This window comes from Schistocerca gregaria, chromosome X (assembly GCF_023897955.1).
Source record: "Schistocerca gregaria isolate iqSchGreg1 chromosome X, iqSchGreg1.2, whole genome shotgun sequence".
Taxonomy (NCBI): Eukaryota; Metazoa; Arthropoda; class Insecta; order Orthoptera; family Acrididae; genus Schistocerca; species Schistocerca gregaria.
The window spans coordinates 798,019,953-798,308,310 of record NC_064931.1 but is presented as its reverse complement, the minus strand read 5'-3'; the positions used below and the strand labels follow the sequence as shown (position 1 = coordinate 798,308,310).

Here is a 288,358-nt window from a genome sequence, read left to right as displayed (position 1 = left end):
CTATCACTTCACCCTTGTGCACCCTTTGTTTAAGATCGCAAATGCTTGTGTCACAGCCTTGGAACACACTAATATCCTAAGCGAACTAGGAATCTGTGTAAGGATCAAAGTAACACAGGCGATGTTATCCTGTTCCCCTTTTACTGGATCTGTCGTTTGACTATCATCATTCCACTCAAACATGAGGCTTAACCCACCTACCAAAATTTGAAAACACCTTATATTCCATACGTCAAACTTGAAGGCCAAGATTCTCATCGCCCGTCTAGCAATGTGCCCAGTCTTGTGTGGCATAGCTAACACCAAGCTCAGGGCTTGGGTATCCTTTTCTAATACAGTATTCCAAATAATATTTAAATTTCTCCGTAGCAGATAACACCACAAGGGTTTCCAATTCATAAATGGAGTATCTTTACTCCAATTCATTCAGTCCTGTAGATAATGGAACTGCCCAAATCCTTGTGCTGAAGCATCAGTCTGCAGAATAAACTGTCATTAAAGTCAGACAAGGCTAACACAGGAGCTGACTGCAATGCTTGCTTGACTGCTTGGAATGCCATTTCCTATGAAGGACTCCAAGTGAATTTACACCCTTCCTGAAATAATTCATTGAGGGTTGCCACTTTCTCAGCAAATCCCTCAATAAATTTCCTGAAAAAATTGGCCACAGCTACTAGCCTGGTTATTTGCTTCACATTATTTGGTCTAGGAACTTGATTATGAATGTCTGTTTTATCGGGATCAATACATATTCCTTCACCAGAAACTATGTGCCCTAAACATTTCCTTGAGCGAGAGGCAACTACAACATAAATACATGTGCCCCATGGAACCAACCAAAACATGAATGTGAGTCTGACAGTGAGACTGATCTTAAAACTATCTTTTCAGTCAACTCGCTGTAGTCCACAACTGGACAGTATTCACCCGTGGCTTTTGGTACTACAAATATATGAGATGCATATGGAGATTTAGAAAGACAATTAATACCTTGTTCCAACATTTTCTCAATTTTTGTTCTCAATGTTTTCATTATGTATGGTGCCTTCTTAACCGGCACTGCATCCACTAATTCAATACTATACTTCACCCTCTGGATAACCCTTAACTTCTTAGTCAAGACATTGGAAAATTCTGCACCTGGAGCCACAACCTCACCCTTCAGTAAGTTACCCAAGAGGGCTAATTGCTCCTCTCCTATATTGGATACCTCTTCACCATCTGTCTCCCCATAATATGTGCCCTATCTACCAACATCCAACTCTTGCCTATGCTGATAAAACTTATGCAGGGTCTGGGGCTTACATTTGAAATATAAACTCTGCTGTGCCCAGTCTAGAATAAGACCGACCTTGCCATCAAAATCAGCTCCAAGAATATGATCAGTGGGCAAATTTTCTACAACAAACATCTTTATTTTCCATGAAAAATCCCCCCACCATCACTTTAACTAGTGCATTTCCCTTTACCGTTAAACAAGATTTGTCCACAATTATGTACTGCCTCTTTGCCATCACCAGTCTTCCCCATTTACAAATTTCCTGATACTTCAGAAGTCACTCATAATTAATGGCTGAAATAATACTGCCTAATTCCAACAATCCACAAAAATGTTCACTTTTCAGTGCAGCACAAACAAATGGCAAATACGTACTAGATCTGTGCGTAATGGCTGTAATTAGTTTATCATGCCCTTGGTGCAGTTGTTGTCATAACTCTGATCATTGTTTTTCTTCTGTACAATCCCACTTAATCTGACCTGCCTGGTTGCAATTTCAGCTCCTCAGATTTAAAATTCCTTTATCCAGTTGGCCTCGTTTCCCATTATTCCCAGGATGTTACCCTCTCTGAAACTTTCTGTCTTCCGTCTGCTTGCTTTCGCTGACTAAATTACCCACAGCACAACTTCCCCTTTGGTGCTGAAGAAATTCCCTTGGCTGAACCTGCCTTATCAATTCATCAAACTGTGTGAATGTTCTTGGCACCTGACAAGGCATAGCTCTTTGCTTGCTCTCCAGATTTGAACCATCCAGCAGGTGAGTTACTACTTGTCCTTCCATATAATTTAAACTTAATGCTGTTACACTCATGTTTACCTGGGCTACATAGTCTGTTAATGGTTGTGTGAGGTCTTGCCCCTCATATATCAACAATAAATTAATTCCTGTAGTACTTGAGCAGGAATGAGTGTAGTTATTCTACTTCTAATTTCCAAGTTTCCTTTTGTGGAATGGCCTGCAACATTTCCTCATGGATCTTCTCTTTTACCATTATCACCATTAACTTCAAGGTGTCGAAATCACTTAATTCCAGGGTGCGAGCTGTGTGTTGAAATTCTAACATGAAATACAGGAATTCAGTTACATGATCCACTGAACCTACCATCATCCTGGCACAATCATCCAACATTTCCTGCAATGGATTCTGTAACTTAGCAAACATAGTATACAGAACTGTTCACCCCTCTTACTACGTTTTTTTTTTTTTTTTTTTTTTTTTTCAAATTACTTTCTGTGTGTTAATCAGTTACTATATTGTCATTGTTCTGAAGGGTATTACTATAAGTCAAAAATCATTGAGACCTCTGCATCTCTACCAGGTCACCAATTATATCCTTCTAATGATCAAATTGCACCTGTAATCTACATATCTGATGAGGCATGAAGCCTCTCACTTCCTGGATAAGGTCAATGATCTCCACCAATGCATCACCAATAGAAGCTGCTGTGAAACTTACCTCATTGGAATTGGACACTGTGTGTTACCGATAAATGACTATGCTGGCATACTTGGTCAATCAGTTGCTGCATTGTGCCCTTGGCTTTAACACATGTTTCTGCAAGTCGTAAACTGACTCACTGTGTCTCAGACAAGCCGGATCCTCCATATCTCCAGGCATTGTGAAAAATACAAGTGGTCTTAGCAATGAAGACTTATTTGACTGCCGTGTCTCCCCCTGCTCAATCAGTTGAGCTCACTGTGCTACCAGAATGTAGCGTGTATAACTGGACCATTAGGATAATGGGTGGAACGACTGATTGAGACTGGGGTTACCTCTTTAACAAAGCATTTATTACAGTAATTCCCACATTTAACATCAACATAACTCTCTATTACAGTCAGCTTCATGGGCTCAGCCCTGCTAAGGAAAGACGTGACTTCCTACTTTTTAGTTCTGATTTATATTAAGAAAAAATAAATTTAACTAGATTAAAAATATGCACAGTAAATCATTACTACACAAGAAAATCTGGCTAAAAAAGAAATAAGTAAATGTCCATAAATACAATATCGCATGCAGTTATCTTAATTAGGAATACTTTAGTGAGACAATTAGTTTTAGAGACTCGATGTCAGAATACAACCACCAGTGACAATTACATTTCTCTACAATTCTGCACATAATGCAGCATTTCACAGGTGTAACTAATTTTCTGAAACACATAAGATTGTGGCTCTGAGCTCAAGATTATAATCACTAGTCACAATGTCATCAGTCTGGAAATAGTAACTTGCCACTAACATGTCTTCCCCAAAATGTTCATTCAGTTACACCAACAAACTTGGTACTAACACAAATACCTTTATATTCCAAGCAGAAAGCTGGCCAGTAATCTTTAATGGCAGCTTACTAAGGAAACTAATTGCTTATAATTATACATTATTACCAAAAATGCAAAAGTTTAAAACCAGATTAAGGCAAAGCTTAAAATCCCCTCTGATGGACATATGAAATTCAAGCTTCAGAAAATATCGTGATCGTATGAGCTTTTAGATGCACAGTACCTTTGATAATACACAGGTCTACATGCGGTAGATCTTTAGTACATGACAACTTCAAACTCAAATGGTTAATTAACATTAACCTGGAACAGACTGTTATTAACAAGCAGAAATGATGAATGTTATTATAAAAGTAGTTCAGTTCTTCTTCTATTTATGATAATAACAAACAACGTGCAGCTTCACACTCATTACAGAACAGTGAGATAACATGAGTTAACTTAAGTTTCGAAACTAGTTAGCAAATAATGCCTCCTGCAAGCAACACTGATACAAGTTCACACAGCCCAAATACTCTCCAGTGAACTCGTTATATCTCGCTACTATTCATCACAGAATGTCACAAATATCAGTGCTTGTAACTCTGAGCATAGGCTAACCACATCTCCAGTGTCATCCATCTGACCAGCTACCGACCCTGCTTCCAATGCTGGGGTGTCAACATCCAATACATCCCAGTCGACACTTCCTTCTTGCCACTCTATGATAAACAACCTGCCTCACCAGCAATATTATGAGTCCAGGAGAGAGAAGTAGTGCCATCCTTTGTATACAGTGCCAACTGTGGTACACCTGTCAGCACTATAGAGAAATTAGCTTTTATCATCAAAAAGTTGCCTCCATAGCATTTGAATAGGGAGCCCTTTGCTGGTGGTCCCTATAGCTGAATGGCCAGTGGCAAGACATTTGGTAGGGAGGGTCTCGGATTCGACTTAGTACTTTTTTTGTATGCAAGAGACACATTTTTGTGCCTCAACAGTTGAATTTGTATAATACTCTCCACTATACTGCATGAATCTCATCATTCAGATTGTATAATCTGACAGTAGAGGTGAATACTGTACGTGTAATCTATTTTTCTACAAGACAAAAGAGGGCCACATCTATGTCAAAACTAATGACAGCCTAAGAGCTCACAAAAGGAGGAAATTCTCACATTGCCCATGACATCTGATCAGGCATATGTACCTCCAGGGTTATGCCAGAAGACGACACCTGTGGTGACTCAACTAGCATTGGCTTGGTTCAGGATTTGTGAAACCGGAGGTCTTTGAATTGAACTTGGGCCTGGTAAGTACTGCCATTCCTCTAAAGTGTTAAAATGTTGGCATGCTCAGTGGCAATGAAAATTGGCTTAACTTCTTGGACCATGAGGATCATATTAAAAACGGAACCAAAAAAATAATTATAACCTCATGATATGCTGTATGAGTGGTTGGTAGAATGGCTCTTAAGACAAAACCAAAATAGTCATTAGTGGACAACCTCTGGAGTACCTGCTGGATGTAGTGCTGGTCAAAGTGTGATTTTTCTCAAGGCTGAGGTTTTATGCCATAGCGATTGGAGTACTTGACATCTGCCAGTTGAGCAGGAAGCATGAGAACTTCACATTGGTGGTCTGAGTTGGCTGCAGGTTCTGATACATTTTCATTCAACTCTCTTCAGAAATTGTTTTTCTTGTACATTGGAGTGGTTAGAAATGCAAAGAAGAAGGGAAAATAGTGAAATAAAATCTCTTGTTTTCTTTTGATTGCTGGGGAACACTTTCCAGTTTCATAGCAGTGAATTCTTTATAGGAACTGCTTGGTATTTGGCAAGACAAGAAGAGTTTGTTGTCACAGATGACAAAACTAATAAAGGGTATTACCTGGTCTGATAGATTTCTGCCCTCAGGGGCTCAGCATTCATTTGTTGGGTAGGGGTTTGGTGACCCCAGGGCTCCTGAGCTGGGGACTGGTAAGCACAGCCAGTCCTCTGTCACCGTAAGCTCAGGGCCTGCGTCAGTGACCACTGTACAGTGTGTCAGTGGAACATTGTGTGGACCCTTATTTCCCCAGTTGTTCATGAGACCAAGATGGACCCCTCAAAATTTTCTCCTCCTCCCAACAGAATGGGTGGGCCGCTGGAAGGTACCAACATCAAACTGCTCAAGAGGCCTTGTGTGACAAGCCCTCCAGGATCTGGATTCATTAAGGGTACTTCAATATTTAGTAACAGAATGCATGCCACATATCATAATTTATTCTTGATAGTTAAAAGAAGAGAGGAAACCTCTGAGAACGCTTCCCCATCAAAAGGGTTTGCAGGGCATCACAGTTACATTAAAATCAATCAAGTAATTGCACTTGCGACGTTCAGGGATCTGGTGGACATTCCTGAAGAATAACTGAAAGAAGGAATTGATGATGTGCATAATATCATGGAAAGGGTGTATGGCAATCTTATCTAAACAGACTCGTTTATACTGTCTCAACAGCACATAACTTCCAGAGCATGTCAAGCCACATTTCCTTCGCTTCAGTGTGTGGCCTTATGCCCCTAACCCAACGTGTTGTTTTAAATGCCTGTGGTTTGGGCACAGTGCTGTTGGTTGTAAAGAAGAAGCCACTTGTGGCAAATGTGGTAACACTGTTCATGAAGGAGTTGGTTGTTTGCCTTCTTTGAAGTTTGTAAATTGCTCTGGGGATCATCCTGTCTGGAGGTGGGACTGAAGTGTCTTCCTTGAAGAAAGGAAGACACAGGAGATAAAAGAAACTAAGCATATGTCATACGGTGAGGCCAAAAAGATCTAAAGACCATGTAGCCCTCCCCCCCCCCCCCCCACCTCCTATGTTCACTACCTTCCTTGCCTCTGTTGTCAAACAGCCAGTTCAGAAGACTGATGCTTCTACACAACCAGAGGCTGCTAGTGTCAGCACTAGTACCCTGAAGCTCATACAGTATTTACAACAATTCCAATTTACTACTATGACTAATGATTATTATAATAAAAATCAACTGCTGCCCCATACATGATGCGTATCATCCGGGAAACTTGAACAGTGAAAGTGATTGGTAGAAAGCAACGAATTCAGTAGGAACTAACAGGATGCCAAAGTGAAATAGGCAGAAACCAGTGTGAGAACAGTGCTAAGATTTACTCACAAGTGTAATAAATAAACTGTGAATGTTAGCCACAGTAATCTTGATTGTGAGGGAAGGAGGGAAGAAGTTGACACTAGATCACAGCTGCCACCAGCACTGAGGTTAGAAGAAGATGGTGCGTCATCACGAAACTGTGTGGACCTGTGAGACACCTGCAAGCTGCTGCGCACCCTCACTGGTGCCCAGTCCGCCTCCTGGTGCTACTGCAGTAGGCAATACCCGCCACCATCCTCACCGCCACAGCTGTTGCTGCTGCCTGCATTACATCATGACGCGTCACATTACATTTGCTGCTACACCGTGCCAGCACCATTCATTGAGGTCATGCAATTAAGTTAAGTCAAGAATATTTCAAGTATTTGTTAGTTGCTGCTAACAAGCCACTAAGAATGGTGGAGAACTATGTGAAAGTTAAGATGAAACCAGTCTCTGACAATGAATTCTTAGGAATAGAAACTGAATTTAATGAGAATGGCTCCATCAAAGCAATCAATTGAACCATTTTCTGATGATGAAGTAATTGAAATAGAGGTCAAAAAGGAGATGAAAGAATTAATAACATTATCAGATCATGAAACTGAGCTCAATGTGTCTGTAATTAAGCCAGGTCAGAAAATGCAAGAAACTCCTTTAAAATAGTGGAAATGCAAAGTGTCAATGTAGAGGCTCCAAAATGGATGCAATTACTGTTTGCTAAACTTGAATCTCATCACAAAGGACTGCGAGATAGTAATAAAAAACTAAACAGCAAGATTGAATCCAATAGTAAAGAGATAAAGGATATAATTAAGCATTAAGGGATGAAATGACCTCAAAACTGAATAATTTAAATTATAAAATTGATGCTAATCATCATGATCTGCAAATCAAAGTAGGGCAACAGTTAAATAAACTGCATTCAAAAGTGAAATTGGCAAAGTTCAAAAAGATTTCAAAGTGACAGATGAACTACTGGAAGGGAGGTCATCAGAAAGAATAGGCAATGAATCCAAACTTTGTTCTAATCGATTTTAAGAAGTAACTAGTAGAGTATATTAAGAAAGTAAAATCTAATTGTGAGAAATTATCTGAGAATTTATCAAAAGACGTTCTGACAGAGTGGAAGCAGTAGAAGTACAAGTAGAAGAACTAAGTGCTAGTATTACTAACATAGAAAGTAGAGTAACCTCTGGTTGTGCTAGTAATACTATTGTACAGCATGTGACTTCAGTTGACACCACTTTCATCGGATGTCACTAATTTTTACGTTTTGATCCAGACAAAGAAGCTCACCCATTAGAGTTCTGGAATGATTTAGAGGATGGTCTGAGCGAGAGAAAATTTCTTTTATAAGAAGTCATTTGTCAGTAGATTCCTTGCAGTGGTCAGTTGGTGTATTGAAAAGATGCAAAAATCTTTCTGGATTTAAATCTGTGTTTCTTAATGAGTACTGGTCACACAACAAACAAAACAATGTCTTGAGAGCATTTTGGAGCGGTAAAAAGTTTACTCAAGGGTGGGAATCAGTTCTCTAGAAATTGGGTTTCACGGCTGTCACATCTGACACAAAAGATGAAACCGGAAATGATTATTATGGGTCTAGAAGATAAGCTGCCTTGGTACTGGAAGAAAAGAATCATTTACACACCTGGAGATAATTTAGATAGTTCATTGAGTATTTAGAGCAAGTAGAAGGAGTAGCTGCTGCTGAGGAGCAGATGTAAAATAATAATAGATCTTCTAACAATCATGTAAACAACAGAAATAATGACAGTGGGAGCATGAATGTTAGAATTGTAGAGGTTCAGAATACAAGGTTAATTATCATAATCAAGGCTGTGGTAGAGGAAGAGGGAGTAGACAGTCACCACACTTTTGCAACTGTTATTATGATGAAAGCAGAAATGTAAATACTCTACCTTTGAGACAAGATGGAGAGCAGAATGCTACCCTATCTGATGCTGTATCAAATGAACATAACAGGCCATGTGTGGGAAACTAAATCCTGTCTATGAGGAAACTGGCACTCACAATGTGGTAACAGTAACACAGCCAGTAACTAAAACACAGACCGCAGCCAACCAAAACACACAAACAGGAAAACAGGGATGAGGAAATAGGAACATATAGTATCAGCGATGTGTTAAACCATTCTCATAATATAGCTGACAGCAGTTTGGATACTTTGGAAAAATGGGTCAAAGAAGAGCAAGAAAATGCTATAGATAATAGGGAGGAAGAAATTAACAGGTTTGAGTCTGATATGGACGAAGATGAGGTAAAAGCCTCCATCTCTGACAATGATGGCAATCTGAAGGATAAAGTTGCGGTAGAGGAAGTAGAGTCAGTTTTACAAAGTTTTAAAGGTGAGGAATTGATGAATGAAGTGGGTAGCAATAATAATGAGGTCAAAGAACCTGATAGCTATCTTGACTTGCCGCAAACTGTAAAAGCTGATGACAGTATTATAGGTAGCAATATTGTGCAGGGATGCAGTTGCTCAGAGGTAGGTTTGCTGATTTGCAGCAAACGGAAGTTGAGGGAGTCATCAAGTGCTTTGATTTAAAATTGGTGGACAGGTTGGAAAAGGCAGCTAAAAATGTAGAAACTGCTGAACCCCAGAATCTACATCTACATCTACATCTACATCTACATGACTACTCTGCAATTCACATTTAAGTACTTGGCAGAGGGTTCATCGAACCACAATCATACTATCTCTCTACTATTCCACTCCCGAACAGCGAGCGGGAAAAACGAACACCTAAACCTTTCTGTTCGAGCTCTGATTTCTCTTATTTTATTTTGATGATCATTCCTACCTATGTAGGTTGGGCTCAACAAAATATTTTCGCATTCGGAAGAGAAAGTTGGTGACTGAAATTTCGTAAAAAGGTCTCGCCGCGACTAAAAACGTCTATGCTGTAATGACTTCCATCCCAACTCGTGTATCATATCTGCCACACTCTCTCCCCTATAGCGTGATAATACAAAACGAGCTGCCCTTTTTTGCACCCTTTCGATGTCCTCCGTCAATCCCACCTGGTAAGGATCCCACACCGCGCAGCAATATTCTAACAGAGGACGAACGAGTGTAGTGTAAGCTGTCTCTTTAGTGGACTTGTTGCATCTTCTAAGTGTCCTGCCAATGAAACGCAACCTTTGGCTCGCCTTCCCGACAATATTATCTATGTGGTCCTTCCAACTGAAGTTGTTCATAATTTTAACACCCAGGTACTTAGTTGAATTGACAGCCTTGAGAATTGTACTATTTATCGAGTAATCGAATTCCAACGGATTTCTTTTGGAACTCATGTGGATCATCTCACACTTTTCGTTATTTAGCGTCAACTGCCACCTGACACACCATACAGCAATCTTTTCTAAATCGCTTTGCAACTGATACTGGTCTTCGGATGACCTTACTAGACGGTAAATTACAGCACCATCTGCGAACAACCTAAGAGAACTGCTCAGTTTGTCACCCAGGTCATTTATATAGATCAGGAACAGTAGAGGTCCCAGGACGCTTCCCTGGGGAACACCTGATATCACTTCAGTTTTACTTGATAATTTGCCATCTATTACTACGAACTGCGACCTTCCTGACAGGAAATCACGAATCCAGTCGCACAACTGAGACGATACCCCATAGCTCCGCAGCTTGATTAGAAGTCGCTTATGAGGAACGGTGTCAAAAGCTTTCTGGAAATCTAGAAATACGGAATCAACTTGAGATCCCCTGTCGATAGTGGCCGCATAGCACCAGTATTGCACCATAATTAAGAATGAAATTAAAAGTTAAAGTTGTTTTTTCAAACCTTGTCAACATATGCTTTATTGTAATAATGTTTAAACTGTCAAGTCTCAGATTAATTAGGTCAATATTTTTACCTATATACGTCATTGTAATAAAAAAAAAGTGGTGCTAAATAATAAAGATAGGAAGCCAGTAATTGGGCATAATGTGCAGATGTATATCAAAATTAACTGGTACAAGTCTCAATGTGATTAAAGCAATATTTTGGTCAGAATCCAAGTTTTTAAGAAAAATTAAAGGTGCTAAATATTAGACTTAGAAATTTGAAAATTTGTATGGCGCTTCAGTTCAACATAAAAATAATAACTACGTGACCCCATGAAGCTACCTCTAATAGTTTTCGAATAATTTACTGAAAACTAAATTTGCTACAAAAATGTCCTTATTTGTAGTAGATTAAGTATATGTTATATTAATGCTAGAAGGTTTTGGTTACAGCACATGATGAAAATGGTTCAAATGGCTCTGAGCACTATGGGAATTAACATCTGAGGTCATCAATCCCCTAGAACTTAGAACTACTTAAACCTAACTAACCTAAGGACATCACACACATCCATGCCCAAGGCAGGATTTGAACCTGCAACCGTAGCCGTCGCGCGGTTCCAGACTGTAGCACCTAGAACCACTTGGCCACTTTGGCTGGAACATGATGAAACCTATTAAATAATACAGCTATAACAAGTTTTAGGACCTTGATGTTAATAACAACCAATACAAGGTCTCTTAAAGTTGTAGTTCAGAGGTCATATTCTACTGTCAGTTCTGTTATAAAAATTGTAGAAGACAAAGTTTTAATGCAGGCTTCTTCTTTGATTTTTACCAACTTACCTACTTGCATGCAAAAATTATGAAGATTCTAAATTGATCCATAACATTGTTATTAAATATTGTGTGTCTAAGAAAGCTGCTGTTCAGAGACTGCTACCGTGTGCATAGGGCAGATGACAGCAGGTGTTCCCTTGGCTGTCCGCTGCACCACATGTATAAATAAAGCCTAAGAGGAAAGACTAGGCTTCACTTCACACCCAGCCACCATAAGATCTGCATCAGTCAAACGCCGAAGTGCGTGCTGCCTCGGATGATGTCAGAGACAGGCTATTACAAAACGCTTATTTTCAATAATAATAGATAGTGAACTCACAAGGACTGTACACTGTCCTGGATCACTTAGATTTCTCAAAAGTAATGGTTAGGGTGCTGCCCATAATGTTAACTAATCCATGTGTCAAGTGGTGACAATTATTTTCAACTTTTATGGTGAGCATTTATTTTGATTATCACTAGTTAGGGCAAAAGACAATTTAGTAGGAACTTACAATAGAGATCACCTCCGAACTGCTCATAGTGCTTTTTAGGACAGAGAGATTTACTGTCTGTATGAACATAATGAATATTACAATGTTGTGCGTGTGAAACATTACCAAATATATGCATCAATTAGAACTCAAAATCTTCATTTTTAATGAAAGTCCTGATCCCGCTGAGCAAATAGAGAATAGAAACATTTCTTTCAGTGGGCTGGACAAGAATGTGTACTTGCAGGCTGGGAACTATGGTGAGTATGTTCTCCATCACTTTCTGAAATAGTTGCAAAGCTCTCATAAAAGACAGCAAACAATATTTACAACAATTCCAATTTCCTCCTATGACCAATGATTATTATCATGAAAATCAACCCACCATCCCACAACCTGACTGGTGAAAGGGCCAAGGGAGGGGTAAGTGAGTTTGTCACTAACACACACCACTTCTCCACTCTCTTCTTGGTTACTGGCCTACAAGCAGTTGCCACTGCAGTTCATGTGGGTCAGAAATCACTATCTGCTCACTGTACTTACCTCTACAGGGTGCAATAGACATTCAGGTTCTCACAGACCTTATAGAATACTTCCCCCACCCTTTTCTCATATTGGGTAATACCAGTGCCCATAAGGTATAAATGGGGCTCGAACTATACTTGCCCTAGGGGTCACATCTTGGAGAACATCATAATGTCTCGGGATCTGTGCATGCTTAACACAGGCAATGTCACTCATTTTTGGCTCTTACTGGGTCATCCTCAGCCATCAACCTCTCTTTTGCTCTCTAGCCCATGTGGACTCTGCTCAATGAGAGGGAACTAATGACTTTCATTCCAGTGATCACTTCCCATTGTGGATCCTCCTACTGGATGGAGCATTATGTGAACAGAAGCCACCGAAAAGGATGGTCAGCAGGGCTAACTGGATGCTGTGCAATCAAGTGGCTGTGTTTGAACACCACACTATTGTTCAAGAATGGGTGGACAGCATGACACAAGTGATCCATCATGCTGCTAACTTATCCACCCTAAGTCCTCAGGTCACCTTAGGAGGCAACATGTACCTTGGTGGACTTATGAGTGCCACTCAGCAGTCCAAGAAACGTGTGTGGCTCTGTGACAGTTTAAATACTGCCCAACAGCAGACAACCTCCCAGCCTTTCAAGTCATGAGATCCAAGGCTCAATGTGCAATTTAGGAGAGCAAGGGAAAGTCATGGCAAGTGTTCCTGGACTCCATAAAGCATTACACTTGTTCTGTAAAAAATGGAAAGCCATCACAAGGATTTCTGATAAACACAATCATTTTTGAATAGCAGCAGTGCTGAAACAGGGGTGTCACCAAACAATGTCTGAAGACATCACTCAGATGATAGCAGAGCATTTTGCAATGACTACTGCCAATCAGGATCTGGCATTCGGACACTACCACGCGACTGTAGAGAGAGGCAAGTTGGACTTTAGGTCCACCATTTCCGACTCTTACAACTGCCCTTTCTCCATGTGGGAGCTGGATTTAGCACTGTCACACTCTTGATTCTATACCTGGGCATGATCAAATCTGGTACTGCATGCTTCAGTACTTCCCAACAGTGTCACAGGAAAGCCTCCTCAACTGCTTTAATTTGATATGGTAGACAGGACAGTTTCCCAGCTTGTGGGGAGAGACAATTTAGTACCCCTCCTCAGACAAGGAAATGACTGCACATCTCTCACTAGCTACTGGAGTGTCGCCTTATTGAGATGTGTGGGAAAGACCGTGGCGAGAATGTTTAACAGTTGTCTGGTTTGCTTGTTAGAGACCAGGCAACTTTTTAGCTGCTCTCAGCATGGATTCCAGATATTTCAGTCCTCTGGTAACAACCTGACCCTGTTAGAGTTGGCTATTCAGCAGGCTTTCCTATATAAACATTACCGAGTAAACATTGACATCAGTAGGGTATACGACATTACTTGCAGACAGTATTCTCACACAGCTCCATCAGCTCTGCAGGATACATACATTGCATTCAGTATGTTTCATAGCATCATATGATGATGGCCATTACTTCATCCATACATTGCCAGGAGTCTACTGTTGCACTAACTCACTACCTGACAGACTTTGCTGGTGTTACCAGGTATTGTCTAATACTACATCCCACATATCGTTAATTTTGATTCATGATGCCAATTCTTCCATGCTACACTCATCATCAACATCGCACAAGCATTCCACATTTTCCCACCTCTCATACAGTCATTTACCATTTATAAATTCACATGTCCTCACACTGATAATTAACTTATCATGTCTCTTCCAAGAACATTATCAATTCATAACAATTCTAGCTGTTAACTAATGAATCTGTCCATAACTAGACTTGGTGACACTTTTATTGTGTCACTATTTGCGGGTGCAGTGTATGAAATCACAGTGGCACTAGAATCTACTCTAAATGTTGAATCACGAAGGTGCAATGTGATTGTACTTTACTCACCTCAAGGAGATTTTGTATTTGTGCAATTGTCCTTTGACCATACTTATAATGTTCATCGGACTTAAAGTGCACTGGTATGAAAATTGTTGCAATGTTTCCAGATGTATTTTTTTTTTTGGGGTCATCAGTCCACTGACTGGTTTGATGCGGCTCGCCACGAATTCCTCCCCTGTGCTAACTTCTTCATCTCAGAGTAGCACTTGCAACCTACGTCCTCAATTATTTGCTTGACGTGTTCCAATCTCTGTCTTCCTCTACAGTTTTTGCCCTCTACAGCTCCCTCTAGTACCATGGAAGTCATTCCCACATGTCTTAGCAGATGTCCTATCATCCTGTCCCTTCTCTTTATCAGTGTTTTCCGCATATTCCTTTCCTCTCTGATTTTGCGTAGAACCTCCTCATTCCTTACCTTATCAGTCCACCTAATTTTCAACATTCGTCTATAGCGCCACATCTCAAATGCTTCGATTCTCTTCTGTTCCGGTTTTCCCACAGTCCATGTTTCACTACCATAGAATGCTGTACTCCAGACGTACATCCTCAGAAATTTCTTCCTCAAATTAAGGCCGGTATTTGATATTAGTAGACTTCTCTTGGCCAGAAATGCCTTTTTTGCCATAGCGAGTCTGCTTTTGATGTCCTCCTTGCTCCGTCCATCATTGGTTATTTTACTGCCTAGGTAGCAGAATTCCTTAACTTCATTGACTTCGTGACCATCAATCCTGATCCTAAGTTTCTCGCTTGTCTCATTTCTACTACTTCTCATTACCTTTGTCTTTCTCCGATTTACTCTCAAACCATACTGTGTACTCATTAGACTGTTCATTCCGTTCAGCAGATCATTTAATTCTTCTTCACTTTCACTCAGGATAGCAATGTCATCAGCGAATCGTATCATTGATATCCTTTCACCTTGTATTTTAATTCCACTCCTGAACCTTTCTTTTATTTCCATCATTGCTTCCTCGATATGCAGATTGAAGAGTAGGGGCGAAAGGCTACAGCCTTGTCTTACACCCTTCTTAATACGAGCACTTCATTCTTGATCGTCCACTCTTATTATTCCCTCTTGGTTGTTGTACATATTGTATATGACCCATCTCTCCCTATAGCTTACCCCTACTTTTTTCAGAATCTCGAACACCTTGCACCATTTTATATTGTCGAACGCTTTTTCCAGGTCGACAAATCCTATGAACGTGTCTTGATTTTTCTTCAGCCTTGCTTCCATTATTAGCCGTAACGTCAGAATTGCCTCTCTCATGCCTTTACTTTTCCTAAAGCCAAACTGATCGTCACCTAGCGCATTCTCAATTTTCTTTTCCATTCTTCTGTATATTATTCTTGTAAGCAGCTTCGATGCATGAGCTGTTAAGCTGATTGTGCGATAATTCTCACACTTGTCAGCTCTTGCCGTCTTCAGAATTGTGTGGATGATGCTTTTCCGAAAGTCAGATGGTCTGTCGCCAGACTCATATATTCTACACACCAACATGAATAGTCGTTTTGTTGCCACTTCCCCTAATGATTTTAGAAATTCTGATGGAATGTTATCCATCCCTTCTGCCTTATTTGACCGTAAGTCCTCCAAAGCTCTTTTAAATTCCGATTCTAATACTGGATCCCCTATCTCTTTTAAATCGACTCCTGTTTCTTCTTCTATCACATCAGACAAATCTTCACCCTCATAGAGGCTTTCAATGTATTCTTTCCACCTATCTGCCCTCTCCTCTGCATTTAACAGTGGAATTCCCGTTGAACTCTTAATGTTACCACCGTTGCTTTTAATGTCACCAAAGGTTGTTTTGACTTTCCTGTATGCTGAGTCTGTCCTTCCGACAATCATATCTTTTTCGATGTCTTCACATTTTTCCTGGAGCCATTTTGTCTTAGCTTCCCTGCACTTCCTATTTATTTCATTCCTCAGTGACTTGTATTTCTGTATTCCTGATTTTCCTGGAACATGTATGTACTTCCTCCTTTCATCAATCAACTGAAGTATTTCTTCTGTTAGCCATGGTTTCTTCGCAACTACCTTCTTTGTACCTATGTTTTCCTTCCCAACTTCTGTGATGGCCCGTTTTAGAGATGTCCATTCCTCTTCAACTATGCTGCCTACTGCACTATTCCATATTGCTGTATCTACAGCGTTAGAGAACCTCAAACGTATCTTGTCATTCCTTAGAACTTCCGTATCCCACTTCTTTGCGTATTGATTCTTCCAGATGTAATAAAGGATGTATAAAATTTCAGTTTACTTGTTACAGTAATTACTGTATGGACCTGTATTAATGCAAAAATTAATGCATATCAACATTTATTACTCACTAGAAATATATCATTTTAAAATGTTTGCACATGTAGGTGAATAAAATAAAACCAAGGTACAATTTTCATATTTTACATCACATTAAAAGTATCTTTGTGTTCACATATAATGTTTTCAACCTTTGTTGAAGTCTCTTTATATTTCTCAAGTCCATTTTTTTCTAGAACAAATAATTGTCTCCTATATAAAAATTCCTTGAACCCATCATTGTTCTCTGTAAAATAAAAAGTTGCACTTCTGAGATTAATTTTCTCTGATTCAGTTGCTGCTCTCTGCTGGCAATTATTATTATTATTCCCTCATCACCTGTGCTGTTTCACCACATTGTTTGTAGACCACATCTCCATTGTGTAATAATAACAATTTTTTGACAATCCCTTCTCATGCAGTTATATATAAAAATTGAAAATCTTATTTATAACATTTTATGATATTCATTTGTAACTCATTCCCTTTAAATTACAAATTGGGAGGGGGAATTATGTTGGGTCCAGTTATTTCAGGACAAAGTTTGCCCTGACAATGTTTGTGTTCATGATTCCTTTTCTTTTCTTGTGAAAGCTTGGAAATTTAGGAAATTTTGCCAGTACTGTACATTTGCCTCCTCAAGGTGGGTACTGGCAAGAAATTCTGTCTCATGATTTTTTTTTTATCCATGTATAAATTTGATACTTTGGGACACACTTGATGATAAACCAAATTGCCTCTATTGTGGTTTTACACAGCAAATTAGATGCATTTTGCCAAGCCCTAAAAAATAATTAAAGTACTTTGTCAAAATAACCAAAAATTCTATGAAAATTGTGCTGTAGACACACAGAGATATTTTCAGACCTTCCAACAGCCTGTCATAAACTGCTCTTGGCTGATGTTACTAATGTTAGGCAGCCTCAAACATCATGCTGGTTTGTGTTTTTGGTAAGTGGTTGTCATAATTCTAGTTACACTTTTGTTTTGCTAAATTAGTGACAAACTAACATAAAAAATATGAACTTGTACATTAAGACAAAAGAGTTTTTCCTTGTATCTTTCACAGTGGTGGCAATGCATTTTACAGCCAAGATGATGATTGTATAACATGAGAATGTATTCTGTCACAATGCAGCATCTGTGGGTCAATGGTTTTGCAGATAATAACTTCCCTGAAAGGGAATGGTCTGCCCGTAGTCCCAACCCGATTCTGATGGCATACCCATGGAACATGTTGGAAGGTCAAGCTCTGCTCAAGACCCCAGCATCTGTCACTACTTTTTTAAAATTTTTGTTCTTGAGGAAGAATGGGCTGCCATTCTTCCACAGACATTCAGACACCTCATTTAAAGTGTCCCAATCAGAGTTCAAGCTCTCATAAAAGCGAATGGTAGATGCATGCTATATTAATGTCCACCACTAGATGTTTGGATACTTTTGATCAGATAGTATATATGTACTGTCTATCTTAAAAATAATCCGCAGCTTGTGGTCTAGTGGCTAGCGTTGCTGCCTCCGGATCACGGAGTCCCAGGTTCTGTTCCCAGCTGGGTTGGGGATTTTCTCTGTCTGGAGATTGGGCATTTGTGTTGTCATCACCACCATCAGCATCATCATTATTCATGACAGTCGCTAAATTGGACTGTGTAAAAACTGGGACTTTGCACGGGTGCTGATGACCACACAATCAAGTGCCTCACAAACCAAACGTCAATATCATCATAATCATCATCCTAAGAATAGATAGGCACATTTTCTCTGATGTTTCTGAAGATTTTTTCAGTTTAGTTTTTGCAGTATATAGCTGGTCCTGATGATAAGTTCATTCAAATTCAGATGTCTGAAGGAATGGAGAGTACAACAGAAATAAGAAATACAAAAGTGGAAACTGAGGGACTGGCAAGGCATTACACACAGGAAACAGACAACCTGTCTAAAACTTTTCAACATGGCAGATTAAAAGAAGACTGGAAACAAAATAAATCTGGTATATGCAGAGCAGCAGAAAAGATAGCTGTGAAAACTAAATCCAAAAACAAGAGGAAATGGATTACAGCTGATGTTATTCAGGTTATAGGTAACAGAAGAATATGCAAAAATGCAACTGATGAACAAGGAAAAGCTTTATACAGAAGACTGAGGAATTTAGGCAATAGAGAAGCTAGGATGCCAAAAGAAAGTTTTCTTGAAGAAATGTGCAGAGAAGTGGAAGAGAATATGTGGACTAGAAGAACTGATATAGCCTACAGAGTAGCAAATACATTTTTTTGACAAATAAAAAACAGTAAAGTCAGGTATTGTTGAAGACAAAGAGGGGAAAATACTGTTTGGTGAAGATGTGGTGAAGAGATGGAAAGAACAGACTGAGGATTTGTATGCTGGAATGCCTTTATCGGAGGATGTAATAGGAAAATAAGAGGAAGATGACAAAGCAGGCAACATTCTGCTAGAAGAATTTGACAGAGCTCTTAAAGATCTACAGGAGAATAAAGCAACGGGTATTGATGAATTCCTGCTGAACTAATCAAGAACATTGATGACAACATGGAAATGATGCTGTTGAAACTGATAAGGTCCATCTATAACACAGTAGAGATACCAACTAACTTCCAAAATCTGTCATGGTTTCTATACTGTAGAAGGTGGCAGCTACAGAATGTGAACAGTACCGAACCTTAAGCCTAATATCAAATGCATCAAAACTTCTCAAGAGATAATTCTGAGGAGGACTGAAGAAAAGGTGGAAGACATGCTAAGCGAAGATCAGTTTGGTGTCAGGAGGGGATTAGGAACAACATAAGAAATTCTGACACTGAGGCTTCTTATCAAAAAGCAAATACAGAAAAATAAATCAACTTATGTTGTATTTGCAGACCTGGAAAAGGCATTTGATACTATTATCTGGCACAAGATGTTCAGAGTGCTGAAGAAACCAAGTCTAAAATACATTGACATAGAAAGTGATACACAGCTTCTACAAGAACCAAGTGATTGTGATTAAAAAGTTTGGCAGTGATTAGATATTTTCATCAGGAACAAGAAGCAAAATTAGGAAAGGTGTGAGATAAAGATATTATCTTTTTCCTCTTATATTAAGTGTTTACTTCTAGAAAGCTATGGACCAAATTCATGTAACTGCTGAGGTGGAGATGAAACTTTATGGGAAGAAGATAGGCATGCTGCATGGTGCAGATGGTATTGCTGTGGTCACAGAGATGGATGAAAATCTAGAGAAGGTCCTCAGCACAATGGAAAAGATTTTCTGTAATCAGTATGGTATGAAAATAAACAAGTGAAACACTAGAGTGGTGCACTATGCTGAAGAATAATATGAACCTTTAAGAATAAGAATTGGAAGAGAGGAGCTAGAATTGATAGAGAAAGTTACCATTTAGGGAGCAGGATTACAAGGGATGATAGGAGACAGAAAGAGATTGTGAGCAGAATGCAACAAACCAAAATAAAATTTAAATTGAAAATGAACTAATTTGCCAGTGAGAACAACAGTAAGGAAATAAGTAAATGTAAAGCATCTGTTAGGAGTGTGGCCCAATAGAGGTGTGAAACTTGGACAGTAAGAAAACAAGTAAGAAGGTTCCTAGAAGCCCTGGAGATTTGGTGCTACAGAAGGATGATGAAGATCAGTTGGGGAGACAGAATTACCAATGAAAAGTTGCTGGGAAGAGTACCAGATCAATATGGAGTCACATCCAAAGAAGGAGAGAGAAACCAGTAGGACATATTTTAGGACACAATAAAGTCATTGGAACAGTAGCAGAAGGAGATATTGAGTGAAGTAATTTCCAGGGATGACCAAAGATGTCACACTTGCAGCACATTATGAATGATGTGTGATGGACTGCACACATGGAAATGAGGAGGAAGGCTGACAGAATGGGAGAATGGCATATTGCTGCAAACCAACCTCAGGGTTGAACACTACAGAGTGAGTGTGTAGTTGGAGTCAGCCCGAACAATGTTGCTCATCACGTCTTTCATGTAATGCCCAGCATCAACAGAAAGTGTTGGTAAGTTTCCCTTTACAAGCAAAATTATTTTTAAAGTGAAATTTTACATAGCCATTCGACAGAGCAGACCTACATTAGTTTAATGTGATATTTTTTTATTGATATGCATTAACATGAACATTAAAACATGAAGAATAACCAGTACTTCAACAGAAACTTGCTTACTACCTTGGGCAGTACTGACTGCTACTGCCACACAGCAGTGTAGCTGAGTCACTCCTGGAGCACTGACTGCTCTCCATGTTTTAATGTTCCTGTTAACGTATCAATAAAGTGAATATCACACAACTAATGTGGGACATCTCTAGGGAATGGGCATGTAAAATTCTGTTTTAAAAATCATTTTGTTTGTAACAGGAAACAGACAGACATTTTCCATCAATGCTGGGTGTTACACAAAAGGTGTGATGAGCAGTATTTCTTTGGGTTGCAACAATTTGACACCTTGTGTTCACTGTCATCAATCATTCTACATACAGTCCCTGCTTGGCCCCATCCAATTTTCATCTATTTCCAAAATTTAAAGAACACCTTGGAGTACTTTGCTTTGATAGTGATGAAGCAGTGAAATCAGTGGTGAGGTTGTGGCTCCATCAACAAAGTCGAACAGTCTACAGTGATCGTATCAACAAGCTGATCTCTCATTAGGAGAAATGTGTTTGTCGCCAGGATAATTATGTTGGGAAATAAACATGTAGACATGTAGAAAAAGCTTTAATAGTTTTAAAATAAAAATTCAGACACATTACTTTTCAGCATGCCCTTGTATCTGCCAGACAAAGTTTCTGTTGTAAAAATATAATAATTGAGATCTGAAGTCTGCCTCAAAGAGCCAGAAAGTTGTTCTACTAGCCATCAGACTGCCTAGTAATCTCACTTCAACAGCAAGATAGACTCTAACTAATAAACTGATGCACATACTAAAAAGAAATGTAAATGAGTTCAGGACATATGTGGAGAATTTGAGGCTCTTAGCACAGGTGGAGCTGTTTCTCCATTTCTCTTTCATGAAATAGTCTGTGCCATTGCACTAAGTGTTTCAGATTCCACAGAAAAGATGATAGCAGTGAGACGTAACTAAAGGAGGGGAAATTATATTTGTAGAAGATAAATTTCATTCTCACGTCTCTGTTACAATGCATATCCTATGGGGAATGACTTTTATCCCTTTAGCTGCTACTGGATAGCAGTGAGGTCACAAAAACATTATCATTAGACACACATAGCAGTTTGGGGTTTCTGCACAGAATCACTACAGAAAGGAAAAAAAAAAGACTGTGGCAAGAACTCCTGAGCTCCATAAATGGTTCCACTTTTTTTTGGTTCTGCTGAAGACTATGAGGAGAATGGCACAATAACTGAAATCAAAAAATAACAATTCAGATGAAAAAGTTGTAATATCTAAAATGTTACAGGACTGTGGATTAAAATAAACAAAATAACTTAAACAGAAAATAACTGTTGGGACTATTTCAGGTAAGGGTTCAGAGTGGCCTATAAAAGCTGTAAGGAGGATTGATATTCTCCAGCTCAGCTAAGGAGGCATTGCCCAGACCATGGCAGAATACTTTGCTCACATCACTGCCACTGCCATCCAAAATCTACCTTTCCATCAATATAAAAAATTACTGATGGATGTGATTAGGATTTCACCTTTCATTGTCATGAAGTTTATACCGTGTTTCTCAACATGGAATTTGGATATGGTTTGTCAGCAGTATGTGACAAGTAAACAGGTCATTGTGAAATCCATTACAGCGAATTGCAGCAACTCACCAGAAATACCAAAGAAAATGTCCTTGATCTTTCAGACACAAATTTATTAATCAGGGAAAGAATTCACTTTAGTTCTTGTCATACCTAAGAAGAACTCAATATATCTGAGTAGTTACTGTAGTGTCTCTTTTTCTACATAAGTATCCATTGATAGGTGTTTTCTTCAACCACAAGAAGAGCTACCTTACCATTTGGTGGCATAATATTCTGAGAAAACTCTATGTTTTGGCCTTCCTGAGAGTCTTACTGTCTTTTACTGCCCACCTCCCAACAGTATTTTAGATATAAATTCTGTGATGTATCATAAAAGAACAGTGTCTCTCAAGATAGTGATGTAAGTATGACTAGGTTTACAGTAACTATAAATAGTACAAAATATTTCTGTTCAGTGCTTCTTGCTTCTGCACCATTATATCTATTTTTAACTCTTCTTGCAGCTCCCATATAGTACACAACAGCTGCAGCTGACAAATAAGTGATTGAAGTAGTGTACAGAAAATAACAGTTTTAAATATGGTACATAAAAAGTTGTGTGTTTCTTTCTTAAACCATGTTATACAGTTTTTAATCTATCAGAACTGAGAATTAGGGACACTAGTTTTAGTTTCACATGGTCAGTAATATTACTGGCCATATATTTAGATAACGCCAACAGTCATGCTGCAGTGGTAACACTGGTTCTCATCAGATCACCAAAGTTAAGTGCTGTCGGGCTGGGCTGGCACTTGGATGGGTGACCATTCAGTCTGCTGAGCACTGTTGGCAAGCGGGGTGCATTCAGCCCTTGTGTGACAAACTGAGGAGCGCCTACACTGAGAAGTAGTGGCTCCAGTCTCATAAACTGACATATGGCCGAGAGAGAGATGTACTGACCACGGCAGAGAGAGGTGTACTGATGACATACCCTTCCATATCTGCATGCAGTGATGCCTGTGGGCTGAGGATGACATAGCTGCTGGTTAGTATCGTTGGACATTCATGGTCTGTTCGGGTGGAGTTTAGTTTTATAATATTTCGATGAAAAGGTACATCTGGCTACCAAATTACGCAGACTAGAAGTTCTTGCAAAGCACTTCATATAACAGCCAAGGAGCTTGGGAAGCAGATAGAACTTGTATGATCAAGTGTTGTTGATTTTTGACATTAATCTGGGTCAACTATGGATGTTTCATGCATGGGACTGCTATGTTGTTGTACATAAGGGTACAAGATGCTATTTACCAAGCAGGTATTAGTCCTAAATCGGGGCATTTTGGAACAACCTTTGTGTTGAAGACAGTGGGGCTCATTATGTACAGATACCAGTGTCACTTGCAAAATAAACATTTGCTTAGCAACCTTTTGAGTGAATCTTCATAACCATCCATCACCAGCAAACAATGAACCACTTTGGGATTAATTCAGAGGACTTCATTTTAGAAACTTATGTGGCCAATATTGGTGTCTGTTGTCAAGGGTAGAAGAAAAACACACTTTAGCTCCTTAAGAGGATCAAAATTATTTAGGACTTAACTTAAAAATGAAATAGTCAAAGTTTAATTCTTAAATTGGTTTCTTGAATAATTTTGATAAGCATCCCAATTTTATCCTTGTGTATACAGTGAGCACAAAGCAAGAGAAATCCTTTTGCTGCTTGGTTGTTCCATTTTTCTACTTCCAAACACAGTTCCTGTGTTCGGGACACAGCTATAGTGAAGACACTTGAACATATGAGGCATTATTGGGCTAGGACTCATTCCAATTTGCTCTGTGAAACTATCTGTTTGTCCATGGTGTACCTTCATAATGTTTACACAGTTGCCCCAGTATGTCTCCAAACAGAGCAGTGTCATTTAGCAAATGGCTTCATACTAGGGTATGACTGTTTGTGACATTTTGATGGTAGAGGCAACTGTCACAGTGGACTTGCCCTCTATTTTAGCTAATGGACAGAGAATTCAGGATTTAGGCTGAGGGTATCAATGTGTTTAAATTTTTTTATTTATTTTTAATCAGTCAGCAACATTTATTTGCTTTGCTACTGTACTAGTGTATATTCTAGCCTAAAGGTTTCCTGACATTCTATTTGTTTTAATTTTTTAACTGCTAATATCATATAAAATTTTAGAAAAGGCACTAAAACTCTCAACATTGTGTACTCAGTAAAAGTGTCATCATCCTTATAACCATCACCTATATCTACATGACTACTCTGCAAGTCACACTTAAGTGCCTGGCAGAGGATTCATCAAACCACTTTCACACTATTTCTCCACTGTTCCACTGTATAACAGAAAAATCAACTCTTGAATCTTTCCGCGCGAGCTCCACCTACTTTTCTTTCAAGGTGATGATCATTTCCCCCTATGTAGGTGGACACCAACAGAATATTTTTGCATTTGGAGGACAAAGGTTGTGATTGAAGTTTCATATGAAGAACTTGCTTCAATGAATAACACCTTTGTTTTAATGATTGCCATCACAACTCTTATGTCTTATCCACAGCACACTGTCTCCTGTTTCTAATACAAAACGAGCTATCCTTCTTTGAACTTTTCCAGTGTCCTTCATCAATCCTATCTGGTAAAGGTCCTATATGGCACACCAGTATTCTAGCAGAGGTGGGACATTCACAGTACAGGCACTCTATTTAGTGGATTTTTTGCATCTTCCCAATGTTCTGCTGATAAAACTTCATCACAACTTATCTATGTGATTGTTCCATCTACATCTACATGACTACTCTGCAATTCACATTTAAGTGCCTCTACCATTCCACTCCCGAACAGTGCGCGGGAAAAACGAACACCTAAACCTTTCTGTCCGAGTTCTGATTTGTTTAAGTTGTTTTTGTAATTGTAATCCCCAGATATACAGATGAATTGGCAGCCTTTAGATTTGAGTGATTCGTCATGTAATCTACATCTACATGTACATCATACTCCACAAGCCACCAAATGTTGTGCGGTGGAGGGTACTTTTGGTACCACTATCCGATCCCTCCAACTCTGTTCCACTCGCGAATAGTGCGTGGGAAGAATGATTGTCAGTACGCCTCTGTATTGGGTCTAATTTCTCGAATTTTCTCCTTGTAGTCAATACGCAAGATGTATGTGTGTGTGTGTGTGTGGGGGGGGGGAAGTAATATGTTCTCCTCCTGAAAAGTGCTGCCCCGAAATTTCAATAGTAAATTTCTCCATGATGCACATGGTCTCTCTTGTAATGTCTGCCAGTGGAGGTTTTTTTAGCGTCTCTATAACTCTCTCTCGCCAGCTAAACGATCCTGTGATGAAACATGCCGCTCTTCTCTTGAATCTGAGATGAGGTGCTCTTTGTTTACGTAGCACTTTTCTAACATGGCTGTTAAACCATGGTGGATCTTTCCCATCTCTTAAAACCTTACTCGGAACATACTTGTCTAGGGCATGTTGAACGATGCCTTTGAATTTTTTTCCATTTGTTCTCCACATCTTCGTCCTCATTGCCGAATATTTGATGCTGTCTGCTGAAATATTCTGAAATTTGTATCCTGTCAGCCTTGCTGAGCAAATATATCTTCCCAATCACCTGACCACGATCGAAGTCTGTGAGTTCCGCGGAGCGCCACTTTCTGCTATCTCACGATGTCTAATGACTACTGAGGTCGCTGATATGGAGTACCTGGCAGCAGATAGCAGCACAGTGCACCTAATATGAGAAACCTATGTTTTTGGGTGTCCAGATACTTTTGATCACATAGTGTATGTGTTCTTTAAAACAGGTAGTTCGCTAGGACATGGACGGGGCTGTGCATCAAAGTAATAACTCTGTAGGAAGCATACTGTGCTTTATTCGTTATTTACCTACAAATTTCATTACGTAATGGTAACACAAAATTTTGAAAATAGGCCTTAAATTCTGCCTATATGACATTCAAGTTAATAGGTGGCACTAATCGCAAAGAAATTCCCTCTGTGAACTCATCCTCTACAGACTTTACAGGTTCCACAGTTACGACTTCAGCACAGGAGGTATACAGGAATTTTTATACTGCTCCACTTGATTCACTGTATGCTATTATTGCTCAAATGATCTACAAACTCATAGCAAGCCGCTCTTACACATGCCTCCCAGTGACACAGGCTTCCTATAGCGATCAGTATTACACAGTAGATATCATCCAATTTCGGAACACTTGAATGTTTTAAGTATGTATTTGGGCTCCATGACATTAATACTAGCATGGTTTCACTATATATGCCACGTAAGATGACTACATTGTAACGTTGAACTTCTATTTGAGTGTGGGATGGGATCATACTTGTTCATCATCTTATTGTCTATATAACCCATCATACTGTAAAAATATTCCTGCACAAATAATGAATACTGAACGTTTGAATCAATGTGTTGCGTGATTTTAACTTCAGTCACCATTTCAAAGATTTTATCCTGACCCAGGGCCGCATTTACTCGTTTAGATATACACACAATAACGTTGTATGTGCTGTAGAACAGTAGTACTCTTGATGGGTGACTTGCCAATGGTTCTGTGAGCCATGTCAGCTCAAACTATGGCAGCAGCTCAATGACGGCAGGTGCTGCAGATGCAGCAGAACAGTATAGTTGATTGACACCAGGTCCGATAAATCAGGAAGTCCATTCGTGGGCAGCTGCTGTGGCAGCGCAACCAATAGTATGTGGGTGTCCTTGTGGAGCAGTTCCTCCACAACCAGATCAGCTATGTGTTATGCTGCTGAAACAACAGCTAAATGTAAATATATATTCGAATATATATTTGTTAATAACAATATTACAAATTATAATATTATTAGACACATACTTTCAGATCCAGCAGAGTTGTCTCTCTTGTGCCTGGGGGCACTGGCTGGTTCCTGCTGCTGCTGCTGCTGCTGCTGCTGGCACATCATCTTTCCACCAAGAATACCCGGCCTCAGATAAAAGGGGATCTGGCAGCTGGATTCATAATATAACAAAGGAAGGGGTGGGGAAACTTCAGTGCCTTTTGGTCCAGCCGTCATACTGGTCCAGTGAGGAATGGAGGGGCAGGGAAAAGGTTGGGGGCTCCTCTTGATGAGCCAGGATATAACACACAATTGCCTGAGATGTGTGGGGGTTCCCCTGGATGACGTTGAACATTTCTCGGTGGTTTCCTGGGGGAAGAGTATTGGGGAGTGACCTTTCCTGTAAACTGACCCAAGACACAGGAAGTGATAGGCTCGTTATCTCACCCAGAACTGACACTGATAACCTTCTTATGTGGATTTGATTTTCCAGTGGCTGTTCTTTCAAGCTCAAGAAGTCATTGAGCAACTGGCCATCGCAACGAAAGCACATCATATGGTTTCTCGACAGGTATACCGAGATAGATTTCTCAGTCCACCAAAGAATAGTTTCGAGGGGCCTTGTACAGCCCATTGCTAGAGATCATTACATCGGATCTGAAGGAGAGGTGCTCCCCAGATGTGATGAATCTTTTTAATTTAAGAATTTTCTGCTGCATAGAACATACAGCAGAGAAGACACTGTAACTGTGAAAGAAACCTTGGAGGTTTGTATGCTGCGTGTTGGTTCTTGTGTTTCATTTGTGGTTCAATATTTCAAATTATAGATGGCTAGATGGAAGCACCATGCCGAGGCTGGTCTTAAAATTCCGGAGTCTCTTTTTGATATCATCGAGATGTTCGACAGTGAACTGTATTCTTGCATTTGCACGATTCTAATAATCTTTTGCCAATGTTCCAGTGAGTGTGGCAACAGCAGAATGTACATTCTCAACCCTTCGTCGCCTCAAGACTTGGCTTAGAACAACTATGGAGCAAGAATGACTCACTGGTCTAGCTCTACTGCATATCTACTGCGATACTGATATTGATGCAGCTGTTATTAAATTTGGAAAGATTAAGAAGAGACAGCTTGAGTTTTTCCTGTGAACTGCATTTTAATGTGATTAAGTATTTGATATATTCTGTTGTTATTGTAATTACTACCACAATCTTGTGTAATCATGGCAAGTTATATAAGGGGCGTTCAAAAAGAAACGAGCCAGAAGCATAATTACAGAAACTATCACCTATATGTTAGAAGTATCGACCCTGTCTGTTGAGACACTTGTACCAATGTGACACAAGGTGGTGAATAGCTGTCTCATAAAATTCCTGGGGCTGCGATGTTAACCAGTTCCGCTCGTACAGCTGGACGTCGTCATCCGAGGTAAATCGTTTGCCTCTATGCTGATGTTCTTCTTTGACCAAGATGGCCCGCTTCTGATTCACTTCCTGCAGCACGGGACAACAGTATATGCCCAGAATTATTCACAAACCTTGACCACCCTTCGCCAAGCGATCAAATCAAAACGACCAGGCAATCTCACCCATGGGGTCATTCTGCTCCACGACGATGCAAAGCCTCATACGGCCAACACAGTCGCGGCAATCCTGCAGAAATTCAGATGGGAGATTCGCCGGGCCACCCTCTATACAGTCTGGACCTCTCTTCCTGTGTTTACGTCATTTTTGGTACCCCTAAAAAGGCTCTGAGGTCAAACGATTCACCTCGGACGACGACGTCCAGCTGTACATGCAGAACTGGTTAACATCGCAGCCCTGGGAATTTGATGAGACAGCCATTCACCGCCTTGTGTCACAGTGGGAAAAGCGTCTCAACAGCCAGGGTCAATACTTCATGTTACTGGTTTCTGGAATTATGCCTCCGGCTCGTTTCTTTTTGAACACCACTCATATTTGCTCATGGAGATGGGAAGGGAAGAGGGTGAGAATAGAGAATCCACAATATACGTAACCGACACATAAAAGACGTTACATTCATCCCCTCTCCCCCCCCCCCCCCCCCCACCCTCTCCCATCCTTTCTCTTCAAAAGAGATGTCGATGGTAAAACATTTTGAAAATTATCCTAAGTTTGTGACACCCAGGAATTGAAGCTTGGTTCCGACCCTGTCTGTGCTAACAGTATAGGTTGCTCTGAGGTGTCACAGAACCAGTTAGGACATTTAGTTTAATAATAATGTTGCAATTATATAATTATTAAATTGTTTCAGACTGATGCAAGAACATTTTATTACACTAAACATTTCTTTTTTGTGTCACTAATGAAATGGATCTGTTGGTCAAGGTGAATTTATGTACACCAAAGTTGACTTTATAATATTCTTTGCTTCTGGTAAAGCACAATAATACTGATTTCAGAATATTTATAAAAATTATACCGTACTACGGACTGGCGACTAGTCGTTTTACACTGAGATCGGGTACAAACGTATAACTCACTTTATGTTGCTTATGTTTCTGGTTAATGTAGTGAACGTCAATGTTAGTACAGTTAACGAATTAGGAAGTCCAGTACTAAGCTCGACAATGGAAATTACTACTCCACTGTCCAACCAAGGCTTAGTAATAATGAGGTATTATTTCACTTTCTACAAGTAACACTCAAAAAAGTCCAAAGTGCCATAAACAAACTAATGAAGTTAAAGAGCAAGTTAAACACACTAAAGAGGAATGTAAGAAACTGATTTCTCTGGCTAAGAAGTTTGTACAGTATTGTCACGTCGAATCCATGTGATGTTACCTAACAGATATTCTGCTGAGTAGTTGCTCTTGTGTAGTTACTCTCTGATGAGTATTCTATACGAACAAACTAACTGCGAGTGTACCTAATGTTGCTAGTACCTTAGGTAACTGGGTTATGCACGGCTCTGTTTAAAAAGAACAGCTTGATAATATCGTAGGGTAGAGCCGCACATGTCTGCTTCTATGCACAGCAGCTAACTCGTTGCAAATAATACTCTGTAGATGTGATGTAGCAGTCAGATACTGTCTGCATTGGCTAGAATTGCGAATCAGGGGCAGTGTCTTTTATTAATAATCAAAACGCCTTCTATCCCAGGTTCGAAACCCACCACCGTTTAAATTTTGATTAATAAACAGCATTGGCGGCCGAATACTTCCGGCTTAGGAAGTCACCCTCATTCTGCCATCGGCCTTGTCAAAGAGGGTGGAGGAACGGACAGAGGTTCAGAGCACTCTCTTGTCGTTGGCGTGGGAATCTGCCCTATAAAGGTGGAATAATCAGAAATGATCTACGAATCAATGGCATGAGGATGCAGAAGACTATGGAAATCACCGCATTAAAGACATGTAACGTGTATCCACAGGACATGTGGTCTGTAATTGAAAAGTGTCCTGATAATCTCTCCAGAGGCAAAAGATTCCGTAGTAGTCACCGAATTGGATCTCCGGGAGGTGACTGCCAAGGGGGAGGTGACCATGAAAAAAAGTTTGGATAACCAACGAAAGGATAACGTGCTAAGAGATAGGACGTGGAATGTCAGAAGCTTGAATGTGGTAGGGAACCTAGAAAATCTGAAAAGGGAAATGTAAAGGCTCAATCTGGATGTAGGAGGGGTCAGTAAGGTGAAATGGAATGAAGACAAGGATTTCTGGTCAGGTAAGTATAGGGTAATATCAACAGGAGCAGAAAATGATACAATGGGAGTAGGATTCGTTATGAATAGGAAGGTAGGGCAGAGAGTGTGTTACTGCGAGCAGTTCAGTGATAGGGTTGTTGTTATCAGAATCGACAGCAAACCAACATCGACAACGATAGTACACGTACACATGCCAACGTCACAAGGTGAAAATGAAGAGATAGAGAAAGTATAGGAGGATAATGAAAGAGTAATACAGTGTGTAAAGGGAGATGAAATTCTGATAGTCATGGGGGATTGGAATGTAGTTGTAGGGGAAGGAGTAGAAGAAACGGTCACAGGAAAATATGGGCTTGAGGCAAGGAATGAGAGAGGAGGAAGACTAATTGAGTTCAGTAATAATTTTCAGCCAGTAATTGCGAATACTCTGTTCAAGAATCAACAAGAGCAGGTGGTACACTTAGAAAAGGCCGAGTAATATGGGAAGATTTCAGTTAGATTACATTGTGGTCAGACAGAGATTCCGAAATCAGACACTGGATTGTAAGGCGTACCTAGGAGCAGATATAGACTCAGATCACAATGTAGCAGTGATTAAGAGTAGGCTGAAGTTTAAGAGATTACTCAGGAAGAATCAGTACGGAAAGAAGTGGGATGCAAAAGTACTAAGGAATGACGAGATACGTTAGAAGTTCTTTAAGGCTATAGATACAGCAAGAAGGAATAGTTCAGTAGGCAGTATAGTGAAGAGGAATAGACTTCGCTAAAAATGACAGTATAAAGTTTTTTTTTTTAAAAAAAAACATTATTACATGGAAGGTAAATGCGAAGAAACCATGGGTAACAGAAGAAATACATCAGTTGATCGATGAAAGAAGCAAGTAAAAAAATGTTCAGGGAAATTCAGGAATACAAAAATACAAGTCGCTGAGGAATGAAATAAATAGGAGGTGCATAGAAGTTAAAACGAAATGGGTGCATGAAAAATGTGAAGAAATCGAAAAGGAAATGATTGTCGGAAGAACTGACTCGGCATTTAGGAAAGACAAACAACCTTCGATGAAACTAAAAACAAGGGTGGTAACATTAAGAGTGCCACGGGAATTCCAGTATTAACTGCACAGGAGAGAGTGGATAGGTGGAAAGAGAACATTGAAGGCCTCTATGAGGGAGAAGATTTATCTGAAGTGATAGAAGAAGAAACAGGAGTCGATTTAGAGGAGAAAGGGGATCTAGTATTATAATCAGAATTTAAGAGATCTCTGGAGGACTTAAGAACAAATAAGGCCTAAGCGATAGATAACATTCCATCAGACTTTCTAAAATCGTTTGGGGGAAGTGGCAACTAAACGACTATTAATGTTGGCGTGTAGAATGTATGAGGATAGGAATGTGCCATCTGACTTTTGGAAAAATATCATCCACACAGTTACGAAGACTTCAAGAGCTCACAAGTGCGAGAATTATCGCACAGTCAGCTTAACAGCTCATGCCTGCAAGTTGCTGACAAGAATAATATACGGAAGAATGGAAAAGAAAATTGAGGATGTGTTAAATGACATTCAGTTTGGCTTTAGGAAAGGTAAAGACACCAGAGAGGCAATTCTGATGTTGTGGTTGATAATGGAAGCAAGACTAAAGAAGAATGAAGACACGTTCACATGATTTGGCGACCTGGAATGCTGACGAAAAATTGGGGTAAGCTATAAGGAGTGACAGGTAGTATACAATATGTCCAAGAGCCAAGAGGAAATAATAAGAGTGGATGACCATGATCGAAGTGATCGGATTATAAAGGGTGTAGTCTTTTACAACTACTGTTCAATCTGTACATCGAAGAAGCAATGATGAAAATAAAAGAAAGATTCAGGAATGGAATTAAAATTCAAAGTGAAAGGGTACCAATGATACGATTCGCTGATGACACCGCTATTACGAGTGAAAGTGAAGAAGAATTACACCATCTATTGAATGGAATAAACAATCTAGTGAGTACTGAATATGGACTGAGAGTAAAACGAAGAAAGACGAAAGTAATGAAAAGTTGCGGAAATGAAAACAGTGAGAAACTTAACATCAGGATTGAAGCAGACGAAGTAGGTAAAGTTACGGAATTATACCACCTAGGCAGCAAAATAACCAATGACGGACGGAGCAAGGAGGACATCGAAAGCAGAATAGTACTGGCAAAAAGGGCATTCCTGGTCAAGAGAAGCCTACTATATCAAACATAGGTCTTTATTTGAGGGAGAAGTATCTGATAATGTATGTTTGGAGCACAGCATTGTATGGTAGTGAAGTATGGACTGTGTGAAAACGGAACAGAAGAGAATCGAAGCATTTGAGATGTGGTACTACGGATGAATGTTGAAAATTAGATGGACTGATAAGGTAAGGAATAAGGAAGTTTTGCGCAGAATCGGAGAGGAAATGAATATACGGAAAACGCTGACAAGTAGATGGAACAGGATGATAGGACATCTGTTAAGATATCAGGGAATACGTTCCATTGTACTAGAAGGAACTGTAGAGGCCAAAAACTGTAGAGGAAGACAGGGACTGAAACACATACTGCAAATACACTCCTGGAAATGGAAAAAAGAACACATTGACTCCAGTGGTGTGTCAGACCCACCATACTTGCTCTGGACACTGCGAGAGGGCTGTACAAGCAATGATCACACGCACGGCACAGCAGACACACTAGGAACTGCGGTGTTGGCCGTCGAATGGCGCTAGCTGCGCAGCATTTGTGCACCACCGCCATCAGTATCAGCCAGTTTGCCGTGGCATACGGAGCTCCATCGCAGTCTTTAACACTGGTAGCATGCCGCGACAGCATGGACGTGAACCGTATGTGCAGTTGACGGACTTTGAGCGAGGGCGTATAGTGGGCATGCGGGAGGCCGGGTGGACGTACCGCCGAATTGCTCAACACGTGGGGCGTGAGGTCTCCACAGTACATCGATGTTGTAGCCAGTGGTCGGCAGAACGTGCACGTGCCCGTCGACCTGGGACCGGACCGCAGCGACGCACGGATGCACGCCAAGACCGTAGGATCCTACACAGTGCCGTAGGGGATCGCACCGCCACTTCCCAGCAAATTAGGGACACTGTTGCTCCTGGGGTATCGGCGAGGACCATTCGCAACCGTCTCCATGAAGCTGGGCTACGGTCCCGCACACCGTTAGGCCGTCTTCCGCTCACGCCCCAACATCGTGCAGCCCGCCTCCAGTGGTGTCGCGACAGGCGTGAATGGAGGGACGAATGGAGACGTGTCGTCTTCAGCGATGAGAGTCGCTTCTGCCTTGGTGCCAATGATGGTCGTATGCGTGTTTGGCGCCGTGCAGGTGAGCGCCACAATCAGGACTGCATACGACCGAGGCACACAGGGCCAACACCCGGCATCATGGTGTGGGGAGCGATCTCCTACACTGGCCGTACACCTCTGGTGATCGTCGAGGGGACACTGAATAGTGCACGGTACATCCAAACCGTCATCGAACCCATCTTTCTACCATTCCTAGACCGGCAAGGGAACTTGCTGTTCCAACAGGACAATGCACGTCCGCATGTATCCCGTGCCACCCAACATGCTCTAGAAGGTGTAAGTCAACTACCCTGGCCAGCAAGATCTCCGGATCTGTCCCCCATTGAGCATGTTTGGGACTGGATGAAGCGTCGTCTCACGCGGTCTTCACGTCCAGCACGAAGGCTGGTCCAACTAAGGCGCCAGGTGGAAATGGCATGGCAAGCCGTTCCACAGCACTACATCCAGAATCTCTATGATCGTCTCGATGGGAGAATAGCAGCCTGCATTGCTGCGAAAGGTGGATATACACTGTACTAGTGCCGACATTGTGCATGCTCTGTTGCCTGTGTCTATGTGCCTGTGGTTCTGTCAGTGTGATCATGTGATGTATCTGACCCCAGGAATGTGTCAATAAATTTTCCCCTTCCTGGGACAACGAATTCACGGTGTTCTTATTTCAATTTCCAGGAGTGTAGTTGAGCATGTATGTTGCAAGTGCTATTCTGAGATGATGAGTTTGGCCCCGGAGAGGAATTCGTGGCTGGAAGCATCAAACCAGTCAGAACACTGATGACTCAAAAAAGAAAGATGTTAAGTAAAGATAAATGAATAATTAATAAAAAGGGTTCTAGTCTAACGTCTGTAATTGCTGTAGACGACAGAGATTTGTGTTGTACAATGTTTATACATAAAAGCAAAGCTTGAATAAACGGAATGTAGTCGTACAATAAATAAGTATAGTACAGACAGATATAATCTTGTTAAATCCACTGAAGTTGTGTTTAGAGTATTACAACAATGGTAGTTGAATCCCTAAAGCAAACAATCACCCAAGACTCTCGAAAATTAGGAGAATTTTCATGAGCACAATACACGAAATATTCGCCAGCTCAAAATAGTTCAGAATTCAGCCTGATGATTTACAAATTAAAAGAAGTGAGATAATGAGTAGAAGCTCATACTCCTTCTATTCTCAATTGGGTAATGCGATCGTAAAAAATTAAGGTTCTGCGCTGGAGCACATTCGGACTTCATGTGAGTCCCTTCAAAAGTAAGAGTATTGTAGCAGCCATTCACCGCCCAGAATCAATTACCCAGACGATCGAATAACGCACATTACCACAGAGAGGTCTCTCTTCTTCCAGAATCCCCGTGAAAGTGTATAGAATCGATACCTAGAGCACATCTCTCAAAAAGTGTCTGTCTGTTCTTCATTTAAGTAGCATTGCCCACTGCCTGCCTCTCCATTGGTTGAATGCTATCCCCACCAAAATACATCATTCTTATGTTGTGCAGACATGGTTATGAATGATGCTGACCACCATCTGAATTAAACTAATATATTACAAAAATGTTAAAAAATGTTATAAACATTTGTGCACACTCAAACCATTCACAATAAATATTACTAAACCTTTGTTCATAAATAGATAAGCTGGCATTCTTTCGCCAATAAGCCCACATTAAATGACAACAAATTGTCGTTAAATGTTGTTTAAACAATTACTAATGAATTTTTGATAACAGCATCTTTTGGTTTTCCTTTCAGTGATGGTGCCAGATAACACATGCAACTGTACACTTTTAAATTACTATGGCTTCTAATACCAACTGTAATCAACATTTGAACGATTTTGTGAAAATAATAGTAGACTGCTTAAATAATGACACAGGTATGAAAAGGCATGAAGTATTATTGCTGCATTCAGCTGCTGAGATATTGTGGAGAATACGATGCTCTGACAGATAATTTCATAGTGAAAAAGATAAATATATGAGGCGTGTTTTTTAAGTAAGTACAGTTTCGGAATTTAAAAAAGTCGTGCTAAGATATCTCAATAATTTTATTTTACATGAAAGCCTATACCTTAATCTACGCACTGACGCCATTTCAGTCTGATTCTTCCTTGATTACGTTGTGTATTGAGTGTTTAAGTTGCTTCCGATAATCGTGAGTCCCGCCGACTCTGAAGTACGGGCTGTTATAAGATTTCTTAGTGCTAAAGGCCTAAAAGCGATCGATATTCATCGTGAGATCTGTGCAGTTTACGGAAAAAACATTGTGAGTGATGGAATGGTAAGAAAGTGGGTGAGAGCATTTAAAGATGGCAGCACAAATGTGCATGATGAACAACGGAGTGGGTGTCCTTCGGTCGTTAATGAAAGTATAGTGCAGGAAGTGGACAATAGGGTGGGAGAAAGTAGACGCTTTAAGATTTCCTGCTTACGGGATGACTTTCCTTATGTCTCTCGTAGTGTTTTGTATGGCATTGTGACCGAGCACTTGAATTACCGAAAATTCTGCGCACGTTCTATCACATTGACGGGTGGGCACAAAACGAAACGTTTAGACAGTGCATTGACTTTCTTTGAGCGGTACCACAACGACGGTGATGATTTCTTAAGCCAAATTGTTACGGGCGATGAAACATGTGTGGCCTATGTCACACCAGAATCAAAGCAACAGTCCGTGGAAGTTGAGCAAGGGTGTCGTTTTGCTGCAAGACAATGCCCGACCGCATGTGGCGAATCAGACAAAATATCTCATCACATCTTTTCGATGAGAAACTCTAGATCATTCTCCGTACAGCCATGATCTTACGCCCAGTGACTACTATTTGTTCCTGCACTTGAAGAAACACCTTGGCGGTCAGCGTCTTCAAGACGATGACGAAGTCAAAACAGTGGTGATGCAGTGGTTAACAAGTCAGGCGGCAGACTTCTATGAGGAGGGTATTCAGAAACTGCTACAACGTTATGACAAGTGCCTCAATATTGACGGAAATTATATAGAAAAGTAGATTAAGGTTCAGGCTTTCATGTAAAAATAAAATTATTGAGATATCTTAGTACGTCTTTTTTAATTTCTAAATGGTACTTACTACTTAAAAAACACGCCTCATACATAATAAATCCATAAATAAAGTAGATACAGATGAATAGCTTTCATGGGTGATACCTATCGGTCAGTGATATCATCTGAGATATCTTTTGTTGGAATCGCATGAAACATTTACAAGTTGTTAATTCAAAGGCTCATTATGAAAATGTTTAGTCATTGTAAAATATTAACTTCTGTAGTTCTTAAGATATTGAAAATATTATTGGTTCATCGATGAATCTCGTTTTTCTGATGTCAGAGATGTATTCAGATTTGATCTATTATTTAAATGTGATTTATCGCAAAATTTTTAAGAGCTGTAAGTAACCATATTTCAGACCTGAACTCCACCAATTCTCATGAATGTTCTCCACGCCGGGAAAGTAAGTGACCACTGTGCGTATGCTATGGGGTTTAACCATTTCTGGTTAAGTGCTCCTTACCTTTGTACTTGCTCGGCTGTTCCAGCACAGTCTCTGCATCTGGCCCAGCCATGGTGCTTTGGCGACATCACACCCTGACTGCTGGGTCCACTAGTGTTCATCCACACACACGACAATGTGAGTTTACATTTCTACAATGTTTCTGCAATTCTCGCTCTGGTCAGGGGTCCTGTTCTACCACCAACTGTTGCCAATCCTCGAAAACCAAAAAACACTGTCTTTTACAGTTACAGAACACTTATTTTCTAAACATGTCTCATAGACCACTGTGATGTTGTACTCCTGAAGCCTCATTCCTCATCTAACCAGTCAATCTCTCAGATCCTTCAGGCTAGTCAGCCAATATAGACAATGGTGATCAGGCACAAAAGTGAATGGTTTGCCAAATAAATACAGCTGGAACTTGTTGATTCCCCAAATGTTTGTCAGCTGGTGGAGCTGCTCCAATTGAAAATGCAATCCATAGAAAAAAGAAGATGGAGGAGAGTTAACAGAGAAAAAGAGGCATAATATTGCACTAGAATCGAAGACCACAGGATTAAAAAATGCACTGCAAAACATAATCGATGTCTACCCTAATGCATTAAGTAGTTTTGATATAGAAAAGCTTGGTAAGAAATTAAAAATTAAACACTTTCGTAGTGTTTATATGATTCAATAATTGCCTATTCATACTAGAGCATATGGAAGTGGAATTGTTAATTTGGATACTTCAAACGATAATGGTACACACTGGATTATTATTTGAATCGTTTGGTGATACTGTAACACACAACTAGTTAACTACATAGGTCAAAATGAGCTATATTAGATTGTGGAGAGAATGCGGTACTAAGGAGATGTAATATGTGGTCATGTGTGTACATTTGTGTTAAAGCTACTGTCAGATGGTTATAATTGCATTCATATTTTGAATGTAATAAATCAATAGTTTTGGAAGTAAGGTACTAGGAAAAATAAAATACGAGTGACTTAATCTAAAGGTTTAGAAAAAATTAAACCAACATTGGAATCAAAATAAGAAAAAATTAGATCTAAAAATTAAAAAACATAATTAGACGTTTTTGTTGTGAATTAAATAATTTTTTAAAATTAACAAATAGTTATACTGATTTTAGTAGTAAAGATGTAGTTAACGAATAGTATATAGAAAATGAATTATAAAATCTTGCTACAAAAGCTGAGTACACGAATATTCGAACAAAGTTCTGTAACTATGTCACCATGTAACAGTTTAACAAATATCATAGAATTTTTAAAAGTGATTCACATGATTCGTATGAAAAGATAAATAACATGAATTGATCTCTTAATTATGCTTTACATAGATTTATTGGACTAGAAAATAAGATGTAATATAAACAAATAACTGTATTTTCCTATATAACAGGAAAAGAGCAAAACATGTATAATTTTGAATACGATTATAGGCTTGAAAGAATCTTTGCTACTGGTAAAAATATAAATGGAGATTTAACATTCAATGATTATAATATTATGGAAAGTGTAATTGATAAGCTATATGAAGTAAATAATAATAATGAATCAATAATAGTATACTCTTAAAATTTTCTAACAATGTAATTAAAAGATATAGGTACAACTGTGGCAGTAGATCTAAAGTTAATTATATTTAGTGAAATAATTACATCTCCTGATGATGAGTTTAGAGTAATTGAAAAATTAAGCCATTTTTAATCTGTATAAGTGAGTGAACATATTTGGCGCCTAAAATGCAAAAAATATACAGAGACACATAATCTGCACAATACAACAACTACCAATGGTTGAAGTAGTATTGACAGTACGTGTGTAGTATGTATAAGAGTATATTTGTAAAAAAGTTTGCATCAAGTGATGTTAGGACAAGACATTATAAATCAATTCCATAAGCCTATGAGAAGATTATGGCAGGCTGATTTGCCTGAAATGGATTCAGGTCAGCTAAAAGGGATATCAAAAATTAGTAAAGGCTATATATATATATATATATATATATATATATATACACTCCTGGTAATGGAAAAAAGAACACATTGACTCCGGTGGTGTGTCAGACCCACCATACTTGCTCTGGACACTGCGAGAGGGCTGTACAAGCAATGATCACACGCACGGCACAGCAGACACACTAGGAACTGCGGTGTTGGCCGTCGAATGGCGCTAGCTGCGCAGCATTTGTGCACCACCGCCATCAGTATCAGCCAGTTTGCCGTGGCATACGGAGCTCCATCGCAGTCTTTAACACTGGTAGCTTGCCGCGACAGCATGGACGTGAACCGTATGTGCAGTTGACGGACTTTGAGCGAGGGCGTATAGTGGGCATGCGGGAGGCCGGGTGGACGTACCGCCGAATTGCTCAACACGTGGGGCGTGAAGTCTCCACAGTACATCGATGTTGTCGCTAGTGGTCGGCAGAAGGTGCACGTGCCCGTCGACCTGGGACCGGACCGCAGCGACGCACGGATGCACGCTAAGACCGTAGGATCCTACGCAGTGCCGTAGGGGACCGCACCGCCACTTCCCAGCAAATTAGGGACACTGTTGCTCCTGGGGTATCGGCGAGGACCATTCGCAACCGTCTCCATGAAGCTGGGCTACGGTCCCGCACACCGTTAGGCCGTCTTCCGCTCACGCCCCAACATCGTGCAGCCCGCCTGCAGTGGTGTCGCGACAGGCGTGAATGGAAGGACGAATGGAGACGTGTCGTCTTCAGCGATGAGAGTCGCTTCTGCCTTGGTGCCAATGAGGGTCGTATGCGTGTTTGGCGCCGTGCAGGTGAGCGCCACAGTCAGGACTGCATACGACCGAGGCACACAGGCCCAACACCCGGCATCATGGTGTGGGGAGCGATCTCCTACACTGGCCGTACACCTCTGCTGATCGTCGAGGGGACACTGAATAGTGCACAGTACATCCAAATCGTCATCGAACCCATCGTTCCACCATTCCTAGACCGGCAAGGGAACTTACTGTTCCAACAGGACAATGCACGTCCGCATGTATCCCATGCCACCCAACGTGCTCTAGAATGTGTAAGTCAACTACCCTGGCCAGCAAGATCTCCAGATCTGTCCCCCATTGAGCATGTTTGGGACTGGATGAAGCGTCGTCTCACACGGTTTGCACGTCCAGCACGAACACTAGTCCATCTGAGGCGCCAGTTGGAAATGGCATGGCAAGTCGTTCCACAGGACTACATCCAGCATCTCTACGATCGTCTCCATGGGAGAATAGCAGCCTGCATTGCTGCGAAAGGTGGATATACACTGTACTAGTGCCGACATTGTGCATGCTCTGTTGCATGTGTCTATGTGCCTGTGGTTCTGTCAGTGTGATCATGTGATGTGTCTGACCCCATGAATGTGTCAATAAAGTTTCCCCTTCCTGGGACAATGAATTCACGGTGTTCTTATTTCAATTTCCAGGAGTGTATAGCTTGATTGAATGTGGACTATATTCGATTCTTAATGTTTCTTCAGAGTTTGGATGGCTATATGCATTGGCCCATTGACAAATGTTGATTTTTAAGTTATCAGACAATTTAAATTTTCATAATTTCTTCAATAACTTTGTTTCACATGATCATTAGTTGCTTTCATAAATATAGTAAGACATCAGAATCTTGTTTAGCATTAAAACCAAGGATTATTATTTTTATCAGTTATCATTGACACTTGCTTACTATTATATATAAGGCTATTGTTGATGACATTTACAGACCTAATTTTTTACAGGTAATTTAAAATAAATAATATATTAATATATTTTTAAAAAGAGGGAGATTAGTAGATAAAATTTTCTTACCATTATAGTTGTGATTTATTGAATAATCATAAGAGAGGTAATAAGAGCAGATTAATTTCATTCATACATTTTAATAATAATTATTGACATATAAAAAGTTATAAAAGTATTATTATTGTTATTACACTTATTATTACTAGCATAAATTTTTTCTGGATGTTACAAACTTTCTTTTTATTCATTTACCCATTATTATTTGGATTTGATACTCAGTGGAAATTATTATCTGTAATTTATATAAACTATATTCCCTTATTATTTTTTAATTTCTTATTAATTGATATTTTATTCCTTATTTGTTATTTATTATAATTAATATTATTTATTGTTAGCTATTTTTTACTTTTAATATGATTAACATAGATCAGTTAGTGTATTTTATTTTAGTGCAATGTTTAGTAGTAACTATTTTCTGCAATTGTTGTTTTCCATTCGTTATAACTGAATTTTACAAATATTTGTCCACTTTAGAAGTAGTTTTTCTTTTTCTTTTGTAGATGCTAATATAAGTGAAAGTAATTCTACTCCATGAACTAATAAGGTATATGGATTAAAATTTATCTTGGGGTAAATAATCGATATCTTATAAAAATTTTGTCCTCATCACAGCTAAATTTTTCAAAATGGGTACATATAATACTTTTGTAATACCTTCAGCCTTACAGCAAAGATTATTATATTTATAATTTATCACTAATATTCACATTTCGTTATTTGTAAGCTTGTTGCTGACATTTGTAGGTGACACTACTCACATGTATAATTTTTTCATTTGATTTACAGTTCAATATATGAATACTTTTTGTACTTAAATTTATAAAGGGAGCATAAATTAGTACCTTATTATTATTATTATTATTATTATTATTATTATTATTATTATTATTATTATTATTTCAATGTAGTTATTATTTTAGTATATATTTTTGGTATAACTATCTAGTGATGAATGTGTTAACATAACCGGATTCATTTAATTCACGTATATCAATATTATATATAATGTCTATTATCAATGTGTAATGAGGAATCTAATGCTTATTATTATAATATAGCAGTCTTTTACTAATGCAGGTTAGTGAATTATGTTTTACTGTTATTATTATTATTATTTTTATGTAATCATATTCTGATAAGGGAGGTAAAACAATTAGTATCAATTTATTCAGAAAGATGAGTGTTAATTATTGATGTTAAATAGGTATAAGATATGTAAAGTACTATTACTATTATTATTTCAATGTTATTATTTTCGTATAAGTATCTTATGATGAATATGGTTATTAAATTGTTCACAAATCTTAAGTATCAGTGAATACACTCATAAAATAGTTTTGCATCAACACAGTTCCGAGAGTTCTGGAAACTGTACAGAAAATTGGAATACAGCTCAACATAAACATCATTTCAGCCCTTTTTATTGCTCATGAAAACCACAAATTGCATGTTGTACCACCATACAGTGGGACTTTCAGAGGTGGTGGTCCACAATGCTGTACACATCGGTACCTCTAATACATAATACCCAGTAGCACTTCCTCTTGCATTGATGAATGCCTGTATTCATCACGGCATATTATCCAAAAGTTCATCAAGGTACTAATTGTCCAGATTGTGCCACTCCTCAATGGCGATTCAGTGTAGACCTCTCAGATTGGTTGTTGGGTCATATTGTCTATAAACAGCCCTTTACAATCTATCCCAGCATGTTTGATAGGGTTCATGTCAGGAGAAGTGGTCTAGACAACTGATGTCGTTATTCTGAAGGGAGTCATTTACAAGATGTGCACAATGGGGGCATATGAAAACTGATACCTCATCAATATGCTACCGATATGGTTGCATTATCAGTCGGAGGATGGCATTCATGTATTGTACAGCCATTACAGCGCCTTCCATGACCACCAGTTGCGTACATCAGCCCCACATAATGCCACCCCAAAACAGCAGGGAACCTCCACCTTGCTGCACTCACTGGACAGTGTGTCTAAGACGGTCAGCCTCACTGGGTTGCCTCCAAACATGTCTCTGACAATTGCCTGGTTGAAGGCATATGTGACACTCATCGGTTAAGAGAACACGAGGCCAATCCTGAGCAGTCCATTTGGTATGCTGTTCGGTCCATCTGTACTGCACTGCATGTAGTCGTGGTTGCAAAGATGGACCTCGACATGGACGTCAGGAGTGAAGTTGCGCATCATGCAGCCTACTGCAAAAAGTTTGAGTGTCAAAACGACGTCCTGCGGCTGTACATAAAGCATTATTCAACATGCTGGCGTTGCTGTTATGGTTCCTCTGAACCATAATCCATAGTAGCCCTTGGCCGGCCTGAGTGAGGAGGCATGTCATCAACTGTTCCTGTCTCTCTTATCTCACCCAAGTCTGAACAACATTACTCTGGGTCACTCTGAGATGCCTACCACTTTGTTTGGTGAGATCCCCTCCTGACACAAAGTAACAATGTGGACACCATCAAAGTGCAGTATTGACCGTCTAGGCGTGGTTGAACTAAAGAAAACAAAAGTCATGTGTCTCCTTCTGGTGGAATGACGGGAACTGATGAGCTGTTGGACCCCCTCTGTCTAATAGTCGCTGCTCATCTATGGTTGTTTACATGACTGGGCGGGTTTAGTGACATCTTGACATCTCTGAACAGTTAAAGGGACTGTATCTGTCATACATATCCATAGTAAATGTCTATCTTCAAGAGTTCTGGGAAGTATTGTGATGCTAAACTTTTTTTGATATGTGTAGTATGGTACATTATTGTTGCATTTTTGTTTGTTATTTGGTTTAACAAGTTCATATTAAATGGGATTAAAAGAATTTGTCATAAATGTTAATTATCAATGCATAATAAAGTATATTGTATTAACATCTTATGATGTATTAAGTACATATAAGTGAAGATACTTCTTTACTCTTAGTGGTGAAAATAGTGTTGCAGATGATAAGAGTAATTCGATAAACTACTGAAATGGTTTCAATTATTTGGATATACTCTAAATACCCAAGTAAATGAGGATGTACTAAGAGAAATGTTACTGTTATTTCAGTTAATATACAATATGGGAATAAGTGGTGGGGTAAGTAAAAATACTTCAGATTTTGTGAATATGCCTGGATGTGGTGTGAAAGATGCCTTTGGTAGATGCAGTACCAGTATGCATAATGGAATAAGAGAAATATAAAATAGGCTTATAAAGTAGCAACTAAAAAAGTATTACAAGTGGGAGAGGCAGCATTTCATTTATAGCAAAGGTACATTGGTGTTCAATTTAATCCTGATAATAATAATCCTGATATTTTAATTATGACTCAAAGACAAATACATAGATATTAAACTGACAGAGATCACCAGTGCCCAAGAAAACTAGATGGAAAAGGTAATGTGTATGTATTTTATTCAACTATGAATAATGATCCAATGGAAATACATATAGATCAAGATAAGACACGGTACTTGGAGACTGATAATAATACACCGAAAGATCAGATAAATCTATTTGAAGTGTTAGTTCATGACATTGATCACATATTAAGATGACGTATTAGGATCAATAATGCATGCATAGTACAATGGAACAAATTTACAATTATCTCGAAATGATATTGATGCTATTCAAAGCTTGTATGGTAAAATATCAGTACCTCCAACAAAAATGTAAAATCAAAAACTGTTGTGTCCCCTGAACCAGTTGAATGAATTGAATCATTATGTCAAAGTTATCATATTGAGCAAATATTATTTGTGAATGGAATTATATGCCTTTAATATCAGAAATAGATGTGAATAGTACATGATAAAATACCAACATCACAGTTAGTAACTTATTTGTTCACATTCTTACTACAAGATTTACAAAGAATAAATGCTGTGTATCAAAGATCAAGTGGTGAGGTTGTGTTATATGATGCATTTACACATATTGCTATTAATCTTAGGACGTCCAAAGCTGCTCTATTTATATTAATATTTTTACTATGCAGACTTGGATGAATGTAATTTTTAATATAAGGCATGTGAGGTAATAAGCAGAGGATTTTCAGGGGTTACCTGCAGGTATAAATTCTGTATTGAGGTACATAAGTGAGATATTACATATTTTCGAAGAGAGTACATTCAATGAGTGTAATGAATTCAGAAGAAAGTTAATAAGAGGTGGTACAACAGAGTTACCACTATTTTGCCCAGACTGCATTTAAATCACCTGTATTAATTCCAGATGTAATAACTGTACTAAGGAGTACCATTCAAAGGTTTGAGCATTTTACTGCTATATGAATGGAGTTAGCAACGAAGCTTATAAGTGTCAGTGAAGCTATACCACTGAAGAAACTGTGTACAATGAGGTGGGAAATGTTTATCATATTGCAAATGTAGATATAAGAAATCTCAAAATAGTTATAAAACATTTTTGCTGGTGAGTAATGATAACACTATATTACCTCATAGATACACAAAAATGATAGGCTTGGATGATCGTAAAGCTGTGATTGGTTGCAATATTATGTATAAAGGTATATAGACAATTCAGAAAAGAGGTGTATGTGTTAGGATTCCTACCAAATTAGATATGGTATGTACAATAAATGGGAAACACCAAAAAGAGTGGTCAATGTAGTGCTGTAAAAGACACAGAAGAATATCATAGAAACCCAGAATATCATAGAAGTAAATACAAAATATAAAACGTACCAACTATCACATTCTGTAACGAATTTGGAAAATATAACGATTTACTCTAGAAGACATGAAACATGTTGAAAAATTATTGCTAAGAGAGAAATGTATGTGGTTCGATTATGAGGCTCATGAAGAAACAGGAACACAGATAATTTTTATGGTGATACTGTTTATAAATTTAAGACAAATCATCATTTGGTAAGTGGATGATGTCTAACAAACACATGGGCTATACATTTACAGCTCATTATGCTGAAGAATATGATTCAAAATGTATTCTGAAGTATTGTATTGAAAACAGAATTAGACAATATACTAATTACACATGTGCTAAACTAATGTTAATGGAAGTAAAACAATTAGAATTCAAATTTATGGATAGAAGCAATTTCGTACCAGGTATACTTAGTAATTACCGAAAAACATATCTACACCAAAATAGATACTCCACAAGCTACCATAAGGTGCTTGGCGGAGGGTATCCCGAACCTCTACTTGTCCTGTTCTACTCGCAGATAGGGCCAGGGTAAAACGATTTTCTGCATGTCATTGTATGAAACCTCATTTCTCGTGTCTCATCTTTGTGGTCGATACCGCGATGTATGTTGGCGACAGTAGAATCGTTCGGCAGTCAGCTTCAAATGCCGTTTCTCTAAATTTTCTCAATAGTGCTGTAGCATTAAACGGGTAATCGTCTTAGTAGCCCACGAAATCTTTAGGCAATAATCTTGTCAGGATGTCGATTAAAGTCAGATGATGACTGGCCAGATATACTTGAGAGTGGGACAGTCAAAACAGGTAGTAACACATTACGTTATCTCAACCCCCCCTCCCCCTTTTGTCGAAAACCCTAAGATATAGCCATGCTACAACAAAGGAAGAAGGAAGATGGTTTGGACAGCCGAGGAGAAAAGAAGAAAATGACAACGACAGAGCAAGAGAGAGAAAGAAGGAGAGGGGAGGTCACTGTGTTTTCCAAAAAGAACGCTGCCTTTTGTCCAGGGATTCCCATCTGAGTTTGCGAAGCATCTCCATAACACTTACATACTGTTCGAATCTACTGGTAACAAATCTAGCAGACCTTCTTGCTTCGAGTCTTCCTTCAATCCAACCTGATATGTATCCCAAACACTCTAGTAGTAGTCAAGGATAGGTCACACCAGCTTCCTATATGACAGGAGAACTACTCTTTCCTAAAATTCTACCAACGAACTGAAGTCTAGCATTTGCCATCCCTACCACAGTTTTCATATGCTCATTCCACCTCATATCACTTTTCAACGTTTAGCCCTGATATTTAAGCGATTTCACTGTATCTGAACATTACAGGTTTGTTCTTCCTACTCATGTGTATTAACTTACTCTTTTCCATATTTAGGGGCCAGCTACCATTCTTCACACCAACTGGAATAGTATTGTATTTTCCTACAGTTACTCAACTTCAACACCTTACCATACACCATGGCATCATTAGCAAACAATTTCGGATGGCTGCCCACCCTGTTCACTAAATTATTTATGTATATAGAGAAGAACAGCGGTCCTATAACACTTCCCTGGATACTTCTGACGACTCCCTTGTCCCTGATGAAAGCTCTCTATCGAGGACAACACACTGGGTTCTGTTACTTAAGAAGTCTTCGAGCCTCTCACATATCTGTGAACTTTTCCATATGATCATACCTTTGTTAACAGATTGCAATGGGGCACCATGTCCAATGCTTTCCAAACACCCAGAAATATGGAATGTACCCTGTATATCATGTGAGAAAAGTGCAAGCTGAGTTTCAAAAGAGCGATGCTTCTAAAAACTAAGCTTCTTAGCTTCAAGAAAGTAAATTATAGTCTAACTGAGAACGTCCTCCAGGATTCTGCAACAAAATTTGCTTCAAAAGACTTAAAGAATAGTTTATTACCCACATTTATGAAACGAAAATTATAAAGGATCTATTGCTGATATGGAATACTATTGCGTTGTATCCATGAAACCAAAAGAAAGAGAAATATTTCTCAGATGGCATATTAAAAACCCAAGGAAAATTTTTATATGCATTATGAAGAGAGAGACTAATCAATATTGTAATTCTGAAGTAGATATGTTGACAAAAAGTCTTCAGAATTAGGGAAACTGTTTCTAGGAAAAGCTAACATGGATCTATTCTGTTTAATAATTACTGAAGTTTGTATTGCTGAATGCAGATCTAAATATTTATCCAATATAAGAATTTCTGTGTTAGAGAAAGAACAAGAAAAAGATTATAGTAAGGTGCATATAGCTTGGTTAAAGAGTTTAAACAAGAATAATATTCAACATGCTCTGAATAGTGGTGAATTACACATAGCTGGAGCTAAACTAGATGGCTGTAATAAAGAAAACAACGCTGTATATCAGTATATTAAAAGTTTTTGCCATAGTTGTAAAATTATTTTAAAAATGAAACAATTAACAACAGAAATCGAGACTCAAAGGATGATTTATATCACAAGACAGTAATAAGAAGTGTAATTATATGAAATTTAGGAAATAATTTAGTATAAATGTGGAAATGCAGTTGGGCTACGTCAGCAGAAGCTTAAGAAATTGAAACAGTTCCCTGATGTTATTGAAGTATTGAATCCAAGAGACAGTTTCCACAGTTGTCATGCAAATACTAAAGCACATTGCATTAACACTATAATAAGAGATATCAGTGTGTTTAGTCTCAACACAAATGTACAGTAGTATGATCATTGAGATTAGGGTATCCAACAAAATTATTTAAACCAAAATATTATATTATGGACTGCTATTGATTAAGAAAATGTAAAATATTAGCACCTAGAAGATTGTATCATCCTGTGCTGCCTATGCAGATAAAGATCGATAAAAATAAAAATCTGTTGTTCCTTTTATGTATAAAATTTGCAGAAGAAAAAATGAATAAATTTAATCATAATGATAAAGGAAAGAGTTTTTTAGATACTTGGACCACTGATGAAATAAATAAAGCTATGGAATAAGGGTATTACGTTTTAGAAATATATGAAGTACTGAATTTTGAAAATAAGAGCATAATGTTTTTTCAGAATGATGAAAAATATTTTATGAAGACAAAATTGGAAACTAGCCCACATGGATTTGAAACCAGAAATTTATGTATGAAAGTAGTAAAAGGAAACTTGGGTATTGAATTATAGTCTTATGAGACAAATGTAAGCAAAGGTAAATGCGCAGTTGCCAAGATATCTGTGAATTCATTACAGGGAAAATTTGGACAATGACAGAATATGAGAACTGAGTACGTTACTTTTATGACATAATTTTGGATTACCAGTTCGGTAATATAGATATAAACTTTATTAATGAGGGAATGGTACAAATAAAGTACTATTCCCAGCATTATTATGTAGAAAATAATATAACTATAAATATCTTCATAGAATCATTCACTAATACAAATGCAAGACTTAGATTATGTGAAATGTTAAGTAAGTTAGGAAAAGGTTTTGTTTGTTTTGATACAAATTCTGTAGTATACATTGTGATGGAACAAATATGGGGGAAACAGGTTGCATATTGGATTAATGGACTGATTTGCTAGGAAATAACTGGATTTTTAGACTGGGGTCCAACAAAAGTTAAAAATTACTGTTTTGAGATGCATGATACGATCACTGTAACATAGGTAAAGGGGTTGACTTTGAAGTATAAAAACATTTAAAAAAAAAGAGTGAGATTAATACAAAATGAAGTGGGAGAGAAGATACAATTAGAGTACAATCAGATAACAAGAGATTCTAGTACATAAAATTCAATTAAAGACCGTCTTAAGAAATAATTCTCATTTCAGTGATGACAAAAGGATAGTGCTAAGAAATTGTGATAAAATTCCATATTGATGTTAATTGGAGTGAAATTCAATCTTCTTAGGTTCACTATCATAATTGAAAGAGAAAACCTTCATATCATCATCAACTGTAAATACACTCCTGGAAATTGAAATAAGAACACCGTGAATTCATTGTCCCAGGAAGGGGAAACTTTAGTGACACATTCCTGGGGTCAGATACATCACATGATCACACTGACAGAACCACAGGCACATAGACACAGGCAACAGAGCATGCACAATGTCGGCACTAGTACAGTGTATATCCACCTTTCGTAGCAATGCAGGCTGCTATTCTCCCATGGAGACGATCGTAGAGATTCTGGATTTAGTCCTGTGGAACGGCTTGCCATGCCATTTCCACCTGGCGCCTGAGTTGGACCAGCGTTCGTGTTGGACGTGCAGACCGCGTGAGACGACGCTTCATCCAGTCCCAAACATGCTCAATGGGGGACAGATCCGTAGATCTTGCTGGCCAGGGTAGTTGACTTACACCTTCTAGAGCATGTTGGGTGGCACGGGATACATGCGGACGTGCATTGTCCTGTTGGAACAGCAAGTTCCCTTGCCGGTCTAGGAATGGTAGAACGATGGGTTCGATGACGGTTTGGATGTACCGTGCACTATTCAGTGTCCCCTCGACGATCAGCAGAGGTGTACGGCCAGTGTAGGAGATCGCTCCCCACACCATGATGCCGTTTGTTGGCCCTGTGTGCCTGGGTCGTATGCAGTCCTGATTGTGGCGCTCACCTGCACGGCGCCAAACACGCATACGACCATCATTGGCACCAAGACAGAAGCGACTCTCATCGCTGAAGACGACACGTCTCCATTCGTCCCTCCATTCACGCCTGTCGCGACACCACTGGAGGCGGGCTGCACGATGTTGGGGCGTGAGCGGAAGACGGCCTAACGGTGTGCGGGACCGTAGCCCAGCTTCATGGAGACGGTTGCGAATGGTCCTCGCCGATACCCCAGGAGCAACAGTGTCCCTAATTTGCTGGGAAATGTATTTGATGGCATATCAACTGTATTAAACATGTGCTCAGTAGAATTAATAAATGTATTGTATCCATCAGTGGCATATTTTCAATCTTGTTCTTCAAAGGGAGCTGTGCCTTTCATTTTACTATATCTCAAAAAGAAAATTAACTTTATTTATCAATACTGATTTGATGTACAGAATCATTAAAATAATGTGTCATTGGTTTACATTCGTTTCTAATTAGAACATTAATGATATTATAAAATGATATATTGAGATTATGGATTATATCATCAAATCAGTTTCATAAGCTATGAAGCTTGAATAATTTTAATAAAACGAAGTACAGCTAAAAGACACTTTTTTGCTCTGATTCTATTAACTGCCTATTTTTATAGTCAAGCCCCATGTTAATTTATGACTACTTTGATGCTTATAAGATTTGCGTTTGTCTGATTCCTTAATACACACAAATAGAACAAATTATCACACCATTTAGTGGAAATTTTTAAGTACAAAAGGAATATGAAGGTATCTTTGTTTTGCCTTCTAACATGTGACAGCTTGAACATCGTGGCGTGCACATGGTTCTTTTTGTAGGCTAGGCAGTAGTGCGAGGTGTCCTGATGAACACTCACCAGTCGACGTGCAGGCAGGTAAATCAGGACGCGCTCAGTGTAAAGACAGTTCAGCTATCAAGATATTAGCAGTAAATTTTCAGAGTGTCCAGAATAAAGTTCCTGAATTTACTGCCCTCCAGGAAGTGTGTGGCGCGCAAATTATTCTCGGAACTGGGACCTGGCTAAACCCTGAGATAGGAAGTTCTGAAATATTTAGTGAGGGTTGGAACGTGTATCGGAAAAACAGATTAGACACCGTAGGTGGTGGTGTCTTCATTGCAGTTGACAAAAATATTGTGTCTACTGAAGTCAAAGTAGAGTGTGATAGTGAAGTTATCTGGACACGTTTAACAGGGCTAGGAGAAATAAAGTTAATTGTTATGTGTAATTTTCTAGAATCATTCAAAGGGAGTCTACATTCTGTATCGCAGAAGTACCCGGATCATGCTACATTAGTTGGAGGCGACTTCAGCCTACTGGGATGTCTATGGATTTATTACAGGTGTTACAGACAAGCCGTCGTGTGAATTACTTTTGAACACATTATCCGAAAACTGTCTTGAGCAGCTAAATCGACAGCCAACTCGTAATGGAAATATTTTAGACCTGGTAGCCACGAACAGACCAGACCTCATCGACGGTGTCAGTGTTGAGACAGGGATTAGTGATCATGATGTTGTCATTACGAGTTTCCTTGCGAAAGTTAAAAAGTCGGTCAAGAAGGCTAGGAGAGCATTCTTACTAGAAAGAGCAGATAAGCAGTTGTTAGCATCCCACTCAGTAAATGAATCGACTTCATTTACTTCCGGAAAGATGGACGTGGAAGAATTATGGGCAAATTTTAAACACATTGTAAATCACGCATTGGACAAGTATGTGCCGAAAAAGTGGGTTACGGACGTGAAAGGCCCACCGTGGTTTAACAGCGCAATTCGGAGAATGCTCAGGCAACAAAGACAGTTGCACTCGCGGTACAAGAAATATCGGGAGAATGAGGACAGGCAAAAGTTAGTAGAGATTCGTGCTGCTCTAAAAAGTGCAACGTGCGAAGCATTCAACCACTACCACTATCATACCTTAGCAAAAGATCTTGCTGAAAACCCAAGAAAATTCTGGTCTTACGTAAAATCGGTAAGCGGGTCGAAGGCTTCCATCAGGTCACTCACTGATCAGTCTGGCCCGGCAACGGAAGACAGCTAAATGAAAGCTGAAATTTTAAATTTAGCATTTGAGAAATCTTTCACGCAGGAGGATCGTACGAACATACCGCCGTTTGAGTCTCGTACAGATTCCCATATGGAGGACATAGCGATAGACATCCCTGGGGTTGTGAAGCAGCTGAATGGGTTGAAAATAAATAAATCGCCAGGTCCTGATGGGATTCCAATTCGGTTTTACAGAGAGTACTCTACTGCATTGGCTCCTTACTTAGCTTGCATTTATCGCGAATCTCTTGCCCAACATAAAGTCCCGAGTGACTGGAAAAAAGCGCAGGTGATGCCTGTATATGAGAAGGGTAGAAGGACGGATCCTCAAAATTACAGACCAATATGCTTAACAAGCAAGGGGAAACTACAGCCATAATTTTTGCAGAGGACTTGCAGCTTTACCGTGTGGTTAAATGATGATGCCGTCCTCTTGGGAACAATATTCCATTCGGATCTGGGAGGGGACTGCTCAGTCCCCCAGTCAGATCTGCGAGGGCACTGCTCAGGAGGACTTCGTCATCAGCAGAAACAAAACTGGCGTTCTACGGATCGGAGTGTGGAATGTCAGATCAATTAATCGGGCAGGTAGTTTAACAAATTTAAAAAGGGAAATGCATGAGTTAAAATTAGATATAGTGGGAATTAGTGACGTTCGGTGACAGGAGGAACAAGACTTCTGGTCAAGTGAATACAGGGTTATAAATGCAAGGTCAAATAAGGGTAATGCATGAATAGGTTTAATAATGAATTAAAAAAATAGGAACGCCGATAATCTACTACGAATGGCATAGTCAACACATTATTGCAGCTAAGATAGACACTAAGCCCACACCTACCACAGTAGTACAATTTTATATGTCAACTAACTCCGCAGATGATGAAGAGATTGAAGAAATATATGATGTGATAAAAGAAATTATTCAGATGGTTAAGCGAGACGAAAATTTAATAGTCATTGGGGACTGGAATTCGATAGTAGCAGCGAGGTGGCGCAGTGGTTAGCACACTGGAGTCGCATTCGGGAGGATGACGGTTCAATCCCATCTCCGGCCATCCTGATTTAGGTTTTCCGTGATTTCCCTAAATCGTTTCAGGCAAATGCCGGGATGGTTCCTTTGAAAGGGCACTGCCGCTTTCCTTCCCAATGCTTCCCTAACCCGAGCTTGCGATCCGTCTCTAATGACCTCGTTGTCGACGGGACGTTAAACACTAACCACCACCACCACCACCGATAGTAGCAAAGGGTAGAGAAGTAAAAGTAGTAGGTGAATATGGACAGGTGGTAAGGAATGAAAGAGGATACCGTCTGGTAGAATTCTGCACAGAGCGTAACTTAACCATAGCTAACATTGTATACGTGGAAGAGGCCTGGACACATTGGAAAGTTTCAGGTACATTATATAATGTTAAGCCAGAGATTTAGGAAACAGGTTTTAAATTGTGAGACATTTTCAGGTGTAGATGTGGACTCTGACCACAGTTTATTGGTTATGAACTGTAGACTAAAACTGAATAATCTGCAAAAATGTAGGAATTTAAGGAGATGATACCTGGATAAACTGAAATAACCAGACGGGAGCGTTAGGGAACGAAGGACAAGAACAGGGAAAAGAGATACAGTAGAAGAAAAATGGTTAACTTTTAGAGATGAAACAGTGAAGGCAGCAGAGGATCAAGTAGATAAAAAGACGAGGGCTAGTAGAAATCCATAGGTAACACAAGGGATATTGAATTTAGTTGATGAAAGGAGGACACATAAAAATGCAGTAAATGAAACAGACGAAAGGAATACAAACGTCTCAAAAATGAAATCGACAGGAAATGCAAAATGGCTAAGCAGGGTTGGCTACACGACAAATGTAAGGACATAAAATCATGTATAAACAGAGGTAAGATAGATAATGCCTACAAGAAAATTAAAGAGACCTGTGGAGAAAAGTAAACCACCTGCATAAATATCAAGAGCTCAGGTGTAAAAGCAGTCCTAAACAAAGAAGGGAAAGCGGAAAGGTGGAAGGAGTATATAGAGCGTCTATACAACGGTGAGGTACTTGAGGGCAATATTATGGAAATTGAAAAGGACGTAGATGAAGATGAAATGGGAGACACGATACTGCGTGAAGAATTTGACAGAGCACTGTAAGACCTAAGTCGAAACGAGGCCCGGAAGTAGCCAACATTCCGTCAGAACTACTGATAGCCTTGGGAGAGCCATCCATGACAATGCCCTTCCATCTGGTGAGCAAAACGCATGAGATGGCGAAACACTCTCAGACTTCAAGAATAATATGATAATTCCAATCCCAAAGAAAGCACGTTCAGTTTAATGAGTTGCGATTGCAAAATAGTAACCCGAATTCTTTACAGACTAATGGAAAACTTGTGGAAGTCCTCCCCGAGGAAAATCAGTTTGGATTCAATACAAATCTTGGAAAATGCGATGCAATACTGACCCTACGAGTTTTCTCAGAAGATAGGTTAAGGAAAGACAAACATACATTTCTAACATTTGTAAACTTAGAGAAAGCTTTTGACAATAGTGACTGGAATACTGTCTTTAAATTCTGAAGGTGGCGAGGGTAAAACACAGGGAGCGAAAAGCTATTTAGAATTTGTACAGAAACCAGATGGCAGTCATAAGAATCAAGCGGCATGAAACGGAAGCAGTGGTTGAGAAGGAAGTGAGACAGTGTTGTAGCCTGTCCCCGATGTTATTCAATCTGTATATTGAGCAAGCAATAAAGGAAACAAAAGAAAATGTTGGAGCAGGAATTAAAATCGACTGAGAAGAAATGAAAACTTTAAGGTTTACCGATGACATTGTAATTCTGTCTGAGACAGCAAAGGACGTGGAAGAGTAGCTGAATGGAATAGGCAGTGTTTTGAAAGGATGGTATAAGGTAAACATCAACAAAAGCTAAACGAGGATAATGGAATGTAGTCGAATTAAATCAGATCTTGCTGAGGGAATTAGATAAGGAGATGAGACACTTAAAGGAGTAAATGAGCTTTGTTATCTGGGAAGCAAAATAACTGATGACTGTCGAAGTAGGGAGGATATAATATGTTGACTGGCTATGGCAAGGAAAAGGTTTTTGACGCGAAATTTGATAACACTGAGTATAGATTTAAGTGTTGCGAAGTCTTTTCTTCAAGTATTTGTATGGAGTGCAGCCATGTATGCAAGTGAAACATGGACTTTAAACAGTGTAGACGTGAAGAGAATAGAAGCTTTCGAAATGCGTTGCTACAAAGGAATGCTGTAGGTTGGATGGGTAGATCACGTAACTAATGAGGAGGTACTGAATAGAACTGGGGAGAAGAGAAATTTGTGGCACAGATTGACTGGCAGACGGGATCGGTTGGTAGGATATGTTCTAAGGCATCAACCGATCACCAGTTTAGTACTGGAGGGAAATGTGGAGAGCAAAAATCGTAGAGGGAGACCAAGAGATGCATACATTAAGCAATTTAAAAAAAATGTAGGTTGCAGTAGCTGTTCGCAGATAAAGAGGTTTGCACAGGATAGAGTAGTTTGGAGAGCTGCTTCAAACCAGTCTCTGGACTGAAGACAGCAGCAGCAACAACAACAACAACAATAACAACAATGAATCTGCATCGCAAAGTGAAGGAGTTCTGTAACTTCATCAATGATATAGTTGTCTACATTTCTTCATGATGGCAGACACTTAAACTTGTTAAAAAGTTCGCTATATATCAAGAATCTATCCTGCAGTGAACTGAAAACATGTAGAAATGCCATGAACACAGACACTTTGTAGTAACCCTCATCACTGGTAACCTGATTCGCAAGATGTGCTTGCTTGGTACAAATGTGTGGTTGCTTGATTTCATCTACGTTGACTGAAGCTAATCGGCAAAGGCGAAAGTATCAAGATTTTTTCTGAGCTGAAAAGTGAAAATATACAGCTAAAGGGTAGTCCTGTTCTGCAAACACATGGCCCCCATGGGATTTTCCCGACATGGATGCAGCATTGTCATAGCCCAGTCCGTGTAAAAATCACACATTAAGGTCAGATTTTACCGGATTTTCTATTGCAGATCCAGCTAATACTTTTCCAGTCACACCAAACACTGGAACAAATATGTATACAACCTGCTTCATTACATACTGAATCATGGGTGTTTTTAACCCTGGTTTGTATCTATAGTATTACATTATTGTATACAGGAGTGCAAGAAAAACATGTCTATAATTTCAGAATTTTTTGGGGAGGGGACATGGGAGCTTAAGCCCACAAGCTTCACCCTTGAATACATCACTAATATCAACTGCAGTTACTACTTTTGTTGATGATATTTTAGCTAATTCTATATAAGGGAAGAACTACCAAAATTTTAAATAAAGTTTTAAAAGAGTTTCAGAAATTAAAAGTTGCTATAAATTTGTGTAAGTCAGAGTTTTCACATACACAGGTAAATTTGGATCCTACAAAGAAAGAACCAATCACGAATTTTGCAATTCCAACGTAATAAAACAACTTATGGTACTTCTTCCTTTCTGCAATTTTTATTTCTGCATCATCAGAGAATATTATCAGGTATCATCAGTATTAAAATTGCAGAGCAGCAGAAGATCGTTGATGAAATTAAAGAACAGATGTCAGAAGCACCAACCCTGTGAACTGTATGATCTCAATGGATGGAAAAAGCACCACAGAACAGCATTTGTGAGCAAAACACTATCTACTTGGGACAGGAAATACACATCTACCACTGAGAAGCAGGTGCTATTATCTGGAGTTGAGATTTAGATTTTATTTGTTAGGTCCTCCCCCCATGAACCATGGACCTTGCCGTTGGTGGGGAGGCTTGCGTGCCTCAAAGATACAGATAGTCGTACCGTAGGTGCAACCACAATGGAGGGGTATCTGTTGAGACGCTAGACAAATGTGTGGTTCCTGAAGAGGGGCAGCAGCCTTTTCAGTAGTTGCTGGGGCAACAGTCTGGATGATTGACTGATCTGGCCTTGTAACAATAACCAAAACGGCCTTGCTGTGCTGGTACTGCGAACGGCTGAAAGCAAGGATAAACTACGGCCGTAATTTTTCCCGAGGGCATGCAGCTCTACTGTATGATGATGGCATCCTCTTGGGTAAAATATTCCGAAGGTAAAATAGTCCCCATTCGGATCTCCGGGCGGGGACTACTCAAGAAGATGTCGTTATCAGGAAAAAGAAAACTGGCTTTCTAGGGATTCGGAGCGTGGAAAGTCAGATCCCTTAATCGGGCAAGTAGGTTAGAAAATTTAAAAAGGGAAAGGGACAGGATAAAGTTAGATATAGTGGGAATTAGTGAAGTTCGTTGGCAGAAGGAAAAAGACTTCTGGTCAGGTGACTACAGGGTTATAAACACAAAATCAAGTAGGGGTAATGCAGGAGTAGGTTTAATAATGAATAGATCCCTTAATCGGGCAGGTAGGTTAGAAAATTTAAAAAGAGAAAGGGATAGGATAAAGTTAGATATAGTGGGAATTAGTGAAGTTCGTTGGCAGAAGGAACAAGACTTCTGGTCAGGTGACTACAGGGTTATAAACACAAAATCAAATAGGGGTAATGCAGGAGTAGGTTTAATAATGAATAGGAAAATAGGAATACGGGTAAACTACTACAAACAGCATAGCGAACGGATTATTGTGGCCAATATAGATACGAAGTCCACACCTACTACAGTAGTACAAATTTATATGCCAACTAGCTCTGCAGATGACGAAGAAATTGAAGAAATGTATGATTAAATAAAATAAATTATTCAGATAGTGAAGGGTGGCGAGAATTTAATAGTCATGGGTGACTGGAATTCGGTAGTAGGAAAAGGGAGAGAAGGAAACGTAGTAGGTGAATATGGACTGGGACTAAGAAATGAAAGAGGAAGCCGTCTGGTAGAATTTTGCACAGAGCACAACTTAATCATAGGTAACACTTGGTTCAAGAATCATAAAAGAAGGCTGTATACATGGAAGAACCCTGGAGATACTGACAGGTTTCAGATAGTTTATATAATGGTAATACAGAGATTTAGGAACCAGGTTTTAAATTGTAAGACATTTCCAGGGGCAGATGTGGACTCTGACCACAATCTATTGGTTATGACCTGTAGATTAAAACTGAAGAAACTGCAAAATGGTGGCAATTTAAGGAGATGGGACATGGATCAACTAAAAGAACCAGAGGTTGTACAGAGTTTCAGGGAGAGAATAAGGGAGCAATTGACAGGAATGGGGGAAAGAAATACAGTAGAAGAATGGGTAGCTTTGAGGGATGAAGTAGTGAAAGCAGCAGAGGATTAAGTAGGTAAAAAAACGAGGGCTAGTAGAAATCCTTGGGTAACAGAAGAAATACTGAATTTAACTGATGAAAGGAGAAAATACAAAAATGCAGTAAATGAAGCAGGCAAAGCGGAATACAGATGTCACAAAAATGAGATCGACAGGAAGTGCAAAACAGCTAAGCAGGGATGGCTAGAGGACAAATGTAAGAATGTAGAGGCTTATCTCACTAGGGGTAAGATAGAAACTGCCTACAGGAAAATTAAAGAGACCTTTGGAGAAATGAGAACCACTTGTATGAATATCAAGCGCTCAGATGGAAACCCAGTTCTAAGCAAAGAAGGGAAAGCAGAAAGGTGGAAGGAGTATACAAGGGCGATGTACTTGAGGACAATATTATGGAAATGGAAGAGGATGTAGAAGAAGATGAAATGGGAGATACAATAATGCGTGAAGAGTTTGACAGAGCACTGAAAGACCTGAGTCGAAACGAGGCCCCTGGATTAAACAACGGAAATTGGAACTACTGACGGCCTTGGGAGAGCCAGTCCTGACAAAACTCTACCATCTGGTGAGCAAGATGTATGAAACAGGCGAAATACCCTCACACTTTAAGAAGAATATAATAATTCCAATCCCAAAGAAAGCAGTTGTTAACAGATGTGAAAAATACCGAACTATGAGTTTAATAAGTCACTGCTGCAAAATACTAACACAAATTATTTACAGACGAATGGAAAAACTAGTAGAAGCCGACCTCGGGGAGGATCAGTTTGGATTCCGTAGAAATGTTGGAACACATGAGGTAATACTGACCATACGACTTATTTTAGAAGCTAGATTAAGGAAGAGCAAACCTACGTTTCTAGCATTTGTATACTTAGAGAAAGCTTTTGACAATATTGGCTGGAATACTCTCTTTCAAATTCTGAAGGTGGCAGGGGTAAAATACAGGGAGCAAAAGGCTATTTCCAATTTGTACAGAAACCAGATGGCAGTTATAAGAGTCGAGGGACATGAAAGGGAAGCAGTGGTTGGGAAGGGAGTGAGACAGGGTTGTAGTCTCTCCCCGATGTTATTCAATCTGTATATTGAGCAAGCAGTGAAAGAAACAAAAGAAAAATTCGTAGTAGGTATTAAAATCCATGGAGAAGAAATAAAAACTTTGAGGTTCACCGATGACATTGTAATTCTGTCAGAGACAGCAAAGGACTTGGAAGATCAGTTGAACGGAATAGATAGTGTCTTGAAAGGAGGATATAAGATGAACATCAACATAAGCAAAACGAGGATAATGGAATGTAGTCGAATTAAGTCGGGCGATGCTGAGGGAATTAGATTAGGAAATGAGACAGTTAAAGTAGTAAAGGAGTTTTGCTATTTGGGGAGCAAAATAACTGATGATGGTCGAAGTAGAGAGAATATAAAATGTAGACTGGCAATGGCAAGGAAAGCGTTTCTGAAGAAGAGAAATTTGTTAACATCGAGTATAGATTTAAGTGTCAGGAAGTCATTTCTGAAAGTATTTGTATGGAGTGTAGCCATGTAGGGAAGTGAAACGTGGACGATAAACACTTTGGACAAGAAGATAATAGAAGCTTTCGAAATGTGGTGCTACAGAAGAATGCTGAAGATTAGATGGGTACGGTTGGTAGGACACGTTCTGAGACATCAAGGGATCACCAATTTAGTACTGGGGGGTAGCGTGGAGGGTAAAAATTGTAGAAGGAGACCAAGAGATGAATACACTGAGCAGATTCAGAAGGATATAGGTTGCAGTACGTACTGGGAGATGAAGAAGCTTACACAGGATAGAGTAGCATGGAGAGCTGCATCAAACCAGTCTCAGGAGTGAAGACCACAACAACAACAACAACAACAACAACTTGTTGGATCTACGCACAACTGTAAAGACTGATCACTAAGATTTATCGATTTTGTTGAAATGCAAACACTTTCATTTTAAGAAATGGACGTTATCAACGTGAGAATATAATTTCAACCAGCAATAAAAATCAGTACAAAGTAATGTAATTCTGAATGCTTTATCACGTTTATTAGGAAAATTTGAACATCGAAATTTTACAGATACCAGAATTATTTTGATAAGGGACGCTGGAGAATAACATAACATCAGAAGAGTGCACCAGAATGTAATTCAGACTAGATGCAGGCAGTAATCTGAAAATTATGAAACAAGAGTACGTACATCATTCCAAAGCCAAGAGTGCAAATTACAACTTCACTGGAGAGTGACCCTACTCTCTTGAAGAGTGACTCTAAACTTTGATAAATGGAGGCTGTATGTTACTACCCATTGTGTCAAAAAACTTGTCAATGACATCCATTTTATACCAATCAGGTTCCTTTTGGAGTTTGCTGATCAGATAGGTCTCATTTTAGTAATCATATAGAGCTACTCACAACAAAAGAGACTAGAATTTGAGCTCTGTTATATCTTTTGAGAATCATGAATATCATTTATGAGCTCACATTTTAAGATGCAGTTTTTCATGGCAGTATGAAAAAGCGAGTGAAACCAACACCAACACGCACTCTGTCAGTTGTTGGTGGTACTCTGAGTGCCAAATGGCGTTAGTTGGTCCGTTATTCGGGGCCAATTGGGTTGTATCTTGGGAGCCAGGAGGTGTTGACCAATGTAGGATCGTCATGATTCACTGGACACGTTCAACCCTGCTTGGCTACGAAACACTGTGTCACAGCGCAATATGACTGTCGTGGGTGGCACCTGAGTAATAAGAGCATCCACCTTGTAGTGTGAATACGCAGTCGGCCATCTGTAGTTTGACATCTTCTGTGAGTCCTTCATCCATAACCAAGGTTACTTGAAAAACAGGAGGCAATTTGCTTGTCTTATTGCTCACAGTGTGCTGTCTGGCATTAACTTCATATCCACTAGGCTCCAGAAATTGCACCAGAACTGTGAAGGTGTCATCCACTAAACTATTCTGAGTAAATTGTCTGATGAACTTTTTGTTCAGGTGATTTGCATAATCTTTGTGTAATAAAGCAGTCTTGTCTGTTTCGAACTTGCAAATGGTGGGCTGTGACAGATTTATGTCAGTGATCTCCGGAATTACACAGTAATGCAAAATATTTTGCTATTTCTTTGGTGACTTTAATTGAAAGCACAGATTCTACAGTCATAAACCAAATACGTGCTTGTTGTGGCAGAAATCGTGGCAGTCGAGGTAACACACGCTATACAGTATGAGTCCTGCTGGAAATGTGTTCATATGGCACCAAGTAACTCAGTCTGAGGATTTAGTCGAAAGAAGTACCATTGATCAGCTGTGATGCTGTACATAACCCAGAAATCTTTGTGTGTGACACAGTCGGCCGATTCCATGGGAGGGTAGAAACAGGTCCGTCACATCAAAAACTAATACAGATGCATAAGTGGAATTGTGGCAGGCGTGGTGAAAATTATATACTCCAGACGAAAATGTGATGTCAGTCCTGGAAAATCTATTTGTATAGGTCTCTCTACTCTGTCTTCCATAAAGAAGTTCCTAAATACCCAGGAAGGTAACACAAGAATGTGATGTGTATGATACACATGCACATGAGTTGGATAAGAATTGTAATTGTACAGTTGTCACTGGTCAGTAGTGGGGAAACAGAGTGTCGATTTCTTCCGCAACGGCTTCAGAGAACGTGTTCATCGTTGGCAGAAATGTATCGAATGCGCTGGTGATTATGTGGAAAAGTTAATATTGGTCATTAAAGATCACATTCTAAGGATTATTTTTGCATTTGATTGATCAAAATATTCCCATCCAAACCCAATTAACAAAGGTGGTGGCCTTACTTTTCATTCACACTCGTAGAATAAAAAAAGCTTAATCAAAAGCATGCTTTCGAAATTCATAGAAAGCCCATCTCCACAGATGTAATTAGAGCTTGTTTGTTCTTCATGCCACCTTAAACAGCACAAAATGACTTATTTCAAATCCATGTTAAACTGTATACATAAATTGTCCTTAATACATCTGCCAAAGAGAAAGAAATAAATGTTATCGAAACAGTAGCTAAAATAATAGACATAAGCCACAATTATTTGACAGCCATTGTAATAAAATTAAAAGCATAAAATTACCTTCAATAAATTCACAACTTCCAGCAGAAAAGGAAATATTTACATGCATTCCCTTCCTAGCCCCTTTTCATACCAAGTTTGCAAATCTTTTTTGAAGAAATTCCTGCATCAATAGCACTGTGCAACATAACATAATCCACAGCATCAAAACCAATTGTGTAGGTCCTGAAGAATCAGGAACTTAAGAAGATAGTTTTTGGCAGTTGTACCAGCCTTTATTTAAGTCATACTGGCAGGAGCTTCATTCTAATATACGATGAGCACATGGATGCCTTTAGACAAAAAATTTGAATGAGTCTGCATTTGCAATTCACACTCGGTTTCTAACATTAAAAATAACTTACAGATATCACATATCACTAAAGCATGCAAGACACAGTTACCCCAGTATATTCTGATTGAGCAACTGCAGCTAGTTAACAAACAATTTCTACATAATTTCCTTGGGCACACAAAGTAACCCTCAAGCAGGCATGTCACTTTTCGTAGCTCATGTGGGCAAGCAGTGTACTTTGTACACAAATAAAAATAGCTTTTATTATGTTTCGAGGGTAAACATATCAGAGAAACATCATAATATTAATCTTAGATTAACTAAACAACGACAAAACAAATTTACATAATATGCACTAAAGTAATGTCGAATTAAATAATAATGAAATAAACTTTTTTCATATGACTGTTCCCACACACGGTTGTTATCTCACAGTAATAACCCATCCGAAACATTAAACAGTGTAGTGGCATCAGATCCCAGACAACTGCTCATTATGTCGTAGACAGCTGCTCCATCGTGGTACTGTGCTGCTAACTCATAATGTCGGCTATTTTCTTAAAGGATCGTAATTTTTTTCTAACCTAACTTGCTCTTTATTTTATAGTATTGCTGCTCACTTGGACTCATGACAACACAATTCACACTGTTTTAGATGAAACTATAGCGAAGGAATTGGTATGGCTCACCATTGTGAAACAAAAACGGAATGGTGCAAAAAATTTCATGTGTGTATGATGCGCTTATACATAGGTGCTCCTGCACTGGGATTAAGCAAAATATGGACCCTGAACAGTCAGACACCTGAACAAGAATATCCTCACTGTAATCTAATGACACCTGCATCACATAGCATTGCAACAACTACTTTCGAGGAAAAGCAGCAGAGACCAAAATCAGTACATGTTTGAAGTTAATACAACTGTTCACCTTATATCTAAATAAATGCAGGCATATTAGCATGTTTTTGGCAACTAAACAAAGGGAATGTGGCACTAAGTATTCGAATATTCTTGTGCAGTGCTGGAGCTAATAACAACACTTACGATACATAACAGGAAACGTTAGCCATCTGAAGATGGGCATAAATGCCGAAAACTGGTCATGGTTCCGAGTTAAAAGCATTTTGAAAATATTTTCAGCAACTAGAAGTAACTGAAATCGTAGTTCATCATCATCATCACCATCATTTAAGACTGATTATGCCTTTCAGCGTTCAGTCTGGATCATAGCCCCCCTTATAAAATTCCTCCATGATCCCCTATTCAGTGCTAACATTGGTGCCTCTGCTGATGTTAAACCTATTACTTCAAAATCATTCTTAACCGAATCCAGGTACCTTCTCCTTGGTCTGCCCTGACTCCTCCTACCCTCTACTGCTGAACCCATGAGTCTCTTGGGAAACCTTGCTTGTCCCATGCGTGTGACATGACCCCACCATCTAAGCCTGTTCGCCCTGACTGCTACATCTATAGAGTTCACTCCTAGTTTTTCTTTGATTTCCTCATTGTGGACACCCTCCTGCCATTGTTCCCATCTTACTAGTACCTGCAATCACCCTAGCTACTTTCATATCCGTAACCTCAACCTTGTTGATAAGGTAACCTGAATCCACCCAGCTTTCGCTCCCATACAACAAAGTTGGTCGAAAGGTTGAACGGTGCACAAATAACTTAGTCTTGGTACTGACTTCCTTCTTGCAGAAGAGAGTAGATCGTTGCTGAGCGCTCACTGAATTAGCTTTGCTACACCTCGCTTCCAGTTCTTTCACTATGTTGCCATCCTGTGAGAATATGCATCCTAAGTAATTAAAACCGTCCACCTGTTCTAACTTTGTTCCTCCTATTTGGCACTCAATCCGTTTATATTTCTTTCCCCACTGAAAAGGTTGCAGAAAGAATTTCAATTCAGCTTTAAGTTAGTTTAGGTACGAAAAGAAAATGCTTGCAAGGTGATTGCCCAGAGCTATATAAATATGTAAAGGTGAGAAATGGAGGAGGATGCGTAAATAAGCACTTCTCTCCAGGTACAAGAAGATTTATAGATTTATTTTTAGTAATCTAAGTACTTGAAATTCTGTTGTAAACGCCCAACTTACTGCTTACGAAAAAACAAAAAACAAAAAAATACATGTTGAAAACGTCCAGACAGTGAACAGGAGTGGAGGAAATATCTTAGCTTAAAGTTCAGTTAAAACGGACTGTTAAATGAGAAAACAAGTGGTAACCCACATGTGTTCACGCAAGGAGACAATAAGCTGTAGTAAACTAAGTTAGTTGAAATACAGTACAAAAAGAGAGGCAAACCATGAAGCATCAATAATGTAGCGCAAGTACTCCACGAGGCCATTAATTGCTATGAAAGTAAACTATTTCCCTGTGATCTGAGCCCAATCTAAAGAGTATATGAGGAATGTTAGATAACGAATTGATTTCAGTAGAATCAATGTACTAAATAACCACATAAATAAGTCCAAGTAAAGATTTTCAGAAGCTTTGAAGTGTAATCTAGCGCCCATTAAATACCATAATTGAAGTCTAATCTAAAGAACAAGCAATGCAGTGATATTTAAACTTAATACTGACTATAACCAGAGTAAGACGTAGAAGTAGCAAAGCATGCTGTAATGAAAGAGGTTAAAAAGTTATATATGTGGTTATGTTTATAATAATTTTATTTACATTCTGATTTTATTGTAAAAATGTCTCCTAAGACACTCCTCTTATGAAATCTATTTTCCTTGTGCCCGTTCCTTTTGATCCTGGTTCATTAACCCAGACCAAGTGTCGACTTGTAAAAGGCACGTGTGCTTGGAGGCAAAGCAGTGCTTATGAGAAATGGGACACGTAGCGCGATGAACTTCGCTACTTTGGTAATGTTTTTTTGTTATGGACAGGTTGCGCAAACCCAGTGAAATGTGGGTAATTCCATTCACACGGAAAATAGTAGACACGCGTTAGCCATCCTCTTTTTCTTTTTTTTTTTTTTCAGAGGACTGTTGCTGAGTACATGAAGCGAAGAGGGAGACCTATTGTTATCCAGTCTGCCCTCAAATATAAAAAAATATTGGCAAGCACAAAGGAAAGCACAAAAGAAAAGATTCAGCGTTAAATGCGTACTCGTTAAGTTGTAGATATGCTGCGTGGCAGTAGAAAATGATCTTGGGTGCATTAAAGAATAAATGCAACGAGTATTGCGAAGTCTGTAGTTTTCATAATGAGGAGATGAGCCCTTAAAAGAAAGTTTGAAAGAATATTTTTAGGTTCACAAGTAAACCTTAAGACATTAAGAGTCCATTCATAAAGCAGTTGTTCACTGGACTTAACGAAAGGAGTGACCATTAACTGTAAATGTTACCTCGTAAGTGATCTTTTGTATATAGTAGAATATAAGTCTTTCTGTACCAGTGGAGGAAACCTGCAAAATTGATTGTTTTTGTAAATGAACGCTATCGCCGAAGGAACTGAGCACGAATGCTGTGTGAAGATGCACACTAAAGTGCGACGTGCATAATAAAAATAACTGTTTTGCGTGTATTAATGGTCGTGTTGTACTGCAAGTGTAAAAATAAGTCAAGACTAAGACAATAGGTGCAACGCAAAGTTCGGTGTTGTTCTAAGTGCAGCGACAGCTAAAACATTCGTCGTCACTTAACTGTGAGCCTCATGGGACGCGGTTGACAGGGAAGTATGGAGGCAGCTTCAGTGTCCGGCTCCTCCAATGGAAATCGCGCGCGAGGTGTGTGTATCGATGCCCTCGCGTGATACGAAGTTTACAAGGAGGGGAAAAAAAAGAGCGATCGACGACCAGCAGCTCTGTTACAGCCTGAGCGAACGGATGCTGAGTATTGGAGCTCACGCAACACTGTGCAGCTGCTGTGAGTGGCTGACGCGTGGGTGACGAAACAATCCAAACTTTAAACTGCTAACCGCCATGACTTCAATCGTACATACTGGAGGAAAGACATTTGCACACTTTTGTGACTACATTTTCATACGTAAATTAAGCAATTTTCTTGAGTTGAACTTAAGATGAGTGAGAAGTAGATTGTTAGATTACTCAGACCTTAAAGCCAATAATACAGGCACTTCTGAACACTGCTAAAATGAATTATAATCCTGTCTCTTGATGGACAAAAAAATGAATGTGCACTATAGGAACACCCTGAACTCCAGACCAGTCCCGATCTTAACAAATGTATCCAATAGGTTGTAAGTTATACTAATAATTTTCCACTTCTTCTGTTTCATATTGTAAATAAAAACCCGGGAAGCCACTTGAATTCGTGGCACCACTGTGGAAAGGACAGATATACTGCATGATGAACGCCGTAGGCAGCTAACACAGAAAGTGAAAGCATCACGTAGTGCTACGCTATTAAACTGTAATTGAACCATAATGAGTCAACAGATGCTCGAACATTGTCCACTCTAGTAAAAATAAGCATACACTGTACTCATGTATTAGTTGTTAAGCTCAAGAGAATGTAATTTCTGAATTCTATACCCTGAAGTGTGAAATGAACGTTTACTTATTGTTATAAGCAAATATGGACCAAACTTAAATATACACATAAATGTTAATCTTGGTATTATCGAATGAAGTGACTGATGAACAAAGAGAGAAAAACTTTATTTTGAAAAATGATAAATATCTGATATATTTTTTATAAATGTAATTTCAATTTATGTACTTAGTACGCCAGTAACATTATCTAAGTCACACCAAAAATCACGAATATCTCATGAGGACATGAGGATCGAAGCAATCCTTCGGCATTCCCTCTCTCCTCATGGGAGGCAATGTGATATTTGCTATTTTTGACTTCATTAAAACAGCAAATACGAGTAGTTAATACTTTCAGCCAGAAGGCAAATACTTGTTTATAAATAATGATTAATGTATAATAAGGCGTCGCATAGCGACGGTGGAATTTTCTAAATAATGGGTGGCAATATAAACAGATAAATACAGATAGATATGCGATCCTTCACTATTATGTTCGCTGGAGAACTTGTACTGTTTTTCTTAAGTAAGATGGACGCAGATTTGTGGCAGTCTGATCTAATTTTTACTAAATGTATAAAAACGTGTTATGTCTAAGTTTGAGTGAAGTGTAAGAAGAACTGTTATAACTTATCGTGACGACGCACGGGTGACTCAAAAGGACAACGGCTGTATAAAAGATCACTCAATGGACATGATATGGACATAAAAATCTTTCGTCATTGTAGTACTAAGCTTAAGGTACGATATATGTTTTAGTTATAATAAATATTTGTTCTGGGAATACTGAATCATTTAGCAGTGCTCATTCCTATCATCTCCTCAGTACTGTTTTCATTCTAATTATGCATTTTGCTAAGATTACAGACACCAAGATCAGCAGTCCAATGTGGGTGTTACATTGATAAAAAGAAAACTGTTTGATTGTCTCCTTGCACCAGTGTTAATATTGAATTTCCCTTTTGTGTGATGTTACAGTTGTTATTGGGCCCTTAAGAACTTTCTGGTCCCTTAGGAAATTGTTTTGTCATAACAATAACTTCACAACCGGGTATGATCGTACCTACGATCCTACAGTAATTAGAAAGACGATAATGCAATTTCATAATCAATAGCACGCTAGTTGTGAGTGCCTCAAGCCATGCGAAACTGCAAGTAAAAACTATTCATATCTCATAATGCAATATTGTATGACAATGGTCAATCCATGATTCTTACGCCAATTGTGATTGATAAAACAGTAAGCGAAATCTCAATTTCCAACTTTTCCACTGAATAACAACCTCATTTTTATTTTGTAGCATCGTACACTCCTGGAAATTGAAATAAGAACACCGTGAATTCATTGTCCCAGGAAGGGGAAACTTTATTGACACATTCCTGGGGTCAGATACATCACATGATCACACTGACTGAACCACAGGCACATAGACACAGGCAACAGAGCATGCACAATGTCGGCACTAGTACAGTGTATATCCACCTTTCGCAGCAATGCAGGCTGCTATTCTCCCATGGAGACGATCGTAGAGATGCTCTATGTAGTCCTGCGGAACGGCTTGCCATGCCATTTCCACCTGGCGCCTCAGTTGGACCAGCGTTCGTGCTGGACGTGCAGACCGCGTGAGACGACGCTTCATCCAGTCCCAAACATGCTCAATGGGGGCAGATCCGGAGATCTTGCTGGCCAGGGTAGTTGACTTACACCTTCTAGAGCACGTTGGGTGGCACGGGATACATGCGGACGTGCATTGTCCTGTTGGAACAGCAAGTTCCCTTGCCGGTCTAGGAATGGTAGAATGATGGGTTTGATGACGGTTTGGATGTACCGTGCACTATTCAGTGTCCCTCGACGATCAGCAGAGGTGTACGGCCAGTGTAGGAGATCGCTCCCCACACCATGATGCCGGGTGTTGGCCCTGTGTGCCTGGGTCGTATGCAGTCCTGATTGTGGCGCTCACCTGCACGGCGCCAAACACGCATACGACCATCATTGGTACCAAGGCAGAAGCGACTCTCATCGCTGAAGACGACACGTCTCCATTCGTCCCTCCATTCACGCCTGTCGCGACACCACTGGAGGCGGGCTGCACGATGTTGGGGCGTGAGCGGAAGACGGCCTAACGGTGTGCGGGACCGTAGCCCAGCTTCATGGAGACGGTTGCGAATGGTCCTCGCCCATACCCCAGGAGCAACAGTGTCCTTAATTTGCTGGGAAGTGGCGGTGCGGTCCCCTACGGCACTGCGTAGGATCCTACGGTCTTGGCGTGCATCCGTGTGTCGCTGCGGTCCGGTCCCAGGTCGACGGGCACGTGCACCTTCCGCCGACCACTGGCGACAACATCGATGTACTGTGTAGACCTCACGCCCCACGTGTTGAGCAATTCGGCGGTACGTCCACCCGGCCTCCCACATGCCCACTATACGCCCTCGCTCAAAGTCCGTCAACTGCACATACGGTTCACGTCCACGCTGTCGCGGCATGCTACCAGTGTTAAAGACTGCGATGGACCACCGTATGCCACGGCAAACTGGCTGACACTGACGGCGGCGGTGCACAAATGCTGCGCAGCTAGCGCCGTTCGACGGCCAACACCGCGGTTCCTGGTGTGTCCGCTGTGCCGTGCGTGTGATCATTGCTTGTATAGCCCTCTCGCAGTGTCCGGAGCAAGTATGGTGGGTCTGAAACACCTGTGTCAATGTGTTCTTTTTTCCATTTCCAGGAGTGTAGTTAGAAAGACTAATTAAATTCAACTCTACAGTTATGTTGGGATGTTGGGACCTCTGATCTTTCAATGAAAATGTTGTCAATGAGAGGATTTCTGTTACCAGCGACTCTTGTGGGTAAATCTGACAGTACAGTGACATTATATGTGCGCTTTATGCATGCCAGATCAGCCCTACAGCCATTGTCTGTAAGGACTTTAAGATGAAAATTACCCACCATTGAAACAGTTTTTTAGACAACAATAATGTAAAATATTATTTAATTGTTTTTAGAAAACAATCCGTTTCCATGCAGGCTCTCTGTATATTACAATCATTGTCATTGTTAGTTTTGCATTTATTACGACCACACAAACTTCAAAGTATTGCTCTACTCATTGTTTGCTTAACTTTATGGTGTGTATACTTACTCGTTTCTCGGACATTATGGCTCTCCCTTTCCTTCAAACGTTTTCTGCTGCAATGGGCTGGTAGATTATTATCATCTAGCTTTACTGTATTAGCTCAATCTCTCATGTGATGTTCTGTATGACTAAATATGTGAACACTGTCTAAGAGTTTACTACAGTGTCTTATCACTGTAATTCTTCAATTAACGTATTTATTACCGGTTTTGCTTTCTTTACTTAGTTTCATATTTTAAAACATAGACTGTTTGTTATCTTATGTCAGATGTCATATTCACGTTGCAAATATTCCTGTCTCATTTCATAACTTTAATGTAACTTCACTTTCGCATTGTGATATGACTATTTTCTGGTTTAGGTATTTTTCGCAACATTTCCAACAAATTAAAAAAATTCTTCGCACTTGAACTTGTATAACACTAATAGTACACGACTTTGAATTTCTCACACATAATATCTTTTGTGGCTCTCTTATTGCAGTAGCAACTGTCTCAGTGCATCCATGCACCACCTGGTTCATTGTCTTATATGTGCAATAAACACGAATCAGCAATATTATACATCAAAATTCGTTAGAACTTGAATATGTGAACTGTATTTAGAGCCATACCGAAGTGATCCTATGCAGCTGGCCAAAGTCCAAAACTGTGTCCCCATAAAATTATCTTTTGGTGAACTTTTCTATGGATATTTACGAATTTTATAATTTTGTAAAAAGGTGTAATAAAAATGAAGCGCTATTGACCCTATAATGTTATTGACGAGACACAGAAAGATTATTCTTATTGTGTCTTAATTAACACAGCAGAGCATGCCAGTCAAAACAAGAGAGCACCAAAATTATATATCTCCGCTGTGTTTAATGCTTGTCTTCACAACTGACGCAGTTCACTCCAGTCTGTAGTTGGCAGAAATCAGCAAAAATGGGGCTTGCACTCAAATAGCATATTTAGTTAAGCACCATTTCATGTATCTTTGAAATCCTTAAATATCGTAGTGAAGAAGCAGCAACAACTCTGTTGCTGAGCATAACTGAGCTGTGACGGAGGCAACTGTGTGAACCGATCACACTGATCACGTTGAAGCCATATTAACCTTTTTAGCGATAGACGCTAGATGGGCAGTAGATATTTCTTTATGATGCTACTTAGGCGAAATGACACTGAAGAATTTCTTGGAAAAAATTAGTTTACTGAATTTGCTGTTTTTAGTGTCCATTTATTTTTATTTTGTATACTACGCTGTTTCGGCGACGAAGCCATTTTGAAGAAAAAGTGTTTAACGCAATTAAACTCCTATGACACTAGAAAAAAATGATGCTGTGATAATAGCAAATTCTTACCGATATTGGCCGTAGGAAAGGCGTTAGCCACATACCTCTATTAGTCATTTCTTAAGCAGTCTTCCTTTGTTGTTTTCTTTTCATAGTCATTTTATGCGGCCCCCTGTCTGCCGGTCCCCTAGATAGGGGACTGCCTCTCCACACCCTTAGTATGGCCCCTGAATATTTTATATCCTACGGTCCACATCACGTTGAAATTATTATAATATCGCACCAATAAGTATGTGGTTTGCAGTAGAAAAAACAGTGACTTTATTCTAATTTGTCACTTTTGTGTTTCTGCTTATTTCTTTATGTGTGTCAGTGTGTATCCAGCCTGAAGAGTGGTAGCTACAGTGAGACCAGTGTACTTGTGCTCGTAAATTTAAAGCACTGTAACCTCTGTATTGCATTACAGTGAGCAACAGGACGTGTGTCATTAAAGAAACATTGTATTTGAGCAAAATATTGTGTGTAATTATTCCAATAGCTAGTCAACGCCTGTATGGAAAGGCTTATCCCTAGCAATATCAACTGGAGCGACGTCTACTTTATTCACATCCCTTGCAAATTTTGTAATCCAGTTATATATATTTTACAGTTTAAAATTCTGAAAAAAGTGTTCACTGTTTTAATGAAATCTTCTACCAGATACTATAATTGTTTTACATTATTTCAGTTAAACAAAATGTGAAAATTTAAGTCTAATCGGAATGATCATGAAGTCTCCTCGTTTGCACTAGATGCAGCTTTTTGCAATGAATGTAGTACTTAATATCTTCGGGTCGTGAACCCTACTGGAATACCATTGTCTGTTTAGAAATTATATTGTAAATAAAAATCAATAATAATTACCAAGATTGGTATCTTTTATTTTTTAATTGTGGTCATAAAGTACCTCCACCCATCCATATTATAGAAAATATGTTGGTACTGCTTGGGTTAATGTTACCCAGTGCTTGATGGTACTGCTATTAATGCCCTTGCGTTTACATGGTGGCAACGATATGTAGTTGCTATGGACGTCTGCGCCAAGCCATTTACCTGACGTCATGGTGTGTGTCGTAGAAGAGCAGAAGGCATGCTGGTGGCTTTGTTTCCCATATACTTCACGATTAGCCATGCATAATGAACCATGCTGGTTGCGCGTCATTTACAGTGCTATGACAACGTCCCTATGATAGACAATCATACACACATCCCCGCTTCTCACTGAATTGCAGGAAGAGTCAGAAGTGAATACGCTGCGTTGTGTGTCTTAACAACAGAGCAATACCCTTTTATTAGACTATCAAAATGCGACAGTTGAAGCCAATGGTCTTGTCTGTCTATTTTTCTGTATATTCTTTTCCAGTTGGTCAGCAGTGAAAGAAATGTTATAAAACATATCAAAAGAATGTTTTTGAAGATTTACATTCCAAATATTTTAACCTGTGTGTAAATTGATTTAATTGGAATTTATTCTGAATACTTATCTTTTACTAATGTTAATGACAATGTTTACCCTGTATAGTGATGGAAATTTTACACAGTTATGATGATATCTTTCGCTTGTAAATTGTGAAATATTTGCAATAATGGTTTATTCTGACGTAGACTGCATAACATAGTAAAGTTTACTGGCTTCTTGCCTTTTGGTATGATGAATTTCCTGTTCTGATGTGTCTCATTACTTTCCTTACATTTTGAGTCAGTACTTGACTACTTTCATATTGATTAAATATTTCTAACTTCGTTTACCTATGATCTGGTATTGATTTTTAAAACATTCTCACATTTAATACTATTTTAAGTTCCATAATGATAACACTAGAGAGTATTTTCCTTTGTGTTTTATGCTGCAAAATATTTTTATGTAATATATTATACTGTTTCTTTATGGGATCACATTTGTAATTAATTACAACACAGTTGATTGAACGTTAACTTCTTTTGAGTTTTTTCTGATTTTGTAATTTTTCATTACGACCTGCAAATTTCATTTACAAGTAATTTTTTCTCTTTGGTGGGGATGCCCTTCTCCCAACAATTATTATTTACTTTTGTGTTTGCTCAGCTGCTAACAATATATTTTTAAAATAACAATATTGGCTGCACAAAGTGCATGCCATTACTGAGTGAGAGTACAATTACTATGACCTAGCTTTCGTATGGTTAAGATCGTTCTCACACACTTGGGAAAATTTTCGAAGGTTGAAGTACTTATTTCATATCATATATTATGTTGCACACTGGCTTTGCCATGGCTGATAAACTGCTCCTATGTTGATTCAGTAGAATGATGTTATAGGGGGAGAAGTGTTTGTAAGCCCAATGACCAGGTGCTATTGAGCAAGGGAGCATATTTAGGACGCAACAACGCTAATTCAGCATGCTGATGCTGTGAAATATGGCAGCCTGCATCTCTGAAAGCTAAAGTTGTGGCATCTTACAGCTCCAGCAGGTCTTCTGAAGTTGTTGAAGAGAAAAAAATCAGGGTGACTGAAGAGATCATTGCCAAGTACTCTAGCCTGTTACTATTTCGAGGCTGGAAGTGCTGCCATTAGAGAAATACTAGGCACCCTGGCTCACATATATACCACCCAAATCAAAATGTTATTCTCATTGTGCTCCGAAGTGCTTATCTGTGCCCAGTATGGTCAGTGATACAGTCAACACCACGTGATGACCATGAAAGAAATGCTGCTGCACCATCACTGCCCACTAGTCCATGGAGGTCTACATTGATGCTGTCCAATATCCTGTCCAACATCCAGAGAGGGTGTACACATAGTCGCTAGTCGTTCCAGAAGGTGTAGGTCATTTCCGCCTGACGTGGTGTGTCGTATGTTGACACTATGGCGGCGGCCAAGCTGCCAGGGCTGTCTTCTGTCATCTATCAGCCACAATGCACCCGCATCGAATTAGCTTTCTGCAGCAGCGTTGACATTGACATGAGCCGCCACCAGCATGTTCTGGTGGGCAACTGCTGACCCCAGCACACTCCAGTGATCATGGCCTCCTATAACACAAAGGCCATTGACCCCTCTCCAGCTATGATTCCATATCCATAACTGTCATAAATAAAAGACGTTATTAACCTGAGATGTTTTATGTTGATCCATCATTTGACTCCAGTCACCTCTACCACAGCAGACTGCACCCTGAAATGAAATTGTACATCATCCTGCCCAATTCATCTGTCACTGTAGCCGTCGTGTACTGACTCCCTAAAATTGTTTATCGACAGTAATCAATATCAGTACAGCAAAAATATTCTTATTTACAGTTTTTTTAAATGTATATTCTATTGAAGTTCAATGTCAATAAACTGACATTGTTAAACTAATATCTTGTTAATCAATCAGATGTAAGACTTGAGTAATTATCCCATGTATCCTTAACATGCAATTGATGTTGATCAGTAGAGTCACAGAATTTCTTAGTTACATTGACGCTTTCTGTGCTTACAAGCACAAACAATACAAGTGAGGACTGTTAGAAGTCTCTCAAGGATATGAATACTGTTAAAGAGTACCCTATTTATCTTAACAGGACACGCTCTACTGAAATTACAGATAGGTTCTGGAAACAACAGCTATGGTAGGTAGTCCATTTTCCAACATATCTTGTTTTCCAGGGATATCGGTTTGGTAAGATATCCATGAGAACTTCTGTGAAGTTTGGAAATGTTAGTATATTTCATCAAAATATTGGGGGATTGAACAATAAAATTGATGAGCTTCTGCTTTGTTTAGAAGATATAGAAACTGAGAATGTAATAGATGTACTATGCCTGTCTGAGCATCACATTGTCACTGATATGCAAAAGGTTAGCATCAATGGGTACAAATTAGCTGCACATGTAAGTAGAGATAATATGATGAGAGGAGGAGTTGCCATATATGTCAAAAGCTTCCACAGTGCAAAAAATTTAGAAACTAAAAAATTTTGTGTAGAGCAACATATGGAAGCATGTGCCACTGAACTTAAACTAAAGGATGGCACTTTCATAATTGTAACAGTGTATAGGTCCCCCTCAGGGAATTTCCAGCTATTTCTGGAAAACTTGGATGCTTTGTTGTGCTATCTGTCAGACAGGGGGAAGCAAATTATCATTTGTGGGGATTTCAATGTTGATTCCCTGAAAGAGTGTAATAGGAAGAATGACCTTTTAGTATTACTCAGTTCTTTCAATTTGAGCTCCGTCATTGATTTTCCTACTCGGATAACAAAGAACAGCAGTACATTGATAGATAACTTTTTTATAGACCAAGATAAGTTTAAGGACATAAATGCTTATCCTGTTGAGAATGGTCTTTCAGATCATAGTGCACAGCTTGTTACAGTACATGACATAGCTCCATGCAGTATAATAAATCAGACTTTCAAAGCAGTGCGTTCAATTAACAATATAAATATTGCAAACTTTAGGGAAAGCCTACAGCAGCTAGACTGGGATGAAGTGTATAAGGAACCCGATGCAAACTTGAAATATAACTTATTTCACAATACATTTTTAAGGGTATTTGAAAATTGTTTTCCCAAGAAAATAGTTAAACATAATTCCAAGAAAACATATAAAAAACCTTGGCTAACTAAAGGAATAAGAATATCTTGCAACCGCAAAAGAGAACTGTATCTAACAGCAAGATGGAGTACTGACCCCGAAATTGTTCAATATTATAAAAACTATTGTGCGGTACTAAGAAAAGTTATTAAAAAGTCCAGAAGCATGTGTATCATGTCTGAGATCAGTAACTCTGATAATAAAATTAAAGCAATTTGGAATATTATTGAAAGGGAAACAGGGCAACCAAGAGCACAGGAAGACTTTAGTGCAATAAAATTGAATGACAAGTGCACTAACAAACAATCAGAAATTGAAAATATTTTGAATAATCATTTTTTAAATGTTGTGGAGAAAATAGGATCTAGATCTTCACTAGAAGAGGCAAGGCTATTAATAGAAGAGGCCATACCTGCACAGTTTGAAACAGCTGTAATTCCACCAACCTCTCCCTCTGAAATCAGTAAAATAATAAACTCACTGAAAAGTAAAAGCTCTTACGGAATTGATGGCATTTCCAGCAAAGTACTTAAAGGTTGTTCCCCACAGATAAGTAGAATTCTCAGCCACGTATGTAATAGCTCTTTGGAGCAGGGTGTTTTCCCTGATAGACTGAAATATGCCATTGTAAAACCATTGCATAAAAAGGGGGATATGTCGGATGTCAACAACTACCGCCCAATCTCTCTTCTGACAGCTCTATCAAAAATTTTTGAGAAAGTAATGTATTCAAGAGTAGCCTCCCATATTTGTAAAAATAAAGTACTAACAAAATGTCAGTTTGGTTTTCAGAAAGGCTTTTCAACAGAAAATGCTATATATGCTTTCACTGATCAAATATTAAATGCTCTGAATAACCAGACATCACCCATTGGTATTTTTTGTGATCTCTCAAAGGCCTTTGATTGTGTAAATCATGGAATTCTTTTAGATAAGCTAAATCATTATGGTTTGAGTGGGGCAGTGCACAAATGGTTTAATTCATACTTAACTGGAAGAATGCAGAAAGTTGAAATAAGTGGTTCGTGTAATGTTAAAACAGCTGATTCCTCAAACTGGGGTGCTATCAAGCACGGGGTCCCACAGGGTTCGGTCTTAGGTCCTTTACTGTTCTTGATATACATTAATGACTTACCATTCCACATTGATGAAGATGCAAAGTTAGTTCTTTTTGCTGATGATACAAGTATAGTAATAACATCCAAAAACCAAGAACTAAGTGATGTAATTGTAAATGATGTTTTTCACAAAATTATTAAGTGGTTCTCAGCAAACGGACTCTCTTTAAATTTTGATAAAACACAGTATATACAGTTCCGTACAGTAAATGGCAAAACTCCAGTAATAAATATAGAATTTGAACAGAAGTCTGTAGCTAAGGTAGAATTTTCAAAATTTTTAGGTGTGTCCATTGATGAGAGGTTAAACTGGAAGCAACACATTGATGGTCTGCTGAAACGTCTGAGTTCAGCTACGTATGCTATTAGGGTTATTGCAAATTTTGGTGATAAGAATCTCAGTAAATTAGCTTACTATGCCTACTTTCATTCACTGCTTTCGTATGGCATCATATTCTGGGGTAATTCATCGTTGAGTAGAAAAGTATTCATTGCACAAAAACGTGTAATCAGAATAACTGCTGGAGCCCACCCACGGTCATCCTGCAGACATCTATTTAAGGATCTAGGGATCCTCACAGTAACCTCACAGTATATATATTCCCTTATGAAATTTGTTGATAATAATCCAACCCAATTCAAAAGTAATAGCAGTGTGCATACCTATAACACCAGGAGAAAGGATGATCTTCACTATGCAGGGTTAAATCTGACTTTGGCACAGAAAGGGGTAAATTATGCTGCCACAAAAGTCTTTGGGCACCTACCAAACAGCATCAAAAGCCTGACAGATAGCCAACTAACATTTAAAAATAAATTAAAAGAATTTCTAGATGACAACTCCTTCTACTCATTGGCTGAATTTTTAGATATAAAGTAAAAAAAAAAAAAAAAAAACTTAATCATTAGTGTCATGCAATATTTTGTGTAATGTAATTTCTTGTACAGACATCTTTTATTAACCTGACACGTTCCACATCATTACGAAGTGTCGTATTCATGATCTATGGAACAAGTATTAATCTAATCTAATCTAATCTAGAACATATATACTAACTACTAAAGCTATCGTGGTAGATTGTGGACTAATTCAGGTGGCTCAGTTGGTAGACGATTCTCTCCAAAAAGTCATCACTTAGATTAGTGTCATAGTTGGGCATGATATTCTAATACATCACAAAGGTTTGTAGTCCACTCCCAAATTAAATTTTCTGTTTGGAACCACACACAAGCTTTTGAAATATTAAAATAGGCATCGATTTTTTCTTTCACGCCTCAGTCAATCTACGTGTTTCTCGTAATTTTTCACAACCATTACTCATAATAATGACTTAAGCAACTGAATTAGAAATTACTGCTGTGTTGTTTACTGAGAGATACTGTTACCACAAGGGGTGGAATAGTTAGACGTAATATGTAACTTTGAAGTTGTTAGACCATCTACTAGTCATGGAAATGATCTTTGATTATGGATGATGACTATATTAAGTACTCCATGATTACAGTCATACAGGCACTGTGATTTTTGCATGAAATCATATCAGTGGTGTACCGCCAGTACCACAATCAGAAGAAAATTGCTGTTAGCAGACTGTGAGGAACAGTGTGTATTCTGAACTCTTTGTGTGTCCCTAATTACCAAACATCATAGGATACAAAAAATAGCACAGGTGCATTAACACTATCACTGAATATCTGAATTATTTAAAGAAGTCACTTGTAATGAACAGTTATAGTACACATTAGTAGAGACTGAAGGAATAGCCCAGGCATGTCAAAACCTATGCACATGAGGCAATGCATTCTACTTGCCAGGAGACTCTTCAGCCAGGAGATCAAGGTAATCTCATGTAGGGGTCGTTTGTGTGAGATGGAATCGGCCCCTGATACATTTACTAGCGAACACTATAGGAACCTGTATTGTTTACCTAGCAAATTTGTAGGTGACATGTACATTAAAGAAGACATTCTGTTACACTATCGTTTTGAAATTAAATATGTCATGTGAAAAGACACTGTGCATGATAAGCTTTTTCCCTCAAAATGTGTTATGGTTCTCGGTATGTTGCTCAAATTTTGCACTGTTTTATCTCACTCTTAAAATTTACAAATATTCCTCTAGTGGTCGAATAACTGTTCACAATTCAACACTTAACAGTATACTGGGAAAAATGTTTTGTAAGAAATTCTATGGTCTGTACTATCACTGAAAAAGCAACAACTATCAGACAAAAGTTAGTCTTATATACTTAACACGTTTCACATGATTCTTTTGTAACATCTGTTCTCTTAGTAAGACATCACTGTAATGATATTATATTTAGTCGCTTGTGATTTGTAATAATTCAGTAGAAATTTGTACTTTGACCACTTATTACCTAAAATTGTTTGTGTTTAAGCCCCAGTACAGCCCACTGCATAATACAACTGATGTCAATGTACAGTAAGCATATCAGGCAAGTCTGCACTAAACGGTCTACAACAGAATGTATTTCCTTTTTGGATGGTTCCAAAGGAAGTGAAATGGTGCCACATTTCAAAAGCAACTTGCACGCCATTATCACACTGTAATTTGTTTCATTAATTTCACAGATATGATGAAATATGTTAATTTGGTACAAGGCAACAGGACTTTTACGCTGATTTATACGAAAGTATAATAAGAAGTTCTTATGGACAATCATACCCTTCAGATAGTGGTATCAACAGAGATGAATAGGAATAGGAGTATATTATAGCTGATCTTTTATTCCTTACATAACACATTTAATTACACTTCACACTGAAAATTAGTTGTCATAAGATATAAGTAGAGAAAAATCATTCATAAAATAAATAGCTTCATAAATGATATATGGTACACTAAAGATAGTGCTCTACATAGCATCACTATTAACACATAAATAATTAAAAAAGGAGCACATGTTATATTTGGATGAAGTGGGAAATAAAAATCGATTATGAGATTTTTTTCTGTTTTTAATTGACACCAACCACCAAAGAGAATAGAAGCCCCAAGATGCTGATACACTTTATCACATGTGATATGTGAATGATTTGGTAGATTTTGTTTTCACACTTAAGAGATGAAGTATACTAGTTAAAATAACTATCTGAATTACATTTCAGTTATTAAAAATGATAGAAAAATATATTTATCTACAAATAGTTTCAATTAAATTTTGAGATGTAGTGGAAAGTTCTACAAAAGTAACCATCAATGCTTAAAACTTACGTTCCATCACATAAGGTTATTCATATACACACTTAAGAAGATTTTTATAACTGAATTTCTGTGAAACATTTACACGTTGACATATGAATACATTAGTATTTAATTAAACTGAGTAAACATTTGTATATTTCATTAAGCCTCCAACAGTATTGTTGATTTCGGTGTGTTTTTATAAGTAATATGAAGACATTACCACTGCAATGAATAAATTATGGCCTCGATAATAATGTAATGGGTTTTATTTTTTCTCACAAAGCTTGTGGTTGTTTATACAGAAATATGATTTAAACTTACATAGTACATCGAACCAGTGTTAGACATACTATGTAAAACTATAAGGTTAAATCATGGGTAGTATTATAGAAAGGAGGGAACACTGAGATGAATTTACTCCATTATGATATGTTGCTGCATAGTGCCATAACATAATAATGGTAAGACCTCGATTCAATCCATTCAGTGATATGTGAAATTGATTCTGAAAAGTCATTTGTAGAGATAGGTGTAATTGTATTACTACTTTCAGATGGTACAAACCTTTTAAAATGAAAATTATACAGTAACTTTAGGTCAGAATAGCACAAGGCTTTCAATAAGAGATCTGCTGTATTCAGAAAGAGGACCATATGAGAACTTACATGGTCAATGTATCTAGTTATTACATAGTTCTGGTACAGAACTCTCTCCACAAAGGTTAATGGCAAATGGTGCCAAAATGCCCTTATACAAAGCTTACAAAATTGATTCTGTAGTTTCACATCCTTAAAGCAATATAAAACTGTTACATCAGTGGATGAAAGAAATTTTAATTAAAAAAATAACAAGCAAACATATCTTAGGATTCATCTATACTTATTTCACTATTACTAAAATTACTTAATGTATACTTGTGCACATTTACACATATTGATCCATTTTAAGATTCAAAAATTCACTTTTTATGGTCTTAGATACAATATTTATTGGGAAAACATCTGAAAGACATCAGAGTAATTTTGAAAAATTTTAAAACAATTATTTATGGTCAGTGTGTTATTATTACTTATTTAACAATGGCAAATGGGGCAATTGCAGCCTGCAGAGTGTAATTATGAATTTTCATGCAAGTAGTGACATATTTCATTTCACAGACACAAAGTATATGTGTTAGTATAAATGTATACATACAAAATTTCACATGAGTACATTTTTATTAACAACAATTATTGAATAAATTCATGTGAATGAAAGCTTTCATTATTTTTTGTAGGCTAAACTGTAATTGTGGTACTACATAATAATACAAACACAAATAGTAACAGGATTAATTGAAATTGTTCCTTAAAAATAAACTCTTTATTGGTTCATATCTTTTTCTAAGAGGCATTAACTGAAGTAAAACTTCAATTTAAGATTAACATTAAATTAAAAATAAAATTACAGGGAGGGAAAATAAACTTGAATGAGGGTTAAAAAGCATTGTATTTTCTATTGCATACCATTGGCCTATTAAAGATTAATGCTGAAAGTAACAAGTAACTTTTTAGAGCTTTGCATCAGATTTTGGCCTTGCAGACAAAATTTCCATTGTATGTAGCAGTGTTACGAAAATGAAGTATATTAGCTAGAACTGTGAAGCAATGTAGAGAGAAAAACATGATTAGATGCATCAAAAAAGTGTATGGTGAAAATTTATAATGGAAGTACAGATGTATCCATAAGAAGATGAAAGAGCAGAACTGACATCATTATGAAAGGAAAGTATTAGATACAAATTGGTGTTAGATAATATTCTTCTGTTATATCAAGAATGGGGCGGTATGAGGCATAAAATCTTATGTCAATTTCTGTATTAATTTCAGTATTTTCACCACTGGAAGGAAAAATACAAGCCAATATATAAAACATTAGTAGTCAAAACTATGCATTCTAGAGTAACTGAAAACGTCCACCATCGTTAATGTCATAATAATATTCAGTGTTCCATTTCCTTTGAAAATTAAAAACAGTAATTTTAGCTCATAATTAATGCAACAGTAATGAATATAATTCATTGCTTTACCTTGATAATAAAAAACTAACATCCAAATAGAAAAATGTTTATTTTGTTTAAAACAGGGAATGATCAATACATACATGAGAATTTTCGAAATATTAGTGCTCAGATAAATTGTCTCTCTCCTATGAGAATTGTAATATGCAAGACCATTGTGTTAAAAGCGTGGAATTCAGAAGAGAAACTAGAGTACACCATATGTTGAAGAACCAACAAATTTTATTGGCACTAATTATGCATTTTCTCTCCAATATGTATCACATGATTATTTGATATACAACTCTTAATTATTAACAGGGACATTATGTTGTCAAAATACTGTCAGACTTTCATACAGTCAAAAATTATGACTGTGTTTTAATGGAAGTAACAGTAACAATGGTAAATATATTGTCACTTTTATCACAATGTTTTATTGTTTTGCATTATATGTAGAACAAAATATTTATTTAATATTCAGTAAAATAGATAGGAATCAGTTTTCCTCTTATTTAATGGTATTGGTTTAAGAACTGTTGTCCAGTTCTACAATTATTCTTTTTTTGCTTTTGTTTGTACAGTTCTTTTTAAACATTATTACTGAAGAAAGAAATTTGAATACTGTACATACTATACTGACTTCATACAATACATACAAATTTTCTGTTGGTAATTAAATGGCTATTGAAAAAGAGATGGAAACTATAACAGAACCTGAATATTTGCATTACATGAAAAAAAAGCTGATGTATCATTCAACACATCTGGGTATAGAGCCAAACTGTAATAAGATATGCTAGACATGTGGAAATTGTTAAATTGTAACAAACTTCTCTATTACACATAACTAAATAGACTTTCTGAAACTGAAAGCATTAAACAAATTTCACATATTTCTGATACTGCTGATTCGCTGTTTAAATATATTCTTATATCTTTGGTTTTGAAATCTAATACATTAATTTTATAAAGATTTCTTAGGTGTGTATCTACATCTCAGGGCAGAATGTATTCTGAATAGTATTTCATTATGATGTAGAAGCAAATTATCTGAAGTTTACAATTTCTTGTTGCATGATGCAAAATAACAAAACGCAGCCTTTTAAGAAAAGAAATATGTTAAAGCCTCATTCTGTGAGAGAGATATTTTTTCTGTTTTTAAAATGGGATAAAAGTTGCACATACATATCACCAGCAATCTTAAGTGGTATGGCAATAAGAAATTTATGAATTAAATAATAATGTCATTTTAATGAATGTTTGAAATCAGCAATTTCTTACAGCTTAGAAACAATTGTACTGTATTGCTGCAGGGTTTTATGCACTAGTGTTATTTTGAGTTCAGAAGTTTTCCCCTTAAGAACAGCAATTCAAGCAAAACTCATGTAGTTGGAGAAAGTAATTATCAGAGGGATTAATTATTGTCTAATATTGATAAGAGATGACATTTTTGTGTTGGTAACTTACATATAATTAAATAATAAGTTATGAATGTCTTTCGCATTATGTTATAGTGGTATATTCACTGTATTTGAGTGACTGATATTAATATTAAATGGAAATATAGAGTACTTTGTTTTCATAGTGGTAGCAGACTGTCCAACAAATCTACCTTTAACCAGTTACATAATTATCTACTGTCACAAAATTGCCATCTGCTTACATAATAAGTTTATTGTCATTTTAGTATAATATGTATAAATTAATTACATCATACTTGGAAGGATATATACGTATTTACTTCAGCATGTTTTTAAACATTTCCATAGAAATTAGAAACAGTTCTGATAGTGGAAAAGTTTTTTCTTGTATTACATTGATAATTAGAAATTTAGTACTACAGGAAACCTCTTCTTGGGATGTGAAATGTCGTATGCCACAAGATTACTCCTGAAAATGCAAACAGATGAATTCAGCCAACAATAAATAGTGAATTGAGTAAAATATGTGCTTGGTCTTTTAGAGATTAATATATTTCTATATCTGAGAGGGTTATACCCTTTTAAACTAAGAATTGAAGAAAACATGTTGTGTTTCTTTATTTGACATCAAAAGTAAGTAAAATGGGTAACTGTTCACTGTTCGAAAAATAAGAACATATAAGTGGCTTATATGTCTATAAGTCTACTAATAATGGTTAAAACTCCTTGCCATATGTAATTGCTAATGTAGATCCATAGTATATTTGTTACTGTGAAACATACTGATTTACACCTGAGTCCCATAAAATGTCTGATAAATGGGTAAAATTCTCATAAGTCTCAAATTCCTTGTCTTTGATGCATTATACATATAAGTTTGGCACTTAAAAATCTTCAAAACTGCTATAAATTAATATAGCAAATCATATACCCAGAATCAGCCTTGTAACAGTCCTGCTACAAAATGAAATGGCACCCAAGACCATCACTCCTGGTTGTCAGGCGATATGGCAGCTGACAATCAGTATGGTATCCTGCCACTGTCTAGAGTGTCTCGAGACATATTTTCAATCTGGAATCTCATTGACTGTAGTAGAACTGCCTTCAGTGATGAGTCTTGCTTCGAACTGAGTCTCAATGACCAGTAAAGACAAGTGGAGATGATACAGACAATGGTTTGGTAGCAAGCTGACTGTCACCTAACATTCAGCCTGGAAACCAGGAGTGATGGTATGGGGTGCAATTTCATTTCGTATCAGCACCCCTTTGGTTGTCGTCTGCAGCACCCAGACAGCATAGTGGTATGTTGACAATATTCTATGCCCCATTTTTTTGCCCTTCATGCAAGCCTTCCTGGACTTCCATTTCAGGAAGATAAAACCAGCCTGCACCCGAAGAGGGTTTCTATTATTTGTCTTCATGCTTGCCAAAAACTGCCTTGAACAGCGAGGTCACCAGTTCTCTCTACAGGTGAGAACGTTTGGAGCATTATGGTCAGAGCCTTCCAACTAACTCAGGATTTTCACGATCTAACGCGTTAACCAGACATAATTTGGCACAGTATCCCTGAGGAGAACATCCAGCAACTCTATCAGTCAAGGCCAGTACGACTAACTGCTTACTTCAGGGGCAGAAGTTACTGATTTGCTCATTTTGTGAAGATTTCCTCTTGGATAAATCATCCATTTTTTTCTGAAATTGTAATATTTTCTTTGTCTGTACAGAGTCGTTACATCGACTGATTTCTGCCCATTTGGATAATTCATTAGTAGTGTGTCGGTTTGTTATTCTTACAATGTATTTTCTTTACCACTAGATGTCAGTTAACTTAGACGTTTCCGCCAGTTAGCAAGCAAAGTCGAGTATGTCTGTTTTTAAAAGAAGAGCGTAGTTAAACAGAATGAACAGTAATTACTTTTAATTGCTTTTGCATTTAATACTGCATGTAGTTACAACTAAAGTGCAGCTACCCGCAGAGGTCCAGTATCGGCTGTAATTATCACTTGACATCTAAACCTTCAAGACACTCAAATGTGTTAATGCAGAACCGTTTTACGCTGGAAAAAAATTGCTTTCAATTTTGGCCACCAGGCGCAAATCGGGAGCTGTGAATGCAAGAAACGCCTATAGAAATGTTAGCATTTCAAATGTGAAGGACAGAAAAAATCAAACAAGTGAGGAAAGTGTAATGCTGATATTATTAAGCGGCACTTACTCAGTTTGTTCAATATGACTGTTGATGTCTATTACAGCGCCAAATGTGCACCTGGTGGCCAAAACTGGGAGTAATTTTTTTCCAGCATAAATCTGTTCCGCGTTAATGCATTAGAATATCTACCAAGTGTCGCTGCTATACAGTAACTACAGCCAGCACTGGACCTCATCCAGTAGAATGGAGTTTAATTTCTGAGGGACACTATAAGCAAGTCTGACTCAATCAGATAATGGTACATAACCTAACTGCACTCTTCCATTTTGGAAGGAAACGATAGGCTGTGTTGACCTAGACTGAAGAAAACTGTCGCTACACAGTCACAGTCACACCTGCAAGGAAACGTGGACTGATAGCATCGGGTTCTTCATTTATGAGTGCAGAATTTGTGTGATACCTAATGATCGTCATAGAAGAGTGTTGAGTCAGCTATGTGTCAACGCACGTCTCAGGGTTTCAGTCTTATGTGGTCAGCAGGAAGTAGCTCAGTTATGTTTTGAATAGTTATCATATACAGATATTGAGAAACTCTTACCATTATAGAATACAATTTTAAGGCTGTGCAGTACCAAAACAGGATTCTCCAAACTGTTGTCAGCTCTACAGGAATTCGTTCGGCGATTGTGTTGTCTTTCAAAGCGATAACGTGTGAACAAACAATCTACACTTTTCTTGGAGGCAGGACTCAACCGAATGGAATTAGCTGGGGCAGATTCTGACGTGAACTTGAATTAGCACGCGTGGGACCAGTTGAAACTTGCTGTGCATTGTCGAAGGAACGCTCTTGACGTACTGGATGACTTCTTTAGGGCCATCTTTGACTGCTTTGGGCAACAACATCTCAGTTACCTTGTGGAAGGACAATGCTGTTATGCACAGCGTAGGATAGCAGACTGGCTTAATTTTGATTAGTGTTAGTTTTTTATTTCCCAGAAAAGTTTTTTATTGTGATCTCGAATCATTCGTAGCCCAACTTGAAACCAAGCCGACACATTTTCGAAGATAAGCAGGTGCTATGAAATCTTATTTGAGCAATTCATTTCAGTAGGATGGCAGGGTGGGTTCTGATCCTAGTAGTTATCTTATCTCAAAGTCACTTCCAGTCTACATTACACATGAGGCAAATGAAATTGTTATCTTCAAGTCTACTTTCTGAAATCCCCGGTACCCACCCCCCTTCCTTGGAAAACCCCCACATCTTGAGTAATTTTAAGTGGTACATTAAAAGTCACTAACCAATGTGTTGGTACGAGCGCAGATAACCATGTAGGCCAATAGTATGTGTAAAAAATGGAAGAAACCCCTCTCCTCCCAATTTTCCATTCTAGGTCAGTAAGAATCAAGTCCCCATCTTCCCTACCACCTTTACAACTAGAGCAATTTCATGTGCCTCGTCTTTCGAGGTCATATCGCTATAGTAAAAGGATCAGAAGCAGAAGAAAACTCATATGTCTCCAGGGCATTGTAATTCTATAAGATTTTCAGATGTTATTCTTCATGTTTTCTCACAGCATAAATCCTCTAATTTGTTATGTTTGAAATAAGTAGGCAGCTCAGGAAAAGTAACAAGTGGTTTATTACAATCCTAGCGATTTGCTGATTGTAATGAAAACTCACAGGGGCCGTTTCAGTACGTGACTTGTGAGCGGACCATTTGTTTATGCATCATATTTAACTAAAGTTATCTGTGTTAGAAAACTCTGACAGAGTTCCCGTTTGGGGTAGGTGAAAATGAGATGCATTCTTAAAATTTAGTTTGCATAATGTGTTCAGCTAACTTCAGTAACAAAAAAGCTAGGCACATGTCGAAAATTCGGTAACACCGTCAGAAAATGCATTTCCACAAAATGTCCGTGTATCATCTTAATAATCTATTGCCATACATAAAACTGAAATCACGACGTAGTTCGACTATCCCAGAACACGCTGGCGCCATTTCCATACCTGTGCACCAAACAGCTTGCCTGTTTGAGCGAGTTACATGAAATGTAAGATTACGCATGTGTTCTGAGTCGGACGCGGCAGACGACACACGCAGATAACCCTTCTCAAGAAGGAGGGGAGGTAGTAAATACTCCCTCGTCAGAGAATATGCTCCAACTTTTTCATTCGTGTGAAACTGAGAACTTGCTCAGAGTACGTTCTTTTGCTCTGAGAATGTTTTCCGAACAGTGATCTCTTTTTTTTAATATACGGCTCAATATGCTTAGTTTCGTCAAATTTAGTAAATACTTATCAAGCAACTGTTCCTTAAGCTTTTGAAAACAATTCGGTGTTTTAATTTTTCCTCTTTTTCATTTTACTCATCATTTGCTCAATTTTTTCTCTGACTGACTTGAAATAAATTTTTTCCGCCCTCTGCCACCCCTGAAACTAGGCGGTCGCTTTGTCTTGCCTAATGGTTTGAACGACTCAGGCAGCATCTTAAAAAAGATCTCAAAGGTTTTTTTTTATACTCGCCTTTCTCTGAATTCTGAGAATATTTCCAGTAATGGGTCGTTATTAAAATCGCTACATCACAGGTGAGTAATTGTCCATCAATTTACTAGTTTCATATAGTCTGCTAAAAACATTATATAATCACGAAATTGCTGGATTTCTATGATTTCCCCTTGTAGCAAAGAACTGCTGTTGATTCTCATTCTTCATTGAATACAAATCTAAAAACCACGCAAGTGTTCTTGTCTCGGAGACTGGAAACGCTTTGACATTCATACACATTAAATTCTAGGTGTTTAATTAGTTAACACTCGTTGATTATGAAGTGTATCCAACTTCCACAGACACGTAATTTGGCGGAAAGATACTGTCCAGTACATAGGTGTGCCAACAAGTCGCAGTGCGAAATGGATGACTCATCAGTTTTATTTCGTGGTAACACAATGCTGTCAGGATTGAAGTATTTCTAGAACACGAATGCAGCTGAGCGTGTCTGTGAGCTGATGGATTCGGCCATACGATCTTCCAGTTTAAGTCATAGTGTTTAGTCTGGTATGGAGTTTCCTTCTTAAAATTTATAATAATTGTATTTGCCGCTCTTAATTAGGAATCTTTTCCAATAGATACATTGCGGTTTGTAAGGCTCCAGATATAGTTGCTTGCATTTACCTGTAACCTATGGCTCTACCGTGATACCTCCATTTAGCTGCGCAGAGTGGCCGCGCGGTTCGCGGCGCCATGTCACGAATTGCACAGCACCTCCAGCTGGAGGTTCGAGTCCTCCCTCGGGCATGGGTATGTGTGTTGTTCTTAGCGGAAGTTGGTTTAAGTAGTGTGGAAGTCTAGAGCGACTGATGACCTCAGCAGTCTGGTTCCTTGGGAATTCACACACACCTCCATGTAATTTTTGGTAAATCTGACAAATTTTCAGGCAGTTTCAGTGTGCTTGTTAGATTTTTCACTACAAGGGCTGGACATTTGGTCTCACAAACGACTAAGACTAGGTTACCATCTCTAATCCCTGGCTGCATGAAAAAATATACTTTTTCAAATAGACCATACTACATATTTTTTAAAAAATTACTATATATTTCCTAGAAAAGTGAAAAGTTTTAAAATAGGGACATACCATCAACATAGATTCATAAAAGATGCCAATGGAAGAATTTTAACAGAAAATCAAAAAATTGGAAGAAGATGGATGGAATACTTCAGAGAATTACTAAACTCTGATGAACCAACCGAACTACTATCCTGACCTTGGAGTTATTGGCAGCTAAGATCGGTCTACAAATTAGCTCTGAAAAGACAGAGTATATGACCATAGGAAGAACGATCCAGAACTCTCAAGATTTAATTGTGAACAACACCAGGTATAAACATGTGAAAGAGTTCAAATACCTTGGATCTTTTTTTTACAGAAGTAACATCAACTGAAGCAGAGATAAAAGCACGACTGCAGGCGGGAAACAGATACTCTCACCCTCCAGACCCTATATTAAAATGTAGAAGTGTCTCTCAACAACTAAAGCTATGGTTGTATAAGACATTAATAATGTCAGTATTACTTTATGGTTATCAAACCTGGAGCACTCGAAAACAAGACCTTAAGCGACTGCTAACGTTTGAAAGGAAAGTCCTCAGGAAAATATTTGGACCAGTCAGAGATCAGACTACTGGAGAATGGAGAAGACGCCACAACACTGAATTAGAAGAGCTGTACAAGGAGCCTAACATCTTGGGAGTGATGAGAAGCAAAAGACTGCAGTGGGCTGGACATGTTGTTAGAATGGAGGCAACAAGATGGCCCAAAATCACAATGGGCTGGATCTCGTCAGGCAGCAGACCAGTGGGAAGACCTAGAAACAGGTGGATCGATGGAGTGAGAGAAGACCTGTTGCAGCTGGGAGTCACGGAAAACTGGAGACAGATAGCAGAAGACAGAGACAGATGGAGAGCTCTAACTGTGGTGGCGCGCGGTCCTCTGGGCCTGATCGCGTCAATGATGAATATATTTCCTATGAACGGGAATGACTCGTGCAACACACCGCATTTTGGCCTGAGACAGTGTATTGGCCTGTAGAATCCTGTGAATGATATTCAAGTTCCTCACACTATTCACTTTCAGGGTACGTCTTACTTGTACCATTCCCTTTCGAATTAAAGCCAGTTAGGGCGTTTATGTTTTTTTTTCCTTATTTCACACCCAACCCATCCATTTCTACACATTACGTAAAGGGATGCTCGCTTCCTTTAGTCACAAGAGCTGTATTTAATCGTTGTTCTTACTTGATGCCATTGCTTCCTTGTGAAAACGCCCTACAGGTGGGAGAATATTAGGATGGGTGTCATAATTATTATGATAACAGACATCGATAGCATGTAAGTACTGACTATGTATTAGCAGTTCTAAACTGATGAAGAATATCCCTGATAAAGAGCAACCCTGTCAGACGGAGAGTTGGATTGGGAAATGCTTCCATAAGATGTTCGTTTCCTTGCACTTTGTAAACCGTTTGGTAACAATAAATCTATTGTGCTTTGCTTGTGGAAATCTGAAATGCTGTAACACACTCCTTAAGTACTCATGGCTGACATTATCGAAGGCTTTCTCAAAATCGATATTCAGAAGCCCTAATGCCTGTGCCAGATGCACACATATCTTTGTAACAACTGGTAGGCTTACAACTCGAACTGTGTGGATTATTCAACAATCATTTTTGAGTGCCCTTACTCTCTCGTAACGTGTTATATATTCTGCATGACGCACCACAAATGATATATGAAAAGAAACAGTTGAAAAGAGGAATAATTTCCGGAAACGTGTCATGTTTGCGGTATTCTGAGATCTGTCCAGATCAGTAATCGCACGTTTCTTATGGCAACTTATTGTCAATAGCTTAGCGTAATGGGATTCCAACACATATTATTATGTGTTTGTGTCGTTAGAGCAATAAGGGCTGCGACATGTGGGTGAAGGTGAGATCACTAATTGCAACTTATTATTTCCTCCCACACATGTCTCGGAACATGAAAATGTGGAGAATTAGAAGTAATATGTAGGTTTACCGACAATCGCTCTCTAGGTTCTTTGCCGTATTTTTTAAACCCATGAAATAATTACACTCCTGGAAATGGAAAAAAGAACACATTGACACGGGTGTGTCAGACCCACCATACTTGCTCCGGACACTGCGAGAGGGCTGTACAAGCAATGATCACACGCACGGCACAGCGGACACACCAGGAACCGCAGTGTTGGCCGTCGAATGGCGCTAGCTGCGCAGCATTTGTGCACCGCTGCCGTCAGTGTCAGCCAGTTTGCCGTGGCATACGGAGGTCCATTGCAGTCTTTAACATTGGTAGCATGCCGCGACAGCGTGGACGTGAATCGTATGTGCAGTTGACGGACTTTGAGCGAGGGCGTATAGTGGGCATGCGGGAGGCCGGGTGGACGTACCGCCGAATTGCTCAACACTTGGGGCGTGAGGTCTCCACAGTACATCGATGTTGTCGCCAGTGGTCGGCGGAAGGTGCACGTGCCCGTCGACCTGGGACCGGACCGCAGCGACGCACGGATGCACGCCAAGACCGTAGGATCCTACGCAGTGCCGTAGGGGACCGCACCGCCACTTCCCAGCAAATCAGGGACACTGTTGCTCCTGGGGTATCGGCGAGGACCATTCGCAACCGTCTCCATGAAGCTGGGCTACGGTCCCGCACACCGTTAGGCCGTTTCCGCTCACGCCCCAACATCGTGCAGCCCGCATCCAGTGGTGTCGCGACAGGCGTGAATGGAGGGACGAATGGAGACGTGTCGTCCTCAGCGATGAGAGTCGCTTCTGCCTTGGTGCCAATGATGGTCGTATGCGTGTTTGGCGCCGTGCAGGTGAGCGCCACAATCAGGACTGCATACGACTGAGGCACACAGGGCCAACACTCGGCATCATGGTGTGGGGAGCGATCTCCTACACTGGCCGTACACCTTTGGTGATCGTCGAGGGGACACTGAATAGTGCACGGTACATCCAAACCGTCATCGAACCCATCGTTCTACCATTCCTAGACCGGCAAGGGAACTTGCTGTTCCAACAGGACAATGCACGTCCGCATGTATCCCGTGCCACCCAACGTGCTCTAGAAGGTGTAAGTCAACTACCCTGGCCAGCAAGATCTCCGGAACTGTCCCCCATTGAGCATGTTTGGGACTGGATGAAGCGTCGTCTCACGAGGTCTGCACGTCCAGCACGAACGCTGGTCCAACTGAGGCGCCAGGTGGAAATGGTATGGCAAGCCGTTCCACAGGACTACATCCAGCATCTCTACGATCGTTTCCATGGGAGAATAGCAGCCTGCATTGCTGCGAAAGGTGGATATACACTGTACTAGTGCCGAGATTGTGCATGCTCTGTTGCCTGTGTCTATGTTCCTGTGGTTCTGTCAGTGTGATCATGTGATGTATCTGACCCCAGGAACGTGTCAATAAAGTTTCCCCTTCCTGGGACAATGAATTCACGGTGTTCTTATTTCAATTTCCAGGAGTGTATATTTAATGAGCATTTGTTGTGGTAAAGTGGTAAACTAGGTGGAAATCGATTCAGCAGCAATCTTACTGCTGTTGGGTCCTTGTAAGTTAACGTTTGAACTAACATGTCTATTTGTTTACGTATTTGCGGTAATGCGCTAGCAGTACCACCTTCGTTGATGGTTTTTGCACCTGGTGTGGACTATGGTCATCAACAAAAAGCGTTCATGGTGGTAGAAATTGTGATCATATTGCTGTGCTTAATTCATTCCACGCATGGGATGCTGTATGGACAAATGGTGACACTAGTATTGGTCTTGAGATAGGATCTTTTTCTGGACCACAGCAAGCCCCGCTGTCCTACTTACGTGATTCTATTACATAAATTAATATTGAGGAGTTAAGTTCAAAAGTGTATTGAATTGAGGTGTATAATACTCCAACGATTGAACCACTTCTTGTGGTTATCCATATGTGAGTGATGAGTTGTATTATTGAGTCAGTGCAAGTGTAGACATCTACAGGGTGTTACAAAAAGATACGGCCAAACTTTCAGGAAACATTCCTCACACACAAATAAAGAAAAGATGTTATGTGGACATGTGTTCGGATAAACTTAATTTCCATGTTAGAGCTCATTTTAGTTTCGCCAGTATGTACTGTACTTCCTCGATTCACCGCCAGTTGGCCCAATTGAAGGAAGGTAATGTTGACTTCGGTGCGTGTGTTGACGTGGGACTCATTGCTCTACAGTACTAGCATCAAGCACATCAGTACGTAGCATCATCAGGTTAGTGTCCATCACGAACGTGGTTTTGCAGTCAGTGCAATGTTTACAAATGTGGAGTTGGCAGATGCACATTTGATGTATGGATTAGCACGGGGCAATAGCCGTGGCGCGGAACGTTTGTATCGAGATAGATTTCCAGAACGAAGGTGTCCCGAGAGGAAGACGTTCGAAGCAATTGATCGGCGTCTTAGGGAGCACGGAACATTCCAGCCTATGACTCGCGACTGGGGAAGACCTAGAACGACGAGGACACCTGCAATGGACGAGGCAATTCTTCGTGCAGTTGACGATAACCCTAATGTCAGCGTCAGAGAATTTGCTGCTGTACAAGGTAACGCTGACCACCTCACTGTATGGAGAGTGCTACGGGAGAACCAGTTGTTTCCGTACCATGTACAGCGTGTGCAGGCACTATCAGCAGGTAAATGGCCTCCGAGGGTACACTTCTGCGAATGGTTCATCCAACAATATGACAATCCTCTTTTCAGTGCAAATGTTCTCTTTACGGATGAGGCTTCATTCCAACGTGATCAAATTGTAAATTTTCACAATCAACACGTGTGGGCTGACGAGAATCCGCACGCAGTTGTGCAATCACGTCATCAACACAGATTTTTTGTGAACGTTTGGGCAGCCATTGTTGGTGATGTCTTGATTGGGCCCAATGTTCTTCCACCTACCCTCAATGGAGCACATTATCATGATTTCATACGGGATACTCTACCTGTGCTGCTAAAATATGTGCCTTTACAAGTACGACACAACATGTGGTTCATGCACGATGGAGATGCTGCACATTTCAGTCGAAGTGTTCTTACGCTTCTCAACAACAGATTCGGTCACCGATGGATTGGTAGAGGTGGACCAATTCCATTGCCTCCACGCTCTCCTGACCTCAACCCTCTTGACTTTCATTTATGGGGCATCTGAAAGCTCTTGTCTACGCAACCCCGGTACCAAATGTAGAGACTCTCCGTGCTCGTATTGTGGACGGCTGTGATACTATACGCCATTCTCCAGGGCTGCATCAGTGCATCAGGGATTCGATGCGACGGAGGGTGGATGCATGTATCCTCGCTAACGGAGGACATTTGGAACATTTCCTGTAACAAAGTGTTTGAAGTCACGCTGGTACGTTCTGTTGCTATGTGTTTCCATTCCATGATTAATGTGATTTGAAGAGAAGTAATAAAATGAGCTCTACATGGAATGTAAGCGTTTCCGGACACATGTCCACATAACAAATTTGCTTTCTTTGTGTGTGAGGAATGTTTCCTGAAAGTTTGGCCGTACCTTTTTGTAACACCTTGTGTAGTGCTCTGTCTCCCGTCTCCCTCTCTATGTTCTCACCTGGTCGTCAAAGATTTGATATTGTAGCTGAAGGAAGATAGGTATTTAACGTCCTATCAACAACAGGTGCTACTGAGGCGGAGCGTACTGTCGGACTGACTAACACGAGGAAGGTAATCGATCGTAATTTTATTCAAAGGAACCGTCTCGACATTCGACATTAGCGATTAATGTTAAGGTAAATCAGGATGACTGGACTGGTGTTTATGCTTTTTTCCTCTTGGATGCGATTGCAGTGTCTTAACCACTCCACCAACTCGCGTTGTCATGTTGTATTCGTAATTGACGATTGATGACGATAAACGGTGCTTGGCAAATACAAGTGTTTTTCTTATCTGTGTAGTACCACGGTATGTATTCTAGTGTACGACTACCACTGATTTATTATGTTGTCCGACTTTATGTAAGGGGACGAATGGTGCGGAGGGAGGCGCCGGTTCTAAACACGTGTACAATGAGCTCGGCAACTGGCAGCAGGAAGCGGGGTGCACTGTTACATGGTTCACCCTCTCATAAAATTTATCTTCCCTTTTAAAAAATGTACTCATTAGACAGTGTATCAGGATTCATTAGAGGGGGGAATACGTGATCTAAAGTGATTGGTGGCTCTGGGAATCGCGACCACTCAATTAGAGAAACAGGCAACTGCCTTGCCGCAGTGGATACACCAGTTCCCGTGAGATCACCGAAGTTAAGCGCTGTCGGAAGTGATCGGCACTTGGATGGGTGACCATCTAGGCGGCCATGCGCTGTTGCCATTTTTCGGAGTCCTCTCAGCCTCGTGATGCCAACTGAGGAGCTACTCGACCGAATAGTAGCGGCTTCGGTCAAGAATACCATCATAACGACCGGGAGAACGGTGTGCTGACCTCACGCCACTCCTACCCGCATCCTTCACTGAGGATGACACGGCGGTCGGATGGTAACGGTAGGCCACTCGTGGCCTGAAGACGAAGTGCAATTAGAGAAATAGAAAGCAATTCACGTTGTACCATAGGTGAATCTGAATACAAGTGTGCCCTTTTGTAAAGGTACTTAAGCTAGTCTGTAATGCTTGATGGTGTTCAGACCAAGATTGAGTTGAAGCTTGCAGAGGCTAGGGATATAGAAGAGAATCGCATCCAAACCTTTTTTAAAGTGAAACATTTCTTCAACTTTACAACACTACGTGCATGTATCCATGTTTCCCCAGTGCTTACAGCGAACTGACAATCTTAGGTCTCTGGTGGTGACAGACGGAGTCACCATCGGATACGTGAGAAACATCCACATTATATCACAAACCACCTCAATATTCACAGCTACTCCTGAACTCAATAGGCGGCGTCAGTAAATTACCTTCCACTTAGCAGACTTAGTTTCTCTTACCTCCCTAACCCATTCTCAGGGCCATCCAACCCAAACGTAATAATGTCATCCGTCAACCTCCTTGGATGCAAAATTCACAGATCCTTGGTTTGACTAGATGTAATTATAGTTCAGTTGATCCTAATCCACATTCAATACCAACTACTGCACCTCCACAGCAACTATCCCAAAGTAATACAAGATTAGAATAATGCCAACTGGAATGCCTACAGATAGCACATCCACATCCAGGCCAGAAGCCAACGAGCCACGTTCCAAAATCACGAAGATACAACCAATGCTGCTTCCTTCCTACAACAAGCATTGTATTACGTTGCCTCAATGCACATATCCACCCATCCCATCTATCCAAACGGAACTCTTGTCCTTCACATAGCTTCAAAAGAACTTATAGATTCTCGCTGGCTCCATTGCTTGTTCCTCTGTACCTATGACAGTCATACTAAACAACTTCGTCAAAAAGTTTGGGCACATCTGTAACGTATTAAGTCCAAAAATACAATGCAACTGCGTGAGACAGACAGGAAACGCATTAAAACACTACACATAAACTGAAGTAAACATTGGAAGGCTTTTAACATACATACAGACCACACTAACACTCCTTACTACCCACTCCTCGAAAACTACTAAGTTCTTCTAGGAAACATAACTAAAGCCAACTTTTGTACTTCCTCCCCCTAAGAAATTAATGAACTTAATGGTCCCATAGTTCCATTATATTTAATAATGTCCTCATTGATGGGAAGTTAATATTGCTTATGCATCCTTCGTGTAACCAGTATAATCGTGAGTGCATTCACACACTGACTGCTCTGTTCATACACAACTTCTACCATTAAAATCCACATCGCAAACGGATTTCATTCACAAAATATGGTATATAATCTACTGTTACAAGCAAACTTAACACAGAGCAAAGTCAACGCCAAATCAAAGACTGATACCTTAACGAATATCTCTTTCCTCATCATAAATCCCAGATGCTTACTATAATACCACTCTTTAACACTGGAGGAACTCAGAAATTTTTCTCTTCCTTAAATCCAGCAAACATCCTACTGATAATTCTATCTACCTACCAATTTGTCTTGCTTCAGTCTTCAGGAAGATCTTCGAATCTGTTGTCTCAAAGAAGATCTAGAGACACCTTGAACGTTACGTACCTCTTCCTAGTATCTTCTGTGGTTTCCATCTCAGTATAATGCCTGTTATACCTCTTATACCGACAACACGACGAGCATTGACTCTCGCCTATCTCTAGAAATTAAACATGTATTCATGGCATTCTAGCCTCCTGTTCAAACATGTATGCGCTTCCAGTCGATTAATCACGCCCAACACCAACCTTGTTGACTAACCGTCTGTTCAAAGTAACAATAAACATCGCATTTCCTATCCAAATTCTGGCGTGTTCCAAAGTTCGTCACTACTACCATCTTTTTTCTAAATATAGTACCTCTTCATTAACTTTGCAAACACTCAGGCTATATCTGTACAATACCCATGAATTTTACTGGCAAGATCTTTACCTAAGAAGCAACAACCATCCAATACGTTTGAATAAAACTCTAGAATACCTCGGATCAAACGCTAACTTCGAATTCTCACTTAATAGCTACAAAATTAGCACCAAAAAATAATCTAATAATAGACTAAAATACTACTCAGCCAAAAATGCCACAAAACCTTGAGCGACTTATCTCCGCCCCGCTTCCCTTATTCATCTACCCTCCCCCACCCGTACTCTGTAGCGGCTCACAAAGTTTCTGCGTGACCTTAAACATCTAAAACGTTTCCGCCTGACTTATGTCTCCTTTAAATTAGAGACTCAATATTTTGTAATATTACCCAACTACTGCGAAGACTATACCTACAAGTTCCCTATTTCTCCCATCCTCAAACACTCAGATCCTATCCAATGGCAATATTAACCACCTCCGTCTACCAGTTTATTAAAAAATCCCCGAGGTCTACTCAGTCTATCAACAGCTACCTGCCTCACCCATTGCGAAACAACAATTTGGCAGTGGGCTAAAGGGGGATGTTAATGTATGTGACAGTTACTCTTTACACAATGAGCTTTGTTAAAGAAGGATATTGCATTAGTATGATAGGTATCTGATTTATTATGTTTTCTGTATTCATGTGTGGTAATTACTTGTGTTAAGAATTTGATCCTCGTCCCTTACGTTCGCTAAAATATATCAAATATTTGTCGCCGACTGTATAAACATCGTTCACTGGACATCAAATTTGACATTAGATCACACGCTGTACTATGTTCACGATTCAGCTCTATTGTACCGGTAGACCCACTGAAGTAAGTTCAGATTTGATCTAATATATATGATTGGAAACACGGTTAAAATCGGCTATCGACACGATTATAGCGCTTCGACAACAGATATTTATCGTACGTCGTATTTACGCAATATTTATTGTCGAAGGTGTCGTGCTATAACCGCGGAGGCAAGCAAACTGAAAAAGAAGCGATTATCATTTTTTTTCAATAGGAGAAAAATTTGCTGCTGAAAACTGTGTGGGGCCAGTATAAATATATAATTGACTGTAAAAAACAAACTCACCGTGTCGAACATGGTAAATGTATGGAGAGAAGTTGCTGTTGCTTTTCATTCTCTCGTAAGACCGATAAGCTATGGACAGCTCTGCAACCTGTTGCTATGTCTGCTTTAAACAGATCACCAACTAATATTTGAAAGGTTCCTTTGGCATAAAATCTTAAGGTTTATAGCAACATGCACACTGCAGTCAGTGGTGGGTTTCTTTTGGATGGTTTCATCAGTCTCTGAGCCTTAGTTGCAACTGCTCTACAGATCTTTTCTCCAAATGAAACCTCAGTTTTAATGACTTTATTTAACTCCAAGAGTGGGTTCATCCTTTCACGGAACGTGCGAGTCTTGTCATCGTCGTCCTCTGTGGACACATCTGAATGCTCAGATGTTTGTAAAGTAAACGAAAGGAAGCAATGTAATTCACATCGCGTAGGATTACTGCACACAGAATTTTGCCCAACAGTGGTCCAGAACGCTCGGAAAACTGAGAGTATCGCACGGTTTCAATGGTATTGAATAACATGGTAATGAATATGTGATCTTGTGCATTACGGTGCACAACGGAACCTCTGAGCCACCGAAATTAATTAAACATATTTATGTGGTTAGTTTATTTCAAAATACTTGCTTATGTTCTATTTATCAACGCACGTGGAACTGCCATAGCAGTTTAAGGACGTGTTTGGCAGTTAAAAATTTAATACGAATTGAATAGTTACTACTACTCGAGGCCAAAGAGAACCTATATAAGTGATGTTGAATCGTCATTTGCTGCTGCCAAAATTGCAATATTTAACTGTTCACTGCAAATATTCGAATTTTCCTTTCTTACTATGCTGCTAAGTGCCTATAAAATGCTTTTGAACTAATCACGCAAATTACGAGGTGCCTCCCAAGAGCTGTTACGAGATTGTTCGTTAAGTACACACGGTAGCCAGTAATTTCCTTTAACGTAACCTGCCAGATCGAAAAAAAAGTATTTGAGCATCAGCAGCGGGGGAATGACGCAGTCACATATTTGATTGCAATGTTTTGTGTTAATAACAACTGTTTTTGTTATTCGATTGGTATCTACTAAAAACAAAAGCGATCAATCGTAGTGCCACTACTCTATAAACTGATGATTAGAGCTGAACCTGGTTTTGAACCACGAATTATCGCCAGTCAAATACGATTCAACTTCTCGGCGATGTGATCTATGATTAACGTTATACAACTCAGATTTCCAGGTTAATCTTGACCTAATGTCATTTTCTGTCTTAAGCTAAGGTTAAATGCTTTGCTCTATACAGTCGACCCTTAGGAGGACATCTCGTGACGGAAGGAGGAGCCTGATTGTTTAATTGAGGCGAGTGGCATGCCACCTATCTAGCACCATTGCAACCATGAAGAGATGCGGGCCCAACGCGTTAGGAGCGTACATGTGCACCATCTGTCCAAAACGTCCCGAGATTGATTTTATTTCTGGGGTATAAGCGACGTCTGCGCAGTTACTACGGCGGTAGCTATGAACAAGAGATGTCCACTCTACCAGGCAGTGTGGGTCTGTGTCAACGTTGTTGAGTTAAAAATTGCTATGGAGTAATATCTCGAAAGATTTGTAAGGTATTGTCCAGAACGTCTTGCAGAAGAGAAAGGTGTGTGCAAAGCTTCTCCTGCACAACGTGACTCCTGAACAAAAACAATGACATATGGAGGCCTGTTGTGTCTTGACTGGAATGAAAAATGTGGGCAGTTTTTGTTAGGAAAAAATTATCGCGAATGACGAGACTTGGTTTAACAATACAAACCTACCACATAACGTCGAAGTGCAGAAATTCACATGAAGGGTCAAGACTTTGACGACATAACCGACTTTCACGCTAATGTGATATGCGAATGGAACAATATTCCAAAGAAGGACTTTTCTGCCTAGTTCACATGATTGTATGAACGTGTTGTGCATTTTGTTCAAGTGAGGGGAGACCATATATCTGGTACCGCGCGCCGCGGAATTTGAATCCCCGCCAGACGTCATGGACGTCGAAGAGCCCTAGAGGTCTCTGCACCATCGCACCGTAAGCTGTGGCGGCGCGCGCCTCCTGGCCCGCATTTAGAGTGAAGGCGCCACAGTGGAACACGTGGTTGCAGCGGCCAATAGCTGCCTCCCCGATCGAGTACTTAAGCACCTGCCTGTCGCTCAGCCTGCTCCCCCCCTCTTCCTTCCTCTTTTTTCCCCACCTCCCCTCTCGCTGGCCCCTTCTCTCCCCCGACTCATTTTGCATTTCCCTCTTCTGCCTCTTCTCATTCCCTCTCGCGTCTGCCCTGCCCCTCTCACCCCTTTATGAGTCCTCTCCCTCCTTGGTTCCCCCTTTCGTTTTCTCCTCTCCTCCCTCCTTGTTTCCTCCCCCCTCTCCTCCAGGTCCCGCCTTCCATCTGCCTTTGGCTCGGGAGTGTCGTATTTGTGCCACCGTTTTTCGTGCAGTGTTTTACAGTGTGTGTTTTCCAGTGAGTGTTCCGTGGTGTGTCTTTATGGACGTGTAGCGAACAGCCATCATACTGTCGCTGGGTGTGATTTTTTTTTATCGCTTGCGAACAGAAACCAGACTATCGCCATGCTTTTTTTTAAATTGTGTGTCTACTATGTTACTTGTCCGATTCCAATGTATTTTATCGACATTGCCAACCCCTTTTGCTTTCTGTTTTAATTTTCCGCATTTTTCGCCGTTTTACACTTTAAGTCATCACTTTATCGCCTGTTTTTCCTTGTTTCTTTCTTCTTCCTTTTCTTACCAAAAAGTCTGTAGGCTGTAGAGCAGCGTACTAAGCTGCTGCCAGCCCGCCCCCCTTCGGGGGGGGGGGGATTGAAAAGCAATAAAGAATAAAGAAAAAAAAGAAAAAAAGCTCAGCCTGCCTCCTCTGCCTTCCCCACTCCCTGGCACGTCTGCTCAGAACCCCCACCCCTCTTATGGATCCTCATCTTCCATTGACTCCTTTCCCCCCTCCCCTCTTCACTTTTCCTCTCCTTCCACCCTTTTTTTCCCATCATCTGTCAAGTTTCCCCCCACCTGCTCTCGGCTGTGGTATGTCATATTTGTGTCAACTTTTTAGTGCAGTGTTTAAGTGAGTGTTTAGTGTTGTGCGTCTTTCCACAGTGTTGGGAACAGAAATCATGCTGTCGCTGGGTGTGCATTTTATATCTCTTGCAGACAGAAACCAGACTGTCGCCGTGTTTTTTAATTGTCTGTCTATTATTTTTCTACTTCCTGTGTATTTTATTAGCATCATCAACCCTGTGTTTTATGTTTAAAGTTCCAGAATTTTCTGCCATTTTACCTTTAAGTCACCGATTTTATCGCCAACTGTTATTTTTTTAAAATTATCTTCATCTTTTTAAAACAAATTTTGTAGGCTGAAGAGCGGCGTAATAAGCTGCTGTTAACCTCAATAAAGAAAAAAAAAAAAAGCCCAGCCTGCCAGTCTAACCTGGAGTGCGTCTCAGGACATATCGCCTCGCATTGGACAGAGTATTGACTTTCGTGTTTTCTTTACGCGTGGACGTGGTTGTGTTGTTTGGTTCGTGACTCTGTTGTCCTTGTTGTGTCGTAAGGTCCTTCGTTGGTCATGTCAGTCCTCTCCCATTGTGTTGTTGTTCGCGGACCGCTCCGCTGGTCCCGACGTGTTTCCGTCACTACAACCCAGCGACCGTTCTGGTAGCCGCTACAACAATATAGATCACCTGAAGCATTACAGTCACCATTTTAAGTCTTCTCTATTTTTTATTGATCCAAATTCGAAACTTTTTGGACCGACGCAAATTGGCAAGATTCTCCTAGATACCATGGAACTAAAACTGCGCTTCATAATGCCATAATCGTGCAGTAAGGCCGAGCATTAATAGAAGAGGGAGGGGGGGAGGGAACGATGTTAGTTTTCTCCATGTATAATAAGTAGTGGCACTGAATCGCTGTTCCTGAAAGGGTGAAAATCTTAGTAGTGGCCTTGAGGTACATTGGTGTAGCAACATATAGCATGAAGCGGAGCTTTACATCACAACTTATTTGTGGTTGCCTTTTGAGTCAGTTTGATAAACTGGATTGATTTGTTATGTGGGATAAGCACAATAGCGTAACCAGATCTCGCCTGAAGTGAAAGAGTGAATATTTTCGTTTAGTAGGCTCTAAATGAGTTACTAACTTTCTTCAGAGCTTTCAATTTCGGATTCGTCAGGGAACGACTATTTGGAAGTTAATGGAAAATTTTAGTTGATTTGTATGTGGCTCAAAATAAATAATCTGGGTGGTAAGTTGTATTAATGACTCAGTTCCAACTTGAATAAACATAGGTGACGCCTTTACATGTAAAAACTCAAGTTAAAGAACCGTCTGCAACCAATTCATTAACCCTGTGGTGCATAGTGTCCACTATAGTGGACAGCTGTTAATGGTCGCTTCTTTGGCATTTTCAGTCAGTCCTGAGGCTGAAACTGTACACAGTCCACTGCACTAGGCACTCCCTACTGGTGTTGTGTCCTGCATGCATTTGCAGCCTCATAAGTCATTGAAACCGCCAGAGAATTGACTATTAAAAGTTGTTCACTGCAGTGTATTTTTCCTTCCACATCTTGGAAATCGCTAAAAATGATAAAAAGTGATAGCTGCCGATGTATGTACTCATTAAAAAGTACATTTATAGCTGAAAAGTTTGCTAAAGAGTTAGGGCTCAAACTAAGCTAAAAACGCGATTAAGAAATCACTGTAAGTTTTAATTACTAATTAATTAGCGAACGCTTAGATTTTACAGTTTTATTTTTTTCTAATGTAAGTTCTAGAGTAGTTTTAGAAAGCATGAAATTATGGAATTTTAGTTGTTAGCAACTGGGTCAAGCTGCTGCTCACAAATTCCAATTAGATTCTAGCGGAAAAATCTTGAATAACTTTACGAAGTGAAGTTATTCCATTCTATATGGTCAACTGCGTTAATTCAGACTCTCTTGTTTGTGAAAATAGTTCAAGCAAAAATGGCATTCAGAATACTGGCGCTGTTTGTTCTTTAAAGACAATATCGCAACGAGACGTAGTGTTATTCTAAGTTGGTGTAATTTTTTCAACTCTGTCGATAGAATATTTTAATTAAAATAACCAGCTTCTTAGTGGAGCATATCTCGACGATACATAACAGAGCTATTAAATAAATTCAGTAGTATGACAAATTTGTGTAGCGTGTGCTTATTAACACCATTATTATAATATTAGGATATATTTGTCTCTGCAAAATATCTGAGTCGTAGCGTTGGGTTCAGAGTTGCGCACAGTTACTCATGGCCAGGCTTATATTGTGCAAATGAGTAGCATTGATAACTTCCTGCACAACTCTGGTGTAATAACACAACGCAGACCGACATCTGTAAGTAATTTAAGTAGTAATAAACTGTTTTTTAACACTTTAAACTAATTTATTACGTTAATTATAGTGCTCTGCAAGCATACCATTAAAGGTTTTTGTCTTACTCGCGTATTTTCACAGTAATCACGTAAAGTTCATTTTGTTTACATATCGCGGCCAGGCCGAACTTTTGAGTTTTCAGATTAAACTTCATACCGCAATCTTAAGTGCATTTACTGATAGTTTAGTGTGCTAAATACGTTTGCTGCCCATTTATATCTGTAGAGTATCGTCATCTCTTAAGTAATTTCCAGTAAAAAACTTCTGAACCACTGTTTACATAGTCGCGAGTAGGCCTAATTTTTCGTACACGTATTTTCATTGTTTTCCGGTAACTTAATTGTCTTTCTGTCACTAAAATAGATTTGTACCATGAGTGTAAAGTGCCTGACGTGCCGTAGGATCGTTAGCTCCGGGGTCTGGTGTGATGGATGTAGTAACTTTTTTCATTGGGGCGACTGTAGTGGCGTGGGAATTGGGAAAATGAGCGAGACTCATCAGTGGTTCTGTAGGCTATGCAGTAGAGATAGGAAGATTGTGGAACAGGAGGGGAAAATTGCTGCCCTTCAGGCTGAGTTAGATGAGGCTAGGCGAGAACTGGGCAGGTTAAGGGGGGAGAAGGGTAAACAGGGGTGGGAAGTGGCAACAGGCATGAGGAACAGGCCAAGAAATTCTTCTGACCGCTTTGTTATTAATGTACAAAATAGGTTTGACCTGTTGCCTCAGTCAGAAACTGATGAGCCTCTCACAGAAGTAGATGTACACAGGGCTCAACAAGCTTTCAGCAGCAAATTGATTAAGAATGTAGGGAAGTCTGCAAAGAGAAAGAAAGTCTTGTTGCTAGGTAGTTCGCATGCTAGGGGTGTGGGCCAACTTCTGCAGGATGAATTAGGGTTGGATTACCAGGTCACAAGTTTTTTCAAACCTAGTGCTGGACTTGGGCAGGTTACAGAGGATTTAGGTTCACTATGTAAAGGTTTTACTAAGGAAGACACCGTGGTTATTGTGGGTGGGCCGGGCAACAGTATTGACAGAGATCCGGGGTACAGCATAGAGTGTGACCTGGCAAATATTGCATCGGCATCGAATCATACCAGTGTTGGGTTTGTGTCGGTTCTGGAGCGCCACGACCGACCTCATTTGACCTCTTCTGTCAGGAGAGTTAATTTGGAGTTGGAACGGCTACTTGGATCTGATGCGGGGTCACACATTGGTGTGGTTCGTGTTGATTCACTCTGTAGGTGGGACTATACTAGACATGGCCTACACCTCAACAGGAAAGGGAAGGGTAAACTGGCTGGGCTGATAGCAGGAAATTTAAAGGGGGGAGGAACTACATCTCATGGTGGAAACTCTTTTTTAGTGTAAGATCAGTGTCCAGTGGGAAACTCAGCCATGCAAGTACTAAAGATGTCAAAAAAGTTCAAGATAGTTGCAAAAGTAAAATGAAAAATGTTAGTATATTTCATCAAAATATTGGGGGATTGAACAATAAAATTGATGAGCTTCTGCTTTGTTTAGAAGATATAGAAACTGAGAATGTAATAGATGTACTATGCCTGTCTGAGCATCACATTGTCACTGATATGCAAAAGGTTAGCATCAATGGGTACAAATTAGCTGCACATGTAAGTAGAGATAATATGATGAGAGGAGGAGTTGCCATATATGTCAAAAGCTTCCACAGTGCAAAAAATTTAGAAACTAAAAAATTTTGTGTAGAGCAACATATGGAAGCATGTGCCACTGAACTTAAACTAAAGGATGGCACTTTCATAATTGTAACAGTGTATAGGTCCCCCTCAGGGAATTTCCAGCTATTTCTGGAAAACTTGGATGCTTTGTTGTGCTATCTGTCAGACAGGGGGAAGCAAATTATCATTTGTGGGGATTTCAATGTTGATTCCCTGAAAGAGTGTAATAGGAAGAATGACCTTTTAGTATTACTCAGTTCTTTCAATTTGAGCTCCGTCATTGATTTTCCTACTCGGATAACAAAGAACAGCAGTACATTGATAGATAACTTTTTTATAGACCAAGATAAGTTTAAGGACATAAATGCTTATCCTGTTGAGAATGGTCTTTCAGATCATAGTGCACAGCTTGTTACAGTACATGACATAGCTCCATGCAGTATAATAAATCAGACTTTCAAAGCAGTGCGTTCAATTAACAATATAAATATTGCAAACTTTAGGGAAAGCCTACAGCAGCTAGACTGGGATGAAGTGTATAAGGAACCCGATGCAAACTTGAAATATAACTTATTTCACAATACATTTTTAAGGGTATTTGAAAATTGTTTTCCCAAGAAAATAGTTAAACATAATTCCAAGAAAACATATAAAAAACCTTGGCTAACTAAAGGAATAAGAATATCTTGCAACCGCAAAAGAGAACTGTATCTAACAGCAAGATGGAGTACTGACCCCGAAATTGTTCAATATTATAAAAACTACTGTGCGGTACTAAGAAAAGTTATTAAAAAGTCCAGAAGCATGTGTATCATGTCTGAGATCAGTAACTCTGATAATAAAATTAAAGCAATTTGGAATATTATTGAAAGGGAAACAGGGCAACCAAGAGCACAGGAAGACTTAAGTGCAATAAAATTGAATGACAAGTGCACTAACAAACAATCAGAAATTGAAAATATTTTGAATAATCATTTTTTAAATGTTGTGGAGAAAATAGGATCTAGATCTTCACTAGAAGAGGCAAGGCTATTAATAGAAGAGGCCATACCTGCACAGTTTGAAACAGCTGTAATTCCACCAACCTCTCCCTCTGAAACCAGTAAAATAATAAACTCACTGAAAAGTAAAAGCTCTTACGGAATTGATGGCATTTCCAGCAAAGTACTTAAAGGTTGTTCCCCACAGATAAGTAGAATTCTCAGCCACGTATGTAATAGCTCTTTGGAGCAGGGTGTTTTCCCTGATAGACTGAAATATGCCATTGTAAAACCATTGCATAAAAAGGGGGATATGTCGGATGTCAACAACTACCGCCCAATCTCTCTTCTGACAGCTCTATCAAAAATTTTTGAGAAAGTAATGTATTCAAGAGTAGCCTCCCATATTTGTAAAAATAAAGTACTAACAAAATGTCAGTTTGGTTTTCAGAAAGGCTTTTCAACAGAAAATGCTATATATGCTTTCACTGATCAAATATTAAATGCTCTGAATAACCGGACATCACCCATTGGTATTTTTTGTGATCTCTCAAAGGCCTTTGATTGTGTAAATCATGGAATTCTTTTAGATAAGCTAAATCATTATGGTTTGAGTGGGGCAGTGCACAAATGGTTTAATTCATACTTAACTGGAAGAATGCAGAAAGTTGAAATAAGTGGTTCGTGTAATGTTAAAACAGCTGATTCCTCAAACTGGGGTGCTATCAAGCACGGGGTCCCACAGGGTTCGGTCTTAGGTCCTTTACTGTTCTTGATATACATTAATGACTTACCATTCCACATTGATGAAGATGCAAAGTTAGTTCTTTTTGCTGATGATACAAGTATAGTAATAACATCCAAAAACCAAGAACTAAGTGATGTAATTGTAAATGATGTTTTTCACAAAATTATTAAGTGGTTCTCAGCAAACGGACTCTCTTTAAATTTTGATAAAACACAGTATATACAGTTCCGTACAGTAAATGGCAAAACTCCAGTAATAAATATAGAATTTGAACAGAAGTCTGTAGCTAAGGTAGAATTTTCAAAATTTTTAGGTGTGTCCATTGATGAGAGGTTAAACTGGAAGCAACACATTGATGGTCTGCTGAAACGTCTGAGTTCAGCTACGTATGCTATTAGGGTTATTGCAAATTTTGGTGATAAGAATCTCAGTAAATTAGCTTACTATGCCTACTTTCATTCACTGCTTTCGTATGGCATCATATTCTGGGGTAATTCATCGCTGAGTAGAAAAGTATTCATTGCACAAAAACGTGTAATCAGAATAATTGCTGGAGCCCACCCACGGTCATCCTGCAGACATCTATTTAAGGATCTAGGGATCCTCACAGTAACCTCACAGTATATATATTCCCTTATGAAATTTGTTGATAATAATCCAACCCAATTCAAAAGTAATAGCAGTGTGCATACCTATAACACCAGGAGAAAGGATGATCTTCACTATGCAGGGTTAAATCTGACTTTGGCACAGAAAGGGGTAAATTATGCTGCCACAAAAGTCTTTGGGCACCTACCAAACAGCATCAAAAGCCTGACAGATAGCCAACTAACATTTAAAAATAAATTAAAAGAATTTCTAGATGACAACTCCTTCTACTCATTGGCTGAATTTTTAGATATAAAGTAAGTAAAAAAAAACAAAAAAAAAACTTAAATCTTTAGTGTCATGCAATATTTTGTGTAATGTAATTTCTTGTACAGACATCTTTTATTAACCTGACACGTTCCACATCATTACGAAGTGTCGTATTCATGATCTATGGAACAAGTATTAATCTAATCTAATCTAATCTAATCTAATCTGTATATCCGTAAGTGCGCATTAATTGTACCTGACACCGTTACATACCAAATAGAGGCTCCAACCAATACTCGTCTTTCCTAGCTCATAGAGAGAGATGTAAGACATGGGACAGGCTGTCGGTTGATATCCCCGACAACCCATTCAGTTTTAAGTTTTTCACGGTTTTCATACAGGCTCAGTTATATTAAAAGCAAATGGGAGGCAGAATACTGCAAACTGCAGTTTGTCTATATGAGAAATTGCGTACAAAACATTCGTAAGCTCCTGTCTTGCTTGGTTGGTTCGTTCGGGGGAGGGACCAAACAGCGAGATCATCGGCCCCATCGGATTTGAGAATTAAGTCGGCCGTGCCCTTTCAAAGGAACTATCCCAACATTTCCCTGAAGCGATTTAGGGAAATCACGAAAAACCTAAATCAGGATGGCTTGAACCGTCACCATCCCGAATGCGAATCCAGCGTGCTAACCACTGCGCCACTTCGCTCGGTGCTGTTGGCAGAAATGGCACCTTTGTGTAGTAATTGATGAACCCTGTATAGCCTCAAATTACCTACAAATTTAATCGTGTATTCTTCCTACTACACTGTAAGCACACAATAAGAAATATTTCATTATTTGTTATTCTTCGTCATGTTGCAATTTGTTTTATAGAACCAGAAATATTCCATTCGGTTTGAAAGATGCACTTAATGTCGAACCAGATCAATTAGAATCATATTAAATAATTCGACTTTTTCCAGTTTATGTGCCACTCCGATGGTCTTGATAAAGTCACTGAATAGAACCTTGCATATTTTTGTAGATTTCCACTGCCTCGAATGGCCACAAGTTATGGCACTGGCTCTGCGTCATCGGTCATTACTGAAGTTACAATGTGCAGGCGTTGCCATGTGCTGGACTAGTGTGATACTTCTTATGGTTTTACGAGTACGCCATTTATAGCGAGAGATTCCACCAACATAATTAACTGCTTTGTTCCTTACTGTAAAATATATGATCTAAATGTACCTGAGATGCATTTATTTTTCTTTCTTAAGAAGGAAAACTTTCTTCTAAGTGCGCTATATCCTTTCATAAGGAGGAATTAACACTAAATAAACATTGAAAGGTAAGTAAATGCAATATATTCACATCAGGGATCACTGTTTTAACCAACTGTTGCAGATTTCTGCAATTTATTTATGGTTTCATGACACCTATACCATAACGGAACCATATACTGGCTTCAAAATAAATATTTCCCTTTGTAGTCGAGCGTGGCTTTTATTTTTAACTTCCTGGTAGATTAAAAACGAATGCTGGAACAGGTCTCGATACCACAATGGGTAATACTCTTACCGACTGAGCAATTCGGGCGCGATACATAGCCTATCGCCCCAAGATGGTGTAGGCTTTGCACCAGAACGTAAGGTCTCTGATGGCAACGAATAACCGAAAAACTGTACGTCAGAGACGTAAACCCAAACCTAGATGAATTATTTGCAAGTGGAAAGAGACTCTGGCAAACATATAACCAGTCAGTAGTTCAGTGTGTATCTCTACGACTGCAAGATCAATTTGGTGACAATAAATCTCTATTAGCATTCTTCGGACACTGTTGAAGCCTGTCCGAAAGGATGGCGCAGCACCTCCAGTCGTGGAGGTCTTTGCTACTACAAGATAAAGTCTTGCCGTGCTAACGTGGACACCATCTCGACTCAAGAGATGTGTTCGCAGTTGAGAATACGAACAACCATCAGTTGTATAAGGGAAAGAAGACAATGAAAATCTGACCCAGACTGGGACTCGAACCCTGATTTCCCTCTTTACGCAAGTTGTCGCCTTAACCTCTTTGTCTATCGGTACACGGCTCACGGCCACACTCAAAATTTCATATGTTGTCGTTACATCGCAACAACTTGTACTCGTGCACACGTCATGTAATTGCCGCGCAGGGCAATATCGTATTTATCCACCGATGCCAGGTAGTGACTTTCAATTAAAATGTCCTCTCCTCTACTGGAATCACACAATGTGTGTTCTAGTACAGGTTGTGGTGCAGGAACGACAACATATAGAAGTCTAGGTTTCGCCGTAAGGTGTGCACTGATAGCCAGAGCGGTTAAGACGACCGCTCACGTAAAGTGTGATACCCTGGTTCGCGTCCCGGTTGGGCTCAAATTTTCATTGTCGTCATTCCCTTATAATGCCGATGGTTGTTTGTATTCGCAGCAGCGAATACGTTTCGTGTATTTCGTAACAACTGCGCTCGCCGCAGTACCTCTTCCTTCGGACGTGCATAGATGTCCTAAGGAACATTGCATCGTTCTTCTTAACAACACAAGGGTTGCAATATCTTAGTGACCTCGAGTCTTCCCGTGGGCGCTGACTCTGTGTTTGAAGAACAAGGAGTCGTTTAATTTACATTGAACGAAGATCATGAGCGAACAGTACCCAGATTCCCATAATACAGGTGATAACCTAAGCTACTGAATGAGACCCAGTACCACGAAAAATGGAAGTGCAAATTCGTAAGGGTTCACCAGTGAAACTCTCAGGAAACTTGTATTATACTAAGGACAGATCAAGTCGAAAGATTACAAAAAGGCACATTATCGGTATGAATGTAAAAGTGTAATTTCTTCAATTATCTCGTTGCGAAACCACACTAATTCAAATTTCACCAGCTATCGATGACTCCTGAAAAATGACAGCACCCATCGCAAAACTATGCAGTTACTCGTATATCGCGAGAGATATGAAATTTCCACTTATTTACCATGTGACAAAATACTCTCCTCGTGCATGCTATAATTTTCCAAAATCTGGTTTTGATATCACGTACTGTTTGAGAGGTATGAGGGGTGTTAGAAGTATTTCATTCTAGCTTTATCGCTTTCTGATGGAGAGCTCCTCCAAAGCCTAAAGAAAAATTTAGTGTGTTAGCTTAATTTCATATGGTTTACTACGGACCAAAACAAACTTTTCGAATTTCAGGCACTGATCATCGATTCAGACAAGGAGCTGATGGATTCTACCCAGTTGCACTAGGCACCACTACAAGACAATCAACAGTGGAGGAACGTGGAGGACAAGAAGTACATCTTATGGGCTTTACTGTGGCCTGTGGTAATTCCTCAACAGAATAGCACATTGCCTACGCCACTCACTCATTTGTTGGTCGGAGTGATAATTCCTACTGGCGGCCGGAGTGGCCGAGCGGTTCTAGACGCTACAGTCTGGAGCCGCGCGACCGCTACAGTCGCAGGTTCGAATCCTGCCTCGGGTATGGATGTGTGTGATGTCCTTAGGTTAGTTAGGTTTAAGTAGTTCTAAGTCTAGGGGACTGATGACCTCAGAAGTTAAGTCCCACAGTGCTCAGAGCCATTTCATAATTCCTACTAGTTGCCAGTCTTCTTGGCTGACAATGATTTCTCTACTACAATCGTTCTTCCTCTCGTACTTAGCGCAAAATGTAATCGTGTATATGAAAGGACGCTACCAATCTCTCAGAGGATTATGCAAACCGCAGAAATTCCGCCTCTGCTAGTGTGTGTTCAAAAGACAAAACGACGGTTAACGTGTTGCTCAAAGGTTTTTTGCAGTCCTTATGTTAGGGTGATTGTACCATAGTTGCTTTGATTTTCGAAGGGGTATTAGAACTGTTTCCCGCTACGAATCAATGTAGAAGCCATCAGTCGAAATTCTGGTAACGGAATGAAGGTGCAGTTCCTTTGGTTGTAAGTTGAAATATATAGTATACTGTTGTATCACTTCTCGGGCCTTTGTGAAGAAGCCTTAGCCACTGAAAGAGCTAATTCCTTTACTGTGAATGGCCGTTTCAACACCTCACTCTCGTTGGACGTAAACTCCAGTCTGTTTCTCTCTATACAGCACAGATAGAATGTGGACACTTCAAAATAAGTCTTAGGCCACTGCTTTTTCAGAGGCCTCTGGTATGGTACCAAGGATCATATTTTCACTAGTGTCGTGATGGAACAAATTGATCAGCTGGAAATGTTCGTTATGGTCGTTGATTCTTAGGGTGATGGTCTAAAGTAGAGTATTTGGTACAGGATATCATGCCATTTGCTCTCCGATCAAATCTTTGTGGTTTTAGTCATTTCTGTCTGAAACGTACCTACATTTCGGCAGAAGATTTGATTCCGAATGTATGCACCGCCGCCCATCTGCCAGCAATGTGAAAATAATTTTTTCACCAACTAAGAGACTATTTCCTAAAACGACCTGCAGAGGCTTTGTGAATAACTGCTCCCATGTGGTACACCAAGAACTGGGGACTGTCACAGTGTTTTATGGCAGCTAGCTGACCGCACTGCTTTCAGTTAGCCTTACTGAATGTCCATTTCAGCGGCCTTCTTTCGTCTACTGCTCCTTCTGCTGGATGGATTAAAATACGAAATGCATCACTGGAATTTAAGCCGTTCATAATTTCTCATAGAGCACCATCTGCAAGTTTTGAGGAAGATATAGAGACGTCTACCTTGGAGAACGATGCGACTGCTGTGCTCAAGTGTATTATATTAGCTGTCAGAAGTGAAAAAGAGAGGCGAATGAACACAATGACTGTATCCTTCACTCTTTCACTGCTGAGTCGACCTTCCCATTGAGTGCTCTACCGACTCAGTTACCCAAGCACACCTCATGACCCGTCCCCACAGCTTTAATTATGCAGTACCTCGTCTCCTACCTTCCAAACTTGACAGAAGCTCTTCTGCGAAGTGATTTCCCTAAATCACTCAAGGTAAATGCCGGGATGGTTCCTCTGAAAGGGCACGGCCGACTTCCTTCCCCATCCTTCCCTAATCCGATGAGACCGATGACCACGCTGTCTGGTCTCCTTCCCCAAACAACCAACCAATCTTGTGCGAAACTTGCAGAACTAGCACTCCTGGAAGAAAAGATAAGCCATTTCTTCCAGGAGTGCTAGTTCTGCAAGTTTCGTTGGTTCCTACATTGACTTTTTCTCTTTACGTTGGTGTTTTTGTATGGACGATGGGATTTGTGAGTGAGAATCGGAAAACCTTATAGAAAGCTCGGTGGTTAACCGACTTTAATATCTTTTGGCTCCAGAAAGTGGTATACGCCTTGTTATTCTAATTTTCTATTTCTTTGCATGGACTTACTGTCACATTGCTTTCAGCATTGCACTCCTGGCGTACGTCTCTGCATAGGTGTTGTTGTGCTCCAGCAGATGCAGTGCACTCATTAACTCTTGATGAAGTGGCTGTTGGCCATCTCCACATCGCTTCCGGAGGTCTCCTATCACGTCTCCCAGATCGACACTATGGTCAAGGGCTTCTGGACCGCACCTGCGCTGTTCCAGCTGTTCGACAACGATGTCAAGCCACAGGCAGACTATGTTGTGGATGTGGAACAGCACTTATTAGCCCACGGCATCTCAGGTGATACCCAGCATCACACCTTTCTGTCGTATGTGGGCCCAGATATTTACTACCTCTTGCAATAACTTAAACTGGAAGTGGAACCTCACGCTCTGTCCTTTAACAGGTTGAAGTCCAGTTTGTTAGAATAATTTGACTCCCAGGTGCAAGTGGCGGCAGCCTGGCACAAGTTTTCACCTGCCATAAACTTAACAGACAACCTTTCCACGAATAGATCGCCTGCCTCCAGAATTTATTCTGCGACTGCAATTTCCAATGTAGTTATCCCCCGTGTAAGGAACCATATACTCCTTGCTCCAGAGCATGATTCTCATGCACATCCCAGACAAAAAACTATGCACTGATCTCCTTAAGCTGAAGTCTCCCCATTATCAGAGCTTTTGAAATGTTTCTGAGATCGTCAGCCACCCTGCAGGACCCATCTAAAGTGTTCGCTGCCCAACAAATACACCGCCCTCATCCCCAGTCATACCTTCCAGCCAGGTCAGATTCACACAATTCGGGCAAAGACTTAGTGGCCCGATGCCGCCCTAAACATCTCTTTTTCTGCAGCCAGTGTTTCATTAGTCACCAGAGCAACCAGTGCCACTACTGGCGTGCTAAATTCAGCCCCCGTAGGAAATCTGGACTTAGGGATGAAGTGTGCCAAGCAGTGCTAAAAATGAATGTCAGCTGTGGATGTACAGACCCCTCAGATGCAACGGTGGATGACAGGGTGGATCTATTCTTGGACGAATCCTACATCAATCTGTGCTTCCACACTCAGAGGAATCTCTAATGCTCACAATAGACACCAACAATGTGCCTATCTAACTACAGACAGGCACGAGGTTATCTGTGACCACTATAGACTGGCAATCTTATTATCAGATGGTGTTGTCTCCCCTTCAACCTTCTGACACATCGTTGCACAGTTGCAGTAATGATATTATTAAAGTCAACAGCCAATTTAGAGCCCAAGTTCAGTACAATTTGACTGCCCTCACAGCCAGGATTTGGTAGTAGAGGTTCCTGAAGCCATATGTCTCTTGGGCCTGGATCCATTCAGCACTCTTGGTTTTGAAATCCACGACTATGCCGCTACTGTCAAATTGCTGGGCGCCAATCACTGCCTAAAAGGCCTCTCTTGGAAATTTAGCTCAGTGTTCTATCACTACTCTTCTGGTGTAAAATATTTCAAGAGGCATGAGCCCTTCTCCCATGGGTCCGCAGCTCGTGGTCGTGCGGTAGCGTTCTCACTTCCCGCGCCCGAGTTCCCGGGTTCGATTCCCGGCGGTGTCAGGGATTTTCTCTGCCTCGTGATGACTGGGTGTTGTGTGATGTCCTTAGGTTGGTTAGGTTTAAGTAGTTCTAAGTTCTAGGAGACTGATGACCATAGATGTTAAGTCTCATAGTGCTCAGAGCCATTTGAACCATTTGAACCTTCTCCCATGAGCGACACTGAAGTTCTTCAAAGCCAGGGACAAAGTTCAGCTGGAACTACAGCAATTGCAGAATGAACGTGTTCTCACTCTTGTTCCTTATAACCAATGGGCCACCCTTTTCGCATTTGCGGGGACTACAAGATCACCATTAATGCCTAATCTTGTACGACACTTATCCTGTTCCAAAGGTAGACAATTATGCACTTCACATATGCCAAAGTGTGTACCAAGATTGACCTCTGTGATGTGTATCTAATGCTTCTGTTGACTGTACGTACCTCATGTTTCTTCATGATCAATACTCTACTCGAATCATTTCAGTATGATAGCCCTCTGTTTGGCATTGCAAGTGCTCCAGTCATTTTTCAATGTTATCTCAAGCACTTCACACATAGTGTGCTAGACATGGAGAACTATTTACATGACGTTCTCGTCGCACACACACACACACACACACACACACACACACACACACACACACACAGATATGCGAGGGGTATTCGGAAAGTAAAGAAGGATCGCACGCGAAATGGAAACTACAGTGAAAATCTGATGAAGCTTTGCACAGATGCGTTGGGCACTGTATCTAATATGCCTGTCGATCGCATCACGTCGCTCTTTTCAGTTCTGAGTTCACAGTGAAAACATAAAGGTGGCTAGAAATTAGCGTCTCCCGCCAAGTATAAGGGCATGGAGAAAGATTCCGCCTGAAGCTATGCAATCCACATATCATTACTGTTCATGCGGTTCCTTCTACACGACAATTCTTGGCCGCACTGTGCAGGGGCAATGAAGATGCTCCTGCAGCGTTTTCGATGGGAAGTGTTTGATCACTCAGAATGCAGCCCGTAATTGCCTACCCGTTAGGTTCATCTCTGCTCAAATGAACCGCTGGCTATGAAGACAATATTTTGACACAGACAACGATATGCAGTCCAGAGTAGAAAATTGTCGAAAAGCACTGGTGGCTGTCTTCTAGACGAGGGAATTGAAAAGTTGGTACAACGCTACGACAGATGTCTAAGTCTGAGCAGCGACTGTGTAGAGAAGTCTCTGGAAAGTGTAGCTAACAGTGACAAATAAAACAGTTCTCATTTTTCACTGTGGTTTCCATTTCGCGACCTATCATTCCTTACTTTCTGAATAGCCCTCATATATACGAGGGTTGGAACTTTATTTACAGCTCGTACAAAGTAGATACGTGTTTCTAAGTTTTACTGACCTAAAAAGTAGTCACCAGCACTGTGTATAACCCATTGCCAGCGATGTGTAAGTCGTAGGGTACTCATAACAGTGCCAATTGTGTTGACAGTTTGAGCGGCGCTGTGTATTGCCCGACGAATTTGTAGCAGTTCTGAAGCGAATGCCGTGAAGTGTTGAGTTGAACTTACGAGGGCGTAAGTCAGGGGAGTGCAGTAGGTGGTAAAGCACTTGGCAGCCCCATCACTCAAACAAATCAGTAACACCTTGAACTTTACGTGCTTAAACATTGTCCTGCAAAATGACGGTCTCGTCCTGCAGAAAGTGTCATCACTTCTGTCTCTAAGCTCGTCATAGGTTGTGTTTCAAAAATAAACAGAATAGAGACAGAATGATGACACTTTCTGCAGTAGGTGGTAAGGCACTTGGCAGCCCCATCAGTCAAACAAATCAGTAATACCTTGCACTTGACGTGTTTGAGCATTGTCCTGCAAAATGATAGTCAGGTTCTGCAGAAAGTGCCATCACTTCTGTCTCTAAGCTGGACCTAGGTTGTGTTCCAGAAATGAACAGCATAGAGACAGAAGTGATGACACTTTCCACAGGACCTGACTATCATTTTGTAGGACAATGCTCAAACACGTACAGTGCAAGCTGTTACTGATTTGTTTGACTGATGGGGCTCTTAAGTGCTATACCACCTACTGCACTCCTCTGACGTAAGCCCTAATAAGTTCAACTCGATTTCTAAACTGAAGGAAACACTTCACGGCATTCGTTTCAGAACTGCTACAAATTCGTCGGCCAATAGACCGCGCCGCTCGAACTGTCAACACAACTGGCACTGCTAAGAGTATCCTACGACTTACACATCGCTGGCAACGTGTTATACACAATTATGGTGGCTGGTGACTACTTTGAAGGTCAGTAAAACTTTGAAACACGTATCTATTTTGTAAGAGCTGTAAATAAATAGTTGCCACTATTAAAGTTCCAACCCTCATATATATATCGCACTGTTCATAGTCCTCAAACAGGTCAACCTCAAATACATTAAGGCAAGTGCTGCTTATTGTTCGCTAAGTGGAAAAACTTGAGTTATGTTTTTAATGTATCAGGTATCTGTTTTACCCCACAGTATATCGAGACAGTGCAGTAGTAGATGACCTATTCTTGGCAGAATCCTTCATCCAATCAGTGTTGTGCCAGAGCCGGCCGGAGTGGACGAGCCGTTCTAGGCTCTACAGTCTGGAACCGCGCAACCTCTACGGTCGTAGGTTCGAATCCTGCCTCGGGCATGGATGTGTGTGATGTCCTTAGGTTAGTTAGGTTTAATTAGTTCTAAGTTCTAGGGGACTGATAACCTCAGAAGTTACGTCCCATAGTGCTCAGAGCCATTTTTTGTTGTTGTACCAGATCAGTTACTACAGTAGATTTATTCTACATTTCAGGGAGTAGAAACAGGCCCCCTTCCACCCCAATTTCCCTCACGGTATATAACCCCACCACGCCCATAATCTTGGCAGCCGATCCATCAGTCTGTGGGCTGGGAGCGACCTGTTGACACGTGACTGATGGGGCGGAGCAAGCAACTGCACTTGTGTCTAAGTCTCTCTCAACTTCAGAGTGTAACTACAGTCGCATAGAAAAATCAGCTAAAGCAATAATATTAGAACTAAAAAGTTTCATGAATATGTCTACAGCCTTCATTTCACACTGTTCACTGACCAGAAGCCATTTCTTCCATCTTTGAAAAGGTTGGAAAATATTCCATCCAAAATGGCACACCACCTTCAGGGGTGGGCTCTGTTTCTTTCATGTTATAATTATGACGTTCAGCACTGTTTAATAAGCCAACATGCTAATGCTGGCCTCCTCTCGCATCTGCCTCTGAGCCACAGATCCTGAAATCTGCTTCTGCCTGGACTTCACCGCTGAGGTAGTCATAGTCAACCTTCCATTGGATGCCAAGTTCATCATGGGCCACACTGCTGAGAACACGATGGTCTTCGAGGTACTCGCCTAGTACAACACAGTTGGCCGCAAAAACTGCAAGCAGCTGCGACATCCAGAGATCCAGGGTTACTGGTATTGCTGGAATGATCTCTCCACCCGCAACAACGACGACAGGTTGCCACCAGGTGGCAACCCAAGCACCACTAGGACCCATGGACCTTTTCTCCTCTGTGGTAAAGTGACTAAAAGTAGTACCTGCAGTATCCTGGTACTTGGGCACTATCTACGCTGCCGCCTGGACTATGCCCAAGGAGATCGCTCTGAGTGAGTTTTCTGAGGACGATGACAATTGAAAAGCATTCCCAAATCAGGATCTCACTCTGGAGCCTCCTCTACGACAACGACACAGTCCATTTCGATCACTTCCAGGATCTGCGAGATATGGACTTACACCATTCGCGGTCTCTACACAGAAGATAACATGTCTCAGATGTGGTAACCAGCAACTGTACTTTGTAACATTTGTCTTAGTTTTTCGTCAGCTGTACGCTAGCCTTAAACTTCTGTGTTTCTCTTCAGGACTTCAACTTTTGCTCATCCTGTTGTTCCTTCAACTTTTGCACGTCTCTTCCAGACTTTGACTGTGGCATGCTTTGTGAACAGACACTGGATTGTGGAACTTTAAATTTACTGTGACATTTTCAAGCCGCCAGACATTATTAATGTTCTTTCAGTGTTCAAGAAGTGACTGGTTTTCAGTTATTGTGTGACAAACTAACTCTCATGAGAGAAAATTGTTTATGAATTTTACAATAAACTTCATACTCATTTTCTACCTGGGTAATTTTTCGGTGCCACCTTTGGTGGACATATCATATACTACCCAATCAAACGTACCTGCACACCTATCAGTGGATATTAAAGTAGAGTGTCTTTTTGCCTATATAATGGACTGAATTCTGCTGAGGACCATTTAAGTGAGGTGTCCGAATGTCAGTGGACGAATGGCAGCCCATTTCTCATCAAAAGCCGAAACCAGAGAATGTAGTGATACTGGACGCTAGGAACTGGAGCAAAGTCGACGTTCTATCTCATCTCAGAAGTATTCCATGGGGCTCAGTTCAGGACTCTGGCAAGTCCAGTAGATTCCTGTAACGTTATTGTTCACAAACTATTGCCCCACAGAATCTGTTTTCTGATAGGTGATACAAACAATCATTGCCTCCAAACTCTTCCTCAACTGTAGGCAGTACACAATGCTATATTATTAAGCAAGTAACATTTCCTTAATTGCAATAACGGTACCACATCATAACGACGAAAAGCACCCTCATGTCGTAACACACCTCCTCTGTATGCACTGTTGGTACTACACATGATGGCGGTAACATTCTCCAGACATCTGCCAAACCCAAACCCTTCTATCGGATTGCCAGAGAGTATCGCGTGATTCTTCACTCCAAATCATGGGTTTCTAGTCATGCACTGTTCAGTGGCGTCGTTCTTTACACCAGCTCAAACATTGTGTAACACTGACTGCAGAAATGTGTGGCTTCTCGACCTTGTACCCCATTCTTTTTAATTCCCTACCCACAATCACTGTGATAGCTGGACTGCTGGTAACACTTTGGAAATCACGAGTGGTTCAAATGCTCAAATGGCTCTGAGCACTATGGGACTTAACATCTGAGGTCACCAGTCCCCTAGACTTAGAACTACGTAAACCTAAATAACCTAAGGACATCTGACACATCCATGCACGAGGCAGGATTCGAACATGTGACCGTAGTAGCCGCGTGGTTCCGGACTGAAGCGCCTAGAACCAGTCGTTCAGCCACAGTGGCCAACCACGAGTGATTGCTTCTGCTGATATCCTGTGACTGTTTACAACTACCCTCCCCAACGCTCGACTTTCTCTGTCCATCGGTACATGAGTTCTGCCTCGTCCTGGTTTAGCTGTGTTTCTTCCTTCCTTCATAATCACGTCACTAACAGTCGACTTGGGAACCTTTATAAGAGCTGAATGCCCTTGATGTATTTGTTACACAGGTGATATCCAATGACTAATCCACGTTCAAAGTCACTCATATCTTCTGATCGATCCAGTCTGCTGTTGCTGCTTCTCTACTGACAACACAATACCTCCCGCTGGGGGGAGAGGGAAGGTCCTCCTCTTGTGACGTCTAGTGGTCAGTTCTACATTAGACAGGGCTTCTGGATAATTTTCATGAGATAGTGCGTATGTGGATGTAACTGATGGATGGACCTCAGAAAAACAGATGGCACTAGTGTATTAATGACTGTCGGATAGCTTATTTGTAAATCGTCAGGTAAATTATCTGGTACGATGTCTGCTGGAGCCATACAGAGGTCCACTAAGGAGCTACATGACCCACACAATGTGGTGATAGACCTTTAGAACCAATGCCGAGATGTCTACTGACTCTTCCATGTTTGAAGAGATGAATATGTTCTGCTGTTGATACAAGGTAATTTACTTTTTCTTTACACTGACAATCACAAGTTACTGAGCTGCTAGTCTAAATCATAATAATCTCCATTCTGAAAGTAAGGTAGCGAGAGCAATATGAAAACCAACCAGAGCATATCCCACAGAAAAAATCAAGTCCGTTATGAAGTCGGTACTCATAAGGATGTTGGGACAGCTGGAACTGGACAAGTAGCAAATGCACACAAATGGTATCATATCGTTATCATTGTGCCTCGTTTCTCTACACCTCAGGAAAACTCACACTGCCACGGCACCTGATATAACATGGCATCCAATATGTCTGTCAATCGTAGCGCCTCTCTTCTGACAAGATCCCCATTTAATACACACCACCTCCTGTGTGAGTAGACAAATCATCTTTTCCTTACTGTATCCTGTGCCACTGACGACTACACCATCCTTCACTGTTTGCGACAGCATGTGTGGGTCGAAATACCTCAATTTTTGCAAGCTGCATCTTGAAGGAAGGAGGATCATAGGTTCTGCCATGGTGACGTAAGTGATGGTTATGGGATCCACTGGGAGTCCATAACTTCGTCCACGTGCATGGTGACAAGAACTGCTGGTTCATCAGAGAGACAACTGTATTGGGAGTAAGTGTAGGCAGAGGGTGCACTGGAGGTCGCCCTGCTTTGGCTGGGAGCAGGGACTGTTCCACTGATGTTCTAGAATGGAGCCCGCGTGAGTCACACTCTGATGAGAGAGGGTGCTGAAGGCTGTCCGACGTCAGATGCGTCAGTTGACATCTAGGATGGAGTTGGTTGTGGCGCCTACTCGGCGAAATCCTTCCCTGACTATGTTGAACATGCAGCAGCCATTTGTCTCTCTGATGGTCCTTTCTAGTTCGCAAACATACCATAGTTGGTAGAACCTACACGGTAGCTGGATTTCCTGTCTCCAGCTCGCTCTCCACTGATGTCATGGTGAAAGTGAGTCATATGTGCCAAGTTTAGAATCCAAGATGACCGCTTGTGTTAAGTATAAAATCCGAGATGGTCACTTGTCTTATAAGCTTTACCCCCTTAAATAAATCACTTTATTTCTGATTCACTGTAAAGAGAAGTTTTGTTACAATGCACATGTAACATAGAGTAATCTATTGGAGGTTAACTTTAGCAAGAGGCACTCTGTTCAATTTTTTGTAATAACTGGAGGTTTTTAGTTTCACTTTCGCTTCAACGTGGGGAATTTTGTTACAATTTCACTATAACATCCGACGATTTGTTATAATTTCCCTGTAGCATGAGGGAATTTGTTGTAGTTTTACTGTAACATGGGACAATTTGTTACAATTTTTGCTGTAACATGGGGCACTTTGTTACAGTTTGATTTAACATGGGTTAATTTCTTACAATTTTCTCTGCTACGTGGCAGTTTGACATAATTTCGTTCAATGCTTATCTGCAATCGAATATAAAAGGATGACATATTGACAGTTTTCGACAAACGGAGACGTAAGACAAAAAGAAACATGTAATGAAGTGGCGAATGAAGTAATAGTGTGTTCTTCATTGAAGAATATCGCAAGTAAATATGGATTAAATTTTATGACACTACAGCGATGCTGTCGAAAAATGAAAAGAAAGTCTCCTGATGAGTCTGATCCAGCTATGTATTCTTTTCTCATACAGATCCCCATGAGAACTACCCTTCTGATAGGGATAGTACCATCCAATAGCAGCAGCACAGTTCTCTATATGCAATACATGGACTATGTGATATGTGGTTTGATACGTCGGACGCAATACCCAGTCTGTGCAGCACTGTCGAGGACACAGTATCCAACATGGTGCAGAACAGTTTGGAGCTCTTGGGGAGCAGCGTCCACCCCACAGATATCTTATATGGTTCACCTGTCCACACTTTAAGCTGTTTGATTCTTGCAGTGGCCCTAGGCAGATTTTGGTTGCCTGTCTCATGACATAAGTGTGACTCAGTGTTAGTTCTGAGTCTCGACATGTACTGTTCCAAAAATGTTTCAGATGACTCTAAGCACTATTGGGACTTAACTTCTGAAGTCATCAGTCCCCAAAACTAAACCTAACTAACCTAAGGACATCACACACATCCATGCCCGAGGCCGGATTCGAACCTGCGACCGTAGCAGCGCGTGGTTCCGGACTGAAGCACATGGAACCGCTCCGTCACAACGGCCGGCTCCTGTTCTAAACTACTCAATGTGTGATGAATTCTTGGGATGAAGACAAGGTGAACTCAGACAGTCTTAGTACTTGCGTTGGTGGCGTAAATTACATTGAAAGTATCACACACTAGAGCAAGAAAAATTTAAATGTCCTCATGCACAAAACAGAACAATTTTATGGAGGTTAAAATTTATGAGTTAATGGATTGACACAATGATCCTTAAATAATATTTGAAACCTTTACTCTCCTATGAATATTTCAACACATGTAGAGGATCCACATACTGTAAGTTGTCTAAATCTCATGTACTGTAAAGTCCTATTAAATGTGACCACCGGACAAAAGCCTCAATAGCCACGTTTTGTAGCAGGAAGAGAATCAATGAGGACCTGGAAGGTATCAACAGGGATAGTAGAGCCATGCCAAGTCCAGTACCGTGGCCAGCTGCACTAAGTTTCTCAGTTGGGTATCCATGGTATGAACAACCCAAATAACGCAGTCCCACAGGTTCTCCGGTTTAAATTGGGGAGTTTGGTGGCAAGGGGAGTACAGTGAACTCTCCGTGGTGCTCTTCAAACCAACCACATGTGACATATTGCGTTATCCTGCTGTTCGATGTCATCGTGCTGAGGAGAAATAAACTGCATGTATGGATAGACATGGTCCTCAAAGATAGATGCATACTTGTGTTGATCCATTGTGCCTTCCAGAATGATGATATCAGCCAGAGGATAACAATAAACATTCCCCAGGCTCTAATACTCATCGGGACCATCCGACCGCCGTGTCATCCTCAGCTGGGGATGCGGATAGGAGGGGCGTGTGGTCAGCACACCGCTCTCCCGGTCGTTACGATGGTTTTCTTTGACCGGAGCCGCTACTAATCGGTCGAGTAGCTCCTCAATTGGCATCACGAGGCTGAATGCACCCAGAAAAATGGCAACAGCTCATGGCGGCCCGGATGGTCACCCATCTAAGTGCCGGCCACGCCCGACAGCGCTGAACTTCCGTGATCTGACAGGAACCGGTGTATCCACTGCGGCAAGGCCGTTGCCCTTTTGATAATAGGTGGAGGGTATTTGCTGTCAGACATCCCACGCTGTTCATGCTAACGGCGATCTGTTCAGTGGAGTCAATAGAGCATAAAAAGTGATTCATATAAGAAGACCACCTTTCACCACGCAGTGGGTCTCTAGTTACAGCACTGGAGTGCAAATTCCAGCTTTCGGCACTGATGAACAGCAGTCAGGATGATTGCATGAACCAGTATCCTGCTGCAGAGACCCACATGCAGCAATGTTCGCTGAACAGTCGTTGAGGATACACCCCTTGATTGATTTGAGTGGTCTGTTGTTCAGGATGTTCATACATCTCAGCAGCTGGTTTTGGATAGTACTTTTTGCCATATACGCTATACTTTAACCATGGCGACATTTGAAGAGTTTACAGACAAAGCTAACTTGGAAATGCTTCCACCATTGGTTCGAAAGCCAATGATCAAACCGTTTTGAGCATCAGATTAATCGCTCTGTTTCTGCATTATAGTTGATGTATTGTGAACATTGATTGTTGCTAATATTCTTATTCGGAATATCTATAACACCATTGCCAGGTACACCCTCCAGCAGCGGTTTAGTAATGTTTTTGTATTTCGAACTGTTGGGGATATTTGCTCCTACACCAAGGGCTTTGTTATATTCTTCTGTGAAATAGATTTTGCCATACCTATCCATATCTTACAATGAATAATTGCCCGATTAGAGGTTTTTAAGTGTTCTGGATTCAGTAAATCTGGCATTCTTCCAAAATCTGTATACGTCACCTTTGTCGTATCCTTGGTTAAACCTATAAGTGGGATACCCATCATATATTGCCTTTTCTGGATCACCTTGCTCATTCCAAAGACATCATCGTTAATATCAGCTGCTTCATAGTCATCACCTTCCTCATCACAATCATTTTTTTCTTCTTCTCCTCTAATACCCGACCTCCCACTTTCATAAATACATTGCTTTTTTTTTACTTTAACGTCATTATCGTCATCATCATAGTCATCTTCTTCTTCTTCATCATCTAGCTCCTCCTCTTCCTTTTCTTCTTCTCCTTTCTGAATAGCTGTCTTTCTGGAATCAATCTCTGTATGGGTTGAGGATTGGGTTTAAAACTTCTTCCAACACCAACTTCGTTTCAGATTTCCTTTTTAGCAAGAATGCTATATTTTCGTTGAGATTTCAAAAAAAAACTTGGTAATAATTTTTAGTAAACATTAGGCACAAATGCATTACGGTCATTGCTAGAGTCAGTTTTGTTTTTTGAAAGATTCGCTGAAGTGGCATGAAATTTATTCCATAGTTATTAGCTATATTTGTCAGCGAAGACCTTACGTTACTTTGATCGCCGCTTTGCTACATGTTTCCTTCCATGTTATGTCTCTGTTTGTCTTTTTATTGTAATTTCTCATCATGTCTTCACAAAGAACATACAAAACGAGGTTCTACAGATGACACAGGTAATTTGTCACATTGTTTGTAACAGAATGTAGCAAATTGTATAAATGTCGTTCTGTTATATTTGATTACAGATGAGCATGGCATGAAACTGCATCAAATAGCCTCATACATCAACGTTGTCCCAGCGAAATTGTAACATATTACTTCATGTTAAAGTGAAACCGAAATAACATTCCACATGTCAAAGAAAGAGCAGTTACAAATTATTTGATGTTACTGCAAAATTGTAACATAACGTACCATGTTACAGTGAAATTGTAGCAAATTGCCGCATGTTACAGTGAAAATTTAACAAATCGCTCCAGATTACAGAAAATAATTGTAAGAAATTGTTCTATGGTACAACGAAATTGTAACAAGTTGCTTCACATTACAGCAAAATTATAACAAATTGCCCCATGTTACAGTGAAAGTGTAACAAATTACCCTGTAATACAGATGAACTATAAAAACGTGAATTATGTAGGAGGAAGGGGAATCCAGCTGCGTGACTGAGCATCTTCATTTCTGAACATAGTAGATATGACCTACTTTCAGCGTGATGTCAGGGAAAACCCAGTGGGAAATGGGAAAGCTAGCAACCACACACGTTGCACTAGCTATCAAATGTTTGTGACCGAGCGAGATGGCGCAGTAGTTTGCACACTGGACTCGGATGACGGTTCAAACCTGCATCCGGCCATCATGATTTAGGTTTTCCGTGATTTCCCTATATCGATTCAGGCAAATGACGGAATGGTTCCTTTGAAATGGCACGGCCGACTATATTCGCCACCCTTTCCTAATCCGATGGGATCGATGACCTCGCTGTTTGGTCCATTTCCCCCAAATCAACAAACCAAATGTTTGTGAGCTATAAAGTTGATGGAATGTGCTACAGATCCATGTAGGCTAGTACCCATAAGTAACATCACAAATTCACCAATAACCTGCTAAGTCTTAATTGTGTCATATTCTGATGAGGGAATAACATGTTTGCAGGCTTGAAATAGTATTTTGAGAAATAGGTTAGCTATAAGTAACTGATGGTATATGATTCTGGTTTAGATACGTGAATGCTGGTTACTAATTGCAGGGTAACAGTATAGGGGTACGTAGACCAGGTATAGCATGTTTCGCCTACGTAGTTTATTGTGTTGGTCTGTCACATTACTAGCGAGTGAATAACGTGTACGAAAGTCACTGTAAAGAGTTCTTCCGAAGTGTTCTGATGGGTGAGCTTCATATGGCTTCCATAAAATCTGTACACATAAGGACATCGCACACTCGATGGTCTTGGAGGTATATGTTAGAAACTGTATACGGGTTCCTAAAAGTGAGTGCAATGCTTGGTATTATTGTTCCTTTAGCTATTTGCTTGACAGTTATTGTGAGAGACTGAGGTGATATAGTGTTCTGTTCTGTTCTTGTACATGACATTACTACGATATCAGCAGCATACTGTTAAATTCAGATCTGAAACGCGTATGCCTTGCATCTGTATATTTACACTAGTACGTTCACTTTCACTGCATTTGTCAGTGAAATGGGCATTGCTGATAGTCGGGTTTTTGTAAGCATAACACACAGTGAACAGTGAAAAGCTCGCAGATTGCTGTACACATTGGTTAACACAAAAATGCTGTTTTAAAATACGTGACCACTGCTTATGGTATCATTCTCAATAGATTCAGAAATTTGAATGGTACATCATCAACTAAATGCGTAAACAGAGATTACTTGAGAGATGAAGTACTGCAAAAAAAGTGAAATTACTATATTATTGCAAGGTACTACCCTAATAACTTAGTTCTCCCATACGTGGTGTGACCACCCTTATTCTACTTCGCTCCTGTGTTCACAATGATGATGTGAATGACTTGATTTCTAATGTTTTCTCAGGTTGGTTGACTGAGTGTATGTTGTCACATTTCTGTGCAGCGCTTCCACTTTGCTCGTGATGTTTCAACGTTTGACTAATTTCTTTTCCTAAAGTACTCTGGCATGTGAACTTCCACAGAAAGTACATGGGCTGCACCAAACACATTTACACCACAACTTCTTGAGCGATTATTTGGAGATCCGTTATTGCACTAGTGATATTTGTTTATCTGAAAACCACTGCAGTCGTCTATTAGAAGCCGGTGAAGGTGCCAGTAGAGACGGTGCAGCCTGTATGTGAAGCGGCATTTTGTGAAGGTATCTGTGTACTGAAGCGTCTAATCGGTGGGTGATTGGCAGTCAACCCTGCTGTTACATTGCAATTGAAGATGAATCATTCTAACGTTTTCTGGTATCAGTTACACTACTGGCCATTAAAATTGCTACACCACGAAGATGACGTGCTACAGACGCGAAATTTAACCGACAGGAAGAAGATGCTGTGATATGCAAATGATTAGCTTTTCAGAGTATTCACACATGGTTGGCGCCGGTGGCTACATCTACAACGTGCTCACATGAGGAAAGTTTCCAACCGATTTCTCACACACAAACAGCAGTTGACCGACGTTGCCTGGCGAAAAGTTGTGATGCCTCGTGTAAGGAGGAGAAATGCGTACCATCACGTTTCCGACTTTGATAAAGGTCGGATTGTAGCCTATTCGGATTGCGGTTTATCGTATCACGACATTGCTGCTAGCGTTGGTCGAGATCCAATGACTGTTAGGAGAATATGGAATCAGTGGGATCAGGAGGGTAATACGGAACGCCGTGCTGGATCCCAACGGCCTCGTATCACTAGCTGTCGAGGTGACAGGCATCTTATCCGCATGGCTGTAACGGATCGTGCAGCCACGTCTCGATCCCTGAGTCAGCAGATGGGGACGTTTGCAAGAGAACAACCATCTGCACAGAACAGTTCGACGACGTTTGCAGCAGCATGGATTCTCAGCTCGGAGACCATGGCTGCGGTTACCCTTGACGCTGTATCACAGACAGGAGCGCCTGCGATGCTGTACTCAAGGACGAACCAGGGAGCACGAATGGCAAAACGTCTTTTTTTCGGTTGAATCCACGTTCTGTTTACAGCATCATGACTGTCGCATCCGTGTTTGGCGTCATCGCGGTGAACGCACATTGGAAGCGTGTATTCGTCATCGCCATACTGGCGTATCACCCGGCGTGATGGCACGGCGTGCCATTGGTTGCACATTTCGGTCACCTCTTGTTCGCACTGACGCCACTTTGAACATGTGTTCGACCCGTGGCTCTACCCTTCATTCGATCCCCGCGAAACCCTACAGTTCAGCAGGATAAAGCACGACCGCATGTTGCTTGTCCTGTACGGGCCTTTCTGGATACAGAAAATGTTCGACTGCTGCCCTGGCCAGCACATTCTCCAGATCTCTCACAAACTGAAAACGTCTGGTCAATGGTGGCCGAACAACTGGCTCGTCACAATACACCAGTCACTACTTTTGATGAACCGTGGTATCGTGTTGAAGCTGCATGGGCAGCTGTACCTGTACACGCCATCCAAGCTCTGTTTGACTCAATGACCAGGCGTATCGAGGCCGTTAATATGGTCAGACGTGGCTGTTCTGGGTACTGATTTCTCAGGATCCATGCACTCAAAGTGCGTGAAAATGTAATCACATGTCAGTTCTAGTATAATATATTTGTCCAATGAATACCAATCTGTTCCTGATAATAAGTTAATGATGTCAGTTATGAACACCTCACTGCAAGAGGCAGTGATAGGGCACGGTCGAGAAGAAGCGATGGAAGCAGTGAAAATGAATACTACCTTTTCCTGATAATAAGTTTAAAGTGAAAAGTATCACCATAGTGTCTGATAACAACACACCAGAGAACATATACGATGATGAGGTTTCAACACATATGAGAAGCTCCTCAAAAATACCATAAACTGAAGGCTAAAAGAGAAACATACGGGACGATGTGGCAAAGAAAAGAGAAGGCAAAACAGTTTTCAGACGAAATTATAATCTGCAGTTCAGTATTATCAAGCAATTTACAATGTAAATGATACATAGCTAGAACTCTCCGGTGTACAAATTTTACAGTGTCACTGGGATTTATTATTAATTTCAAAATGTGATTTAGGATAGCATCATGCCGCATCACTATGCTCCAAGCATGAAAAGGTAAGGACGACGAAGAAGAGATGATTCCGAGAGCTCAAATGCCTGTTGCTGAAGTCAATGAGCGTATCGCGACAGCAAACATTCAAATGGGTGTTGTATGGAACTGAGGTCAAAGTAAGTTCAACTATGAGCTTTCTTCCAAAAAAATTTATTCAAGACAGGGAAGAGAAACACAGTCTTGGCGATGCAGTCAGTTAACAGTGAAACACAAAGCTACGCGATTGGTGTTACTACACTACTGCCCATTAAAATTGCTGCACCAAGAAGAAATGCAACCGATAAACGGGTATTCATTGGACAAATATACAGGGTGGTCCAAAAGTTCGGAAACACCCTGATAAAATCCAAATGGAGTAGGAAGCAAGGAAACAGAGTCCCTACACACGAGGAACGGGTTGGGGGAAACTTGATAGGCTATGCCACCAACGTGTCGGCCATCTTGAAAGCCGCCATCTTGGATTCAACTCCAAAATTTCAAATTGGAATGTGCTCATGTGACATATCAAACAGATAGATAATTTCACCAGAAAAACAATGCCGTCGTTATTTTAAACATAGCTTTATTCATTCTCGGGTTATAGACAATTACTTGCGGCAGCAGTGGGATGCTCGGCAGCTTAATTATTACGTATTGAGAAGTCCTAAAATGGAGTCTGAAACGGTGCAAAGTGACTATCCCATGCCTGACGTGTTATATATGTTTAACTGTTAGGTATCATTTACTCATGCTAATGTTTTAATCATTGTTTCCTTATTTACAGTTTACAAAAGTCTTTAACACATGAAGAATGCATTGAAATCATATTGATATCAGGAGAAAGAAGCACACGGGTCATTGAAGAGGATTTTAACAGTCGTCACCCAACCAGACAGCCCATCACTCACAGCGCAGTTGCCAAGTTTTAGGCCAAATTCCGAGCAACAGGTTCTGTCGCAGATAAGCCTAAGGCTGGAAGACCAAAATCCGCCACCGATGAAGCAACAACAATGAGCGTGTTGGTGTCATTTAGCAAGAGCCCGCAACGGAGTACTCGTCGCCTGTCACAAGAATGTGGGTTAGCCGTACCTCCATACTGCGAATTTTATCGCAGCACAAATGACACTCGTACAAACGACAGCTGCTCCAACACCTGGGCGAGGATGACACAGTCCGTCGGGTACAGTACGCAGAATGGGTGACACAGCAGCAGCAGATAAACCCACGTTTCCCCTATCAGGTGCTGTTCAGTGGTGAAGCCAATTCCTTTATCAATGGCGAAGTGAACAAGAAGAATCACAGATGCTGGTCCGTCAGAAACCCTCACTGGATTGGTGCTAGCAAAACGGTCAACTCACAAAAAGTGATGGTCTGGTGTGATGTGTGGGGTACCAAAGTCGTTGGACCTTTTTATTATTGATAGTACGTTAACAGCCAACGGTTATCTGAGGTTACTGGATGAAGAAGTGTTTCCCTCGTTCTTAACAGAGGACGGGACATTTCCGGAATTCTTCTAGCATGATGGAGCTCCACCACATTATGAGCACAATGTGCGAGCATACCTGGATGTGCAGTTCCCTGAAAAGTGGATCGGTCGTAGGGGTGCTGTGGAGTGGCAACAACGTTCTCCAGAATTGACTCCTTTAGTTTTTTATCTTTGGGGTCATGTCAAAGCACTGGTTTATTCTGTGAAAATACGAGATTTGCATCATCTAAAGCAGCGCACTGTTGATGCGTATGGTCAAATTCAGCCAGGTGTGTTGGTCAAAGTTCATCAGGACTGGGTTCAGAGGATAGCATTAACAATCCAACATAATGGACAACATATCGAGCCATTCCTATGACTGTTGGTGGTCTCTTGGGACTGTGTAACATCGGCGTAATGTCTCTTCGGCGCATTACACACATGCTGCCGAGCGTCCCACCGCTGCCACATGTAACTGGCTATATCCAGAGAATGAATAAAGCTGTGTTTAAAATAACAACGGTATTGTTTTCTGGTGAAATTCTCTATCTGCTTGATATGTCACATGAGCACATTCCAATTTGAAATTTTGGAGTTGAATCCAAGATGGCGGCTTTCAAGATGGCCGACATGTTGGTGGCATAGGCTATAAAGTTTCCCCCTTCCCGTTCCTCGTGTGTAGGGACTCTGTTTTCTTGTTTCCTAGTCCATTTGGATTTTATCAGGGTGTTTCCGGACTTTTGGACCACCCTGTATACATTCTTCATTCTCCGATGAACGTCCTGGTGTTTGTCCTTCAGCAGCCAAGAAGTAAGTAACAGCATGCTGGTCCTGTTTAGACGACTTTGGTAATAACGTGATCATAGTTCACGTCTGCGCATTTACCACACAAATGTCTGAAAGACATGAATGCCACATTAAACCGCTGCCTAGAAGTCAGTGCTTGTATACCCGCACCGGAGTCGCCCAACGTTGCATATACACTGCAGTAACGCTCTTAAAAGGAAACTTTTTGATCGCACCTTATATTTTAAATGAGCGATAGTTTCAAAATTGGGTGTATTGTTAGGTTAAAACGTGAAGTAGTTCTTGGCTACTTAATAGTTTTACCTGACCGTGTCTTAAGGATCTGCCTGTGAGAGGTGACACCATGCAGTCTGTCTCCGTAGCTCTGACTGCCATGCGGAGGACGTGCGTTCCCTATGTTGCCAGGCATTGTCACGTGGTGAGAGGACTGGAACGGGATTCAGTCAACCTCGTGATGCAAGTTGAGGAACTATTTGAATAAGAAGTAGCAGCTCCAACGGCTGGAATACGGATAACGGTCGGGAGAATGGTGTGATTGGTGTGAAGATCATATGCTCCGCCATACCGCATCCGAGTGACACCATATGGCAAAGGTTGACATGGCAGCCGGTCAGTATCATGCGATATTTTGGCCTTGATCGCTGAGTTTCTTTTTAATTTTATTAGATCATGTTGAGTCGTAAACGATTTTGAAGGCACTGGAGCAAATGAGGCAAGACCAAGGAATGACACTTGTCATGTGCTCCGATTCCATTGGTGTTCTTCAGGCACGTAAGTAAATTTTCCCAGAAGAATAAAAAGACACAGAATATACATGACACTCTTCTCTTATTACAACAGTATGAGAAGGAGATGATATTCTTCTGGGTACTAGCGCGCGTGGTGATAAAGGAAATCGAACAAGCTGATATAAGCAGCCACGTCAGCACGCAGAGCTAACGCAGTTGGGCAATGTACCATTGCATTACAGTTTGCAAACACGTTTTTGAGTCAGAAGATCATACATTAATTAGAGGAGTAATGCCTAAAGATGAAGGACAACAATCTGTGAACTGAGCAACCAACTATCCAACTGTGGCGTTCCTCCTCCAGGTCAAAGAGACAGGATGAAGTCTTACTCACCCCTTTCCGTATGGGAAATAGAGGATGAAATCACCCTTTGGTAGTGCCTATGGCGTAAAAATTTGGGCACGTTGTATTTTACTGGATTAGAGTTTAATGTCTCAGAAGAGCACAACGGCAAATTTATGTGGGATTCTGCTATCTAGCTTAGGCGAGTACATGACGATTGTGGCATAAACGTTATAATTTTGTGTATTGTCTGTACTCAGGTCAAAGCTTTTAGGCTGGAGCTTTTTGTGTGTTTAGAGTGACTCGTCCTTTTTTAGTCCCAAGATCAGCCAACCACAACTTTTAATTTTTTGTTTTATATTTTTCGTTGTTTCGTTTCTCTTCTTGTCGAAAGTCTTAGAGTAACAAATAAATGGATCTTAGGATGCGAAAATGTGCTGGAGTGTTTTATGTGTGTGTGTATGTGTATGTGTGTACGCGTTTGCTTTTTTAGCTTTTGGTTTTTAAGGAAAACGACTTTTTCAGTGTTTTCTAAACATATATGGTTTTATCTATTTAAGTACAGCACTCATGTCATAACAGTAATGTAAGCCCGTTAAAGACCTAAGTGTTGTGTGCCCTAATAAATATATAATGTATAATATGGAATCTTCGTACATGGTGATGATGCCTTCTTACACCAAGTTATTTTAGATGTAAAGTCAATTAGATCCTACTGAATCGTGGTATGCAACAGAAATATATCCTGTAACATACGTTCGTAGACATAACCCTGTTTTTCCTATTGTTTAAATATATTTCTAGCTGTGGCATTACGTCCATGCTAAAAACTCTGTTTAGTGCATCAATTGTGGATGATAATAAATTTTTCTGTAATTTTTTTAAGATTTCCAAAAACCACAAATTAGTTACAGTTGAGAAACTGGGGTAGTAAATTCAAAACATCAGTTTTAGTTTTGCCACTAAAAATCAGTGTGAGTCTCTGTTAACCATAAACATATTGTTTTTAATTTTCCTATACTGATCACGGGAAAAACTATTTTAATTTCAAGAATCTGTGAGATTTCTGGGTCTAATTTTACCAAGCTGACACATCTGAAGGGGCTGGTGGGAAATTCTCTCAAAGTACGTAATGTATTCATATATGCTAGTCACAGGATTTGAAGAACAGCTTTATAGATTTTTATACTATGTGTAACGATTCGTTTATGGAAGAATTGTTTGTGAGTCTTTCAGACCACTGTACAGGTTGTAAGAAAGTGGTATGGATAAGCTTTCTAGAAACATTCCTCAGACATAGAGGAATGAAATGTGTTATATGGACATGGATCTAAAAACGCTTTATGTCCATGTTAGAGCAGATTTTTTATATTTTTTTCGTAATCACGTTAATCATGAGAAACGCACCTGATTTGAACGATAATTAACAAACAGAATGCAAAAAGTTGTGATGATAAATTCAAACAATGTTGGAAGGGGTAAATATTTTAGAGACAAGGAAGTAATCACGAAGGGAGTCTCACACGGTTCAGTTTTGGGTCCACTTCTATTCATTATTATGCGCTGTCGAGAGTCCGCAAGAAATTGTGCAATCACGTCAACAACAAAGTTTTCATCCAGTTTGGACCGGTATGTCGTTGACTGTCCGTTAGGGCCTCATGTTCTTCTGCCCAGCCTTACTGGAGAAACTTAACACGCTTTCTTAGGGAACACCCTACATGTTCTGCTAGCACATGTGACTTTGCGAATGCGACTAAACATGTACTTCATGCACGATGGAGGTCCTCCTAGTTTCAGTCCCAATGTTCGTAAGCTTACAAACAACAGATTTCGTGGCAGGTGAATAAGTAAGTAGATAGAGGCGGACTTGACTGCTGCGTTGAAAATTTGTAGAAACTGAGCTCTAACGTGCACATAAAATGTTTCCGGACCTATATTCGTATAATATATATTCTTTCTCTACGTGTGAGGAATATTTCCTGAATGTTCGGTAATTTCTTTCCCTTCCACAGTATATCTAAAAATAGGTTGTGCAGATGAGCATGAAGCCATTGCAGCTTAGGTGAGGCCAGTTCGCTGTTATATTGCTGAGGAATTGTGACGCACCACAGACCATCAGTCAGCCGCTCTTCAAGGTGAAACTAACAGACAAAACGTTCTCGTATCCACATTCGCCTGAATAACATATCGTTCCTCGTGCCCGTTTTCAGCGGGTCTATAACAACCATCGGCAACTACGAAGCCTTTGGGATTCGTTCTGAGGGATTTCACGTGTCTAGCAAATGTCTATATTGTAGCTAAAAATGGAACTGAAACTTACCATTGAAATTTAAATATACTTAAATTTTGTAAGAATTCGCAATGTTAGAACTAACCTAAACGTGACTTCTTGCTATAGAATAGATAAGCAGAACGATTTCATCATGGTGCATCCTGATGAATGTAAGCAACTGGACACACTTTATTGTTCAGTATTCTCGTCTCAAATTTCAAGAAATTTCTCGTTTGCTCTAATTCCCTCATATACATCTACTTACATACTCTGGGAAGCACAGTGGAATGCATAGCAGATTGCTCCCTGCCGCCGTTGGATAAGCAGCTGCAGCAGCAAGTCGTATAACCCTAGCTTACTTGTTTGTTAGATAGTTTAATTAATTTCTTTGCGTATTTTTGGGTAATTGCATTGTTTAATTCATATATTTCGGGCGTATTATAGTATTTGACAGTTGTAGCATCGCGCTTTAGTGTTTACTTCGTAGATTCTTATTTAAGTTTCGTATAGGAGGTGCAATTTAGAGTTTTAGTTACTGTAATCGTAAATTCAGCAGATTGTAGCGCAGTCGTTAGGCATTTGTACAGGTTAGTTGATACATTCTTTGCCTTTTTCGCTTGCGTTATCTAGGCATGGACTTGTGTTTCAGTAACTGTTGCTCAACATCGATTAGAATGGACAGGTACTGCGATTGCTGTGTTCGGATGAGGGCTGACTTGGCATCCCTTCGCTCACAGCTGCAATCGGCGCTGACTTTGGTCGCGCAGCTTGAGGCTGTTGCCAATGGGCACCACTGTGGGGAGCCGGACTTGGGTATCACGGGGATGTCAACCTCGTCCCGTCTGTCTCCAGATCGGTCTTCCGCTGTGGTTGCCCCGGTTGCTGCCCGCAGTGGGGCTGAGCCCTCGCCTGTGGTTGATTGGGAGGTCGTTCCAAGGCGTGGCAGGCAGCGAAAGGCGTCCCCGGAGGCTGATCAGAAAGCCTCCCCGGTGCTTCTGACAAACCGGTTTCAGGCACTGTCTCTGGCTGAGCCAGATGCAGCTGCCTGCCCTGTTTCAGAGGATCATTCTCAGCCTTCAAGGTCCGGGCAATCGCAGAGGGTGGGCTTACTGGTAGTTGGGAGCTCCAATGTTAGGCACGTAATGGGGCCCCTTAGGGATACGGCGGCTAAGGAGGGGAAGAAATCCAGTGTGCACTCCGTGTGCATTCCGGGAGGAGTCATTCCTGATGTGGAAAGGGTCCTTCCGGATGCCATGAAGAGCACAGGGTGCAGCCAGCTGCAGGTGGTGGCACATGTCGGCACTAATGACGTGTGTCGCTTTGGATCTGAGGAAATTCTCTCTGGATTCCAGCGGCTATCTGATTTGGTGAAGGCTGCCGGTCTTGCTTACGAGATGAAGGCAGAGCTCACCATCTGCAGCATCATTGACAGAACCGACTGCGGACCTTTGGTGCAGAGCCGGGTGGAGGGTCTGAATCAGAGGCTCAGACGGTTTTGCGAGCGTATTGGCTGCAGATTCCTTGACTTGCGCCATAGGGTGGTGGGGTTTCGGGTTCCGCTGAATAGGTCAGGTGTTCACTACACTCAGCTGGCGGCTACACGGGTAGCGGAGGCTGTGTGGCGTGGACTGGGAGGTTTTTTAGGTTAGAAGGCCTCGGGAAAGTGCGGGATGGGCTGCAATGTCAAAGGGTGCTTGGCAATTACAGGACATGCTTGGATCAAGGAACAGTCGGAATTATAGTTGTAAATTGTTGTAGTTGCGCTGGAAAAGTCCCTGAGCTTCAAGCGCTAATAGAAAGCACAGAAGCTGATATCGTTATAGGTACAGAAATCTGGCTAAAGCCTGAAATAAGTTCTGCAGAAAATTTTACGAAGTCTCAGACGGTGTTCAGGAAAGATAGATTAGGCAGAATTGGTGGTGGAGTGTTTGTGTCTGTCAGTAGTGGTTTATCTTGTAGTGAATTCGAAGTAGATAATCCGTGCGAATTGGTATGGGTGGAGGTTATACTTAACGACCGAATTAAGTTAATAATTGGCTCCTTCTACCGACCCCCAGACTCCGATGATACAGTTGCAGAACAGTTCAGAGAAAGTTTGAGTCTCTTAACAAATAAATACCCCACTCATACGGTTATAGTTGGTGGGGACTTCAACCTACCCTCGGTATGTTGGCAAAAATACTTGTTCAAAACCGGTGGTAGGCAGAAAACGTCTTCCGAGATTGTCCTAAATGCTTTCTCCGAAAATTATTTCGAGCAGTTAGTCCACGAACCCACGCGAATTGTAAATGGTTGCGAAAACACACTTGACCTCTTAGCCACAAACAATCCAGAGCTGATAGAGAGCATCATGAGTGATACAGGGATTAGTGATCACAAGGTCATTGTAGCTAGGCTCAAAACCATTTCTTCCAAATCCATCAGAAACAAACGCAAAATAATTTTATTTAAAAAAGTGGATAAAGTGCCACTAGAAGCCTTCCTAAAAGACAATTTCCATTCCTTCCGAACTGACTGTGCGAATGTAGATGAGATGTGGCTCAAATTCAAAGATATAGTAGCAACAGCAATTGAGATATTCATACCTCATAAATTGGTAAGAGATGGAACGGATCCCCCGTGGTACACAAAAAAGGTCCGAACGCTGTTGCAGAGGCAACGGAAAAAGCATGCCAAGTTCAGAAGAACGCGAAATCCCGAAGATGGGCTAAAATTTACAGACGCGCGAAATTTGGCACGTACTTCGATGCGAGATGCCTTTAATAGGTTCCACAACGAAACATTGTCTCGAAATTTGGTAGAAAATCCGAAGAAATTCTGGTCGTATGTAAAGTACACAAGCGGCAAGACGCAGTCAATACCTTCGCTGCGCAGTGCCGATGGTACTATTATCGACGACTGTGCCACTAAAGCGGAGTTATTGAACGCAGTTTTCCGAAATTCCTTCACCAGGGAAGACGAATGGAATATTCCAGAATTTGAAACACGAACATCTGCTAGCATGAGTTTCTTAGAAGTAGATACCTTAGGGGTTGCGAAGCAACTCAAATCGCTTGATACGGGTAAGTCTTCAGGTCCAGATTGTATACCGATTAGGTTCCTTTCAGATTACGCTGATACTATAGCTCCCTACTTAGCACTCATATACAACCGCTCGCTCAACGATAGATCTGTACCTACAGATTGGAAAATTGCGCAGGTCGCACCAGTGTTCAAGAAGGGTAGTAGGAGTAATCCATTTAACTACAGACCTATATCATTGACGTCGGTTTGCAGTAGGGTTTTGGAGCATATACTGTATTCACACATTATGAATCACCTCGAAGGGAACGATCTATTGACACGTAATCAGCATGGCTTCAGAAAACATCGCTCTTGTGCAACGCAGCTAGCTCTTTATTCGCACGAAGTAATGGCCGCTATCGACAGGGGATCTCAAGTTGATTCCGTATTTCTAGATTTCCGGAAAGCTTTTGACACCGTTCCTCACAAGCGACTTCTAATCAAGCTGCGGAGCTATGGGGTATCGTCTCAGTTGTGCGACTGGATTCGTGATTTCCTGTCAGGAAGGTCGCAGTTCGTAGTAATAGACGGCAAATCATCGAGTAAAACTGAAGTGATATTAAGTGTTCCCCAGGGAAGCGTCTTGGGACCTCTACTGTTCCTGATCTATATAAATGACCTGGGTGACAATCTGAGCAGTTCTCTTAGACTGTTCGCAGATGATGCTGTAATTTACCGTCTAGTAAGGTCATCCGAAGACCAGTATCAGTTGCAAAGCGATGTAGAAAAGATTGCTGTATGGTGTGTCAGGTGGCAGTTGACGCTAAATAACGAAAAGTGTGAAATGATCCACATGAGTTGCAAAAGAAATCCGTTGGAATTCGATTACTCGATAAATAGTACAATTCTCAAGGCTGTCAATTCAACTAAGTACCTGGGAGTTAAAATTACGAACAACTTCAGTTGGAAGGACCACATAGATAATATTGTCGGGAAGGCGAGCCAAAGGTTGCGTTTCATTGGCAGGACACTTAGAAGATGCAACAAATCCACTAAAGAGACAGCTCACACTACACTCGTTCGTCCTCTGTTAGAATATTGCTGCGCGGTGTGGGATCCTTACCAGGTGGGATTGACGGAGGACATCGAAAGGGTGCAAAAAAAAGGGCAGCTCTTTTTGTATTATCACGTTATAGGGGAGAGAGTGTGGCAGATATGATACACTAGTTGGGATGGAAGTCATTACAGCATAGACGTTTTTCGTCGCGGCGAGACCTTTTTACGAAATTTCAGTCACCAACTTTCTCTTCCGAATGCGAAAATATTTTGTTGAGCCCAACCTACATAGGTAGGAATGATCATCAAAATAAAATAAGAGAAATCAGAGCTCGAACAGAAAGGTTTAGGTGTTCGTTTTTCCCGCTCGCTGTTCGAGAGTGGAATAGTAGAGAGATAGTATGATTGTGGTTCGATGAACCCTCTGCCAAGCACTTAAATGTGAATTGCAGAGTAGTCCTGTAGATGTAGATGTAGATAGGTCACAATGCCCCACTTATTAGCTCTTCTTCACATTCCGATCGTGTATGAATCGCCTGGAGAGTGCTTGCTTAAACGCTCATGTGATGTGAGAACTTTAGTTAGTCTAAAATTGTTCTCGCAGTCCCTACAGAAACGATACTTAGCAGTTTGTAATATATTCTTAGATGACTCACTTAATGCTCGTTCTTAACAATTCTGTAAGTTGGATTTTGCCGGGTTATTGGCGGCTATCTGGAAGCGTTTGCAGTTCAGATTTTGCAGCCTCTCCAAGACGTATTTCTTTGAATCAAACAGAACGTTGACCATTCGTGCTGTCCTTCTTAGTATACGTTCATTATCCCCTGATGGTCCTACCTCGTATGGGAGCCACGGACGTGGAGACGATATTCTACGATAGGTCGCACTAGTGTTCCGTAAGTCTTCTTACTATATTGAGTGCGTTTTCCCAGTATTCTAGCAATGAACAGAAGTCTGCCACCTGCTTTATCTGCGACATTCCATTTCACACCCCACAACTTGTAACACACAGTTATTCGCATGCACTGGCCGATTCAAATTTTGACTCACTGATGTAGTCACACGACACTACATATTTTCATTTTGTGAAGTGAAGCATTTTATATTCCCGAACATTTAAAGAAAATTGCCAGTCTTTACGTCACTTTCAAATCTTGTCAATATGTTACTGAAAATTTGTGCAGCTTTATTACACAGTCCTCTATTACATATAATTGCATCATGTGCGAAGATTCAGAGGTTAGTATTAATATTGTCTGCCAGATGGTTAATACACAAAATGAGTAGCAGGAGCCCCTAAAATCTTCCGTGGGGACGTTGCAGTAACATCGTCATCTGTCGATGACCCTGCATCCAAGATAACATGCTGTATCCTCGTTACCAAGAAATCCTTAGTCCAGTGCCCTACAAGCTCCAGAACTGTAGTACCCAGCAAATATAAGATGGATCATTCCATGTCAAATGGCCTAATTTCGGAACCTTTTGATTCCCGGCCATCACCGAGTTCTACGAAATTTTATGTGAACATTCGCTCATGTCACTATGAACTATGGAAAAATATAACGTTTGTCGAAGCAACACTGGCCGAGATATAGTCACATGTTTGACTCCACTCACGACTGGTGACTTTGAGTTGTTAAATCTCGAGTATTATTTTGTTGCAAGAAATAAAATTTGGCCATCTTACACAACTGCGTGCGTTCTCACAAGAATAATAATTACAAGGACTTCACGAGAGATGTTCAACCATAAAAACTTTAGGCAAAGTCGCTCGAAAACACCGGCGCTCGAAAATATTTGGTGTTTGACTTATTATATAACAGGGGCCAAGGGTATGAAGTACGTGAAACGTGGCATATAGTAACCTAATAACACAAGGCTCATAAATACAGACAAACTAAAGAGAAGATTTTGTAAAAACGTAAAAATTGTGGTATTTCCGATCCGATTTCGGAAGCATTGTGTTCTATAAAACTCTCCAAACTGGGCTTATTAGAAAAACCATGGTTTGAACCTTAAACCAAGTGTACTTTACTATCCAATGCAGGTTAACAATTCTAGATAATTTGAATAAAAATTGGAAGCGAAAATCGTGGGACGAGAAGACGTTTTGATTCTTATGTCTCGTAGAGTAAAGGCATACTGAACATGAAACTTAATACGCAATAACTCGCTAGCACAAAGATGTGGAATAAAAAATTTCATCACTTACTATTTTCAAATAATCTAAAAATTCGTCCGAAATGTGATGATTTTTGAGAAAAGATGAAAACAGGGTGTATTCGACACACTTTTAACAAATAACGTTTTCTATTAAAGCTTAATACCATTGGAAACAACGAGTTTTAATTCCTCCAAGAATAGTGAGCTTAATTTATCATAGAGGGTAACAATGCTACATAAATTGAGACAAAGCAGATGGAAAAATCGCACTGAAAATAATGTTTTAACTGTGGCTTCTTATATCTTGTTGATGAAAGGCGTGATAAACATGAAACTTTTGACGCAACTTAGCAACATAAGGTTTTCCAATACAAAATATCAATCATGTTTTGTTTCCTAAATTTCTACAAAATCAGTTCAAACTTGACTTTTGCCAAAATTACAGAAATAGATCACATTCAGTTTGCTGTTAAAAAATTCATTTTCCATAATTGATTTCAAACTAATCACTGTTGGAAATAGCATGTTTTCAAGGTTTCAGAAAATCGCGTTTGAATTTGCAACGTGCGCTAACAATACCTGAAAATGGCGGACAAATTTGAAGGAATGAACCACGGGAACAGGCTACATTGCAACAACCTGTTGTCCGTGTATTGTTGTATGTGGTTTCTGTTTTTAAATTGACAAGTGATATCTCACTATATTGTTTTGCTCCATGGTGACGATGTTAGTATCCACTCACGAACATGAACTGGATACCCCATCGCCACAGGGTCACACAATACCAGGTGCGTGGGTTTGTCCATCCACCTGCTCAAGCCTATAATTTAGTTTCTTAATCTGCGTTCCTAAGACTCATTAAAAATTAATAGTTTATTGCTTAAGATGCTGCTCAAAGGTTTTGGTGGGGAAATTTTCGAACCTACATTGCATCCACTAGTAGCTTTTATGTCAACGAGGGCATTGTAAATTGTTAGTTTCTGCATTATTTCTGATCAGTTGCAACATCACAAGGTATCTGTACAAGTGTTTATTCGAAAACTGATCGACCTTATTCGGAAACTGTCGACTCAAAGAAGATCATCACAATAAACTAAGTAAGTGGCGTCTCAGCTGCACAAAATTAATAGAATTTTGTCAATCTGTGTAGCCACAAACACGATTTGAACATTGATACAGTAAGGAACTCTTTCGGCAATAACTACGGGAGACCTCCAAGTGATCCGACTTGTGGCACAACCAAGTGAGTGGCTACTTGCGTAATAGTACAAAGGCCATCAACAAATCAAATACTGATTCCAAAAGATCTAGTCAACTTTTTCGACCAAAATATAGACGGCATATATTCCAAAATGACAAATCTAAGACAGCAAAAAGTTTCAAGAAATCAGATGGCGAGAAAGCAGTACGGTAGTCGATATGAGACAACATCATCGATTTATACCAATTGACTCGAGCTCGATTTGTATCAGTAAAATTTCTAGTGACACAATAAATTTTGTTGCCAGAGTTTGTAGCGAGGGCATGTTAAGTCTGAAATTGACTGAGTTGTTACCTGCCCGTTCCGTTGCCTGTGTGTACGGTAACGAATGGTGGATTGGCAACATTCTTGACTTACCAACAGAACAACATGATGCTCTGATAAAATTTATGCATCCTCACGGTTGGGCTCATTCATTTAATGGGACCAAAAGGCAGGATGCTTGTCGGATACCGCAAGAACACCTTCTTTCCACGCTCTCTTTTCCTTCAACATCATCATCTGGTGGACAGTATCAATTTCTGTAAAACTGAGCTACAGAAAGCGGCTGAAAAATTTAAAAAATTGTAAACTGCAACTTTGAGAAGTTTAAAATCAAAATTGATATTACTTTTCTTCTTGCCACATATGTGAGACACTCCTACAGATATGAGAATCAGGCATAAGATACTTTACCAAAACGGCTTTGCAAGCAGACAGGTACAACCACATGGCGATGTAACTCAAATTAGTAAATCAAATCACAGGCTTGGGAACCTGGATGAAGAAACCCATCCATGTCTGGTATTGCACGACCCCAGTGGCGATGGATTTGCCAGTTCATGTTTTTGAATGGGTAGTGACAATGTCGCCATGGACCAACACAGTCTATTGAGATATTAGTTATCAATTTAAAAATAAAAATCCACATGCGACCAAGTACGGAGAACAGGTTGCTCTAATGTAGCCTGTTGCCATGGTACTACATTCCCTATAATATGTCCGTCATTTGAGGTATTGTTAACGTACATTGGAAAATCGAACGTGATTTTCTGGATGCTTAAAAACATGCTCTTTCGAACTGTGATTAATTTGAAATCAATTACGGAAAACGAATTTTCTCAAAGCAAAGTGCATATGATCTATTTTTGAAATTTAGACGAAAACAAGTTTGAACCGATTTCGTAGAAATTAGGAAAACAGTACGTGACAAATATTTTATATTGGAAAATCTTATGTTTCTAAGCTGTTGCGTTCAAAAGTTCATGTTTATTATGCCTTTAATCAACGAGATATAAGAACCAAAAGCTAAAATTTTATTCTGGGTGCGATTTTTCCGGTTACTTGTCTCAGCTCATGCAACGTTGTTAGGCCACGTTGAAAATTAAATCCACTGTTCTTGAGGGACTCAAAACACATTGGTTCAAATGAGACTGCTTTTTAAGCTTTAGCAGAAGATGGTATTTGTAAAAGACGTGTCTAATTCATCCGATTTTCACCTCCCCCTCCCAAAAAAAAACATATTTTCAACGAATTTGTAGATTGAAAATAGTAGATAAATGAAATTTTGTATTTACCGTCCTTGTGCTACCGAGTTATTGCGTTGTGAACCTCATATCCAGCACGACTTTACGAGATACAAGAATCAGAACTCTACATTTTTTTCTTGCTAGGATTTTCGCCCGCAAGTTTGATTGAAATTATTTAGCATTGTTAGCCCACGCTGGATAAGGAAATGCATTTTGCTTTACGGGTAAAACCATGGTTTTTTTAATGAGGCCAGTTTTGAGAGTTTCATAGAACACAGATTTTTGCAAATCGGATCGAAAAACCGCATTATTGACCTGTTCACAAAATTTTAAAATTAGCATTTAATTTATTCAGTACTGGAAAATACATGAAACTTTCAATTTATAAACCTTGTGTTGTTAGGTTACTACATGCCAACATCCACATTCGTCGTATCATTAGTCTCGGAGATAAAGAAAGTCAAACTTTGAAATTTTTTCTGGTGTCGATTTTTGAAGTCAATTTTGCCTAAAATTATCTGGCTGATTATCACTCGCGAAATTCTTTTAATTTTTTTTGTAAGAGAACGCACAGAGGTGTAAAAGATGGCCAAATATTCATTTCTTGCAACAAACTATTACTCAACATGTAACAGCAGAAAGTCATCGGAAACTCATGCTAGCTCTGCGCTCATGGAGTGAAACAAGTGACTATATCTCGGCCAATATTGCTTCGACGATCGTTAAACTTTACCACTGTTCATTGGAATCAGGTACAAATGTTGGCATAAAATTTCAACGAAATCTGAGATGGTGACCAAGGACCACAGAACATACATGAATCTATCGTTCTCCTGCAACATAAGTATATGTATGTGTTAATCTGCTAGGTATGTGACACGAAAGAATGTGTGTGTGTGGTGGGGGGGAGGAGGTGTCGGGTCGGGACGAGTAAGTAAACACACCAGTCAAAGAAGCGTGCCGTGGGCCCAATGATGCACAGTGTAAAATTCTTGTGCAGGTTGTAATTTCACCGGTGAGTCAAAGAGTCACGTTCCTGTTGAAGTAGAAGAAGCTGGTTGTGAGGGACTATGAGCTACAGTCAGTGAAACCAACTGTCTGATCCTGACGTACCTTGTAAGAATGTGCAAGGCCATCGTTGAACGGGAATTGTCCATAAAAGCGTGGCTACATACTATACCAAGAGGAATCGTCAAAGTGGGGTTCTTGTGCTAAATGACTTACTGCGAGCTACATTTTAACAGTGTTTTTCTATATTTCGACAAAAGAATGAGACAAAGGTTTTAGGTTTGTGGCTTTAGTGTGTTTGCATAGCGGCCGCCTCATCTTTTTTAGTCAACTAATGTTTATATTTTTATTTTGTCTTGCAGATTATCTGTTGCAGAAGAATTGTAATAATGACCAGAAAACCAGTTTTATTACCTATATATGTTATTTCTGATATATCTGAATTCCTAACATTAATGAGACATTTTAGGACTGATAGACAAAATGTTTTGGATCTGTGTGGGCTTTAAGAGATTTTAATCCAACAGAATGTTCAACATTTCATCACACACTCGTCCATGGATAATTTAGAGTTGTTCCTAATGACAGCGAAATCACGCTTACAAAGACACACATCATTATCATCATCATCATCATCATCATCATCATCATCATTGCCTTTTATGTAAGAGACGTGTCAACAAAATATTTCTGTATTATTGTTTTGTTCGATTTTTCTATTCTAATTTTAAGACTGAACGTAAATACTAGTACTACGTTATCAGATTCTTTATTTATTTGTGTGCTTGAGGATGATGGCGTATATGAGTATGAGAAAGCAAATACTTCTTACTAATTAATTTGAGTGTTGTGTCTGTTTTAAATATTTTAACCACATGCGAGATGGAAAGCTTATACCACTGTCATAAGAGCCAGAAATAAACTACACAACAAACCAATCCTGCGGATCAAAATACTTCTCTGCTTTACGTTTTCCTTAAAGTAAGAATCTACTTATAATTGTTTGTGTCACCAAGTAGCTCACATAATAGTTTATTGAGAGTACATGTCCTCCAATCTGAGCATAGGTTGCAGACGGATGAGAATAACTGAAAGTAGTTTTCCTCCGGGGTTGTAGTAATAAAGGTCTTATATTTGTAAAAAAAATCACTACATAAAATGAATTTCAAAATTAACACAGTATTCGATATCAATAAATGCAAGAAAATGAGGTAGAAGGTCAGTAGCTAAAACACTTCTTTCTCTTGGAAATTTTTAGTGATGCTTTTGTTAAAGTGTGGCTGTAGGATGTTATTAATTCACTTCTTAAGGAAATGGTGGACGATGGACGAAAATGGGTGGCAGCGGGAGGTTGTGGAGGAATGTTTACAAAACTGCGCTCGGGAGTGGGGGTTTCTATGTTTGCTATGATGATTCTTCTTTACTTTACTAACATAAAAATACCGATGAACTTAACTTCCTGAATATTGGATCATACATAATATCTGAATCCAATATGATTGCTTAAATGTGATTTCAATTACTACTGTAAGCCTTAGAAATACGAACGCGAAAATGTATTCAAATACAGTAGTTTTAAACAACTTTGCTGGAAATTTTTCTAGTTGACAGTGAAGAACTTCTATCCTTCTCTGTTTCAGGAAGCTTTTCCATCTACTAACTTAGAAAGAAGCTTCAACATCATTTAGCACCTCCTGGTGAAAGTAAGACAGGACGTTCAGATATATGGAAGAGGCGAAACGAGATTCCGATTGGCGAAAATGGAACCAGATATGGCGAAACTGGCATCTGATCATGAGGCGCAAACTAACACAGATACATAAGATTATTGTTATTATTACGCTTCTGGCCATTAAATTTGCAACACCAGGAAGGATAGTAAATAAAGAAATTAAATGCGTAACTAATTTGGGTATACAGGATGTGAAATTTACTACACAAAGATGCCATCTCTGGCAGTAAATACAGCTGAAGCCAAGCTGGGCATCCTGTTAAATTTGGCTTTGATGTCAGATACTGGTACGTTACTCATTGCTACTTTACCCCTGCTCTAGATTTCATCAAACGGACTGGCTGACCAGCAGTGGTGTTTGAGCTCTTGGGGCAATGCATGGCCAAATGTTGGTGAGAGATATGAAGAACGTGTTGGCCAGGTCAACAGTCGAACACACTTTGCATCGAGGTAGATCAGGATAGCAAGTACAACAAGCAATCTTGCGTTATCTTGTTGGAAGGTAGGGCACAGCCACCAGCCTTAAAACGTAAAAAATTTAACGCCTGCTGTCCAAATTACTGGTTATGCGAACCAAATATACTGGTGTTGTGTACGCAAGGACATCCATAACCATTACATCAGGTGCTGAATTCGTATGATGATGAAGAATGCAGTCGAGCAACGTTCGATCTCTTTCGAGCCTTCACAAGTGGATACGTCCATCACGATGAAGAAACGGGAATTGGCTGAAAAGGCGACATGGTGCCACTTGTGGGTCAGCTGGTGTTGTTGGGTGCACCGCTGCTGACCCGCGCGTCTCTCACTTGGCGAAAACTGGTCGCCCTGCTGACAATCCGCAGAGCTTCAGAAGATGTCGCACTGTCCATGTGGGCACTTGTCTTGTCCATTTCGTTATTGAAGGAATGTGGCGTGGCACGTTCGAAAGAGCAATATATCTGTCAATATATCTGTCCGCTTTTGCGCAAGTGAAGCGAGGCTGCTGACATCTTACATGATGATGGGTACGGCCCTCCTGAACTCATCAACTCAATATTCGCATCACAGTCTTAGGATCCCCACTAAAGCGAGGAACGAGGAAAGTTAAACGACAGTGTCAATTCTGCCTTTCGATTTCTGAGACATGCTGGTAAACATTTCTCCTTCTTACACAAGAAAGAAAACGACCTTCTCAAAAACAACTAGTACCATATGGTCCTTCTGACTAAAAAACCTACTGTGTGCTCTTCCCTTATTTACAGAGCGTGGAGTGACGTTGCTCCTTCCTGCTTTCTATTGTTGTGCCGGAATGCTAGTAACGGAACAAGGCCATGTCACTCCATTCTCCATTATTGCCAGATGTATCCAAGATGACGTCATCCAAGATGGCGACCTGTAGACTTGTCAACAGCGCATGACGTCATCCAATATGGCGGCCTTGACGTCACTTGATGACGCGAATACCGTTATCCAAGATGGTGACTTTTGGTGGGGAAGTTCCACACTACCTCCAGTCCCCCAGCAAATTGCGGGAAGTTCAAATTCCAGCTGGACAATGTAACACACTGTGGCTACCTCCACTAACCTAGGAAAATGGTGGGAAAATAGGTCACTTGGGCTACCTCCACTAACCTAAGTCATCCGACCGCCACCTCTTGCTAGGAATCAGCAGGAAAGGACCCAGCCTGTGCTGGGAAGGATGCAGGTAAGGCTTTATTTTGCATGCAGTGTTTATTTAAACAATTAGAGGCAGTACTGCCATCAAGTGTGTTCACCATGAGGTTCAGAGTCCAACTGACTTAGTACACAGTAGAGCCATCAGAGGGCCCCATCGCTGCTCCTGTGACATAATCCAAGATGGCGGTCTGGCGCGGAAAAATGGCGGGAAAAGGACTCAACATCCCCTGGGCTGCTGGTGAGAGGAAAGGGTGTACTTTATTTTGGAACAATTTATTTAGGAACGGATTTCACGTAGTTCATTTCTTACACTGATACAAAACGTTCGCTCTGATGTGCTTGGGATCACAACACGCAGTCTGCAGACCTGCAAACTACTCAGAAATAATGCAATGCACTGATGTACAGCCAAGCAAACAACTCGTAAATTACTGAAATAATGCAGCACACGGCGTACAGATCTGTAAACTACTCGTAAATCCACGAAAACAACTCGTAAATTGTCAAAATAACGGATGTGAAACTCTCTGCAGACACGCTCACTACTCGTAAACTGTCCAAATAACACATAGCAGGGTCTACAGACCTGATTGCAAAATAATGCTACGGACACGCAGATAACTCCGCCACCCCCTGTCCACTGGATCACTCAGGACGCTACCGAACATGCTCCCAGAAGTCAGGATGCACCGGCAGCCTGAAGAAAGTGGCGACGTGGACGTCAGCTGCCGAGTCATGGACAGGTGCCTATTCAAGTCCCGCAAGCATGAGGCGGTGGCATCCTTTTCATACTTGACACCTGAGAAATTCCTCTCAAAATACATGTTCACCTAGGCATCGTTGCTGACGTTACTAGATGGGAGCGAAGAACTAATTGCAGAGCGACTCACTCTCGCAGACACTGCAGAAATCTGTTCCCTTGCTTTCCAGAATAGCACAGGCTGCTTTCTCTTCCTCACGATCCTAATGGGACATTCGAGCTGTGTCTAGCTGTGAACGCATACCTACCAGCCCAACGTGGCTGATGCATCGCCAACAAACGCGCACCCATACCTACACACAATCGCAAGCGCCTCTAAATAGTTTCTGAATGTCATACTGATGTAACGTGGCTATGTGAAATAAGAACCAATTCAACCTCTTGAAAATTGTATTGTGTCTCAGAAGTAGTTAATGCTCGCTTTTGTAGGAGCTTTCGTGATGGCTCAGCATGTCTCATTGGAAATTCTTATCCTAACAGAACCTATTTACGAAAATAGCACAAAATAACATCAAATTCATTCTTCCTTGTGGTCCTAATGTGGCACTCCGTCCATTACATCTTACCCTTCCTGCTTCCAACACATGCATATGTTCTCACCGCTATGTAGAGACTCCTATACCACAAAACAAAGGATGTCTTTTGAATGAATGGAGCACTGTGATTGGCTCTAATGGAATTTATCCACTGAATTACAGATGTCGCCAGTGTGGAAGCACCGTCCGCCTTTTTTCTCCTTCTGCAGATAAGACTTCCAGTGGAAAAAACTATTTTACACAGATCGCCATATTGCATCGACAATTAAAGTGACACACAGATCGTCAAATATGGAAAGACTCTTACTCAATTGCACTGCTTTCCCAAAGAGGACAGAAGATTGAATATTACAGCGTGAAACCGATCTCCAACCCAGCAATATATCTCTGCTTACCATGTAAATGTAGTGAACATACAATTCGTGTAGTACGCCAAACAAAATCACTCCTTGTACATCATTCATACATATACCCCGAAGACAGACAGCATAAGCACATGCACCGTAGATATACTAGTGTCATAATGTATTTCCGGCAAGGTCAGGTGGTTATCTTCTCCCAACGCATGACCAGAGTGCCCTCACTGGATCGAAGTCACTCTCAGAACTGTTGTGAATAGACGGGCTCGTTACCCCTTGGCACAAATGCGTTAATGTTTCTGGTCCGGACCTGCTTGCTTCCTTGCCTTTCTACACACATCTGTAGACACTGGGATTACAAGAAAATACATAATTTCGCATGGTTTTCTAGATATCAAGCACATAGCAATATCACCTCCATAGCAGTATAGCTAGGTGGAGCGTGCTGTAAACCATTGAGTAACCAGAAACTAAGCCCTACTGCGAAGACATTTATGTGAAAACTCGAAAAAAGAAAATATTTCCACTCACAAATACCAATGTTGGTGATGTAACAGATCCCAAATAATTCATATAATTTACAAGGTCAGTTAAGGTGTTCCTCATGTCTAGAGAACCAGCAAACGTGTCTTTCACCTGCTACATGCACACACCACAATCGATGTTCTCTCAACCAAATAACAAAGATGGGAAACGCGAAGAAGCAGTCAATCCGACAATTTACATTGGGAAGGAATAACGGTCAAGAGCAAACACACACCCTTATTGAATCTTTTCAAATTTCCGCACGATCACGAAAGCTGCCCAACACATACTGAGTATTAGTTTGCTATTCGGTAGTCTAAGTGACGACACGGTTAACTCAGCTACATTCCTACACTCTCACCAGACTTTTCCATTTGGACACCTCCATCTGTTAATGGTAAACGTGAATCATTCCCGCCGCAGGCCACAGCCACTACACGCCAAGCACCCCTAGACACAATCCTCCTGGTAAAACCGGTCACATATATATTTGAGCGCTATGCTTACACTTAAATGTTACGATTGTGTTATCAATTGAATGACATTCGACAATCAGCAAAGTATCGTAAATACACCCTGCTGATGGCTGTGGCTCTGGAAACAGAAATATCTGTACCATCCTTATGACTTGCCACACTCTTCCCTTTGCCATCACAGTATTCCACGTCAATTCCATTCCTTCCTTATGACTGGACATAGTAATTGGATTTGCACATGTCGGAACACAAACACATACTTTTTAAGCCTGATGCACAAGGTGAACTTATCACGCATTCTCTACTACTAAGTATAATACTTCATTAATAACTGATTGCCGACGATGCAAAATAATACTGACCAAGAATCAACTACGGGCGGACATGTTTCATTAGTTTTTCTTGTGAGTGCTTCCACTCTGCCTCAGAAAGAGAGGCGTAATCGTCTTACAAACCGCCAGATGATAAGAAACCTGATCGCAACAACTACTGTATGTTACTGTCACAAGCGGTTTTGGTTCTACAGGTGCACACATGTATCCATGTTAAAAGCTATACTGGCTTTATAAATCGAGGTATGGCATTACCTCTGAATGATGTGTTTCTCCCAGACAAATACCATGACACAGAATATATACGTGATCGTAGGAGTGAATATTATCAGACCAGCACCGATGGTGCACACTTGTAATAAAATTACCGGATTTTGAAAGTGAGTGTCCTAAGGAGCGTGGTATGAAACCAGTATTTGCAACTCCCCCATGTCACCACTAGATATTTCTCCAGTATTTGTAACATATTCTGTCTCGACGCCATGTCAAAGTTTCTGCGATAGAAGTACCGCGAAAATGGTATGATATTCCAGAAACCATGTGAAATTATGTATGTTCTTGTAATCCCAGCGTCTGGAGATGTGAGTAGAAAAGAAAGGAAGCAAGCAGGTCCAGACCAGAAACAGTAATGCATTTGTGCCTAAGGGAAGGAATCCTGTTTTCTGTACAACAGTTCTGAGAGTGACTTCGATCCACTGAGGGCGCTCTGGTCATGCATTGGGAGTAGATGACCACCCGACCTCGTGGGAAATATCTAGTGCCATGAGTATATCTACAGTGCATGTGCTTATGCTGTCCGTCTTCATGGTATATGTACGAATGATGTAAAAGGGGTGATTTTGTATGGTGTAGGATACGAATTGTATGTTTACTACATCGATATGATACACAGTGATATATTGCTGGGTTGGAGATCGGTTGCATTCTCTAATATTCAAGCTCGTGTCCTCAGAGGGAGAGCAGTGTAATTGAGTAAGATTCTTTCTATATTTGACGATCTGTAGGTCACAATGTAATGTTTAATTGTCGGTGCAGTATGTCAAACTGTGTAAAATAGTTTTTTTCCACTGAAGGTCTCATCTGCAGAAAAAAAAGAAAGGTGGATGGTGCTTCCACAGCGGCGGCATAAGTAATTCGGCGGTTAAATTCGATAAGAGCCAATCATAATGCTCCATTCATTCACAAGACATCCTTTGTGCTGGGAGAGATGAGTCTCTACATAGCGGTGAGACCTTTTGTGTGTGTTGAAAGCAGGAAGGGTAAGATGTGATGGATGGGGTGACATGTTAGGAGTGCAAGGAAGAATGCATTGGATAATTTCCATGCAGACAGGCTGAGACATCAAAAAAACACCTACAAAAGCGAGCATTAACTATATCTGGGACACTATACAATTTCCAAGAGGTCGACTTTGTCCTTATTTTATACAGCCACATGACATCAGTATGACATTGGGAACCTTTTTAGATGCATTGCGATGGACTGTAGCTACGCACTTGCATTTCATGGCTATGAGTGAGCCACGCTGGGCACGTTAGCTTGTGTGCACAGCTAGTGGCCTGGTATGATCGCAAGGAAGAGAAAGCAGTGTGTCCTATTCTGGAAAGCAATGGAACAGATATCTGCAGCATCTTCGAGGGTGGATCACTCTGCAATTAGGACTTCGCTTCCATCCTGTCACATTAGCAATGGTGCCTAGGTGAACACGTATTTCGAGCGGATTTCCGAGGGGTCAAGTATGAAAGGGATGCCACCGCCTCATGCTTGCGGGACCTAAATGGGTACCTTTGCGTGGCTCGGCAGCTGACGCCTGCGTCGTCATTTCGGGGGGTGGCTGCAGGTGCATCCCGACTTTTGGGAGCATCTGTGGTAGCGTTCTGTGCAGGGCAGTAGACAAGGGGCGGTGGGCGGTGTGTGCGATCTTTTGGAAACTTTTCTTTGAAGAATTGTTTGGGTGTCTGTTGTATTATTATGCGAGCAGGTCGGTAGGCTCTGCTATGCATTATTTTTACAGTTTACGAGTAGTTAGTGTGTCTGCAGAGCGTTTTAAATCCTTTATTTTGATAATTTACTAGTTGTTTTCGTGTCTGCACTTCGGTGTACTGAACTATGTCGGTGATTTACGTGCAGTTTACAGGTCTGTATGCTGTCTGCTGTATTATTTCAGTAATTTAGAAGTTGTTTGCATGTCTGAACATCAGCGTACTGCATTATTTATGAGTATTTTGCAGGTCTGCAGACTGTGTATTACGACCCCAAGCACATCAGAGCGAGTGTTTTGTATCAGTGTAATAAATGAACAATGTGAAATCCGTTCCTAAATAAATTGTTCCAAAATGAATAAAGTGCTCTCCTTCCTCTCTCCAGCAGCCCAGTGCAGGCTGAGTCATTTTCCTTGCCATTTTCCCCTCCAGACCACCATATTGGATTAAAAAACAGGATGGACAACAGTGCCCTCTGGTGGCAGTACTGTGTACTAGGTCAGTTTGACTCCCGACCTTGTGGTGGACACACTGGATGGCAGAACTGCCTCAAATTGTTTAAACCAAGACTGCCTGCAAAATAAAGACTTACGTCCTTACAATCCAGCACAGGCTGAGTTCTTTTCTAACAATTCCTATTAAGAGATGCGATCGGATGACTTACATTAGTGGAGGTGGCCAAAGTGACCTACTTCCTCCCTATTTTCCTAGATTACTGGAGGTAGCCACAGTGTATTGTTGGAATTTTAACTTCCTGCCATTTTCTGGGGGAGGGGAGGGGTGTGGAACTTTTCCGCCGAAAGCCGCCATCTCGGATGACGTTATGCGGTGTTGCCAAGTCTACAGGCCACCATCTTGGATGACATCGTCACCACCGCCTTGGATACATCGGCAACACTGGAGAATAGAGTGATGCTGACCTTGTTCCACTACTACTGCTAACCATTTACATACCGTCTACTCGTATTTAGTAGACTTGATGATAATCTGACAACACTTGCATGCCTCCTGTGTCGTGTTGCAATTATAATGGTCAATACATTTAAACTTTTCATGGCGTAATGAACATTCCATAAAATTTTGGGCATGGAGCTGTGCAAATAAAATGGGGTTAATGGTCATCATTCCAAGGCAGAAGATGGACGCTAGGTTGTAAGAGGTTGAGAACAATTGATGTAAAATATTGGGGGTGTGGTCAGTACATAACAAAAGAAAAAAAGGGTAATTTTACTCATAATCACAATGGAATATGTTACTGATCTTTTAACAGTGTACATGTAAGGTATCGAAATCTTAAACATCTTTCATGCCATATACAGTTAGTTAGAAAGTACAAAGCATAGTTCTACGAGGATCATTCAATAATTAAAGAGACAAACTGCTTTGGGGAGAAACTGTTAGTAGGGCAAGTTTGGTACTTTTATGGCTTTAAGTTGTCACCACTGGGATGAGGCCTGATCAGCTGATGTATCAACCTTCTTTTGTTTATAACCTCAAAAATATATTTCAAACTGACGAGTCCGCTTGAAACGTCCAAATTAGTTGAACAATGTTCCGTCATTCGTTTTTTACTTGCTGAAGGCTAGAAACCAGTGAATATATACTGTAAAACGGATAAAGTTTATGGTGAAGGTTGTACGAATTCTGCAAATTATTACAAGTTGGTAGAGAAGTTCAAAAATGGTCGCGACTGAGTGACTGACGAACACCGTTGTGGCCGACTAGTTGCAGTTTCAACTCCCTCACTTGAAAGTCGAATTGATGATATTATTCGTGCAGACCGCCGTGTGACTGTGGAAATGATAATTGACAAGGTTCAAGTTAGTACAGGTACAGTTAATAACATTATCTGCAACAAGCTGAGATACAGCAAAACGTGTGCAAGTTGGGTCCCAAAGGAGTTGGCGCTGCTGCAGAAGGGAACAAGGTTCGTGTGCACAGAGCTAAAGGAACGTTATGAAAGAGAAGGTGAGCACTTCCTCAGCAAAATTTTAACTTGCGATGAAACTTGGGTTCACTATTATGAGCCAGAATCAAAAAGACAAAGCATGAAGCGGGAGCACAAGAAAAAATTCAAAACCCAAGTATCATTAGAAAAACTCATGTTGACGGTGTTTTGGGATGCTGAAGCTCCAGTTTTTTGTTCTTATCTCGAAGAGCACTGTAAAATGAACAGCCAATACTAATCTGATTTGGTTTTGAAAAAGGTGAAGGCAACCATGAGAGAGAGGCGTCGTGGATCTCAGAGGTGAGGTGTGATTCTCCAGCAAGACAATGCACGTCCTCATATTGCTCAACTAACCCGTGAAACCATTGACTAAATGGGCTGTGAAGTACTGCCTCATCCTTCTTACAGTCCTGATTTAGCATATAGTGATTTCCATTTGTTTGGTGCACTGAAGGAGGCATTGCGCAAGAAAAGGTTCTAGGACAACGAGGACGTGAAAAAGTTTGTGGGAAATTAGTTCAAACATCAAGATAAAGAGTTCTTTGCAGCCGGGATAAAAAAAAGAAACCTGTAGCCCGTTTGAACAAGTGCATAAATGTTCAAGGGGTTTATGGTGAAAAGTAGAAAAAGTATTGTTTTGTAAGTATAAACGCTTTTTTCCACAGACCAATTTGTCTCTTTAATTATTGAATGACCCTCGTAATATCTGCTAAGAGCGTTTAACTGAGGCTACACGTGGCCGAAATAACAGTGCAAGAAATTTTATTTGCGCGGCTGCATGCCCGAAATTTAATGGATTATAATGGTCAGTAGTTTATTAATAAAATAATGTCTGTGTCACGTATTATTTAAAGTCTGACGTATGCAGTCTTTCTAAAAGTCTCCCATCAGTACATTGTTATTAGCGTATTCACAATTTACCTACTAATTCTGATCTGTTTAAGATGTCAAATTTAACAGATACGTGTTTGGTACTGACATTTATGATTTTGTTTTAGAAATTTAGGAAGATCTCATTGTAACCATAAAAAAGTGCTTTTGGACATACTAAATGTAATACATCGCAATGTATGTTTATTATTCAAAAACATTTACTGTTTTTCAGATGTGAGTACGGCAGTGCTTTGTACATGGAAGAAATTTTGCACAAGGGATGCTGTGACTGAGTTAAACTAGGACTTTAGATGGGGATGGGAGGAAGAGGTGGGGTTAATGGTCACCATTCCAAGACAGAAGACGGATGCGGGGTTGAGAGCAACTAATATAAAATATTGGGATGGTCAATAGATAAGAAAAGAAAGAAAAGTATTATTTTACACAATGATTACAATGAAAGCATTTTTGCATACTGCTTGGAATATATTATTGATCTTTTAAATATGTACATGCAAGGTATCGAAATCACAAACATCTTTCATGTCACATACAGTTAGTGAGAAAGTATAGAGCATAGTTCTAATATTTTCTAGGAGCGTTTAACTGAGGCTAAACGCAGCATAATATTAGTATTTAGGAATATAATAAATAATGGCTAAAAGCTACTGATAATAATTATAATTATTTTTCATACTTACTTCATCGATATACTCCTGTGAACGATCATTATACATGTGATTGGTCTGAGACCCCATTAAAAACGGATCTTCAGCTCTGTACATCTTAGGTGGCAGAGAGTCTGAGTACATTGCTTCATTTGGTACTCCATAGATCATAGGTGGCATTATGTTCTGAGCGTTACCGCTACTTTCATAGCTACTGATACGATATTCGTCGTTTGGAAATTCTGAGTCCTCAGAGATGTAATAGTCAGAATCACTTCCCACTATCTGAGATCTGACAGGCATTTGTTGTTGTTGTTCTTGCTGCTGCTGCTGCTGCTGCTGCTCTTGGGCTCTCTCTGCTCGTATGATGTTTTTTAATTCTTCAAAACTACTGTAACGTGGAGATGGCAGGTGAGCAGAGGCATAAACTGGTGAGGGGCTCATGTAGGGTGATCGATGAAGAAGCCTAACTACTTCATCATAGGGACTGTACTTTTGTCGAGCTTCAGAAGGCTGACGATGTTGTGGATAATGAACAACTGTGCCATAGACATAGTCTCTTCCTCTGGTATCCAGAATATCATTTCCTAGAGACCTTGTCTGTCCATATGGTTCCCAAACGTTATAAGCAAATGGATCTTTGTACATTGGTACCTCATTAGTGAGTTCTGTGATGCGTGACTGGCGTTTCGAGAAACGCCACATTGCTCTTAGTTCTTCACAAGTTGGTTCTCTTCCTGAGGGGCCGTCCCATGGACTCATAGAGGACAAATGTGGATATTTGTAGGTAGCGAATTTATGCCAGAGTCTTTCCCTTCTTGGAATGGACATGCTAAAAACTGCACCAGAAACACACACAAGTATACCGATGATGGTGGAGGAACGCATTTTAGCCCTGTAACATTAAAATATCTGTATCAGATTTATTTGAAAAAGAAAAAGAGTGTACAACAAGAAAATAAATTAATGCCAGATATATGCAGCCTTCTTTTAAAAAATTCATTACATATTGCACTTGCAACTTACATGTAGAAACAGAACAATTGTGAAACACAACAGTATAAAAATGAAATAAAATTTCCTTAACATTAGTTTTATAATATTCTAGTAGTATTATTAATAAGTATACAGTTTTTAATTAATATTAAAAATGCAATTGGTGCCGCATGTATGCTGCTTTAGGGAAAAGGCTGACACAGAGTAAAACAGGAAAATGTTAAGACATTGCAAGAACATGTATGAAACGGTGCAAGAAGTGCATTCCCATGCATGACATGAAGCACAACTGGACTTTTCTTTCTATTTCAACAATAACATAACAGTGACAGCTTTTAATAAAAAGATACAAAGTAATTTATTCCTACAGATAATAAGATTTTAGAAATAAATTTGGTGAAAAATGATAATCTTGTAATCCATCGCCATCTTGGAAAAATGGAAAATTTTACACTCTTTTTTTAGTTTTTGCCAAATAGCTTTCAAACTAAGCGTATGATATGAAACTTCATTCCATATATTTTTGAAGTGGAGTATGTATTTTTGAAGTCGATTAAATCTGATGAAAGGTGGGTTATATTTGATCTTTCTGTCTACAACAGCTTCGGCGATAGGAGTACGAAAAATTTGAAGACAATTTCAAAATACGATATAAGCTCGAATTTCTTATTAGGTTTTATCTATTAACTTAAAAAAATCTATCTTACAATCATAATTTATGAGATAGCTTTCAGACTCAAGTCGTTCCGATTTGAGCATGAAATTATTATTTCAGTACGTCAAATAGATCTTCAGATACAGCTTCTTGTGCTCATTCTTCGATATGTGATAGTTAAGTACATTTGTTCGTACCGTATAACAAAATAACAGACAGTGCAAAAATGTTGTTAGTCAGCCTCTTTTTTGTGTTGTGTGAGCCACAAGTCGCCGGAGTTAAGGCTTTTGTATGACGTGGAGCGACGCAAGAGTGAGAGGAAACAAGTCGGTCTGAAGAGGACATCATGTTCTTTAGAATAAGTGTCCGGTCCCTCGTATCTGGTGGTGTTCGAAATGTAGAACCCTAAATTACTGTTGTGCACGATATGAGTAGTACAAGTATGAATCAAGGCTAGCTACAAGATGAGAGCGGGATACAAACTGTTTTGCAATGAAGTGTTAAATGTATGTTTCAAAACCATCAACGTTTATTGCAATGTTTAAATGAAATTACAATGCGCAATAGATATAAAAGCTCAAATATGCAATAAATGTTCGAAATATATGTTCATCGAAGTCCGCAGGTTAGGTAAAAAAATTAACAGGTCGTTTAGGTAACTTTCCACAACAGGATTCCTAGAGAAGAAACTGTTATAGATTCGACCTGACAGTCACATGAAGAATGACGTCATGATTCTGTGGAAAGAAATAACTTACTTTCTATGGAAAAAAGGGGTAAATTTTGATGTACGTGGCAGAAACGTTCAAGGTGAGTGCATAATTGATACGAAAACGATGAACACTGGTTTCCTTACCTAGAAATATCGAGATGAGGAAAACCTGAAAAAACTAAAGTTTATATGAGGAATGTGGCGTATAAGGTTATCTCGCAGTCACAATATGAATAGCGAAAATTAAAGCTTGAAGAAGAATGACTACGAATCATTGACATCGTGCAGGGGAAGGCCCTAATAATGATTTACAGGAGAACTAAGAACTCTGTTGTACAGGATCTTCTTTCTTCAGCAGGTGATAGCTAATGTACAAAGGATAGACCGAAGCTCTGTGCATGGTAAAGCAAAGACACTTCTAATCCTGAAGTTACACACATTGACTTCTACTTAGAAAGGCTTTGGTTTGAGACATTTGGTAGAGACTTCTATTGGAGGTTGTTACGAATTGCGGGTAACTGACAACTAACAGTAAGAGTCGTTGCTGATGGAAGACTACCTCTGTCTAGGAAGCTGCAGACATTCAGAAAACTGCATTTGCCACTCTAGATACAGCGTGGAAACCTTTTGTTACCCGTCACAGCTTGTCTGACCAAATGCAACCCGCTAATCATATACACGAACGTATCTGCGTAAAAAGCTATCTACTACTGTTACGTTAGCCTCAGAGTTGGAAGTAGCCAATACCCAACGAATCTATCCTGTGATGACTGTTGATGGAATGAGTACATTATCAACTTGTAACACACAGGGGCTACATTCCTGCAGTTACCACACGTTATCTTTTTACTGTTATCGATTAATCTGTGTTACGGATCCTGATCTCTCCCCATGCGATTATCACGCCTTCGATCCAGTGAAAAAGGCCTTGAATGGACGACGAATCGTGTCGGACGAGGATGTGCAGCAGGCAATTACGAACTTCTTCACGCAGCAAGACACAGTGTTTTATTAAACGGGTATCTTCAACCTGGTGCTTCGGTGGTATGATTGCCTCAATGCTCACGGCGATTTTGCCTGATTGATATACCTATTCTGGACTGTAGAGCCTTCGTACGGAAACGTCTTGTTCCCCTCTTATACATGACAGAGCTCCTTCTATGAATCAACATACCTTTCATATTGTATTTTTGGAGTGTGATAATCGCTAATTGTGGTGAGCACAGGTAGCTGCCGATAGCCCTGTAGAAGCATTCCCAAACAAGGGAGCCTGTAGCTCGAGCGTGTATGATATTCGACGTATTAATAGCTCTAGGTGGGTGTGGGATATCGTACAGCGTGAGAATCATAGACGACTCAAGAGGTAATAGCAAGAGTAAGAGCTGTATTTCAAGCGTGAAAGATACAATGCTTTATTAATTATTTACAGAATTAGACGTTAACTCTTTATCTGATGGACCAAGGGGACAGTCTGCAGCTTATCAACAATTATTCTAATACTGTAAAAATGTAGTTAACATATTCATATATAAAACGGTTGAAGACGTTATCATCGCTCAAGTCAAGACGAATGACCACCAAAAGTAGCTTTGCCACAGGCTGAAGTTTGAATCCACCTCTAGGGGTGGTTGTAGTCGGTGGTTCTGTCAGCACAGAAAATTATACTGATGACACTCACTAATCATTAGGTGCTGTTTTTCTTCACAAACGTGCGAACAAGTTTTCTGGTGTCGCGACATTCAGTGGTTTCACAGAGGAAGCATCCAGACAGGTCGAGGGAGTAGTCATAACGTCTTGATTATCTCCTCGAAAAACCATGAAACATGCTGATGGTGTTAGTCCCTTTCTACATTTAATGAGATGTAGTTTTTACAACGATGTATGACTTGGCGGAGACCTTGGTTGTAGAATTCTGCATTTTGGTTGTCCAGGAAACCAATGTTATCTATAACCCTCCTTGATTGCAAAAAATGTTTATTTACATGACCGGTTTCGGTTCCTCTAGAAGCATCTTCAGATCCATAACGATAATGATACTAATTTACTATTTCACAAATGCAAACCTTTTTTATGTACCAGAACGTACTTGCAGTTTCGGTTATAGGAGTAACCCGTCCATACACAGAAAACTTCACATGCTGCGACACATAAAATCGGTTGGCAGAATGCACGTCATTTATATTAATTATAAAACTATTACCGACAGGTGGCGCCTGGTACATTTGTTACATTACATTTGTTACCTGTTTTCCTCCATGGTCTGCTTTCGTGTTTTCCGCCATTTCGGTGTTGTACTGCGATCCGCCAAGTCGTCTGACGTCCATCGCCGTGGGCAAGAAAGCCGTGCAGGAGAGCCCCGTCAACGACGCCAGACGCTGCACGCATCTTCCAGCTTCCCCACCATGCACCATCTCTCATCCCTCGGCCTGGACCTCCACACGCAACAGTTGTTACCTCAGTAAATCGTCATAAATACTAAAATAAGCGCTATGATTCAATTTGCTATGCTCGTTAAGGATTAAAATCGGATCTTTCTTTTTGTGGATGTATATTTCAATTTCTCCCAAAATGTTAAGAAACCGTTACTTATGAGCTCTATGCAGGATGTCTAAATTTTGTTCCATGTTCGTGACTGAGTGCCTTAAGGCAGCCATATGCGCCCCAACCGCTGTTTTGTTTTGACGCCTGGCGTCGTTGACGGGGCCTTCCTGCGCGGCCCTCTTTCCCACGGCGATGGACGTCACACGACTTGGCGGATCGCGGCACAACACCGGAATGGCGGAAACCACGGAAGCAGACCATAGAGGAAAAAAAGTGTGGACCAGTGTCTTGGATATATAAATCACCCTTTGTTTTTAGATCGTATAAAATGATAATTTTACTGTGTATTTTAATATTGAAAAACACAGATTTTAACCTTCACATCTACAGATTTTAATTACGTATTTTTAGAGATAAAAAGTAGATTACAAAAATCTACTTAATACAGTGTGTGCATAAGTAATGTAACAAATGTACCAGACGCCGCCTGTAAGTAATAGTTTTATAATTAATGTAAATGACGTGTATTCTGTCAACCAATTTTATGTGACGCAGCATGTGAAGTTTGTTGTGTATGGACGTTTTACGTCTGTAACCAAAATTGCAGGTACGTTCTGGTACATTTGATGTGGATTGGATAGGACGAAAAAGGTTTGCATTTGTGAAATAGTAAATTAGTATCACTATCGTTACAGATCTGAAGATGGTTCTAGAAGATCCGAAACCGGTCATATGAATAAATATTTTTCGCAATCAAGGCGGATTATAAATAACATTGGGAAAACGAGTGATTGCGGTTATCCCATCAGAGATTATGTCTCTAGAATGAAATTTTCACTCTACAGCGGAGTGTGCGCTGATATGAAACTTCCTGGCAGATTAAAACTGTATGCCGGACCGAGACTCGAACTCGGGACCTTTGCCTTTCTACATCTACATTTATACTCCGCAAGCAACCCAACGGTGTGTGGCGGAGGGCACTTTACGTGCCACTGTCATTACCTCCCTTTCCTGTTGCAGTAGCGTATGGTTCGTGGGAAGAACGACTGTCTGAAAGCCTCCGTGCGCGCTCTAATCTCTCTAATTTAACATTCGTGATCTCCTCGGGAGGCATAAGTAGGAGGAAGCAATATATTCGATACATCATCCAGAAACGCAGACTCTCGAAACCTGGCGAGCAAGCTACACCGCGATGCAGAGCCCCTCTCTTGCAGAGTCTGCCACTTCAGTTTATTAAACATCTCCGTAACGCTATCACGGTTACCAAATAACCCTGTGAGGAAACGCGCCGCTCTTCTTTGGATCTTCTCTATCTCCTCCGTCAACCCGATCTGGTACGGATCCCACACTGATGAGCAACACTCTTCGCGGGCAAGAACTCTACCAACTGAGCTACCCAAGCACAACTCACGCCCCTCTTCACAACTTTAATTATGGAAGGTTCGCAGGAGAGCTTCTGTGAAGTTTGGAAGGTAGGAGTCGAGGTACTGGCGGAATTACAGCTGTGAGGAGGGGGCGTGATTGGGTAGCTCAGTTGGTCGAGCACTTGCCCACGAAAGGGAAAGGTCCCGATTTCGAATCTCGGTCCTGCACACAGTTTTAATCTGCCAAGATGTTTCAGACATTATGTCTGTTTTTGAAATTTCCAGGAAACGTTCTGCCTCTGGTCTGCTACGCGGTAAGTTCTTCATCCAAGGAAAGAAGAAGACATTGGATGCAATTTCATGAGAACGCAGTAACAGGATGGCTCTGACAACTTAGAGTGCGATAGGATTCTCTGCCGAGGGAGTATTTTGGGCTGCTGAAGAAGGCCCGATGATGGATATAATGACTTCTTTATTGAGGCTTGATTACAATCATTACAATATGTTGGCGCCTCCCCAGAGGCGAAAGCCACCGGCTGTTGACTGCGCGCTCCTCTGCTAGGCGGCTCATGCTGCGTCGGTAGGTTGCCGTGTTTCCTGCCCATAGTGAGTGTAGCTGGCGGCGGCGACCGCGGGCACGTCGGGCTGCGTCGCGCTCCCGGACTCGGAGCGTGGCGGTCTTCTTTTAGTGCCCCAGTGGGGAAGAGATGGCTGGACCCTGCAATATAACTTTCGAGACTGCGGCAGAGCGCGGAGCTGCCCCCGGCGCTCAGAGGCTTAGGTGGCACGCAACGGTTCGGGTCCCGGCTGTGGCAGAATCGTCCGCGTCATCGGCATGACGTGGAGTAGCACAGATTCGACGTCACATCACTGCCCAGCTGTTCGATGACGACAGACTGATTCGAGCGCCGTTAAATACGTTCCGCCGTGCTGATTTCCGCTGTTTTACAGCGGTTAGTGTACAGCACTGAATTTTACAGAAAGTGTCGCTGACCTTTCGGCTTTCGTAACTGGGTTGCAATAGTCATGCAGGCTGGGTGAGGCATCGGCGGCACGTGTGCCCTGTTGCGAAGTAGTTGCCCATGTAGTCTCTTCGCCGGCTTCGACCGACTTAGCGGTGGTCTGATTTCGTCATGACGTTCTTCTGCTAGTTCCAAGACTCGCTTATAAATTTATCCCTTTGCAATAAGGACGGTGCAACAAAATCTGACATTGCAGAGAAGAAGCAAGTGTGATATTTTCCTGGGCATACTGAGCTTGGGCACTGTCGTGGAACTAGAAAATCTACTTAAGAGACACTTCGTTTTGACAGACTCCTGTAATGTCGGCAGTAGATTTGGGTAGCATGTCCCTTTGATGAATTGCCCCTTTTGAGCATAATCTAGACCGCCCAGTTACATTCTTGCGGTTCTAGGCGCTTCAGTCTGGAACCACGTGACCACTACGGTCGCAGTTTCGAATCCTGCCTCGGGCATGGATGTGTGTGATGTCCTTAGGTTAGTTAGGTTTAAGTAGTTCTAAGTTCTAGGGGACTGATGACCACAGATGTTAACTCCCATAGTGCTCAGAGCCATTTTTTTTTGACGCGGAAAACAGTGCATTCATTGTACTAATGCGGAAATGGAGCCATTCATTCGAACGCCAAAAGGGCCTAATCATTGGCTTTCGAGCCAAGGGTGGAAGCATTTCCGAAATACTTAATTTGTAAACTGTTCTTGTGTGGCTTGGTTCAAATGGCTCTGAGCGCTATGGTACTTAACTTCTAAGGCCATCAGTGCCCTAGAACCTAAGGACATCACAAACATCCATGCCAGCTACACTCACTATGGGCAGGAAACACGGCAACCTACCTGCGACGGTAGCGGTAGCGCGGTTCCAGACTGTAGCGCCTAGAACCGCTCGGCCACCTCGGCCGGCTGTTCTTGTGTCACATATGGTTAAAGTGTACCGTGCATGGCAAAGAGGCCCTAACCAAATATAGCCACTGGTTTTGTTATCAATATTCAAGTAATAGATGACAGGGGCGAACGGCAGCTGTGGAGATGTGTACGGGCGATTATATGCGCAGCTGTTGAGCAACAGACCACCTAGATTAACCAGGTATCTACCAACAGTGTTTCCTCAATGACCATCCAACCCACTTCGCTGCGTATGGGACTCCGTAACAGTAATATGTTTTATGTACCCATGACGACTGCTGTTCATGAACCACGATAGCTGGAATTTGTACCCCATTAGCGCAACTGAATGTCCACTGAAAGGTGACAGGTAGCCTTTTCAGATGAATCATGTATCATGCTCCATCGGACAGGTGGCCATTGTCATGCACAGCTCTGCAACGATTGTCCGAATGGTCCAGGCTGGAGGAGGGGATGCTAGGACCTGAGGAATGTTTACATAGCATTCCCTGGGTGACCGTCTCATTTTGGAAGGCACAAGGGAACGACACAAGTATGCATAAATCCTTGAGGACAAAGTCCACCCCTACATGCAGTTGGTTTCTCCTCAGCACAATGGCATCTACCAGCAGGACAATGCAACGTGTCACATAGCTCGCAATGTACATGCGAGGTTCGAGGAGCACCAAGATGAGTTTAACGTACTCCACTGGCCACCAGACCTCCAGAATTTAAGCGCAATCGATAATTGGTGGGATCGTCTCGATCAGGCTGTTCGCGCCTTACGGGCTCGGATATGCATATAATTAGCATTCCAACACAGACGTACAAAGTAGGTAGTGTAACTCCAGTCCTAATCCATATCAAAATTCAGTTTTACAAAGAGTACTCTACAGTATTGTCCCCTAACTTAGCTCTCATTTATCCAGTGCAAAGTTTCAAGCGATTGAATAAATGCGCAGGCGACTCCTGTATATAAGAAGGGTGAAAGAATGAACCCGCAAAATTACAGACGAACATCTTTAACATCGGTTTGCTGCAGAATCCTTGAACATATTCTCAGTTCGAATATGATAAAGTTCCTTGAGAGGGAAAACCTTCTGTCCAAAAATAAACACGGTTTTAGAAAACATCACTCTTGCGAAACTCAGCTTGACCTTTTTTTACATGAGATCGTGTGAGCCGTTGATGAAGGGCCAATAGGTACATTCCATATTCCGAGATTTCCGTAAAGCATTTCACATGATGCCACACTCCTGACTGTTAACGAAGGTAGAAGCATACGAAATAAGTTTCCAGATATGTTAGTGGCTCGAAGTGGGTTAAGTAGCACAACACAGTATGTTCACCTCGACGGCGACAACTCTTCATAGACAAGGTTATCGTCAGGAGTGCCCCAGGGAAGCGTGATAGGACCGCTGCTATTTTCTGTTCACATAAATTATCTGGAGAACAGGTAGGCAGCAGTATGCTGCTGTTTCCTGATAATGCTGTGGTGTATGGGAAAGTGTCGTCGTTTGGTGAGTGCAGGATGATACAAGATGGCTTAGACAAAATTTTTAATTGGAGCGATGAACGGCAACTAGCACTGAATGTAGAAAAATGTAAGTTCATGCAGATGGATAGGAAAAACAAACCCGTAGTGTTCGGATACAACATCAGTAGTGCGCTGCTAGACATAGTCATGTTGATTAAATATCTAGGCGTAATGTTGCAAAGCAGTATGAAATGGGATGATCGTGTAAGGGTTGTAGTAGGAGAGGCTAATGGTCGACTTCAGTTTATTGGGAGAATTTGAGGAATGTGTGGTTCATCTGTAAAGGAGGCCGCATATACAGTAGGACACTAGTGTGACCCATTGTTGAGTACCGTTAGAGTGTTTGGGATCCCCACCAGGTCGGTTTAATGGAAGACATCGAAGCATTTCAAAGTTACCAGTAGATTCGAACAACAAGAGGTTATTACGGAAATGCTTCGGGAAATCAAATGGGAATAGCTGGAGAAAGGGTGAGAGAGATTAGGGCTTGTACGGAGGGGTATAGAAGAGGAAAGGAAAGGACTACTAGTGGTACAGCGTAGCCTCCACCACGGACCATCGTTGGCTTGCGGGGTATGTACGTAGACGTAGGTGTATAAGTAACTCCACCTACATTCTGTATGTTAGGGAAGGTTATACGGTAGGTTTCTCATTCGGAAATCGCACCTGAACTTTGTATATTTGTGAGAAGGTTGTGTTATGCCTCGCGTAAGAATGCGAAGCGCCTACGAGAAAGTCTCGGAATTTTACAGTGGCACGATCACGATCCATCTACAATACGGTCTATCGTTCCCCGACATTGCTGGCCGCGTTGCTCTCGATCCCACGGCTGACATGCGAATATGGGATCTATGAGTTCAGAATGATGAAACTAAACGCCATGCCCATACGACAAAAGCCCGAGAGGACAATAGTACTGTTCACTAGCATGTGCAGGATCGTACAGCCGCGTCACGTACTTTTATTTAGGAAATGGGTTTGTCTGAAAAAACAAATTATCCATACGGTCAGTGCGACGACGTGCGGTAGCATCACTATACGCACGGCGACCATTGTTGTGGCATCCCTTGACGGGGCAGCAGAGAGAAGCGCGCCCAACGAAAATACTGGACACCTGAGTGGCACCGCATCGTCTCTTCAGACAAGTTCTGCTTCTGCCTGTAGCATCACTACGAATGTTTCTAGGTGGACAGGCTCCGAGGAGTACGAAAGTTGTCTGTCTGCATTTACCATCGTCATTCGGGCCCAGTACTTGGCGCTATAATACGGGTCATCTTTGGATACACAACACAGTTACCTCTGGTTCGTATAACTCGGAATTTAGGAGACAGGTGTTATGTTTCTGACCTGTTAAGGCTGGTGTCTGTGCCCTACTTTTAGAAGTCTACATGGCGTTATAATTCAACAAATAAGGTCATGTTTCACGGTACGTCCTGAACTGCCTCACTATCGAGGGTGTTTGAGTATTGCTCTGACCAGTGTGTTCTCCAGGTCTCCCACCCATGGAAAACAAATGATTAGGGTTTCTCAACGGACTGGGACGCCACCGCTCGCCAATCACTACGACTGACACATGGAATGACGTACATATATCAGTCATCCACTTGGTGCCCAGTCGGCCTTTGCTGTTGGCAGAAATGCCAGCATTGTGTACTTACTGATGCACCCCGTATAGGCGCAAATCACCTACAAATTTAATCGTGTATTCTTCCTACTACACTGTAAACACACAATAAGAAATATTTCATTATTTGTTATTCTTCTTGATGTTGCAATTCTGAGGGCTAGCAAATTAAATCAGTTACCTCGATATTTCCAATTTTACATTAGTGATTTGTTTGAATTTATTGTGTTTTTAATGTTGGCGTTACCCTTACTCCTTGACATATACACTGAAGCGCCAAAGAAACAGTTACAGGCATACGTATTCAAATACAGAGATACGTAAACAGACAGAATACGGCGCTGCGATCAGCAACGCCTATATAAGACAACAAGTGTCTGGCGTATTAATTAGATCCGTTACTGCTGCTACAGTGGCAGGTTATCAAGATTTAAGTGAGTTTGAACGTGGTGTTATAGTCGGCGCACGAGCGATGGGACACAGCATCTCCGAGGTAGTTTCCCGTACGACCATTTCACGAGTGTACCGTGAATATGGGGAATCCGGTAATACATCAAATCTCCGACATCGCTGCGGCAGGAAAAAGATCCTGCAAGAACGGGACCAACGACGACTGAAGAGAATCGTTCAACGTGACAGAAGTGCAACCCTTGCGCAAATTGCTACGGATTTCAATGCTAGGCCATCAACAAGTGTCAGCGTGCGAACCATTTAACGAAACATCATCGATATGGACTTTCGGAGCCGAAGGCCCACGCGTGTACCACTGATGACTGTACACCAGAAAACTTAACGTCTCTCCTGGGTCAGTCAACACCGTCACTGGGCTGTTGATTACTGGAAACATGTTGCCTGGTCGGACGAGTATCGTTTCCAATTTTATCGAGTGAATGGGCGTGTACGGGTATGGAGACAACCTCATGAATCCATGGAATCTTCATGTCAGCAGGGGACTCTTCAAGCTGGTGGAGGGTTTGTAACGGTGTGAGGCTGTGGAGTTGGAGTGATACAGGATCCCTGATATGTCTAGATACGACTCTGCCAGGTGAAACGTGTGTAAGCATCCTGTCTGATCATCTGCATCCATTCATGTGCAGCGTGCATACCGACGGACCAGGGCAATTGCAGCAGGACAACGCAACATTCCACACGTCACGAATTGCTACAAAGAGGCTTTAAGAACGTTCTTCAGAGTTTGAACACTTCCGCTGGCCACCAAACTCCCTAGACATGAACATTATTGGACATATCTGGGATGCCTTGAAACGTGCTCTTCAGAAGAGAGCTCCACCCCCTCGCACTCCACGGGTTTATGGACAGCCCTGCAGGATTCATGGTGTCAGTTCCCTCCAGCACTACTTCAGGCATTATTCGAGTCCATGCCACGTAGTGTTGCGGCCCTTCCGTGTGATCGCCGGGATCCTACACGATATTAGGCAAGTGTACCAGTTTCTTTGGTTCTTCAATGTATGTAAAATGATCAACATGGTACTGTCTTATAATTTTTCGAAGCGATGATGTTATTCGAAACTTTGTATCTCAAGATCTATTTAATACTACGAAATAGTGGGTGGTTATATTTAGTTAATTTACTTTACTTTGAAAGTTATACAGTAGAATTACACTATAGTACCCGTTACTTACAAACTTCTGGGTGAAAATTATCAGATAATTCTTCCTATTTAGGAAAAAATTGCCAAAACTTGAACTATGAAACTCTTGGAGACAGAGAAAAGGGGGATGAGTTCACCTTTTATGAAATTCAGTCTACCTAAAAAAAAGTGTTCTGCAAGTTATTTATCATGCGCTTAATTTTGTAAATGTTTGGCTCAAAACGAAAAAAATGGTGGTTTTATGTTGCTGAGATATTAATGATGCTAAACATTGTAGATAAGCCTCTGGGAAACAATCAAAATGCCTTCCCTTGCAACATAGTAAAATTTACTCTAACATAATTGATTTATCAGTTGTCTTGTACTTCACATAAGTATTTATAAGTAATTAGGAATTTTAATTCTCAAGAATTAATTTAAAATTGATTATGAACTACAGATTGTGCATTTGGCATCAGACAGCTGTAGACACATCAATTGAGCTACTCAGAAAGCTTCTCAGGTAAGCTATTTCATCAGCACAAGAAATCAGTGAAAATGGAAGTAGGCATTACTTAAACATTATTATTCACATTTCTGCCATATTGTAGTAACATTACATGAAGAGTGGAATTTAATGTAAAGAGATACTATTTAAGAGTAGAAACTACATAAATAAATTAACTATGTGCCACAGTTAGCTTTGGAGAATGTCCATATTCGCTGCGTGCAAGTTTGCGCGCTACAGTGTTCTGTGCTATGTTACCTCTGTGAGTACCTGTAACCACCTGAGACACAAATAGATTTAGTTCAGTTAGAAATCTGATTGCAAAATATTCACTAATTACTTGCAAATGTGTTGCTACCTATGGACTATTTGTTTCGATTCCAAAATGCTTGAGCTGAATGCACAACAAAAAGTGTTGCAGTAAAATAAAATAGGAAAATATGAAATGGTTATTCAGATATCGTTTCGTTTATTCCAACTTACCAACTGAAGAGTGAGAAATGTTTTGACGTTCTGTTAACAGTGTTTAACATGAGAGATTAGGCCAAGCAGACATATGTAGCGAGGATATAACTTTTTTTTACACCAAGCACATAAAATCAAAGAAATTCCTACACATAATATATTCGACGTAGAACACAATATAAAATAGAATTCAGCAGGATTTCGAATTGTAGTGGGTGGTTCTCTAAATATCCTGATTCGTATCCGGAATATTTCAGTATACTGGTAAGTCATGGAGAAGAGAACTAATTGTATACTAGTGACTACAGCTTGATTACATTGTTTGTCAAGTAGACATTGACATCACAGTCATTCATGAGAACTACATACGAAAACCTTCTCACAAAGTTCTTCCAACATCAAAAGCCATATACGTTGAACGGATGTACCTGTTCCGTCGAGCCCTTTTGGATCACCAGATGAGCAAATTCCTTGTCCTCTGGTACGATTCTCTAGAGTCTAAATAGTTCTTGCACATCCCAAGAATCGTAACAAAAATACAAATTTTTCTCCATCACTGGGAACAAAAGACATCTTCTAAATATCTTTTGTTCTGGACAGATGTTTGTTTATCAGATTTAGATATTGTCAAGCGGACATTTAGGGCATCAAAAAGAGATTCTCGAATTCTCAGTCTAAACCCACCTTTAGTTTCTTTTAAAACTATGAAAAGGTTGATGGCTAGTGTGAAAAAACAGTTTTGAGTGTCATACCTGAGGACAAGACACTTATTCATCTGGTAATCCCTAAAAACTTGACAGCACAGGTATAGTCATTGGACATATATAGCTTCTGATGTTGGAAGAACTTTGTGAGAAGACTTTCAGGTCTAATTCTATTGATTGATTATGATGTCAGTCTCTACTTGAGAAACAATATAATCAATCTGCAGTCATTAGTACATAATCAATTCTCTTCGCTAAGACCTACCAATGTACTCAAATATGCCTTATACAAATCAGGATATTTAGAGGATTCCTGTAACAATTTGAAATACTGATGGATTTTGTTTGATATTGTGTTCTCCATCGTGAATATTACGTGAAGGAATTGCATTCATTTTTCTGATTGGTGTAAGAAAAACGTTATGTTTCAAGCATTTTTACAGATTATCATTATTTTAATGTTTTCGTATCATGATAAGGAATTATTTATTATTTCCAATTGACAAATACACTTATATTGAATGGTAAGCTAAAAAACAACAGAAAAAATTAATGTTAAAACGAAAAATAGCAATTCAAAATATAAAATAAGTAATTAGAATAATAATAAATGTTTACATATTGCAATTAGTTACATTGAAATTACTCTCACAGCACTTTGTGTACAGCTTTTTCTCCAAAAATGGCATTTAAGAAACCAGATTTATTACATATGGATGAACGTGGCTTGAAATCTTCTTTAACTGAAGTTTAACAAAAATTTTCGGTTTTCAAAAATGATAGTGGGATATTTTGCAGAAATTTAAATTATAACAAATGTTACTAATATAAGATGTGTGGCTGCTATAATCAAACATGGGACAAGCAATAATCAGTCGTTATATGGAGACAGGGGTGCCCCATCCATTGGATGGAATTCCCAGGAGAACACGTGACTGCAAAAACAAGCGCAGAGATGGAATGCTGTTTGATAACCAAAGTCGACGATAAAGAACAAAAATTTCTGGTGGATACAGGGGCTCATGTATTGGTCGCCAGTCTATATCTCATGGCCTGAAAGACATTGAGGTCTCCAAGGTATATGGTTCAAATGTCTCTGAGCACTATGGGACTTAACTGCTGAGGTCATCAGTCCCTTAGAACTTAGAACTACTTAAACCTAACTAACCTATGGACATCACGCACATCCATGCCCGAAGCAGGATTCAAGCCTGCAACCGCAGCGGTCGCAAGGTACCAGACTGAAGCGCCTAGAACCGCTAGGCTACTCTCCAAGGTATAGGTTCTCTGTAGAGGTGATAATGATGTGAGGTCATTGGAACAACACTGCTCAGTTCTGTAGGTGCTGCCATGTGTTGGGGAAGGATACAATATGATTGTGGGACTCGACTTCAAATATCACGCAAAATTGATGTTTTGCATTATGTAATTGAACCTACAGGGCAACAGCTGCAAGTATTGTGACGTTCGATAATTTTGATATGAATGAAGAGAGTCTAATAAAGGAATTGTTGATTGCTAATTTCGATGTTTTAGATGAAACGACATAGATAAGACAAATGAGGACCTCTGCTGCAAGAGATCCATCGAAACACCTGAATTACAAGAAAAAGTGAAACATTTACAAGGGAACGATAGGAAAGCGATTAACTTCGTTACTGCATCTTGCAGATTTATTTAACCCAGGTGGACCCGCAACGTCAGTCAGGCAGCTCAGGATACCAACGGGGAATAACGTTCCAGTGTATAAGAAAATATAGAGAATTCCAAAATGTATGCAACTGATAATGGAAAAACTTATCAGCTAACAGTTAGTAGATGGTGTTATTAAATATGGTGATAGCCCATGGAGAGCAACTGTCATTTTGGACCGCAGAGAAGTCGCCAGATGGCAATAGGAAATACAGATTTTTCTGTGACTACTGATAGCTAGATGCAGGAAACATCACCAATGCATATCCTATATCAAACATAATGTGGAAACTGGTGATCTTGGTTCAGAGTATTTATCCGCCAATAGATTAAAGCGTGGATATCATCAATTGGAGGTGCCAGTAGAAGACTGGCTGAAGACAGCTTTCATTCCCCTGAGAGCATTTTCAGTACCATCGAAAGCCATTCGGACTCAAGTATCCACCTGTCACTTTTCGAAGATTTTATTGGCTGGGGTGAATAGGGAACTGAAGCTGAAACAATGTATACTTTAGCTTGATTTCATCACAGCTTTTTCAAAAGGCATGAACAACATGTACAATGACTGCAGGAAGTGTTCAAAAACTGATGACAGTCTGACTAATGCTGAGCATTGGTAAATATCATTTTGCAGTAATAGAGGTCAGTTATCTTGGCCATGTGATTAGTCAGGAAGGCGTATGAAAGGATTTATGCTTAATCTCGGTGTTTTGGAACATCTCACCACTACAGACAGTACAGACAGCTAAACTGTTACAAACATCTTTGGGTCTCTGTAACTATGTAACTATTATCGTAATTTTGTAAAGAACTTTACTGTAGTTGCTGAACGTTGGAACTGCTTGTTATGTAAAGTAGCAAAAGTTGAATGGTCTACCAAATGTCCAACAGTGTTTTATACTTTTAAGCAAGCGTTTACATTAGGTCCAGTTTTGATGTTTCCAAACTTTTGAAAAAGAATTTATTCTGTCCTGTAATGCAAGCAGTATGGTGATTGTTTGTATCCTTAGTCAGATTATAGGTAATGTCGAATGCTGACAGCACTCGGTGGAGTGTGTGGTCAAGAAAAAAATGATATATTCAACTTGAAATACATATAATATCATTAGTAATGCGAGGCAGGCACGCCTGACTCCAGCAACCTTGGCCAGTGTCAGCTCTAAAGTTGCTGTTTCTGCCCCAGGTGAACAAGTGCGTGCATAGGCCTCCTGTGATGCTGATGTCAGCCTGAACAACGGACGTTGGCCTGAGGGTAGGCCACAGCTTTGACGTCAGCAGCATCCTCCTGCTTCAGCTGCACAGGTATTCCTTTGTGGAACGCCCGCATTTGGCAACTCAGACCATGCTCACATCCTCCATGAGGTGGGTGGAGACTGCCATGCGTGGGACACAACCTGCTGCCCTCTGACAGCAGGCATAGACAGCAAGACAATGGCGCTGTCGTACCAAGTCCCACAAGGAGACTCAGCGCAGGTGGTGGCTAACCCGATCCGGTCTCGAACACATGGTGGCAGCTCGTGATGCATGGTCTTCTTGTTGTCTAGCTACGATCTGGCGTGGTGGTGGTGTTACTCTGCTGGACTTCAAATGAATCTGCTTAGAAATTCTCACCCATTTTTATGGCTGAGACATATGTGACTTCTGTGTGGTGCAAGGTTCCACTAATCTGTCTTACAATTCAACCCACATGTCGCCACATTCCATTAACCGGCCCGTGGTTGCTAGTGCAACATTTTATGGTGGCTTTCTTATAACTTTTTGCTAATGTCTCTAAAGACTGATTAGACTGGGTAGCAACACTACACTAACAAAGAAAAGACTGTAGCATGTATGTCCCAACAGCTGAACAAAGCAGAATGAAATTATTCCACGAATGAGAAGAAAAGTTTGGCTGTTATCTATGATATTTCTTACTTCCACTGGTATTTAATGACTAAAAGTTTTAAGTAGTAATGAATCATGCCACGTTAAAATGGCTAATGAAGCTGAAGATTCCTTCCCGCAAACTGACAAGGTGGGCCCTACAAGTGATTAAATTTAATTACAAAGTAGTGCAAGAGCTAGGGAGGAGATATACCAACATAAATTGTTTGAGTATGAAAACCGCAGTTCTAGATGCACTGGGCACGTACATTGCTGAGTGGCAAATGGCCCAGGCAGATGACACTAACTGGGACATATTTAAGTCACAACTACAATTCGTCATGCATGATGGCTTATTGTGCAGAATGACAAACTGTGGACAACGAGTGTTAGTACTTGCAGTGTTCCTGGGCGAAGTTTAGAAACAAGCACATGACCATCTGTTGCCAGGCCGTGGAGGGCAGAAAGCAACTGATAGATAAGATGCCGAGAAATCTTTAGGGAGGATCAGGAAACGATATGTCGAACAATACGTCAGGGGCTGTGTACAGTGTGCACCAAGGACTAATCTAAGCTACTGGCCAATTCCATTACAAAGTGTACCAGAAGTATCTCAACCCTTCTGGATGATAGGATGCATATTTTAGACCTATTTATTAGGAAAACAGTAAGGAGTAGGTATATATTGACCACGCTAGACCACTTCTCACGATATATTGGAATCCCTGATCAACAAACGAGTACAGTTGCCCAACCAATGGCGAACAATTGGTTGCTCACCTATGGCACTGCAGATATTGTAATCAGAGATCAAGACGCTAATTTTATAACGGATGTGATGAAGCAATGATAACGGTTCCCTTCTCTCAGATGGCATAACGGAATGGGGGTCCTAAATGAATGTCGTAGTCTTTGTGACGCTGCACGAGAAGGAGAGTGGCAACTATATCATAGATTCAGCCTCTAGAGCCTGGAGTACTGTGCTCCAGGCAACTAGACGGCGTACTGACGAACCATCGGTGGGTACTTTGTCTGATTTTCAATTAATGAGAAGTTAGCAATGAATGGCATAGAATGTAGGATGCGGTTGTGGAGCTGCATCAAGAGTCACAGAAGGAGGCAGTATTAACCAAAGTGCAAGGGGAATACCGGGGATTACAGTTCTCGTATGGCAAACTAAGGGAAAAGCTGATACTAGTGATAGGCCTGGCACCAAGAACCCTGATACGTAAGAAAAGAGGTTGTTTAGATGCTGCTGGAAAGCTATGGAAAATAGTGTTTGACACAGCCAAAAACGAAGACCTTTGGAATTTGAGCAACACAATACCCCAGAGCCAGAATGTGGTCACCAAAGTGCTCATCTAGGACATCAAACACTATCCTGCTTCGATGGGGTCGAGCTCCAACTTGCATGAACCACATTTTTCAGAAATCAGGGTCATTTTGGATAATGGGGATGAAATCATATTCCAAAACCTTCACGTACCGTTCGGTAGTCACCGTACCATCAAGGAATATCGCATTGATTACTCCGTGACTGGACATTGCACACCACACAGTCACCTGTTGAGGGTGAAGACACTTCTCGATCGCGAAATGCGGATTCTCGGTCTCCCAAATGCACCAATATTGATTATTGGCGAACTCATCCAAATGAAAGTGGACTTCGACGCTAAGCCAAACCATACAGCGCATACTAGTTCCAATCATGCCCTGCGGCCAACCGTGCAGTTTGAACGTCCTAACGCAAACCGTTCAGAAGTTCTGACGATTTCACTTCATACAGTTCAAAAAAATGTTCAAATGTGTGTGAAATCTTATGGGACTTAACCGCTAAGGTCATCAGTCCCTATGCTTACACACTACTTATCGTAAATTATCCTAACGACAAACACACACACCCATGCCCGAGGGAGGACTCGAACCTACGCCGGGACCAGCCGCACAGTCCATGACTGCAGCGCCGTAGTCATATAGTTCAATAACGGTCACCCTGTAGATCTGTGGAGCCAAATGAGAGAGTGAAGGGAAATTTGTTTGGTACACTGCAACACCATTCTTCAGTGTGTTCTGAATGCACCAGTATTGTTAAGAGATTTCATATAAGTTCAAGATGATGGAGCGTAAGAATTTCTTTGTCAGGTAATGTCATAAACCAATGATTTATATAGAGAGAAGAGAACACAGAAAGAGGAGATGTAGCAGCAAGTGGTGACTGAGCCTGCTGTTAGTCCGTATAATAATCTGTTGTTAGATGTGCTGGAGAAAGGAGGTGGTATTAGGGTGATATAAAATTTGTTTTGTAAAGCTAATCCAAGAATATTTACGTTGCTACAAAATCTGATCTCTGCTATTACATTTTCCTAACATTTCTAACATCTGTTGAAAGTATAAAGCACTCATAGAACACAATGTGGTAATAGGATTTATGAGGAGAACTTCTGCAGGTTAGCTTTTTCATAATATTCCAAAACTCAAACGCTATTATATGAATATAAAATTTTCAGAAATTTATAGTACAAATTGCCGAAACAAGTTACATGTAAACTAAGCTCATATTCTTGACATTGAAGGAAAAAGGAATCTACTAAAACCTATTAAATCGTCATTAAATATATTTCACTATGTGTTGATAATTTCGACGATGAAATGTTAATGGTGGGCGTGCTGGAGCCAGGAACTAGTCATACTTATCACTGACGACATAAAGTGGATCCAAACAAATTGAGCAGGAGCCTAAAATGGAATACAATCTGTAAATTGTTTAGCCATCCGTCTAATTTTATATCTGGGTAAGAGTCATCTGAATCGAAATTGATACTCTGAGGTCAGAGAAGCCATGTTTGTTTTAGTGAAGTGTCTTAAACAAACAGGCACTTGGGGGGCATTGTCAGTTGTCAATGTCAGTCAGAAGTGTAGGGCATTATAACAAAGTGCATTACAGTTGTGACATCAACGTTCGATGTTAAGTTGGCATCACTTGACCATATACCAGTGGACATGTTCAGATGAAAACATGTTGAACGGTAAACGTTCATCAACATAAAACGAGTGACATCTAAAGTAAAAGTTCGTTAATTCGCTTTTATATGAGAAACAAACTGAAAATGAAGTATGCCACATGAAGTACTGGCGCTTTAGATACTTCTTTAACTGTGACATGATGAATATAGCGGATTAAAGTCTCAATGGGAGTATTACAAACCTTTCAGAATCTACACTAAGGAATGAAATCTGCTCAGTGGAAATACAATGGGCAACATGCACTGATCCGAAAAAGGAAATGCCCCAAAGTATACACCGAGGGAGGTGGCGCAGTCGTTAGCATACTGGACTCGCATTCAGAAGGACGATGGTTCAAACACGCGTCCGGCCATCCTGATTTAGGTTTTCCGTGATTTCCCTAAATCGTTTCAGGCAAATGCCGGGATGGTTACTTTGACAGGGCACGGCCGATTTCCTTCCCCATTCTTCCCAAACCGATGACTTCGTTGTTTGGCCCCTTCCCCCAAATCAACCAGTCACCCGACCTAAGTATATTCCTACGTGCGTTTTGATATTAAGAAACAGCGCGCACTGTGAAGTCGAGAATGTTGCGTTTTGAAATGGTGGACTCCAAACAGTTGTCCTTAACTTTCCACTCTCACAGTTCACGAAAGACTAGATCCAACGCCTACAAATACACTTAAAAAAATTTAATTGTGGATTAAACTATTCCCTCGAAACCCTTCAGGAAGAAATGTCAGATAACTTTACATTTTACTTGGAACCGAATCAGGTGCAGGATCTATTTATGAAGACTATTCGAAGTAAGCAACTCTGAAATAGAATAAGTATCTCGTCGTAATTTGGGCTAGGGACAAGAAAATCATCGAGTTAGTCAACACAATGCTATGAGGTTAAGATAACATCCGAAGAGGGAAATATCGCATACGATCCATTGTATGAAACATTCTCACCCACAAGTGGTTTCTGAGGTGTTGTCTTCCTGATGCATAAGAAAGTTATTTTTAACCGAGAGGTGACTCGCTTGGATGCTCTACTAGTGAGTCTGAATTCCGAATTTATTTACAGGGAGAATGTGGTAAGACATGAAAATCCTTTCCTTTCCTGAACGGTTCAAAATATGGAAACTATGTTTTCTGACAATTATAGTACGCAGAGGGGTAGATAACTTCGTTACATGTTATTATTCTTAAGCATTATATCATCAGAGATATTGAAGTAAATTTTTTGTATTAGACGAAATAATACTCGTCAGTACGGTGGTGGGTTTGTAGTTTTACTTGGTGGTGGTGGTGGTGGTGGGGGGGGGGGGGTGTCGGGATGATACTACGACATTCAAAACATTGAATGTAGAACAAGATACTTTTCTCTTATCACGGGCTACCCACTGGGCAATTTTACCACTGACTCTGATGGAAGTGCGTCGGGAGTTTCCCAAGTCAGAAGTATTCCATGAACGAAATTTACGGCGTAAAGGACTTGTCGATAGTCCCGAAATAGAAACTGCCTTTGTGAGCGTAAAGGACTTGTCGATAGTCCCGAAATATAAACTGCCTTTGTGAGAAGGAGTTGGCACATGCCTTCAAAAAGTTTCCTTTCAAGGCCGTAAAGGCCGTACGGGGCACCGCCGTGAGCATTGAGACAATCCTCGCACAGATACAGCTGGTTGAAGACGTCAGTTTGATAAGTGCATTTTGATATTAAAAAAAGCAACAGCCCGTACTGTCAAGTCGAGAACGTGGACTTTTATGTGGAGTTCTGTCTAACACAGTTGTTGCAAGGCTGACTCAGTAGAGAGACGATGCTTCTCTCTTCGGCGATGACTGATGACTGGACTGAGCGACACTGCGCTCAGACGTAAGTGAGCGCATGGAAAGTTCTGCGCATGACTACGCCACTGTCTCCATTCGTCGCTGCCTCTGGCAGTGACTACATTTACTTTTGCTTCCGTCTCTCTGTACGGGCCTTGCCTTGGCGCTTCGGTCTTCGGACGACACCACAAAAATAATGTTTTTCACGGATAAGTATACCTTTTTCACGAAATTTGATATTTATTAAAACACGAGAACAGGATATAATGGTTGTTAACATTGGCTTTCAAACTAAAGATTCTGAGAAATATGCTGGAACTGAGAAGCAAGGCGGCCAGTACAAACACCTCTACCGATGAAGCTTGGCATAAGAAGTGATTGTACAGGAACAGCGGATTCCGGCCGTCTTTCCTCCCAATTTTAGTACATTTTTCAGATAATTCTGCGGAACGTTTCAACGCCAACATTAATAAACGTTACATCACTGTACTCGTCCTTTAAGGTACTGTCCATTGTCGTTAAAGAAAGTGTATTATTTCATTAGAAAGCAAATTTAGTTCTAAGTCTCGATTAATAAAAGTGTTTACAGTATTAACCGTTTAACAAAATTACATTACCCTCCACATAGTTACATTTGAGAAAACACAGTTTCAGTACGTTGAATGGTCCTCAAATTTAAGCGGTGTTACATATTACGCGACTTATCTTGTAAATAGCGACACAATACCTTAACAGTTAGTATATGTCACAAACCAGAAGTTGAAAGATACGTATTGCAGTAATGCCACTAGTTTACTTCGAATATGTGGCCTCCTTATTATACCAGAGTAACGAAAGTAGTGCGAAAGAGGATGCAGAATAGCAGCGCAGCCCACCCAGTTAACCGTACGGTCTAACGCACGGGTTTCCGGATTGGGAAATTGCGCCTGGTCCCCCGCACGAATTCGACTGGCGGACTTGTGTATAGGGCCGGTGAGCCGGCAACTCTGTGGATGGTTTTTAGGCGCTTTTCCATCCGCTTCGGCGAATGCGAGCTGGTTCCCCTTATTCCTCCTCAGCTACACTATGTCGGCGATTGCTGCGCAAACAAGTTCTCCACGTACACGTACACCACCATTACATAGGGGCTACACTCGTCTGGTGTGAGGCGTTCTCTGGTGCGGGGAGGCGGGGGGGGGGGGGGGGGGGGGGTTCCACTGGGGGCCGCATCGTACAATAACCCTGGAAGAGTGGTTCGGTATGGGGCGGCGGAGGGGTGAAGTTGATTGCGGTAGTCGTCGTGTGGTTGTGGACCACTGCGGCTGCGGCGGGGGCGGAGCTTTCCCCAGTTAACATACAATAGCAACGCAGGTGTTTCACATATACACGCGTACCAAATACTCGTGCGATGAAGGCAACACACTTGTAGCAAGGTTGTAGTAAAATATTAGTTTCCTCCTGGGCCATCAATCGAACTGTGTGATGGAAATACGATTGCAGAATAATAGCTGTAGAAGGCACTTACTTTCTTGGCCTCACCACCAAACTATTATACTTAACTTGGTTCATTCACATTTCGTAGTAATGAAATACTGATTGATGAATGATGTCTGTGTGGCTTCTTTACTTGCTTCATCGAACAGTAATGATACTAATGCTCTTACTGTTACGTGATTGGTAGAAAGAATAAAAAACACAAATTGGTTGAATGAAATATATGTGCTGATTGATGACGACTTCGTTTCTCGGTAAACCAGTTGTACCTGTAACTAATGCATTTTATTGAAAAAATTAGACTAATATGCTTTATGTCTCTAAATATTGAGATATAAACTTATCAAAAGATCAAAGTCAATTACCATACATCATAATTCAGTATACAACTATAAAATACTGGAAAAAATGCCTCACATCTGGTTAGCATTACCATAGGGAACTTTTGTGCATTGCTGTTTACACAACAACATAAAGAGAAATGAAAGATTTCGTGGAGCAGCATACATTTTTCTAAGTCATATAGAACTGTGCGCTACATCCATTTACAGTCCCCATAGACAGGGGTTTTCTATATGAAAAGCAAACAAAATGTGACTCGTGCCAGAAGAAAACAAAAATTATGTACTCTCCATGCAAAGTGGAGTACTGACGGACGCATGCAACATTATCAAGGCTCACACAAGACAACGTTTACAAATTCGTGAAAGGAGTAATTTCCCTGCGTCAGGTTATTTTATTGTTTGACAGAAATAGTTTATTTCATTGGAAAATTGCCTATGTTATTTCACTGGGTAGCGTGTTATTAAGTAACATCACCCAAAATTACGTTATATATTTCCATTTGTCAGCATGTTATCATCCACAGAGGAGCGCGGAATACGTAGATCAACAGGTAATGGACTCCCGTATTGCCGCTGAACTGAGTGATGTACATTAAAAATGTGGGGTGCTGTATGCATATTGAAAAAATGAAGCCGGATGCGGGTTTAGCCACCGTACCAGCACACACAGTAGAATAAAATGGTGCAGAAAATATTTCTACATAAAACACATATGGCGTAGTCAACGTCGTAAACCCAAACGGCATAAAAAAAGCTTGTAGACTTTGGTGCGCTCTGGTTTTAAGACGTTCGAGAAGTGCATGTGATTTTTTTTAAATTTCAAGATATACGCTTATCTTTTTTAATGTAATATACTGTTTTTACTAGTACGGTGACTAGTCACATTTGGGTTGTGTTTTCTCGCGCTAGATGCAGAATCTTATATCTGCAAATGCACAATGCTGTTCCCCTCGACGGGAGTATGGAGCGCCGTTACATAATCTATTCTGCACTGCTGTATGAGTCGTAACATAATGGCAAATGGAAGTGTATGACGTAATTTTTATGTAATGTTGTTAGATTGTTGCGTAGGGGGAAAATTAGTTAAGTGTCAAGGAAGTAAAGTGATTGTTTCGAATAAAAAACACCTGAGGCAAGAAAATCACTTCTTAAAAGAAACTTCGGTTGTGGATCCAAGCGCAACAAAAGGCTATGAACATGCACAAACATCGCATTGGTCGTGTTGCTACTTGATGATGTATCATGCGTGTAATCTGCCAAATACCATTATTTTGATGTTCATCAATAGAGTTAGGGCATCACTGCGCCTTCTCTTTCTGCAAATTGTCTTCTTTTTGGTGACTTACTAGTTTTCCAAGCGACGAACGTTTGCTTTGCTCCTTCTTCATGATTGTTGTATTTTGTGATGGAGACTTATAGGAATCATACAAACACAGTATAACTAATGCAATATTTAATTGAGGTGGCTTTCATGTCGATGTGAAACCCTTTTCAGAGTTTTCTTTTCGGTTTTTAAGCTGTGAAGTGAAGTCTGTACAGATGCTGGAACGTCTTTGAGTTTCGTTGTTTTCTCGGAAGGGCTGCAGCCTATGAACTGTTCTTATCAGTTTGAGTAAAGGTGCGCTCGGCTGATAGCATTGCTACTGTGCAGAGATGCAGGGTGTTTAGAGGCAGACTCACCTCTGGGGGCCGAGCAGTGCACCAGAGCGCCGCTTTGGGCCTGACGCAAGCTAGCAACATCCACACCACGCTGCGGGTCTATCAGGCGGCATGAGCCGCTCCCACGAAGGCAGTATGTGGCCTGCTCATCTCCATACGTTTTTATGCGCTGTCGCTCTAACAGAATTCCACAGACGGGAGAAATTTTAAGAATTTACAACTACATCGATAACACTGCAGCGTTTTTCGAAGTGAATCATATGAGAATTCGTGGCAAATGTACTAATCAACAATTATTCTCTTTATGCAGTAACTGCAACAAAGTAAGCCAAACAAATTATAGCACTAAACTCCTCTTGTTTACGAAAACATAAATTCTTCTTACGTTACCTCTCTCACCCACATATGTTTTGGACGCTTCCAGTAGGTACTTCTTTTACCTTATTTTACTAAAATCTGAAAATACTAACTTTTTGTGATAACGTTTTAGAACGAACTTCTCTTGTCCACATATGTTTTGGAAGCCACCAGTAGGTACTTCTTTTACCTCATTTACTAAATATTTGAAAATACTAACTTTTTGTGATCACGTTTTAGAACGAACTTCTCTTGCCCACATATGCTTTGGAAGCCACCAGTAGGTACTTACATGATTAAGTTATGAAAATACTAGATTTTTGTGATAACATTTTGGAATGAACATTAGACCTAACATTTTTCATTAACTGCGATATTTTTCCTTCATTACGAGTTATTTAGATTTTGTAGGATCTTATCGTCTGCAACAACATGATGTTTTTAGTGAAAATCTCTTTTTCCGCTATAATCACTTGACGCGAAAGTAGTTCATACTTATATTTTGCTTCAGATTTCTTGTCATCACGCACATGATCCTGCCGTGAAGATGGAGGTGGAAAGTCACTATACGTGTTGGTTTTAATAACAGTACTCACAAGGTAGCCGATAACTAACAACATCTTGTACACTTGTGTCAGGTTAGTGATCATCACTATAGTTTTATGTTTTCTACCTGAGTAACTAAATTACTTCCTCAGCATTCAAATGAATTAATGTAATATTTTTACCTACTCTATTGAAGAATAATTATAGACTGATGAAAATAAGAACTTGAAAAAGAACAAATGCTGGACGGTTCCTCAGCTGAGCTGGCCATGCTCTTACTCATACTCTCCTGGCTCCACAAACGGCAGTCGGTTTCTGCCCTCGTCAACCAATCTCCTCTACAGCGCTCTGTCCTTGGCATTTTCTTCCCTTGCTCCAACTCTGAAGATCCTTGGCCACCTGGTCTCTCCATCTTATTTTCGGCATGCCTTGAGGTCTTTACCATTCAGGTTCCTTCTCCGACACTTCGCAGGTTCGAATTCAGCGTCGGGCATGAATGTGTGTGATGTCCTTAGGTTAGTTAGGTTTAAGTAGTTCTAATTCCAGGAAACTGATGACCTCAGATGTGCTTAGAGCCATTTTTGAGCCGACTCTTCGTTCAACCTCGATCTCTCTTGTCTTCTATAGACGTGCCCAGCCCGTCTCAGCCTCCTTGTCTTGACTTCCGCAACAATATCTGGTTCATTATACACCTCGCTGAGCTCCCTGTTTTTTCATCTTCGTCACTCTCCTCCCTCATAAATTATTCGAAATATCTTTCGCAGGGCTCTGTTTCAGAAAACCTTTATCTTTCTTTCTGGCCATAACTTAATTAACATTAAAACCTGCTAAACTGCTGGTCTCAGTCCGGTGGAGGCTAAATGCATTGACGTCTAGCGTAAAATGTATACTATCTACCTTCCATATCAGAACATGACGCACACAAATTCACTTACTTGCATACTGCTAGTGTTTTCGAACAGTCTGTAGCTGCGGACGAATACATGAGGTGTTTCTTTTTTTGTTTTTTGACTGACTACCCTTTATCGATAGGGCAGCTGCAGAGTTGCAATTGGCGATTGGCGCATGCATGCTGAGTACCTTCATTTATTGGCTAACCTCAGAATCAACGGTGGAATCATTCGTCTGTGTATATGTGTATTCGATCTTACTCAAAATAGAATGATAAAGTTCGCGAGCACGCTAAAAAAAAAACAGGAGGTGCCGCATCCTCTGCCTCTCGGCCTCATTCGAAGAGGGGCGTTGAGATTGGTTGTCAGTGTGTAAAAGACACGAAAGTGGTCAAAATTTAATGGCAGATTATTGATTAGTGAAGTTTATGGAGAAAGTAATGGAATGGCAAGAAAATGGAACAGATGATAATGACGCTAATGCTCATGATGAAGTGCGAAATGGGAGACCATCTGTCACTAATGAAGACCTAGTGCAAGAATTTTATCTGAAAGTTAAGGAAAACAGATGTTTTACTGCTTAATTATTATGTCAATGAGGCTCCTCGAGTATAAAAATGTTTTCTTTGTGGAATAGTTCCACAATGTATGTCGTAAGCTGTGCTCAAGCTTGGTACTAAAATACTGACTAAGGTTCACAAAATCAAAGGAGTAGGCAGTACTTTCAATTTCCTTGAGCAGACAGTAAAAAAGCGATGAAGTTTGAAGCCGAAATGTTACTAGAGACGAAACTTGGGTGGCTGACGTAAAACCTCAACGAAACACCACTCAATGGAATTGAGGCAATCAACATCACCAAAGAAGGCTTAGGCAAACAATTTCAGCCAAAAAGATTGTGCTCTCTGTGTTTTGGTGCGGGCAGGGGTGGTGGGACAAGGGAAGCGCCACTCCACATTACATTGTTGCCAGATGTATCCAAGACGGCGGTGATGACGTCATCCAAGATGGCGGATGTTGGGGGGAAGATAGGTTAATTGTACCACCTCCACTAAACTAACGTCCCTCGCTTCCCCTCCCCCAGAAAAAATGCTAAGAACTTCAAATTCCAACACGATAATGCATCACCCCACAGTTATCTCTACTAGCCTAAGAAAATCGCAGGAGATAGGTCAGTTGGGCTACCTCCACTAACCTAAGTTATACGACCGCAGCCTCTTCCTAGGAACTGGCGCCAAGTTTGAATTTTGGTGGTAAAGATAGGTCAATTGGGCTATCTCTACTAACATAAGAAAATCACGGGAAGATAGTAGGCTGGCCGTGCGGTTCTAGCCACTGCAGTCCAGATCCGCTATGGTCGCAGGTTCGAATCCTGCCTCGGGCGTGGATGTGTTGATGTCCTTAGGTTAGTTAGGTTTAAGTAGTTCTAGGGGACTGATGACCTCATATGTTAAGTCCCATAGTGCTCAGAGCCATTTGAACCATTTTTTTGAAGATAGGAGACTTGGACTACCTCCACTAACCTAAGTCACCCGACCACCACCTCATCCTAGGAACTGGCGCCAAGTTTAAATTTTGGTGGTAAAGAAAGGTCAATTGGGGTTACTCTAGCAACCTAAGAAAACTGCAGGAAACAAATGCTCACCTCCACCAACCTAAGTCACCCGACTGCCACCTCTTCCTAGAGATTGGTGAGAAAAGGACATAGTCAGCACTGGACTGGTGGAGAGAGGAAGGAGTGTACTTTATTTATTTTGTAACAATTTATTTAGGGATGCAGTATATTTATCACAGTGGTTCACAACACACGCACTGACATGCCACACAGCACACAGACCTGCAAACTACTCCTAAATAACTCATGTATAATGCTCTGAACATATGCCTGATAATTGTAAACTGTCAAAATAACGCAGTGCACAGCAAACGACTCATAAATAATGCAATACATTTATGTCCATAGAGCCAAACAACTCGTAAATTGTCAAAATAATAATCCATGTAAAGGACTTTGCAAACATGCTAATCATCAACTCTCGATATCATACACCAGTCTTTATTTAAACAAATAGAGGCAGCACCACCATCCAGTGTGTTCTCCACACAGTCCAGACTCCAACTGACCTAGTACACAGTACCACCACCAGAGGGCACTGTTATCCATTCTGTGACGTAATCCAAGATGACAGCTGTGACATCAGCTGATGATGCAAGTACCATTATCCAAGATGGCGGCAAACAATGTGTTCACCATGAGGTCTGAACTTAGTACACAATACCACCAGCAGTGAGTGCTGTCGTCCATTTCGTGTCGTAATCCAAGATGGTGGGGGAGAGGGTGAGATGGTGGAAATCAACTCTGCCTGTGCTGGATATAAAGTTTTATTTTGTAGGCAGTGTCTCTATCAAGAGATCTAGATTCCAACTAACCTAGTACACAATACGGCCACCAGAGGGTGACATCATCCCTCCTCTGACGTAATCCAAGATGGTGGTCTGGAGGGGAAAAATGGCGCGAAAATGACTCAGCCTGCTTGGCTACTGGAGAGAGTTAGGAAGGAGTGTACTTTATTCTTTTTTTTATATAGGGAACGATTTTGAGAGATAGTATATTTATCACACTGACACTAAACACACACTCTGGCATGCTTGGAGTCATGCCGCACAGACCACAGATCTGTAACTACCCCTAAATAGCGCTCTGCAAACAAACAAACAACTTCTAACTTACCCAAATAATTTCAGTAGAGACATGCAGACTCCTCCTAAATAATGCAGTATACAGATGTGGAGACACGAAATCAACTCATAAACTGTCCAAATAGTGCATAGCACAGCCAACAGACCTGTTCGCAAAATAATCGAACAGACACGCAATCAACACACACAAGCACCATCCGCCACCCCCTCTCTAGTAGACCACACAGGATCGTACCTGCAGACCTGCGAAGTGACGTGGCGGTCAGCTCTCAAACTTTACACAGGTCCCCTCGAGCATGTTGCGGCGACATCCCTTTCATACTTGATACCTGAGAAATTCATCTAGAAATACGTGTTCATCCAGGCAGTGTTGATGACGCGACTGGGTGGGAGCGCAGACACTCCAGGGGCAGACGCGCCATCACAGCGTGACCCACTGCCGGACGCAGGTGAAAGTTGCCTCTATTTTCGGGTATTCAGTCAGTGTTATACTGAAGTCACAGAACTCGAAGATGCTCAAAATGGTTCAAATGGCTCTGAGCACTATGGGACTTAACTTCTAAGGTGATCAATCCCCTAGGACTTAGAACTACTTAAACCTAACCAACCAAAGGACATCACACACATCCATGCCCGAGGCAGGATTCGAACCTGCGCTCGTAGCGGTCGCGTGGATACAGACTGTAGCGCCTAGAACCGCTTGGTCACTCCGGCCGGCCTCGAAGGTGTGCTCACGCAGCTCCTATATGCTAGACACCTCCGGGCAGCAGGTGTCTTTACCATTGATGACAGAGTAGCAGAGGGCACATTGTTCCTAGCGCAACATGAGAGATGTGTCTAACTGAACCTAACTGCCTAGCGTGATTGACACAACGCCGGAAAGTGCGCGCATGTAGCTACAAGCCTTCTCAAGCACATCTAACAAGGTTCTAAATCTTATACTGATGTCACATGACTATGTAAAAAATAAGAACCAACTAGACCTCGCAGAAATTGTATAGTGTCCCAGAAAGAGTTAATGCACGCTTTTTTGATGACTCAACTTTTATGCATAGAAATTAGCCCTAACAGAACCTGTTTACGAAAATAGCGCAGAATAACTTCGAACGCACTCTTTCTCGAGAACATAACGTGGTGCCCCGTCCATCACATGTTACCCTTCTTGCTTTCAACACACACAAACGTCCCCTCCACTATGAAGAGCCTCCTATATCCCAGCACAAAGGATGTGAATGAATCGAACATAATGATTGGCTCTTATCGAATTTACCTGCCGAATTACTGATGCCGCCTGTATCGAAGCACCGTCCGCCATTTTTCCTTCTGCAGACGACACTTTCAGTGGATATTTTAAACAGATCTCCATATTGCAGTGGCAATTAAATCTTACAAACTACCATGCATATCGCCAAATATGAAAGACTCTTTTGCATTTACACTGCTCTCCCACCGAGGAGAGGAGCTTGAATATTAGTGTGTAAAACCCATCTGCAAACCAGCAATATATCACTGCATACCGTGTCGATGTAGTAAACATACATTTCGTATCCTGTGCCAAAGAAAATCATCACTTTTACATCATTTGTACATATACCACGAAGATGGAGAATACCGTATATGCTCCCCACAGCACTAGATATTTTCCCGCAGCTGATGATCACATGTCATCCACCTACCATGCGGCACCAGAGGACCCTCAGCGGACTAACGTTGCTGTCAGAGCTGTTCTACAATTTCGGGCTCGTCTCCCCTAGGCACAAACACGTTACTGTTTCTCCTCCGAACCTGCTTCCTTGCTTTCTCCCTTTTCTACGCATATCTCCGGACTTGGGGATTACAAGGACACATGTATTTTCACATTGGTTCACCATAATATTATACCACATCGTGGTACTTCTCGATATCTAGCACTTGGCAGCATCCTACCGATCGCTAGCGCAACATAATTCCCAAGATATATATTGGAAATTATTTCTCTACAAATACGAAACTTTAGCTAGGTGGTGAGTGCTGTAAACCATTGACTAACTACAAACTTGCCACGTCTGCGAAGACATTTACTCGGCAACTCGAAACAAATAGAGGAAACAGATATTTCCACTCTCCAACACCAATGTTGGGGATGTAGTAGATTCCAAATCATCCCTATAATTTACAAGGTCAACTAAAGTGTTTCTCATGTCTAGAGAACTGGCAAACGTGTCTTCCACATGCTAGATACACACACCACAACCGATCGTCTCTCAACTAAATAAAGGTGCGAAATGTGTAGAAGCAGTCAACTGAACAATTTACACGTGAGTGAATAACGATCGAGCGCAAATTCTACTCCATGTTCAAACTTCACAGATTTCCACGCAATCACTAAAGCTATCGAACACATTCTAAGTATTAGTTCGCTATTCTATCGTCTAGAGGACAACACGGTTAATTCATCTACATTCCTACACACCAGCTGGGCATCTCCAGTCTGACAGCTCCTATCGTTAATGGAAAAAGTGAATCACCTCTGCACAGGTCACTGGCGTTGCAGGCCGAGCATGAATAGGTAGAATGTTTATCCTGAGAAATCAGTCACATATATATTTTACCCTGTACTTGAAACTAAATGATATGATTGCAGTCTCAGTTGAACGACATTCGCCGGCCGCGGTGGTCTCGCGGTTCTAGGCGCGCAGTTCAGAACCGTGCGACTGCTACGGTAGCAGGTTCGAATCCTGCCTCGGGCATGGATGTGTGTGATGTCCTTAGGTTAGTTAGGTTTAAGTAGTTCTAAGTTCTAGGGGACTAATGACCACAGCAGTTGAGTCCCATAGTGCTCAGAGCCATTTGAACCATTTTTTGAACGACATTCAACAACTAGCAAAGTATCGGAAATTCACTCTGTTGACGGCTGTGGTTGTGGAAACGGAAATATCAGTACCACTCTTGAATCTTGACATACACTTCCCATGTTATCAGAGTACTCCACGTCAAAACCATACCTTCCTTATGACTGGACTTAGTCATTTCCTTTGTACATATCGGGACACAAACACATAGTTCATTAGCCTGATGCACAAATGCGAACATATCGTGCACCCCTACTACTAAGTATAATACACGTCAATAACTGATAGCTGGCGATACGATATAACACTGAGAGGAAATCAATCATGGGTGGACATGTCTCATACGATTTTCTTGCGAGTGAAACCACCGTGTCCTAGAAAGAGAGATGTAATCCGCCAGATGTTAAAAAAAAAACCGATTCCAACAATTACTGTATGTTACTGTCACAAGCGGTCAAGGTTCTACATGTGCACAAAACTATAAATGATAAAAGCTATACTGGCTTTATAAATCGAGGTTTTTTTATCTGGATAAATAACGAGACAGTGATCGTTGGCGTGTACATTACCAGACCAGCACTCCACTTACACATAGCCAACCATGCAAAGTTGTTAAAAAATCGCTGAATGTTGAAAGTGATTCGGATAAGGGACGTGGTATTTAGGCGGTATTTGCGCCTCCCTCACACTGCCCCAGCTAGATATTTCTATATTACTTGTAACGTATTCTGACTCGATACCACTTCAGAGGTTTTGCGACATATCCACTAAGTTATAGGCGATGACTGATTGAGAAGGAACACAAACAGTAGTAGTAGAAGATGATGTGTTGATTGAGGTCATAAGAAAATGTACACTAGTTTGTCAGCTCTCTAGTGTCATACTATCTGCTAGAAATGATGTCAATTATCTGGAAACAAATCTTTCCATTAAACCTTATACCTGCATCGGATCACACCCACAAGTAAATCATATTTCTGGCACTCCCATATCTCGAAACGAGTCACCTTTCTTGAATATATCTGCTACAGAAAAATTCCAACCTGGTTTTAATTAGCCCCCTACACATCTCCCATTTCTACAGCTTTACTCATGTGATCGTTCCAATTTAACTCGGAACTGAGCAGAAGTCGGAAAATGACATATCCGCCAACTTCTGTAAGCCGTGTAGAAACAGAACGACCTGAGTTAGTGCAACAGGAGCGTGTTATATGTCATTGCTAGTGTGATCATGCATAGCTGCGATATCGGTCAGGTGCAGAGAGAGAGTTGTTGAAATGCTTCCCAAACTAGCATTCCTAATAGGACACACAATCCGTTATCGAATTTACCGATCAAACTGCTGCTGTTGCCGATGGAGGACGATTCTATTAAATATAGAGCTTTTGATCCATTGCAAAGTGCAGTTTAAGGTTTCATCACCTGTTCTATAGAAAGATGGCCTATCCCACAGACGTACTTTAAGTCGCAAGAGACGCTCCCTGTGATCGTGTGTCGTTGTTTGAAACATTGTTTTCTAACACGCTTTGTACACTGTCATAGATTTTGTTTTTCTGTCTCGACTTCGATGTCTATGTCGGGTCCTAAAGTGATGTTAAGACGCTCTGATCCACGGCATCACGCGGAAAAGTAGACATCGCACAATGTGAATCAATATTGTTACTGTGACTACCATAGCACGCCACAAACATTGGACGATTTTAAATAAAATAGAGTTACAACATAAGGAAACTGGCGTTGGCCTAGGTTTCCAAACTAGATTGAAACTCATCTGTCATTGTCACGGAGTAGCTGATGACTCTACGTTCCGTTTCGACTGATTCATCATATTGTAATCATGTAAGCGATTAGTGTTTCGGTGCTATCCACCCTAACTATCCACTCCTCAACTCAAACAAGCGATATCCGTCAATCATTATGTGGTAGCCAACATCATGCCAGTGCACGGATAAAAGGGAAAACTGTGTGCTGTCCTTAGGTTAGTTAGGTTTAAGTAGTCCTACGTCCTAGGGGACTGATGACCGTAGATGTGAAGTCCCATAGTGCTCAGGGCCATTTGAACCATTTGGAATGGAAAAGACATCATCAATGTACTCTAAAAATAAGCATCATAGCTGATAGCGCGAACAGTTTTACAGTAATTTCAACACTGACTAATGATGTGACCGCATGTTTCTCAATTTCAGCATCATAGCTAAACCGTCCCTTCTCCAGTTTTCGAGTATTATTGCAAACATAGATAGATGACTGTGCAGTAGTTCCACTCATTGTTAATTCCCGAACACATAAATCATCAGAGTATACCAGACGGCGCTCCACGCATTTCTAACACCTCGACCATAGTACTTAATTTACGATATATCTCTGCATATGGGAGTCAGGTTGTACAGAGTTTCAAAGAGAGCATAAGGGAACAATTGACAGGAATAGGGGAAAGAAATACAGTAGAAGAAGAATGGGTAGCTCTGAGGGATGTAGTAGTGAAGGCAGCAGAGGATAAAGTTGGTACAAACACGAGGGCTGCTAGAAATCCTTGGGTAACAGAAGAAATATTGAATTTAATTGATGAAAGGAGAAAATATAAAAATGCAGTAAATGAAGCAGGCAAAAAGGAATACAAACGTCTCAAAAATGAGATCGACAGGAAGTGCAAAATGGCTAAACAGGGATGGCTAGAGGACAAATGTAAGGATGTAGAAGCTTATCTCACTAGGGGTAAGATAGATACTGCCTACAGGAAAATTAAAGAGACCTTTGGAGAGAAGAGAACCACGTGTATGAATATCAAGAGCTCAGATGGCAGCCCAGTTCTAAGCAAAGAAGGGAAGGCAGAAAGGTGGAAGGAGTATATAGAAAGTTTATACAAGGGCGATGTACTTGAGGATAATATTATGGAAATAGAAGAAGATGTAGATGAAGACGAAATGGGAGATACGATACTGCGTGAAGAGTTTGACAGAGCACTGAAAGACCTGAGTCGAAACAAGGCCCCCGGAGTAGACAACATTCCATTAGAACTACTGACGGCCTTGGGAGAGCCAGTCATGACAAAACTCTACCAGCTGGTGAGCAAGATGTATGAGACAGGCGAAATACCCTCAGACTTCAAGAAGAATATAATAATTCCAATCCCAAAGAAAGCAGGTGCTGACAGATGTGAAAATTACCGAACTATCAGTTTAATAAGCCACGGCTGCAAAATACTAACGCGAATTCTTTACAGACGAATGGAAAAACTGGTAGATGCAGACCTCGGGGAGGATCAGTTTGGATTCCGACGAAATGTTGGAACACGTGAGGCAATACTGACCTTACGACTTATCTTAGAAGAAAGATTAAGGAAAGGCAAACGTACGTTTCTAGCATTTGTAGACTTAGAGAAAGCTTTTGACAATGTTGACTGGAATACTCTCTTTCAAATTCTAAAGGTGGCAGGGATAAAATACAGGGAGCGAAAGGCTATTTATAATTTGTACAGAAACCAGATGGCAGTAATAAGAGTCGAGGGGCATGAAAGGGAAGCAGTGGTTGGGAAAGGAGTGAGACAGGGTTGTAGCCTCTCCCCGATGTTATTCAATCTGTATATTGAGCAAGCAGTAAAGGAAACAAAAGAAAAATTTGGAGTAGGTATTAAAATTCATGGAGACGAAGTAAAAACTTTGAGGTTCACCGATGACATTGTAATTCTGTCAGAGACAGCAAAGGACTTGGAAGAGCAGTTGAACGGAATGGACAGTGTCTTGAAAGGAGGATATAAGATGAACATTAACAAAAGCAAAACGAGGATAATGGAATGTATTCAAATTAAATCGGGTGATGCTGAGGGAATTAGATTAGGAAATGAGACACTTAAAGTAGTAAAGGAGTTTTGCTATTTAGGAAGTAAAATAACTGATGATGGTCGAAGTAGAGAGGATATAAAATGTAGACTGGCAATGGCAAGGAAAGCGTTTCTGAAGAAGAGAAATTTGTTAACATCGAATATAGATTTATGTATCAGGAAGTCGTTTCTGAAAGTATTTGTTTGGAGTGTAGCCATGCATGGAAGTGAAACATGGACGATAAATAGTTTGGACAAGAAGAGAATAGAAGCTTTCGAAATGTGGTGCTACAGAAGAATACTGAAGATAAGGTGGATAGATCACGTAACTAATGAGGAGGTATTGAATAGGATTGGGGAGAAGAGAAGTTTGTGGCACAACTTGACTAGAAGAAGGGATCGGTTGGTAGGACATGTTTTGAGGCATCAAGGGATCACAAATTTAGCATTGGAGGGCAGCGTGGAGGGTAAAAATAGTAGAGGGAGACCGAGAGATGAGTACACTAAGCAGATTCAGAAGGATGTAGGTTGCAGTAGGTACTGGGAGATGAAGCAGCTTGCACAGGATAGAGTAGTATGGAGAGCTGCATCAAACCATTCTCAGGACTGAAGACAACAACAACAACAACAATGGGAGTCACAGAGTATTCTCGCTGTCTTAAGGTAAAAGTATAGAATGAAACACCTTCCTCACACTGTCATTGACCAACCCGCCCAACAACACCGTTACCGAATTAATCAGCAACCGACCAGAAGAAGACCGCTACACTACACGTCTCGTGAATGAATGGAGCTTTCCAAGTCCTCATCCATCTAAATGCATGAGATTTCTCGAGATGCCTCCATGTCGAGGATTTTAGCACTCCTAATCGATGTATAGCAACAATTTCAAAGTGTCGTGATGTGATAGTACACTCTTAAGAAGATCAAGAAACGAATGATTTTTCTGCGCGATAGAGCTCCAGACGGATGGAGTTCGAGGCATTTTTACGTAAATCAACCAAGCTATCAACTCTGAAGTATTGTTCTAGAATCTAGGATCGTTACGTGAAAGGTACTGGTAAGAGAGAACATAATCACACACACACTCCTAAGGCTACAACGTTCTTCACTTACAACAGGCTATAACATTAGATCGCCTGTCTCCAACCTATCAGTCCTATGGAATGTAGCGCTGTTAATATTCCAATCTAAGAAATATATTTCAAGCGCACGACGTACATCCTTCTTCCCGGTTTCTCTCCGATAAACTATGTTATCAAACCGTAAAACTAAAAACTACTTCCGTGAAATATTTGCTCTGCGTGATATGTGCACAATATAGCTTTCTGTAGACGTATGGTGTCCACTATTCACATCCGATCACGGTTCAGAAATTATATGCTGATTGCATCTGGCCTATATAAAATGATCGTTAGTAGCGGTGGATATCTCCTACAAGGAAACAGATTAACTCATAGCAGCGGCGTCCCAGATGTGAAAATTACAAGTAATTCCGTCACTAACTCTGTGAACAGCACACCCGTCAGGCAAATGTGTACACGGGGATTGCAGCGCCTCATAAGCACCTACAGCTAACTTAGTTATGATGCTGTAGTCTCGATTTTACACCCAATATGCGACAGAGTTGATGGTGTACATAGTATAAATCAAAGTTCGTTTAGAGAAATGTGTCAAGTTTCATCACATATGAGATGGAAGTCCTCTGATGACCGACAGGTTTACCATTGACGATCGCAAGTAGACAGTGCTTTAAACTACATACAGAACACGTGGCTGTATACGAGTAGAACGCAGGCTATGTCATCTGTCTGATGCATCTGGACAGAACAGTGGAAAAATTGACCTGCAGCAACTTCTCCTTCTCTAGAATGCAACAGTCAACAATTAAATCGTACCTCCTTACAGCTCCATCTCAATCAATAGAGGTGAATGGTTCCCTGTCTTCCTGAAAAGTAGCAAATACAGAAACCGATGCTACTGTATTTCATGCTTTTCAGGAAGACAGAAAACCATTCACCTCTAAACTTACGTGCATCTGCGTTGAAGGATAACAGAGAGTGGACAGGATGGTCAATTGAGATGGAGCTGTAACGAGGTACGATTTAACCGTTGACTGATGCATTCTAGAGAAGGAGAAGTTGCTGCAGGTCAATTTTTTTCAACTGTTCTGTCAGGATGCATCAGCCGCGTGACATAGCCTGCGTTCTACTAGTATACAGCCACGTGTTCTGTATGTCGTTTAAAGCACTGTCCACTTGCGATCATTAACAGTAAACCTGTCGTCATCAGATGACTTCCATCTTATGTGTAATGAAACTTGACATATTCCTATAAGCGAACGTTGATTTATGCGATGTACTCCATCAGCTCTGTCGCATCTTGGGTGTAAAATCGAAACTTCAGCATCATAATTAAGCTAGCGATAAGTGCTTGTGAGACGCTGGAATCCCCAGGTACACAGTTTCCTGACAGATGTGCTGTTTACAGAATTAGTGACGGAATTACTTGTAATTTTCACATCTAGGACGCTGCTGCTATGTGTTTACCTATTTCCTTGTAGGATGTATTCCCTGCTATTAACGATCATTTTATATAGGCCTGATGCAGTTATCATATAATTTCTGAACCGTGATCGGATGTGAACCGTGGACACTATACATCTCTGGAAAGCTATATTGCGCTCGTATCACGCAGAGCAAATATTTTATGGAAGTAGTTTTTCGTTTTACTGTTCGATAACATACACTCCTGGAAATGGAAAAAAGAACACATTGACACCGGTGTGTCAGACCCACCATACTTGCTCCGGACACTGTGAGAGGGCTGTACAAGCAATGATCACACGCACGGCACAGCGGACATACCAGGAACCGCGGTGTTGGCCGTCGAATGGCGCTAGCTGCGCAGCATTTGTGCATCGCCGCCGTCAGTGTCAGCCAGTTTGCCGTGGCATACGGAGCTCCATCGCAGTCTTTAACACTGGTAGCATGCCGCGGCAGCGTGGGCGTGAACCGTATGTGCAATTGACGGACTTTGAGCGAGGGCGTATAGTGGGCATGCGGGAGGCCGGGTGGACGTACCGCCGAATTGCTCAACACGTGGGGCGTGAGGTCTCCACAGTACATCGATGTTGTCGCCAGTGGTCGGCGGAAGGTGCACGTGCCCGTCGACCTGGGACCGGACCGCAGCGACGCACGGATGCACGCCAAGACCGTAGGATCCTACGCAGTGCCGTAGGGGACCGCACCGCCATTTCCCAGCAAATTAGGGACGCTGTTGCTCCTGGGGAGTCGGCGAGGAACATTCGCAACCGTCTCCATGAAGCTGGGCTACGGTCCCGCACACCGTTAGGCCGTCTTCCGCTCACGCCCCAACATCGTGCAGCCCGCCTCCAGTGGTGTCGCGACAGGCGTGAATGGAGGGACGAATGGAGACGTGTCGTCTTCAGCGATGAGAGTCGCTTGTACCTTGGTGCCAATGATGGTCGTATGCGTGTTTGGCGCCGTGCAGGTGAGCGCCACAATCAGGACTGCATATGACCGAGGCACACAGGGCCAACACCCGGCATCATGGTGTGGGGAGCGATCTCCTACACTGGCCGTACACCTCTGGTGATCGTCGAGGGGACACTGAATAGTGCACGGTACATCCAAACCGTCATCGAACCCATCGTCATACCATTCCTAGACCGGCAAGGGAACTTGCTGTTCCAACAGGACAATGCACGTCCGCATGTATCCCGTGCCACCCAATGTGCTCTAGAAGGTGTAAGTCAACTACCCTGGCCAGCAAGATCTCCGGATCCGTCCTCCATTGAGCATGTTTGGGACTGGATGAAGCGTCGTCTCACGCGGTCTGTACGCCCAGCACGAACGCTGGTCCAACTGAGGCGCCAGTTGGAAATGGCATGGCAAGCCGTTCCACAGGACTACATCCAGCATCTCTACGATCGTCTCCATGGGAGAATAGCAGCCTGCATTGCTGCGAAAGGTGGATATACACTGTACTAGTGCCGACGTTGTGCATGCTCTGTTGCCTGTGTCTATGTGCCTGTGGTTCTGTCAGTGTGATCATGGGATGTATCTGACCCCAGGAATGTGTGAATAAAGTTTCCCCTTCCTGGGACAATGAATTCACGGTGTTCTTATTTCAATTTCCAGGAGTGTAGTTTATCGTAGAGAAATAGAAAAGAAGGAAGTATGTCATGCGCTTGAAGTGTATTTCTGTCATTGGAATATTAACAGCGCTCCATTCCATAGGACTGATAGGTCCGAAACACAGGCGATCTAATGTTATAGCCCGTTTTAAGTGAAGAACGTTGTAGCCTTAGGAGTGTGTGTGTTTATGTTCTCTCTTACCAGTATCTTCCACTTACCGATCCTAGACTCTAGAACAATACTTTAGAGTTGATAGCTTGGTAGAATTACTTAAAATGCGTCGAACTCCATCCGTCTGGAGCTCCATCGCGCAGAAAAATCATTCGTTTCTTGTTCTTCTTAAGCGTCTGCTATCACATCACGACACTTTGAAATTGTTACTATACATCGATAAGGAGTGCTAAGCTCCTCGATATGGGGGGATCTCGAGAAATCTCATGCATTTGGATGCGTGAGGACTTGGAAAGCTCCATACATTCACAAGACGTGTAGTGTAGCGGTCTTTTTCTGGTCGGTTGCTGATTAATTTGGTAAAGGTGCTGCTGGGCGGGATGGTCAATGACAGTGTGAGGAGGGTCTTTCACTCTCTAATTTTACCTTAAGACAGCGAGAATACTCTGTGACTCCCATACGCAGAGAGATAGATCGTAAATTAAGTATAATGCTCGAGGTGTTAGAAATATGTGGAGCGCGCTCTGGTATAGTCTGATGATTTATGTGTTCGAGGATTAACAATGAGTGGAAGTACTGCACAGTCATCTATCTATGTTTGCAATAATACTCGAAAAGTGGAGAAAGGACGGTTTAGCTATGATGCTGAAATTGATTCCATCCGTGCACTGGCATGCTGTTGGCTACCACGTAAAGATCGACCGATATGGCTTGTTTGAGTTGGGGAAATAGTTTTGGTGGATTGACAGTACCTTCTGGGGTGGACAGCACCGAAATACAGATCGCTTACATGATTACAATATGGTGAATCAGTCGAAACGGAACGTAGAGTCATCAGCTACTCGGTGACAATGTTTGGAAACCGACGCCAAAGCCGTAAAACTCTTCCGGTTTGCTTATGTTGTAACTCTCTTTTATTTAAAATCGTCCAATGTTTGTGGCGTGCTATGGTAGCCACAGTAACAATATTGATTCACATTGTGCGATGTCTACTTTTCCGCGTGATGCCGTGGATCAGAGCGTCTTAACGTCACTTTAGGACGCAACATAGACATCGAAGTCGAGACAGAAAAACAAAATCTATGACAGTGTACAAAGCGTGTTAGAAAACAATGTTTCAAACAACGACACACGGTCACAGGGAGCGTCTCTTGCGGCTTAAAGTACGTCTGTGGGATAGGCCATCTTTCTATAGTACAGGTGATGAAACCTTAAACTGCACTTTGCAATGGATCAAAAGCTCTATATTTAATAGAATCGTCCTCCATCGGCAACAGCAGCAGTTTGATCGGTAAATTCGATAACGGATTGTGTGTCCTATTAGGAATGCTAGTTTGGGAAGCATTTAAACAACTCTCTCTCTGCACCTGACCGATATCGCAGCTATGCATGATCACACTAGCAATGACATATAGGTGAGTCCTATATCGGATGAGGTTAATGGAGTTTTTATAGTTTGTCATTTCTCTCTGTTGGATGGTACATAATAACGATGATAGCATGTTGGGGAGATAGATGTGAATGGACGTGGATCTTCTTCGTGTTGTAGTGTCTGCATCTAGTTTAAAGGGGAACCACAATGCGCGCGTTTCCACCGAATGGTCAAAACACGCTCCTGTTGCACTAACTCAGGTCGTTCTGTTTCTACACGGCTTACAGAAGTTGTCGGATATGTCATTCTCCGACTTCTGCTCAGTTCCGACTTAAATTGGAACGATCACATGCGTAAAGCTGTAGAAATGGGAGATGTGTAGGGGGCTAATTAAAACCAGGTTGGAATTTTTCTGTAGCAGATATATTCAAGAAAGGTGACTCGTTTCGAGATATGGGAGTGCCAGAAATATGATTTACTTGTGGGTGCGATCCGCTGCAGGTATGTGGTTTAATGGAAAGATCTGATTCCAGATAATGGACATCATTTCTAGCAGACAGTATGACACTATAGGTGATTCTTGAGTTTCTCCCGGCGTATTTGATAATCAAAATATCCAACTGGCTACTAAGTTCACTTCTTTTTCCTGGGATTGGATTGATGGTGTCACCTGGGTGTCAGCTGATTCCGCCCATAAGAAGGCCACGGGACGTCAAACAGCTAAGTTCTCACGTCTCCTTGACAAACCATCTCTGCAGGTTCCGTGCAAGACTGTCATCAATTTGAGTGGCATGGTGTTGAGTGATGATGCGGTCTCGGTTTTTCAGAAAGGTCTCAACTTCGCTCCCACCCCCAAGTTCACTCCGGTCGCAGAAATTGTTAGTGCTGTTGAACAGGTTGCAGCTCGACTTCCGCCAGAATCAGCCGAGGAAATACGTCGTGAAACTTGTCGTGCGTTGACGAAATCCAAGCCGATGAAGTCAAATATCAGCAGTAAAGAGAGGGCGGCCATTCATGATCTGAGGGAACGCTCTGAAATTGTTGTCTTACCGGCTGACAAAGGCAATGCTACAGTTGTTGTCTCCCATAAGGACTACACTGATAAGATGCAGAGCCTGCTAAATGACGATTCCTACCGGAAGATCAGCGTTGACCCTACAAAGAAGGTGGAGAACAAGACGAGGGTTCTTCTCAAGGACGCAGATTTACCGGAGGGTGACGCTAAGAAATTGTTACCCCAAGGTCCGGTACCGCCTAGACTATATGGACTCCCGAAGGTTCACAAAGAGGGGGTACCATTACGCCCCATTGTCAGCAACATCAGGGCACCTACATATTTGTTGGCCAAATACCTGACGGGAATATTAAGTCCTTATGTGGGTAAATGCCCTCATCACATCCGTAATTCCGTGGATTTTGTTAAACGCCTTGATAGCTTCAGGTTGGATGAGTCAGATATCATGGTGAGTTTTGACGTCGTTTCCTTGTTTACGAGGGTACCCCTGCGAGAGTCGCTAGAGTTGATTGGTCAGAGGTTTGACGAGAATACCACTGAACTTTTTAGGCATGTCTTGACTTCCACGTATTTTCTTTTTGATGGAGAATACTACGAACAAACGGAGGGAGTCGCCATGGGTAGCCCACTCTCACCGGTTGTAGCGAATTTGTACATGGAGAACTTCGAGGAGGAAGCCCTGTCGTCATACGAATGGAAACCTACTTGCTTTTTCCGTTACGTGGACGACACGTTCGTCATCTGGCCACATGGTATGGATAAACTCCTTGACTTCCTTACACATCTAAACTCCATACACCCCAACATCAAATTCACTATGGAGACTGAAACGGAGGGTAAATTACCTTTCCTTGGCGTCTTGGTCAGGAGAAGGGCTGACGGCACCCTAGGTCATGGGGTGTATCGAAAGACAACACACACTGATCTGTATTTGCACGCAGACAGCTGCCACCACCCTTCACAGAGGAATGGGGTACTTAAAACTCTAGTACATAGGGCGCGCACTATCTCTGACACAGAGAGTCTACCCCAGGAATTGGAACATCTGAGAACTGTGTTTCGAAAGAATGGGTACTCAGAGTGGCAGATCCAACGTGCTCTCCGCCCAACCACTGAAGCACAACCTGTTGAGATGGATGAAGTCACGAGGGAGGAGGTAGGCACTGCATTTATTCCATACACAGGCTCACTCTCGGGGAAAATCGCCCGCATTCTGAAGAAACACAGGGTTGGAACTGTGTTTTGTCCTCCGAATAAAACTCGTGCACTGGTGGGGAGCGCCAAAGATGACCTCGGTTTGAGGAAATCCGGCGTGTACCATATTCCGTGTCAATGTGGCAAGTCGTATATTGGTCAGACGATGCGTACCGTCGAGGATCGATGCCGTGAACACCAGAGGCACACTCGACTGATGTATCCGAGCAAGTCGGCGGTCGCTGAACATTGTTTGTCGAAAAATCACGCTATGCAGTATGACCGCACGAGGATTCTGGTACAGACGTCGAGATACTGGGACAGCGTTGTTAGAGAGGCTATCGAAATTCGCACCAATGACGACCTCATAAACCGTGACTGTGGCTGTAATCTTAGCAAGGCTTGGGAACCAGCGATTGGGTTAATCAAGAGTAAATCGAGCAAACGCATAGTTGTGACGACCACGGCGGACAGAGCCATCACACCGACGTCATCTCAGACGCCGTCGCAATCTGTTCCACCGCGCTACCGTGGCGCGCGGCGCGGACGGCGGAGGGAGCGCGCCGCGGGCGGAGGGTATTTAAATCGGCCGCCGCCGCGACCGAACCCAGTTCCCCCTGAGCAGCCATAGCGTACGGATCTCCGTGCCGGCACGTTCACAGGAGCTCAGTCCGTCAGTTCACCTGATGATGGCGACATGTTTGATCGCCGAAATATTGTGCCCGTTGGACACTATAGACCGGCAGTACACCCGTGGATATTTTGAGTATGACACTAGAGAGCTGACAAACTAGTGTACGTTTTCTTACGACCTCAATCAGCACATCATGTACTACTACTGTTTGTGTTCCTTCTCAGTCAGTCATCGCTTATAATTTAGTGGATATGTCGCAAAACCTCTGAAGTGGTATCGAGTCAGAATACGTTACAAGTACTATAGAAATATCTAGCTGGGCCAGTGTGAGGGAGGCGCAAATACCGCCTAAATACCACGTCCCTTATCCGAATCACTTTCAACATTCAGCGATTTTTTAACAACATTGCATGGTTGGCTATGTGTAAGTGGAGTGCTTGTCTGATAACATACACTCCAGCGATCACTGTCTCGTTATTTGTCCAGACAGAAAAACCGCCTCATTCGGAGATAATGTCGTACCTCGATTTACGAAGCCAGTATAGCTTTTACCATGGATAGTGTTGTGCACATGTAGAACCATGACCACTTGTGACAGTGACATACAGTAACTGTTAGGATCGGGTTTCCTTAACACTTGGCCAATTAGATCTCTCTTTCTAGGACACAGTGGTGCCATTCACAAGAAAAGTTTATGAGACATGTCCAGCCATGGTTGATTTTCTCTTAGTAATCTTTCATATCGCCAGCTATCAGTTATTGACGAGTATTATAGTTAATAGTAGGTGGTGTGTGATATGTCGCATTTGAGCATCAGGCTTACAAAGTATGTATTTGTGTTCTGACATATGCAAAGGAAATGAGTATGTCCAGTCATAAGGAAGGTATGGATTTGACGTGGAGTACTGTGACAGCATGGGAAGAGTATGTCAAGACTCAAGAGTGGTACTGATATTTCTATTTCCAGAGCCACAGCTATCAACAGAGTGTATTTCTGATACTTCGCTCATTGTCGAATGTCTTTCAACTGAGAGTGCTATCGTAACATTCAGTTGTAAGTACAAAAGGTAAAATATATATGTGACCAATTTCTTAGGATAAACATTCTACCGGTTCGTGCTCTGCCTGCAGCGCAGGTGACCTGTGCGGGGGTGATTCACGTTTCCCGTTAACGGTAGGAGCTGTCAGACTGGATATGCGTGTTGGAGTGTAGGAATGTAGATGAAGCAACCCTGTTGTCCTCTAGACGAGAGAATAGCGAACTAATACTTAGAATGTGTTCGATAGGTTTCGTGATTGCGTGGAAATCTGTGAAGATTGAACATGGAGTAGAATATGCGCGGGATCGTTATTCCCTCACGTGTAAATTGTTCAGTGGACTGCTTCTGCACGTTTCGCACCTTTATTTAGTTGATAGAATATCGTTTGTGGTGTGTGTATCTAGCGTGTGGATGACACGTTTGCGAGTTCTCTAGACATGAGAAACACTTTAGTTGACCTTGTAAATCATAGGTATGATTTGGAATCTATTACACCTCCAACATTGTTGTTCAAGAGTGGAAATATCAGTTTCCTCTATTTGTTTCGAATTGCCGAGTAAATGTTTTCGCAGACGTGACAAGTTTCTAGTTAGCCAGTTGTTGACAGCATGTCCCACATAGCTACAGTTTCGTATTTGTAGAGAAATAATTTCCAGTCTATATCCTGGGAATTATGTTGCTCTAGCGATCGGTAGGATGCTGCCAAGTGCTTGATATCGAGAAGTATCACGAAAGTGGTATAATATTATGGTGAACCAATGTGAAAATACATGTGTCCTTGTAATCCCCAAGTCTGGAGATGTGTGTAGAAAAGCGAGCAAGCAAGGAAGTAGAAACTGTAACGTGTTTGTGCCGAGGAGTAAGGACATCTCATTTATAGAACGGCTCTGAGAGCGACTTCAGCCCCCTGAGGGTGCTCTGGTCATGAGTTGGGAGTGGCTGACATGTGATCGTCGGCTGTGGGAAAATATCTAGTGCTTTGAGGAGTATATACGATACTTTCCATCTCCGCAGTATATGTGCAAATCATGTAAAATGGATAATTTTGTTTGGCACAGGATACGAATTGTATGTTTACTACATCGACATGAAACGTTTTGATATATTGCTGGGTTGGAGATGGGTTTTTGCTTACTATTATTCAGGCTCCTGTCCTTAGTGGTTCAAATGTTTCAAATGGTTCAATTGGCTCTGAGCACTGTGAGACTTAACTTCCGACGTCATCAGTCCCCTAGAACTTAGAACTACTAAAACCTAACTAACCTAAGGACATCACACACATTCTTGGACGAGGCAGGATTCGAACCTGAGACTGCAGCGGTCGCGCGGTTCCGGACTGCAGCGCCTAGAACCGCGCGGCCACCCCGGCTGGCCTGTCCTTGGTTGGAAAGCAGTGTAAATGAGTAAGAGTCTTTCCATATTTGACGATATGTATGGTAGATTGTAAGATTAAATTGCCACTGTAGTATGGCGATCTGTGTAAAATAACCAGTGCACATCTCATCTGCAGAAGGAAAAAAGGCGGTCGGTGCTTCGATACCGGCGGCATCAGTAATTCAGCGGATAAATTCGATAAGAGCCAATCATAATGCTCGATTCATTCACATCCTTTGTGCTGGGATATAGGAGCCTCTACATAGCTCAGAGGACGTTTGTGTGTGTTGAAATCAGGAAGAGAAAAACGTGGTGGAAGGGATATCACGTTAGGTCCATGAGGAACTCTGTATTAGATGTTATTCTGCGCTATTTTGGTAGACAGGTTATGGTAAGAATTTCCGTGGATACAAGGTGGGACATCATTGCAGCAAGTGTTAACTATTTCTGGGACACTATACAATTTCTCCGAGGTCTAGTCGGTTCTTATTTTTTACATAGTCATGTGACATTAGTATAAGATTGAGAACCTTCTTAGATGTGCTTGCGAAAGTTTGTTCCTACATGCGCACACTTTGCGGTGTAGTGTCAGTCATGCTAGGCAGTTTAGTTTGGTTAGACATATCTCACATGTCGCGCTAGGAACGATGTGCCCTGTGCTTCTCTGACATCAATGGTAATGATACATGCTGCCCGGAGGCGTCTCGCATATGGGAGCTGCGTGAGCACGCCTTGGAATTCTGTGACTTCAGTATAACACTGACTGTATACCCGAAAATAGAGGCGACTTTCACTTGCATCCAGCAGTGGGGCACGCTGTGATGTCGCGTGCGCCCCTGGAGTGTCTGCGCTCACACCCAGTCGCGTCAGCAACAGTGCTTCGGTGAACAAGTATTTCTATGTGAATTTCTTAGGTATCAAGTATGAAAGGGATGTCGCTGCCTCATGCTTGAGGGTACCTGTGTGCAGTTTGACAGCTGACGGCCACAGGTAGGCTCCTGTGTGGTCTACCAGACAGGGGGTGGTGGATGGTGCTTGTATGTGTTGAGTGAGTGTCTGTTGGATTACTTTGCAAGCAAGTCTGTAGGCAGTGGTATGCACTATTTGCACAGTTTAAGAGTTAATTTCCTCTCTTCACATCTGTGTAGTGCATTATTTACGAGGAGTCTGTGCTGAATTTACTTGGGTAAGTTAGGAGTTATTTGCGTGTCTGCAGAGCGTTTTTTTAGGGGTAGTTTACAGATCTGTGGGCTGTGTGGCGTGACTCCAAGCATGTCAGGGTGTGTGTTTTGTATCAGTGTGATAAATATACTATCTCTAAAAATCGTTCCCTAAATAAATTGTTCCAAAATAATTAAACTAGTCTCCTTCCTTACTCTCTCCAATAGCCTAGTGCGGACTGAGTCATTTTCGCGCCATTTTCCCCCTCCAGTCCATCGTCTTGTATTATATCAGAGGTGGGGTGACATCACGAACTTGTGGCCGTATTATGTACTAGGTCAGTTGTGGTGTAGATGTCGTGGTGGAGACACTGCCTGCAAAATAAAAACTTATGTCCAGGACAAGCAGTGTCGTTTTCCCACCATCCCCCCCTCTGCCCCACCGTCTTGCATTACGCTACGGGATGGATGACAGCACTCTCTGGTGGTGGTACTGTGTACTATGTGCAGACCTCATGGTGAACACACTGTTTGTCGCCATCTTGGGTAATGGTACTTGCATCATCAGCTGAGGTCATGGCTGCCATCTTGGATTACGTCACAGAACAGAGGACAGCGCCCTTTATTGCACTAGGTCAGTTGGAGTCTGGGCCATGTGGGGAACACACTGGATGGAGGTGCTGCCTCTAGTTGTTTAAATAAAGACTGGTGCATGATTTTGAGAGTTGATGATTAGCAAGCATATTTGCAGAGTCTCTTACAGGGATTATTATTTTCACAATTTACGAGTTGTTTGGCTCTGTGGACATAAATGCATTGTATTATTTACGATTGGTTTGCAGGTCTGTAGGCTGTGCAATGCTTTATTTTGACAGTTTACAATTAGCAGGCATGTGTTGCACAGCGTTATATATGAGTTATTTAGGAGTAGTTTGCAGGTCTGTATGCTATGGGGCAGGCCAGAGTGTGTGTTCTGTACCACTGTGATAAATATACTCCATCCCTAAATAAATTGTTACTAAATAAATTAAGGACACTCCTTCTTCTTTCTAACAGCCCAATGTAGGCTGAGTCCTTTTCCCACCAGTCCCTAGGAAGAGGTGGCAGTTGGGTGACTTAGGTTAGTGTAGGTGAGCTTTGTTTCCCTCAATTATCTTAGGTTGGGTGAGAAACCGCAAGTGACCTTTCTTTAACGCCAAAATTCAAACTTGGCGGCAGTTCCTTGGAAGAGGTGGAGGTCGGATAACTTAGGTTAGTGGAGGTAGCCCAAGTAACCTATTTTCCCGCGATTTTCGTAGGTTAGTAGTTATAACTGTGGTTTGATTCCTTATCCTGTTGGAATTTGAAATTCCTGCCATTTTTCTGGGGGAGGGGAGGGGGTTACGTTAGTGGAGGTAGCCCAATTGACCTATCTTTCTGCTAAAATCTCCCATCTTGGACGATGCACAGCTGCCATCTTGGATGATGTCATGTGCTGTTGCCAAGTCTACATGCCGCCATCTTGGACGACGTCATCGCCGCCATCTTGGATGCATCTGGCAACAAAGGAATGTGGGCTGGCGCTGCCCTTGTCCCAGTAGTTGTAGGATGTTACTAGTGCATTTATTGCTCCATACAGATGTAATCAATTCTGAGACGTATTGTGTGACCTTAACTGTGGCATACAATCTACAGTTCAGTGAACACTGTATCTCATCAAATAATTTTGCTGGGAGAAGATTGGTCAGTTGCTGTGTAACTTTGATGTAGCATCCATTGATAACCGTCTGTTCCTGCATTTGAAATACGTATTACGCGGTCGTGTCCAAGTCAATCACTATAACGTTAAAAAGGACTTTCAGAAGTGTTTGAAAAGCAGACTTTGATAAGAATGGATTTCAGAAGTGTGTTGTTCATTGCTATAAATGCTTTAATATCAGCAGAAATTATATCAAAATTAGGTTAAGGTATAAGGTTTTGTGTAATAATAAAAGCGTTTTAGAAAATTCACTTCTGTTTGTTAATGTAAAAACGCTTCTTACTAAAAAAAAAAAAACCACAGGAATCCTGATGAATCACTGTGAGAATAACGGCTTAGATGTGTCGCACTCGAGGCTACATCTCGAACACGCACATTATGGATCAAACGTAAGCGAACAATTATAAACGAAGGCGGTGTATTTCACCTGTTAAACTTTAGTTGGCCAACAGATATGGGAAACTTGTATTGGTTCTGGTACGCTTAAATGGGCTTATGATCTAGGAGCTACTGATATAATTTGGTGCAGTATTTCATCGTCTGCCACTTCCAGCGGTGTAAATTTCTGCACAAGTGAGTATTGTGCTATGTCTAGCTGTGCGAGGTGTGGCATGCATGGCCATTTACGCCTAGTATCTGACCAAGGCAAAACAGAATGTGACTGCGTGAAGAATTCCGAGTTGTGTGCAGTTACTGTAAATGCAGTAAGTGAAAAATTTCTGGCCTCATGTTCTAAGGCGTACCTCTCCTCATCGCAAATCTTGTTGCCTCTTTATTGTAACCACTGTATGCTTGGTTTCTCTTCTTTGAATCAGCTTCTCTGAAAGCCAGCAAAACTCACAAAAGAGCCCTTCCGGGAAGCTTGTGTTTTGTTTGCCGATTTATTTTATCATTGTTGGGTAAATATGAAAAATGTATGTTAATCAACTTAGCTCAATATGAAGCCACCATTTCTTGATGCAGTTTTCAATTTCTACGGAATTAAAAATAATCGATTTAAATTATTTTCAACAAATGACAACATGATCTCCAGGAAGCAGCTGAAAGCGCAGACATGTTGCGCCTGTCGTTTCGTGGACAGCGGTTTGAGGAACACCAAACACTCATTGGATGCATTCTGGTACGACAACACACGTGGTGTATGCAAACGGACACAAACAAACGGCGAACAGATAGGATGAACATTATGGTTTTGTTCTCACAGCGTCCTCTCTATCCACGTGGGTTGATAACGAAGGCGGTGGGCACCAGCTTCCTCTTCCTGCAAAGCAATAAAAATTATTACTAATACGTGTGTTTGGGTACTCGTCAATCACAACTGATGTCATATAACAAGAACTGTTTTCTATTTCCTGTCTTAAGCATACACATAGCCTAGACTAAATATCAAGTCACCCAAAACACAAGTTGGACATAGTCATGCGCTCAACAGGCAAAACACAATACCATTAACCACAGAAAACTAGAAAAACGAAGTGAATATCATAGTACAAATAGTCACAGAAGATGAGTGCAAAGATAATCTAGTTATAAATCTGTTCAACAAAATAAAGGCACAAAACACAATATACACGCCACCGTGATCAACGCAATGGCAGAAGCCCACATTAATAAATATAGAAGATAAGGGAACAGAAATAACACAGTGCGTAGAAGAGATAAAAGAAGAAATCATGTTCTCAATGAAGTAATACTTGAAATGCACACGTTGAGTACCTAAAATTTTACAAGAATGATGATAAAAATAGCTCACAAAACAAACAAATTAAAAAATATACGCCTCAAGTACTAGAAAGATGATGTTTTTCCGAAATCGAATTTTTGCCAATTAAAGAGCGATACGTGTGATGGAAGGTATGTAGGGTAACCTTGTAGAGCATTTGGTACGAAAGTACATGTAGAACCATAGAACTATGGAACAAATCACTCAACTTCTGTAGAGTACTGCCACCTACAACAGCATAATACTACAGTAGAAGATACAGACATACAGATCACAATCCGAAGCAGTAGTATTACTATGTTCTCTTGACAACAGGTGAAATAGTACCTCCCTAACAATAAGATGATTTGGCAAAATACACACTTTTTAAATTAACACAACGTATTCTTGCCGCCAACCTTTAACAACACCGCTCTATTTTGGCATGGGATTCACATTAGAACAGTAGATACACTCATACTAGAAAAGAACAGGTATTAGGCACAGATTAGAAAACACACACACACACACACACACACACACACACACACACACAAACACACACACACAAACACACACACACACATACACACAAATACTAAAGTATTCGAGATGTTAGCAACACCCATAAAACACACGAAAAAAATGAACGTAGAACACAGTACTGGGTGCAGATCAAAGAGAACTACAGTAAAATCTGTGTGAGTACATTTATAACTCGAAGTTATATGAAAAAAGTGAAGTGTGCATGAAACATAAGAGGAGTTAAAGGTAAAGTGGGCGTCTAACAGTCAAACAAAGTGAGTAGTAAAAGAGATATTGAGCGTTTTTCGACTGCAGCCTTTGCTAACAACGAGAGAATAAAGCACCTTTCATCAAACATATAATAGACACAATAAACACTGAAAATAATGTGTAAGAAAAGCTGTTTTTATTTCTTTATTAGTTAAAACGTAAAATAAAATTACTTGTACAACATGTTTACAAAATAAACACAGAGACCACTTCACTAATACAGCGAAATGCGCCTGTTGAAAAACATTCGTAATCTGCAGTCTCTTTAACGTGGCAAAAGTCAATTAATGGTGGTTACTACTAACCTCTGTACACAAAACCGTCTTCATACTTTATTTGAAGTCTAACGGGGACAATATTTGCACATTATTAGTTGTCCTGGTGACTGCGCTATGTGGTAAGGAGTTATTAGCTACCCACTCCCCTTAACCACGAAGGCAACAATAACGAAGCAAATAGCGTGTGGTATATCCTTTCAATGGTATTACGTTTAATGTTCGTGGTAAGCTTTGTATTCCATTTTAATATAAATGAACGTAACTTTTTTTCATATTCTTGCTCAAAATTGGTTAATATCTTATACTACAATTTTGGGTAACTTTGGGTGGCACACTACCAGCGCTCTAGTTCATCACAAACATGCTTGGGCGGTGGTTTATTGGAAGCTCTCCTAAAAAATTGTCATGTCTTCCCATGATTCAAGGTGCAGTGGTGTTTACTTTATGTAAAGGTGCATTGCAAAACTTATGCAAAAACGATGAAAATTCCACACAGATATCACAGTCTGGCACGAATGCTGGCGCTTTGTACGTCATCGAACAAGGGTAATGCTTCTAATGTGTCTTCCCTTCTAATTCTATACTTTCTGAATCACTGTCCAGTTGGTGATAGACTTTTTTTATTGTAGCACATATTGAGGTTTCTTCCCATTTCATTCGCAGATGGAACCGTGGGAAGAAAGATGTGGTCTATATAGGACAGATGCGAGGAGCTGAATAATATTGATAGTTTCTGCGTTGAAATGTGGTTCTTAAAGTTTTCTGTGCAGGCTCTTGCGAGATATACGCCTTGGCTTTTCGAAGTATCTGTCAGTTGAAATTTATAAACATTTCTGTTACACTCCCTTGACGTTCGTGCCGCTCTTCATTTCACTGGTTGTTAAAAAAAAGGTGTTATGTACTCCTACAGGCGGTACTATTCATCACAACAACAAGAAAAGTTTCGACAATGATATGTCTAGAAACCAGTACCTGTTAAGATATGGACCACCGAAGATTTGCAGTTCGCAGGTTGCATTTCATTTACAGAGGAGGCAGTGTTCACCAGAGATAGCACGGTAGATTACCACAACACGCACGTGTGGGTTGACGCAAATCGTCGAGCAATCGCGGAGGTGAGAAATGAGGATCGGTTTTATATCAATGAACGGACAGGAATTATGGGTGACTAACTAATAGGGCCATACACTTTACCAAACATTTTAACAGGTACTGTGAGTCACTGATTTCTGTGGGATGAATTACCAGCGCTATTGGAGAAAGTTCTCCTTGCACAAAGACGACGACTGCGGTTTGTGGACGACAGGGCACAATCTCATTTTCTACAGAACATGCAATGGTGCATCATCGCAAAGTTCCATAGGCGATGGACTTGTTGAGGAGGCCCAGCAGCATGACCTCTATGTTCACTGGACCAGAATTTGTTGGAATGTAGGCTACGAGGACATATAAAGACATTGGTGTGTGCCCAACACACGTTTTTGAAAAAAAAAACAATATTATTACTAATAATAAACGCTGCGTTAACTTGGTTTTTCTGTGTTATTATTTGATCCTTTCACCATTAACGTTTATTGTAGGGTATCTAGTGTAACAGGACGTTTTAACAAATACCATGGCCTACTATTAATATTCGTACTAGTTAAGGATGATCGTGATAGTGGAAATTTATTAAGTAGTGTATAATAAAGCAGAAGATACTGTGCACTACGGTCTGTGTTCATAGAGAGCGTGCATGCACCATAACGAGGGCAGCTGTGAGCAGTTCTGTGCGTAGTGGGGCAACACGGGTACTGGCGCATTTTATTATTAAGGTTTGAATTATTCAGGGGTAAACTTGATTAATTTGTGAACCCTCCCCCTCCCATTAACATTTTCTTCTGCTAAGTGGATTATGAACCCCTTAGGTTGAATGATGCCCCCTGAGGATAATCATCCTCTCGAGAATCCTCCCCTGTCTCTTTTCTTCATCCTCCCCAATTCCTCTGGAGCCTTCAAGTCTCCCCCTCTCACCCTCGCTGATACAAGTACACTTTCAGGCTTCCTTTATTCGAATAGCCCACCCTCCTGCTCTATCAGCTTGAGTGACTAATTAATTAAATTGATAAATTAATTACAAATTGATTGACTAATTAATTAAATCGATAAATTAATTAACCCTTCCCCCTGGTAAATCTCCCAACCCTTCGCCTCCCCTCATCCACATGGAAGTTGGCGGGTCTGTGCTGGAGAGGAAGGGTCTCACAACAGGCAATTCAGTTGCACAGCAAAGGATATGTTGTTTATTTATAAAATCTGTAGGAGTTGGATCTCTCTTGCTCATCATTCTCTGCTGTATTGGGAGTTGCAGGTCTTGTAAAATTAATCGAAAGGAAGAAGTTGAATAGATCGCTGTTTCAGATCACACAAAGAATATTATCATAAAATGCTTATCACACATAATTAAAAACCTTTTGATTGTGAAGCACACGATGTCGGCTGGGCCACACCTCATGTATTCCTATGCATGCAGGCCCTGAGACCACTGTTGACTACCACGCTAATCTCCCAAACAAAAGTTTCAGTTGGTGGCAACCCTTTGATATTATTACCTGAGAAATTCCTGTCGAAACACATGCTCTCCCTCTCACTCACCCTCTCTCTCTCTCTCTATCTCTCAAGTGGGTGTTTCCTGTTTGTGTGAAACAACTTATGCAAACACAAACAGACCAAGATGTCCCCCCCCACCCCTCTTCCCCTCTATTCCCCCGCCCACCCCCTCACTGCTCATGCAGAATTGGCGTTGGTAGTTGGTACATCCCTTTCTTCTCACACTTACACTGCTATGGAAACCTGTAGTGGATGGAACAAAGACATTCGAGAATAAGTAGGTAGTGTCTGTTGTGTGCCACATTAACCCCACTTTTCTCCTGAACAAAGTACTGGATACCTGATAACTACCACCCCTCTCTTCCAGTTGTAGATATCTTGGGAATATTCCCCACTCTATCAGTGACTGACAAATTAATTAAATCGATACCCATTGTGTGCATCCAATTTTTTCCTTGTATCCTATTGATTGACACTAGAACACGTATATTTGGTGGGATTTGATCCCAAAACTGCGCAGTTTCCAAACCCTACTCTTTCCTCTTCCAGATTTTCTGTTTCCTTTGCCTAGTTTTGGTGGATACTGTCACAATTAGGTCATTTGGTAAGAAGTCCATTACGTTGGAGGTAGCTGAAAATTTCAAATTTCAGCGCAGTTGCAGCAATTTTCGTCAGGAGCTGGACAGATGCATGCTCACAATACCAGTATCAGAAACAATAAATTGATCAGGAGGAAGAAGATCCAAATGCATGATGGAATAGAGACAACAGGAAGTACCACTGTAAGACAGAGTCCACTGTGATGTATTGAGAAGCACTAAACATGATGTACGTAAACCATTATCCAGTCCATAGCAGGATTTGTCATGGTTAGATGTCGGAGATCACTGAAACATTTGCAAATCCTATGTGCTCATGTCAAAATGTCCACACGCAGTGTGCCAAGTCCCTCATACACCACCAGCGGTAGCGCTCAGGGGCCTGTGAAAACTCTCCCCATGAACACAGCAGCAGTTGTGGGCGCACATGTATCGTTAATGGTATCCATGTAAAAAATTATGCATGCTTTATAAATCGAGGTATGGTACGGCTTGTGAATGAAGTGATGTTCCACATAAATATCCCACCATTGAATACAAATGGTGATCTCGGGATGTTTATTAACAGACCGAAAGTATGGGTGGTGCACATTACTAGCAGTGTTAACACATAATAAAATAATCCTAATCACTAAATTTAGAAAGTGAATAGGGTAAGGAACTTGGTATTAAGGCTTAAAATGCGGCACTAGATTGAAGTCATAAGAAATGTACAAAATCCTGTGACCAATGACACACACACACAGACATACAGAAAACAGAGCGAATGCACTGCAACTGTAGAATATGTGGTTGGAGGTAACTGGATGCATTGGAGTAAAGTGCTATGCTATACCATCAGGCCAAAAAGTGATGCATTTGTGCTAGGTGCGGACAACTGTACTAGGTTCACAAGCAATTTTAAAAGATGTGGCAAGAACTGCTGTCATGATACCATGGGCAGAAGTGACATAAAATCGATACAATTATGAAAATTGACGGAAAATACGTATAAATTGAGGAAAAATAAGCCAAATTGTGGTGAAATTGAGGGGCAACGAGGGAGTACTTGCATATAATGTTCCTGGTGCAGCAAAATTCTTGAGCATGGGAACGAGTATGTGATCACTATCCAAGGTGTGACCCCAATGTTATCGGCAACCTCCTTATAGATTTTTATAAGTGTCTTTAGGTAAAGAGCGTTGTATTACCAGCTGGGGAACTGCAATATGCACTACATATCGCATGTTTGTCCCTGTGCAAGGCTGTTTAGGTGTTTCAAACCCTAACAGACAGTAGTTACAATGTGCATCTGTGTGCTGTGCTCCAGTCATGTCAATGCAGTGTCAGCTAAAAAGTACCTTGCAGAACAGTTGCTATATAATATTTTAACAAAATTCTACTGTATGTCTGTAGAGGCAATACTGATACATGCAAGTTGGCTGCTGTCTTTGACACCTCACTGGTAAAGAGAAATATCTGCCTCTAAATTGACATGGATCTCCATTAAAGGATGTTATAAAGTAGATGGAGTGATCGGCTGAGAGTGGTTGTAACGATGTATGATTTGAAGGTAGGCTGATGATGCATTATAGAGAGGGACAGTTGTTGCTGGTGGTCTTTTATCACACATATAACCATTTTTCCTTTGTTCTCTCAGAGTACATCTACATCTACATCTACATCCATACTCCGCAAGCCACCTGACGGTGTGTGGCGGAGGGTACCCTGAGTACCTCTATCGGTTCTCCCTTCTATTCCAGTCTCGTATTGTACGTGGAAAGAAGGATTGTCGGTATGCTTCTGCGTGGGCTCTAATCTCTCTGATTTTATCCTCATGGTCTCTTCGCGAGATATACGTAGGAGGGAGCAATATGCTGCTTGACTCTTCGGTGAAGGTATGTTCTCGAAACTTTAACAAAAGCCCGTACCGAGCTACAGAGCGTCTCTCCTGCAGAGTCTTCCACTGGAGTTTATCTATCATCTCCGTAACGCTTTCGCAATTACTAAATGATCCTGTAACGAAGCGCGCTGCTCTCCGTTGGATCTTCTCTATCTCTTCTATCAACCCTACCTGGTGCGGATCCCACACTGCTGAGCAGTATTCAAGCATTGGGCGAACAAGCGTACTGTAACCTACTTCCTTTGTTGTCGGATTGCATTTCCTTAGGATTCTTCCAATGAATCTCAGTCTGGCATCTGCTTTACCGACGATCAACTTTATATGATCATTCCATTTTAAATCACTCCTAATGCGTACTCCCAGATAATTTATGGAATTAACTGCTTCCAGTTGCTGACCTGCTATTTTATAGCTAAATGATAAGGGACCTATCTTTCTATGTATTCGCATCACATTACACTTGTCTACATTGAGATTCAATTGCCATTCCGTGCACCATGCGTCAATTCGCTGCAGATCCTCCTGCATTTCAATACAATTTTCCATTGTTGCAACCTCTCGATACACCACAGCATCATCTGCAAAAAGCCTCAGTGAACTTCCGATGTCATCCACCAGGTCATTCATGTATACTGTGAATAGCAACGGTCCTATGACACTCCCCTGCGGCACACCTGAAATCACTCTTACTTCGGAAGACTTCTCTCCATTGAGAATGACATGCTGCGTTCTGTTATCTAGGAACTCCTCAATCCAGTCACACAATTGATCTGATAGTCCGAATGCTCTTACTTTGTTCATTAAACGACTGTGGGGAACTGTGTCAAACGCCTTGCGGAAGTCAAGAAACACGGCATCTACCTGTGAACCCGTGTCTAAGGCCCTCTGAGTCTCGTGGACGAATAGCGCGAGCTGGTTTTCAAACGACCGTCTTTTTCGAAACCCATGCTGATTCCTACAGAGTAGATTTCTAGTCTCCAGAAAAGACATTATACTCGAACATAATACGTGTTCCAAAATTCTACAACTGATCGACGTTAGAGATATAGGTCTATAGTTCTGCACATCTGTTCGACGTCCCTTCTTCAAAACGGGGATGACCTGTGCCCTTTTCCAATCCTTTGGAACGCTTCGCTCTTCTAGAGACCTACGGTACACCGCTGCAAGTAAATCAGTTGTGTGGTATAATCTGCGATAGACTCACGTACAGTTGCGTGTTCAGTATGTCACTTAGATTGGTATCTATCTCCAATCTTTAACAGCAAACGTCCCCATACAGCAGTCAGTAGGGGGCTTTCAGTGCATGCGTGATGAATCATGTCCATCGATGGAAAATCTGTTGCAACACCCTTATCTAGAAGAACAAAGATGTATGCAAAGTACTCCATTTCTGTGCCACATCTTGGAAATGAATCGAGTCTTCAGTTTCATAAGTGCAGTGATTGTAAGTTAGTGACACGTGTTTGTAAGCTACTGCAAACATCTACTTGACAGCTGTCCTTTTTATGGAGTTGGTGCAGCATGGCATGTAATTTCACATATCAAACACAATTGCTATGCGTTTGTCTGTTTTGTTGTAAGATGCATTTTCCATTGCTGATAATCATTTTATAGGCTAATGTGAACATGGTATAATTTCTCAACAATAATCAAAAGTGAGCAATGGGCAGTATTCACCTCCTGAAAACTATTAAGCATGTATGACAACGAATCTACGTTTTTCTTTAGTGTAGAAGGAAGTAGTTTTATAAGCTTAAAATTTGTCACTGTAGTGAGTGGGATAGAAAACTTGTAGGGTGGATGTATGTCAGATGCTGGACATATATGTCCTGCGTTATAGATGACTGATATTTTGGAAACCACATGGCTTTAACATTGTTGATGTTGTTGTTGTTGTGGTCTTCAGTCCAGAGTCTTGTTTCATGCAACTCTCCATGCTACTCTATCCTGTGCAAGTCTCTTCATCTCCCAGTACCTACTGCAACCTACATCCCTCTTAATCTGTTTAGTGTATTCATCTCTTGGTCTCCCTCTACGATTTTTACCCTCCACGCTGCCCTCCAATACTAAACTGGTGCTCCCTTGATGCCTCAGAATATTCCATACCAACCGATCCCTTCTTCTAGTCACTTTGTGCCATAAATTTCACTTCTCTCCAATTCTATTCAATGCCTCCTCATTAGTCATGTGATCTACCAATCTAATCATCAGCATTCTACTGTAGCACCACATTTCGAAAGCTTCTATTCTCTTCTTGTCCAAACTACTTATCGTCCACGTTTCACTTCTGTACATGGCTACACTCCATACAAATACTTTCAGAAACGACTTCCTGACACTTAAATCTATACTCGATGTTAACAAATTTCTCTTGTTCAGAAACGCTTTCCTTACCATTGCCAGTGTACATTTTATATCCTCTCTACTTCGACCATCATCAGTTATTTTGGTCCCCAAATAGTAAAACTCCTTTACTACTTTAAGTCGTCTCCCTTCACTATCTGAATAATTTCTTTTATCTCATCATACATTTCATCAGTCTCTTCGTCATTTGCGGAGCTAGTTGACATGTAAACTTGTACTTCTGTGGTAGGCGTGTGCTTCGTATCTATCTTGGCCACAATAATGCGTTCATTATGCTGTTTGTAGTAGCTTACCCGCATTCCTATTTTTTTATTCATCATTAAATCTACTCCCTATTTGATTTAGTATTTATAGCCCTGTATTCACCTGGCCAGAAGTCTTGTTCCTCCTGCCACCGAACTTCACTAATTCCCACTATATACAACTTTAACCTGTCCATTTCCCTTTTAAAATTTTCTGACCTACCTGCCCGATTAAGGGATCTGACCTTCCACACTCCGATCTGTAGTACGCCAGTTTTCTTTCTCCTGATAACGACGTCGTCCTACGGTACGGCTATCTGTATAGCTGAGGCACGGAAGCGGTTCATGTTTCATGGGGGGAGGGCCTTAACAGTTCTGCACTTAAATGTGCTATAATGTGCTTTAACATTATAGCACATTTAAGTACAGAATTGTGTAGCCTTAAGAGCGCGTATGTTTATGTTATACAACAATATCTCTCGTGCTGATACCTTCTTGGTACTGACTCCAGACACTATAACAATACTTCGGAGATGATAGCACAGTTGATTTATGTAAAATACTTGAAACTCCGTTCGTCTAGAGCTCCATCATGCATAAACCACACATTTCTTCTTAATCGTCAGTTACATCATTACTTAACTGTCATATCTGCTATACACCGATAAGGGGTGCTAAACTGCTCGACATGTTCACGTCTGGAGAGATCTTGTACACTTGTATGGGTGATGTGAGTAAGATTGATGCGGATATTGTACCCTCCTACTTCTGGTCAGCTGCAAATTAAATTGGCGACAGTGCTGTAGGGAGGGTTAGTCAAAGACAATGCGGGGAGATCTTTCAATGTCCAACTTTATCCTAAGAAAGCGATTTCCATCCACATAGGGAAAGATGGAGAATCGTAATCTTATATTATGCACTATGATTGAAATGCTAGAAATATGTAGGTAACCTAACTGCATCTGTATAGGCCACTGTCGGGTATATTATTGTGTATATGTTCGAGAATTCACAATGAATAGACATACTGCACAGTCATATATCTACATTCGGCACATAGTATATTGTACACTCAAAGTAGTGGAGCGATGCTTTAGTAATTATACAGAAACTGGGAAGCATGGTGCTATTTCATTGGTTGGCATTGAAATTACAGAAAAACTGATCACACTATCAACTGTGGTGCTTATTACAGTACATTGTCCCATATCGATGGTGTCTTTTCCATTCCATGCGTCCAATGCTACATTGTTGATTACCACATAATGATTGATTGACACTACTTGTTTGAGATATAGAGTTTCCTGGTGGGAGCAACAACTTCTGGGGATGGGCAGCACTGAAACAGTGGTAGCACATATGGCTACAATATAAGGAATCAATGTTCTGGCCTCTTCGAAACAGAACACCTGGACATGTGCTACCCCATCACTGTGAAAGATGAGATTAAATGTAGAGCTCATCACCTTCAGACTGATGACCTCAGATGTTAAGTCCCATAGTGCTCCGAGCCACCACCTTCAGGTAGCTTTTTGGAAACGCTCCACAATGTTGCATAATCTTCCAGTTTCCATATATTGTGATGCCTTCCACATTTTTGTCAAAAAGAAACGCTGCCTGAATTTTATTTCAACCATTATGTCTGTTGTGAGAGCAGCATAGTTTATACCAAGTGATGTCCAGCTTTTTGTGAGAACCAATGGATCAAAATGTGTGAATGTCAGTTTAGCACCTGACGCAGACCTCGAAGTCCTGGTGGAGATGCAGACGGTCTTAGATACAGCGATCTCTGAGTTGCGATCAGTTCTGACATTTATGGGAACGATCATAGGGGCAAAGCTGCAGGGAGGGCGGGGCAGAGACTGAGGAATAGTTACAAGATGGATGCTGAGGGAGTGTTTAAAACCACGCTGGGGTTTTGTTGTTTGCAATCCTTAGCAGACATGTTCGAAAAAGGTGACTCATTTAGAGATATGAGAGTACCATGAATAGAATTCACCAGTGGCTCTAATTATTAAAACTCTTCTCCATAGGATCCAACGCAAGTATGTGCTTGAATGGAGAGACTTGATTAAAAATCACGGACAGCATAACACTGTTTCAGCATAACACTATAGATCTGAAAAGCCAGTGTATTGGTCATTGGATTTTTACATTTCTCATGACTTCAATCATACCCTTTGTTTTTAAGTGATTCCTCACATAGCACACGATCTTCTGTGTGTGATCAATCTTAGTCAGCCATCATCCTTCCTTGCCTATAATCCCCAGGATGTATTGCAGAACCTCTGCTCCATTATCTACATGGTATCGAGATAGAATATGTTACAAATACTGTCTGTTAGCGTGTGAAATACCTAGTAGCTGCAAGAGAGAGTTACAAATATCGGCTTCATACCTCATTACTTAGCCGAATCACTTTATAAAAGCGGTGATAAGGCTAATTTTATTACGAGTTTACACTGCTGGTGACGTTCACCCACATTTTCAGTCTGTTAATACACACCCTACGATCATCATCTATATTCGATGTCTCGGTATTTGTGTGGAAGACCACTTCATTCGGAAGCAGAACCATACTAAAGCATGTTTAGTTTTTAACATGGATATCGTTAGTGATACTTGTGCGTGTCTGTAGAACCAGGACCACTTTTTATTCAGGGTGACAGTAACGTGGACGTTGCAGTCATGTTTTTAACATTTACTCGCTTATAAGATGATTACGTCTCTCTTCCTAAGGCACACTGGTACAACTCGCAAGAAAAACAATCGAGTCATCTCCATACATCGGGGATCTTCACTCAGTATTGTTTGTGGACACCAGCAATTAGTTACTGCCGAAATATTATACTTAGTAAGGGGATGTGTGATAGATTTGCTGTGATCGGCAGGCTTATGAAGTCTGTGTTCGGGTGTACAGTTACTGTGGTCATTGTCCCGACATGTGGAAAGAAAATGACTATGTCTGGTCTCAAGGGAGGTATGGATTTGACGTGGAAGACTGTGATTTTAATGCACCAGTAGTCGTACGTGGGATGACCGACTTAAAGTGGAAAAGTATGTCCAGTGATAAGAGGGATGTGGATATTGATATTTCCAGAGCCATACATAGCTTTCAGAAAGAGGTATTTCCAATACTTCACACATTTTCGATATTCATCAGATTGGGGCTTCAGTTGTAATTATTTAACAGTAATTACAGTAATAAATATGTGGCTGCTTTTGTAGGACGACACGATTTGGCATATGGGGTATGTGACAAATGTAGCCAGTGGCCAGAATGAATGTACATTTCCAGCTTAAGGCTCTCGTGATGTGCCCGTACAAAGTTGTGGCCGGACAGCTAGTCGGTTCTTGCCTAAAGCTGCAGGGACAAATGCTGGTGGCAGCGCCCTCTGGATAGCTGCGTTGGGCTATTTCCATGATCTCGTGTGTTGCATCTATTCTCCATGGAAAATTGACCGATTCAATATCGATCACAGTCAACTGTTGGCACTGGAATATTGATAACATCCGAATTCGTACCACCCACTCCAATCATCCCCAGATGCCCTCCATGGCCAGGGGTAGAGAACTCTGGCATATAAACGAGTCCACAAATGCGGCTGCGGTCGCGGCAACAGTTTTCAGGGACCTCTGAGTATTACAGCTGGCGATGTATGAGGGGATTGGCGCATTACCTGTAGACATTTGGACATGAGCAAATGGGATGTGCAAGTGTTTTACTGATCTCTGTCATCCAGCCATGGAAACTTCTGCTGTGGACTAGATCGTGGTTTAAGTGTGTCATGTTTGGTGCTTCTCAATACATTGCAGTGGACTCTGTCTTGCAGTGGTGTTTGCTCTATCCTGTCAGAGTAGACCCCTTCCTCCACATCCTTCCAGATGTAGTGGAGAGAACTAATTTTGGAATTCTGTAGTGCTTTAAAAACCCAATCGTGATGACAATTCCCGAATGATCCCGATATCCAACATCTAGCCATGACAACAAGAACAACAACAACTAATAATACTACTATTACTATGAATTGAATCATGGTTAAAGTATGTCGTGTTCAGTGCTTCTCAATACGTCGCCGTGGACCCTGTGCTGTAGAGCTATTTGTTGCTGTTGTCTCTATCCTATCACGCAGTAGGCACTTCTTGTCCTTCCGAATGTAGTGGAGAGAAGCAGTTTAGGAATTCTATAGTGTTTTAAAATCCCAATCGCAACATGAAATTCCTGATTGGTCAATTTATTGTTTCCGCTAGTGGTACTGCAAGCACGCATCTGTCCAGCCTCTCCTGCAAATTGTTAACGGGCATAGCTTGTAACTGAGCTGAAATTTGAAATTTCCAGCTACCTCCAACGCAGTGGACGTCTTACCAAATGACCTAATGGTGCCAGTATCCACCAATTGTAGACAAGGGAAAAAACGCAGATGGGGAAGAGCAAGGTTTAGAATTGGCAGTTGCGAGATCAAATTCCACCAAATATGCTAGTCCTAGTATTCACCAGTAGGATTGAAGGAAGAAACTGGCCACATAAAGGGTATCGATTTAATTAATTAGTCAATCAATGACAGAGTGAGGGAATATGTGCAAAATATCTGCAGCTGGAGCTGTTTACCTAGTATCGACTACTTGGTTCAGGAAAAGGTGGGATTAGCGTGGCACATGACAGGTGCTCCCTACTTCTTCTCGAATGTCTTTGTTCCATCTCATACAGTTCTCCAAAGCAGTGGAAGTGTCAAGACAGAGGGATGTACCGATTACTTACCCCTGGTCTGCATGAGTGCTGAGGAGGGGTGGTGAGGGGGTGGAAGGAGAGAGGGGTAGGGGGGACAGCTTTGTCTGCTTGTGCTTGCATACGTTGGCTCACACAAATGGAAGCATCCACGAGAGATAGAGAAAGGGAGCGAGTGAAGGAGAGCATGTGTTCCTCTTCAGTACAGACTTGCCCATTTCCAGGTGGTGGAAGGGAATGGGAGAGCTGGAGGATTTACCAGATGGGATAGTTTAATTAATTTATCGATTTAATTAATCAGTGAATCATAGAGTGGGAGAGGGCTATTCGAATAACTTAGGGCTGGAAGTGTACTCGTATTGGTGAGGGGAAGGCAGAGGATTGGAGGTTTCCAGAGAGGTGAGGGTGGGGAAGTGGACAGTGAGGGATGGGAGGTTTCTTGGAACATCAGATTATCCCAAGAAGATAATAAATTCACCTTAGGGTTCGTAATCCACTTAGCAGAACAATAATGTAAGGGGAGGGGGTGGGGGTTACAAATCAGTCAAGTTTGCGCCAGAATATATGTTACCCACACTAACAAAATGCGTCACTATTCCTGTTGTCCCGTTAATCATGTGATAATACACAGCATTCTCTTGCTGTATGTGGCTGAGGCTATACGTATGGGTTGATACTCTGACTTGGTGGTGCCATGGGCAGTTCGGAGTAAAAGGGCTGCTGATGTTGTCAATGCAAAACAAATGAATCACTTTTATATTAAAGAGAACCTTGATGTATGGTGTTGATGCCTGGTTAAACTACTTTGAGTTCTAATTACTGAGATCTGTTATTGTTAGACCTGAAGACTTTAAATACATAGAAATGCAAATGAGAGTTCGAAGTTTATGTACTTGCTCGAAGTAGTCGTTATGATTTAACATTTCAGTATCACACAGCAAGAACTGAAGTCCACAAAAAATGTATGTTCATACATTGTGGTGGACTGGAGTAGCTAGACCACCAGGACAACTTCTGGAGGCGACCATTCAATTCATTACTAAGGTATATACCATTGGCAGAGCTCACAACATGAAGAGATACAAAGTACAGACAGCAAGAAACTCATCTTGTTCCCTGTAGGGGGTAGCAAATATGAACAATTATTTTTGTGGAACATTTTTAATTACACACAAATATACAAAATACTCAGTTTCACAATTTTATTTATATGCTTTGAATTCAGTCTGAACATATTCAAGCATATGCATTGATATTCCTTCTGTAAATTTAGCTGTCATTGAATTTATAGTTAAAGGCTCAACACGTACACACTTTGGAACAGGGGGACTACAAGCACTGATGAATTGCTCCACTTGTTCTATATCTACACTGTTGTGCAAATACTCAAGAAATTCCCAGTACATCCCTCTTTGATACGGATGGCAATGGTACAGTCTATCTGTTGCAATTGATAATCCAAAATACATGTCTTTCAGTTTAACAACACTTGAGTGACTTGGATGTATGTTTATGTTCCATGTGGTTAATTCCAGCATTGCCGTCCGATGCATATCTACTGTAGACAGGTTACAACCAAATATGTGCATGTGAATAGGAGTAAGAAATGTGTCATACTCATATGTCAGCTTCCTCTCTATATATTCCATCATACTGCTTACGTAGTTCCACTCTTACCATGATTACTGCACTGCAGCACCAACAAATTGTGCGTTTTCTACTTCTATATCTACTTCAAAGCGATTTTAAGATGCCAGGCCTACAGTTACGTGTTTAGAGCCACTGGAAGTCATATTGTATGCCTGTTGTTATTGTGGTCTTCAGTCTAAAGACTAAATACATACAGCTCTCCATACTGATAATATTCTTCTCGGGTATGCAGCCGGATCATAACGTCTTCATGACACAATATTTCCGCGGTCCATACTATCTATCCTGTGCAAGTCTCTTCATCTCTGAGTAACTACTGCAACCTAAATCCCTCTGAATCTGCTTACTGTATTCATCTCTTGGTCTCCTTCTAGGATTTTTACCCCACACACTTCCAGTACTTAATTGATGATCCCTTGATGCTTCAGAACGTGTCCTACCAATCGATCACTCCTTTTGGTCAGGTTGTACCACAGATTTCTCTTCTCCCCTATTCTGTTCAACATCTCCTCATTAGTTACATGATCTACCCAGTTATTCCTCAGCATTCTTCTGTAGCACCACATTTCAAAGCTATTCTCTTCCTGTCTAAACACTCCATACAAATACTTTCAGAGAGGACTTCTCGACACTTAAATCTAAACGGAATGTCAACACATTTCTCTTCTTAAGAAATGCTTTTCTTGCCGTTGCCAGTCTGCATTTTATATCCTCCCTACATCGACAGTCAACAGTTATTTTGCTTCCCAAATAGAAAAACTCCTTTACTCTTGTAAGTGTCTCATTTCCCAATCTAGTTCCCTCAGTATGATCTGATTTAATTCGACTACACTCCGTTATCCTCGTTTTGCCTTTGTTGATGTTGATATCCTCCTTTGAAGATACTGTCCATTGCATTCAACAGCTCTTCCAAGTCTTTCACTGTCTCTGACAAAATTGCAATTATGTCCCTAAACTTTAATTCTCACTCAAAATTTTTCTTTTGTTTCCTTTACTACTTCTCAATATACAGATTGAATGACATCAGGAATAGACTACAGCCCTGTCTCACTCCCTTCTCAACCACTGATTACCTTTCATACCCCCTGACTCTTATAACTTCCATCTGGTTTCTGCGTGAATTGTAAATAGCTTTTCGCTCCCCGTATTTTACTACTGCCACCTTTAGAATTTGAAAGAGAGCTTTCCAGTCAACATTGTGAAAAGCTTTCTGTAAGTCTACAGATGCTATAAACACAGGTTTGCCTGTCCTTAACAAATCTTCTGTAAGTCGTAAGGTCTATATTGCACGTGTTCCTACATTTCTCCGGAATCCAAAGTGACCTTCCCCGATGTCGGCTTTTCCATTTTTCTGTAAAGGATTCGTGTTAGTTTTTTTGCTGCCGTCACTTATTAAACTGTTAGTTCGGTAATTTCTACACTTGTCAGCAACTGATTGCTTTGAAATTGGGGTTATTATATTGTTCTTGTAGTCTGTGGGTATTTCCCCTGTCTCATACATCATATTGTATACGTTGGAGAACAACAGTACACTTGGGGTCTTGACTGCATCATAATCGGACGACACCACGTCAAACATGTTGGGAAGAGATCCTATTTAGAGTGATTGCTGCTGTGGTCCAGGTGGGAACATCTGAGTGTCCTCATCCATCATTGTATTAGGGGCTTGTTGCTGCTACTGCAGCGGCTGTGCCAACCGAATAGTTGAACGACACTAGGAGAGAATGACATCCTGTGGACAGTACTGCTGCTGTGACGCGTGCAACGCCTGCATGTCCACATCTGTAATAATAATATCAAGGCCCTAAGTATAAAGATACACACACACATAATAATAATAATAATAATTAGAGATGAGTTGACAAAATGCTTACTGATAGTCTTCTTCTTCCAAGCTGATTGCTGCTGCTGTTGTTGCTGGTGGCACTTCATGTCAGGCAGTACATGATTACACACACACAGTCAAATTATTATAAAAATATTACTTGAAGTGTGGGAAAAGAGTGATCTTGCAGGCAGGCGACAGGCTGACAGCATGGTGACGAGCACGGCCACAGGGTGCTTGGGGCGGGGAACATTCATGCCGGAGCATGGAGGGGGGGGGGTGTCCTTGATGATAAGAAAGTGCTGTTGCTGATGTCAGAAATCCAGGGATGGCCATGGTTCATGTGTCTGGATTCAATGATGGCATAATTCTGGTAACGGCCTTGGTGATAAGAAACGACTGATTCTGATGTCAATAAAATATAACAAGAACAACTGCCTGAGAACCAAATGCAATGATGTCATGACTTTTGAAGGTAAGAAAGTGCTGACGGATGCTGAATCAGCGAATTTGGGAAGGCTATAGGAAGCCATATAATGGCATGATTTTAATTGGTAGTCTTCTTTTCACTGTCGGATCTGTCAGCAGTTCTTAACGTCCCTGCATTGGAACTGTATGGAAAAAGAATGTATATCTAGCTTGCACGCCAGTATATCGCTATCAGCTGTGCACAGCACATTCGTAGGTAAAGAGCAAGTTCTGGCAGAGCCACGGCTGAGGGAGTCACTCGATGGGGGATACCATCGCAAAACTGACACAATGAGAAGAAGTGTATTTGTTTACTATAAGTTTGTTCTCAATGGGACAGATTGACAACAAATATTATAGATCCAGTCAGTTCTATCAGCAAGGGATCTGTCCATGAATGTGGCAAATGTTTGAATGACTTATTTCCTTTCACATCAGTATCTTTTGACTTACGTTCAGTTAACCCTTTTTCTAGAAGCCGCTTATGTTCAGTGGTAAAAATGTAAGGAAATCAGATTTTGCACTACCCTTCTTTTGCAAGGGATAGCTGGAAACTTCTTGACGTCATAGTATGTGTTAGCTATTGGTCTCCAAGACAGACGACTGCTCTGCCTGAAAGCTACATATTAAAAGACAGATGCGACTGCGTTCTGCCTTCCAAGATCCTTCAGCAACCTTTCATTTCCTCTCTTAACCTGGTGTAAGGTTGCCCTGAAATTCCTTTGCTGTACTCGGAGCCAACACATTCTAACCGTTTTCGTGGATCTTCCTTAATACACATGTACCGTACTCATTCAATTATTTACACTAAATATGCAGGTCTGGGAGCACGCTACTAAACTTTGCTATATTGTAGTCGAGTGCAAAGTCCCTGCTGGGAACGTCTTGCAGAGCATTGCATCCGCGTGGTGAATCCGCGTGAGTAGCGTCCGTGTACATCACTCGCCATGCAAGCAGACACGGAAGCACACAACTGTCAGTTCAATCACTCATGGAGTGACGGGCAATAGCCGCGTGTCCTTGCCAAGCAGGTGAGGAAACACAGACTGTACATATACAGTTTCGACACAACGTAGTGGCACTGATGGGCCAGGCAAGCGTTCATACCCATTTACAATTATAGTTTCTTCTTAGCTGTCGATTCTCTATGTTTTGTATGGAGAACGTGTGTGCCTTTAGCATGAGATTCACCAAGTGTTACCACAGTATAACGAAAATTGTAGTGATAACCAAATAATGGATGTTATTGAAGGTCTTGTTTCCGAAGTGGAACTTGTATATTTCCGTGAAACAATAGCTGATGAATTAATACCGCTTTCAGCTAGCTGCTAAAATCGCACTGGCATTTAGACGTATTTTGAAAAGAACAAGTTAAAAATATTTACATTTATGAATGTGACAAACTACAATGGTCAACTTTGATTATAATTAACAAGAAACCTTCAATCCATTTCAATAATTAACCAGAAAACTTCAAACTGTAGGCTTTCATGAGTAAGTTGAGCAAATGAAAAAGCAAAGCTCGTTACAGTTGATACTATGATCCGAAAGAGAAAGGAAGTGTAAGGTGTAGTGGCGAAAAGAGATGGATATTATTCGAATAGATTTCTATATGGATAATTATTTGAATAAGTAGATCACGGAACGAAATTTATTCGCCAATAAATTATCTATAAATTAAATAACATATAACATTAATGCCACCACATTTTCTTAGTTTACTTCTTGCACAGAATTAGTATTTGATCCCTTGGCTCTGTGCAGATTCCGTTTAGTAAATAATGTATTAATGGTTTGACTAGAAATGTACCTTTCTGGCGCAGTGGCTTATGTTCCAGATTATAAAACTTAGGCTTAGGGATCTATCCCTGCTTGATCCTGTGATTTTCTCTGTTCTTATAGGTTCTTTCACTTACAACAACAACAATAACACCGAATCAAGTTGCACCATATTTTGGAGTACATGACGAAATGTAGAGCCCCCTCTCACTGACTGTATAAGTCTGTTCAACGTGGGAGGAAGTCAAGGACACACCACGATGCCTAGCGAAGGGCAACAGTACTCAAACTATCCTTTAAGTTGAGCACAGCTTTACTTGACTAACAGTGTAACGAATGAAACATAAAGATGCTTATAGGCAGACGACCGCAGCAGTTTGGGCTATAGCGCACTAGGCAGCTGTAGTGTTGAGCAGCCAACTGACAGTCAGTTTTGCTGATGAACCGAGTGGAATGGATGTGGAATATGTTATGCCTTTTTTCCTTATAAGAAACATAATTTACTATAATTATAACAATTATTTTTTCATACATTTTCTTGCGTTAAGCACTGCAGATTGTAAGTTCAAGTAAAATTTAGTGATTCATTAATTTTTATGCAATCAATTTTGCATGAAAATTTCATTAGTAAAAATTTACGAATATCAGAGAAAAGCCCCATAGCAGACAAGGGAGTACTGATGCTGAGTGTCATTGTGAGAGACAAGACACTTGGTACATCTGAAAATTTAATGTATCCTTATGGAGGAAGGTGTTTAACGAACAAAAAACAACCTTTAAAAAGTAACTGACTCGGACTACACGGTTAATAAAATGCACTTTCGACTCTCTGACAAATAAATGGAATACAGAGAATTTTTTATCGCCTAATGAATGTTCGAGAAGAATTGGCAATTGCCATAATAAATGGATCCTGTGTTTTACAAAATATTGTCCCAGAAAGAAATGGCTATAAATTTGAAGACATGTAGTATGTCTCAGCAGAACTGAAAATTCCCTCATGTCCTACAAGCTTTCAAAGTCGTCATAAAATTTGTTTCATGATCAAGCGAGGCTGGCTGCATCGACAAGTGCATGGAGACTGTTGGTAGCCCCATGCGTTCTCGACGAGACAGCCTGCTCATAACTGGCAGAATGGAGCAATGAAATCATTGTATGCCAGTGTGCGAGTCATTCTTTTATTAGCTGCTGCAGACTGCCTGCCTAGTGCATTACACCCCTTACTCTTACCGACTTGGCCCTCTTCAACTGTCTCTGTACCTGCCTATGTCTTTATCTCCCACCGCTAACATGGCGCAAGAACTCTACAAAAGCAGCTAATGATGAGAATGCAGCTGACAAAAACTCCCAATCGTCAACACCTATTTTAGATTGCTAACACTATCAGATATGCTTGTCTCCTTGATATAATTACACAATTCGTATTTGTTTTCCTACAAAGTGAATGAACCAAGCTAGAACCCTGTGGTTGCTAACGATTAACGTCACCAGACTTTTAATATGAAGTTTCCTACAACGTTAATGACATGATTCTTGACATCCGAAGTCATCAATTGTGTTTTAATATTAACTATGAATAAGATTTCCATTAGAAAATGACAAGGTTTTCGATCCATCATCTACCTCTGCAAAAATGTAGAGCTTTGAGACTCAAAAATTTTGGAGGAGACACTGGATTCGAGTATATAAAATAATTCGTAATACTGCAGCACTTTTGCAATGTTTGTATCGTAAAAGAGTCAAGAAACAATAGGAAGGCGTTTCTCGCCTTTCTATACCAACTGCAATTATTCCCTCGAAGTCTTACTCACGGACGGCCGTGGTGGCCGAGCGGTTCTAGGCGCATCAGTCCGGAACCGCGCTGCTGCTACGGTCGCAGGTTCGAATCCTGCCTCGGGCATGGATGTGTGTGATTTCCTTACGTCAGTTAGGTTTAAGTAATTCTAAGTTCTAGGGGACTGATGACCTCAGATGTTAAGTCCCATAGTGCTCAGAGCCATTTGAACCATTTTCTTACTCACGATTTAAAATCAGGTGATTCCCATCTGTTGCTGTCCATGATCAAGGGAGGCTTGCAACAGACTCCAGACGTATAACAGCCAAAGATATCTCAGAAAAACTTGGTCATGACCTTCAAATGACGTTATGACGTAAAAATAAATTTTATATGAAATATGATTTGAAAAATGAAGTTAAAAGTTGAATCACAACGAATTATTTGCCAAAAACTACGGCAGAATTGAGGATTTACAAATTTTTGGTGAAAGAGATTGTGAGCTGAAAGTCATACGTTGAAGTCATGATTAAAGATGAATTCAGCAGCGCACTATATATGTACAAAATATATTCTTTAGTGTCACAACGGTAAATCTCCGTAAATCAAATAAAGCTTCTGATGAGACATTAAAAAAAAGAGTTGTTGAAGAAACTAATTAAATAGAAACGAAAGTACATTTCTGTAATAAATAACAAAGAATAAATCCAATCGGATTTCAAATTTATCTACTATTCTTAACACTTTTTATTTACAGGTGACTAATAAGTATTTTTATTCGTGTAAGTGAATAATGTTTCGAATAGTATTTGTTATTTACAAATAGCGAATAGTGATTGGTATCTGTATCCGTTATTTGTCATTCATACAAGTTTTGGCCAAGTGTGTGCTAAGTGAAGCACATTCCGCGGCGGTGTGCACGCGCTCACGCGCCTGTCATTAGCATCGGTCATGTTCGGCAACTTCCGCCAACCTTCGCGAAGTGTATTAGCGCTCGTACTCGCACAACGCTGACCAAGCTTCGCGGTTGCAGGGCTCTACTGTCTTGCCGGCAGCTGTACCTAGGCATTCCATCAGTTGATAAGGAACAACATGAAGTGCCTGTCGCTACCGTGCTACTTGCTTGCTGTTCGTTACAGGCGCCACTGTTACACTTCCTACACTTTTCTTTACAAACCTTAATTAAGCGACTAAGTAGTGCTAGTGAGCTGTGGTACAAAAGTACTCAAGTCACATTACACTACCCATTGTGGATTGTGAGTATAGCAAGTCTTAAGTAATGATAATCAAATACAGAGCACCTTTATGGATTTTGTGCGTCCATGTAACCTTCCCTGCCCACTATTTCTGTTTATTTTTACATTTTTGGAAAGCAGTACATCATTCTTGATATCGGCTTGAACTTGTAATCTAGAGTTTTCTGTGGTCTGAGATTTATGGTTTAACGTGCGTGAATCTTAATGACACATAATTAAAAAAAAATTCAAATGTGTGTGAATTCCTAAGGGACCAAACTGCTGAGGTCATCGGTCCCTAGACTTACACACTACGTAAACTAACGTAAGCTAACTTATGCTAAGAAGAACACACACACCCATGCCCGAGGGAGGCCGCGCAGCCCGTGACATGACGCCTCAAACGGCATGGGACCTTTTGTGCTCTTCTAGTAGTGTTGTTCCCGCTTCCTAACACCACCTTATTGACCCCCCCCCCCCCCCATAGTTTTACGTGCGGGTCTATGTAGTTACTATTTTCTCGATCGAAGTTCTTTGCTAACATCTCCTCACCAGTCCTACAACATTGTGTTTCTTAGTGTAATCATACGAACTTTAATGGGATTCCATGCCGCACGTTGGTAAAGTCTCGTGGACAGACCTTGAATTTCCCTCAGGATTCAATGAACGGGAGTCGTGTTTGTTTCGCGGAGGCAATAAATAAGGGCATCTACGCCTAGGATTGTAGCCATCCCAGTCTTCTTGTGTGCCGTCCTGGAGAGCTGGTATGTATGTTCTGGCAGTGTGTTCCACCGCCATTCTGCTGCTCACAGTTGTGTTGGAATCACTGCAGTACCCACACGTTTACCAGTGCAGCTCGCACTTATGATCCCACTTTCTGTCACAGACACACAGCAGACTTAGGCAAGCCATGGTCATGTTTGAGGTAACCACCGTCTAACATCCTCTTCACTATTGGTGTGCTATGCATCGTGGCGTGAAAGACCACATGGAATATTTGAAATCTATCAACTTATATTCGACACAGAATGCCCAACCACCTAACTGGGCAGTACCAAAATTCCACCCTGAACTCAGTCGCTCCCATAAGAATGGCTAACGTTGCATTCATCGACACTTGACTATTAATGCTAGCAGACTTTCAGGAGGAGTACTGTCTCTTGCTTCTGTTTTCATCTACACTCGGAAGTACATACATGCAAATCGTTGTTTCACGTTCTTACGAGAATTTCTAAAAGTACTTCATCGGTTTACTTCAAATTTTTACACAATACTCTAGTGAACATTTGGATGGGCACTGACTATGTACTGTAATGAACATTCTGACAGACATAGGATATATATTTTTGTAATGATGTGTCTAGATACGACTCTGTCTGATCACCTGCATCCATTCATGTCCATTGTGCATTCCGACGGACTTGGGCAATTCCAGCAGGACAATGCGACAACCCACAAGTCCAGAATTGCTACAGAGTGGCTCCAGGAAAACTCTTCTGAGTTTAAGCACTTCTGCTGGCCACAAAGCTCCCCAGGCATGAACATTATTAACCATATCTGGCCTGCCTTGCAACGTGCTGTTCAGAAGAGATCTTCACCCCTTCGCACTCTTACGGATTTGTCTACAGCCCTGCAGGATTTATGGTGTCAATTCCCTCCAGCACTACGTCGAGTCCATGCCACATCGTGTTGCATCACTTCCGCATGCTCGTGGGGGCCCTACACGATATTAGGCAGGTTTACCAGTTTCTTTGGCTCTTCACTGTATACTACAGTCATTTGGTTGACTACGGGGGAACCTTTATCAGCAATGACTAATTCAACTCTTGGGTTCATCTGGAAACCGGTTTCGCCCATATTAAATATATCGCCTGGTCTGTCAATTAATTTATTCTGTAAGAGAACATTCTCTAGCAATTTGAAATAATTTCCAATATCTTCCCTGTTGAGAGCCATTGCCTGGTCAATGTACAGTCCCTTGTGCTTCCTCTGCACAAGAAAGCGAAACGTCTCAAGAATGACTACAGCCAGTTGTTGAAGCGAGAGCAATACCATTGGTTTCGGCAAATTGAAATGCCAGTTTTCGCACTCCTTCTACAGTATCAGGAAATCCGGAATCCTGCAGCCCATGAATGTATAACACAACCAAGACAACCTAAAACACAACAAAAACTTCTTTATTAAAAGCGGTATAATCATTTGTGACAATTGTAAGTAGGCGGTTTAGGTTTTTATATTGGTAACGCCACGTAGCGCTCTGTATGAAAATCACTGGCTGTGCTGTGTGTAGTCTGTGGCTAGTTTACATTGTTGTCTGCCATTGTAGTGTTGGGCAGCTGGATGTTAACAGCGCGTAGCGTTGCGCAGTTGGAGGTGAGCCGCCAGCAGTGGTGGATGTGGGGAGAGAGATGGCGGAGTTTTGAAATTTGTAAGACTGGATGTCATGAACTGCTATATACATTATGACTTTTGAACACTATTGAGGTAAATATATTGTTTGTTCTCTATCAAAATCTTTCATTTGCTAACTATGCCTATCAGTAGTTAGTGCCTTCAGTAGTTTGAATCTTTTATTCAGCTGGCAGTAGTGGCGCTCGCTATATTGCAGTAGTTCGAGTAACGAAGATTTTTGTGAGGTAAGTGATTTGTGAAAGGTATAGGTTAATGTTAGTCAGGGCCATTCTTTTGTAGGGATTATTGAAAGTCAGATTGCGATGCGCTAAAAAATATTCTGTGTCAGTTTAAGCACAGTCATGTATAAATGTTCTAAGGGGAGGTTTCATATGTCGACCCTTAGCCGAGGATACCTCACTGGAAACTTCTGACTTTTTCTTGTAGTTTGTGTAGTTAGTGTAGATTTTGTTTATTGCTAGCGCGTAACTGTAGAGAGAATCTCCTTTGTAGTTGCAGTCTTTCATTGTTGTACAGTAAAACAGGTGTGGCACGGATGTAAATTTGCACCAAGTATTTCGCAGCTGCGCTTGCAATTAACTAGATATTATTTTCAGTGCTATGTTAATGTGTTCTCTTATTTTTACACTTCAAATTGTGTTTTTCTGTGTTGTCGTGTGAAATATTGTGACAATAATGGCGTGTAAAAAACGTAATACTAGGCTCCAAAGTAAACTGAGAAATGACAGTGAAGACGAAAGCAGTGTGTTAGCGACACTATGTAATGAATTAACTAACGTTCAAAGTAGTAATTTGGTAATTGTGCGTAGGGAAATGGAGCGGACTGTAAATAATGGTGTAGGCAGTGAAACAATTAGTGAACAGGAAGCATTATCGATCGGTCGGTCGGCAACAGCTAGCCTCAGGATTCCGAAATGACAGGACACAGTCTTGCAAATACTGTAGATTCAGGTTTTGGGTCCTCACCGTTTTCTCAAATAAGTCAAGACACATTTTCTGCTGGTCAAAATGTGAATGTTGGCGGTGCAAATGCACTGACGAAAAGCATAGAGAAACAGATTCCAGACACAAATACATTATTAATGCAATTAATGCAACAAATGAAACAAAATCAGAGACAAACACAGCAACAGTTAGACACAATGGAACAAAATCTTCAAAAGTTAGACAGACTGGAACAAAATCTTCAAAGGTTAGACACCACGCTTGAACAAACACTTTAAGATTTAACTACTGAGTTACATAACATCGAATCGAAATGTCAAAAAGTCTGTAATGACGTAAAAACACAAATTTGTGAGCATTTCCAACTTATTTTTTCGCGTCATGAAAATGCATTACAGAATCACGAAGCAGCCATAAAAGAACTGCAAACTATTGTTCCTGAAAATCACGACACCTTGCAAGCTAAAATTGACTCAATTGCATCTACCGATTCGGTTACGCAACTTGCAAAAACTCAGGAAAACTTAAAGGACACAGTAGATAAGATTTCAACGCAAATGGACACTCTGAAACTTGGTTCAGAAAAACACACAGAGGAAATAATTTCACTATCGGATAAAGTGGCCGAACTTTCCGATCAGTTCACTAATTTATCTACAAAGGTAGATGATTATCTGAATGACACAAGACCTGTAGCCTTCACGGACACTGAAGAATATGAACAAATTAGAAAATTCAAACAAAAGCAAAATCAAATCAATAAACAGTACAAAAGAGAAATCCGGTGAGTACAAGATCAGTTGGCACAAGTAATACAAGAATTACCTATTTCAGAGGACACTCGCGCTCCAGTACGGGAAGAGGGAACGATCACAAAATCATAACACAGGACACTTCGGAAATTTTGAAAGAAATTGGCAAGGCGCATTGGATTTTGAGATGGAACCGCCGAAACGAAGTAACAATGAGCGATGTTCGACTCGCCGACACGATGATTTTGACTATAAGCTGTTCATTACTACACGTAAATTCAAAACATTTAAGAATTTTGACGACATTCATCCACAAGCATGGCTTCATCAATTCTCTCATTGTTTTCCTCCCAACTGCTCATTGGAGCACAGGTTAGATTTTATGTGTGGCTACTTGGAGAATCCCCCCCATGAACCATGGACCTTGCCGTTGGTGGGGAGGCTTGCGTGCCTCAGCGATACAGATGGCCGTACCGTAGGTGCAACCACAACGGAGGGGTATCTGTTGAGAGGCCAGACAAACGTGTGGTTCCTGCAGAGGGGCAGCAGCCTTTTCAGTAGTTGCAGGGGCAACAGTCTGGATGATTGACTGATCTGGCCTTGCAACATTAATCAAAACGGCCTTGCTGTGCTGGTACTGCGAACGGCTGAAAGCAAGGGGAAACTACAGCCGTAATTTTTCCCGAGGACATGCAGCTTTACTGTATGATTAAATGATGATGGCATCCTCTTGGGTAAAATATTCCGGAGGTAAAATAGTCCCCCATTCGGATCTCCAGGCGGGGACTACTCAGGAGGGTGTCGTTATCAGGAGAAAGAAAACTGGCGTTCTACAGATCGGAGCGTGGAATGTCAGATCCCTTAATCGGGCAGGTAGGTTAGAAAATTTAAAAAGGGAAATGGATAGGTTAAAGTTAGATATAGTGGGAATTAGTGAAGTTCGGTGCCAGGAGGAACAAGACTTCTGGTCAGGTGACTACAGGGTTATAAACACAAAATCAAATAGGGGTGATGCAGGAGTAGGTTTAATAATGAATAGGAAAATAGGAATGCGGGTAAGCTACTACAAACAGCATAGTGAACGCATTATTGTGGCCAAGATAGATACGAAGCCCACACCTACTACAGTAGTACAAGTTTATATGCCAACTAGCTTTGCAGATGATGAAGAAATTGAAGAAATGTACGATGAAATAAAAGAAATTGTTCAGATAGTGAAGGGAGACGAAAATTTAATAGTAATGGGTGACTGTAATTCGGCAGTAGGAAAAGGGAGAGAAGGAAACATAGTAGGTGAATATGGATTGGGGCTAAGAAATGAAAGAGGAAGCCGCCTAGTAGAATTTTGCACAGAGCACAACTTAATCATAGCTAACACTTGGTTTAAGAATAATGAAAGAAGGTTGTATACGTGAAAGAACCCTGGAGATACTAAAAGGTATCAAATAGATTATATAATGGTAAGACAGAGATTTAGGAACCAGGTTTTAAGTTGTAAGACATTTCCAGGGGCAGATGTGGACTCGGACCACAATCTATTGGTTATGACCTGTAGATTAAAACTGAAGAAACTGCAAAAATGTGGGAAATTAAGGAGATGGGACATGGATAAACTGAAAGAACCAGAGGTTGTACAGAGTTTCAGGGAGAGCATAAGGGGTCAATTGACAGGAATAGGGGAAAGAAATACTGTAGAAGAAGAATGGGTAGCTCTGAGGAATGAAGTAGTGAAGGCAGCAGAGGATGAAGTAGGTACAAAGACGAGGGCTTCTAGAAATCCTTGGGTAACAGAAGAAATATTGAATTTAATTGATGAAAGGAGAAAATATAAAAATGCAGTAAATGAAGCAGGCAAAAAGGAATACAGACGTCTCAAAAATGAGATCGACAGGAAGTGCAAAATGGCTAAACAGGGATGGCTAGAGGACAAATGTAAGGATGTAGAAGCTTATCTCACTAGGGGTAAGATAGATACTGCCTACAGGAAAATTAAAGAGACCTTTGGAGAGAAGAGAACCACGTGTATGAATATCAAGAGCTCAGATGGCAACCCAGTTCTAAGCAAAGAAGGGAAGGCAGAAAGGTGGAAGGAGTATATAGAAGGTTTATACAAGGGTGATGTACTTGAGGACAATATTATGGAAATGGAAGAGGATGTAGATGAAGACGAAATGGGAGATACGATACTGCGTGAAGAGTTTGACAGAGCACTGAAAGACCTGAGTCGAAACAAGGCCCCCGGAGTAGACAACATTCCATTAGAACTACTGACGGCCTTGGGAGAGCCAGTCATGACAAAACTTTACCAGCTGGTGAGCAAGATGTATGAGACAGGCGAAATACCCTCAGACTTCAAGAAGAATATAATAATTCCAATCCCAAAGAAAGCAGGTGCTGACAGATGTGAAAATTACCGAACTATCAGTTTAATAAGTCACAGCTGCAAAATACTAACGCGAATTCTTTACAGACGAATGGAAAAACTGGTAGATGCGGACCTCGGGGAGGATCAGTTTGGATTCCGTCGAAATGTTGGAACACGTGAGGCAATACTGACCCTACGACTTATCTTAGAAGAAAGATTAAGGAAAGGCAAACCTACGTTTGTAGCATTTGTAGACTTAGAGAAAGCTTTTGACAATGTTGACTGGAATACTCTTTTTCAAATTCTAAAGGTGGCAGGGGTAAAATACAGGGAGCGAAAGGCTATTTACAATTTGTACAGAAACCAGATGGCAGTTATAAGAGTCGAGGGACATGAAAGGGAAGCAGTGGTTGGGAAGGGAGTGAGACAGGGTTGTAGTCTCTCCCCGATGTTATTCAATCTGTATATTGAGCAAGCAGTAAATGAAACAAAAGAAAAATTTGGAGTTGGTATTAAAATCCATGGAGAAGAAATAAAAACTTTGAGGTTCGCCGATGACATCGTAATTTTGTCAGAGACGGCAAAGGACTTGGAAGAGCAGTTGAACGGAATGGACAGTGTCTTGAAAGGAGGATATAAGATGAACATCAACAAAAGCAAAACGAGGATAATGGAATGTAGTCAAATTAAATCGGGTGATGCTGAGGGAATTAGATTAGGAAATGAGACACTTCAAGTAGTAAAGGAGTTTTGCTATTTAGGAAGTAAAATAACTGATGATGGTCGAAGTAGAGAGGATATAAAATGTAGACTGGCAATGGCAAGGAAAGCGTTTCTGAAGAAGAGAAATTTGTTAACATCGAATATAGATTTATGTATCAGGAAGTCGTTTCTGAAAGTATTTGTTTGGAGTGTAGCCATGTATGGAAGTGAAACATGGACAATAACTAGTTTGGACAAGAAGAGAATAGAAGCTTTCTAAATGTGGTGCTACAGAAGAATACTGAAGATAAGGTGGATAGATCACGTAACTAATGAGGAGGTATTGAATAGGATTGGGGAGAAGAGAAGTTTGTGGCACAACTTGACTAGAAGAAGGGATCGGTTGGTAGGACATGTTTTGAGGCATCAAGGGATCACAAATTTAGCGTTGGAGGGCAGCGTGGAGGGTAAAAATCGTAGAGGGAGACCGAGAGATAAGTACACTAAGCAGATTCAGAAGGATGTAGGTTGCAGTAGGTACTGGGAGATGAAGCAGCTTGCACAGGATAGAGTAGCATGGAGAGCTGCATCAAACCAGTCTCAGGACTGAAGACAACAACAACAACAACTTGGAGAATGAACCAGCTGTAAGAATGCGATCGGTCATTCACGATTGTCACAGTGAAGGAGAATTTTATCATGCCTTCCTCTCAGCATATTGGTCTCAAGCTACACAAGACCGAGTAAAACATAGCATCATAATGATGAAACGTTTCGAAAAATCTGAATTTTCCAGTCTTTTGAAATATTTTGAATAAATGTTACATAAGAATCCGTATCTTTCAAACCCATACAGCCCCTCAGAACTCATCCGCATTTGCTTAATCAAATTGCCTGAACATTTACGACATATTATTTTAGCAGGACGTTGCAAAGACGACGTTGAAGCTTTTCAGGGACTGTTACAAGAACTGGAAATTGACACTGACAATCGCGGAACGCGAAGACAGGAACACAACAATTACAGGTCACATCCGTCGCAATTCCGCGATGAAAGAAATAATAACTGGACACGACAAGGCTATTCTCACAACACAAATCGTGACCAAATCAGACACCACCCGTATGACAACCGTTGGCAGAGTAGTAATAATTACAGGGAAAGATTACCTCTCCGCGGTAATGACTATCACAGAGACAATCACAGAAACAGACAATATGGCAATCAGAACTATTATTATCACGGGAGACAGAATAACTTTAGACGCAATGGTCCACCGTGCAGTGATAATTCAGGGAGAAATTCTCCACCACTTCACCGACAAGAAAGAAACTACAGGAACTACCGACATGACGACAGACGATATAATTGTAACGACAGACTTGAATTGCATCAGAACTGGCGAGATTCAAACAGAGCAGGGCACTCTCGACAAGGTGAATTTGTAGAAGTTAGGTCCCCTAATCCTAATAACGAAGCGCGCCAGCAAAGAGACAGACAATGACTCGCACCGCAGGCAGCCACGTGCGCCGGCTGGCTCAGAGATAAATAACATAGACGCTAACCTTGAGAAAAATTTTAGCATTCCTTGCCGATGTATACAACACGATAATTGCGTTGTAGTTGAAACTCTGCGTACTAGGAAGAGTAAAGGTTTACACCACATTTCACATGTAAAACCGTTTATTGAAATATAATCTGTTTTTTAACTTAGTCTTTGCCATAAAACTTTTCACTTCACGCTACTAGTACAATCTGTCACACGGAGAAACTGTTAACATGCAACAATGTTTTGAAGTTAACTATCAGGTCTAGAACCTAGGGAACTTTTTAAACAGAAATTACGAATGCATTGCTATAGTGAACAGACGACACAGTGTTGTTAGTTGTACATTCTTGCTTGTTAGTTGCACGATTACGTAACGACTATCAACCTTACATACTTAGAAGATATACTGGTACTGCTAATGAGATTTTAATGCAACATTTTGATTTACTTGAAAATACATTCTGGATTTAAAGTATTTTCTGCGAGGTACCAGATGACACAGTGGTTAGTTTATGTGACAGTTACATGATTTTATCACGACGCTACTAATGAGTGACAATTTACAATGTTGCTTTTGCGGTGTTTCTGTTTTATATCCGCACAGTTTTTCTGAATTCTTCTGGAAAGGAAAACATGTTTTAGTAGTAACGTTTGTGGCCTAGCTACAATGAGACAGCCTTTCCTGTAGCACAACAATACGTTACAGCACAGTACTTTCTTCATCACAGCAATATGCGTAATAAGTAAGATATCTATATGCAAAGCATTTCACATTTGTTTATAATGACGTAAGTACATTGACTTCTGCAGAACTTAGCTTTCGGAGGACGATAACTACGACACTTCCACAGAGATTATCTTACAAGAAGACTCACAGTTTAGCGATACAGGACACCTATTTGAGTGATTAATTTTGTACTTAAAACATTTATTTTTAAAGATATTTGAAGTACAATGATACAAAGGTTTTCCGTGATACATTTCATTCCATTGCTGTAATCTGTAACACCTGAGGGTATAATTACATTAATCCTCAGGGGGGTGCACGCTTACTTTGTGTACCATGTGTATGTAGCAAGCACAAGGAGCCCTAGCTAATATGGTATTTGCTTATACAACTTTACACATCGGTACCATATTTCTCTAACACAGAATTACACAGCTATCTGATCAATTACCTGAGAGAGACAAATATTTTTTTTATTACGTCAGTGACAGATGTTTACGCATTTACACAGCTGGTTAACTTCACACTTATGAAATTGTATTTTGTCTGTACTGTGTGAACCCTTCGTATTTTTCGGAACCATTGTGATACTATGAGAGCTTTGAATGATGTATTTGGTATGGGATCATGATTTTTAAAGTACGTTTGAAGTAGACGACACTATTGAAATGAGCAGAGAATTTTTTTAGGTTTTGAAATTATTGGAGGAAGCTACTACGATTTTGAGAATTGACTGAGATGTTATGATATTATTACGACGACGATGTGTATTATGCTGTTGAGATACGTTTATGCTCAATAAGATGATGCTACCGTATATGAGGAATTTGATTATGCTACGTATTTCTTATTATGAAATATTGAAGAAGTGTCGATGAATATGTATATGTATAATAAGGTAAAGAATAATGAGTAGTGGTTAGGGACTCTGATTTGTGGAAATGGATGTTGGAAACCAAGAATCGTACTTTCAGAATTATGAAATATATGTATATGCGTAAATGTATCACAATGCCGACGAAAATTTGTTGGACACTGTTATATTTATAGGATTTTGTTTCTACACATTTGTAACTAAAATTCTCGACCTGTGAAATTTTTTATATGAGACTGTCACTGTAGTGCAAACTGGTGTCGTAAATATTTCGGTAAGAAAGTTAAGTGACCACCCTCACGTAATGCGTCGTGGGAACCAGGCTGCGCGACAGCCACCTGGAAAAAAGCATTAGTGTCTGCTTTTCAGAGGCACAGGTGGAGGAAAAATAAGAGGCCATTATCCTCGCTATTGACATTCCTTTCTAGAAAGCATCGCAAATACGACACGCTCAAACTTGAAAACATATGATTACACTGTCGAGCTCTTAATTTGTGATATTTACTAAAATGCCTAATGAAATGATGAGAAACATTTTTACATCTTTTGTCTTTCTACTTGAGAGTTTGCTCATTTTGTTTAATATTTAGTTTCCAGCTGTGTTGCAGCATTGGTTTTATAAAATTAAATTAAATTCATTTGCTAATGTGAACACTTTCTGTTAACAGATCTATTAAATACTAATTTTATGATCCACATTCTTCGAAAAAGGAGCACTTGGAAAGCAAAGAACAATAAGAAAGGATTAATAACAGTAACTGCATACATAATTTTCTTTTCAACTACTTGGTAACTTTTTTGTTAGATTAACTTGTTGTGGTGCGCCACTTTAATTACATAGACATTAAGATGTGAATATACATTTCCCTTATCTGCATTGTTATCTTTAGTGTAATATTTTTTCTGCTTGAGATTTGTCATGTTTAGGTATAAGTTATAGCATTTACTGCTGCTGTTTGCCAGGCATAGTGCTACTAAATTTGACTTTGTATTACTCTGTTAAGCCAGTTTTATCACGGATTTATTTTTCTTGTTTGCTGCACACTGCCTTATATTAGTTGTAATATTGCATTTGCTTTGCTAATTTATGTTGTTTGCTTTGCCAATTTGCGTTTTTTATCATTAGTGTTTGTGTTAATTGTTTTGCGCTGCTGCATTACCTCGTCCCTTAGTTTAGCATCTGAGCTCAGTAGATTTACGTTAGCTTAAGAGGGGGTAGACTATATAAGAAACTAACTATGATGAATTGGAAGAAATGCATTGAGAAGCTATAAGAAAATGGTCTGGTCAAAAATGTAGTGTACAGTGAGAAAAACTATTTTTGAAAGAGGATGTGAACAGAATACAGAAAGCATGTTTGGAAAGGATTTTCTTTGGCTGGAGCAAATGTTGAAATAAGAGGGACGATCTATGGAATGAAGTTTGGGGTTGGAATGCAGTACCAAATGTTACACTGAAAACAAACCCTGCCCTTTCCTCTTGTGTTATTCTACTATGTGTTTTTGTACTCTTGTATATTTGTGTTCTTCCTGTCTTTATGTGTTTAGCTGATGTGAGTTATGTTGTGGAATTTTTCTATTAATATGTTATTTACCTTGTAAAGATGCTTAGGCATTATTTATTCTGTTTTATTTTAATGCTGATGTGTGAAGTTGTTGTTTCAAAAGTTATTCTGATCTTTTCTGTATTTACTTATGTCATAATTCCTGTAACACTGATGTATATGTTAGTTCGATTCTTTTGTAAAGCCTGTATTACTACAAATGTTATCTGTATTATTATGTTTTTAATGATGTATTTTGTACCTTTGTTATTGTATTCTTATGTTATAAAATTGTAACTGACACCAGTTGATCAAATTAAGTAATTTGTAAGTTACATTTCACTGCACACGTTTCTGTTGGTCATAGTATATGGACAATATGTGAGAAGCAGGGACTGATAGTGTTTGCACGTGTGTTAATAATTCAGCAACGGACTGGATAACAGCATTGCTGGTTCTAAGGACATTTCAAAAAAAAAAAAAAATTGTGAGTGCACAAGTGGTGGTTTATGGACTTGCTATATTTTCCACAAGACTCTTCGATGGTGATTGTGCAACTGCACACTCGCAACAGTTGGCTGCTAGCCATCTGTACAAGGACTGCAGTGGGTCTGCACCTCTGGTGGCCCACCAATACCATAATCTCTACAAGGACTACAGTGGGTCTACACCTTTGATGACTCACCAATACCATTATTTCTACAAGGACTGCAGTGGGTTTGCATCTCTGGTGGCCCACCAATACCATACTCTCTACTAGGACTACAGTGGGTCTGCTCTGTGATGACCAACCTACCAATATTCTTCAAAACTTTGACTGACTCTGCTGTGGGTTTGCTCTGTTGTGGCCCATTACCTGTCTGCATGCCAAGAGTAAGCACCGTCTTTCCGTTGGAAGTACAACACTACTTCTTCAAGACTGCATCGAAATCCACTACTTCTGTGTGCATTCTCTTTTACTGCTCAGACTTTGAGAAAAACGCTGCAATTTTACTGTGATGAACGATCAGGGCTGTCTTTATTGACTATGTGAAAATTTCAGCTTTTGACCAACATTGTATCAATAAGTGTGTGCATTTGATTTCTTTGTTATTGTAATTATGAAAAAAATTAAAATCCTTATTGCCCACTGCCCAAAACAATTTGTAAATTTTTTTGTGGGGAGCATGGGGGGTATGTAAGTAGGCTGTTTAGGTTTTTATATTGGTAACGCCACGTAGCGCTCTGTATGAAAATCACTGGCTGTGCTGTGTGTAGTCTGTGGCTAGTTTACATTGTTGTCTGCCATTGTAGTGTTGGGCAGCTGGATGTTAACAGCGCGTAGCGTTGTGCAGTTGGAGGTGAGCCGCCTGCAGTGGCGGATGTGGGGAGAGAGATGGCGGAGTTTGAAATTTGTAAGACTGGATGTCATGAACTGCTATATACATTATGACTTTTGAACACTATTGAAGTAAATACATTGTTTGTTCTCTATCAAAATCTTTCATTTGCTAACTATGCCTATCAGTAGTTAGTGCCTTCAGTAGTTTGAATCTTTGTTTAGCTGGCAGTAGTGGCACTCGCTATATTGCAGTAGATCGAGTAACGAAGATTTTTGTGAGGTAAGTGATTTGTGAAAGGTATAGGTTATTGTTAGTCAGGACCATTCTTTTGCAGGGATTATTGAAAGTCAGATTGCGATGCGCTAAAAAATATTCTGTGTCAGTTTAAGCACAGTCATCTATAATTTTTCTAAGGGCACGTTTCACAATTACCGCTGCTATTAATTATAATGGATTATTACAATATCTATTTTTAACACGAACCTTTACTTTTTTGTTGTTTCAATAGATTAATAATTAATTATTTAAATTTTGTGCTGGTTGCAATTCAAAAGCAAAAGAAATGGTTTTTCTGAGTTACTCACTTTGAGGTCCCATTCCTCTTTTTTGTCATAATTCTTCCCTAAGCGTGCGCAAATGGTTTAAATCATACCTAACTGGGAGAGTGCAGAAAGTTGAAATAAGCAGTTCACATAATAACCAAAAACTGGTGATTTCTCAAACTGGGGAATAATCAAGAATGGGGTGTCGCAAGGTTCGGTCTTGGGTCCTCTGCTGTTCTTAATATATATTAATGACTTGCGATTCTATATTCACGAAGATGCAAAGCTGGTACCTTTTGCCGATGATACAAGTATAGCTATCACACTCAACAGACAAGAATTAACTGGTGAAATTGTAAACGATGTTTTTCGGAAAATCATTAAGTGGTTATCTGCAAATGGGCTCTCATTAAACTTTGACGAAACACAGTATATACAGTTCTACACAGTAAATGGAATGACACCATTAATAAATATAGACTTCGATCAGAAATCGGTAGCTAAGGTAGAATATTCAAAATTTCTGGGTGTATGCATTGATGAGGGATTGAACTGGAAAAAACACACTGAGGATCTACTGAAACGTTTGAGTGCAGCTACTTATGTTATTAGTGTCATTGCAAATTTTGGCGATATATATCTCAGTAAATTAGCTTACCACGCCTATTTTCTTTCTCTGATTTCGTATGGCATCATATTCTGGGGTAACACATTGAGTAAAACAGTGTTCATTGCCCGAAAGGGTGTAATCAGAATAATTGCTGGAGGTCATTCAAGATCATCCTACAGACACTTATTTAAAGAGCTAGAGATCTTCACTGTAACTTCACAATATATGTATTCACTTATGAAATTTGATATTAACAATCCGAACGAATTCAAAAGTAATAGCAGTGTACATGTCTATATCACTAGGAGGAAGGGTGTTCTTCACTACTCAAGGTTAAAAGTATCTTTGGCTCAGAAGGGGGTAAATAATGCAGCGACAAAAGTCTTTGCTCAGTTACCTAATAGCATCAAAAGTCTGAAAGATAGCCGTATAGCATTCAAAAGGAAATTAAAAGAATTTCTTAATGGCAACTCCTTCTACTCATTAGATGAATTTTTGGATATAGTAAGTGGGTAATTTCCCCAACCCCCACAAAAAACTAAAAATATTAAGTGTCATATAATATTTTGTGCAATGTAATATCTTGTATAGACACCTTTTATTATCCTGACACATTCCACATCATTACGAAGTGTCGTATTCATTATCTATGGAACACGTACTAATCTAATCTAAACTGGTGATGAAAGATGGCCTCACCATTTTCACCCCGAAAAAAGAGAGCATAAGTGGATTCCGCCGCAAAAATCTCAAGATCATGCCACCAGCAGGCAAAGTCATGTTCACATATTGTGGGATGTTCAAGGTGTGGTGCATTGGAATTCGTGCCTAAATGCACCACCATAAAATCTGCAAGGTACTGTGAGATCCTCAGGAAACTGAAAGCACTAATTCGAATAGATCGTCCACACATGGAGCACACTATCGTTCAGCATGGCAATGACAAACCACATACGAGCGCTGGAACATCTGCAATAATCCGACGCTTTTGATCCACTGTCACTGATGACCCTCCATACAGTCCCGACCTGGCCACATCGAATTTTTATCTATTTACAAAACTTAAAGAATACCTTCGAGGACTTCATTTTGGTAGTGACGAAGCGGTGCAAGCAGAGATGAGTTTGTGGCTCCGTTAACAAACATAAATTTCTTTTACTTTACGTCTATGGTCACAAAATGTTTTGTCAACAGATTACCGGTTTCGGTCTATAATGACAATCTCCAGTTCAGTTTTATGAAAACAATGTCCTAATGTCCTACAGCCATAGTGGTTTCAGACATTCTATAGAGACGGTATAACAAACTAGAATTTCGTTGAATGTTATTGAAGTTCATTTGTTTACAAAGCTTATGAGTTTTCACGTAAGAAACTCGGAGGCACTATTTCTCAGCATGACCTCATATTTATAGCTGTGACCGAGTCTTCATACACGTGTGATTTATTTTAGCTTATAAAGCTTCTTTATTTACAACTTTTGAAATAGTATGATTGGAGACATTAACGAAGAATTTGTTTGTTTCACTAACACGGAAGATAGCCACGTAGAGCTGGCCTTGCGATAAGCAACTGACACAAAATACACGGGCGCAACACACAGTGTGCTTTGTTTATTCACCAAGAATTATACACGTTTCAAACGAAAAGGTAAATTGTTAGGGATAAGTGGGATTCGTGGAATAAAAACTCGCTCGCCTGCGCCACTTCCCTTCAAAATTCGCGCTTCATTGATGTTATATTGGAGAGAAGCGACTTTAAGCCTTTCGGTGGGCTTAAATTTCACAACAGAATAATCCGGACGCTGTTTTCCAAATTAATTTTGTGTAATGGAAGGCCAGGTGTGCTAAATTCTATCACTGGCGTAAACTCCCGGAAATATATTTGGCACTGATTGTGAGTTGTCCGGTGTACCAAGAAACTAACAGCGCCATCTATTCGTCCGTTGTTGATGTTGGTCATGTCTCTGTGTTAAACATCCGAACTACAAAGCAGAGCAGACGATTTTAGACAAGACTTTAAATCACGAAACCTTTTTTTTCTTGATCCAATAGCCTATACGTTGCCCCAAGCTAGTCTCAAGTTTCCTGTGAAAACCCCAGGAAAAGTCTTCTAGTAGTTTTGAAGGTTACCATGTTCAAGCACACAAAGAGACAGGCACGACGGTTCTATGGTTTTATCATTTTTATAGATTACCGTACTGTGGTTAACGATATTATGAACTTTTACGATCGGCAGGACGTTTCATGTTGAGTAATTTATCGAAACTAGCACTGCAAATACTTGTTTAAACTAAATTTCACTAAATTTATTGCATGTCGCACATAGGATGTCATCTATATTACCACTAGCTGTGATGCATGCCTTGTCATGTAGCGGTTAGCATTGGTTGCTGGCGTGTTGCGACCCGCAAGTCCAAATACCATCACCATCAAATATTTAGTTATTATCATTTCTGGAAGCTTCTCGAAACTTCTTATGATTATAACGTTAGCCTATTCTGCAGTATTCGATGTTTGTATAAACACCTCCACTCCCTGTCCAGGGGTTCATATCTGTTCTGGATATACACTCGTGTCTATAATAAACGTGGCTTCCGTGCTAAGTGTTTGTGCTTCATTGGCGACCCTGTTTTCGGATTTTTTCTTGACCGTGGTTACGACGTTAAATTGTTTGATGAGGAAGCCAGGTTCTTCGAGACATCTACATCACCGCAGCGCCGTTGAAGCAACGTAGAAGCAGTCATCTACGCGGACAGGAACTGGAATAAAAGCAGTATATCATTCCAAAGGACCGTGTATTCAGCAGACAAATGGATTCCAAGCCAGCAGTAAGTCAGCAGCATATAAGGCATCGATCTGCGTTTTCTGAAGATGCTTATCAAGACACGTGAAAATGGCTGAAAGGATTCTTTCTACTGAGTCGCAGAACATAATGGGTGGGATGACATGATGTGTTTGTCGTATGTGAATTTGCACTGCACAGTGGTTAGAAATCAAACAAGAGTAGCTGGTACAAATTCCAGGCCGAACTGCAGAACACATTTGGTGTCATCTACAGGAAGTACGTTTAACAGAGAAACAATTGAAGAACAAGGCCCAGCGTAATGGGAAAATGACAGCGTCGTACATACAGGATGCTTTCGTTCTAAGTAACACTGGGAATCCGATGACGACAGAAACCAACAAATATCACATTTGACAAAAGGAGTCGTGAAAGAAATGTACCACGTTCTTCTGTTGAAGGATGTTACGACGACAGAGGGATTCATTAAATGATTCCAGCGCATCGCTGAAATGCAACAGAAAAAGAGTCGAATGGAAAAAGTAGGACTCACTTTCGAATGTGGTCCCTATGGTACCCGTGAAAGACCACTATGACCTCGCCTCTCATACGTCAGATAGTATGAGAAGAGATACTGCAGTTTAAATAGCTAATTACTTGTTCCATAGATCAGATTGAGGATAAACTTGATGACGTGGAACATATCAACAGAACAAACAAAGAACACTTATATACAACGAAATGAAGAAAATTAATTTATAATGTTAAGATGGCTGCTTGCGAGCCATTTACAGATGTTTTTGTTATTTTTTTAAAATGACTAATTATCTTCAATTAAGAATTCTTGTATGGTATAGAAGGAGTTGTTAAGGTGAAACTTCTTTAATCAATATTTTAAAACACTTCTGCTATCTGCCAAACATTTTAATTTCCACGGGTAAATTATCAAATAGTTTTATGGCTGCAGATTTCACCCCTTTCTGTGTCAAAGTTAGATTCATTAACGTCTAATGCAGATCATTTATCCGTCTAGTGTTGTACTTGTGGATATTTTTTTTTACTGTCAAACTTCGATGGACTGTCGATAGCAAATTTCATGACTGAATTAAAAAATGGTTCAAATGGCTCTGAGCACTATGGGACTTAACATCTGAGGCCATCAGTCCACTAGAACTTAGAACTACTTAAACCTAACTAACCTAAGGACATCACACACATCGATGCCCGAGGCAGGATTCGAACCTGCGACCGTAAAGGTCGCGGGTTCCAGACTGAAGCACCTAGAACCGCTGGGTCACAGCGGCCGGCCATGACTGAGTAAAAGTACCATACGGTTGTTGTTAAATTCACAGCTGCTTAAGGGGTGCCTACGAGATGTATGTGTGTGGACATCACACATAACTCTAATTGCTCTGTTTTGTGCAGTTTTGCGTAAGCGAGAATATTATCCCATAAGACATTAATGAATTTAATATGCGAAATATATTAACTAACTGATTTCTGTATACTCAAATAGGCAGTTATTCGTATTGCAAAGCTAGGTGAACTTCAAGGTTTCTTCAGATATTTTATATGGTTTTCCCAGTTTAACCTTACATGAACATTCAAATGTCAGTACTTACGGTTTTCTACCATCTTTGTTATTTATTATTGGTATACTAGGTTAATAGTAGGTGGGATGTTTTTGATAGTAAGAAAATGGGTGAACTGCATTTTTTCAAGATTTAAAGCTAGCTTATTTGTGCTAAACCATTAAGAAACTTCCAAAAAACATTATTTCTTATTTTCCATGCTGATTCTCCTTTGCTCAGCCTCAAAGCAATGCTTGTATCATCTACAAGCAGGACTAATTCTGCCTCCTGATTCAAATAAAATTGAAGATAATTAACAGAAAGCAAGAAAAGTAGTGGTCAAATGATCGAACCCTGCGGGACTGCCATTGTAATTTATCGTCGTACTAGTCAGACAGTCTAGAGTAACTTTCTGATTGCTGTTTCTTAAATAAGAACTAAACCAGGCATTTGCTAAGTTACGTATTCGATTTTTTCTCCAACAGAATATTGTGATGGACGTAATGAAATGCGTCTGATAACTGACAGAAGATCTCAGTTGCTGATATGTTATCATTTAAAGATTTTATTTTGCGCTCAGTAAACGTATAAATAGCTGACTTAGTATAATGCTATTTCCGAAATAATAACTGTGATTGGCTAGGTATCCCATTGCAGTACTACACAGGTGGATGACAAACCTGGGATACATTACTTTCTCAATATTTTAGAAGGTGATGCAGGGAGTGGCACTGGTCAATAGTCACTGACATCCTTGGAGTCACCCTTTTCACAGAGAGGCCTAAAAATGACATATTTCAATCTTTCTGGGAAAACATACAGAGTTAATTATGTCACACGCAAGTAAATAAGAATGCTACATATTATAGTGCCACAACTTTACAATGTTTTATTGGAGATATCACCCACCCAATGCGAACTTTTGCTTTTCAGTCATGATGATCTTTTTTATTTCAGATGGAAATGTGGGACAAACTTTTAATTCATTAAACCTCCACTGTATTGCTTCGTCAATGTATTGTTCCGTTCTGTTTTCTGAACTACTTGAACCAATTTTCTATTTTTAAAATGTAATTATCAAAATATATGCTACAAATGCTCCCATTCTCTTTAACAGAAGTAACATCATTTCTATGGCATCTTTATCTGTCTCTCCGTTAACAATATTCCATACAGACATTATTTTCTTATCGTTTCATACATTGTGGATTTTTTAACAAATATGTACAATACTATTTATGATAAGAAAGTGTTTGTTGGTCATTACTTGTTCTGGGTAACTTGTACAAGACCTTTTTCCGTTGTGAAGAGACTCGGATACCTATATTGATCCAAGGTGTCTTTATTGACTGGCATTTTTATATCATTTATCTTATTGTCTTTAGCATATATCTCTTTAACTTCAGCTGATCGAATGACTACATTATGTGTAAAGGTACTACTTACGCAACTTGAGTAAGGCATTTATGACAGATACCAAATTATAAATGGCTGAAGCACCTCTAGATCACTTTTCCTGTCCGATTCCATCAACACTTTTACATTAAAATCGCTACAAATTTACAATCATTTCCTTCTGTCTGATAGATAGCGCAATAATTCATCAAAAGTTTTCACGAAAATTTCCCATCTAACCAGTGGCGGCCTGTGCACTGCAACAATCACAAATATTACATTTCTCAATACTAAGTCACAAGCACATGTTGGTACACCGAGGAGGCAAGGAAACTGGTGCATGTGCGTAATACCGTGTAGGCCTCCCGCGAGCACGCAGAAGTGCCACAACGCGATGTGGCATGGACTCGACTAATGTCTGAGGTAGTGCTGGAGGGAACGGACATCATGAATCCTGCAGGGCTGCCCATAAATCCGTAAGAGTATGAGGAGATCGAGATCTCTTCTTAACAGCACTTTGGAAGGCATCCCACATATTTTCAATAATGTTAATGGCTGGGTAGTTTGGTGGGCAACTGAAGGGTTTAAAGTCAGAAGAGTGCTCCTGGAGCCACTTTGTAGCAATTATGGACGTGTGGGGTGTTCCATCGTCCTACTGGAATTGCCCAAGTCCAATGCACAATGGACATGAATGGATGCAGGTGATCAGACAGGATGCTTAAGTATGTTTCACCTGTCACACTCATATCTAGACGTATCAGTGGTCCCATATCACTCCAATTGCACATTCCCCACACCATTACAGAGCCACCATCAGCTTGAACAATCCCCTGCTGACACGCGGGGGTCTATGGATTCATAAGGTTGTCTCCATAATCGTAAACGTCCACTCGCTCGATACAGTTTGAAACGAGACTCTTCCGACCAGGTAACATGTTTCCAGTCATCAACAGTCCAATGTCGGTATTGACGAGCCCAGGCGAGGCGTAAAGCTTTGTGTTGCCCAGTCATCAAGGGTGCACGCGTGGGCCTTTGGATCTGGAAGTCCATATGGATGAAGTTTCGCTGAATGGTTCGCCCTCTGACATTTGCTGATGGCCCAGCATTCAAATCTGGAGCAATTTGCGGAAGGGTTGCACTTCTGTCACCTTGAACGATTCTCTTCAGTCGTCGTTGGCCCCGTTCTCGCAGGATCTTTTTCCTGCCGCAGCGATGTCGGAGACTTGATGTCTTACCGGATTCCTGATATTCACGGTACGCTCGTGAAATGGTCATACGGAAAAATACTTCATCGTTACCTCGAAGATGCTGTGTCCCATCGCTCGTGCGCCGACTATAACACCACGTTCAAACTCACTTAAATCTTGATAACCTGCCATTGTAGCAGCAGTAACCGATCTAACTACGGCGCCAGACACTTGTTGTCTTATATAGGCGTTGCTGAGCACAGCGCCGTATTATGCCTGTTTACATATCTCTACACTTGAATACACATGTCTGTACCAATTTCTTTGGCGCTTTAGTGTACATCCTTACCTGTACAAAATTTATTTATTTCTACATTTTTGTGTTTATATATATTTTTTGCGCATGTAAGAACTATTTCTTTACCGATATATGATCCACACAAATATTCAGCGAACTTATGATCACTTACAGGAAAATGTTCTGTTCCTGTGGTTATATGGTGTCCAGAGAGACAAATTACTTCAAAATCTTTACGACTATTAAGATCTTGGAAACAAATTAACGACTCATTACATTTATTTGTTACACCCTTAATAGTCTGATGAAGCAAATTGATTTTACTTATTCCTGTATTATGACTTCTTAATTTGGCGTAATGTTTGTATCTCTCCTGACCTCAATGGAAATAGGCATTTGCCTTTGTGCGCTGCTGGTCCACCTTATGTTTTCAGCTAACAGAGCTAATAACTTGTCTTTACCCCTCCTGTTCCGATGTAGGTCACAGAAGTATATCCCCATCTTCCTGTAGCAGCTGCTGGAATAACACCAAGACGAGATTTTGCATCCATCTGAAGGAGCCCTCTCAGCTTCATGTTTACTTGCCTTACAACAGAGTAAACTCAGTGCTTCATAAAACACACATTTAGCTTCTATTTTGTGCAGGTCACCCCTAATACTATATTTTCGTTTTTAGCCAGGTTTTTTGCAACTGCCCCAACTATCAACACGTAATCTTTCGTGAGATCCTCATACATTTGTGCTAAGACTTCTATTACCTGACTAAGACTAACACTTGGTTTCACAAAATTTGCGACATGGTACACAGCACCAAACTTTCCCTATCGCTGCTGGCTAACACCTCTCCCATGAGTGTTACTTAGCAGCAAAATTCCTCTTTAACTGTTTTGATTTTCACCCGATTTATCAATATATTTCTTAGCATTGTCTGCTGCACCCTACATTTCCCTACATCTCTGTGAGACTCTTTCCTCTCTCATTATTCTGGTAGGAAGTATAATCTATTTCTTAACTGAAATACGAATTTTCTAACAAAATTTTTCCCTGTTCGCATATTTCTCATCAACGATTCCCGCCACCTTTTCTCTTTTCACCCTTTCAGTTATCGTAATTCAAATTTCGCGTTTTCTTACTCTGCCTGAATGGCACAAATCTTCGGCTCCTGTTTGTTGATTTTCCGGTCTTCCTGGCACAGCCTACAATTCCATGGAAGAGCCCCACTATCACCCCAGTCCCTTTCACACTTCATTCGCCCTAATGAGATCACAACGAACAATGTTCGCAAAACCCTGTGTTTAAATACCCTATGGCAACGCACGCACATGGCTGTTTGATTTTAACACTAAATACAACGAAACAAATGAAAAAGAAATTAATGTCAATAAAATTCTTCTAGGTTAGAGACCGCATTGTCATTTATAAAATTACAACGTTTCGGCGTCTGTTGCAAGACGCCTTCCTCAGGGTGTGTTGCTAACTGCTGAATGCGCGCAAGTGTGGGAACATACACTCCTGGAAATGGAAAAAAGAACACATTGACACCGGTGTATCAGACCCACCATACTTGCTCCGGACACTGCGAGAGGGCTGCACAAGCAATGATTACACGCACGGCACAGCGGACACACCAGGAACCGCGGTGTTGGCCGTCGAATGGCGCTAGCTGCGCAGCATTTGTGCACCGCCGCCGTCAGTGTCAGCCAGTTTGCCGTGGCATACGGAGCTCCATCGCAGTCTTTAACACTGGTAGCATGCCGCGACAGCGTGGTCGTGAACCGTATGTGCAGTTGACGGACTTTGAGCGAGGGCGTATAGTGGGCATGTGGGAGGCCGGGTGGACGTACCGCCGAATTGCTCAACACGTGGGGCGTGAGGTCTCCACAGTACATCGATGTTGTCGCCAGTGGACCGCACCGCCACTTCCCAGCAAATTAGGGACACTGTTGCTCCTGGGGTATCGGCGAGGACCATTCGCAACCGTCTCCATGAAGCTGGGCTACGGTCCCGCACACCGTTAGGCCGTCTTCCGCTCACGCCCCAACATTGTGCAGCCCGCCTCCAGTGGTGTCGCGACAGGCGTGAATGGAGGGACGAATGGAGACGTGTCGTCTTCAGCGATGAGAGTCGCTTCTGCCTTGGTGCCAATGATGGTCGTATGCGTGTTTGGCGCCGTGCAGGTGAGCGCCACAATCAGTACTGCATACGACCGGGGCACACAGGGCCAACACCCAGCATCATGGTGTGGGGAGCGATCTCCTACACTGGCCGTACACCTCTGGTGATCGTCGAGGGGACACTGAATAGTGCATGGTACATCCAAACCGTCATCGAACCCATCGTTCTACCATTCCTAGACCGGCAAGGGAACTTGCTGTTCCAACAGGACAATGCACGTCCGCATGTATCCCGTGCCACCCAACGTGCTCTAGAAGGTGTAAGTCAACTACCCTTGCCAGCAAGATCTCCGGATCTGTCCCCCATTGAGCATGTTTGGGACTGGATGAAGCGTCGTCTCACGCGGTCTGCACGTCCAGCACGAACGCTGGTCCAACTGAGGCGCCAGGTGGAAATGGCATGGCAAGCCGTTCCACAGGACTACATCCAGCATCTCTACGATCGTCTCCATGGGAAAATAGCAGCCTGCATTGCTGCGAAAGGTGGATATACACTGTAGTAGAGCCGACATTGTGCATGCTCTGTTGCCTGTGTCTATGTGCCTGTGGTTCTGTCAGTGTGATCATGTGATGTATCTGACCCCAGGAAAGTGTCAATAAAGTTTCCCCTTCCTGGGACAATGAATTCACGGTGTTCTTATTTCAATTTCCAGGAGTGTATATACTATGGAAGAGTGTTGTGATTGGATGTGAGGATGAGGAGGAAGGGTACTAGGAGTTCATTTTATTGGCGTTTGCATTGCGTCTTATTATTGGCGGAAATAGGCGTTTTCCATTGGAGTTTCCATTACTGCCTGCCATTGGTGGAAATCGGCGAATAGGAGACTTAGCGGCGACTGCAGCGTAGCGTTGTTTACTAACTGCCTAGTATCGACTAGGCCGCGTCAGCGTTCTGTGTACCATCCTCCGCTGTGGCCTACCGCACGCCTGTTGCTTTGCGCGAGCTGTCCTTCCGCAAAGCTGTCACAGCAGGCAGCCAAGACGCTGGAAGTCTGTACCGTCTTCTCTATTCATATTATCGGGTCGCTTGGCTATTTCTATAGCCTCTCTAATCTTCCTCTTCAAACTAAACGGTTGTTTCGCCAGTACTCGGGCCTCTCGAAATTCGATGTTCATCTTGCACTGCTCATGATGTTCTGACACCGCTGATTTGCTATATTGTTTGAGGCGGATATATCTCTCATGTTCAGTTAGCCTCGTGCTTATTGGACGCCCAGTCTCACCTACATACACCAGTCCACATTCACACTCGATTTCATAAACTCCGGCGGCATGAAACTTGTCAATTGTATCCTTTGTCGAGCCCAGAATGTCTTTTATTTTGTTGTTGCTACGAAAAATCGGCTTAATACCTGCCCGACGGAGAATTTTGCCCAGACGTTCAGTAACCCCTTGTACATACGGTAGCACGGCGGTGTTCTGTGCTTCGTTCTGTATTTCCCTGTTGCCCTCCTCCTTCGGCGCCATGGTTTTGCGTATCAGCCTCATGTCGTAGCCATTAGCTCCAAAAATGGTCCTGAGGTTCTGCAGTTCAGCTTGCAGGTTGTATTCATCGCTGATCCTGTAGGCTCTCTTAGTTAAAGTTCGCAGGGCCGAATTCTTTTGCATAGGATGGTGGTGGGAGGATGCATGCAGGTACCTGTCCCTGTCCGTGTTGGTGGGCTTCCTGTAAACTCTGTGTCCAAGCTTCGCGTCTGGCTTACGATAAACTTCTACGTCGAGAAAAGGCAATAGCCCGTTCTTTTCAATCTCCATGGTAAAATGAATTTTGCTGTGCTGCTGGTTAAGATGTTCGTGGAAGTTCTGAAGCTCTTCTTCTCCGTGTGGCCAGATAACAAAGGTGTCATCCACGTATCGTAGCCAGCATTCCGGGCGTAATGGCGCGGACAGGAGTGCTGTTTCTTCGAATGCTTGCATAAAAATGTCTGCTGCAGCTGGCGAAAGAGGGGAACCCATAGCAACACCGTCCGTCTGCTCGTAAAAATACCCTTTCCACCTAAAATAGGTGGTCGTCAAACAGTGGCGCACTAGCTCGCTGATGTCAGGTGCCATGCGTTCCTCTAAGATGTTCATGGTGTCCGTCACGGGTACATTCGTGAACAAAGATTTCACGTCAAAACTGACCATGAAATCCGTATCAGAGACCCGCTTCTCTTTCAAAAGTGCTATAAAATGGGTGGAGTCCTTGACGTATGCATCTGTATGTCTCACTAAACGCCTAAGCTTCGGAGCCAATTCTTTCGCTAATTTGTAGGTCGGCGAGTTGATACTACTCACTATCGGCCGTAAAGGGAAGGCTTATTTGTGGATCTTTGGTACCCCATATATTCTTGGTGTCTGTGGCACCTGTGGAATGAGTCTACGGGTCGTGTCAAAATTCATCCTGGTTTGCTTCAGCAGCGCTTGCGTCGATTTCACTATCTTGACCGTCGGATCCCCCTTAAGTTTATGGTAAATGGGTTCCTTCAAAAGATCCTCCATCCGCTTATCGTAATCTACTGTGTCCAACACTACGGTGGCATTTCCCTTGTCCGCCTGTATTATCACAATCTGAGAGTTGTTCTTCAGCTCCTTGATGGCCTGACGTTCCTCTTTACTGATGTTTTGCTTCGGAGGCTTTGCGTGAGCCAAGACTCGTACTGTTTCTTGTCGGATCTTCTCTGCTTCTGGTTGTGGTAGATGGCGTACCGAGGCCTCCACTGATTCGATAATGTCTTCTTTCGATACTAGTTTTGGTGCGAGTTTACAGGAAGCCCACCAACACGGACAGGGACAGGTACCTGCATGCATCCTCCCACCACTATCCTATGCAAAAGAATTCGGCCCTGCGAACTTTAACTAAGAGAGCCTACAGGATAAGCGATGAATACAACCTGCAAGCTGAACTGCAGAACCTCAGGACCATTTTTGGAGCTAATGGCTACGACATGAGGCTGATACGCAAAACCATGGCGCCGAAGGAGGAGGGCAACAGGGAAATACAGAACGAAGCACAGAACACCGCCGTGCTACCGTATGTACAAGGGGTTACTGAACGTCTGGGCAAAATTCTCCGTCGGGCAGGTATTAAGCCGATTTTTCGTAGCAGCAACAAAATAAAAGACATTCTTTGCTCGACAAAAGATACAATTGACAAGTTTCATGCCGCCGGAGTTTATGAAATCGAGTGTGAATGTGGACTGGTGTATGTAGGTGAGACTGGGCGTCCAATAAGCACGAGGCTAACTGAACATGAGAGGTATATCCGCCTCAAACAATATAGCAAATCAGCGGTGTCAGAACATCATGAGCAGTGCAAGATGAACATCGAATTACGAAAGGCCCGAGTACTGGCGAAACAGCCGTTTAGTTTGAGGAGGAAGATTAGAGAGGCTATAGAAATAGCCAAGCGACCCGATAATATGAACAGAGAAGACGGGTACTGACTTCCAGCGTCTTGGCTGCCTGCTGTGACAGCTTTGCGGAAGGACAGCTCGCGCAAAGCAACAGGCATGCGGTAGGCCACAGCGGAGGATGGTACACAGAACGCTGACGCGGCCTAGTCGATACTAGGCAGTTAGTAAACAACGCTACGCTGCAGTCGCCGCTAAGTCTCCTATTCGCCGATTTCCACCAATGGCAGGCAGTAATGGAAACTCCAATGGAAAACGCCTATTTCCGCCAATAATAAGACGCAATGCAAACGCCAATAAAATGAACTCCTAGTACCCTTCCTCCTCATCCTCACATCCAATCACAACACTCTTCCATAGTATATATGTACCCACACTTGCGCGCATTCAGCAGTTAGCAACACACCCTGAGGAAGGTGTCTTCCAACAGACGCCGAAACGTTGGAATTTTATAAATGACAATGCGGTCTCTAACCCAGAAGAATTTTATTGACATTGACAACGACCGCGGAAGCCTACGGTTACGAAAAAGAAATTAATATAATCTTTTTGAAAGATTCTCACGTGTAAATATATGCCTAAAATTAGGATTGTAGACACAATAAGAAAATAGACTTTCCTCATCATTTTGCCTTATTTCTTATAACACTAACACAGTAATTTAATTACACTTATATTTATACAAGAAGAAACGTTTGGAATTAGCTTATAATCTCTTATTTTATAATTATTTGCGAGAGCAGTATTCCCAGTGGTCATGCAGGCACAGGGTTGCCAACTGTGCAATGGTAGAGAGGAATGTTGGACCGAGTGTACAAGAGTTTTCGACTAAATGTCGATTGCTAGCGTAAAGAGGTAAAAGATAATGTTCAGGAAGAGGTGTATCAAACTTTAGCACCACATCAGTCGAACACACCATGAAGGGCGGACTAAGTCGCATTTCAGCCGCAACTGTCAAACAACAACCTAGCACCTGAGCAATAGAGATAAAATGGTTCAAATGGCACTGAGCACTATGGGACTTAACATCTCAGATTATCAGTCACCTAGAACTCAGAACTACTTAAACCTGACTAACCTAAGGACATCACACATATCCATGCCCGAGGCAGGATTCCAGACTGAAGTGCCTAGAACCGTTCGGCCACCAGCGCCCGGATGCAATACAGATACAACCAACTCTTCTGCCAAACATGTTTTCATTCCAGACGCCTTGTACATGTTGTGCACAACTGCAGGGAAAGAAGACGAGTGTTCAACTACTATGCTGGAAGACATCAATTACCACAACAGTCCTATTCGCGCCTGTCAAATTCAGACGATTATATTCATTCTGTGTGATAAAGCCCATCACCATACCCTGGATGGGATCACTGCCCAACACATAGCAGCTGACCCCCTTCATTGTTATGCAGAGGTATCAACCGCCTACCTAGTCGCTGAATTTCGGAAAACCAAGCGAGGTGACCACCTATGAAGGTGAGTCTGCCACAGACGCAAATCATCTATGGACAACAGTTACTAAGATGTGAGGAAATCTCGACATCATCATCAACGGACGTCCTGTCTGGGTGTGAGTCGACACAAGGGCTCCTTTTTCTGAAATGTCGAATATTAATCGGCCATCACTAAAGAATTCTGTGAAATGAAAGCGATTGTCCTAAATGCCTCAAATGGGAAATATGTTCAGCTGAAAGGAACACGCATTGCTAGAATAACTGTCAATGATGGCACACAGCCCTTCGAATCTGTCGTTGTAGCAGAATGAAGTCATGATATTATTGTCAGCTGAGATTTATTGCGGGCATCACAAGCAGCTGTAGGCTATGAAGGATCAGAGCTCCAGGTTGACTGAACTATTGTAACAAGCAAACACAACAAAGATTTCTCTAAGTAGTTGTTTGCCAATGAAGACATTATTATCCCACCATCATCAACGAGATGAGGTGGAGTCACTAATCTATATGGACAGTTAAACTGTGAACCTTTCGTTGACTGCAAAAGGCTAGTCCAATTCACAAAAAATCTGCATACTAGCAGTTTTCATAATCATTGCAGGAGGACAAGCAAAACTTTGGTTCACTGACTTTCACGAACATCCACAACTCATCCCTATGTGTGTAGCAAGAACCAGAGCTGTAAACGCAAATAGAAAGCACTGAAGCTGAAATCGTTATATGTACTGAAAGCTGGGTAAAATGTTGGAAACAAATTCAGCCAAATTTCTTACAAAGGACCAAACGATGTTCAGAAAGAATGGATTAAATAAAGTTGGTGCCGTTGCTGGTATAAGTTTATCTTGAAGTGGAATTGAAGTACATAGTTTCTATGACTTAGTTTCATATTTTTTCGTATTATTTTTTTAATCTCATGTACTGTTAATGTCTCATGGATGATGGTTTTGCTGTCTAGTCGAGCAATACGATTGAGTGCTAGTCTTTTATTTATTTTAAAATTAGTAAATTCTTCCTTTCCATTACCACGCACTGAATAGTTTCCGTAAAGTACAGGTGCGTGGGAGAGTGATTTCAAATATACCGGTAGAGGTCAGAAAAATTTCCTTCCCTCAGAACATAGCAATATCAACCTCACTGGGGCTGTTCCATTGATAGTTGTGTGTCATCTCTGTTGATGCCGAACAGAGAGACTGGGATACAATACTGCCTGTCGTAATATTCGCATGTAACACAGAAAATCAAGACACTTTAGAATTCGCACCGTTCTTTCCGCTCCATGGTCGCGAGACTGAAACGACAATGGAAATACTGTTCCTGTCTGATCCAGTCAATACCCAGGATGACTTCATGAAACACCTTATCACCCGCTGAGGTGAAGGGCCGGTACTGTCCAAAGATTTCGGTGCCACAGCAAAGTCGGCAACTCGAATCGCTACCGCAGACATTAGCGAGGGCTCGCCACAATCCGCAGCGACGTATAGTAAGCGTTCCTGAAGACTACGCCTCTCCTCTTAACGTAGCAGCGTCCTCACGCTGTATAGTGTCGAACATGCAAGAACTCAGTCCAGTTTGTCACCTCATCTGAAGGAGTCAGTACCACAGTGTAGGATCAATGTTAACGATAAAGTTTATGCTGGACTACTTCAGTCACATTCCGAGCATTGTAGTGCAAGAGAAAAGTATGTTAAACTGTGCATCAAGTGACGCTTTAATAGTCAGTAACAGTTGTAACTCGTCCGCATCTGATGTCTAGCGTTGGTGCCTATAGATCACGGGGTTTCGGGTTTGATTCCCGGCCGGGTTGCGGATTTTCTCTGCCCAAGGACTGGGTGTTTGTGTTGTCCTCATCATTTCATCCCCATCATCATCATTCGTAACAGCGGCGATATTGCTTTGAGTAAGAATTGGACTGTGTCAAAATTGGGACTTTCTATAGGCGGTGATGACCGCGCAGTTGAGCGCCCCATAATCCAAATATCATCATCATCATCATCAGTTGAAACTCACCAAGCAGTCCTGTGGCAAAGAACTGTATCGAAGTAAATCTTTTATTCATTTATCTAATAAAGTTAACTGATACTTCATGTGTTCGAAGCGCCGGTCGTGTGAAACCCAGCTCGCGCTATTCGTCCACGAGACTCAGAGGGCCATAGACACGGGTTCACAGGTAGATGCCGTGTTTCTTGACTTCCGCAAGGCGTTTGACACAGTTCCCCACAGTCGTTTAATGAACAAAGTAAGAGCATACGGACTATCAGATCAATTGTGTGATTGGATTGAGGAGTTCCTACATAACAGAACGCAGCATGTCATTCTCAATGGAGAGAAGTCTTCCGAAGTAAGAGTGATTTCAGGTGTGCCGCAGGGGAGTGTCATAGGACCGTTGCTATTCACAATATACATAAATGACCTTGTGAATGACATCGGAAGTTCACTGAGGCTTTTTGAAGATGATGCTGTGGTGTATCAAGAGGTTGCAACAATGAAAAATTGTGAAATCTCGTAAAATCGGGTGTACTGCCGGTGGTCCGCGTCTTCCCAACACGATATTTCGACGTCGTAACTCGGCGTCTTCATCAGGTGTTCCCTGAGACTGGTTGGCGAGCTGACCTCGTCCCATTGCCTTGACCTTGAGCACACCATGGAGTATGACAAAACTAGGATCCTTGCTCAGACCCCCCGATTCTGGGCTAGTGTCATTAATGAATCGATTGAAATCAAGATGACGGAGAACTTGATCAACCGAGAAGCAGGATATCAGCTTAGTCCTGCGTGGAATCCTGCTTGGGAACTACTACAGAAACAACGGAAGGAAGTTCCATCCTCCAGGAATGAACTACAGACGTCCAAGGGTATAAGTAACGGAACAGAAAGGCATACGCGACACCAGGCGGCAGCAAGTTCCTTGGAGGATGGCCATCATAATATGCAGCTGCAACAACAGCCGGATGCCACAGGAAGCGCACCTCACAGGCGCATACCGGGTTCAGAAGGCCAGGACAATGGCTTGGCCACGAGAGAAACTCGCCGCGGTCGCGGACAGCATAAGGAGCTTCAGCAGAGCCATGATAGTGATGGGATCGCGCCTAAAGGGGGCGGACCCAATAGGGAACGCCTTGGGACGTCCGCTACCTCAGAAGAGAGCCGCAACGGGCGCGGACCGAAGAGGAAGCGCCTAGAGACTGATACCACCGACAGAAATGGATACAGCGGGCGCGGACGGCATAGGGAGCACCACACACCGCCCAAGCATAAATATGGGACGAGGTCAGCTCGCCAACCAGTCTCAGGGAACACCTGATGAAGACGCCGAGTTACGACGTCGAAATATCGTGTTGGGAAGACGCGGACCACCTGCAGTACACCCGATTTTACGAGATGTCAACAAATCGCCGGGAAAGTCTTAGAAATTACATATGAAAAATTGTACTGAAATGCAGGAGGATCTGCAGCGAATTGACGCATGGTGCAGGGGATGGCAATTGAATCTCAATGTAGACAAGTGTAATGTGCTGCGAATACATAGAAAGATAGATCCCTTATCATTTAGCTACAAAATAGCAGGTCAGCAACTGGAAGCAGTTAATTCCATAAATTATCTGGGAGTACGCATTAGGAGTGATTTAAAATTAAATGATCATATAAAGTTGATCGTCGGTAAAGCAGATGCCAGACTGAGATTCATTGGAAGAATCCTAAGGAAATGCAATCCGAAAACAAAGGAAGTAGGTTACAGTACGCTTGTTCGCCCACTGCTTGAACACTGCTCAACAGTGTGGGATCCGTACCAGATAGGGTTGATAGAAGAGATAGAGAAGATCCAACGGAGAGCAGCGCGCTTCGTTACAGGATCATTTAGTAATCGCGAAAGCGTTACGGAGATGATAGAGAAACTCCAGTGGAAGACTCTGCAGGAGAGATGCTCAGTAGCTCGGTACGGACTTTTGTTAAAGTTTCGAGAACATACCTTCACCGAAGAGTCAAGCAGTATATTGCTCCCTCCTACGTATATTTCGCTAAGAGACCATGAGGATAAAATCAGACAGATTATAGCCCACACAGAAGCATACCGACAATCCTTCTTTCCACGAACAATACGAGGCTGGAATAGAAGGGAGAACTGATAGAGGTTCTCAGGGTACCCTCAGCCACACACCGTCAGGTGGCTTGCGGAGTATGGATGTAGATGTAGATGTTCTAGTTCGAAGCGCCACCTCACCGAACAATCAAAGAATCCACAGTTGTCGGTGGACGGAAGTAGTTCCGTCTAGTCGCAACAAATGCGACGATTATCGGCGTTTAACCGGCTCGCCTGCATGTGCGCGAGTTGCGCACACATTTCTTACTGTTTGCACTTTCAGGTGCAGCAGATAGAACACTTGCTGCTCACTGTCGGCCAACTGATGTCCTTACTGCAGAAACAAGCAGCAATGCTGTCGGTAGCTGCTCCAAAACTTTTCCAATACCACAGCCAGGACGAAGAATGGTCGGACTACAGGGTGCAATTAGAGACAAATTTTGCAGCCTAGAAAATAACAGGTATGTAGCGCAATACTTATTTTGTCCATCATTGATCCCGAAGTTTATAGCATCTGTGTGAAGTTGTGTGCCGAAACTGTTCCGGAGAACGTCAAGTACGACCACCTCGTCAAATTGCTGGATATAAATTTGGACAGCGAAATCCATGTAGCAGCTGCTCGGTTTAAATATTTTCTTCTGAAGCAGCAGCCTGCTCAGTCAGTCAAACAGCATAAAGTGGAAGTATAAGGTCTTACCAGGCACTGTAAGTTTAAATGTTCGTGTAAAATTAACTATAGTGAAGTAACGTTGCGTGATGCCATTACGCAGAATGTATCTGATGTACGCATTCATGCTACAATTCTAAAACTGCCTGACCTTAATTTAACAGCAGTTTTGTTCGTAGTGGAAAACGAAACACTTGTGGCCTCAACAGAGGTTGATTTTGAAGCTCCTTGTATTTCCTTTTTATTTTTCGTAATGCACCAACACTGAGCCTCGTGTAGAGAATAGTGTTCAGGTAGTTCTGAAAGGAGCTTAGACAAACACTAACAACAATAGAAGTAAAAAGTTTCAGTCTCGTAGCGCAGAGAGTATATCACAAAGGTCTGGGAGAAAATAGTGTCGCCGGTGTTTTACGATGCATGAAAATCGTCCGTGGCGTAGTGCTAGTTGCTTTCAATGTGGACGAAAAATTCACATTCAAACTGTATTTTTACGTGGCAGCAGAGCAAGGGCTATAGCCGCCGTCGTGCTAGAGCGGGGCGATCGCATCTGTGCTGTCAAGTATATAGAGCGCAGGTCGTGCCACTCAATCATGCGCGAGCAGCGAGGAAAGCTTCCGCTGCAATACGCCGGCAGGCGAACAAACGTTTTGTTTACTTAAAATGGAAAACAAGTCAATTACGTTACAGTTGGACGCTGGTGCTTCTGTTCCGCTGATAAAGACACTTATACCAGGATCAGTAGCCCATCGCTACAGCAGCCTATTTCTATTATGTCTGCCTACAATGGATAATAAATTCCAGTCTTTGGCGCGTGTAGTTTTCCAGCAACTTTTCTGAGTGTGAGAAAGTGTTTCATTTCATGTACTCAATTCAAAAACAATGCAAACATATTTGGGTTAAATTTATTCAGTTCGTGCGTTCAGAATAATGTGTTACGTATTAGTGTTTCTGTGTCTCGCGGTAACGTTACTGACTGTGTAGGAAGTATAAGGAATATTTAATGCACGCATAGGAAGAGCAAAATGCTCTGAAGCTCACGCCATCGTGAAAGATAATGCACAGCTGCGAGTTTTTCGCGCGACTGTCACCCATGCATTACGTGGGCAAGTTTCTCAAGAATTCCAGAGATGGCAAGGCATTCGGGTTAACAAACCCGTTACTGCAAGCCAACCACCGTTGGTTATTCTGAAGAAGCGTTGAGGTGAAACTTCCTGGCAGATTAAAACTGTGTGTTATTGCACTAATAATACTTTGCCCAACCTCTGAACTCGGGACCTGTCTGAGACTCGAAATCTGGACCTTTGCATTTACCCACGAAAGGCAAAGGTCCTGAGTTCGCGTTTTAATCTGCCAGGAGTTTTCGTATCATCGTACCCTGTACACCCTGTTGCAGAGAGGAAATTTTGTTCTTGTAGAGTTCGGGTGGCTTACGTTTGTGTGCTAACTTTAAGGTAACACTAAACCCACAAACTTTAGAGTATTCTTTTCCTCTTCCACGTACGGAGGAATTAATGGACAGACTGTCACAGGGCAGATACTTTACAAAGATAGATTTGCGAGAGGTGCATATATAAGTACCGCAGGAGGAATAGCCTAAGAAACAATTGGTGATACACACTCACTTATGTTTGAACCAGTTTCTAAGACTACCGTTTGAAAGTGCTTCAGCTTCTACAATTTTTCAACAATTAACAGCGAAAGTCCCTTCTTGCAGAAAATATTTAGGCGATATTGTGGTCGCAGGTTGTACACGTGCTGAACATTTGGCATTTGCAGACAGCTTGTTTTAAGTTCTTTCTGCCGCTGGCTTAAGGTGCAACAAAGCCAAGTGCTCGTTATGCAGAGGCTATACAATAGTGGAAATCAGTATAAGGGCAGGGTCCCTATGAAAGTAATAGTACAATGTTTGAAGTATACATATATAGAATTTGTTATGGAAGCAATAGTTACATATAAGACGTAAACAAACACGACGAAATTACATAGTTTATTTCATAATATGAGTAAGAAAACAAGGCGTTTGGATTTCCTAGATGGAATTTTGTATAAAGGCTCTCAGTGTTCCGTTGTGTTATTGCACTAATAATACTTTGCCCAACCTCTGTTCTTCTTAATTGCTCCAAAAATTATCTTTCGGACTGATTTTATTAGGGTTTGTAGTTCCTGCAGTGAAATTTTCTCCCACTCTTCTCGTATCTCCGTTTTCAGCACACATACGGCCTCAAATTGCCTTCCATTCCGATAAATGCGCCTTCCAAGTATTTCCCAATGATTTCCCACGGGGTGCAGGTCCTTGCTACGTGCAGGCCAAGGTAAGACATCAATATCTTTACCTGTAAATAACTTTTTGAGTGTGGCAGAAACATGCACGGATGCATTATCGCCGGCCGGAGTGGCCGAGCGGTTCTAGGAGCTATAGTCTGGAACTGCGGGACCGCTACGGTCGCAGGTTCAAATCCTGCCTCGCTCATGGATGTGTGTGATGTCCTTAGTTTAGTTAGGTTTAAGTAGTTCTAAGTTCTAGGGGACTGATGACCTCAGAAGTTAAGTCCCATAGTCCTCAGAGCCATTTGAACCATTTGATGCATTATCTTGTTGAAATATTAGACTTTCGTCCCCTAGATTGTCACACATTCTAATCAATTCTTTCTTTAGCAAATCAGTGTACATATTACATTTCATTCTAGTGTTCAGCCAAACAATGCGTGCTTTACCTGGCGTGGACTACTCCATGCTCTGTGCTAATAGGTAGCACACCGCGCCTTGTACACGTTCACCGCGACGCTCGGGGTTCACAGCACCAAGTTACGACACCTGAAGATAGGCGTATAAGAGCCCGAAAGTGGTCGTGTGATAATAAAAGAACTTTACAAATGTAGCAACTGTAGCGGTATTTTCAACCTCTGGTAGTGGTAACGAAATTCTACCAGTATCTGAATAGTCAAAAATTCTATTTGTTGATCATCGGTCTTTGATGGTATTACTCAAACCTGCCAAGACTGTCCCACCTACGACAGTGCAAAAATTGCAACGCTGGGCTCTGATATTGTCTAATTATCAGTATGAGTCGTTGTGTAGGAGCACTACCCAACATACAAATGCTGACATACAGTCTTGGTTACCGGCTGGTACCGACTCAGCGTTTCTAATAAATTTGGTAAGCACAATAGAAAACTTCATGTCTAATGATTAGTAATTACATTTTTGATTGCTAACTCGTCATGGGGGCGTTTCATAAAAGCGAGAACACGAGCTGCACTAGCTTTGTCATTATCAGAGACTCCATCATTACTGTGGACAAGCATCCAGTAGACTGTTTCCCACTCAGTACTATGCAGTCTAATGGAAGTCGCTCTGGAAACTGATCATCATTTTCCTACTCAATAGTATTTAGTCAGCTGACAATCACCACACACCATCTTCTGTTCACCATTGACTATTATTGTTTATCATTTGTCATTTACCATTTATAGTATACCATACATCATTTACCATTTACACCTTTTACCCATTTACCATTTACCCATTTTAACCATAAAATATTTACTAATTTTAACCATTTATCATTTACTGTTCACCACAAAGAGTTTACTGTTTAGCATTCACCATTTTACTGTTTAGTGTCCACCATTTGTCATTCACCACTGGAGAAGATGGGGAGGGGATGTGGGGTACAAAGCACAACTGGGCTCGTTAGGTACTTTTAAATGTATTTAATTTATTGAAACTATATTCTGGCTGACTGCCTCATTTTAATATTTTACTGTGATTAGCCAATGATGGTGATAGGGTGGGGCAGAAAGCACAAATGAATTAGTTCCACCATCTTGGATTTTGAATGACTGGAGATGAAGTGTAGGGGAGGAAAAGGAAGAGAGAGGGTGGACATGTAACGTTATGAGATCAAAGTCAAGGTGAGGGTCAAAGGTAAAAAATTATTCCGCTGCCTGTGCATGTAGACAACCCAAAGGTCAGAGGTAGAGCTGCATCCAGAACCCTCACTGTTATCCTACTTAGTACACCTTGAGAGCTGGATGTAAAGTAGCATTTTTTTTTTCTTTATTGTGATTACATTCCCCTGTGCCATATGGGCAGGGGAGGGCTGGCAGCAGCACAATCCGCTGCCCTCCAGCTGAGAGACACATTTAACAAAAAGATGAAAACGATACATAAAAAAGGCGATAAAGTGGGACATAAGGACTTAATAAGGGGAGACAGTAGGGGTTCAAATATACACCTACATGGAGATGTTCATTGTGGGACAGTTAAAAACGTCCACATAAAGTTAAAAAAAGACTGTTGGCGATTTATGTAGCTTGTAAAAGCACTGAAGTCACATGCACACGTTGTAGGCTGGCCACAGTATTAAAACACACAGAATGACGACACTTTAAAACCACTGTACGAGTCGGAGCACACATAAAAAAAAGTAAAAACCACCTGGAGGGACCTGCTGAAGGAGGGGAGTGCTTAGAGTAGAGAAAAGGGGACAGGATTGGGTAGAGGGGCTGGAGAGGGTCAAGGGAAAAGCAAGGCAGTTGGGGGATGCACCAAGGGGCAGGAGACGGGCTTGGTGGGAGACAGAGGGGGAAGGCAAGTCAGGAGGGAGCACAGAGATGCAGAAGGGGTGCATTGAAAAGAGAGGGGATGGAGGAGGGAGGAAAACACCGCTCAGAGAAAGGAAAGAGGAGGGGAGAGGGAGCTCTGAGGAGGGGGAGGGGGAAGATGGGGTTAGAGTTAGTAGGAGGGGTAGATATGAGGGTGAAGCTCATCATCTGGAAGGGGTAGGCACTGGATGTCGCAAGGGGAAAGGAGGTGGAGGGTGTAGAGATGGAGAGAGGGTGGGACACCATGGTAAAAGTGCGGCAATGGGCTGGGGGTAGAGAGAAGACACCACGGGATGGCGGGGATTGAGCCTGCAGACAATGTACATGGTGCAGATGTGTTCGAGGAAAAGAAGAAGACGTGGGAAGGAGATGAGATCGTAGTGGATCCATGTGGGTGATGGGAGGAGAATATGGAAGGCAAGGTGGAGTGCATGGCTTTCAAGGTTTTGGAGGGCTTTATAGAATCTGGGTGAGGCAGAAATCCAGGTGACACGGGCAAGACAAACGATGGGACAGATCAAGGATTAGTAGGTGTGAAGGATTGTGGAAGGATGCAGTCCCTATGTCCAGCCGGACATAAATTTCTGGAGGCGGAGTCTATTGTGGACTTTGTGCTGGATCGCAAGGAGAAGGTGTGTCAAGGGCAGGTGGCTTGTGAGGTTGAGGCCAATGTATTTTAGGGTATGAGTGAGGCGGATAGAATGACCATGAATGGTGAGGTAAAAATCATGGAGCTGGAAGGAGTGAGTGGTATGGCCTATGATGATTGCCTGGGTCTTGGAAGAGTTGATGCGAAGGAGCCACTGGTTTCACCAGGCAGTGAACTAGTTGAGATGGGTTTGAAGGGTATGTTGGGACCGTTGAAGGGTAGGATAAAGAGCCAGGAAGGCGGCGTCATCAGCAAACTGGAGAAGATGAACAGGTAGGTGAAGTTTGGGCATATCTTGTGCACACAGGAGATAGAGGAGAGGGGAAAGGACTGAGCCTTTGGGAAAGAAAGTACAGGAGTTGATATTGTGGACAGTGACATAGGAGGGAAGTCGGGAGAGGGCGGAAGCAACGAGATTGACGACATTGATGGGAAGAGCGTAGGTCTGGAGCCCATGATGCCAGACAGGGTCCCAGGCGTTCTGGAGGTCGAGGGAAACAAAGATAGCAGAGCAACGGGAGTTAAGTTGGAGGGAAAGAAGATAGGTAAGGTTAAGGAGCTGGTGGTCAGCTGAGAAGGAGGGCCGCAAGCCACGCAGGGTAAGGGGAAGGAGGTGGTTTGGTTTAAGGTGGTGATAAATACAACGGGAGAGGATGGATTTGAAGACATTTAAAGTAGCCTACCCATTGATATTACTTAAGAACTCTCAAAAATACCGTAGTAATTGTCGCCCACTTCACATATTTTTGTAAAAGCGAGAAATCTACTACTTTTTCTGTTATTTTTCCTATTTCGCTCTATGTCTTTCTATTTATTATTATTTGTCCCCCTGATTACTGCTGTGACCTCCAGAAGATATGGGACACAGCCTACATAGAAGAGCGCTGAGGTGCCCACTACTCTCGAGATATCTAGTTAACATCACGCTCCAAAGAGGGCGCACTCGAAAAGGAATATATGACACGTCTTTCTTAAACCACACAAATAGTGCTACCAAATGCATGGTTCTACTCAGCAGTTAGACAGTACCACGGGACAGAACCTCAGGACACTGTCTCACCACTCATCTACAGTCGCAACAAGGAAGACCCAAACTGTGCATTACAGAAGTGGATTTTGCATAGTATGAGAGTTTAAAGACAGATCAGTGCAAGCGAGCATTGATTATGTTATCACCCACAATCTTCATAGTCTAGACCAGTACTAGTAAACTTCTTTCAATAAATTACTGAAAGAAAGATGAGGTAAATATTCCAAAATTCTAATCAAGAACAACTTCCAAAATGAGTAACTTAGAAGTAGGTATTCTCGGTGTAGCGAAGCAGCTTAAAACACTTAATAAAGGCAATGCTCGGGTCAAGATTGTGTAACAGGCAGGTGCCTTTCAGAGTATGCTGATGCAGTGGCTCCATACTTAGGATTCATATACGACCGCTCGCTCGTAGAGAGATCCAGACCTGAAGACTGTAAAATTGCACAAGTCACACCAATACCCAAGAAAGGAAACAGGAGTAATCCACAGAATTACAAACCCTTATCACTAAAGTGTTTTATTGTAGGATTTTGGAGCATATACTGCCCTCGAACATTATGAATCACCTAGAGGAAAACGATTAATTGATAAATAGAAAACACGGATTCAGAAAATACCGTTCTTGTGAAACACACCTACCTCTTTACGTTTGCTAAGTAGTAAGTGCTATCGGTAGCGGACGTCAAATTGATTCCATATTTTAGGATTTAAAGAAGGCTTTTAACTCTGTTCCTCATAAGCGACTTCCAATCAAACTGCATGCCTATGGAGTACCGTCTCCGTTGTGTCACTGGATTTGTGATTTAGTGTCAGAAAAATCACATTTCTTAATAAATGACTCTAAGTCTTCGAATAAAGCAGAAGTAATACCTGGCGTTCCACAAGGAAGTGATATAGGCCCTCCGTTGTTCCTGATGTACATAAACAATTTAGGAGACCATGTGAGCAGTCTTCTTAGACAGTTTTCAGATGATGCTGTCATTTACCGTATTGTAAAGTCATTAAATGATCAAAACGAATTGTAAAGTGATTTAGACGAAATATCTGTATGGTGCATAAAGTGGTAATTGACTTTAAATAATGAAAAGTGTGAAGTCATCCACATGGGTGCTGAAAGGAATCCGCTAAATTTCGATTACACAATAAGTCACACAAATTTAAAGGCTGTAAGGTCAGCTAAATACTTAGGTATTAGAGTTACGAAAAGATTAAATAGGAATGATCGCATATATAATGTGGGGAAATGAAACCAAAGACGGCGATTTATTGGCAGAACACTTAGCAAATGTAATAGGTCTACTAAAGAGACTGCTTACCCTACAGAAAATGTAATAGGCCTGCTAAAGAGACTGCTTACCCTACGCTTGTCTGCCACTGTCTGGCGTAATGCTGTGCGCTGCGGAATCCGCATCAGGTAGGACTGACGGAGGACATCGAAGAAGTTCAAAGAAAGGCAGCTCGTTTTGTAATATTGTGAAATAGGGGAAAGAGTGGCACGGAAATGTTACCCGAATTGAGGTGGCAGTCATTAAAGGGGCGTTTTTCGCTGCGTCAGGACTTTCTTATAAAAATTTTAGTCGACAAATTTCTCCTCAGTGTTTGAAAATATTTTGTTGGTGCCCACCTATATAATATGAGGAAATGATTGTCATAATAAAAAAGAGAAATTAGAGCTCTCACGGAAAGATTTAAGTATTCGTTTCTCCCGCGCTCTCTTCGAGAGGGGAACAGTAGAGAAGTAGCTTGAAAGTGGTTCGATGAACCCTTTGCCGGGCAGGATTGCAAAAAGATTTTGGAAATGTACACGTAGATTGTAAATGATTTCTAATCTGTATCGCCCTCTGTTCTGTTGTATTTGACTGAGTGACAAAGCTATATAGCTGGTGCTTGTAAGAAAGCTACCTTGTAACAGCAACTACTTAAGGTGATAGGAGCTTCTTTTCTTGCCACATTTATATGTTTTGCCGCCAAGTGCATTTCGTGAATACTCTTTTTACAAGATTTTTCTGTTGTAATTTTAGTTAGAGGATAATTCCAAGGTGTAAATAACAATTATAAGAAGAATAAGAAGAAACAAATGCAAAACAGCTCATAGTGGATGAGGTGCCAGACCAGCCTCCTCCCAATCCCAAAGCTGCTAAAACACTTACACCAATTTCCAATTCTTTTAAACTAACTATCGAAGAATAAAGTACCATGACAACCAAGGATCTCAGTAGTTGCAAGGAATTCTAGTAAATTACAAGCTATGTTTAACAAAATATACCCCTATAGGTGCTCGTCTGAATTTACAGGTTGAAGCGGCAATTTACAGAACGTTGCATAAGGTAAGGTAGAAATGGGAAGACGCCTTAATAACAAAATATAAGAGAAAGACTGACTTTTCCAGAACATAGGCGGAAACGAGTGAAAGAAACGAAGTTCTACCATTTGCACGACTATGTAATCATAATATGTAGTGACAATCACAGTGCTAAGTGAAATACTGGAATGGCGAATACATACTCAGGTTTTTAGCGTGGAAGATACGCAATTTTAATACATTATTATTGTTGTTATTATTAATATCAATATTATTATTATTATTATTATTATTAAAATCGTAATCATCTGTGACTCCTTACAACTGGGAGTAACGGCAAGCTATGTAAGCGTGTGTGTTTGTTTGTTTGTGTGTGTGTGTGTGTGTGTGTGTGTGTGTGTGTGTGTGTGTGTGTGTGTAAATGCACGTGTACGTTTGTTCACAAGAGTAGGGAGGACGAGGGAGCAGCCCATACCAAGATGGCTTTTATTTAAGACATTTTGAAACTTTTTAAAATTTTTCTTGCACTACCACCCAGATTGCGTCCATTTCACCCAAAAGAGTTATTGAAACAAAAATGAATTTTTTATATACCACGGTTTTAAATTTGGCTGAAAAGTATAAAATAATTTTTCCTATACCCATACAGATTCCTATTCTGATAAAGGTAGACATCTTTATGACTGAATTTTTCATAGGTATAGAAGTACTTGTAAGACTTAAATCGAGAAACCCGGGGTGCATGCAATACATTATAGTAAGGAGGTTCAACTATTCATGCTCAGTCAGTAAGCAGTGTAATACCGAGGAGATAAGCTATACATGAATCAACTGTGTACTGAATCCGCCTCACGATTTTTGTTTTAAATCTTACACATATTCTCGTAGATATTCAAAGTTCACAATCAGAAATTTTTAGACTTTCGATGTGGGGCTAGGGATCTTTTATATCTTTTAGTCTGATTTAAAAACGTGGTATATTAATAAATCATTTTTATTTAAATAACTGTCTTCTGTTTTTTAGCCTTGTATATATGAAATTTTTCAATCGAGTTGAACAATTTGACGAGATTACAACAAATACGTGTGGTAAATTTCAAGTTTATTTTAGTTTGACTTTACCTGATTCCTACACAGATCTTACAGAAAGACAGTGAACGCAAAAATTAGAGAGACTCGAGCTCACACAGAGGCGTACTGGAACAGCAAAAGGGGGAAATGGCAGTGGTACACTAAGTACCCTCCACGTCACACCACACAAGGAAGTGATTTTGCATTGTCACCCAGGTCTGAGCTATGTGGAAAGCTACAAATCTCTACCTCATCGGGAGATGGCAGTGGTAAATAAAGTTCCCTAAGCTGCACGCCAGAGAAGAAACCGAGCTGCTGTTACATTGTCATACAGTTATGAGCTACGTTTAAAATTCCAAGTTTCTAGCTCACCGGGAATTTAGTTAGAAATCGATCAAAAAATTTATACGGCAGACAAAAAAGCGATATTCCTCTCTTCCACCGTCTGTCTGCTCAGGCCTACTCGTCCGCTGGTATATTTAGTTTGAAATCGATCACAAAATTTATACGGCAGACAAAAAAGCGATATTCCTCTCTTCCACCGCCTGTCTGCTCAGGCCTACTCGTCCGCTCGTATATTGCCTGGGACGCATTCCGATTCTACTCACGCAAAACCCTGCAGGGCAGCTGAGAGTCAGGCGTTCTCAACATTTTTCATTCCCACTCCCACCCTACCAAACAAAACTAACACGAAAGCCAGTCAGTACTGTATTGTCATCCAGTTCTGTGTTTCGTAAAAGTTCCAACTCATCGTGAAATTAGTTAAAAATGCAGTCCAAAATTTTACCGAACAGACCGTCATATAAGAAAACTACCTAATAAAAGCATTGTAATGAGACGCGTCAACTTTTATCCACGTGGATGAGGGGACAGGATGTTCCAGGACCTTCACAATAAAAAAAAATCCAGATAATACGTCAATTTCGCAGAATGATACATCTGCCCGATAAATTCATGATTTATTGTACACATGTTTTTCACCTGAATATCCTTCACTGAATGGATTCTCCTTTCACAGGTCATATTGTTTTTGTGATATGACACATCAGTCACACAAATACAAGTAGAAAGAGGGCAGAGCGAAGTGAACCGAACGCTTCTACGACCAAACCCGGACCACCCCAGCAGTTTTTCAATTTCGACGGAAGGTAGCAGTCACAGCAAGTATAAAGTTTTCCTTCTCAGTTCGTTTACGGGAGGTAATTTGTTTGCTCGTTTATCAATCACATGGGATACCTTTAAGTCAGCTAATATCTGTCAAAGAAACGTTAATGGATTTTTGTTTACAGTTTTCGGGTGTGTAAATTAATTGGGTATCAAAGTGCCACACAAGCTGTATGGGAATTGGTTTATCGGTAAAAATTACGAATCCAGGTACAGGACATGAGATAAAGCACGTGAAAATTAGCAGTTTCATATCAAGAGTGGAGGCAACTGCAAATTTACTCTGGAAGATCGTCAGAAGTTCATAATCGAAAAGGAACACACATTTTTTAAAGTACTGAGGATTTAACTCATACAAATGCTTTGAAAATCATTAATACAAAACTAAATTAAACTAAACTCAGCCCGAAGAGATCATAAAGGCCCAACGGTACCGACCGGCTGCCGTGTCATCCTCAGCCCACAGACGTCACTGGATGCGGATATGGAGTGCCATGTGGTCAGCACACCGCTCTTCCGGCTGTATGTCAGTTTACGAGAATGGAGCTGCTACTTCTCAATCAAGTAGCTTCTCAGTTTGCCTCACAAGGGCTGAGCGCACCCCGCTTGCCAACAGCGCTCGGCAGACCGGATGGTCACTCATCCAAGTGCTATTCCAGCCCGAGAGCATTTACCTTCGGTGATTTTAAGATCATTAATACCGAAGACAATAGCAAATATTTTATGAATCAACTGTTGAAAGAGAGTCAAGATTCACGCAGAGAATCAATCAGTGGTTGTTTGAAAAGGAAAGTTCTGAGCGAATGGAGGCAGAGGGAAGCGAATATGAATTTCATCAATTCACTAAGGTATGTATTTATAATATAAATTTTGTAATGAATAATTCCAGATAACGCTAATGACTTAGTTAGTAATATTTCTTCTTTACTTCAAGCTGGTCGGCTATAGAGCCATTCTCAGTTAAACTTGTAGATATGTATTACATTTTAGGAGTCTACTTACGCTTATAAAAGCTACACATAAAGGTCAGTTTACATATATACTTACATATGGTTGGAATAGAAGCCCATATTGCTTCAGTGAGTAAACTATTGACTGTCTGTTTGTTACTAGCTTGTTATAATGAAGTAAGTTCCATTCGAACATAATATTTTTAAGAAATACTTTTGACATGAAATTTCGTGTAACAACAGCACCAAATTCTGTATCGGTCAAGCGGGACGAAACTGTAGCATTAAACTCAAAGAACGCACAGGAAATTGCGACAGCAATCAATCAAGCTTTTACCTGCATCTCAAAAACCAAAAACCACAAAGCATAGCATATCGAAGATGCATGAAATGTTCTACAGGGAGTACCAAAGGACTTGCCATGAACATCTTGGAAGAATTAGAAATATATACATACACAAAAAATCATTCAAACGATTCGATAATGAGCAAGTCGATCTCAAACACAAAAATTACGTAAAATATTATTGACCTTTTGGAAAACAAGAGCTCGGAAAAAAGACAGTAAACTAAAAACTAAAGGTTAACAATAGATACGCATCATAGCAAAAGTGTAATACCAATGGAACATAACTACCATCACTGACTAAATTGCGCGTCATTTATGACAGCGGCCGAGTTTAGGTTCTTTCTGCGCATCTGACGTCACAAAACACAGTCAGCCAATGAACAGAGAAAAACGACGTTGCCAGAGCTCGACTGCAGTGAAGAGCACTGACGAGTGTCTTCAGTTTTAGAAACGTTCAGTCATAAATAAAGTAATTAAACAAAAGCAATGTCTTGATAGCAGACTTTCATTTATAGAAAGTTTGGAAAAAGCATTCTTTATACCAATTGCTTTATATTCTATTTATTAATTAAACCAAACAAGCAATAAGCCTCCTAATAGCGATAGCAAGGAAAGGTGTTCGTATCATTCTCACTAACGACTTTTACTCAATAAAGAACAGCGGTAATTGTTTATTTCCTATTGTACTTCGACGAAACGTGAGTAATTCATAGCCATACCAACAGTGTCGGTACTTTGCGTGTTGTTTTAAGGTCCTCCGGGATTTAGATTAAATTATGAGCTGCGTTAGTGTAATGGTTAAAATGTATGGCTGCGAAATAAAAGGCTCTGAGTTCAAACCTTGTTCAGTACTTAGTATTTTCTTTATTTAAAAACAATATCAAAGTGTCTTACTTTATGAATTTTATACGTTTGAATGTAGTATTTTGAAATTTGTAGTGGCAACTAAAATCGACCATACGGAAAGTATATGCTATGGACTTACGCCGCTGCAAACTCTTCAACATTTCGTGCAATGGTTTACTACATCTAATGCTGCACAATAAGTGCGTTGAACATCGAAACCATATTAAGTCATTTATGGGGGGAAGGTATCAGTCAAGAAGATGTGTAAAAATCAAATGATAAAGTGTGTCAAAGCAGTCGAAACACCATGTGTCTGCACAGGCGAGCAGTGCAATGATGACAAAATCGCGCACATCGCGGAATGCGGGGAGCACGCCTCTGTAGCAGCGAAAGGGTTAATGCGGCCGTGATGACTTTACTTCAGAAACTGCGCGCTCCCCCCTAAACTTAAGTTTGCGAAATATACTATAGTGCTGCTTCTCTTGGCGCATACAACTGGCAACGCAGCAATCTCCCGTGTCCGGGAGGGCAGGCGTGAACCGCCAAGATCAAAGAATTGAACTATAGCAGAGGTTACACTGTAAACATGAAGCATGAACGAGAATAAACTGTGAAAGTAGCTGTCAAAAGTTTTTCACGGAAAAATATTCTATACAAATAGAACCTACGTGATTACAACAATCTAGCAACAAATACACAGTCCATTGTTTACTCACTGGTGCAATATGGGCTACTGTTCCAACTGGATTGAAGTATGTATGTAAACTGATCTTTACATATGTCTTTTATAAACGTAAGTAGACTGATCAAGCATAATATACACAGGTTTATTTGATAATGGTGTCATAGCCAAAACAAGCGCCCGCATATCGTGGTCGTGCGGTGGCGTTCTCGCTTCCCACGCCCGGGTTCCCGTGTTCGATTCCCGGCGGAGTCAGGGGTTTCCTCTGTCTCGTGATGGCTGGGTGTTGTGTGTTGTCCTTAGGTTAGTTAGGTTTAAGTAGTTCTAAGTTCTAGGGGACTGATGACCGTAGATTTAAAGTCCCGTAGTGCTTAGAGCCATTTTTGAACCAAAACAAGCTTGTAATAAACAAGAGATATTACTAGACGTAACTATATAAGTAGACTGACCTTTATGTACAACTTTTATAAACGTAAGTAGATCACCATATGTAGCATCTACATCTTTACTTTAAAGTAGTGCTATAGCCGCACTAAGCTTGTAGTAAAGAAGAAACATTACTAATTAAATTATTAGCACCTTAACTGGGAATATTCATAATAAAATGTCATATTATAACGCATTCTATGTTGTGGGCCCGGACGAAATGAGAATACAGTATAAATAAGTTTATTGTATTAATGAATTTGATAATAAAAAGTAATTAAAATGCGCTACTCGTCCACTGCCAGTAATTTTAAGAATATTTCGGTCGATTAAGTTACTGCAAAATTTGTCTACGAAATTCACGTTAAATGGGTTGTCATTCCTACCTTAAAGTATTAGTTTTCCACCCGGCAGCACACTTTTAAAAGCGAGTATGCTTTGATTGTAAACTTTTAGGAAATAAGAGTCCCTCCTTTTACCCAGCATGGATCAGGTGCATGAAATAATTCTTAAAGTGTTTTTAAGGAAAAGATGAGCTGTAGAAACACAAATGCTTCTAAGCCTATACGTTTCTCAACGTTCGCACCGGAATCAATATCAATAAATTCCAGTCTGGAATTCAGTCCTGAAACCTCAAAGACTACGTGGATCAAGTCGATATGTGTTGAACCCTCGATTACGTACGAAGTAATCTGAGAGAAGAGCAGCGTACAGACAGTTACATGGAAGTTTGAGAATTCACTAGGATCACTCTTGTAGAAACAGCATCCTGCGGAGAAGCTTTCTGCTCTCCAGGGTCCAACCACGATGAAAGGTGGATGTCGAAGCATTATTTTTAGCCCTTCTAAAGCCAAAGTACATTACAAACTGATTTTTCTTTTACAACTTCGTAAACATCTGGTTGTCGATGATAATGCTTTCATGTGACTTTCCAAAAACTGAAAGATCTTTTTTGATATCTGTTTCCAGTTCTGTAATTTTGCTCATTTTAGATCCTAATTAGTCTTTTGAAGCGAAAATGAAAACAATCATTATAATGCATGCCGAGGCACTCCTAGGAACAGAAAATATTACAAGGATTGAAATGGCAATCAATAAAATCCCACAAATTATCAATAATGAAATCTAGCAGTTTCTTTCTAATAAAATACGAGTATTTTTTATTTGTCTGGCAAATTTCTTAAGACAGTTACTTCGCAGTGGCACAAAAATAAAACTGTATATTGTTAATGGTACAGTTGAGAGGTGTGCTACCTAATCAAGGACTACTGCAAATAATTTACAAAAAACGAGAAACAGGAGATAATTCTCGTCATAGGTTTCCACAGTGAAAACAGAGACATTATCAAACAATAAGAATTTTCAAAAGAAAATGTCGTATTACATATTTGACTCATATAGCAGCTTTATACACTCCTGGAAATTGAAATAAGAACACCGTGAATTCATTGTCCTAGGAAGAGCAAAATTTATTGACACATTCCTGGGGTCAGATACATCACATGTTCACACTGACAGAACCACAGGCACATAGACACAGGCAACAGAGCATGCACAATGTTGGCACTAGTACAGTGTATATCCACCTTTCGCAGCAATGCAGGCTGCTATTCTCCCATGGAGACGATCGTAGAGATGCTGGATGTAGTCCTGTGGAACGGCTTGCCATGCCATTTCCACCTGGCGCCTCAGCTGGACCAGCGTTCGTGCTGGACGTGCAGACCGCGTGAGACGACGCTTCATCCAGTCCCAAACATGCTCAATGGGGGACAGATCTGGAGATCTTGCTGGCCAGGGTAGTTGACTTACACCTTCTAGAGCACGTTGGGTAGCACGGGATGCATGCGGACGTGCATTGTCCTGTTGGAACAGCAAGTTCCCTTGCCGGTCTAGGAATGGTAGAACGATGGGTTCGATGACGGTTTGGATGTACCGTGCACTATTCAGTGTCCCCTCGACGATCACCAGAGGTGTACGGCCAGTGTAGGAGATCGCTCCCCACAACATGATGCCAGGTGTTCGCCCTGTGTGCCTCGGTCGTATGCAGTACTGATTGTGGCGCTCACCAGCACGGCGCCAAACACGCATACGACCATCATTGGCACCAAGGCAGAAGCGACTCTCATCGCTGAAGACGACACGTCTCCATTCGTCCCTCCATTCACGCCTGTCGCGACACCACTGTAGGCGGGCTGCACGATGTTGGGGCGTGAGCGGAAGACGGCCTAACGGTGTGCGGGACCGTAGCCCAGCTTCATGGAGACGGTTGCGAATGGTCCTCGCCGATACCCCAGGAGCAACAGTGTTCCTAATTTGCTGGGAAGTGGCGGTGCGGTCCCCTACGGCACTGCGTAGGATCCTACGGTCTTGGCGTGCATCCGTGCGTCGCTGCGGTCCGGTCCCAGGTCGACGGGCACGTGCACCTTCCGCCGACCACTGGCGACAACATCGATGTACTGTGGAGACCTCACGCCCCACGTGTTGAGTAATTCGGCGGTACGTCCACCCGGCCTCCCGCATGCCCACTATACGCCCTCGCTCTAGGTCCGTCAACTGCACATACGGTTCACGTCCACGCTGTCGCGGCATGCTACCAGTGTTAAAGACTGCGATGGAGCTCCGTATGCCACGGCAAACTGGCTGACACTGACGGCGGCGGTGCACAAATGCTGCGCAGCTAGCGCCATTCGACGGCCAACACCGCGGTTCCTGGTGTGTCCGCTGTGCCGTGCGTGTGATCATTGCTTGTACAGCCCTCTCGCAGTGTCCGGAGCAAGTATGGTGGGTCTGACACACCGGTGTCAATGTGTTCTTTTTTCCATTTCCAGGAGTGTAGTATTGCAAAGGGCTGACAAGCGTGCATGAGGCCTCCTCCAATGTGGTGCATCCCACCAACCTACCAGACACCAGGACGGACTACCACCGACAACAAGCTCAGAGTCTTCGGTATCTGATTATGTCGAGGGATTTTGAACCCCCACAATACTGACACCGGTCAAGACGGTATGACACCGATAGCATGGCTCTCAATGGGGCCGTCACGAGAGGATCTCGACATAGGTTGGGACTAATGACAAGACGAGCGATTGATTTTACCAACAGATTAGTCAGTCGAATGATACACCCGTATGAAACTAATCTTTGCTACCACGTCAACTCTATGACTGTTTTTCACTCATCCTTCGGGTTTGTGTGGTTTCATTTAACGTGACACAACCGACATACGTAAGTCTCTGTATGCAAATGTTTCCATTCATTCTTTCGATTTGAGTGTTTTCACTTACGTACTTTTTCGGCCTTCAGTTCTGTACATGAATCACGACTGTGGTTGCAAGAATTTTTTAGAGCAAGCTAAGTATCATCGTGTTTAACATCACGTAAGTCTAACAAGGGGACCGTACGAACTTCCGCTCACCAGGTTGATTGATATTGACATATAAGTGACAAGATTGATAGGGCTTCGACGTATGTGAACAGGAAGACGCAACTCTCAACCGTTTTCGAGAAAATAGAGTTTGAAAATTTTAGATCTCCTTGTATACTTCGTATGTTTGTTAGGATTCATTCATATCTGAGCTCAGTAGGCCAATGCGGTCGTCCGCCGGCCGTGATGGCCGAGCGATTCTAGGCGCTACAGTCTGGAGCCGCGCGACCGCTACGTTCGCAGGTTCGAATCCTGCCTCGGGCATGGGTGTGTGTGATGTCCTTAGGTTAGTTGGTTTAAGCAGTTCTAAGTCTAGGGGACTGATGACCTCAGATGTTAAGTCCCATTGTGCTCAGAGACATTTGAGCCATTTGATACCACTGGCCGCGAGATGCCGGCTCTGGTTAGCTGTGGTCATTACCAACTTCGACATGGTTTCCCGTTCTTCATGGTGGCTCAGCTGGGTTTCCCAACCCCTCCCCTTCCCCCCTTCCCCTTCCTCAAAGTCATACATGGTCGTTTAACGAGTCCAATTCAGAAACGGTGATTTATCTGACAAGACTGTCCGCTATCGACCCTGCTATACCCATTTGCGCTTGAACCTCTCGTTAGGAGCCTCAGATCTACGCACACGGGACTCACAATACTATAGCACATCTTCCATTGTCGAGCATGCGTAGAAGATCTGCCCTTCTTGGTTCGCTCGGGAGCAGAAACACGACAGACCACTGGAGCAATCATGGCATACGGCGCAATGACAGGCAGCTCTATGAAGGTGAGTAAGTCTGCAACACTGCCAATAAGATGCAGCCTCCCCAATGCCGAACCAGCGCCCTACCCATGCAGACTATCAAACACGTGGACATTGTCTTCACCCCAAATACATCCCGTACGACGGCTACGCAGTGTGTTGGCCCTGACGTCTGCAACAATCTACTCCGCCATTTCGATGTTCTTCAGCGTGTGGTCTACCTAAATCGTTATGTTATTTCGAAAATGGTCCATGTTACACAAATCCTACCCTTACCGCACACAGTTGTTTGAAAACGGCCTTCAGCTATTATCTGACCAGAAATTACATGCAACTGGATTACCTCAACCCCATTGTGTGCTGCTTGTCAACACCTCGACGAGGACTTCCACCGCCAAACATTCCCATTAACTCGTGGTCTCTGGGAGCTGAGCTGCAAGATGATCACCTGTTTTCTTCAGATTCCTACCATCATCGTTGAACCTAAGACAATCACCTTTAATAAGGATATATGCCCCTGAGCTGCCAAAACCAACGCCACACCCTATATAAAAGGTTGGACGCTCAGCTACATCTGCGGCGACGGCCAAAAATGACGCCTCGGCTTTTGGTGCAGCTTACAGAATGCCCGCGCATACTTCGAACGAAGACCTACTTACCAGACCCTGTTTGCGAACTACACTACTGGCCATTGAAATTGCTACACCAAGAAGAAATGCAGATGATATACGGGTATTTATTGGACAAATATATGATACTAGAACTGACATGTGATTACATTTTCACGCAATTTGGGTGCATAGATCCTGAGAAATCAGTACCCAGAACAACCACCTCTGGCCGTAATAATAGCCTTGATAGGCCTGGGTATTGAGTCAAACACAGCTTGGATGGCGTGTACAGGTACAGCTGCCCATGCAGCTTCAACACGATACCACAGTTCATCAAGGGTAGTGACTGACGTATTGTGACGAGTCAGTTGCTCGGCCAACATTGACCAGAGGTTTTCAATTGGTGAGAGAGCTGGAGAAAGTGTTGGCCAGGGCAGCAGTCGAACATTTTCTGTATCCAGAAAGGCCCATACAGGACCTGCAACATTTGGTCGTGCATTATCCTGCTGAAATATAGGGTCTCGCGGGGATCGAATGAAGGGTAGAGCCACGGGTCGTAACACATCTGAAATGTAACGTCCACTGATCAGAGTGACGTCAATGCGAACAAGAGGTGACCGAGACGTGTAACCAATGGCACCCCATACCATCACGCAGGCTGATACGGCAGTATGACGATGACGAACACACGCTTCCTATGTGCGTTCACCGCGATGTCACCAAACACGTATGCGATCATCATGATGCTGTAAATAGAACCTGGATTCATCCGAAAAAATGACGTTTAGCATTCGTGCACCCAGGTTCGTCGTTGAGTACACCATCACAGGCGCTCCTGTCTGTGATGCAGCGTCAAGGGTAAGCGCAGCCATGGTCTCCTAGCTGATAGTCCATGGTGCTGCAAACGTCGTCGAACTGTTCGTGAAGATAGTTGTTGCCTTGCAAACGTCCCCATATGTTGACTCTGGAATCTAGACGTGCCATGCGGATAAGATGTCTGTCATCTCGACTGCTAGTGATCCGAGGCCGTTGGGATCCAGCACGGCGTTCCGTATTACACTCCTGAACCCACTGATTCCATATTCTGCTCACAGTCATTGGATCTCGACCAACGCGAGCAGCAATGTCGCGATACGATAAACCGCAATCGCGATAGGCTACAATCCGACATTTATCAAAATCGGAAACGTGATGGTACGCATTTCTCCTCCTTACACGAGGCATCACAACAACGTTTCACCAGGCAACGACGTCAACTGCTCTTTGTGTATGAGAAATCGGTTAGAAACTTTCCTCATGTCAGCACGTTGTAGGTGTCGCCACGGGCGCCAACCTTTTGTGAATGCTCTGAAAAGCTAATCATTTGCATATCACAGCATCTTCTTCCTGTCGGTTAAATTTCGCGTCTGTAGCACGTCATCTTTGTGGTGTAGCAATTTAATGGCCAGTAGTGTCCTTACGCGCTTTATTCATGTCTCCCCCACCCAGCTGGTGCATCATGGGCGTTATCCTCACTCCCTCGTCCCTATGACTTTTCCTCCCGCTCTTCCCGCTGCATCTGCATCTTTCGTCCCTGCCTTGTGAGGAAGTCACACATCTTTTGCCATACAAGGCAGCCCATATTAGGCAGCACCATGACATTTTAACCTCTCTTCCCATGCCACCTGAATTGTGATTAAACAAATAGAAGGAAGTCTCCCCCACCCCTCCTCAACTACCACATGTACTCAACTCCTGTACATCTGACTACGCCGTGGTCAGCCCTCAATTACGACCCCTGCCCTCCCTGCCCTCGGGCTCCGCCGATGGACGGACGTATCGCCTCGATTTTTTCTCCTCTCCCCTTCCTTCCCTCATAAAGTACATTATACTGTATATACGTTTCTCTGTTGTTCCTCTTTGGATTTTCCTAATAAAATTATATATGAGAGAAAATAAACAAAAATCATAATAAAGGAAGGTAGAGCACAAAGAAAAAGAAGCTAGTAAACAGTTAGTTTCGTAAGTACGAGGTCCTTGGATCGAATCTGATTATCATTATTTTTTCCATTCATACACTGCCGACTATTGGGAATAGTGGACGCCCATAGCCACTC

The 288,358-nt window shown here is 41.0% G+C and overlaps 1 protein-coding gene and 1 pseudogene across 1 annotated transcript; one reads left to right on the top strand and one right to left on the bottom strand.

Annotated features, from left to right (window-relative positions):
* Positions 1-80,890: 80,890 nt before the first annotated feature.
* LOC126298429 (uncharacterized) lies at positions 80,891-211,400 on the bottom strand. The gene is made up of 3 exons (XM_049989757.1): positions 211,347-211,400; positions 158,735-159,596; positions 80,891-85,301 (listed from the first exon to the last, which is right to left on the bottom strand). Exons 2-3 carry the CDS (start codon positions 159,587-159,589, stop codon positions 85,296-85,298), a joined length of 861 nt encoding a protein of 286 aa, XP_049845714.1. The 5' UTR covers positions 159,590-159,596; positions 211,347-211,400; the 3' UTR covers positions 80,891-85,295.
* LOC126299920 (5S ribosomal RNA) lies at positions 96,789-96,906 on the top strand (annotated as a pseudogene).
* Positions 211,401-288,358: the final 76,958 nt, after the last annotated feature.

What these genes read in the sequence shown, in the direction of transcription:
- LOC126298429 (XM_049989757.1), bottom strand. Translation starts at nt 159,589, where the DNA reads ATGCGTTCCTCCACCATCATCGGTATACTTGTGTGTGTTTCTGGTGCA.